General features: G+C 37.9%; 1 protein-coding gene across 1 annotated transcript; it reads left to right on the forward strand.

Moving 5' to 3' along the window:
• The first annotated feature begins 185217 nt into the window (after positions 1-185217).
• On the forward strand, positions 185218-186444 carry LOC128870415 (uncharacterized). The gene has a single exon (XM_054113031.1). It carries the CDS (start codon positions 185218-185220, stop codon positions 186442-186444), a length of 1227 nt encoding a protein of 408 aa, XP_053969006.1.
• The last annotated feature ends 101914 nt before the right edge of the window (positions 186445-288358 follow it).

Below are 288358 nucleotides of genomic sequence, written 5' to 3' on the forward strand. Positions count from 1 at the left end.
ATGCGGAAAATCCATGAAGCTGTTAAGGTGGCTTTAGGAGAAGCGGTAGAAGTCGGGGCTCTAACGGTCGATATCTTGATGAAATCACCACAATAGAGGAAGTACATGAGGTGATAACAAAACAGTTCAAGGAATTTGATCCGAATAGGTCATGTAATTTGTCGCATACGAGAGAAAATAGAACCAAAAAGATGCTTCAAATGTATGGAATATGGGCATGTGGCAGGAAGTTGCAAAAGCCCAGCTGATTACACTAGCGTCTGCTTGAAATGCTGCAAGAAAGAACATCCGGCCAAAAACTGCACACAAGCAGCAAGTTGCATAATATGCAGGAAAAAAAATGTAAGCGACACAGGATATGAGATGACCAGCAGCAAGTGCCCAGAATACCAGAGAGCTCTGAAAGAAATACGACAGAAATGAAGATCTTGCAACTAAACCTTAACCATTGCGAAAGCGCTCAAGACCTACTCATGCAGTCTATACGGGAACACAAAATATATATTGCTACACTTAGTGAACCCTACAAACACCAAGCCTCTGCTATAACTGGCAAGTCGTCAAACTGAAACTGTGGGACAAATAGCTCCCGATTTGTACGAGCGCGTATTGGGGATACATACGTCTATAGCTGCAACCTACCAGCCAGCTTAACTCTGTCTGAAGCTACCAGCATCCTAGAGAATCTCGCCCAAGATAGTAAAGACCATAGACCTGTGGTCGTAGCTGGTGATTTTAACGCTTGGGCGGTGAACTGGGGATGCCCACGAACAAGTTCAAGAGGTCAAGCCCTTTTGGAAACTTTCGCCATGTTAGACATAGTCCTTATGAACACAGGGAACAGGCAGACACTCAAAAAGGCGGGAACGGGATCGATAATAGACCTTACCTTCGTGAGTCCAAACCTTGTTCGCTCGACGAAATGGTTCGTTAGCCAGCATTATACCCGGAGTGACCATCTCCCGATAATTTGCGAAATAAAGAAAAATGGCGAACCAAAGCTGCCAAATACATACGACGCGAGATACAGGGTCAACTCAATAGAGGCTGAGGTTATCGAAATCATGCTGGCAGATGTAACACTCACTGGTGATGCAACTGAGAAGGCTACGCAAGCTATGAAGCACCTAACAAAATCATGCGATGCAGCCATGCCTAAAACAAAGCCTAACAGGCATAACAGTGAACCCGTTTGCTGGTGGACAGCGGACATTGCGGAATTGCGTAGCGAGTGCAACAGAGGAAGGCGAGTTTATCAACGTTCTAGGGGCACGCATAGTTTCCAAGAAAACCAGCTTCAGTATAAGCAAAAAAGGAAGACCCGAACACCTTTGGAAAGGTGTTGCGAGGGAGACCAGAATATGCAGTTGACAGACAAAGACGAGCTCTTGATGATCACTAAACGGATCAAAAACAATAAAGTTTATGGCCCAGACGGAGCTCCCAACGAGGCACTAAAAGTGGCAATTCCAAGTCATTCCGACATTTTTGTAGATCTCTACAATACATGCCTAAAATAAGGCACATTTCCAACTCAGTGGAAGTTACAGAAACTGGTGGTCATTCCAAAAGGATCTAAGCCTGCGGAAAATCCTACAGGCTACCGCGCCCTTTGCATGCTCGACACCGCAGGCAAAATTCCAGAATGGTTAATCGTTAATCGTCATAAGGCTGCCATTGATGACGCAGGCGGTCTATTATCCTCGTAATTCGGACTCCGCAAGGCTTGCTCAACCACAGATGCTGTAGCTGAGATTAAAACCATTGCGTAGAAGGCAATCGAAGGAACTCGGTGGTTATATGGTAGCAAGGAGTACTGCCTAATGGCAACGCTAGATGTAAAGAATGCCTTCAATACCGCGAACTGGAACCAGATTCTGATGGCGCTTGATTGCTTCCAGGTTCTAACGTATATACGCAAGATTATCGTCAATTATTTCACTGACAGAACCCTTCGCTATAATACCGATGCGGGTGTTAGGGAATATAAAATAACTGGCGGAGTTCCACAAGGCTCAGTCCTAGGCCCTTACTGTGGAATATTATGTATGACGGAGTCTTACGCCTCAGTTTACCCCCAGGCTCAAAAATTCTAGGATTTGCTGACGATATCGCTGTTATGGTCGTAGCTAAAATACTCCATCAAGCTGAAGCAACCTGCATCAGGCTGTCGGCTGAACGGTCTAACTCTTGTGGATCATAAGAAGGGAGCAGTGCTCATTAGTAGCAGAAAGAAGGTGGAGTCAGCAAATATAATGGTGGGCGAAAATAACATAGGATCGAAGCCGTTTCATAAATATTATATATGGGCGTAATAATCGACCATAGGCTGAACTTCAGAGATCACCTATCATACGCGAGCTGCAAAGCAGCAGAGCCAGGCAATAACAGCACTGACGCGCATAATGATGAGCACTAGAGGCCCTAGGCAAAACCGCAGGAGACTACTTAATACCGTGGTCTCATCGATTTTGCTGTATGCAGCTCCAGCAAGGGGGAAACGAAGCTGTGGTGGGTTTTTAGTGGTTGAGTCGAAAGGCAAGTCTCACCTTTCGGCTTTCAATGCTTTGTGCCATCTCCACAAAACAAAAAAAAAAAAACACATTAACGATCGCGTCAAAATATTAATATTAGAAAAACGCAAGCTTCGACCTATGTGGCAAAGCACCAGAAACAAGAATGACAAAAAAAGCTAAATAAGATCAGAAAACAATTAAGAAACACTATAAAAGACGCAAAAACACAGAACTGCATGAATACTTATCTAACTTGTCACCTACCTAAATAAATCAACTGACTAGTAAAAAAAATTATTAAAAATCATAATTTTTTCGGGCCTCTGACTATCTCTAACCCCTTAAATTTCATTAAGTAGATAACAATATTTTAAATAGCTTATACCTTTATTAATGTTGCCTGTAGGGTCATTTAAAAGTTGATCTGTAAGTTTTAGTTGTTCAGTGATTTTCTGTAATTCATAAAATGTGTAAAGTCTTCTAGGACGTTTTTGATGAGCTGAGGTATTGCAGAATTTGTAGATATTCACGTATTTTTTTATTCGATATTCGTGTATTAGTCTTGTGTGTCCGAGCTGTAGTCTAATTATTTTTGTAATACTTCTAGTTATGTCAGTGTTATGGTTAAATGTGTGTTAATTGATTGCTTGCTTCATTGGGTTAACAAATTTATACCATGTTGTTGTTTGTTCGAATGTGGAGTGTTGTTCATTTTTGAATATTTTTGTTATGCGCATTTTATATCTGTGGGTGGGATTAGGAGGCGGCTTTGTGCTTTTTTTGTTGCTAAATCTGCTAGTTCGTCGCCCTTATATAATATATAAGTAGATGATCTACTTTTTCGTTGTCAACTCTCAATCCGTAATTGAAACGCGAGATTTCCCATACAAAATTTCTCTCCCAAAATCAGAGATTATAAAATAATCCTACTTTTTGACCTGTTTTTGACATGTTTGCTGTGTAATAGATCATTATTTTTACGCGTGTAAAGAAAAATGTCGAAGTAAAAACTAAATAAAATGAATACCGGCTAAGAAAACAGGTTTGTATTCTAATAGAATGTTTGCTAGGTATTATTAACTATGCATTCATCTAAAAGAAAAAAGCGTGTGTCAGTAAAAGTCGTTTACGGAGTTCCTCCAACTGTTTATTATTAGCAGCCAATTGCGCAATTAAATTAGCTAATCCTTTTCCTTGTATTTTCTTCATATCGTTAGTAATAATTAAGGAAACCAAAAACACCAGGTAATCTGCCATATGTGAACGGGTTATTTAATTTGGTGGATTTATTGGTAATTAATGCATATGTGAACTTACTTTAACAAAGCCCAAGATCGAATATAATTTTGAGATAATATAATTGATTTGACTTGAGCCAAAAATTACTCCAAGTTCTTTAATCTCATCCACAGATTGAAGGACATTATTATGGATAGAATACGACGATTTTAGAATGTCATAAGATTTAGTATAAGTGACTTGAAAACATTTTTTTTTTAATTTTAAGAGAAATGTGAAGAAACGAGTTCATTAAGGTCAACCTGGAGCTTAAGCAGGTTGGAAACAGTGAACCTATTTATATGTTATAAAACCATGCTGGTTGGAAGAAATTAGACATTTTGTAGCAAAGTATAATTTTGCTTTAATAACAGTTCCGAATAATTTTGACAGCTTTGAAATTGGTCTACAGTTACGCATATCATTTTTGTTGCGACTTTTAAAGAATGAAGTTACTTTCCAATCAGCAATTCCGGCTGCTAGTGATTTATTAAAAATAGTTTTTAGTGGAGTTGCTATGATGTGACCCGTCTTAAAGAGAAGTACGAAAGAACGCCCACTTCACAAATAAATTGGCCATCTCAAGAGGGAAGTTCGCTACTTTATCATCCATACGACCAGCAGTTGGTACTATAGCGCAGGTCTTATTGGACTTTATGAAGTGCCAACACGCTTTCGGATATAACTTAATTGAAATTACAATAATTAAATTCAATTTGACATTCATTTGATTTCTCTGATATTTAATAGATAAATTATAGTTATTGGTTTTATGAACTTTTTATAAAATTTATTACTTAGATTCTTAATGTTTTTTAAGCCAGATGTATGTCACGGAAACTTATAGCGCCGTTTTTTAACTTGGGGAATATTTGATAAGCATATTTCCAAAAGCGTTAATTTAGGTGAATTAAAGCAATCAGTGACACTTCAGCCCGAAAGCATATTCTCCCAATCAATATCACATAAAATGTCATTAACCAAAGGAAAATTGCATGAAGAATATTAATAAGCAATCACTTTTTGAGGTTTGCTGATGGAAAAATCATGAAATTCAACCCTAAGTAGCATTGAAACGTGGTTCTTATCGGCGGGGAAAAAGGAATCTAACATTGAAAGATAGAAGAGTTAAAATTACTTTTAATGAAAATAAGATCCAGAGTTCGACTGAGTTTGTTTTCGAAATCTAAACTCAAGAGGTTATCGATGAATTATGACTCAAGCGATGCTGTAACATTGGTTGGCATCAAACCAAAGTTAGAGAAATTTTTAGATTATGAAATATTCGGGAGATTGAAATCACCAAAAATACATAAATGATTATCATCAACTTTATTACGAGAAAGAGAGACAATATTACCAGTATAAAGCAGATTTCAAAATTACTACTTGGCGGAATGTATGAGCCTAATAAAAAAACTAACTGGAAGAACTTTTGACGCAAATAATTTAAATAAATAAATACACAATTGTTCCAGAATAGGGTCTTCATTGGTTAGTTCCATTTGGAACGCATGGAGCTTACCCTGGACGGCGATAAGAACACCTCTACCTATTGAGTACCCCGTTCTACCCACATCGCGATCTTTATGAGAGACCTTGGATTGATTTACGTCGTAGAATTCCGTAGAAACACCAAAATTAAGAAAAACATTTTTCTAATAGCGGTCGCCCCTCGGTAGGCAATGGCAAACCTCCGAGTGTATTTCTGCCATAAAAAAGCTCCTCATAAAAATATCTGCCGTTCGGAGTCGGCTTAAAACTGTAGGTCCCTCCATTTGTGGAACAACATCAAGACGCACACCACAAATAGGAGGAGGAGCTCGGCCAAACACCTAAAAAGGGTGTACGCGCCAATTATATATATATAATATATATATACCACATTCGATGACTTGTTTTGCTTTTTAGCCCTTTAGCCGCAGGAGGCTGCGAGGCAGTGTTTGCACCAATGACTTTTTTACAGCAGCAACGAATGATCGAGAGTTAACATCGGTAAAAATATGAGAAGAGTTAGCGTTAACTCCCACAGCAGAGGGCGTTAACTGCAGCAGCATAGTCAGCAGAAGCTTCATCAGTTACAGAAGTAACAGCGGCAGCGGCGAAAGAAAGAGAGGTATCATAAGATAATCGATGAGAGGGATTGGCATTGACTCCTACAGTAGAAGAATTGACTCCTACAGGATAATCAGCAATAACATGAGGCGATGATTTTCGGATATCAGCAGAGAGCAAAGTTTTTGGCTTTTCATTTCATTTCTTTTTTGTTATGATTGTATTATGCACACAGGTGCAAGCATTTTCGCGTAGTGCCTTAATTGCAACAGTGAGCGCACATAAGGCTGAAACCATTTCGTCACAGCGAAAGTTAGACTGCACCAATTGAATCTCAGCTTGCATTGCCTTCATATTGGTTAAGAGTTGGATATTATCATCTCGCAACTCATTGACAATAGCAATGCGGCTATTCTTAGCTCTGAGTGCAGCAATTTCAGCTAATGCAGACCGCAATGTTAATTGGTCGCGCATGTTAACATTTTTCATATGTCCGTTTTCAATTAATAATTCCTGAGATGGAGAAGCATAATTTGAGACAGAGACGAATTGCTCAAACTTCTACTTAGAACGTGCACCTGGCTATTCGAAGTAGTCAAGCTATTGGCCAGACGGTAGTAATATTGTTCTCTAAAATATTCAGTACAACAGATATCGGTGGCGTAAATGGCAAAATGTTTACACAACTTAGGTGATAGAGTTCATTGCACTTTGCACATTGAACCTTAGGCGATGATCGTACTACTATATGGCCCCACAGGCCCGGCATTTCGAGAATTTATAATATTGAATTGAACTAATTTTATCTCATTAGTTTTATTCAGAACAGTAATTGCAAATCAGCACTGCACAAAATATTTACGAGACTGCGTCTCAATTATGCATTAAATGTATTAATTGGAGCGGAAAACTAGGAAATCCAGGCACAAATCTAAGCATAACCGCACTCATCAAAAGGTAAAAATCTTAGTTTAGTAATGACTTGAGTTTGTTAATATTTCATTTACGTGAGTAGCCAAAAAGGTATAATCCGTAATAAATTTTTGATACGATTAAAGATTTGGTAGCGGCAATGATTGAACTAGTGTTAGCGTCGAGTTTTGGGTTTTAAATGCATTTTATTATGTTCAAACGTTTGCTTAATGAGTTGAGAAGTTTTGAAATGTAGGCTTTCCATCAATATCTCTTACCAAATTCGATTCCTAATATTTTTAAGTTTTCGGTGTTGCTTATTGTAAAATTGTTGCATGTGATATTTGACTGGCTGTGTTTTATTCTGCACATGTGTATGTGCTTACATTTTTCTGTTAAGAGGCTTGCACCGTAGTAATTGCACCAGTTCAAAATATCATTGTGGATGGCGTTGAGATTTATGTTTGTATTTTCATGTTTATTCATTTTTTGATGAGAGTGAAATCGTATGTGTAGGGGAGAAAGTCTACTTCTTTGTATAATGACATAATGTTGCTGAGGTTGTGACATGCATTAAGAAATGGTATGACTGAAATTGGAGATCCTTGAAGTATCCCATTTTGGAGTGGATATGTTTCGGAGAAGTGAGAATTTATTCTTATTTTAATTTTTCTGTTTGCTATTTAATTTTTGATTTAGTTTCATATTTACGGACCTATTTTCCTTGCTAAAAGCTGGTGTAGAATGGTGTATACTCCGATTTTATCATACGCTTCAGAAAAGTAGAGTGAGATGATTGACAAGTGCTTTTTTTGGCACAGCGAGGACGTGATCTGATGGTCTAGATCAGTGGTCGCCAACCCGTCGATCGCGAGCTACCGGTAGCTCGCAAAGGCAATTCTGGTAGCTCGCGCTGCTCACGTTGCAAAAAATCCAAAAGTCTGAAAATCATACCAGTATTAGCAAATTTCAGAAATTTTCATAATAAATAGATAAACAGCGGCAACACTGCGGTAAGCGATTTCGCGCCGACAAACACGACGCGAAGTCGCGTCTCCGTTCTAGGATCGGCTGGAACCGATTAGCGTGTTCGAGAATTTTTTGGCTTTATATAATATATACGCAATGCACGTCGACACTGCGCTCAGTTTAATACTGAACGGCATTATCAACGTTCTGCGTGCAGCGGTTGGGTTAGAGTTCGAAACATTATGGCAAGCAGTAGTAAGAAGGCGAAGACATACCATTTCCATTCGGAATGGGAAGAACAATACTTCTTCACAGAAGTTAAAGGCAAAAGTGTTTGTTTGTTATGTAATACATCTGTGTCAGTTCCTAAAAAAGGAAATATTGAGAGGCATCATAAAACTGTACATTCCAATTTTGAGAAGGCAAGAAGGCATTCCCGTTAAATTCTGCCACCAGAAAAGAAAAACAGAAACATTTAAAAATCCAGTTAATTGGACAACAGTCAATATTTTTGAAAACAATCGACAAAAATAAGGCTGCAACTGAAGCATCTTATCGTGTTTCCCAGATAATTGCACAAAAGAAAAAACCTTATGAAGACGGGGAAATCATAAAACAAGCATTTTTGGAAGCTTCAGATTCTTTATTCGCCAACTTTAGAAATAAAGACGAAATAGTGTCTGCTATAAAATCTATGCAACTTTCTGCTAATACAGTGATGAGGCGAGTAGAAGTAATGAGCAATGATATTTTTTTACAGTTAAGAAGTGACTTAGATAACTGTATTTATTTTTCACTGCAACTGGATGAATCAACAGATGTAGTTGACACCTCACAGATGGCCATATTTGTCAGGATGGCTTTTAGTGATTTTACAATTAAAGAAGATCTTTTGAAGTTTATTCCACTCAAAGGACATACCACTGGGCTAGAGCTGTTTTCTCATTTAAAAAATCTCATCTCTTCTGAGAAAATTCCAATATCAAAAATGGTAGGCCTGACGACTGACGGTGCTCCAGCTATGGTGGGTTGTGATAAGGGGCTCGTGACGCTATGTCATAAGGATGAAAGTTTTCCACAATTTCTTAGTTACCACTGTACATCAGCAAGCATTATGTGGAAATTTTGTAAACTTGAACAACGTTATGAAACTGGTGGTGAAAATTGTGAACAAGATTAGAGCTCAAGCGTTACAAAGAAGATTATTTAAAACCTTGGCTGATGAAATTGACTGTCAATACGGAGAGCTACTTCTTCACTCTGATGTGCGATGGTTAAGCAGAGGACGAGTGCTCAAACGTTTCAATGATGTCCTGCCTGCTATACTCCAATTTTTCAAAGAACGCGATGAACCGATTTCAGCAAAATTGCTCTAGTGACGCAATTTGTTGTTTCACCCTTCATGGACATTGATATACAACAGTTTGCAACAGAAATGGAACTGATTGCTTTTCAAAGTGACTTGACTTTAAAATCTTTAGGTTCAAATACAAAATGTATATGGACTTTAGTAAGTTAAGATAAGTATTCAGTTTTATGTCGTGTTGCGTTGAAAGTGAAATCGTTATTCAGTTCAACTTATTTGTGTGAATCTTCTTTTTCCAATATGAAATTTATTAAAAATAAATACCGCAATCGGCTTACAGATATACATTTGGATAACTGTATTCGAATGGCTGTACTGCAAATATTAAAAAAATTATCGATGAGTCAGAATGTCAACCTTCTCATTAAATATGCTCTTTTTATCTGCCCATATTTTATTTATCTATATATATAAATGTGAAAATCTGTCCCTATGTTCGCTTATAACTCGAGAATGGCTGAACGGATTTATCTTATCTTGGTCTTGAATTATTCGTGGAGGTCTAGGGAAGGTTTAAAAGGTGAGAAAAATTCGAATAATTGCCGGGAAAATGGTCAAAACGTGGACCCGGGTAACCTTCGGATGTGTATATACAATATGGGTATCAAATGAAAGCTGTTGGTGAATGCTTTAGTTCAGAGTATTTTTCATGCCGCTCCGTGACTAGGGTCTCGAGATAGAGACCAAAACGTGGACCCTAGAATGTGTTTGTACAATATGAATATCAAATTGAAGCTGTTGGTGAATGCTTTAGTACAGAGTATTTTTCATGCCGCTCCGAGACTGGGGTCTCGAGATATAGGTCAAAACGTGGGCCCGGGTAACCTTCGGATGTGTATATACAATATGGGTATCAAATGGAAGCTGTTGGTGAATGCTTTAGTTCAGAGTATTTTTCATGCGGCTCCGTGACTAGGGTCCCGAGATAGAGACCAACACGTGGACCCTAGGATGTGTTTGTACAATATGGATATCAATTGGAAGCTGTTGGTGAATGCTTTAGTACAGAGTATTTCTCATGCCGCTCCGTGACTGAGGTCTCGAGATATAGGTCAAAACGTGGACCCGGGTAACCTTCGGATGTGTATATACAATATGGGTATCAAATGGAAGCTGTTGGTGAATGCTTTAGTTCAGAGTATTTTTCATGCCGCTCCGTGACTAGGGTCCCGAGATAGAGACCAACACGTGGACCCTAGAATGTGTTTGTACAATCTATATATATAAATGTGAAAATCTGTCCCTATGTTCGCTTATAACTCGAGAATGGCTGAACGGATTTATCTTATCTTGGTCTTGAATTATTCGTGGAGGTCTAGGGAAGGTTTAAAAGGTGAGAAAAATTCGAATAATTGCCGGGAAAATGGTCAAAACGTGGACCCGGGTAACCTTCGGATGTGTATATACAATATGGGTATCAAATGAAAGCTGTTGGTGAATGCTTTAGTTCAGAGTATTTTTCATGCCGCTCCGTGACTAGGGTCTCGAGATAGAGACCAAAACGTGGACCCTAGAATGTGTTTGTACAATATGAATATCAAATTGAAGCTGTTGGTGAATGCTTTAGTTCAGAGTATTTTTCATGCCGCTCCGAGACTGGGGTCTCGAGATATAGGTCAAAACGTGGGCCCGGGTAACCTTCGGATGTGTATATACAATATGGGTATCAAATGGAAGCTGTTGGTGAATGCTTTAGTTCAGAGTATTTTTCATGCGGCTCCGTGACTAGGGTCCCGAGATAGAGACCAACACGTGGACCCTAGAATGTGTTTGTACAATATGGATATCAATTGGAAGCTGTTGGTGAATGCTTTAGTACAGAGTATTTCTCATGCCGCTCCGTGACTGGGGTCTCGAGATATAGGTCAAAACGTAGACCCGGGTAACCTTCGGATGTGTATATACAATATGGGTATCAAATGGAAGCTGTTGGTGAATGCTTTAGTTCAGAGTATTTTTCATGCCGCTCCGTGACTAGGGTCCCGAGATAGAGACCAACACGTGGACCCTAGAATGTGTTTGTACAATATGGATATCAATTGAAAGCTGTTGGTGAATGCTTTAGTACAGAGTATTTCTCATGCCGCTCCGTGACTGGGGTCTCGAGATATAGGTCAAAACGTGGGCCCGGGTAACCTTTGGTTGTGGATGTGCAATATGGGCATCAAATGAAAGCTGTCGATAAGTGCTTTAATGTGGGATAATTTTCATACCTATTGATGACTAGGGTCTCGAAATATATGCCAAAACGTGGACCCGCCGTGTCTTTAAACCGAATTAAACCAAACTTACACACATTGTTAAGTAGGTATTGAAGATGGTTTCCGTATAGTTTGAATACCTATTGGTAGATAGGGTCTCGAGATATAGGTCAAAACGTGGACCCGGGTAACCTTCGGACGTATATGTACAATATGGGTAGCAAATGGAAGCTGTTGATGATTTCTATAGTATAGAGTATTTTTCATACCGTTCCGTGACTAGGGCCTCGAGATAGAGACCAAAACGTGGAGCCTAGAATGTGTTTGTACAATATGGATATCAAATGGAAGCTGTTAGTGAATGTTTTAGTTCACAGTATTTTTCATGCCGCTCCGTGACTAGGGCCTCGAGATAGAGACCAAAACGTGGAGCCTAGAATGTGTTTGTACAATATGGATATCAAATGGAAGCTGTTGGTGTATGCTTTAGTTCAGAGTATTTTCCATGCCGCTCCGTGACTAGGGCCTCGAGATAGAGACCAACACGTGGACCCTAGAATGTGTTTGTACAATATGGATATCAATTGGAAGTAATGCATTGCCTTGTTTTTAGATAGTTTGAGTTCTCTCGTAAATAGAGCGTTCGTTCTTTTGTAGCTTATTAAGCTTTCAGTTGTTATGTGTTTCTATACTTTATTCCAAAAATGACTTTTATCTTTTCTCAATCTTTCGAGTTCCATGTTCCACCAAGGAGTACATTTTTTCGTGTCGTAGTTCGTTTGAGGGATAGCTTTATTTGCGCTTTGGAGTATGATTTTGTTTCGCGTGGCCGCTTCTTTATTTATATTGTTGCTGTGTGGTTAGATTGTTTCAATCAGTTTTATTAAGGATAAGCCGGGGTCTGAAATTTATTGTGGTGTTTGATTGGTATTAAACATGGTTGTGGTTATTGGTAAGTGATCGCTGCCGAAAAGGAAGGATTCTACTTGTCAATTACTTTGTAGGGCTGTGGCAGGTGAAGCTATGGTTAAATCAATATGAGTTTGTGTGGTTGCGAGCTGTCAAATATATTTTGATGGTGTTTGGTATTGAAGTTTTTGTTTGGTAAAAGATAGATGGAACTAATTGTAAATTTGAGTACGGACTGTATTTGTGTACTAACTATATCAAAAGTATTAGTGGTGGTTAATTATTTTATGAAGTATGGATTTATGTATAAGAACAGCAGAGCCTCCAAATGAGTTGCAGGGGTATGTGGATGTGTATGTATTATAATTAATAGGCGTTGGCATTGGTATCGAGTTTTAGATGTGTCTCTTCCAGGGTAATTAGGTGTGGTTTGATTTGTGTAAGTAATATTTGTAGTTCATTGTAGTTGTTTTCGTGGTATATTCCATTGCACGATTTTTAGAGGGGGTGTCAAATATCAGGAGAATTAATAAGTGTTCGTGTTTTTGAATTAACTAAATATAGATTTAATACGTCTTTGTTTAAGGTGTAAGTTAATTAGAAATAAGTATCAACAAGTATTTCCAGTTTTAAGAATATTAGAGTAATTCGACGTTTTGATTAGCTGTAGTATTAGTTGGGTTACCTTTGAATTAACTTATTGTTTTGAATTAATTAGCTTAGATTTAATACTTCTTTATTTAATGTGTAAGTAAATTAGAAATAAGTATATAGAAGCAGTTTCGGTTTTAGAAATATTAGAGTAATTAGATGTTTTGATTAGCTGTAGTATTACTTTTTTGTTAAGTTTTCTTATCTGTGATTGTAATCGTTTTGACGTGTTTTTTGGTAGGATTTTTTTCTTCTGTTTAGATGTAGATGTGGTTTATAATAATACGTTCACATATGCATTAATCATAATCCATAAATCCACCAAATTAATCTACCCGTTCACATATGGCAGATTACCTGCAAAATTGACAATCAGCTGTCAATACTGCTTTGAGAGGTTTTTCTTCATAGAAATTATTTTGGTGGAATATTTCGGTGTTTTTTTGGTTTTTTTAATTATTATTAATGATATGAAGAAAATACAAGGAGAAGGAATAGCTAATTTAATTTCGCAATTGGCTGCTTATAATAAACAGTTGGAGGAAATCCGTATGCGAAGTTTTCTGGGGTTGCAAAAATGTATGGCAATAATACGCATTCCAAATTCGATATTACATTTTATAGTAAGTAATAAGAGGACAAAACGTTTATGGGCAAACGTTTTTTCCTATAAAGTGAATTCCTAATTAAAAATATTTAACAAAAATTGTATTAGAATTATGTTTACAGACCTGTTTGCTTTGCCGGCATCCATTTTATTTAGTTTTTATTTTGATGTTTCTCCTTACATTCGTAATAGTAATTAACTATAACACAGAAAACACAGGGTTGTGCAAATAAGTATCGTTACTATCTGGGACTATTTTATAATTTCAGATTTTGGATTAATTACGGATTTTGAGTTAAGCGCAAAAAAGTAGATCAGCTACTTATATGTGAAGGTATTATAAGCTGTCATCTCTCTCGGATTCACTCATTACGTCGGACTATCCCATGATTTTCTTTCCGTGCTATTTTGAGTACGAGGAGTGCTAGTTCGTGTGGTTGGCTTTGTTGGTGGTTTTGTTGACTGCACTGCGAGTGGGTGATTCAAGTGTGGCGTGTTTTCTTGTTCCGATTGTGAGTGTTTGTTTAGACGTATGTTGACGGGTGACATCTGCAAATGTATAGTTGCTGTGTGGATATCGTTCTTTGTATATAGCTCGTGCAGTTCGACTTGTGAGATGATCTTAATTGTTTGGGTTTTTTCTCGCGTATAAAAATGGGACATTTTTTGTCGAGAATGGTGTGATTAGTACATGTCAGCCCGTTTGCATCACATTTGCCGCATTTAGCAGAACTGTTACATGTCTCATTGTTTGCGTCGTTAATATAGTAATTTCCTACGCAGGTATTTGGACTTTTACAGAATTTAGCGACGTGATTGAATTTAAAACCATTTTTTTATTTTATTGGTGGGGGATATATGGGTGCACTGTTGTTTTTATTTAGCTGATATGTACCTGTATTTTGTTATAGTTGTGGTGGTGGTAGCTGTATAGTGTAGATGTAGCAAGTGTTAAGCTAATTAAGCCTGTTTCAATAAGATCATTATTAACTTTTTGAAGAACTTTACGAAGTACAAGCATACATTTTGTGATTACAGTTCTTCACAAGTTTCAATGTCGGATATTGATCGTTGCAGTATATCACATCTTTTGAATAGTTAAGTGTCTTGTGTGGCGTAATTTCGATGGTAATTGTATTGGAATGCGCTGTAGAGTCATGAGCTTGTTAACTTGTGAGCCGCTATTTGTTTTTATTAAAATTTGGCGGCTTCTGTTTTTGCCGCAAGTTAAGTTGATTGCTTCCTATATTAGGAATGGTGATGTAGTGTTTAAGTTGTCTATGTTATTAAACCTAGACATGAGTAGGTATACTAGATCGTTTGATGTAATTTTTGATAGTTGTCTTTTCTTCCATTTGAGTGAGAGTAAATTAGGAAGCAAATTTACTTTATTGCCAGATGCCTTATTCATTTTAAGTGAGGAATTAGTATGTATTTCTTATTTAACAAACTGTAAATTCACCTGTGCAATGTTGTTAATACAATTCAAGTTTTTTATTCACTATTCGTTGATTTAATTCTCACTAGGTGTTGCTTATACACCTTACACGTTTTGTTTTAATACCGATTTTCGCGAAAATACGTTCGTATCCCCTTAGAAGTAGTTTGCGACTGTGCCAACAAAAACTTATATCTAGGTTACGTATGGTATAACAATTCATCGCCCGAATCCAACAAAAAAAAGTTGTTTAATATAGCGAGCCGAGTGCTCTTTTCTCAGTACAAGACTTTTTCGCAATACGCGTTGTGCAATTTGTTAGTTCCGTGAGAAATTTAGAAATCTTACGTTTTTTTTACAGAATTAGCCATAAATAAATGGGTGCAATGGTATACTGAAGTTAAAAACGTAGACGATTTCCCCGAACGAGGTCCAAAAAAATTTCTCTGATTGTTTGTGATAAAGCCCAACTTATTGTTGCGTGGAACTGAAGCAGTTTAAAGGGAAAGTGATGTTAATGTATCCAAATACACGATTCGCAGACGTTTATGTGCAGAAGATTTCAAATTCTGGAACACATTAAAAAAACCGCCGCTTTCATCCACTCATTCAAAAAAAGAAAATTGAAAATTGAGAAAAATTTGTGGTTACCGCCAATTTGAATGCAGTTTTGATGAATAAAATTTACCAAAAAGCATTATTACCGTCACCTGCGAAGATATTAGGAATAACTAGCAAACCTTGGATTTTACAAGAAGACAACTATCCCAAGTATTGAAGCCGAAGGTGTGTAGATTAGAAACAGCAAAAAGGGCTTGAAACGTTGTATTGGCCTTCACAGTCGCCTGATGCTAACCCTATTGAAAATGTTTATATATGCATTGTACATATGTAATTGACGCTTACCCTTTATTGGGTATTTGGCCGGGCTCCGATTTGTGGTGTGTTGTTCCATGGAAGGGCCTGCAGTTGTATACCGACTCCGAACAGCCAATGCTTTTTATGAGGAGCTATTTCATTACAAAACACACTCGAAAGTTTGCCATTGTCTGCCGGGTTTGATGGTTAAAGATTCAAAACCCGTACACTATCATGCACCAATCGATTCGGCCACGGCGACCGCCGTATAGCTAAGCAAGAACTCAAAGGAAAACAAGGTAAATTCACCTGGTTTGAAGCCGATTACCTCTACAAATTGCACAGAAATTAACATAAATTATGACTCGAAGATGTGAAGCCATTATAAGTAGCCAATGGCGATGTCTATATTTAATTGAATGTATTGCATACAAAGCAGTTTCTTAGAATCGAATTGGTCAAATATTTTCTAAGTTATGACAGCCACGCATCTATTACACAGACTGTATGTATGTGTTAACGCTTACCTTGATAATATCTTAGATACACAGCCATGACTTACACGCAATTGACGTGAAATGTCGCACGGACGGACCCCATTGTGAGCCAACTCCACAATACGTTGTCGCACCACGTCGGGAAGTGGTCGACCATTGACAAAAACGCCACCCAGTTGGTTAACGCCACCATGACCTGTGAAAATATATCCATATAAAAATATATATGTAATATATGTAGTAAGTAATAACGATATACCTAGGATGAAGTACATAATACTATAACTTTTAAAGTAACTCACAACTATGTATGTATTATATATCAAAAATGATAGATTACAATCTACATCTACCATATGTCATAATATCAATGCTACACAAACATACGACCTGTCATAGGTACATACCATGTCGTCCTATTCCCACACTTATCATATCGCCTAAAAAAAAATGCATTTTCGAATATTTTGAATGATTTAGAGATCATTAGTTTACAGCCAAAAAAACTAATAAAAATAAATAAATAATTGGCGCGTACACTTCTGTTAGGTGTTTGGCCGAGATCCTCCTCCTATTTGTGGTGTGCGTTTTGATGTTGTTCCCCAAATGGAGGGACCTATAGTTTCAAGCCGACTCCGAACGGCAAATATTTTTATGAGGAGCTTTTTCATGGCATGAATACACTCGGAGGTTTGCCATTGCCTTCCGAGGGGCGACCGCTATTAGAAAAATGTTTTTATAAATTTTGCTTTAACCGAGATTCGAACCAACGACCTCTCTGTGGTGTGATATTCTGTGATGAGACTAAAATCATGCTTTATGTATTTCAACGTTGGACCCAATAGAGTGGAGGTAGCCATTATAAACACTGTGGGCATATTTAATGAAAAAATTGCTAATAAACACTCAAAAGGCGTGGCAGAGCTCAAAAACACTATTTTCGAGAAATACCACGTCATATCCCAGGACTATAATGCTCAAAAATTGTTCAATGTTATGAGAAGCGCATTACAAGGTGTTGATTAGGTGCTCGGGGTAGTCATACAAAGTACTGATTCATATTAAATTTTTTAAAACATATAACTTACAACTATTAACTGCAAATGTAAAAAGACTTTCTTGACAGCTTTGCAAAGTGTGCATATAATGTTATTTTAAAAAAGGAATACATTTATTTATTTATGTATTTATTTATTTAAAAGAAAAACAATTATAAATAATTGTTCCCCTTAAATACTAAAGCACTGGCTGCCAGGACCTTCGGCTTAAGTAAAAATTAATTTATATTTATTATAACTATATAGAGATCGTTTAATATGAGTTAAGAGAATTTATAACTAAAGAAGAAAATATTAACATTTCTGGCAAATAAAAATATTTAGAAACGGGCATTATAACTGCTGGGCATATTAAGTCCAGGCTCTTAAATCTAATTAAGTTTCGTTAAGTATATATTTGTTTTTTATTGTTAGAAAAAATTATGGAGTTATACCATATTAAGTTTACAAAGTGTAACAAATTTTGCAATCAGCTCTATATGACAGTCTACTGTTTGTGCAAGATAATCCGATGGTTTGTTGTTATCAAATATCGATGATCTGATTGGTTGTAAATTTGGGCAGTAATCGAGGAGGTGAGTCACGTTGAAATCAGGAGATCCACAGTGTACGAAGTTTGGTCGGGAGATGCCATTCAAGAGATGAACGTGAGTTGCGAGTGTATCACCAATCCTGAGACGCGCGAATACGGTTATCTTCCTACACGCTGAGTTTGTGGGGTAAGTAGGTTTTCCGCCAGTGGGATTATGGCCTTTGTAGTAATGGCTAATACTGCGCCATTCACTTGAAAACGTTTCTCTTAGATGCTTATTTACAAGTGTGCGTATATCTTTTTCGGTAAGGTAGTCAGCCATATGCAGAGGTTCTCTATTGGCTTCTTTTGCTCTTTTATCCGCCATTTCGTTACCATGTATACCTACGTGGGCGGGCACCCACATTATCTTAATTTGATTTCTGTACTGAAATAGAAGGTTGCGAATTTTCATGATCATTGGCGTATCGTTTAATTGGTTGAAAACAGCTTCGATGGCGGATTCACTATCGGTAGAAATTACAGTTTTCCTTCCATAGCGAGAGGCAAAAAGTACTGCTTCAAGTAAAGCAGCGGCTTCGGCTGTAAATACCGAGCAGTACGAGGGCAAGGAGTATACAGCAATGGTGGCATCAAACTTATTTGTCACGGCAAACGTAGTACTGGTGCCGGATTTTGATCCGTAAGTATATATTATGTCCCAATCACGTTTGAAAGGCTCAAGGGCTGCATTGTGTAACTGTTGGTATACACTATAGCTGGTAGAGTCTTTGGTTTGTTTTTGTGATACATTAATAAGTGATGGTATAAGCGAGGAGCAAGTCGGAAATATTGCTGTTTCAACCAATGACGGAGTTGATATGATATGGAGCCGTTTCGATAGGGTTAAGCAACGCATTATGGTGGAAGGTTTGTTCGTTGTGATTGGTTTTTCAATGACGGTCTTAACTAGTGTAAGCAATAAGTCGTTTCGGGCGTGAAACAACTTAGGAATTAACATCATAGTATTACGTGCAATTCTGGAGGAAATATCAGGCAATCCGGCCTCTGCAAGTACTACTTTTGTTGGCGAGGTTGGGAAAGCTCGAATACTTCTTTTAGCTGCGATGTGGTACGGAGCATGGAGTAGTTTGATGTGGGTCTTGGCGCAGTGTCCATATATCGGCAGTCCATAATCGATTTTTGATAACAAAAGGGCTTTTGCAATATTTACAAGAAGATAAAAATTGTATAATGTTTAATCTAGAGAATAAGCTTAATCTAACCGATTTACAGTGTTCTTTGTATGTTAGATGTTTACGACATACATATATGGAATGTGGAGCATTTATTTGCTGAAATATTGGCACCAGAACTTTCAGACCATACGTTGATATCACTTAAAATTTTTACGAATACATTTTTGACTTTATTCAGGTCTTTTATTTTAGTGAAAACTAAAACATCATCTGCGTATATGAAGTGGTCAACAAGTGGATTAGAAGAGATTATGGAGCTCACTTTGTTGAAGGCTATTGTGAAGAGAGTTACAGAAAGTGGTGAGCCTTGGGGTATACCATTATGGAGGTTGTATATTTGAGATTTGTGCTTATTTGTGTAAACAGCAAACTTCCGATTTGATAAAAAAGATTTAACAATGTTGTATATTTTGGTACCAATCTTCCAACATTTTAGCTCATCAAGAACTATATGTACTCCTATTCTATCAAATGCTTTTTCGAAGTCCAAGCCCAATACGGATGTGTGGTTTCCAGCAGCCATGGCTGAAGAGGCGAAATGTTCGAAGTAGAGTAGGGGGTCCATAACTCCCAACCCTTTCTGAAAGCCGAATTGGCGGGGGTTTTTTAAGTCCCTTTTCTTTGGCGTACCACATAATTCGGGTAGAAAGTATTTTCTCTAAAGTTTTGGACATACAGGGTAGGAGGGATATTGGTCTATAATTCTCTACATATGAGGTGGATTTATTGGGTTTTGGGATGGGTAAAATTGTGGAAACTTTCCATTGTTGAGGGTAAGTTCCGCAGGTTAAAATTTGGTTGAACAGGTTTACAAGTCTACTTTTAAGGGGATAAGGGATATTTTTGAGGATAGGATAGGATATTTTGTCGGCACCAGGAGTTTTGCCCGTAAGTGTCGAAATGATTGAGTCGAATTCATTAACTGTAATACAAGATTCAATGATTTGGGCTTTTGGGCAGGGGAATGGGTTACCGTAGTTTTCCGTCAGGTCTCGATTTTTCAGGGAGTTGAACTTGGAAGGGAAGTTAGTGCTATGGGAATAAGATGACCATGTCTGCGCAAACTTTTCAGCGATGTCCTGTGGTGAGTAAATAGATCCCTGGTCTGTGTGAATGTGAGAGATATCGGAGCGTCGAGTACAACCCGTTAGGATTTTAATCTCCAACCATATTTTTTTGGGATTCGAGGATGGATTAATACTCTCCGTTATCTTTTCCAATGAGTGCCTTTTGGCAGACTTCAATTCCTTTCTAAATGCGGCGTTGGCTTTTTTATAGTCTACTAGATTAGTGTTGGACCTGTTGTGTTTAAATTTTGTACATAAGCGCTTTTTGTTATTTCTAAGGATGCTCAGTAGGTTCGACCAATAAGGCAGTTTGGCTGAGAATACTTTTGGGTTAGTTTGAGGGATAGAGAGGTGTGCAGCAGAACGGATAATTGTTTTTATTTCATTTTATTTTATTTTAACTAATTACTTTGTAATTTGGTGTCCTGATTACGAAAAAAATTATTAAAAAGTTATATAATATCACTCATCAAATTTTCACATTTTACAATTAAGTAAAAATAAAGTTTATGTACCAAAATGTATCGGATATATTTCACACTCCTGCGAGGTACAGTTTCTAAAACGGCTATGGGTATTTCTTGAAGGTTTTTTTTATGCTGAAAACGAATATGACCTTGAAAATGGTCCAGCACGTCAGGATTTTTGGCAATTTGAGGTTAAATAGTCAAAAAATGCAGATTTTGGCCATTTTTTAATTTTTTTTTGAGCAAGGTAAAGTTTTTTTTTAATTTTCCACAACGGCATCGCAAAGTACTAGTCTTCAGCTTTAAAATCCATTTTTAAAAATATTTTTGCGATTAATATAATAAAAAAAGTTATACTATTTTCAATTCGCCCTTTACAGGGTCGTTAGAGAGTTAGAAAGGTTGAATTTGCATATCTAAAAGTCTCCAATTCAAAATAGAATAACTTTTTTTATGTTAATCGTAAAAATATTTTTCAAAAAGGACATTAAATCTAAAGAGTAGTACTTTGCGATGCCGTTGTGGAAAATTAAAAAAAAACTTTACTTTGCTCAAAAAAAAATTAAAAAAATGGCCAAAATCTGCATTTTTTGACTATTTAACCTCAAATTGCCAAAAATCCTGACGTGCTGGAGAATTTTCAAGGTCATATTCGTTTTCAGTATAAAAAACCTTCAAGAAACACCCATAGCGGTTGTAGAAACTGTATAAAAGCGAGATTTCGCAGGCCTGTGTAATTTGGGTAGTAAAGCAGCTAATTATCTTTGAAAGATCACTAACGCTAAAGGCTAGGTGAGGTGGAATATAAAAGTTAATTATAGTGATTTTGTATCCAACATCCATTTCGATTGCTATTGCAGATAATTGGGAACTAATCGGAACTTGCTTGTGATTACGTGACTGTTTTAAGAAAACAGAAATTTCTTGTTTACAATATGTGGAAGTAACTATCATATTTGTTGGGTGCATGGAGCTTTTTATTGTGTGGAAGATGTGTTTCCTGTATGCAAATAATTTCGGGAGAATATTCATTAATTAATATATTTAAGTCTGGGTAATTGTTGAGGAGACCGTTCATATTCCATTGCAAAATCTGCATCACTTATTCTATCATTTGAGAAGGATCAATTATGGGAGCGGATGGGAAGAGGGAAGAGGTTAATGCTGGAGATGTAAGGTAGGAGAGAAGAGAAGAAATCATATTGTGAGTTGTTGATTCATCGACTGATGTATTTGTTGTAATGTTTACTTCATTTAGTGTGGTTTTATTTTCTTTTGTTTTGTCGTTTGTGCTATTGACATTGTTGTTGCTTCTGGAGCTTGTTTGTTCAGGTAGAGTGTTTTGAATACGGCTATTGTTTGTTTGTATAGTGTTGTTATTATTTTTTTGCTACATTAGCAAAGGGAGTGGAGGTCTCATTGAGAATGGGGGTACTCGCATTTTCTGTTTTTTTATTGCTTCACGCATGGAGCATTTGTTGTCTGTTTTAATTGTTATTATTTCTTTCATTTGTATGAACTTAGGACACGATTTGCTAGAGGCAGAGTGACCACCTGAGCAGTTTATGCAAAAAGAACGTGAACATGGTTGTGTGGAGTGAGGGGAGAGGGCACATGCATCACATACAGGGGCCTTAGTACATCGCTTTGTCGAATGACCGAGAAGTTCACAACTTCGGTCGCATGATCGGATTTGGGTAATATGGTCTTACCTTGGTGGTGTACCACGAAACATCGATTTTTTCACGCAAATGATAATAATCGAACGTAAGAAGCACAACTCCGCTTGGGACTGCTTGGTTGTTTATATATTTAGGGAATTTGAAAATTGACACAACACCCTGCTCACTTAAATTTTCAACAATTTCGTTGTCTGGGATATCATTGAGACACGGTGCGAAAATTGTACCTTTTGTGTAGTTCAGGTTGTTATGAAGCCAAAAAACCAAACTTAACGGCAAATTTCGTAAAGATTTTAATCAGTCGAGAAAGACAAAAATTAATAATTCATTTTGTTAAAAAAATGTTATGAAAAATAGAATTCGCACAGTACTTTTGTAACAAACATAACAAAGGCCAATCTTACCAAACTTTGCGGCAAATTTCGTGAAGGTAGAAATAAACGAACGAATAGCTGCTTGACGTCACAAAATTCTTACAATAAATTTTGGCTTCTGTTTGTGTTTTGTTGCAGGTTAAAAATAAATTGGGAAAAATAGTCAATTAAGGGCTTTTAAAAGTGCTTTTAATTATTAAATATTGTTCTACTTGTATATATGCACATTCATTGCAAATTAACAAATCATTTAAAATATGATTCATAAATCGATTGAATCAGCAAAGCTTGTTAAGCATTCGATTATGTACATATTTCAACGTTTTTCATTTAAATTAAAATTAATTAATTCGCGTTATTTGCAGTTGCAGTTGTCTGATGCTGGTAATCTGGCATGGTTGCCATTTTGATAATTAGTTACCAAAACTGGTAACTCTTTTCTCTTTGCTAAATTGGCAACTTTAAAATCCATTTACTTACTTCTTACATAAAAAATTTAATTTAGTTTTGTTGTGCAAGTAATTCCACTGTCCAAAAGCGGTTACTTAACACGAGCAAGCGTTAATAATTATGACAGATTATTATTTTTTTACGGCGTATTGGTTTTTAAATACTTTGGCCGAAAGTGCAATTAATTTTTCGAAAATATCATGTATAAAACGACCTCAAATAAAGTTTTTGGCCTCAGGCTTATTCAGTATAATTTAACGAGAACTTAATTCTTTGGCAAGAGATTGTAACCCTCCAACTCCTATTAAATGGTGGTTTTTGACCCATTCCCAAAGTAATATAGCTATAATGAAAAGTTGTTAAAAAAGACAATTAGAGAAGTATGGCATGAAGTTTTAAGCAGACGAAGTTAAGAAACTCGTAGGCGTTAAGACGTAAGGGAAGAATTCTTTTGTATGGAACCCAATTTTAAGACCATCTGAATTGTATAGGGTTAATTTTATATCTTATGTATCGAAATTCTCCCAAACTCCTACCCCACTTCCAGGTATTTCTTTTGCTAAATTTTTAACTAAATTCCATTTCAGTAATAAATACCTAAAACGATGGCAGTGTTGAGGTGCTTATAAAGTGTGGCTTTTTGTTCGTCGGGAAGACTCTACAGCTCAAGACAAAATAACGCTGGATAGAGAGATTCACCATTAGATTTCAATACTGGCTTTATTATACCATATGTTACTGTTGATTGTCTAATAAATTAAGTACACTACAGTGGCATGAGTTCCGAGAGTGGAGTGCGCAGACTCCTTGTGTGCTTGCAAAAAATACATAAACAGGCCTATTACCATAGCTTCTTTAGACAGTTTAGAAAAGATAGAATATCATCCGTATACAGAATCATAATCGATAAACATTGTCTTATAAAGGATGGTGTTCGAGTTATTAGATCTGCAGCTCGAGAAACCAACAATTGTACGTTGTTTGCAATGCAAATAAAAATACGGAGATGAGACAATTAAACAGAAAAGACAAGTCACAAGACAGGATAATTGAACAAAAAGTAAAAGTGGCACATTGGATATGCGAATGGGGAGCCACAAGAGTGTGAGCGATACACCGTCGTCGAAACGATCCGAAGCAACTGAACAAGTTGTGGAGGATGTGAAAATGGCGGACAATCTGTCAGTAGACTCAGATTGACCTCTGGTACCGAGTAAGTCTTTGACAACGGTCAAACCTGGTGCGAATCAGGTAAGTACCGGTAAAAAGACTGAAGTTTTTGAAAATTCGAACGCAGATGCTGATCTATCCGCAAGGCAGATCAAACGAAGAAGACAGAAGGCGAAGAAAGCCGAAGCACTAGCTAAGGTAAGTACTCAAGCTCCGTCAACTTCGACAAACGGCAAAACGTGGCAGAACAGAGGATTCCTCTGTAACGTTGCACTCTTCCGGAATCGACACGGGGTCCGTGCCAACGACCGGTAAGAGGAGAAAGGCAAAAAAAAAGGAAAGTCGGGAGACCGAAGTCGGAAATGCCTTCATCCTCGACCCAATCCAAGGCAGACAAACCTTTATCTGACAAGGAAAAGGCTAAGGGACCTCAAATGTCGATTGACACTCTTCCGTCCGTCGCAAGAATGGCAGCAAAGGCAATGACGGTAGAGATACATACCGACAAACAAGACGGTCTTCTTCCGAAGGGCAACAAGACTATCTTGACAGCTATCTTTGGAAAGCTATCGGTGAGTCGAAAGACGCGCCGACTTTCGAGGGTAAAAGCGTGGTGGATGGCATCGTAAAGGTGCACTGTTCCTATGCTTTTTCCCGCGAATGGCTAGAAAAAGAGATAGCAAAAATTCTAGCCCGCGAAAACAGCAAGTTCATTCTTGTTGAGAGTAGCAAAGAAAGGCTGGTACGAGCGAGTGTCTGAATCCCGGGTCCTTCCTGTAGTTCAGCAAAACTCCTCACACCTATCCCTGTCTGTCTGGAGAATATACTCGTGCACCAGGCAGAAATTCGCTACCACTTCGGAGGCGGGGTCCCACCTGGTACTGGGTATCGATCTTGGGCCCTCCAAGGTGCTGAAGTCGAAGTACGGGTGCCGTGATCACCTACATATGGGGCGAATCCATTTCCGTGTCCAGGATAAGGTGGAGGACAAAGCGTAAATATACTCAGTCTGATGATTGAAGTAATATTTCTACAGATAAATCTGCAGCATAGCAAAGCGTTTACGGCTCTCCTGTGCCGTAGGCATACAAAACTACAAACAATACACACATAATACTAATACAAGAACCATGGGAATGTCACAACCGTATCTGTGGTCTAGGTGCTATGTCGTGGGGATAAATACTTCATTGTGAAGGGAATGTGAGACCGCGAGCATGTATTATCATGCCGAGGTTGATCGAACACACGATGTTAAAGGAGCTCCGGAGATATCGTTGTTGCAAAAATAAAGTACTGGAAGAGTGGGAACAGTGTCAAAACTATCATAGTTTCGGCCTACATACCCTACGACTCTTTACAGCCACCTTCTTCGAGAGAGCTAAGAGAAGTAGTCAAGTATGCAGAGTCCAATAATCTGAGGCTAATAGTGGGCTGTGATGCAAGTTCACAGAACATTGTATGGGGAAGCAGCAAATGCAACCCCAGAGGTCTCAGGTTAATGTATTTTATCCTGTCATCTGATTTGGTCATTCAAAACACTGGTAACAAACCAACTTTTGTTACCAAAAGAAGACTGATGATTGATTTAACACTTACTAATAGGTCAGTTGGAAATCTAATCAACCAATGGAGAGTTTTGGAAGAGGACTCTCTTTCTGATCATCGTCTTAACGAATTCCGACTGGGAATTGATACAATAGCAATACCTTCCGGTAGGAATCCCCGAAATGTGGACTGGAACAGGTATAGTGAGCTTGTAACAGAGCGATTACCAAACCTGAAAAAAAAACTCAAATCAATAGAAATGATTGAAGATGCTACTGAGAAATTCGAAGGTACTTTAACCAATTGATTTAAGGAACTGTGCCCACTCAGGCAAAGTAGACAGGGGAAAGCAGTTTCTTGGTGGAACCCTGAACTGTCGAAGCTTCGTGGACGGTCCAGAAAACTTCTTAGTAAGGCCTTTAAGACCCAAACAGAAGAGGACTGGGCTAATCATCGACTTACACAGAGAGAATATAAGAAAAAAGTACGGAAAGCCAAACTTGAATCCTATAGAAGTTTCTGCAGTAACGTCGAAGAAATGAGGGAAACAGCGAGACTCCATTAATATGGTTTTTGGCACGAAGACGTAACTTCATCTTTAAGATGCTATCTGAGCAGTATCCACTGTTTTTGGCACCTAAAGATGACCTGATACCCACCGTTTCATTTGGAAGGAAATTCGATGTCAGATTTCCATTGCGTGAGCAATGGAGCAATCCATAATGCATGCAGGGAGGTTTGACGGATATTTTCTTTACCGATGTGTCCAAAAATGAAATTGGGTCTGGAGCCGGATGGTATGTACTTAAACGATAGTAATTAGTATGACTATGCTATGGGAGAAATGGCAACTGTTTTCCAAACGAAAATTTTTGCCATCCTGAAAGTAGCCGAATGGATAATCGATAGGAGATAGAGCGGGAAACAGATTGGAGTTTTCAGTGACAGCTGGCTCCACTGAAGGCCCTGGAGAACGCGAAGCAAACCTCAAAGATTGTTCAAGAGTGTAAGAAGAAGCTTAATTCTGTCGCAAGACAAAAAAGGCTTGTACTTATATGGGTTCCAGGACTCTGCGGTGTTCAAGGAAACGAAATTGCCAATGAATTGGCCAACCGTGGATTAGCGGTTCCCCCACAAGGGTCTGAGCCAATAATCGGAATCAGTTCCGCAGGAATCATGAATTGGATCAGTGATTATGCAGGCAATCTACATAAAGAGCGATGGTCCGGTCTAGAACGCTGCCGAACTACAAAGTGTTTTGTGACAAGTCCGAACAGAAAACTGTCAAACTTTCTACAAAAACTTGGAAGGAAAGACGTTCGGTTGATGGTCGGTAACTGGACACAACCCGTGGGATCAGCATATAACCACCATTGGAATCATTGAGGACCCAACGGTCCTGTCTTGCTTGGAGGAGGCGGATAGCACTGAGCACTTTCTCTGTGAGTGTCCTGCCTTTGCGAGAGCACGGCTACGAGTTTTGGCTTCCGATGCCGTGAGACTGAGTAATATTCGCTTTCTAAAACTGGAGAATATTTCAGATTTGCCAAAGAATCTGGAAAACTCTCACAGGACTAACTATCTCTATCTTTGTCTCTATTCTTTCCTATCTTTTTGTCTGATACTTTTCTCCTTCCCTCCTTGGCTATCTACCCTCTTTCCAGAGCTTTAAATACAATGAGCCTTGTAGCCTGAGTGTTTTAGGAGCCACCAAATCTCCTGGTGCTCCCTGGCTTGACCTTTTCAAATTTTCATTTTATATATTCTGTGCCAAATTTCTTGCGGCTGCTCTAGTTTTTCATCCTAATTAAGGGTGCTTCTTCTTCGCACTTCGCCAGTGGAGAACACATTTCGAGCTGTTTTATCACAAACCACTTTACTGAGACTCAGATTAAGGTAACTTTATATTTTACACTCAAAGTGATAAGGGTTTTTCTGCTTTGTCCCACCAGTTTAGAGGTTGTTGTAACTGAATCCACTGCCTGTATTGCAGCTTGGCTATCCAAAGGAATAGCGATAAGCACCTAAAATAGAAGTCTGCAATTTTTAACCTACAAGCTTCTCCTATTGCAAGTATTAAGAAGGTGAATAGATTTTTCAATTCTAAGTCTATGAGAATATATGTACACCAGCTCCAACACCACAATCCATTTTTGAACCATCTGTGTAGACTGTAGTGTAGAAGTTGTTTAGTAAAAGTTCCTTACTCCATTCCTCCCGAAATAGGAAGAGTGATGTAAAACTCCTCTTAAATGTTACCGTTGGAATGATGTAGTCAGTCCTCTTCGAGGTGAACTGAGTTTGTCGCAATAATAGACTGGCATGACCATTCGTTTTTTCTCTCCATCGCTCCGCTCCATTTAACCTAAATGCATTCATGGTAACCATCTTCTATATAAAGATCTACCGGAGTACCATGTGCCAGTGCACTAAGAGCCTTCCTAGGAAATGAGTCGGTGCATCCAACACTGTAATTGCACCGGCTGATCTCAGAATTCTGCTAAGTAGTTTGATATTATAATCTCTTCCAAGAGCTTTCCATCAAACTACCGATCTAGCACCGAAATTGCACAGGCTGATCTCTGAGTTCTGCTAAGTAGCTTGATATTATAATCTCTTCCAAGAGCTTTCCATCAAACTACCGATCCGTATGATAAAATTGGTCGTATAACCGCCTTATACAGCTATAAAGTATACTTAGGTTAAAGACCCCATCTTCCCTCGAGCATACGTTGGCAGGCATGCGAAGCTATTTCTGCTTTCCTTACCCGCGGTTGATGCAACTTTAACTTAGTTTACTCGTTCTTCGCGATTATTAAGTTTCTCCCCTTGGACTAGGCGGCTTTAATTTACAATCGATGAGTCACTTTTGTAGCTTCTAATTATGCATTGCCGATTTTTCTAAAAGTTTTCCCCTCTTCATGCAATTTGAAAATTCAGGTTCCCCACATAAGTTAGGTGTGAGTTTTCCTGACGGAGCCATTGTGTAAGAACTATATATCATTTCAAAACTTGTAGTAAGCTAAAAACTGTAGGCTTTGTATGAAATTGAATGTTTATATTCTCCGTGAGTTACATATACACATAGACAGTTAGAAGAAAATGAGAAGTTTGCAGAATGCATCAGTCAAATACAAGTCAGACAACAGGAAATCAATAGAAATTAATATGACACCATTTTCGTTGATTTCCCAATATTTCACCGAATCCGATTATTACTGAGCAATAGTTAACATAAGTAAGCATTTTATCATGGAGTTATATGTTAATTAAACATGCAAAAGTATAATTGTAAAATATAACGACTAAGCAAATATTTACATGCTTGCAAGCCTTGATTGAACCAGATTGTGTACGATTATTGCTTTTGACATGAATTCTCCAAATTATTTATTTTATTTTATTTCTCAGTTTTCATACAATTTTATGTATGTGTATGTATTTAAATTGAGTACAGTATAAATAAATAAAAAACATGCTTTTTTCCAAACAAAATTAATATCTCGTTTCGAAAATCTGTTTTAAAGTTGAACACTAAGTATGTAGGATTAACATTTGAGTCACTGTACATTCTACTTTATACAAACATATTTCTTCATGTACGCATGAGTATCATTCAGATTCTCTTCTTATGTTTTAAAGTAAAGCATTTCAAGTGCTAAAAAGTGCAGCAGCAAACATTTTAATTGTAAAAATGTGCGGAGTAACACATCATTACCAATTCTTCACATTTGTGCTCTGTTTATGAATGTGAATGCCAAATTTACTTATGTACATATGTATGTTTTTAACGCGCCGTCACAAGCGGGGGTGTTTTTACATCTCACAGCGGTTATATATTGCTGTGGATCCCATTTAAATTTTTTCTTTAATATGTAAAAAGTAATTCTAAAAAGATGACAAAGACAATACTTTTAAAATATAGAGGAGTGTTTGAAACACCCTGTTAAATATCCGAAATTTATGAATGGCTATATTTGTGATTGAAGCCGTGATAAAATTTAAAAAACAAAACGATCTTCATACCGTGTTCAACCATTTGTATCTCTTTGGTCGTGACAACTTAGCTGAAACTCACTGAGATTTAAGTATTAAGTAAGTGATTAAGTAGCTGACCGGTTTTTTTTTTTCAAATTTTGACATTTAAACGACCAAATTTCCAAAAAATACACAGAAATATGCTCTAGCGAACTCATATTCTATGTTATGTATGAATTCGTCATGGCGCATTATATTTTTTTATTTTAAACAAAATTCATTATTTATTTTTGTCCTTCATGCGTTAAAAGAATTGGAATCTTGACTCTACTTCAGATAAGAGTGAAGAAAGGTCTTAGATAGCAGACTACGTAATTGCAATTCATAGTAGCGTTGCCTCGCAGAACAAATCAGTTCTAGGTTTTCACACTACTCCCTCTAAATGAAGGCTTTAAGAAAAGCATTAAAAAGTCGGAATCGGGTATGCTTAAAGGACAGCCTTGGCGAGTTGTTCTTTGGCTGTTTCAAAAGCTTGGAGGACCGCGGCTTTGTTATTGTAGTGCCTGTAAAAGTTAGCTGCATCTGTGAACCTCCTCGGGTCTAAAATAGTTATTGACTTGGGAATGTCACGTAAGGTTTGTACTCGACCCAGGCGTGGTACAAAGACAAGTTAGACGATAGGATAGTCAATGCTTGTTGCCCACAAAACGCATTTGTCGGCATTGATACAGAGGCCATATTTGGAACACCAGAGATTCTTCTCGTAGTACTGAACGGTCGTTGATACAATGCGTAGGTTATCTATGTATACGTATACGACTTCCACTTCCGATGCTTTTAGGACTTCCAATGCTTCGTTGGATACTTATGCCGCTACCGTAGTTAATGGTATAAATGATGCTTCGCAAAAAACCTCTTAAGCCAATGGTCGCGCTGTTAGCAACATCAACAACTCTTCGTAATTTGCCTCTCAGTACAAGCTTTAATAAAAATGAAAAATAGTTTAAAAAAACTTAAAAACACGCTTTTATTGCTAATCGAACTAAAAAGTAGAAAATAAATTTTAATGACAAAGAGACCTATAATGAAGTAATAGCAAATCGAACGATCAGTCATAGTCAACTACCTCAGAACAGAACTATAACAAAAATTAAGATACAAATAGAATAATTCAAATTAGTGTTAAAAGCGTGGGATGCATTTTGCTTCACTTTCATAACCTTCTGTACATAGGTAGTTGCCAATAGAATGATTGTAATATTTACTATATCAAGCATCCCACGCTTTTAACTCTAATTTGAATTATTCTATTTGGATCTTAATTTTTGTTGTAGTTCTGTTCTGACTATGACTGATCGTTCGATTTGCTATTACTTTATTATAGGTCCCTTTGTCATTAAAATTTATTTTCTACTTTTTAGTTCGATTAGCAATAAAAGCGTGTTTTTTTAGTTTTTTTAAACTATTTTTTATTTTCTACTTTTTAGTTCGTTTAGAAAAAAAGCGTGTGTTTTAGTTTTCTTTTTAAACTATCTTTTATTATGAATGAAAATTATTGTTATCATTGCAGTCAGTGAATTAATGATTCGATACATTCGTGCTATATATTGCTTTATATATATATATATTTAATTGCTTTCTTATCGACTGTGAGTCTAAAGCTATGCAGTTATCGGCCGTGATAAAGAAGTAATCGGAATGAAGAACTTGTTTCGTGGAGGGAGCCTGAGAAACGGCTATCCCACTCCTGAAACGGAGAGATAACAACAAAATATACTGACATAATCAATATGTTACATACTTTTTCCCATATAGATCATTGATTGAAGGTCGAGCCTTGTTTTTCTGAATGAAAATTATTGTTTTCATTTAGTCAGTGATTTATAGTCCGATTTAATTGTGTTATATTTAATTTCTTCTTTACCGACTATATGTCCAAAGAAACGCCAGCATTGGCCTTGACACAGAATAGATACTCTCAGCACAGAAAAAGGAGACCGTGGATTATATTGACACAATCAAAACGAGATGTAAAGTTCCAGTTTGGTTTTTTTTAGTTCATTTTTGTTGTGAATTGTACTTTAATCGATAAAATTTTATAAATGAAATTATGGTAATGATAAATTCCTTCTTTATTTGTCAAAATTTTGTTCCGTAAAATAATTTCAAAATTTATGTTTTGATTATTTTATTGTACAATAATTAACAAAATTACATCTTATATGAAAATTATTTCATCTTATATGAACATTGAATAGAGTAAATTTGTGTGTATGAGACTTGTAGTATCTACGCATGTGTAAAGACTATACAAAGTGAGAATGCAAGTACCCTGAAAAGGTTTAGCCCTCTATTCGTACTGCAGTGCCGTGTGCCCGAGCAAGTTCGAATTCGAAAGAGTAAGTCGTAGACTCCCGAAATCAGTAAGAGTAACTCGGAGAGTGCAGGCATGCGCAGACCGCGCGTTAGCTCTGTTTTTCTTACTCTTCTACAGAAGATCTAGTAAAAAAAGAAAATGTTAATCCTGGCAATCCTAATAAGGATAATGGAAAACTTTTATCAAATTATTGCATTGTCATCGGTCCTTGATAGGTGTGCAAAATTCCAAGTGGATCAGATTTTTAGAAGCCAGTGAAAATTAAGCTCAAAGATTCCGTTACATACATACATATACATACATACAACCCGAGCTAATAAAAGTGTGTTAAAAAAGGCAGTACAAGCTTCCTTGGTTCATACGCGAGCTTAAAAGACTTAACAATAAGCGTAACAAATTCTTTAAAAAGTTTAAAACAGACAAATAACAGGAAGTGTGTGTAATGTATTAACCTAACTTAAAAAAAATTATTTGTTTAAATAAATTTCTATATAATAATTAGATCCTAAGTGTAGAAAACAATATTAAATTCAGTCCGAATTTGTTTGGCAATACATGATAAATAAGCTACTACACCTTCTGCAGTGGTAAACCTGTTTGCTGATTTTTTTTTAAGCAAAGTTTGTAAATGATAAACCTTGTTCACACTGTGTGTGTGCTTTATGGGAGATGCTACCTCGTCTCTTAACTTTGGCTGTTGAAATCTGTCATTGGTAGATGTTGAGAAGAGTATTTTAGCCCTAAAACCCTCCACAAAAAAGGATGACTATGGTCTTTCAGTTGCTCCTTTCAAACATTTTTCAGCTCTTGCTTTACCCCTCAAGGTAATTTTCAATAAATCGTTAGCCTCTCGTGTCCTTATCGAAGATTGGAAAATGATAGTTGTGATTCCAATTTATAAAAGTCAGTATCCTAATTATTTGAAAATATTGTCAAAGAAAAGATGTATTTTTCAACTAAAAGTATCATATCATCATACCAGCATGGTTTTGTTGCAAGTAGGTCTACAGTTTCCAATTTAGCCGTTTTCACTGAATACTGTATTGCAGCTTTCTCACCAGGGCATCAAGTCGACTGTATCCATACACACTTTTCAAAAGCGTTCGATCAAGTATCACAATGTATTTTTTTCTTGATATTGCAATTTAGTTTACATTACCAGTAAACTTTTACTGATTACTGAAAAAAATTGCAGTAAAAAGATTTTTTACTGATTACTGGAAAAAAGTGCAGTAAAAATATTCTTTACTGATTACTGAAAGAAATTGCCGTAAAAGGATTGATGATTTGCATTATCAGTAAAATATTTACTGTTTTACGCTTTCGTTGGTAACAGTATTTGCAGTAGCAGTGAATATGACTTTTTACTGATATTGTAATTTAGTTAGCATTACCAGTATACTTTTACTGATTACTGGATATAAATTTCAGTGAAATATTTGTTTACTGATTACTAGTAGTACTAGCAGTAAAAATATTCTTTTACTTATTACTGGAAAAAAATGCAGTAAAAAACCTGATAATGTAATTTCAGTAAAATACTTACTCTTTATTGAAAATAGTTACTGCCAGTTACAAATCAATACCACGATTACATTCAATGAACTATTTAAAAAATGCGAATATTTTTTTCTTTTAAACAATTATTTCGCTATATTCGCTATTAGCTTTTCTTAAAGCTAGCACAAAAGCAAACACAAACAAAACTTGCATAGCTGAGTTTGTGCATTTTAATGGTCTGAAAATATCTGGTAGTTAGCGGTAGTTAGGCTAATTCTCCTTTGTTGTATTGTAAAACGGTGAAAAGCCCTTGCGAAGGACTTGAACATTAAAAAGTTTAACATGGTTCAAAGACTCGTAGCTGTTCTCATAGCCGATATAATGTCAACCACACCATCGAAAGCATTATATGCAAGATTAAACCTTCTTCCGGTGCGGCAATAAGGTTGAACATTTTAAGGATTTGATCAAACTGAGCTATGGTCAAGGTGAAATCTTACCTGGCATTTCGAGGCTTCTAAGACTGGTGGACTATGCACTCCCGCCTACACTTACCACTACAACGTGTACGACCCTGCTATTTTCAAGGGAAGAGTGGGAGCGGGGCGATGTAAGGGTGAGTCCATCCATGTATAAGTTAACAAGAGTAACCAGCTAAGCAAAATAAACCAAGCCGATCATCCAGTGACCGCAGGATAAGATGCAAAACCAATAGTTCCCATAGAAATCGCGTAACGTCAGCAGAAACGTAAAATAACAGTTCCCACAGAAACCACATAGCGGCAGCGGAAACGTCGATGCACAACAATGTTGCGAGCTATGCCTCGCGACGAAATATGATTCCTTGCAGTAAAGTGCAAGACCAGCGTCTTTAGAGCTTAGGGTTAGCTTACGTATAAGAATTAATGTCATTTAGAAATTAGTTGAACTTTGGAAATAAACACCTCGCGAATTACAAAGTCTTCTCATTACGCGCAACACCGCATGTCCCAATACTAATAACACAGTTTATCTAGGAACCTGTCCTGTGAAAAATACTTATAATTAATTTATACACAGATGACTCAAAGCTCGAAGGCAGGGTTCGGCTTTTCCACTACTGTAGTGTCTTTCAGGCTGAACTGTTGCCAATAATAAAATCAGTGACACTGGTACAGTGAGATGCGATACCTGGAAATTGTATATATTGTACATTTTCACTGATAGCTAGGCGGCGATATCCCTCACAAAATGCTAACAACCTCCGAGGTAGCCATGAAATACCGCGCATCTCTTAACAAGATGACTGAGTCATTTCACATAGGTCACATGGGTACCTGGCCATTGCGTCATTGGGGGCACCATTGTGGGGCACCAAATTGACTGATTTGTACACAGACAATTATATAGGCATACCTTACAGACATGTAATCACTTATCTTTGAGAAAATTGTAAGAGCAGCGAATGAAAAATGGCGTAATGAAACCACATCCAGAATCGCCCGATAATTGTCCGCAACTCTCAATGCTAAACGCACGGAATTTTTGCTAAGCCAAAATAAGCATAGTCTGGCACACTGATATCAGTTATAACGGGACACTGCCTAATAGGTAGGCACGCCCAGAGGACAGGCGTGCAAACACATCTTCTGCACAAGCCGTTTAAATAAGGAACAGACGATTTTAAACCTCCTGTGTTATTGTTCCGCTCAATCCACACGTAAATTTACCATTTTAGGTAGACAATTATTTAATGAATTGAAATATCTCAATACTGTAGAAATCAGAAATCTGCAGAAAGCCTACCGTCGACTATTTCAAAGAGTCCATATTGACGCAGATGAATGTAATACCTCAGCACCAGCCTAGATTAAGAAGCCATTCCACTCGGACCACGAGAAACAGCATGATGGAAATCAGAGCTAAACAATTGACTTAACTGAATTAAAAAGTGTTTTAAGTTATTTATAACAGTGTTATAAGTGTTAAGTTATTTATAACAATACAACATTTTTTAACACTCATCTTAGAATATGTAATAGGTATACATATACGTTCATATAGATGCTAAGGCCAAATATCTAGGAATCACTATCGACGCAAATCTAAATTTGGGATTTCCAATTAAAAAGTATTAAAAACTGAAATGAGATTAAAAATCACTTCAGACAACTTTACTGGATCCTCGGAAGACAATCAAAATTATCACGAAATAATAAACTCTTAATATAAAAGACTATAAGAATACCAATACATATATAATAAAAGTTTATAATAGAAGTTTGAGGAACTGCGTCCAAATCAAATATGCTGATATTTAAAGTTTAAAATCCTTCGGGAAATTTCTAATGCTCCATGGTACATGATAAACGTCGATATACTTTTTCTTGCCATAAATTCTGTGACAAAGTTTACAATGCAAACGGCGAGAACGAATTCGCAGAAAAAACGTCTAAAGTGACAGATAGAAAAATAGGTGATCGTCCCCACGTGGCTCGAATCAGTGCAGCCATAAAAACCCTTCGAGAAAGAATTCGCAGAAATCCCCTTAGAAAGCACAAAATCATGTCCAGGGAGATGAATATATCAAGAGTAATTAGAGATGTTCTTCACATGAAAGTCTTCCGTCGCTCAACTACTCATCTTTCAAAAACGCGCTTGAAGAAAATTAGACTTGATATATGCAAGCAACTTCTTCGGTGGCACGCGGCCAACGACTATGAAAATATTCTTTTCAAAGATGAGAAAATTTTCACTCTTCAAGAAGTTTTTAATAAGCAAAACTACAAAATGTATGCTAAAACTTCTAAAGACGCAAAAAATGTTGTTCCACGTTTTCAACATGACCATCATCCAGCCTTCGTAATGATTTTGTGGGGAGTGTGTTTTAAAGCTGTTACTTCTCTTCATTTCTACGAGAAAGGAGTTAAGACCATGGCAAAAGCGTACCAGGAGGATGTCTTAGAAGGCGGTGTGAAGCAATTGAGCAGTACTCTTTTCAATGGAGAGCGTTGGACCTTTCGGACCACTCTAGCCCATAAGGCAAAAACCACCCAGCAGTGCCTAAAAAAAGTATTCCTGGGTTCATAGCAGCAGAAAATTCAAATGAAAATTAAAATTTTTTTTAATATTTACATGATTGTATAAAACTACCTTTATTGAAAGTATTATACCACAATTTCATATCTATAACGGCCTTAACTTGTAACAGAACTTATGGCAGGACTAAATACTTATGTATACATTGTGTAAAATAAGTACCCGGAATTTATAATTTAAACTCTCCCGGGAATACCTGACACTTCAAATTTGGTTTTTTCATGTTGGTACACATGTCCTTGAATGCACAAGCCTTATTAGAACGGGATCTATTACTTAGTGTGTTTTATTCTGCAGTCAAAGTGAGTTGATCTTTTGTTTACTTGGCGAATTTTACTATGGATTTTTGCAAAAAGAGCATCGGAAGGAGGTCTCTGAAGACATGGTTTCCCGAGCTAATACGGACCCTACGTTCATGAAACGCATAATAACTGGTGATGAGACATGGGTCTACGAGTACGATATGCAAACCAGTCAGCAATCGTCTGAATGGCGCTTCGAGAACGAGCCGTATCCAAAAAAACCACGCCAAAGCCGGTCAAAAGTGAAGGTTATGCTCACGGTTTTCTTTGATTACCAAGGCGTGGTGCACTCTGAGTTCCTTCCAGAAGGCCAAACGGTTAATAAGGAATATTATTTATCCGTTTTAAGGCGTTTACGTGAAGCCATTCGCCGTAAACGGCCCGAATTGTGGAAGGACAATTCGTGGATTCTGCACGACGACAACGCGCCATCGCACCGAGCCTTGATTGTACGCGAATACAAGACCAAAAACTTAATAAATACTATCGAACAGCCACCGTATTCGCCAGATCTCGCACCCTGTGACTTTTTTCTCTTCCCAAAACTAAAATTGCCACTTCGGGGAAGGCGTTTTGAGTCGATTGAAGACATTAAAAAAAATTCGCTAAAGGAGCTGAAGGCCATCCCGGCGCCGGCCTACCAGCGGGCCATGGAAGACTGGGTTGTTCGTTGGAATATTTGTATCGGCTCAAAAGGAGCCTATTTTGAAGGCGATCCAACAAATAATTTATTTATTTTATTTATTTATTTATTTATTTATTGTCTTTGAATGGATACATTCTTACAGACTATATTAAGCTAATGTACAATAGTTTATTAGTTACTAAGAAAAGAACGATTTAAGATGATTGACTAAGATGCCATACGGCCATGTAAAATCAGCACCAGAAGAATTGAAAAACATATTTAAATCTGAACATGCCCTAGGAATCGGAGCATTCATCCCATAGTTGGTTCTCGAGAAGCCAATTTTAAAGGTTTCGTACTGTCGGAGCCTCATATTGGGTATATTAAATTGAATTTTACTTAAGAGGGAAGGACAATCAATAGATCCAGAAATAATACGAATAATAAATGAGCACGATAGAATAGACCGTCTGCTATCAAGTGGTTTTAAGTCAATTAGTAAACATCGAGAGCGGTACGATGGTACAGGTTCAGAAAAGTTTAAAGATCGGAGCGCAAAACGAAGAAAGACTTTCTGCACTCTCTCAATCCGATTAGACAGACCTATTTGGTACGGTCTCCAAATAATAGCGGCATACTCTAATCTTGATCTAACAAAAGCACAATACAATGTTTTGAGAGTGTGTGGGTTGGTAAATGCAGAACAATTTCGGCGAACGAATGCTAGCATCGCATATGATCGTCTTATGACGTGGTTAACATGGCTGGTGAAATTCAGCTTAGAGTCGAAAATAACGCCTAAGTCTTTAATTTCCTCAACGGATTGCAAAGGTAAGCCAGCAATATTATACGAAGTATGCAAAGTGTTGTTTGATTTAGCATATTTTACGTGAAAGCATTTGCTAATATTTAGTGACAGATGGTTTAAATAGCACCAGTTCCGGACATTGTGCAAGTCGGTTTGCAACGTTTCAGAGTCCCTAACACTGTTAATCACCGCAAATATTTTAAGATCATCAGCATACAACAAGTGTTCTGCAAATGAAAAGCAAGCATCGTTTTTATTTCCACTCTTAAATATAGGCGTAATGGAAGTAAATTTCCAGTCGTCAACAAAAATACCAGAGGACAACGATTTATTGAATATAATTGTAAGAGGCTCAGCGAGACACAAGCAATTCTTCAGCAAAATGCCCGAAAGGCCATCCGAGTCAGTTTTCGTTGTAGACTTAAGCTTCGTAATACCCTTGACGACATCAGTAACAGATAGGTACAAAGTCCCAAAATTTAGAGGTGAAAAACTATTAGAGGGCAAACTAGAATCGGAGTCTAGGTCGGGTTCAAAATTAGAGCAAAAAAAGTCAGCAAATAAATTGGCAGATTCTATGGCAGAATTTGCATATTTACCATTATAAAAAACATTGTTTGGCACCATTGAGCAAGACTTTTTTGATTTGATGAATTGCCAAAAGGCCTTCGAATCCGAAATAATATTGTTTTCGAAATTCAAGATGTAATTTCTATATAAGAACTTGTTCAAACAGTTAAACTCTTTTAAATGGCATTGAAATTTTGAGAAGTGCATTGGGTCTCCAGACCTTTTATACAGTTTAGAGAATTTGTTTTTAGATTCTTTAGGTGCCTAAGCCGTTTGGTATGCCAAGGTGACTTATATACTTTCTTATGATAAATAGGAATGTGCTTCAAACAGAGCTCAGAAACCTTAGTCTTAAAAAAATGAAAACAAGAGGTAACATCATTGTCGTGGAAGGCATTACCCCAGTCAATACTTAATAAAATTTCGTTAAAAATTGAGAAGTCGCATAAGTTGTAGTTAAATTTGATGTTAGGCTCATCGGATACCTCAGAAAACTCATAAAATTCCAACTCAAGAGAAAGAGGAACATGATGTTTATCAGTTAAAGATATGGGAGCAATGCCTTCAGACAATGTGTAGTTGATGTTATTTGAAATGAACACTAGATCTAGGATTCTATTAAGGCTATTATAAAAACCATTGATTTGTGATAAATCAATGCTTAAAAAGCTATCAATGACATGAATTTCGGCTGAAGAATTTACATTAGAAGCCATAAAAGCAGCCGAGTTTCTAAGTGGGGACCAATTCAGGCGACATAAATTAAAATCACCGAGGACACAAAGATGACTGTCACCAGCTATGCTTGATGCTAATGACACAACATTGTCAGAATGTGCAAAGTATAAATGATCCGGACTATTCGGCGGAATGTAGGATGCACACACATAAACTGTTCCAGATGAGCCATAAACACGTACACAAAGCTGATCGATGAGTGTGTCAGAATTGGTAAGTGTAACCAATGATGCCCGAAATTTTCTCCGAACAGCAATGAGAACACCACCTCCTCTGGAACATCCAGATTTGACAGGGTCACGGTCTTTACGGAAAACATCGTACAAATTGAGGTCAAAAATTTCACAGTCGAAGAAATTTTCATTCAGCCAAGATTCAACGAATACAAAAATATCAAAATCTAAGAAAGAACTTTTCATATATACCGTGGAGCATTTAGTCCGAAGTCCAGATATATTTTGAAAATACAATTTTAATAACTTATTACTAGCGATGGAGTTAGCTGCAGAAGTTACGGAATTAGAGGTGGAGTGACGTCTTTTTGAAAAAAAGTGAATGGCCGAATTTTTACGTTCGTAGGCCATATATCCGCATTTAAAAGCTTATCATAGGAAAATTCAGATACGCCTAGCTTAAAGTTGATTTTCTTGAAATCCTTTACGAGGGTATCCTTTTTGATAAGCATATAGCAGGAAAGAAATTTGCGGTCAATTTCTGCATGTTTCGCAACATAATCAACAATATCGGCAGCTGTCACAGTGTTTGAGAAGGACGATATGTGCAGCCACTTCATGTTAGGAACTACACTTAATTCACTATTTTGGTTTGAACCAATAACTAAAGGTTGCTTAAGCTTATTCCTATTAGCTCTAGTTACGGTTTTCCATTCACGTGTACGATTTGATGTAGGTGCAAGAGAAGTCGGCAATGCCGACGCTTTTCTGCAAGTTGATGTTGATGGGAGAACGGACGTAATAGCAGCAGCAGCAGCAATTGGCGTCAGCTTCACTTTAGCTGTATTAGTAACAGCAGCGCTATAAGAGAGCGGCGCATCACCAGCAGCAGCATGAGAGTGCGAAGCAGAGGAAAACGAATTAGTCTCACCATGCGGAGCAGCAACAATAGGCACGTTTACAGGCGACGTAGCAGCAGTCACTGATAGTGATTCCTGTCTCTTCGATTTGCTTTTCGCATTTTTTGTGTTCCTTGCATGACACTCACATGCAAGAACACAAGCATTAAGGTCTTTCACCTCAGCGGTTAGCTGTACCAGAGCAGAGGAGACATCAACCGTTTGATGTTTTCGTAACTCCTTCACTTCTGCACACAAATCACTTATTTGCGAAATCAGCAACTGCTTATCCACTTTGAGAGAGCTAATTGCAGCCATCGCACGAGCATTTTCCGATCTCAGTGCAGCAATTTCTCTGATAATTGTATTCAGACTGATATCTAAATTGTTTACGTCATCAGCTGATGTTGATTTCGGCAGTTGTTGATGTGGTGCTAATTGTGTACTTAGATTAGCTGGATTCACAGGTACATTATCAGCAGTGGCAATTTCGTCATCCAGGTTAATGGGAGTTGATGGTGCTCGAAGGGATTGTCGTCGAGCAGCGGCACACTTATCACATATGAATTGCTTACCCGATTTAAGCAAGAATTCAAGGTCAACAGGTTGTAGGTTGACACAATTTAAATGAAACAGGTCATTGCACTTGTCGCACTGCAAATAATGATGAATAATATGAAAAAATGTGTTTTTTTTTTTAAATTCCGGGTACTTATTTTACACAATGTATAGCGTGAGTTAAATATGGACACTGGTGAAGAATGCGATAAACGCATTAATCGACTACTGTCACACACAAACTCCTTGATGAGGTTGCTGCCTTACATGAGAACGAAAATCAACGAACGCTGAAACGCAGAGTTCCATCGCAATTAATAAGTATTTATGTAGATACTGCTTTTTTATAGGGAACTATTCAATATACTTAATTTATATATTATAATTCAAATAAAATATTGCACCTGTCGTAGATATTTACTGTCAATAATATTTACATTTACTTGGTCCTAAATTTGTAGCGATCTTTCATATCCATAATCATATTTACTTAATATCAAAGAAAGGAATAAAATAAAAAAAAAATAAAAGTTTCCGAATTATAACGTAAATATAGGGATACATCTTTTCCAGCGTAAACATGAGCAGTTTCCAAAGCGTAATTTGAAATTCAGTAGAGTGAATTTTTTTTATTTATTTATTTATTAAAAGAGTAACAATTATAAATAACTATTCCACTCAAAGAGCTAAAGCACTGGCTACTATGGCCTTCGGCTATTAGTATAAAAAAAAAATAGTTTTAAAAAACTAAAAAACACGCTTTTATTGCTAATCGAACTAAAAAGTAGAGAATAAATTTTAATGACAAAGGGACCTATAATGAAGTAATAGCAAATCGAACGATCAGTCATAGTCAACTACCTCAGAACAGAATTATAACAAAAATTAAGATACAAATAGAATAATTCAAATTAGAGTTAAAAGCGTGTGATGCTTGATATAGTAAATATTACAATCATTCTATTGGCAACTACCTATGTACAGAGGGTTATGAAAGTGAAGCAAAATGCATCCCACGCTTTTAACTCTAATTTGAATTACTCTATTTGTATCTTAATTTTTCTTATAATTCTGTTCTGAGGTAGTTGACTATGACTGATCGTTCGATTTGCTATTACTTCATTATAGGTCCCTTTGTCATTAAAATTTATTTTCTACTTTTTAGTTCGATTAGCAATAAAAGCGTGTTTTTTAGTTTTTTTAAACTATTTTTTATTTTACACTATTATGTATTTAGTTTGATTTATCAATCCGTCTTATGGTGGACATGTGGTTTGAAATGTCTTACGAATCATTTCGTAATCTAATCATTTCATTTAAAACCTCACTGTTGCATGGAGTTTTTCCAGTTAGCTTAGAGCAATCAAGTTCTTCGATCCGCATACCGTCTAAAGATCTTACACAACCAAGTGCTACATAGGCCTGTCCAGCAGCAAACAGTCGCGAGCCTAGATAAATGACTGCTGTACAACCTTGCATCTTGTGAACGGTCGAAGCCCAACTCAGGATTAAGGGCAACATCCGTCTCTCAGCAGCTCCATAGCTATATTTTGCTGGGAACTGTATCGATATCGGTTTAATCATGTGCACACCATCAGAACCGAAGTCGATACGGACTGACAGGATGTCTTCCGCGTATAGTTGGTCTCTGCGAAAATTTGGCCAGATAATTTCAATGATAAAACCCATATTGCCATTCACTAAACCCTTTGACACGTCAATGTTCGACCTCAACATCACTTTAGCCCCTACGAATATTTTCAGTACTTTCGGAAGACCTCCTGTTTTATTAATATCATTAGGTATCACAGAATTTAAGTCCTTGTTACCTAAATTACGAGTGGAATCAATAAGTTGGTCTTGTGCTTTTATTGTATAAATAACTGCCCCTTTATTCTCAAAACCCTGCAGAACTTTTCCATTGTGTCTAGCAACTTGATCATTCGTTGGGTAAACTCTTAATGCTTTCTCAATCGAAAATTCATTAGTCGCATCCGTTGAAACTTTTTCAAGAAGGATTTCAAGTTGTCTAGACGTCATTTCTCCAACTCGTAGGGCATTAAGTACATCTATAAATGTTGTGTCTCCTTGTTGACGCATGTTTTGTGTAAGTTCAACCAGACCGAACTGTCGCCACAAATGTGTAGCTGGCTTCATATGATCTGGTTGTTGAAAAACTTGATGTCCTCTAACAGGTGGTAACTGCATTAGATCACCAAAGAGTATCACGTTTGTGCCACCAAAACAAGCGTCTGGGATTTTCAGTTGTCGCAAACGAGAGTCGATCATACAAAGCATCTCATAGGGTATCATAGAAATTTCATCTATGAACAGAAACTCAATATTTTGCCATAATTGACGCATTCCTCTCAAATAATTACCGGTAAGAAGTGGCATGCCTACAATTACTCCATCTTTTTGTACTGATAGTTTTAACAGCCGGTGTAGCGTTGTACCACCGATTAACCGTGCTGCAACTCCAGTGAGAGCACCGACTTTTACCACCGGTTTTCCATAACATCGTTAGACATTGTTTTTCAGTAGATTAAAGAGGAATGTTTTCCCGGTGCCTGCTCCACCAGTTACGAAAATTTTCTCCCGTTTCATATCACCATTGAGTTGCTTCTTAATACTCTCTGTGACAAGAACAACTAATTGTCTTTGATCAACATTCATCGCATTTTGCGCTCTTTGGAATTGATCATTGCTTATTTCTTTCTCTGTTAACTCTTCCTCTTCACCCTTGGGGGAACCTGTTATCCCTATAGGGCGCGTCCCCAGGTGGTGGATAGGGGAACGCCTCCCATATATGGAAGGTAGGAGAGTAGGTCTCCCGCGAACCACACAGGTCGAAGACGTAAACTTCGTTAAAAAAACTCCCTCAACGCAAGGTGTAACGCGACCCGTGCCTATTGGGTGGGTTTGGCAGCCGGATGATAAAACTAGGCTGTCTTTTAACGGAGCCCTCCTGACACCAGGCCGCCTCAGGTTGTAACGGTGGCCTTACCATGGTATGGGGCGCTGCCATGGCGGACCGTTTATTTCCCCTAAATCCTCATTGGTCACCGCACATGGCGACATGTGCAGCCTTCTGGAAGGGCAGGTGACCCTACGAAACAGTATGAACAAAGAACAAAAACAAACAAAAACTTCGGATAACGCTACAAAGAAGACGGACAAACTTACGGACACAAACCCAAAACGAACGGATATACGGACGCAGCCATTGACACAACAGATGCACAAATGGACAACTCGGACCGACACTAGCGGACTGAGGAAGTTGGGAACTTCCTCAGAGGACGAACTCTTGGCCACCAGCCAAGAGACGGTTGATGGCAAAGCTGTGGGCCACAGCACGCCATCAACCTTAAATCAACCATCCACATCCGCTGATGCCAAGGGGTAAAAGCGCCAAAACTCTAAAAAAGGCCCGTCCAGGTATAAGCTTCACCAGAGGTCTCTGACTATTCTCGGAAGAATAAAAAAAAATGAGGCTGAAGGGAAAACTCATCCAAAGGACGCGGCCGATAAGGCAAGGTGCCAAAAGGTGGTCGCAATCGTTCGCAGGACGAAAGCGACAAACCAACGAAGAAGCACAAAGTGTCGGTTCACACAGCTTCAATTCCAAAACCAACCAAACGCTCGTTTAATGAGGTGGCACGGGATCACCTGCAAATAGCGTTGGTTGACAAAATAACTAACCGCGGTAAACCTGCATCGGATAAGTGGTCCGAAATCGAGGCACGGCTGTCCCGCATTGTCGTCGATCACGTCATGGCAAACCCGGAGGGTCATGTGCCAGGATTTGATTCAATGGAGGTGGTCCGCGGATACAGGGTGATCAAGTGCGATGATCAACTCTCCTTTAACTTCCTGCAAACAGTTGTGGGCAAAATCCAGAGCGACTGGGAATGTTTGAGGCTCAAACTAATCCCGGCCAGCGAAATCCCTCGACGGCCGAGGGCTCGCATCTGGATTCCGAACATGGAATTCGAAGCTAAGCAACTTATTCCATACCTGCAGGCACACAACCGCACTGTTCCGATGGATGACTGGAGCATCATCAAAGCGGAGGCTCCGCAAAAGAACAGTGTGTCCTTCCTTCTCCAAATATCGGAGGAGAGCATCGAGCCACTGGGAAAAGTGGACAATAAACTTCGGTTCGGCGTCAGGAAAACGCAACTGAAGATATTCCGATCTGCAAATCCGGAGGATAAACAGGACGAGGTTGACGGCGCCAACGAGTTGCTCACAGGCATGCAACTTGACGACGCCGCATCCACCAGAAACGATGGCGCTAATGAGCAGCACCCGGGAGTGCAGCTTGGCGACGCCGTCAAATTGTAAAGCGACCAGCAGCATAGGTCTCAAGGTTGTCCAAATAAACCTGCAGCACTCGCGGACTGCAACGGACAACCTAACCGTTCTCCTGGTGGAGGAGGACGTCGACATCGCTTTAATCCAGGAGCCCTAGATGCGGAGCACCGAGGTTAAGGGGTTTACTGGGAACAACCACAACCTTTTCTACAAACGGACTGAAGGTAACCCCAGATCTTGTATTGTAGCTAAGAAACATTTGAACATATTTTTAATCCCATCATATTGTTCACAGGATGTGACGGCTGTGGAGATAGAAGCCGCTGACGGTGTCGGCATCATATTGGCTTCCATCTACATGGCACATGATCGGCCAGCACCACCCGAGGAGGCTCGTCGGCTTGTGCGTGAAGCCAGAAACAAGAACCTGCTGCTCGGATGCGATGCCAACGCGAGGCATGCGTTGTGGGGAAGCTCCGAGACAAACGACCGAGGTGAGTCTTTATATAATTTTATTATTAATACTAACTTATCGGTATGTAACAGGGGTAACACTCCCACTTTCACCTTTCCTAGTACGGAGTACTTCAGAGGATGGGAGGAAGTGATTGATGTTACTCTACTGTCTGAAAATAGCTCAGTAAGGGTAGATAATTGGAGGGTATCCAACAAAAGGTCCTTTTCTGATCATAGTTGGATCCTGTATGACTTGGATCTTAAGGTAGATCCACCCCTACCGTATCGAAATCCTTTAAGAACCAACTGGAAGAGGTTCAAAAATATAGTAAACAAGAGGATAGAAGAGACTCCTATCCCTCAAATCACTCTCACGGAAAACCTTGAGAGTAGGGTCATAACACTGGAAAAGGCATTTAGTAGGGCCTACAAAACGTCCTGCCCCATAAAATTTAGCGAAAAAACTCACCCTCCTTGGTGGAGCAGTGAGCTCTTAAAACTAAGGGAAAAATCTAGATCAACGTTTAACCTCAGCTACTCGACGGGAAATTGGGAATTGTACAGAGAAAGTCGGAGACAGTACAAGTAGGCAATTAGGGCCGCCAAAAAAGAGAGCTGGAGGGAATTTTGTTCGTCAATCAAATCCACCAGGGATTCTGCTAGGCTCAGCCGTGTTCTTTCCAAAGACCACTCAATGGCTTCTTGGGTCAAGAAACCTGATGGAACTTGGACTGCTACAGCAGAAGAATCGCTAGAGCTTCTGCTAAACACGCATTTTCCGGGATGCAGCGCTTACGAAAGTGAGAGGGGAAACATTAGGCGGAGCCAATATAATCCACAGCATCTTGCAAATGAAATTATTACCAACGAAAAAGTTGCATGGGAAATCAAATCTTTCTCACCCTTTAAATCTCCGGGGCCAGATGGGATCACTCCAAAGATGTTACAGGAAACCTTGGACTGTATCCTACCATGGCTAGAGGAAATTTTTAAAGCGTGTTTAAACTTAAGCCATATTCCAGATAGCTGGAAACTAGTCAAGGTCGTCTTCATACCAAAAGTAGGCAGGAGGGGAGATGAATCAGCGAAGGACTATAGGCCAATCAGTCTTTCGTCTTTCCTGTTAAAAACCTTTGAAAGACTTTTGGATATATATCTTAGAAGCTCTTTGGAGAGCTCTGGTATATCAACTGCACAACACGCATACCTTAAAGGCAAATCTACGGAGACAGCGCTTCACGAGGTAATCGGAACAATAGAGGGCTCTCTAGAGAGCAAACATTATACCATGGCGGCATTCTTGGATATCGAAGGAGCCTTTAACAATGTTAGCACAGATGCCATCCAACGGGCGTTGATAGACCTGGAGGTGGACAGTTGCATCATTAACTGGGTCATCTCCATGCTAGAAACCAGGATCATCAATGTTAATATGGGTAATATCAACATAACCAAGAAGGTCCACGGGGGCACTCCACAAGGGCGAGTATTATCTCCACTTCTTTGGCTATGTGTGATTAGCAAAATCTTAATAAAACTTGACGGAGGTGGGGTAAAAGTGGTGACGTACGCTGATGATGTGGTGTTAATGGTGTCAGGACTGTGTCCAAATACGATCAGTGGGATCATCCAAAGGGCGTTAGGCGAGCTTATCTCTTGTTCCACAGGATGTGGGCTAAGTATAATCCCGCGTAAAACAGAACTTATGCTTTTTACCACCAGATACAAGGTACCAACTTTTACCCTACCAAATATCAACGGACAAACTCTGTCTTTATCAACCAGTGCAAAGCACTTAGGGGTAATTTTGGACTCCAAACTTAGCTGGAAGTTAAACTTCGAAGAACGGGTAAGGAAAGCAGAAATTGCTTTATATGCCTGCAAGCGTATGCTTGGAAGAAGATGGGGTCTAACCTAAACATACATTATGGCTGTATAAGGCGGTTATACGACCCATTTTATCGTATGGTTCGGTAGTTTGGTGGAAAGCTCTAGGGACAGAGTACAATACCAAATTACTCGGCAGAATACAAAGATCAGCCTATGGAATAACGGTCGGTGCAATCAGATCATGTCCTAGAGAGGCGCTCAATGCACTGACACACGTTATTCCAATAGACCTACATATAAAGAAGACGGCAACCATGAGTGCATTTAGGTTAAATGAAGCGGGTCGCTGGAAAGGAAAAACTTATGGTCACGCTAGTCTATTATCGCGACAAACTCAGTTAACCTCGGTGAGAACTGACTACATCGTCCCGATGGTAACTTTCAATAGGAATTTTGCCACACTCTTTCCATCTAAAAAAGAATGGAATAAGGGATTTTCTCTAAACAACTTCGATACCACAGTCTATACAGATGGCAGTTAAATGGATTGTGGTGTTGGAGCTGGTATATATTCTCATAGACTTGGAATTGAAAAATCTGTGCGTCTCCCTAATACCAGCAGCGTCTTCCAAGCGGAAGTACTAGCAATTGGGGAAGCCTGTAGGTTACTAATCGCAGATTTCTCTTTTAAGGGCAATATCGCTATTCTTTCGGATAGCCAAGCCGCAATCCAGGCGCTGGACGCGACTATAACAACCTCTAAAGTGGTGGAGCAAAGTAGGAATAGCTTCACCAACTTGAGTGAAAACCATAGAGTAACCTTAATTTGGGTCCCGGGACACCGGAACATAGAAGGTAACAAAAAAGCTGATGAACTGGCAAGAGGGGGATCTCCCATGAATAGCGCTCTTGCAATACCCGTATTCACTCCACTAGGTGCGGTCAAGAACGCAATTTCCCTAAATACCTTCGAATTGCAGATTGTAGATGGAGAGACCAGACGAAATGCAAAATCAGCAGAACGTTATGGCCCACCTACAAACTCAAGCAATCGTCGACATTAATAAATATGAAACGACGGGACATTTGTAGACTTACGGCAGTCATAACTGGCTTCTGGTCTGTCGGAGAACAAGCCGCCAAAATGGGTATCCCTCACAACACATACTGTCATAGTTGTAAACAACCGGAGAAAAAAGAAACAATCTTCCATTTCCTCTGTAAATGCCCTGCCCTATGGAAGGACAGAATGTTAACCCTGGGCAAACCGTTGTTCGAGAGTCTCGAACAACTGTCTGGCTTAGACGTCAACAACCTAATAAGGTTCCTAAACCGCACGGACTGGATATAGTCCTGCTGCAAATAACTGTTAAACAATTTGGTAACGAGGATGAGGCAACAAAATGGTGCGGAAGTGCTAGTTGGACTCTGGCTGAATCACCACTCTAACCAACCCAACCAACCTTCCTCTTCAAGTTCAGGATTTATAATCTCTGGCTGCTCCAAAATTTCGAAAGCATGTATCTGATTGAATGCATTTTCAAGCTGTTGGTCCCGCTCTCGATGTTGGCTATAAAATATGGCACTCTGACAACTGCAGGAACATTTTTCACAACCATTTTGCTTTTATCCAACAGAGTAATGAGTGGGCGACGCATGTTTGTTTGTTCCTCATAGGCATCATGGTCTACGCTTTCCTCGGTATCGCTTAACTTTTTCGGAAAGTGCGGTTCAAACAACATAGCAAACTCCATAAGGCTCATGTTCGCAAAATCGTAGTCAGGATGTTGTAATGGACGTTTTTCATATCTTTCAAAGATATTGCTGTAGTGACCAATTGCGTGTCCACTTCTATCGAATTGCAATACTCTGTAACGCTGTTCTGGCTTTCTTGTATTTAGGAAGACACAATGTCGCGAACTGTTTCGTAATGGGATATGACAAAGCCGATATGCACATTCGGCAGCTGATACTTGTCGCTCACGAAGAATCTTCATACATATCTTGAAGAGTTTGCGTGAAAGGTCAGTCTCTTCGCGTTGGATTTGTTGTATTGCCTGTGCAATTCCAGCATCGACACCCTCTGGTTCTGCTTTCGACAGATACTTTGCAATATAGTATGTTACCGCTTCGTTCGATCCGCACGGTTGAATATCCATATTACCTGTCCACAGTCTCAATAACTCTGGGTGGTAATTATTTACCCAAGCATCTTCTTTACGATATATAAGTAAGGAAATTCTGCCCCCATTGCGGAGAAAATCGTCTGAAGAATGTGATATTATTCGTGTCTCCTGACATTCTTGACGTGGAAAATTGAATCGACATCTAACAGAGGTAATATTCTTTGTATAAGTTTGTGTATGTCGATGATTTTGACATTTTTTCACAAGCACGAAGAGCTCTGGGTCTTCTTTTTCTGTTGGAATTTTACACCAGCAGTTAAGATCAAGTAGAAGTATTCCTTCTTCTGTATCAAATGCTGGATGATTCTCAATCCAAACTACCATATGAAGGTGAGGACTACCACGATTCTGAAACTCAATACGCCATCAGAAGTCTTTTACTTTTCCTCCAAATACTTCGTCATTATTTTGAATGAATTTCATTAGAGCATTGACTCTGATCATAAAATGTCGACTCAAAATCACTGGGTACTTTTTGATAAGACGTAGGGTCTCATAAATGTCAATTGTACTTGGATCAACATTAAGTCTACCGTCGGCTATTGATAAAGCCTTTCGTTGGTCTCACCAGTGGAGATCATTTGAGCTAAATGTCACAAAATAGGTTGGGGCTCCTATACATCTAATTTGGGCCAATAGTTCATTTAAAGCTGATCTCCAATAAGCTGCAGAACCTCTCAAATTTTTGAGATAAAGGTGGACATCTTCAACAGCACCTTCTTGATTTACAATTTTCGTGCCACATGCTGATATCGTGCTTTTGATTCGATAGTATTCAAAGAACGATAAAGCGTAAAAAAGATAATCGTTACGTTGGAATCTTGTGTCACTTCCCAAAATTCTAGACTGATAGTAGTCTAGTGCTGTAATTTTAACAGGCCTCTGTTCTGCGAAACCATTCTTCCCATAGGGAAATAAAAAGTATCAGGTAAATTCTTCTACTTTAAGTTCATGGCCCACATTGACGATGTTATCTTTCGTTTTGCGGGTAATTTCATTAAGGTTTCGTGAGACCTGTATCTCATCTTCGACATTAGGAGGCATTACATCAATCGGTGCCATCATTGATGTTTGCAGTGAAATAGTTTGATCAGTTAAATTCTGTTGAAAAGTGATTATTTGGGATACTGCTGCTACCATCTCACTACTCTCACGAGTTTCTACCTCTTTAGAATCATCATGTATATCCAAGACTTCAACATTGATGTAATCAAGAGTAAACTGTACATTTTTGCTACCTGTTGTGCGTTTACATATCCTCACGAACTCGTACAAATTATCACATTCAATAACTCAAGCTCTTCCATTATTGCCCTTTGCTTTAGCTCCCTATTGGGCACCAGAATGTGAGTTGCTGAAGTAATATTTGTTATTATAATGCATTACTCCAAATGAATAACCCTCTGTTATTAGTATGCCTGCGTTATATACCATGAACATATCCTCCAAACCTTGGCGAAGAGTACTCCCAAGATTTCTTTCATTTAATTTGTCATTCAAGCTTCCAAATATACCTGGTTCTTCGTCAAAAGTGATCTGAAATCTTTTGCCGAATGCGACCAAGTCATCTTGGATGATTGTGAAGTTTCTTACTAATAGGTAGCCATCATTTTCTATAGGATGCGCCGTTTGAAATCTTATATTACTATAGATTTGGTCACCTGTTATCATATTTAAATTAAGATTTGTAAATTAATGTTTGTAGACCAATGTTGTGGTGAAAGAATGCCAGCCCGGAGAATGTTCGCTAATGCCATCGCACAACATTGAACTCCTGCGAATCCTGATGTGAATATGAGATCGTTGCTTTGATGACATGATGCACGTACAATTCTCGAAGAGTCACTAATTTCCATGTAAGCACTAGTATCCTCAGTAGGTTCATCATTGGTCTCTACAGCAATCTCGGCAGGTGCTTCTTCTACTCTTATAATATCATTTTCTTCAATTACGACGTTCTGATCGACTGTAACATCTTTGTAAAGTGGATTGTTCAAAATTAGCCAATTGAGTGCATCGTATACTTTTTGTTTAGATATCGAAAACTGTCGTGTTATGTTAATATTCTCTAAACGCTCAGTAATGACGACTATTACAGCATTATTTGCGGCGCTGGGTAACATGTTTGCAAGGTTTTCGGTAACCTCAAAAACATCTTGTGCGAACAATACCGCTGGCCACGAAAACTATATTGCCCGAATACGCCACTTAGCTTGATAATTTTGACAAATAGAATAATGCGTGAAATCAGCCGTTGTTCAGCGTGTGATAATTCCGCTCTGTCCTCTTCAGACTGTGAGGCTCGTAATTCAGCGCTATGTTGCCGCATGTGCTGTAGTCGAGCCGCTCTGTCCTCTTCAGACTGTGAGGCTCGTAATTCAGCGCTATGTTGCCGCATGTACTGTAGTCGAGCCGCTCTGTCCTCTTCAGACTGTGAAGCTCGATATTCAGCGCTATGTTGCCTCATTTGCTGTAATCGGGCAACTTTATCCTCTTCTGACTGTGAGGCTCTATATTGTCTCATATATAGTCGCCTTTTGGTTTTCCTCTCGACGATTTCGTCATTCGTCCATCCTGAACATTTTTCTTTAAATTTTTGTCTCTTTTTCACTAATCCCCTCTTTCTTTGTGTTGCAGTTTCAAGTGTTCTTTTTTCCGCCAATCTCCTCTTATTTCGTGTTGTAGTTTCAAGCGTCATTTTTATTCCCACGAATAGTTGTTGAGTCGTTAAGCGCAAAAGCTCGAAGATCACATGAAATCTGTATTGCATAGATAATAAGATGTGAAACTCTTTCATTTTGAGAGAGAGAGCGCCCATGAGGACGTTTCAAAACTTGGCAGCACTCACACATTATGGGATTTTGAACAGCTGATAGGCGAAATGGCAGGCCGCCAGAAGAAACTCGCCAAAAATAACTGACGAAAATAGTTCGTTTTTGCTTAATGGAGAAATAACGTGTTGAAATGTTTATAATTATTTGTCTTAAAATTAATTCAATTGAAATGTAATAATTTGAATTGAAGTGAGTTTGTAGAATCCAAAACTCGTTATATCCTTTTCGACTTCTACTTTTAATTAGTCTTCTGTACATAATGTAATTTTATTGAAAACTGTGTGTTGGTTTATGTAAATTTGTATATACGTAAATATTTTATGGTTGAAAAGCGTAGGTAAGGGAACTGAATTTGTGTTTGAGATATTTTACAAAAATTAAAGGTAATCTGCTTTAACTTATTCTGTTGGTTGTTTGAGAATTTTTTCTTTTTGTTACCCACTTTCTGTGTTACATTAAAAAATCGCATTAAGTCATGTTTTTAATTATAACTTATGTTTTTGGGGTTCATAACTTTATTATTATTAAATTACTTATGTATATCAGTTTTAAATAATTTCATTTACATATAATGGTGTGGAACCTAAAAATTCCAGACCTTTGTTTAAAAAATACCCAATTCATGTTTCTACCGGTGTGGCAATATTGGCGAATGTTATAAAAAATGCACATTTTTCAGCGCTCTCACGAGAAAAAGAGTTTCACATCTAGCAAGAATGATAGAAAGAAGATTGCGCCCATCAGAGAGTACGTGACGTCACGTTTGCTGAGTTGTGCAGTATTGCCAACCATTTGCTCTTCGCAATAAATTTAGTGTTTTTTTATAACCAAATTGCAAAAATTTTTAAGTTTCGTGTTTGTTTCTTTTTTTTAATTTAAAGCTACCGAAACTTTAAGTTAAAAAACAAACTATATTATTAAACAAAAAAAGGTTAAGAGAGACCTTTCTCTGAGAAGATTTTAGTGCTAATGAACATTCTTTTACTCTTAGAAAATTTTGATAATTTGAAAGTGCAAATTTAATTTTTGGCTCCATTTAAGGTTATGCAAAAATATTAAATGCCCCTCTCTCAACTCTTCTTAAGATCGAAAACCTTTTTACACATTCTAAAAAGCCTTTGAATTTATTGAATGCGAATTAAAACCATATCGTTTCTTCCGGTCATCAATCCTTAGTGAGACTTAGGACATTAAGAGTTATATTCATTGTAAAAATAAACAAGAAAATACCAGAAAATACTAAAGAAACCATACTGACATTTTTACAAAAAGAGTACCTTATCTAGTAACATAACTTCAAATATAGCAAAAAAGTCGTTCCCTTAACAAAAGAGTCTCGCTTAACAAAAAAACCGCATAAATTAAATTGTACAATAGCATAACACATTTATTTAAAAAAACGCACATTTTAAAGACAATTTGTCACGCATACAAAGTTCTTTAAGTGATTCAATAAAAATTTGTTGGGTTATTTTCTTTGAATGGGCATTTTAGTGCGTTTTTATATTCAAAGCTAGGCAACACTGCAGTAGCGAGAGAGAGATTTGACTGCCGAAAGCAGAAGAACACCAACAACACCTGCAATCGCGGGCAATGCCACCAGATGTTAAAAAAAAGTAAAGCTAAATAAAACTGAGTGAATTATTTAAATAATTATTAAGAAATGTATATTTTACAAAATTCTAAACATGACATTTTAATTAGAACAGCTAGAAAAATGTCATGAAGAAAGAACTAAAACTCCGAGACTAAATAACAAAAAAAAATGCTAAATCAAGTTACGAAAATGGTAATCTGGCCATATTGGAGCTAAAATCACGTAACTAGTTGTCAAATTCGCTGAGCGCAAAGTAACGGGACCACGACAGGCGCCATCTCATTATTCTTTCCATCATGCACATCTAGTCATCTATGCTGTATTGTGTGTCATAGATAATAAAATGTGAAACTCTTTCATTTTGAGAGAGAGAGCGCCCATGAGGACGTTTCAAAACTTGGCAGCACTCACACATTATTGGATTTTGAACAGCTGATGGGCGAAATGGCAGGCTGCCAGAAGAAACGCCCCAAAAATAACTGACGAAAACAGTTCCTTTTTGCTTAATGGAGAAATGACGTGTTGAAATGTTTATAATTATTTGTCTGAAAATTAATTCAATTGAAATGTAATAATTAGAATTGAAGTGAGTTTGTAGAATCCAAAGCTCGTTATATCCTTTTCGACTTCCACTTTTAATTAGTCTCATGTACATAATGTAATTGTATTGAAAACTGTGTGTTGGTTTATGTAAAATTGTATAAGTTAAGGCATGATACCGAAACCTAATATAGCAACAGCATTTCGTTGCACATACCTCACATACCCTACCGCTTTTTCTGTCAGCCCAGTGCTGACATCTAAGCTCAGTCGATGCAGCCTGACAACAGACTAGTATGATGTGATCACTTGATTTACAAGAATAAATAAATATTTTTAATTTAACAACCAACAGGTGCCCACAGGTAAAAAAAAGAAAATATTAATCCTGGCAATCCTAATAAGGATAATGGAAAACTTTTATCAAATTATTGCATTGTCATCAGTCCTTGATAGGTGTGCAAAATTCCAAGTCGATCAGATTTTTAGAAGCCAGTGAAAATTAAGCTCAAAGAATCCGTTACATACATACATACATACATACATAAATACAACCCGAGCTAATAAAAGTGTGTTAATAAAAATGACAGCGTGTCTTATAGCCTTAACTTACATCTAAAGCGTTTTTCAGTAAGAGCGCTTCAACTTGTTTTTTGGATAAAACACAAACGGTTTGATTTTTTTAACTATTTTTTTTTTTATTATAGAGTTTGAACATATACATTTAAGTATGAAATTCGATTTCTTTTGCATGACCACCGCGTGCACGTTTTACTAAGTCCAATCGTTGAACCCAATTTTCGACCACTCTTTTGCATAAATCGGCCGAAATTCCAGCAATTTCGCGTTCAATATTGGCTCTGAGCTCACAAATCGTCGCCGGCTTGTTACTGTAGACCAATGACTTCACATAACTCCAAAGAAAATAGTCTAGAGGCGTCAAATCACACGAGCACGGCGGCCATTCGACTGGTCCATTTCTGGAAATAATGCGCTCATCGAACTTACTCTTCAACAAATCAATTGTAGTGTGTGCTGTGTGGCTGGTGGCCCCGTCCTGTTGAAACCACATGTCGTCTAAGTCCATACCATTCAATTGCGGCCAAAAATAATAGTTTATCATGTCGCGGTATCGATTTCCATTCACAGTAACGTGGCGATCGTTCTCGTCAACGAAAAAATATGGGCCAATTACGCCGCCGGCATGTAAACCGCACCAAACAGTGATTTTTTCGGGATGCAACGGTGCCTCATGAATCACGTGTGGATTGCTTTCTGCCCAGTAACGCATATTTTGCTTGTTGACAAAGCCATTGAGCCAAAAGTGAGCTTCATCACTGAAGATGATTTTTTGGAAAAAATCTGGATCAAGTAGCAGAAACAGAACGATTATTTTCATAAAAAATTTACACGATTTGCAATCGTTGCTCAAGTGTGTAGCGTTCCATGATGAAATGTATACTAATGAAGTTTACAAATGACAAGCGAAAAATAAAAAATATTGCGTCGTTCGCCCTCCCTATCGGAAAAAAGTTGAAGCTCACCTATTGAAAAACGCCTTTGATACATAATCACAAATCTTATTTAAATTTCATATGAGGAGTTCCGATGGTTTGATGCTTGAGAAAAAGGATGTTCTGATATTTTGTAGGGGAGGACAAGTATCTATCAGATGAAGTGTAGTAAATTCGTTGGAGCCACAAAAAGTGCATGTAGACTTCGGTGAACCACTGAGCAGGTGGACATGTGTCATGAATGTGTGACCGATTCTCAGTCGAGTAAAGATTTTTGCTTGGTGACTTAATGCAGATGGAGGGTAGATATTTTTCCCCCAAAGGGGTTAAAGTTTTTATAAGGATGCTGATAAATGTTCCATTTAGTTGCTGCGTTATCTGCGGCAAGTTCTTTCGCTAGTATCTTTATGTCATTGCAAGTGATATAGTCAAATGTGTGTAGAGGTTCCTTATTCGCCTCTTTCGCTCTCTTGTCAGCTTTTTCGTTACTATTTATGCCAGAGTGCCCAGGAATCCACATAATTTTAATTGCACCTATATGTATTGAAATTATATTGCGGATTTTTGTTATCATCGGGGTGTCATTTGTGGGGTTTAAGCTAGCTTCGATTGTGGATTTGCTATCGGTGCAAATTAAGTGCTTGCTACATTTCTGGGAGGCAAGTAACGCAGCTGCTTCAGCTGTAAATATTGAAGTGAATCTTGACAAAATTCCGGCATAGATGGTAACACCTTCTGCGTTTGTCACTGCAAACGATGTGCAGGTGTCGGTTTTTGATCCGTCGGTAAAAATGATCTCCCAATCTTTCTTTAATGGGGAAATGGTTTCGAGAAAAATCTGGTTGTATTCGTGTGTATTAGTGGAATCTTTTAAATGTTTGGATAGATTGTTCAATATCATCGAGTTGGGAACGACCCACGGTGGATGTATTGCAGGTTCTACAAGTACCGGCTGAGCAATGATATCCAGTTTTACGGCTTTTTTTAGAATGATGGAGATTATTGATTCCCGGCTCTTTCTGTATAATTTTTGAGTTGATGTGTTTAAACAAAAGTCTGTTTCTACATTGAATTATCTTCAAAATACTTGTCCTTGTATTGTTGGTCACCCTTTCCGAGATGGTGGGAAGTCCAGCTTCCGCTAAGGTAACGTTTATGGGGGAAGTGGGGAAGGCTCTGATGCTACTCCTGACTGCAGCGTGGTAAGGTGCTTCTAGGCGCTTTAGATGAGTTTTAGCGCAGTGTCCGTATATAACCAGTCCGAAGTCAATTTTAGATAAGATTAGAGATCTAGTGATACTTAATAATGTACTTGTATGTATCAAACAGTGCTTTGAGGATAAGTACTTAACAATGTTTAGTCTAGATAATAGGCTTAACCTAACGTATTCACAATGTTGCTTATAAGTTAGTCGCTTATCAAAGATAATGCCTAATATTTTAAGTGTGTTGGTGTGGGGGATTGTGATATTGGAGAAGGATATAGATGGGAATATACATTTATGCTTCCGACATATATGGCATGTAGAACTTTTATTCATAGAAATACTGACTCCCGAAGCTTGTGACTAAACTTCGAGGTCCGCAAGGATACCGCTAAATGTACTTTAAATTTTTGGTATTTGAAAAAATTACTACATCATCTGCGTAAATGAAGTGTTCGACATACAGATGTTTGGATATTACAGAGTTAACTTCATTAAAAGCTATGATGAACAAAATGACAGATAGAGGTGATCCTTGAGGAATACCATTAAAGAGGGGAAGGATTTGGGATTCATGGTTGTTAGCACGAACTTAAAATTTGCGATTGCATAAGTACGATTTGATAGTATTATACATTTTTTCCCCAATCTTCCAGCGATTTAGCTCTTCCAATACATTGTGAGAGCCTATTCGATCGTATGCCTTTTCAAAATCTAAGCTAAGCACAGATACATGGTTTCTATCGGCAAGTGCTGAGTTAGCGAAATGTTCAAATATTAGAAGTAGATCTATTACACTAAGTCCTTTTCGAAACGCAAGCAGGTGTGGGCTAAGTAGGTTATTTTTTTGGGCAAACCAGATGATTCGCCGGGAAATCATTTTCTCTAGAACTTTTGACATGCAAGGGAGAAGGGATATAGGTCTATAACTAGATTTGAGGGAGTTGGGTTTATTGGGTTTGGGGATGGGGATAATTGCGGCAGTTATCCACGCTTGAGGGAATAATCCTTGACTAAATATTGAGTTGTATAGGTTAACGAGTCAGGATTTTAAGAAGGAAGGAATATTTTTTAGTATCGCGTAGTTAATTCTATCTCTTACCCTTCAGAGAAGAAAGCGTTAAATCGAATTCTTCTATTGTGAATGGTGAATCTATTGCTACACTATCGGAGGAAGGGGAAGGGTTATGGTATTTAAAAGCGCTTATATTGTCTTTTCTTCTCTTGAAGTCGGGGTGGAAGTTAGAGCTGTGGGAGTAGTTTGACCAGGCGCCTGCGAATTTTTCAACTATTGTGAGGAATAAACTGGCACTACTGGGAAATGAATAAATGGGATATGGTTAGGTTGGGAAGAGGCAGCGAGAGTTCTTATGTCAACCCAAATTTTTTTTGGGTTGGACTGTGGTGTAATTTTAGCTGTGAGAGTTTCTATTGCTTGTCTTTTGCAAGACTTCAACTCACGCCGGAATAGGGCATTGTGTCTCTTGTACGCAATGAAGTTCTCGTCCGTCCTGTTTCTTTTAAATTGAGTCCATGAGGACTGCTTGTTTTTCCTTAGGATGGAGAGCAAGTTAGACCAGTACGGAAGTCTGGCTGTATATTTGGTACTGGTCTGTGGAATTGAAACATTGGCAGCTGACCGAATGAGAGATTTGATTGCCGCAGCTTCTTTATTTACGTTGGCAGAGTCTGGTATGTTGTGTGCTAGGGATACCAACGTAACACTGAAAGCTTCCCACCCAGTTGGCCTTTTCCGTATTGAATTTCGGCTTAGGCTTAACTTGATAACTTTGAGGTAAAGAAACGGAAGTTATTATGGGGAAATGATCACTATTGTGTAAGTCATCTAATGTTTTAGTTGTTAATCTTGGTGCTATGGATGCGGAGGCGAGGGAAATGTCAGGGTGGGAGAAAGTCTTGTGGGTGGAAAAGTGGGTCGGGGAACAATCGTTAAGGATGATGAGGTTTTTTGCGAGAACACGTCTTCAATACTTTTTCCTCTGTTGTTGGTGGAGGATGATCCCCAAAGGGGACTCCATCCATTAAAATCACCCAATAAGATCAAAGGCGTGGAGAAAGAGTTTAGAATGTGGATTAGGTCTTTACTGCTAAAAACTTGGTGAGGTGGGATATAACATGAAATCACAGTAATTTTGAAGCCTACATCTGCTTCAATTGCTAGAAATTGAGTATCGGATACTATAGGGATGAATTTGTGAAAGAGGGATTTTTTTACCAATAGGGCAACACCTTGTTTGCAAGTGTTGTTGTTTGGACTATTGTAATAGTACCTAACATATTTTAGTGGTGAGTAAGCAGATTTATTATGTGGAATATGCGTTTCTTGTAGGCACATAATTTCAGGAGAAAACTCGTTTATTAGTATGCTAAGATCAGGAAAATTCTTAATGATACCGTTGATATTCCATTGTAATATCTTCATGTTTTACTGTGTATCGGAAGAGTTAGTTGTTGGGAGAGAGGGTGTAGCAGTAAAAGAGAAAAGGTTGGGTTGGGAAGAGTTTGAAGTGGGAGAGAATTGAGAGGAGTTGGTATGAATATTGGGCTGAGAAGGGTTTGAAGAAAGAGAAGATTGGGAAAAGTTGGTGGGGGGTTGGAGTGGGAACGGTTTGTAGGAAGAGTAGGGAGTGAAAATATGTTATGAGAAGGGGCATTTATTTGGGAGATGAGGTCTTCAACTAACATTCTGGTTGCCGTTTGACTACAGGTTGAGCTCGGTGCTGCTATGTTGGTGGCGTTTGATTCAGGCGTGCTGTTAGTGATTGCATTGTTGTTTGTTATTGAATTATCGGTTTTTTTTATTGTATTGTTTGTGGATAAATTTGAAGTGGGGTTGTTATTGTTGCTATATGCATTTGAATTTGGGTTAACTGTGGTGTTATTAATAGGGCTATTGACTTTTTTCATATTTTGTGGTTGTTGTACCATTTCAGAGAAAGAGGTAGAAATTTCGTTTCTTTTTTGAGGTATTTGCTGTTTATGTATGTTTATTGCTTCACGAATAGTGCACTTTCTGTCTGTTTTTGTTGTTATGATTTCTTTCATTTGAATAAATTTCGGGCATGTTTTGCTTGAGGAGGGGTGGGCACCTGAACAGTTTGCACATAGGGTGCGGGCACAAGGGGTTTCGACATGAGGTGGGTATGCGCAGGTGACACATACTGATGTTTTATCACATCTTTTGAGCGTGTGACCGAGTTTTTGACAACTCTTACACCGCATTGGGTTGGGGTAATATTGTTTCACCTTTGCTGTATACCACGATACTTCGATTTCCTCAGGTAAGTGATAGCGATCGAAAGTGCGTAAGACTACCCCTGAAGGAGTTGGCTTACCTTCAACATATTTAGGGAACTTGTATGCTGATGTAACACCCTGTTCTTTCAAGTTCTCCACAATTTCGTCTTCTTTAACATAATTTAAACAGGGAGCATAAATTGTGCCTTTGGATGAGTTAAGGTTCTTGTGTAACTCGAATTTTACGGGGCAGATACCGGCAAGGTTTTTTGTTTGAATAAATTTGTTAGCGATGTTCGAATTTTTTACAAATAATAATAAATTTCCGTCTCTTAATTCAGAGATATTGAGAATATCAGCGCTGATATGCTTCAGCACTTTGTGAACCAAACAACAAGAAAAGGTATTAAGTGGCTTGGAAGAGTCCATTGTACTTGCAATTAAATATTTCGGATTTTCTTTTTTTATACGAGGTAGTGTTGGAAACAAGTCCTTTGTAATTGTTTGTGCTTTTTTTCGTTTACGGTGGGGGCTTGCTACTAGAGCAGCAAACCTGTTGTCCCCGAGTGCGGGAAACATAATTATTGTTTTTCTCACCACAGCAGTTAACTATTATTTTTTTTTTTCACACGCGAAAAAACAAAAACAAAACAAAAAAGAGAATAAGGTGGGATGCAAAAACACAACGAACTCGTACTGCAGTTAAACTGAAAGCGATAGACACAACCAAATGCGACGAATGACAGTCGATGACTGGTAGAGTGAATTAACTTTTGGACATGATTTGCGAGTATTTTAATCCCTATTTTATCTGTGTGCCTCTCATCGTATTATCGGTAGCTTGCAAGTCTAAATTCAAACTATTGCAAATTCTATGTATATGGCGAAGCTGTTACACAATTTTTGGGTGTTTGGCCGAGTTCCTCCTCCTATTTGTGGCTTGCGTCTTGATGTTGTTCCAGCAAAATAGTAAAGGGACTGAAAAATACATACTATATGTAATGTCATTTTTGCGCATATTAATGCATCCTTACCGTTTATGAGCAAAACGTGCCAGAGACATTTCAAAGTTAAAGTGACTTATCAATTGCAAAAACTTAAAAACATTTGTGATATTCACCCAAGTGCCTTAGATGTTCGTAAATGCGAAAGGTGGTTTTCTAAGCTCAGATCTGGTAACTTCGATCTTTGCAATTCACATCGATCAGAAAGACCGACAACTTTAGACAATGAAATATTATATAAAGGGCGGAAGTGGAGGCAAATTTCTTTCAGACAATCGAGGAACTGTCAAATACTCTTAATCAACATTGGTCGACCATCCAAGAACATTTGCAACAAATTGGTAGAACAAACAGAGCAGGTATTTGGATTTCGTATAATCTTTCTTAAGTAAACAGAGATAAACGAAAAAAGAAATGGAAAATGTTTTAATGCCGACCTTTATTTTGAACAATTACTCGAATAAAGCAATAATTCATTGAAATGTATGCAGCGATTATCAATCAGGATTTCCTTTTATTCCGTTCACTACACCACTTCTTAAAAATTGCAAAAATAGGGTGACATGAAAACTGTCATCTCCAGATATTTTACTGAAAAGCTCATTCATTTTTATAGATCCGGCATTGAAAATGTCCACACTAGATGGCAAACGGTTGTCGCCAATGAGGGTGATTACATCATTGACTAAAAAGAAAAACTTTTAAAAACTTTAAGATATTTATTTGTTCGAATTTACTGTAGAAAATGGCATGATTTTCCGGTGTCCCAAAATACCAATACAGTACTTGGTATTTTTAACATAAATATACATACATTTTTAACATTACATATTGTATATCGTTTTCACCTACGAGAGTGGGTTGACAAATTTATCTCGCGCAAAAGATGGAATTAACTCGTGAGAAATTCAGAAGCAGTGGTTCACAGCATGTCTATGACATCGTATCAGTTTGCGAATATTGGATTTATTCATATGAGCCGGAAACAAAACAGCAGTCGACAGTATGGTGTTCCAAGGCAAGCTTAATCCAAAATTAGTTGTTCGCAAGAAGCACTTTAAAGCAAACTTAAAACAGTAAACTCTTATTAAGAGACTTGACACAAAAATAAATCCGCCTTTTGAAAATAAATTTTTTATGTTCCATAAATTTATATGGAGCATATGATGCTGTGGCTAACGTGCTCTGAGAGGCTCTGGTATACTTTTACCAGCACATCACAAATTTCGATGGAAACACATCGGACTATCACACGAGTATAGTATGTAGTATATATGTAATTCATTGTATTAACATACGTCGAAAATGTTACCCTTTGGTAATTTCGTCAGGCAGCACTTTAAAAATTAACTATTTAGCATTAATGGAATATTTATTATGGCACTTGATGTGGAATATATTGAACATCTAATGCAATCGTTAACTTGCAAAAAATATTAAAAAAGGTTTTTTAAATTCTTCTCATTACAAAATATTGTCTTAAATACTTTTATGGTAGAGAAATTCCTGGAAAACTTAATTCAGAAATAAAAAGGACTGAACATAAACGCGCCACTCGTATATTTAAAAATATTCTTATTCAAAAAACAAATATTCTTATTTCCTTTTATTAGTTTTTCAGTATTAATTTCTCTAGAACTTGTATATGAGTATATGTTTGATTTTTAGTATATTGTCTTAATCGCTGTGCAATAAAAAGTAGGTACATTTTTTTCAAAGAGGCTGTGCTTGATTTGGTCGTAGCCAACGAGGGAAGAACAACCACCTTCCGTAGGGATAATAACGAGTCCATCATTGACATCACTCTAACGAATAGATCCTTGGCAAGATGCGATCATCAAGCGCTAGTTATAGATATGCCATCAGAAAAACGAGTCAAGAATTACATTTCGTCTAGTAAATCGCTGCACCAAGCAAGGAGACTGACAACCCTTGACAAACCTCTATTCAAATTTGTTTTCAATTGAGTCATAGAACGCGAGACAGGAGAGGGAATCAGCAACAAGGGCAGCAAACAGGCTTGTGCAAAACATGGTAATAGCCTGTGAAGCGTCGATGGCTGTCATCGGAAGAAAGTATTATATACTGGTGAAATGATACCATCAAAGAACTAACAGCGAAATGCTTCAGAGAGAGATTTGTCAATGACTTAGGAATACTGTAGAGCACGAAATAAGGCTGGCAAATTTTAAGAATCTTAGAAAGTAGATAAAAAAGGAGATCTGGCGAAGTAAAACAGCCTATTTAATCAGCTCTGCGAAGAGGCAAACAAAAATATATGGGGTAACGCATATAGAGTAGTAATGTCAAAAATTGCTAAGGCAGCGCAAGTAAAATACCCAAACTTTATAAATAAAATATATTAGTTCATACCCTGTTTCCTCGCCACAAAACAGCGAGCATCTAGAAATGATATAGAAGATGTTGTGCAAGCAGCTAAAATAATTGGAGATCGCAAAGCTTCCGGCCCGGATGGTACTCCGAACATAGGCCACAAACGGCTCCACTTTGGTTAGGCGCAACAAATGTCATCGTAAGACACATAAGAATTGGTCCACACGGTATGTGGTCACGTGTTGTTCCCGCCAAAAGGCGGTCCCTGCCTCATCGGCTACATCCTCCAATGTGCCCCCCGCGTTACGACGGCTCTCCCGAGGAGCTTCAAGCTTCTCCAATTTAACTGCAATGGACTCATGATCAAGATAGATACGATAATCGACAACATGAGCCGACACGGAATCAAAATAGCTGAGCAGATAGGCGACTCAACATTCAGCACAGTGAACGACGACGCGGAACCACCTAAGCCAGGCCGATCCCGAGGATCCCCGCATTAAGGATCTCAATTTGTAGATTCTACAACTGGTCACTCAACATAAGCTGACTAAATGGGAAGAGCACTTGAAGACCTGCAACTTCACCACCGGAGTGAGTACGGTCTGGTCCACCGTAAGGTCCCTGTCGAACCCGACGAAGCTCAACGATAAGGTGGCTATCAACGGTGATGGGGTTCACGGGGCCATCAACAAATTAAATAATAAAAAGCCATTGGCCCTGACGGGCTTAGCATGCTCATGCTGAAAAACCTGCGTCCAATGGGATTAGAAGGGACGATGACAACATCCGATGAAGCGACGCTTGGAGTGTTTGAAGGAAAGATGCTGCGCAAGATTTTTGGACCTTTGCACATTGGCAACGGCGAATATCGCAGGCGATGGAACGATGAGCTGTATGAGCTTTACGACGACATAGACATAGCTCAGCGAATAACCAACCAAGGGGAATGTTATCGGCCAATAACTCTCCTTTCCCTAGTAGTGAAGACTCTTAAAGCCCTCCTACTCCCACTCTACACGAAACATCTGAACCCCACCACACATCAGCATGGCTTTCAAAGAGTGCTCAGCACTAACCGCACTAACCCCCATAAACACCCAGAAAAGCCGCGGGCTTAACCAAAGCGCCCCTGCAAAAGGATTGTCCTAGTAGCGCTGGTCCTGAAGAACGCTTTCGATACAGTCCGCCACTCCGCGCTACTAGATGACATTATACAGTCGTCACTCTAGGGCTAAAGAGGTAGTCCGCGAACAATCTGAGTGGTGGACACTAGTTAATAATCTTTCGAGACCAAATCTTTAAACAGAGGAAGATAAACCAAGGTGTTCCGCAGGGTGGTGTCCTTTCACCCTTGCTTCTCAACTTCTACATATCACCAGCCACCAGAGGTAGTTTCCCTGGCCTCCTATGCTGACATTGATGTCCTGTACATCAAAGTAAACGACTTGCTTACCTGCCTTTCTCGCTTCTTCACAGCGAGGAATCTACAACGTTCCCGCACCAAGTCCACAACAACCCTCCACCTGGACAAAGGAAGTCAAACTGCAGCTCAAGGTCAAAGTCGACGACATACCAATACCAACTGGTAACAATCCCAAAATCTTGGGAGTAACTTTTTGACAGTTTGCTCTCCTTCTTTGCGCACACAACCGCAATTGTCACTATAGTCTTAAATAGCAACAATGTCCTCAAACCGCTTGCCGGCAGCACTTGGGGCAAAGGCAAAAGGTGACTTTTAAAGCAATTGGCCGTCTGGTTCTACAGTACACTGCCTCTGTCTGGTCGTCTGGAAATAGTGGTACGTAGTGGACAAAGTCCTAGATAGTCCAAAACTCTTTCAATCGGACAGCAGCGAGATGCATTCTGATGTCCCCACTTCAACACCTATATACATAACGAGGCACAGATGCTCCCTGTGAAAGAGCACAACAAACTGCTCAACAAACAGTTTCTGCTAGGGTGCCACCGCAGGTCTGACGCATGTAGATACCTGCTTGAACAAGAGCCACCTCCCAGGCACGTCAAGAGGCACCTCTTCAACTACTCCGACGAGACCCAGGACAAAACAAATCGACAACTACTGGCCCGGACAGTGTTTAGACAGACAATTAACGACATTTATGAAGGAAAACTATCTGAGCAATCGAGTTTTGAAACATGACACAGTATCTGACACGTCTGCACGGTATCAAGGATTTTAATGATATATACATCACTTATCATCACTTTCTAATTTAATATTTAAGGACATAGATTCGCATGTACAATACTTATATTGCGCACAATAACCAAAAGTTTTTTGGAGTGTTTGAACTTATAAATATTAATAATAACGTAGAGTAAGTATAAAGCTAATGTGTAAATATACGGAGTTAGCAAAAGGACTCAGTAGGATATAAAATATGAAGTATGCTGAAAATGTAAAGGTATAAAAAGAGCAGAGAAAAGAAAAGAAAGAGATACGTACATATTCGCAACTATTGGCAAAGTAATATAGCTGTTCACTTTTAAAGCGCAGTGTCTGACTGTTTCCTCTTCTTCTGTATTAAGACAGCTTCTACAGAAATCGATGCACGGGAGTCCTAACCTTCTAGCGTGGCTGCCTATTAAACAATGACCAGTTAATACACCTATAATTTTTCTTATAGCTTCTCTGTTAAATCTTAGCAAGGTCTTCGATCGACCGCTGTCCCAGTTCGGCCATGCCTGTCTGCTTAGTTCGCATGTTGTGAGGTTTTTCCAGCTTGTATTTACCTTTTTGATGGTTTCCCTGTCTTCAAGTAATTTACAAGTGGCTATAGGTATGGGTATCAGCGCCTTATCCGGTTTGAGATCGACCGTTGTACCGGTTCGTGCAAGTTCATCCGCCTTGCAGTTTCCTGCTACATTCCTGTGGCCTGGCACCCAGATAAGGTACACTTTGTAGCACTTAGATACGTCATTTAGTAGTTTAAAACATTCTAGAACTGTTTTTGACGAGGGCGTTTTTGATTCAGGCGCTTTTATTGCCGCTTGACTGTCCGAGTAAATGAAGACTTCATTTGTGGATAATACTCTCGTTTTTATTTCTGTAAGTCCCTCTTTTACGGCAGTGACTTCCGCCTGAAATACACTGCACTGATCAGGTAGGCGAAATGATTGGCATACTCCGAGTTTATCGGAGTAAAGCCCTCCACCTACTTTGTTGTCCAGTTTTGAGCCATCTGTGTAGATGTTTAAATCATTTTTCTTAACAATAAGCCCGTTATCCCATTCATCTTTGGAAGGAAATACTGTGACAAAGGATTTATCTAAATTGATGCCCTTGGTCTTGCAGAAATCCGTTGTGCCAGGAATGCAGGGGAATTTTTCTAAAATTGAAGAGTGCCCTCTTTGGTTCGTTCTGAGTAGGCCGATTTCTCTTAGTCTGAAAGCTGCGTTGGCAGCTGTTTGCTTACCAAATTGCTCTACTGGTAAAAGGTTAAGCATAATATTGTATTGATGTTATCAATATATTTATTGACGGCCACAAAAAAATGACTAACATCAACATCAACATCAACATCAACAACAACTGAACATCATCGGCATAAACAAAAATATAACAATATTTTAGGACGTTTTGAAAATCATTGACATACTACAAATAAAAGTGAGATAAGAATCGAAACATGGGGAGCACCCTTAGTTATAGACAAATATTTCATACGCTGTGATTAGCACATATACCATAGCTTGCGTACGATCACTAAGGTATGATTTTATTAAACTCAACGCTGGCGCTAAAGAGTTAAATAATTTTTTAGTTTCAAGCCAAGTAGTCGGTAATCAACAGTGTCGAAAGCTTTCGGACTCACCAAAGTGAGAATGCATTGCCCGCTCGAGCACTTAAATTTTACTGCAACCTTCGGCCGACACAGGTTGCAGAGTGATTGGATTCTTTCTATACTATTACAGTTTTCTCACAAGCAGGTTTTCAAATTTATTTACGACACATTGTCAAATTTGTTTATACGCACTTATAGTCCTGCCAGAAGGATTTTTCGAAAAAGTCGCCAATCCAGAAAAAATATCCATTTTCATGAGCATAACAATTCATGTATATTTTAAAAGATAAAGAAAAAATCGGTCAGCCGTTTAACAACTTTTCAAAAGTAATTCACATATAATTTTTTATAACCTTATTTTTTTATTGTGCATAACTTAAAGTAACTCAATCTTATTACATCGATTTTTATGTTTTTTTCGATAGTGATTACACATGCTTGTAAAATAAATGGTATAAATACATTACGTATGTACATATGTACATTTGTGTAAGCAATAAAAATTTATTATGTCGGAAGAAAATTGCCCATTCAAAAAATTATGACCAATTAACAAAAAATGTGAATAGAAGATAGATCTAGTTGATATGCTTGCGTTTAATCTAATTGACGGTAAAATACACAGGCCGACAAAATTTAACCAACATTCAGACCCAGAAACCTGACTATATATTTCCGAAGGTTTATGATGCGCTGAATCCAAATCTGGCCTCAGAATTGCTCTATTAGTTTGAGTTTTCGAGATATCCTAACCTAAAAGTGCAAAAAACCCCATTTTTGCCCATATTTGAGGTTATGTAGCCTTGCAGATGTTTTCTTTCACCAAAATTAAAGGATGGCATCTTTAAATACAATCCTTCTTTTTTAAAATGGCGTTTTGTTTGCTCAAATATCATTTTTTTTCGCAGAGATATCGCATTTTGAAATTTTCATGTTTCGAAATTTTCCTACACCTGAAAATCGATTAAGATAACATAGACATGATATATTCGATTACTAATTTTCTTGAATTGAGTCTTATTTTTCTTAAAATTTTGTCTCACACCATAAGTGTGCTGACTCACCACATCCCTACACTATCTAACCTTTGGGTACCGAGTCACACACAGCCCTAACCCCTAGAAACCACCCCTATCATACCGCGAGCAGGCTAACCCACATAACCGCAAGCAGGCTTTCCCACAAACTCCAAATTTACATACTATTAATCCATATATTTCAGGCCCTCAAACCCAAGAAAATTAGTAAGCGACTATATCATGTCTATGTTATCTTAATCGATTTTCAGGTGTAGGAAAATTTCGAAACATGAAAATTTCAAAATGCGATATCTCTGCGAAAAAAAATGATATTTGAGCAAACAAAACGCCATTTGAAAAAAGAAGGATTGTATTTAAAGATGCCATCCTTTAATTTTGGTGAAAGAAAACATCTGCAAGGCTACATAACCTCAAATATGGGCAAAAATGGGGTTTTTTGCACTTTTAGGTTAGGACATCTCGAAAACTCAAACTAATAAATTAATTTTAGTTATCAATCCGAATTTTGCATGGACAGAGAAGCAGATATTAGTTTAAATTATTTCGGATACTTTTCCTTGTAGACTAGTGATATTATCAATATGTGTTTCATAAACTTTGAAAAAGAAAATCGATGACATAAAAGACGATAAAATACATATTTAAATTTTATACTCGTACTTATTATACATAGGGGAAATTGCGGAATTTAGGGTCGCACTTTAATTTTGACCCCAAGCTTTTACGAAACTAAATATTTTCATAAATTCTAAAAGTGGATATGATAATGTTGGCATCCCACAAACAAGTAGGAAAAAGAGCATGAAGTATGTAACCTTGCAATCGGGCGACAACCGGGTGTGAGTTACCCCTGACACTCAAAATGAAAACGCTATACTTACATTTGCGACAGCTTAGCACATGGTCATTTTTTTCTAATTGTAATTTATGAGTTGTAACAATTAAAGATATTACATAAACAATTAAAAATATTATGTATAAGTTAACCCGACACCCTAGCACACAGCCAGCATTGTCGGCTTAACGTCCGTGCGCGGGTACTCAACGGCTACAAACAGACAACAAATTACCTTAGCCGTGTGATCCGCTGACTCAGCATACTCACAAGCAAGCAAGTGCAGAAAATAAGCAAGCTAATAACGACGGCCACAAACAAACATCATATTACCTTAGCCGTGTGATCCGCTCACTCAGCATACTCACAAGCAAGCAAGTGCAGAAAATAAGCAATCCAATAACGACGGCTACAAACAAACATCATATTACCTTAGCCGTGTGATTCGCTCAACACACTCACAACACCTAAGCAAAAGAGTGCAGAAAAGATGCAATAACAAGACACGGCGTCAATGGTGAGGACAGTTAGGGTAATATAAGGCGTAACTCACTTTGTAAGAGTAGTTTGGAATTAGACTCAATAAAGTTAACATGCAACTTAAAATAAGTGGCGCCCAACTGAGGCCCGTACATCGTACCGTAATTTAAAAAAAAGAAATTTAAAAAGAGATAATAAAAATAAAAGCGATTGTGCGTGGCCGCGAAACCTGCAAACTTATCCCGAGAGAAGATATCGTTAATTGGTGGTACGTGCTGTTGGTGATCCTGATACTATTTGGTGGAGTGTGCTGTTGAGGAGAATGATATTATACTGCTGACACGATTGACACGAGCAGGGCAACCCGAGTTCAATATACAAGGATAACACAAGCAGGATAAATGGAATTATTTTGGAAATTAATAAAGAGTCTAAATCTGTAAGTAGAGTGTTCATTGTGAAACTATAATGGAAAAGTGTAAAACGAGTGACAGTGCTGTAGTTTTTGCACAACTTTAGCTTGTTTCTGTCTCTTCTTTTCCTTTTTGCAACGATTTAATGAGCAGTAACGACAGCAAACTAGACGAATTATTAGATAAAATAAACAGACTAAAAATTTCAAAAAGAAATACAATGGATGCTGACCAATTAACAGCTTTAGTGCAGGCTGCCGTAACTGGAGCACTGTAACAACAAAAAGAAACTTTCGAAGTTCAACTTCATAGAATAACAGAACAATTAACTACTTTAAGGACAACGGAAAAAAAACCAAAAACCTATGAACCAGTTAAAATCGTAGGAAATGTCAGGTGCGAGGAACCTCTTGACTTAGCCAGAATTCGATGGGCAAATGAGTACTTACGCCTCATGGCGCCAAGCCGCCCGTACGGCATGTTTTGGCATCTTTTAATACGGTACTTAATTTCGATGCAATAATTGCTCGGCTAGACTTCACATACGTGGACAAATCCAATATAATAGGACTATGAATAAGTTCGTGCGGTTTTACAACAGATGGCGTAACTTGATTATTATTCCATCGATCCACATTTCCAAACATTCATTGGAGAGCTACTGTCGTAAGGCACAAACGTCAGTATAAGTTTTTTATTTGAAGCGTAAACAACAATATTTTTACCACACTTGAAAATGTCGAATTTCGTGCCAAATAATGTGTTTTTGCGGGGAATTCTTCTTCATTATTTTAATATGAAGAAAAAAGCAGCCGAAAGTCATCGTATCTTGGTGGAAGTTTATGGTGAGCATGCTCTATCTGAGCGAACGTGCCAGAAGTGGTTTGCACGCTTTAAAAGTGGTGATTTTGGCTTGGAAGACGAAGAACGCGAGGGTGCGCCGCCAAAGTTCATGGATACCGAATTGGAGGAATTGCTCGATCAAGATCCGGCTCAAACGCAAGAAGAGGTTGCAAAAACTTTGGGAGTTGATCAATCAACCATTTCCAAACGTTTAAAAGCCATGGGAATGATCCGAAAGGTAGGCCATTGGGTGCCGTATGAATTGAAGCCAAGAGACGTTGAACGCCGTTTTATGGCATGCGAACAACTGCTTCAACGGCACAAAAGAAAGGGTTTTTTGCATCGAATTGTGACTGGCGATGAAAAGTGGGTCCATTACGACAATCCAAAACGTCGGGCAACGTATGGATACCCTGGCCATGCTTCAACATCGACGTCGGCGCAGAATATTCATGGCCTGAAGGTTATGCTGTGTATCTGGTGGGACCAGCTGGGTGTTGTGTATTATGAGCTACTGAAACCGAATGAAACGATTACGGGGGATGTCTACCGACGACAATTGATGCGTTTGAGCCGAGCACTGCGAGAAAAACGGCCGCAATACGCCGATAGACACGACAAAGTTATTTTGCAACATGACAATGCTCGGCCACATGTTGCACAAGTGGTCAAAACATACTTAGAAACGCTCAAATGGGATGTCCTACCCCACCCGCCGTATAGTCCAGACCTTGCGCCATCCGATTACTATCTCTTCCGATCGATGCAACATGGCCTGGCTGACCAGCACTTCCGTAATTACGATGAAGTCAAAAAATGGATCGATTCGTGGATTGCGGCAAAACCGACCGAATTTTTCACAAAGGGAATCCGTGAATTGCCAGAAAGATGGGAAAAAGTAGTAGTAAGCGATGGACAATATTTTGAATATTAAATTTGTAACCATTTTACGTCAATAAAGTTTCAAATTTCGAAAAAAAAACCGCACGAACTTATTCATAGTCCTATTATCTTATTGAACAAGAACTTTCCACACTAAGACAGGGAAACCTGTCAGTTTTACAATATTTCGATGAGGTGGAGAAAAAACTGACTCTTCTCACAAATAAAACTATAATGACACATGAAGGATCTATTACTGAGTCTATCTGCACCAAATATCGAACAGATGCATTGAGAGTATTCATTCAGGCCTTAGACGACCTCTTTGCGATATCCTTTTTGCATTCCGACCGGAAGATTTACCGGGTGCTCTGGCTTTGGCTCAGGAAGTCGAGGCAAACAGGGAACGATATGTGTTCGTCGCGAATTTCGCAGCTTCTAGTGAGGACTTTTCAAACAGATTTAAGAAAACAAGAAATATTAACTCAGACCAGAAAATACAGGCTACTCAAAAAAACAAACACTTCTCCAATAAACCTTCGAAAAAGAACGATAGTGAGCAAGACCAACCAACACCCATGGATGTTGACCCATCAGAAACGCGGATACGTCAGAATACAAACTGGCGTCGATCATAAAAGACTAACATTAACCAACAACAACAACCCTGGAAAAGACAGGCGGAGTCAGGAAGAAACACAGGACGAAAGATACAACGAGTTAATAATTTAAGCCAGGAAAATTCAAGTGAAAAAACCTATACTCAGGAAGCCGAAGCCAAGATTGAGGTCCTGGAAGACTAAGAACAATTGATTTTTTAGGGGAAAATCCCTACTCCCGTGGATCGAACGTGGAGTAGGCCTTAAGGGAAGAAAAATCCTATTGTTGGTAGATACGGGAGCTTCAAAGAATTACATAAGACCGATACCAGAGTTAAAAAATATTATCCCAGCTTCTACACCATGTATCGTAAAATCCTTGCATGGCAATAGTCCGGTAAGACAAAAGTATAGAATCAAAATTTTCGGCGTTACCGCAGATTTTTTTGTGCTACCAAATATAACAACATTTGATGGGATAATTGGGTTAGACTAACTGAACCAAGTAAACGCCCAAATAGATTTGAGCAGTGGGGTTATACAATACGATTTCGGAGACAAAAAACTGTTGTTCTACGAATGCAGAAATGTGAATTTTATCATTATAAGAAGCGAAGAAAGTCCTTCTTCTATAAGAAATCAATTTCAAAAGATGATAGAAAACAAAAAAAAAAAAAGCGTTCGCAGACCCAAACGAGTCCTTACCTTTCAATACAAACATTGTTGCTATCATTAGAACGAAATCCGATGAACCGATATATTCTAAGCTCTACCCTTATCCCATGAGTGTAGCTAACTTTGTCAATAAGGAGGTGGCAGATCTTTTAGAAAATGGAATTATTCGTGCCTCCAGATCCCCATACAACAACCCAATTTGGCTCGTAGGTAAAAAAGGGATAGACTAAGAAGGAAACAGAAAACTTAATGAAGTCACAATCGAGGACAAGTACCCAATGCCAAGTGCAATGGTTATACTGTCTAACTTAAAAGGTGCACAATACTTCACCACACTCGATTTGAAGTCCGGATTTCACCAGATCGAGTTGGCAGAAAGAGACAGAGAAAAAATTGAATTCTCCGTAAATAACGACAAATATGAGTTTGTCGTTTACCTTTTGGCCTTAGAAATGCCCCAGTATATTTCAAAAGGCAATCGATGACGTTTTGAGAGAAAAAATTGGCAAGACATGTTGCGTCGATGACATAATTATCTACTCAAAAACAGCAGACGACCATTTAAAGGACATCGAATTGGTACTAAGGAGTCTGTACGAGGCCAATATGAGGGTATCAGTAGAAAAATCAAAATTTTCAAAACAGAAGTAGAGTACCTGGGATTTGTGGTATCAAGGGGAAGTGTGAAGACAAGCCCCGAGAAAGTTAATGGCATAAAGGACTATGAACAACCTACCAATCTGAGGGGGCTCCGCTCTTTTCTGGGACTGGCAAGCTATTATAGGTGTTTCATAAAAGACTTTGCCAGTATAGCAAAACCACTTACGGACATGCTAAAAGGAGAAAATGGAAAATTAAGTGCAACTCAGTCGAAAAAAATTAAAATTCAGTTAACAACGGAAGGTATAAAAGCGTTTGAGAAACTCAAAGAAGTCCTTGCATCAGAGGACGTCATGCTAGCATATCCCGACTTTACTAAACCATTTGACTTGACAACTGACGCTTCCTCAAGGGGCTTAGGTGCGGTACTCTCACAAGACAAGAAGCCTATTACTAATATATGATTTCCAGAACTCTTAGAGGAAGAGAAGAGCATTGCGCAACAAATGAAAGGGAGCTTCTGGCAATCGTGTGGGCTCTTAACTCACTGAGGAACTACTTGTATGGGGTAAACCAATTGAACATATTCACCGACCACCAGATAAAAATCCAAACCCAAAAATCAAACGTTGGAAGTCTCTCCTCGAGAGTTTTAACGCAAAGATCCACTATAAAGCAGGGAAAGAGAACTACGTCGCGGGTGCGTTGTCAAGACAGCACATGAATATGGTAGAAGTTGAAATGGAAGCTAGCTCTGACTGTGCTACCATACACAGTGAAGAGTCACTGACATACACCATTGAAACGGTGGATAAACCTGTCAATTGCTTCCGAAATCAAATAATACTCCAAGAAGGTGAAGGCATATCAAAACAAACGTTTATTATATTTGGCGCTAAAACCAGGCACATTATTTCATTTAACAACGTTGACTCACTTAAAAAAACAATGCAAGAAGTAATTAATGATGGTGTAGTCAATGCCATACAGTGCTCCCTACCAGTTCCAGCTAAGATCCAACACCGCCTAGTAGAGCTTCACCCGAACGTAAAATTCCGACACACTGAAAAAATGGTTACACACATATTTGACGGAAACGACCAAATGAAAATTATTGTCGCTGAGCACAATAGTGCTCATAGGACGGCACAGGAAAACGTTAAACAGATGCCGATTATTTTTTTCCGAAGATGGACAAAAAAGCAAGGGAAGTAGCAACAAACTGTAGGACATGCTCAAAGGCCAAGTACGACCGACATCCAAAAAAGCATGTAATAGCACCAACTCCGATACCTTCCCAGGTGGGACAGATATTACACATCGATATTTTTTCTACCAATCAGAAGTATTTCCTAACTTGTATCGACAAATTCTCTAAGTTCGCAGTAGGGCAAAAAATTGCCTCCAGAACTATAATAGATGTGAAGCCTCCTATCTTACAATTTCTGAATATTTTCCCAAATGTTAAAACCATGTAGTGCGATAACGAAAAGTCGCTTAATTCGCACACCATAAAATCATTATTGCTAGGCTTCAATAATATAGTAATAGCAAATGCACCACCGCTTCACAGTTCCTCAAACGGGCAAGTGGAGCGCTTTCACAGCACCCTTTCAGAGATAGCTAGATGTCTTAAACTTGAAAGAGGTATAAATAATACAGACGACTTGATACTACTCGCTACTATAGAATATAATAGATCCTTTCACTCGGCAACGAACAAAAACCCAATTGAGATTCTATACGCCGGATCACTCAAAAGTGCAGAATCAATCCGAAATCGCATAGAAAAAGCACAAATTGCTGATCGCGAACACCATAATAAAGGTCGCCAGTGTAAAACATATAACGTCGGTGACAAGGTCCTTGTAAAAACTAATAAAAGACTTGGTAATAAACTGTCAGCATTATACGTAGAAGAAATAATTGAAAAGGACCTGGGCACCACCGTACTTATAAAGGGGGGAGGGTCCACAAGGACAACCTTCGACCGCCTTGATAAAACCAACCAATTAATTACCACTTTTTATCTACAGGCCAATAGCAATGACGTTTTTGTCGACGACTGCACTGACGCCAACTACATTCCAATCCTGGACGGAGACATGGTACTATGGAAACACTACGGATATCTGACTCACTTTACTAACATATCATTATACCAAACTATGAACAATGAAGCGAGGAATCTAATCGACTTATTTTCCCAGTCACACATGAGAAAGCTGCTAGACTCCGACATAACACACATCGATACATTATTACGAGCCGGCGACGTTCACCACCGACAAGCACGAAGCCTGAACTTTTTGGGTACGGCACTGAAAGTAATTGCCGGTACCCCCGACTTCGACGACCACCAAAGACCACAGATTAGACAGGATATGCTCGTTGACTCAAACAATAAACAATAAACAATTCACAATAAATACACACATCCAGCAAAAAATATTGGAAATCACAGATAACATAAATAAAATAATTGCAACTACAAGGAGAGAGGAAATAGATACAGGTCACTTATACGAAAATATATTAGCAAGAAATAGAATAATAACCTTCGAGTTGCAAGCTGTCACAATATCATTAACGCTGGCCAAACTGAATTTAGTCAGCCCTGCATTACTGGACAGTAGCGAAATAAACAAAATTATCAACGAGCACTCGACCAATATAACAACAATGGAAATATTAGGTATATCTAGAGTTAAGGTTCTACAAAATAAGGACAACTTGTATTTTATCATAAAATATCCTATTCCAGAATTAGTTTGTAAGAAAGTTAGCTTATTCGCCGTGTCGCACCAGGGACAAACACGACACTTCGAGGAAACGAATATAGTCGCTCTATGTGGAAATAAAACACACGCTGTAAGATGCGAAAAATCGACATCTGCTACTTTTTGCAAAGCGCTCGAAACCATCACTTGCGGGCAACAACTAGTCGCAGGAGAAGTAGCAAACTTCTCGACTATCGCTAACCATGATAAATGTATCAAAGAGATCGATGATGGCATTGTGGTCATTAACAATATTACAGCAAAAATAGAGGGCGAAAATGGGGTCAATAGAGCAATAAACGGCACCTTTTTGTTGACTTTTGACCAAGCAGTAAAAATAAATGGCATCGAATATCGCAATAGAAATAACGCCGCTACCCGATCACCCGGAACTCCAACAGCGCAAAGAATTAACCTTTTGGGACACATAGAAACATTAAGCCTAAACTACCTTCAAGAAATGAATGTGGACAATATCAATCACATCGGTGCTCTGCGAAGAGAGGTTGTCTCAAAGTCAATGGCTTTCGCCATAATAGTAACATCAGTCATTATCTTAACGGTCTTGTGGCTCACCTTAGGCAAATACAAAAAACACGCTGAAAAACGAGCAATGAATGTATTGGTAAGGGAGGTCACTGAGAGGATCGCGGACGATCCACACTTAGGAAGGAAGGAGTTAACCCGACACCCTAGCACGCAGCCAGCATTGTCGGCTTAACGTCCGTGCGCGGGTACTCAACGCCTACAAACAGACGACAAATTACCTTAGCCGTGTGATCCGCTCACTCAGCATACTCACAAGCAAGCAAGTGCAGAAAATAAGCAATCCAATAACGACGGCTACAAACAAACATCATATTACCTTAGCCGTGTGATTCGCTCAACACACTCACAACACCTAAGCAAGAGAGTGCAGAAAAGATGCAATAACAAGACACGGCGTCAATGGTGAGGGCAGTTAGGGTAATATAAGGCGTAACTCACTTTGTAAGAGTAGTTTGGAATTAGACTCAATAAAGTTAACATGCAACTTAAAATAAGTTATACAGTGGCGACAAGGATTAAGGAACCTTTTTTTTCTTGCGAAGTGGATGCAAACGAAGTCAGCAATTTCGTGCTTTGCTTGAAACTGGCAGGCTTTCGGTTGTTAACACACTTTTATTAGGTCGGGTTGTATGTATGTATGTAACGGAATCTTTGAGCTTCATTTTCCCTGGCTTCTAAAAATCTGATCGACTTGAAATTTTGCACACCTATCAAGGACCGATGACAATGCAATAATTTGATAAAAGTTTTCCATTATCCTTATTAGGATTGCCAGGATTAATATTTTCTTTTTTTACCTGTGGGCAAAAAGTAAGGTGAATTTGGTTGTAAAATGAAAAATCTTTATTTATTCTTGTAAATCAATTTCATCCCCTTCAAAATAATCCCCTCTCGATGAAATACACTTATGCCAACGATTTTTCCTATCCCCGAAACATGCCAAATAGTCCATTTCCGGTATAGCCATTAGAGTTAAAAGCGTGGGATGCATTTTGCTTTACTTTCATAACCTTCTGTACATAGGTAGTTGCCAATAGAATGATTGTAATATTTACTATATCAAGCATCACACGCTTTTAACTCTAATTTGAATTATTCTATTTGTATCTTAATTTTTGTTATAATTCTGTTCTGAGGTAGTTGACTATGACTGATCGTTCGATTTGCTATTACTTCATTATAGGCCTCTTTGTCATTAAAATTTATTTTATACTTTTTAGTTCGATTGGCAATAAAATCGTGTTTTTTAGTTTTTTTAAACTATTTTTATTTTTATGTTGTGCACCGCTGAGTGCTTGACATATTTGAATGCACCGTTAGGTTTGATGATGGCTGAAAATTCTTTTAGAAGGTCACTGTAGAGTGATTGATTGGGAATCTCCTTGATTGACATAATGTGGGATGCGTTTCGCACTAGCCCTTGAGATGTTGTACCTGTTTCCTCGTCGCTTATTTGTTTGTTTTTTAAGTCGACTAACAAATCAAAGTTACTTAGAAAGTCGGTTCCAATAAGCGCCAGGTGAATTCGCGTCGCAAGCCGAAATCGAGCGTAAGCATATGATGCCCATACGTTTCAATTGTTGCGTCTGTAGCTGTGTACAACTGACACCCAACAGTAGTTACGTTTATATTGATTCGCGAGCGCGGGAAAACAGATAAATCAGTGCTTGTGTCCACAATTGTATCCCAGAAGCACGATCTGTTAAAAAGAGGCGCTGCGATGTTTTAATTGAGGAGTCTTTTACCGCCTCTTTTCAAACCTGCAACGCCCAGCTGCACTGCCAAATTTTTTGTGGTAAAAACATTGGCCGTCTGTCAACAAACACACGCGACTGTGTGACGGCAAGTTTGCGGGCTTTGTTGTCTACCATTACTACGTGAGTCTCTCATACGGAGTGATTGTAATTGCTTGCGTGCTTCTGAGATTTCGGAGCGTAATGACTGCTCTTCAGAAATACATGAAATGGAGCGTGCGACTTTTGGGATTTCCTCGTGAATTTTGTCAGCTACGCGAGTGAGATCTTTTAGTGAGGCATCAGGTTGCTCTACCAAGCACGCGCGTGTTTGCGGTTAAAGTAGAGACTGCCATCGTGCTTTAATTGCGTTGTGTAAAACTCTGGACAAAGACTACGAATGTGATGGGGTGCGACCACCAATTTGTTCACCATCTAAAAGCTTTACGAGTTTGGCATCTTTTGACTTTGTAAGGCGTTCGACTAGAGTCGTTTTCAACAAAGTGTATGGCGTCGATGTAGAAGGACGAAGAATGACATCTTCCACCTCCGCTGCTGATTGCGTTTCGATTAGCAGTGGTGGAACATGTCGTCGAACCACAACGCAGAGCGCTGTACAGAGAACGGTGGCGCGGGAACAGACGTACTTGTTGCATACATTAGTGGTGGCTGTGTTGATGAGCCTGTATGAGTGTTTGTTATTGGAGTTGTTTGGTTCATAGTGACCTTTTAGGTACTTGCGTCGAGCTTAATGATCCGCAAATTTACAAAGATATAATCATTGATCGCTGCGTAATTCGCTACAACACCTCCAGTGACTCCAGTGATGACTTTATCTCATCAATAATTGCCGATGTGAGTGGATTAAAAAATAGCCCACTTTAGTTAAAGTAATACGGTAATGACAAAAAAATTTATCGGATGAGGTTAGGTTAGGTTTATATATATATTAATACCGATTACCGCGAACGCGTGTGTGCCCTTTGGTGTGTCATCGCAGAAGGATGTTTATTCCTTTTGCTATAGCATTACTTGGTCTAACAAAAGCTACAATGTCGAGACTCGAAGTTTATTGCATACAAACAAAGTATTGAGAGAGGCTTTGACTCTCCATGTACAAAAAAATTTATCGGATGAGGTTAGGTTAGGTTTTTATATATATATTAATACCGATTACCGCGAACGCGTGTGTGCCCTTTGGTGTGTCATCGCAGAAGGATGTTTATTCCTTTTGCTATAGCATTACTTGGTTTAACAAAAGCTACAATGTCGAGACTCGAAGTTTATTGCATACAAACAAAGTATTGAGAGAGGCTTTGACTCTCTATGTTAAAAGAGATATGTGTGCAGGGTTGCCACATATATATATATATATACATATATATATATATATATATATATATATATATAATTGGCGCGTACACCCTTTTTTGGGTATTTGACCGAGCTTCTCCTCCTATTTGTAGTGTGCGTCTTGATGTTGTTCCACAAATGGAGTGACCTAACTTGAATCATGCAAGTTTGCACATAAATATATTATATAATACCTAGCATACAGATAACATACAGTCAAGGCTGCGGCCCAGTATATTTGTTCGCCAGGCAGAGATATGCTCATATCAATGTAGCATATGTATATATGTATTTCTCACAACCCTATTTATATATATTAGTATGGTCAGCATACCTGTGCTGTTTTCTGTTAAGACTAAACCCCAAATTATTACCTTGTCTGTAAAGGTAAGGGAACTGGTACCTATCCACAATTTAGGGATATTATCAACATACACTACACTATTACATATACATAAGCAAGACATATGATTTTGACGCGTTTACTATATACATAGAGAGTTATGCTGAAAACAGTGAAAACCGTACGCAGTCCCTTACCGCAACCCCTAACGAGCACAAAAACTCATCCCCTGAGAACAACCGCGTTCTTTAATTACATATTTACACAATACATCGGTTTGTGTGTGTTTGTGTTTGGTTGTATCTACACAATGTTGCCACTGATATTTTTGCTTACACACTTTTCAACACATCCACGTTATCAGTCACAATTTTTTATTGTTTAATAAACCAAAGCCAAAAACCAACAAATGCAAATGTTCATTTATCTATAATCAACATTATTCTACAGTGTTTTTAAGTTATTTTAACAAAAATTATAATTTTTCTAAGTTTATTTTGTAAATGATTTCGAAATGTACTGCTTGGCAACACTGTGTGGTTAGAGAGCAATCAGCTGACAGGGTATTGTGGGAATTTTTAAATATCGTGAAATAAAATCTACGATACTACGATACGGAGGGAAGGAATTTTTCATTTACATGGGGTTCTCATTAGTTTGATCGTAACAGCTGACAGGGGATCGCGTTTACGTCGTTCACTGTTTTCAGCATTATCATTAGCTCAAACAGAAATATCAAACAAATCTCTGTTTATTTTGAAACATAAATTTTCAACGAGACCAACACGACTGTGCAAGACCAATTGGATATTATCAGCATACGCATGGGCATTCACATACTTACAAACGCCAGAAACATCATTCACAAAAATACTGAATAGAAATGGACCACGGATAGACCCTTGCAGATCTCCAGTGCGCAAATATCTGGACTGAGATGTTAATTTTCTGATCTTAACCTTCTGAAACTCGGGTCAGGATATTGACCTAAGGGTCGGGTCAACGTTGAAGAGTGCAAGAGTGCGTTACTGTAAGGCAAAACGTAAAGTACAACATAAACAGCAACGACGAAAAGCCGACAACATCTAAAGCAGCAGCGGCGGCCAATGAGATAACCAAAAGTATTATACTGTGGCGCTCACTGACCGTAGTAACCCGCTGGGACAGATGTCCCAAGAGAGATGCAACTGCTTGAACTTTTGATGCAGCTGGGTTATTCAGCGACGTCAAAATCACCAAATGTAAGGACTATCATATGGATCAAGGAAGTGGTGAAGAAGCGTCAAGGCCTATGGGAGGGTGCCGATCTGGTTATACCAAAGCCGAAAGTTTTGACACCTCACACGGTAAATCCAGAACATGCACTGCGACTTCTTCAGCTTCAAAATAAGGATGTACACACCGATGACTGGATGGTGATAAAAGTGAGAAAATCTGCTATCAAAATTAGATGATACAGATTAATAAAGCTTCGGAGGACATTCTGTACGCTCTGTTCAGAAAAACGGCATGGGGCATTGGAAGCGTGTACCTTCGCCTTAAGAAACGTAATTCAGCCTATGGAAACAAAAACTCTCTCGAAACTGGGGAGGTGGAGAAGGAGATCCTGGAAACCGCGATTAACATTCAAGACACGAAGGAGGTTAAGTTGAAGCAGGTATCCAACCCCGAGAAGGAACCAAAGTTAGATGCTGAAAGTCCTTCAGATCTACTTTCATGGGAGGGAAGCACCATCAGAAGAACTTCAAAGGCTGGTTAAAGAAGCTGATCGTAGTAAGCAAGTTCCGGAGATAGGCGCAGACGCGAACATGCATCATACTCTCTTTGGGAGTTCCGACATAAACTACAGAGGTGTGTCTCTACTTAACTTTATTCTACAAAGTAGGATGGAAGTAGCTAATCGGGGTGAGGAACCAACATTTATTGGACCCACCTCGAAAAATGTTCTAGATGTTACCCTCTTTACAAGTAGTCTTACTAGGGTAGACGATTGGAAAGTATTACAAACGCTATCCGACCATAAATACATAAAATTTGAAATAACATTCTCCCCCAAGACTAAACGCACTATCCTAGGGAATTCTAGAAACACGAACTGCGAAACGTTCAGGAAAGTGCTTTTACAAAAACAATTCAGACCTGTTAAATACAGCTCATATGTTGAATGGCGGCCGAAGTAGCCGAATGGGTTGGTGTGTGACTACCATTCGGAGTTCCGAGAGAACGTAGGTTCGAATCGCGGTGAAACACCAAAATCTACAAAAAGTTTTTTCTAATAGCGGTCGCCCCTCGGCAGGCAATGGCAAACCTCCGAGTGTATTTCTGCCATGAAAAAGCTCCCCATAAAAAATATCTGCCGCTCAGAGTCGGCTTAAAAACTGTAGATCCCTCCATTTGTGGAACATAATCAAGACCAACACCACAAATAGGAGGCGGAGCTCGGCCAAACACCCAAAACGGGTGTACGCGCCAATTATATATATATATATTATATATATATTGTTATCAAAAACCGACCACGCCTAACTTAATGCGCAAACTAAACGGAGACTGGACTAACAAATGTGAAGAATCACTGCAGGATATTGTCAATACACATTTTCCAGGATGTAGGGACTATTTTGGTCATAAAGTTGTAAACGACAACGTAGTAAACATCCCGGAAGGCATTGTTACGTAAGAAAAACAGAATGCGCAATTAACACATTTCACCCATTCAAATCACCAGGTATAGATGGAATTTTTCCAGCCGTGCTCCAGAAAATGAGCAACCTCTTGGTACCATGGCTAAAAACGATATATACAGAGTTTTGATTATGTACCTGAACTTTGAAGACCGGCAAGAGTTGTGTTTATACCGAAAGCAGGTAAAAACAACCCTTCACTCTCAAAGAATATATGCCCATAAACTTGGCCTCATTCCCCCTCAAAACGCATGAGAACATCGTAGGCGCCTAATTATAGAAAATCGGGTGCCAGATCTTATGCCCAGGACACAACACGCATAAATGCAGATCCACAGAGACTGCGTTACACTCACAAGTGTTAAGTATAGAGAAATTTCAAGAACTGAAAGACTATGCTTTAGGAGTGTTTTTAGACATTAGTGGAGCATTCAACAATGTATCGAGAGAATCTATTTTAAGAGGTTTAGATACAACAAATACAGAACCCCCTGTCTATTCATGGATGACGAACCTCTTAGGTTGTAGAATAATAAGCTGAAAGGCGTAGAACTGACACTCAAAGATAACGCAAAGTACCTTGGAGTAATATTGGATAGCAAACTATAATGGAAGTACAATATACTAGATAGGAAGAAAAATACCAGTAACGCACTATACGCATGTAAAAGGATGCAGGGGGCTACATGGGGTATATTTCCTTCTATAATGCACTGGTGCCATTCAGCTCTAGTAAAGCCAATATTACTGTACGGTGCTTTAGTTCGGTTGACCGTGTTAAGGAAAACAACATACACAATACCTATGGAAAGTATTCAACTCCTTGGTGCACTTTGCACAGGGGCGATGAGAACTACTCCAATGGCAGCGCTTTAAAGAATACTCAACCTGTCACCAATTGGCATTGCGGCATAATATCTAGCAGCTAAATCTGCCGTAAAACTTAGCGCAGCAGGTGAATTTACATGTAAAATATTCGGGCACAGCTCAATAGGCATGAATTATAGGGTCAATACAGACTATATGACTCCGAAATGCAAGTGGGTGATGAAATCCGAACAATAATAGAAGAAGGGTGGAAAAGAGGAATGAAACCTAACACCAATATGTTTAATATACATACAATATTTACTGACAGCTCGAAAAAGAGCTAGGCGTTAGGCAGCCGGTTAAGCCGCTGATCTCTGCAGTATCTTTCAAGCAGAAGTCTTTGGTGTAGGAAAGGCTGCAAAATTAGCAATCGCAAGGACATCGAGCAACTCCAAAATAAATACAGGGTGGCTGATGAATTTTGCTACATTAAGAAACTCAAATAACTTTTTTTTTAGTGTATGGAATTCATTTATTTTTTTTTCAAGTTGAAGGTCATTAAATTTTATTAAATGTAACTTAGTTTTAAAAATAATTGAATTTAAATGCCCCCCATGCTCGTTGACACAAGTGCGGCATCTTAGTAAAAAGTTGTTCATTGCTGCTTTGAGAGTTGCGACAGGAATAGCCGCAATTGTTGCCCGAATGGATTGTTTTAGTTCATCCAAATTTGTTGGCTTTGTTTTATAAACTTCTTGTTTACATAAACCCCACAAGAAAAAGTCAGGCGCAGCAAGGTCAGGCGACCTGGGGGGCCAACGAAATTCGGAGTTTCTTGAAATCAGTTTAATGGGAAATTTTCATCGCAACTCTGTCATAACAGTCTGGGCTATGTGAGACGTTGCCCCATCTTGTTGAAACCACACAGAGTTGAAAGGAATTCTCTTTCGGCGTAGTTCTGGATAGAAAAATTCTTTCAGCATTTTCAAATAACGGTCTCCAGTAACCGTAACGGTGTGACCATTTTCTTCAAACAAATAAGGCCCGACAATACAGCGTGAAGAAACCGCACACCACACTGTCACGCGAAGAGGATGCAATTCCGTCTCGTGGAGTATCTGTGGGTTAGAAGTACTCCATATTCGACAATTTTGTTTGTTCACATTGCCGTTTAAATCGAAATGGGCCTCATCAGACATGAAAAGACAGTTTAACATGTTTTGGTCTTCTTCCACCATTTGCAGGATCTTCTGGCAAAATTCCAAGCGAATCGGCAAGTCTGCTGCATTCAGTTTGTTAACCATGAGATGAGATTGCCAAGAGCGCAGTTTGCATGTCATTTGAACAAGAAAACGGCATATTAAAACCCTTGAAGACGATCTACAATGACATCGTTGCGGACATCAAAAGACTGATAGACAGGAGGTGGAACAACCTAGCCTTTTGCAAAACCGTGAAAGTCATGTGTAAACAGAAAGCAGAACTATTTTAGTTATACTAATAGATCACAATTTGCTAGCGGCACATGCATACAAGACAGGAATTACAAACACTGATAACTGTAGATTTTGCAATGAACTGGAAGAGAGCGAAATTTTAGAACACCTTCTGTGTTCGAGCCTGCATTAGCTAGAACACGAATGAAATGCTTGAGAACGGGGTTAGAACTTCAGAGTTTACTTAGATTCGCAAAAGACGCAGACTTCTTACATTATTATCTACTACTATATAGAAACGTAAAGGTCTAGTTGCATCTGGTACCACTAAAGACCAACAGGTCTATGTAATGGCTTTCAGCCAACCACGTCAGCCTAACCTTCAGCGTTCTGCCCCTACGTTAGCTGACCATGAGCTTCACCGCACTGTTTTTGAAGCCGAAATAATGTTTAAGCTTCAAACATACCAATTTGTAATCCACTGAGTCAAATGCTTTTGTAACATCAAGAAAACAAAGTAGTGTCAAGTCTCCAATGGCAAAGCTAATTCTAAAATCGTCCAGTATTTTAACCATTGCTGACGCACAACCATGACTTTGTTTGGGGCCAGATTGCAATGAAGAGATTTGATTTTACTGCACTTTTTTAATTTTAAATATCATATTCTAAAATATTTGTATTGGAATTATGAATTAGTCTCTTAAAAGCCTGTTCTGAATTTCTGTTAGACATCACTGACTAAATAAATATTGCAAATAAAAAATTTAGCAAATAGGCAAGAATATTCGAATTTCGACTTTTTGTGGCGATATGTACTCATGTCTCTCATTCATTTTGAATATTCTGTTAATTGATTAATCGATCATATCGGAGGAAAACAGACGTGTTTTGATTTCGCTTCGCAGTTTTTAAGTGTATTAATATCGTTAGTGACTTCTAACCATTTTAATGGTGACGTGGTGACACCATAGTGAGCCTGTGATTATTGATACTAAGGGTGATTTTTTAGCTATTATCTTTTTAAACAGTTGGTTTAAACAGTTGACGCACGTTTCGTGTTTTGTTTCACTGTCAAACATCTTCAGTTTGGTCTATAATTTAACCATGAATCGTGTTACAAACGAACAAAGCTTGCAAATCATTGAATTTTATTATAAAAATGCGTATTCTGTTAAGAAAGTGTATCGCTTCTTCCCTTTTATGGTCAGTTTAATCGACTCACTGAAGCGGCTATTCGAGCTATTGTGACAAAATTTAGAAACAAATTTACATTATTGGACATCAAACCACCAACACGCTTACGTAGAGTGCGAACTGAAGAAAATATCGCAGCTGTATCGGTCAGTGTTAATGATGACCATCAATTATCGATTCGTCGCCGTTCGCAACAACTGGGCCTCTGTTACTCAACAACGTGGAAAATTTTGCGAAAGGATTTAGGTGTGAAGCCTTTCAAAATACAGCTTGTGCAAGAATTGAAGCCGAACGACCTACCGCAACGCAGAATTTTTGGTGAATGGGCTCTTGGAAAGTTGGCCGAAGATCCACTTTTTTATCGAAAAATTGTGTTCAGCGACGAAGCTCATTTTTGGATCAATGGGTACGTAAATAAGCAGAATTGTCGATTTTTGTGTGAAGATCAGCGAGACAAATTGCAAGAGCTACCAATGTATCCAGAAAAGGTCACAGTTTGGTGCGGTTTATGGGCTGGAGGTATCATTGGACCGTACTTCTTCAAAGATGCTGCGAATCGTAACGTAACTGTGAATGGTGAGCGCTACCGTGAAATGATATCCAACTTTTTTTTGCCCAAAATGCAAGAGCTTCACTTGCATGTCATGTGGTTTCAGCAAGACGGTGCCACATGCCACACAGCACGCGTAACAATGGACTTGTTGGCGTCCAAACTCATGTCATGTCTATTCAGACAAGCCTGCTTCAATTAACGCATTGTAAGACAACATTAAAACATTTATATGTGAGATACCGGCCAAAACATTGAAAATACCAAAATTGGACTAAGCGGATGGACCATTTGAAGCACAGTCGCGGTCAACATTTGCATAAAATAATCTTCAAACATTAAATTATTGTATATGGACTGTACTATCGATTTAAATAAAAATGTCATGAATTTTTCCGAATTTTACCTGTTTTTTTTTTTAAACTTTCCTATCGCTCTTAAAAGCGATACATACATACATTACATACATATGTACATATGAGCAAGACTTGCGATTAGTAAAATATTTATTTTTGCGTTACTAGTTGCGCTGTGCAAATATACTATATGTACATATTATTGTACGGTAGACTAAACGCGAAAACAAAGAACCATTAGAAGAGAGAATAAAAAAAAAGAAAACATTACAATAAATAAACCCCCGCTATCGAGAGTGTAAACAATTTCGTAAGCAAAAAATCTCGTGGGTCGGAAGAACAGCTGTCATTGTGTACTGCATTACCGATTCAACGAAAAGTCGTCTACTATACCGACTATATCTCGAACCCAAATTGCTGTGCTAGATAAGTATTTAAACATACATACATATATCCCAGCGCATACCAGCAATTACATAAATTATGCAACGAAGACCAACTAGCGAAAAATCATGAAATTATCGCAAATAACATAGTCTACTACCAAAATATAATAAGTCAACAAGCTAATCAGTCGAAAAAATACGGAAAAAATATGCATGGAATTAAAGAATGAACTAGATTTACTCAAAATAGAAAATAAAAACCTTAACCCTTTCGCTACTGCTGGGACACTGATATCCCACAGCATGTTCACTTCACCCTGAAACTTGCAATTTTCATAGGAAACTCAACAAAAATGTTCCAATCTGTAGCTGCGAACAATACTTACAATTTACCGTTATCCGCATTCCACACTGTTTCAATCGTGTTTAGTTTTGATCAGTTGTTTGTGAGCAGTCGCTAATATTGCATAAAATTTACGCGTAATTTTGGTGAAATAATACGTATTTTTATAAGAAGTGTTGATTTTTCTAAAGAAAAATATTGCCCTTTTACTGGTAAGTACAAATATATATTTTAACTAGCAAACCCGGCCCGCTTCGCTGGGCACACTAAAATAGAATAGACATGGTTTAGAACAGAAAAGATATGGTTTTCATATTATTTATTTCTTTATTCTCATACTATTTATTTATTTATTCAATACCACGTTTTGGTCTCTATCTCGAGACCCTAGTCACGGAGCGGCATGAAAAATACTCTGAACTAAAGCATTCACCAACAGCTTCCATTTGATACCCATATTGAACATACACATCCGAAGGTTACCTGAGTCCACGTTTTGACCTATATCTCGAGACCCCTGTCACGGAGCGGCATGAAAAATACTCTGAACTAAAGCATTCACCAACAGCTTCAATTTGATATCCATATTGTACAAACACATTCTAAGGTCCACGTGTTGGTCTCTATCTCGAGGCCCTAGTCACGGAGCGGCAGGAAAACTACTCTGTACTAAAGCTTTCACCAACAGCTTCCATTTGATACCCATATTGTACATACACATCCGAAGGTTACCCGGGTCCACGTGTTGGTCTCTATCTCGAGGCCCTAGACACGGAGCGGCATGAAAACTACTCTGTACTTAAGCTTTCACCAACAGCTTCCATTTGATACCCATATTGTACATACACATCCGAAGGTTACCCGGGTCCACGTTTTGACCTATCTCTCGAGACCCTAGTCACGGAGCGGCACGAAAACTACTCTGTACTAAAGCATTCACCAGCAGCTTCGAATTGATATCCATATTGTACAAACACATTCTAGGGTCCACGTGTTGGTCTCTATCTCGAGGCCCTAGTCACGCAGCGGCATGAAAAATACTCTGAACTAAAGCATTCACCAACAGCTTCCAATTGATATCCATATTGTACAAACACATTCTAGGGTCCAAGTGTTGGTCTCTATCTCGAGGCCCTAGTCATGGAGCGGCATGAAAAATACTCTGAACTAAAGCATTCACCAACAGCTTCCAATTGATATCCATATTGTACAAACACATTCTAGGGTCCACGTGTTGGTCTCTATCTCGAGGCCCTAGTCACGGAGCGGCATGGAAAATACTCTGAACTAAAGCATTCACCAACAGCTTCAATTTGATATCCATATTGTACAAACACATTCTAGGCTCCACGTTTTGGTCTCTATCTCGAGGCCCTAGTCACGGAGCGGCATGAAAAATACTGTGAACTAAAGCATTCACTAACAGCTTCCATTTGATATCCATATTGTACAAACACATTCTAGGCTCCACGTTTTGGTCTCTATCTCGAGGCCCTAGTCACGGAACGGTATGAAAAATACTCTATACTATAGAAATCATCAACAGCTTCCATTTGCTACCCATATTGTACATATACGTCCGAAGGTTACCCGGGGCCACGTTTTGACCTATATCTCGAGACCCTATCTACCAATAGGTATTCAAACTATACGGAAACCATCTTCAATACCTACTTAACAATGTGTGTAAGTTTGGTTTAATTCGGTTTAAAGACACGGCGGGTCCACGTTTTGGCATATATTTCGAGACCCTAGTCATCAATAGGTATGAAAATTACCCCACATTAAAGCACTTATCGACAGCTTTCATTTGATGCCCATATTGCACATCCACAACCAAAGGTTACCCGGGCCCACGTTTTGACCTATATCTCGAGACCCCAGTCACGGAGCGGCATGAGAAATACTCTGTACTAAAGCATTCACCAACAGCTTTCAATTGATATCCATATTGTACAAACACATTCTAGGGTCCACGTGTTGGTCTCTATCTCGGGACCCTAGTCACGGAGCGGCATGAGAAATAGTCTGAACTAAAGCATTCACCAACAGCTTCCATTTGATACCCATATTGTATATACACATCCGAAGGTTACCCGGGTCCACGTTTTGACCTATATCTCGAGACCCCAGTCACGGAGCGGCATGAGAAATACTCTGTACCAAAGCATTCACCAACAGCTTCGAATTAATATCCATATTGTACAAACACATTCTAGGGTCCACGTGTTGGTCTCTATCTCGGGACCCTAGTCACGGAGCCGCATGAAAAATACTCTGAACTAAAGCATTCACCAACAGCTTCCATTTGATACCCATATTGTATATACACATCCGAAGGTTACCCGGGCCCACGTTTTGACCTATATCTCGAGACCCCAGTCTCGGAGCGGCATGAAAAATACTCTGTACTAAAGCATTCACCAACAGCTTCAATTTGATATTCATATTGTACAAACACATTCTAGGGTCCACGTTTTGGTCTCTATCTCGAGACCCTAGTCACGGAGCGGCATGAAAAATACTCTGAACTAAAGCATTCACCAACAGCTTTCATTTGATACCCATATTGTATATACACATCCGAAGGTTACCCGGGTCCACGTTTTGACCATTTTCCCGGCAATTATTCGAATTTTTCTCACCTTTTAAACCTTCCCTAGACCTCCACGAATAATTCAAGACCAAGATAAGATAAATCCGTTCAGCCATTCTCGAGTTATAAGCGAACATAGGGACAGATTTTCACATTTATATATATAGATAAGAATTTTGTGAAAAATATTCAGCGAAAATTAATTTTGGGATGCATGTGTCCTAGCAGGGCTTTATATAGGGACATATTTGTCCCAGCAGTACATTGTACATAACACAGCTAATTTTTTTATTTTTGCAACCTCGTAGACAGCAAAAATGTCGAAATTAAATCGCGATCAAATTAGTGCATACTTCAAGAAGATGATGATGAATCCATGGAATCAGGAACTGATTTTTGGTACGAAAGTGATGATATTTATAGTCCTGAGTTAGATAAAACCACTGGCAATGACGATTCTTCCAGCGATTCAGAGGAGACCGGATTGAGTGACGAGAATGGTGGCATAGACGATCAACCTGCACGAGGTGAGGAAGACTCAGGCAAGGTTATTCGGAGCACACCGAATGAGTCATTTGTTTCAAGAAAATCGGTTAGTAACCACCGCGAATGCAAAATTGCAGTAAATACAGAGAACATAAATTGAATATGAATTTACGTTCTCTGGTAAATATTGGGCGCCACTCAACCCCCTACGAAATTTTTCGCAAATTGTTTCCAAGAAGCATGTATTTGTACATTGCCCAATGTACTAATGAGAGGTTCAGGAAAATACCCATAACGGAGCGAAACAAAAAAACTTCTTCAGACGGACTCCGGTGAAATTGATATATAATATTACGAGTAGAGTAGAATGGGGTAAGATAGGTATGGGGGCACAATAGGTAGGTGGGGTTTTCGTCGCACTGTTTTTGCAGAGGTCACTCGTCTTATGTGAATTGAATACGTGGTGGGGAACAACGTTCGCGACTGTCATTTCGGCCGTCACCATTGATTAGTTATCCTAGTTCTGGCGTCGTTTAGTTTTTTGTGAGCTTTTCTCCGACAAAGCATTTTTTTTATTCTACGGAGCAGTGCATTTAATGTATGTAAATATTTGTCAGGTGAGTTTTATTTTACGTAGAAAATAATGCTGAACACGAATAATGTGTTAGTTTTTTGATATTTTTGTTTTTTAAAAAAATATCGACACTAACATAAAACATGTGCTTGGGGGCACTATAGGTCAGCCGTCTGGGGGCATTGTAGGTCACTACTTTTAATTGAATAAAATAAATTTTAAATGTTTTTGCAGCAAAATGGTGCGTAATTATGTGCGGAAAACGCCGAAACGAAGTGAAGAGGACGTAAAAAACGCAATCGCGGAAGTCCGAGATGGCGCTAGTGTTCGATCAGCCTCTAAACAATTTAAAATTCCGTTCGAAACATTACGTGCTCGCGTGATGAATTAAAGAAAAATTCCTAACTTTTATAACATGTGCAGTGTTCATACTCTATAAATAAAAGTTAAAACGATACTTTCCAAGCCATGTACATTGTTATTTTCCCCTCACATATAGTGACCTATCGTGCCCCCCGATCTTAAAAATATCGAAAAAAAAGTACCTTTGTCTTATTGAATGCAGCTTCCAAAATATTTAGCCAAACATAGGTCAGTATAACCAAAATGTTAGCAGATAAATAACCTTTCAAAATCTTGCTTATTTTTCAAAATCAATGCAAAAACACCGTAGCAAGAGCTCTCCAAAAAAAAATGACCTATCTTATCCCATTCTACTCTACTTGGATGCATGTTTGTCATGTCATATAACCATGAGGCAGAGTTTCCATGCCCTGACATCGTAAAGACGTACCGCGCAATAATGGGCGGTGTGGACTTGGCAGATCAAATGTCGGGATTGCATGATATAAACAGAAAATCAAATAAATGGTAGAAAAAAGTATTTTATCGTGGCATGATGATGGCTGCTGTAAACACTTGGGTTATATATTCGGAACTGAATAGGAGAAACCTACCTTCTTACCAGTGCTGGTCGAGATTGCTGAGTCGCTAATTGAAAAAGGAAAGGAATCTACCGCATATAAACGATCCCGCCGGTCTGGAAGATCATCGAATAGGTACAAATCAATGACAAATGTGGGGGATCATTTATCCATAGAGCAGTCTAAAAGACGTCGGTGCGTAGCATGCGCCAATCGAAAAGTCGCGAAAAAATACTTTTTTCCACCATTTATTTGATTTTCTGTTTATATCATGCAATCCTGACATTTGATCTGCCAAGTCCACACCGCCCATTATTGCGCGGTACGTCTTTACGATGTCAGGGCATGGAAACTCTGCCTCATGGTTATATGACATGACAAACATGCATCCAAGTACTCGTAATATTATATATTATATCAATTTCACCGGAGTCCGTCTGAAGAAGTTTTTTTGTTTCACTCCGTTATGGGTATTTTCCTGAACCTCTCATTAGTACATTGGGCAATGTACAAATACATGCTTCTTGGAAACAATTTGCGAAAAATTTCGTAGGGGGTTGAGTGGCGCCCAATATTTACCAGAGAACGTAAATTCATATTCAATTTATGTTCTCTGTATTTACTGCAATTTTGCATTCGCGGTGGTTACTAACCGATTTTCTTGAAACAAATGACTCATTCGGTGTGCTCCAAATAACCTTGCCTGAGTCTTCCTCACCTCGTGCAGGTTGATCGTCTATGCCACCATTCTCGTCACTCAATCCGGTCTCCTCTGAATCGCTGGAAGAATCGTCATTGCCAGTGGTTTTATCTAACTCAGGACTATAAATATCATCACTTTCGTACCAAAAATCAGTTCCTGATTCCATGGATTCATCATCATCTTCTTGAAGTATGCACTAATTTGATCGCGATTTAATTTCGACATTTTTGCTGTCTACGAGGTTGCAAATATAAAAAAATTAGCTGTGTGATACATTATGTACAATGTACTGCTGGGACAAATATGTCCCTATATAAAGCCCTGCTAGCACACATGCATCCCAAAATTAATTTTCGCTGAATATTTTTCACAAAACTCTTATTAAAATATATATTTGTACTTACCAGTAAAAGGGCAATATTTTTCTTTAGAAAAATCAACACTTCTTATAAAAATACGTATTATTTCACCAAAATTCTCACAAACAACTGATCAAAACTAAACACGATTGAAACAGTGTGGAATTTGGATAACGGTAAATTGTAAGTATTGTTCGCAGCTACAGATTGGAACATTTTTGTTGAGTTTCCTATGAAAATTGCAAGTTTCAGGGTGAAGTGAACATGCTGTGGGATATCAGTGTCCCAGCAGTAGCGAAAGGGTTAAGGTTTTTATTTTCTATTTTGAGTAAATCTAGTTCATTCTTTAATTCCATGCATATTTTTTCCGTATTTTTTCGACTGATTAGCTTGTTGACTTATTATATTTTGGTAGTAGACTATGTTATTTGCGATAATTTCATGATTTTTCGCTAGTTGGTGTTCGTTGCATAATTTATGTAATTCTGGTATGCGCTGGGATGTATGTATGTATGTTTAAATACTTATCTAGCACAGCAATTTGGGTTCGAGATATAGTCGGTATAGTAGACGACTTTTCGTTGAATCGGTAATGCAGTACACAATGACAGCTGTTCTTCCGACCCACGAGATTTTTTGCTTACGAAATTGTTTACACTCTCGATAGCGGGGGTTTATTTATTGTAATGTTTTCTTTTTTTTATTCTCTCTTCTAATGGTTCTTTGTTTTCGCGTTTAGTCTACCGTACAATAATATGTACATATAGTATATTTGCACAGCGCAACTAGTAACGCAAAAATAAATATTTTACTAATCGCAAGTCTTGCTCATATGTACATATGTATGTAATGTATGTATGTATCGCTTTTAAGAGCGATAGGAAAGTTTAAAAAAAAAACAGGTAAAATTCGGAAAAATTCATGACATTTTTATTTAAATCGATAGTACAGTCCATATACAATAATTTAATGTTTGAAGATTATTTTATGCAAATGTTGACCGCGACTGTGCTTCAAATGGTCCATCCGCTTAGTCCAATTTTGGTATTTTCAATGTTTCGGCCGGTATCTCACATATAAATGTTTTAATGTTGTCTTACAATGCGTTAATTGAAGCAGGCTTGTCTGAATAGACATGACATGAGTTTGGACGCCAACAAGTCCATTGTTACGCGTGCTGTGTGGCATGTGGCACCGTCTTGCTGAAACCACATGACATGCAAGTGAAGCTCTTGCATTTTGGGCAAAAAAAAGTTGGATATCATTTCACGGTAGCACTTACCATTCACAGTTACGTTACGATTCGCAGCATCTTTGAAGAAGTACGGTCCAATGATACCTCCAGCCCATAAACCGCACCAAAATGTGACCTTTTCTGGATACATTGGTAGCTCTTGCAATTTGTCTCGCTGATCTTCACACAAAAATCGACAATTCTGCTTATTTACGTACCCATTGATCCAAAAATGAGCTTCGTCGCTGAACACAATTTTTCGATAAAAAAGTGGATCTTCGGCCAACTTTCCAAGAGCCCATTCACCAAAAATTCTGCGTTGCGGTAGGTCGTTCGGCTTCAATTCTTGCACAAGCTGTATTTTGAAAGGCTTCACACCTAAATCCTTTCGCAAAATTTTCCACGTTGTTGAGTAACAGAGGCCCAGTTGTTGCGAACGGCGACGAATCGATAATTGATGGTCATCATTAACACTGACCGATACAGCTGCGATATTTTCTTCAGTTCGCACTCTACGTAAGCGTGTTGGTGGTTTGATGTCCAATAATGTAAATTTGTTTCTAAATTTTGTCACAATAGCTCGAATAGCCGCTTCAGTGAGTCGATTAAACTGACCATAAAAGGGAAGAAGCGATACACTTTCTTAACAGAATACGCATTTTTATAATAAAATTCAATGATTTGCAAGCTTTGTTCGTTTGTAACACGATTCATGGTTAAATTATAGACCAAACTGAAGATGTTTGACAGTGAAACAAAACACGAAACGTGCGTCAACTGTTTAAACCAACTGTTTAAAAAGATAATAGCTAAAAAATCACCCTTAGTATCAATAATCACAGGCTCACTATGGTGTCACCACGTCACCATTAAAATGGTTAGAAGTCACTAACGATATTAATACACTTAAAAACTGCGAAGCGAAATCAAAACACGTCTGTTTTCCTCCGATATGATCGATTAATCAATTAACAGAATATTCAAAATGAATGAGAGACATGAGTACATATCGCCACAAAAAGTCGAAATTCGAATATTCTTGCCTATTTGCTAAATTTTTTATTTGCAATATTTATTTAGTCAGTGATGTCTAACAGAAATTCAGAACAGGCTTTTAAGAGACTAATTCATAATTCCAATACAAATATTTTAGAATATGATATTTAAAATTAAAAAAGTGCAGTAAAATCAAATCTCTTCATTGCAATCTGGCCCCAAACAAAGTCATGGTTGTGCGTCAGCAATGGTTAAAATACTGGACGATATTAGAATTAGCTTTGCCATTGGAGACTTGACACTACTTTGTTTTCTTGATGTTACAAAAGCATTTGACTCAGTGGATTACAAATTGGTATGTTTGAAGCTTAAACATTATTTCGGCTTCAAAAACAGTGCGGTGAAGCTCATGGTCAGCTAACGTAGGGGCAGAACGCTGAAGGTTAGGCTGACGTGGTTGGCTGAAAGCCATTACATAGACCTGTTGGTCTTTAGTGGTACCAGATGCAACTAGACCTTTACGTTTCTATATAGTAGTAGATAATAATGTAAGAAGTCTGCGTCTTTTGCGAATCTAAGTAAACTCTGAAGTTCTAACCCCGTTCTCAAGCATTTCATTCGTGTTCTAGCTAATGCAGGCTCGAACACAGAAGGTGTTCTAAAATTTCGCTCTCTTCCAGTTCATTGCAAAATCTACAGTTATCAGTGTTTGTAATTCCTGTCTTGTATGCATGTGCCGCTAGCAAATTGTGATCTATTAGTATAACTAAAATAGTTCTGCTTTCTGTTTACACATGACTTTCACGGTTTTGCAAAAGGCTAGGTTGTTCCACCTCCTGTCTATCAGTCTTTTGATGTCCGCAACGATGTCATTGTAGATCGTCTTCAAGGGTTTTAATATGCCGTTTTCTTGTTCAAATGACATGCAAACTGCGCTCTTGGCAATCTCATCTCATGGTTAACAAACTGAATGCAGCAGACTTGCCGATTCGCTTGGAATTTTGCCAGAAGATCCTGCAAATGGTGGAAGAAGACCAAAACATGTTAAACTGTCTTTTCATGTCTGATGAGGCCCATTTCGATTTAAACGGCAATGTGAACAAACAAAATTGTCGAATATGGAGTACTTCTAACCCACAGATACTCCACGAGACGGAATTGCTGAGCCGCTAATTGAAAAAGGAAAGGAATCTACCGCATATAAACGATCCCGCCGGTCTGGAAGATCATCGAATAGGTACAAATCAATGACAAATGTGGGGGATCATTTATCCATAGAGCAGTCTAAAAGACGTCGGTGCGTAGCATGCGCCAATCGAAAAGTCGCGAAAAAACAAAAATTAATAGGACTATGAATAAGTTCGTGCGGTTTTTTTCGAAATTTGAAACTTTATTGACGTAAAATGGTTACAAATTTAATATTCAAAATATTGTCCATCGCTTACTACTACTTTTTCCCATCTTTCTGGCAATTCACGGATTCCCTTTGTGAAAAATTCGGTCGGTTTTGCCGCAATCCACGAATCGATCCATTTTTTGACTTCATCGTAATTACGGAAGTGCTGGTCAGCCAGGCCATGTTGCATCGATCGGAAGAGATAGTAATCGGATGGCGCAAGGTCTGGACTATACGGCGGGTGGGGTAGGACATCCCATTTGAGCGTTTCTAAGTATGTTTTGACCACTTGTGCAACATGTGGCCGAGCATTGTCATGTTGCAAAATAACTTTGTCGTGTCTATCGGCGTATTGCGGCCGTTTTTCTCGCAGTGCTCGGCTCAAACGCATCAATTGTCGTCGGTAGACATCCCCCGTAATCGTTTCATTCGGTTTCAGTAGCTCATAATACACAACACCCAGCTGGTCCCACCAGATACACAGCATAACCTTCAGGCCATGAATATTCTGCGCCGACGTCGATGTTGAAGCATGGCCAGGGTATCCATACGATTGTCGTAATGGACCCACTTTTCATCGCCAGTCACAATTCGATGCAAAAAACCCTTTCTTTTGTGCCGTTGAAGCAGTTGTTCGCATGCCATAAAACGGCGTTCAACGTCTCTTGGCTTCAATTCATACGGCACCCAATGGCCTACCTTTCGGATCATTCCCATGGCTTTTAAACGTTTGGAAATGGTTGATTGATCAACTCCCAAAGTTTTTGCAACCTCTTCTTGCGTTTGAGCCGGATCTTGATCGAGCAATTCCTCCAATTCGGTATCCATGAACTTTGGCGGCGCACCCTCGCGTTCTTCGTCTTCCAAGCCAAAATCACCACTTTTAAAGCGTGCAAACCACTTCTGGCACGTTCGCTCAGATAGAGCATGCTCACCATAAACTTCCACCAAGATACGATGACTTTCGGCTGCTTTTTTCTTCATATTAAAATAATGAAGAAGAATTCCCCGCAAAAACACATTATTTGGCACGAAATTCGACATTTTCAAGTGTGGTAAAAATATTGTTGTTTACGCTTCAAATAAAAAACTTATACTGACGTTTGTGCCTTACGACAGTAGCTCTCCAATGAATGTTTGGAAATGTGGATCGATGGAATAATAATCAAGTTACGCCATCTGTTGTAAAACCGCACGAACTTATTCATAGTCCTATTATTTGCCGGGCTTGCAATTTGCCATTCTGTATACAATGTTTTGCTTCATCACATTCATAAAATAAATTAAAGTGCAAATCATATGTTATTACCAAAAAAATGTTTCTACCTTCTAGGTGTAGTTTTTACCCTGTTGGGACAAATATATCCCATTTTTAAATACTGTTGGGACATATATCTCCCACCTCAAAATACCGTTATCTACATAAGTTACAAGCTTCATCTAGTTTCTACGCACATAAAGTACCAATGGGTATCCAAAAACTCAAAAATAAAGTTTGAGCAAATCCCCTGCAAAAGTCGGAGCGAAAGGGTTAAAGAAAATAATACAACTCCTAAAAAAATTGTGCTAACGTACAATATGAAACGGATGAAGACGAACTTGCACGAGAAACTGATTGGATCCTGAAAAAAAAAACCAAGTAAGAAAAGGATGGCTGAAGTATCACCTGGAATACAGGCTTCTAACTCAAAAGTTACTGCAAAAGCATCCTTCGAGCAAAAAGAGAAGAAAATCCCGCCACCTCCACCAATAATGATATCTGGAGAATGTGAGTACCAACAAATCTTTAATATTTCGAAAAAGGAAATGAAAAAAGAGTTTCTTATTAAACTTTTAAAATCAATGCATCAGATCCTGATGACTATAGAAACCTGACAAAAATGCTAACCAGTAAAAATCTCTCTTGGTATACATATAAAAAAAAGCAATCCCGGCCGATTAAGGTTATGGTAAAGAACTTGCATCATACGAGTGATCCAGGAGAAGTAATATCTTATCTTCAAAAACAAGGACTTAAAGCTTTGAGCGCAGTTAATAAATTGAAATGGAAAACTAAAGAACCTTTAGATATGTTCCTCCTTACGTTTGATTCCAGTGAAAACATCAAGAAAATATATGAAATAAAAACAATTTTATACTCTGTTGTCACTATTGAAGCTGTGAGGTAATCAAAACTCATACCGCAATGCAAATTAAGCCAGGCGTATGGACACACGGAAAACTACTGTGGCAAACGTGAGAGATTGCAGAAACTCGAAAAAACACTATACCTAGCTGAATAAAAATTACTACATTTTTAAAAACAATGCTATGGAATGCAAACAGCTTATTTAAACATCAAAGCGAGCTGGAAATGACTTTAGAAACTGAAAAAATCGACATCTGTCTAATATCTGAGACGCACTTCACCAAGCAGTCATACATCAAATTCAAAAACTACAATAAATATAATATCATTCAATTCACCCAAACACCGCCGCACGAGGAAGCGCTGCTATTATTATAAGAAGCAATATAAAACATTACGAAGAAGGCAGCATTTCTAAACCTGAATTTCAAGCAATAACCATAACAGTGGAGGGTGATAAGAATTTGTCAGTCACTGCAGTCTATAGTCCCTCAAAACATCAGATCAAATGCGGCCAATACATAGAGCTAATTAATAGTCACGACAACCGATTCTTAATGGACGGTGACGTCAATGCGAAACACACACACTGGGGCTCGAGAGTAATCGTTACAAAGGTAGAGAATTGTGCAAAGCTTTGAAGATCTGGATGCATCACATTTTCTACGGGAACTCCAAATACTGGCTAACGGATCCACAAAAAATACCCGATCTAATAGATTTTTTCATTGCCAAAAAAATATCAGCTAACTATATCAGCATATAAAGCGGGTTGGACATGAACTCGGATCATTCTCCAATTTTATTATCATTATAAGAAAATGCGCTTATCAAGAAATTGCCATTCACGCTAACGAATAAATATACCGATTGCGAATATTTTAGGAATGTCTTAACCGCGGATAATCACAATGCAGAATTTACCAACACTTCCGATTTAGATAATGAACTATTAAAGTTATTTAAACTCATACAACAGGCAGCCTGGAGTAGCACTTCGGAAAAAAAGTTTGTTACATCAGGTCATAAATATACCAAAGATATAAGAGATGTGGTCGCAGAAAAACCCAAGGTACGTAGACGATGGCAGCAAATAAGATCCCCATCCGACAAAAAACTACTAAATAAAATTACGAAAGGAGTTTCCAAGAAGATAAAAGATTTTAAAAATAGATCTCTGAGTACTTATCTAAAGGGCTTATCAAACGAACGGAGCAATGATTACTCGCTCTGGAAATGCACAAAAAACTTTTCACAGCCAGTAACACAGTACCCACCAATTAAAAAAGAAGACAGTTCTTGGGCCAAAAGCAATAAATAAAGAGCTAATGTTTTTGCTGAGTACCTCGAAGGAATCTTTAAGCCCTATGACATATCGAGCGCAGCCGGAATGCAGCCACTTAACTATGAAACTGATGCCGAAATTCCCCTTATTACGGATTCCGAATTGCTTGGAGAAATAAATAAGCTAAAATCAAAAAAGGCGCATGGGTATGACCTTATTACTGTTGAAATTCTAAAACAACTTCCTCAATGCACAATATCCAAGATTACTGAAATAATGAACGCCACATTCAAACTGCACCACATCTCTATATGTATATTGGAAAACTGCTGAAATAATTATGTTTAATAAACCGGGGAAGCCAACGCATGATATCACATCTTATCGGCCTATCTCGCTCCTACCAATCATATCAAAACTGATGGAAAAGCTTTGAGCCAAACGTCTCAACATAATTATTAAGCAAAGAAATATAATACCAGTACATGAATTTGGATTTCGCACAATACACTCTACCATTGATCAAGTGCACAGAACAACTCGCATCATTGAAAACGCCTTTGAGGAAAAAAAGGTGTGCTCTGCTGTCTTTCTGGACGTGTCTAAGGCGTTTGACAAAGTTTGCGACGGTGGGCTCCTCAACAAAATAAATGCGCTTCTACCAACACAATATTTTAATATTCTAAAATCGTACCTATCGGATCGTTTCTTCCGAATAAAATACGAAGACACATATTCCGAACTTAAGGAAATTAAAACTGGCGTCCCACAGGGCAGCGTGCTGCCTATATATTCTTTTACATGTGATTTGCCTAATGACACAAATTGCTCCAAAGCAACTTTTGCTGACGACACAGCCATCTTGTCGGTAGAAGAAACCCATATTGACTCAATAAAAAACCTTCAAATTTATTTAAGTAAAATCATAGAGTGGACCATTGAATGCCGCATAAAACTAAATGAAACAAAATCGGTTATTTAGACTTCACACAGAAGAAAATCAAATATCTGCCACTATACATAAACGGCGTGCAAATCCCGTATCACAACAACACCAAATACTTAGGTATGACACTAGATACCAAGCTTAGATGGAATGCTTACGTTAAAAAAGAAAAAAGAACAGTTAGAAATCAGATATAGAAATATGTACTGGCTTATGGCCAACCAAACAGTCTTATCCCTATACAATAAAATTCTTTTATATAAGCAGGTGCTTAAACCAATAGGAGAAGCTACTTTGGAACAAACCAACGTTTATCGGTGGTATAAAATGTTCTCAGAAGGCCGAGAAAATGTGAACGACGAAAAGCGTGCCGGACACCCGAGCACTTCAACAACAGACGAAAAAATTGATGAAGTGAAGAAAATGGTATTGGCCAATCGTCGAATCACCGTAACAGAAGTTGCTGAGGAACTCAACTCAAACTGGAATTGAGCATTATTAGATACATTAAATGAAATCAGTTTTATACAATGCTCGAATTATCTGCCGCCTCACAATGTACTTTTTGTAAAACCGTCGATTTTTATTTTTAATTATTTTCTTGGAGATATTTGCGTTTAAAGTTACAAAATACACAATAAGAAAATATGGTGCGAATCAAGGGACATATGTTTAAAAAAATTAGCTAAAACAAGCTGGTACATACTTTTTTATGAAAGAAGTATAATGTTCGTTGATTTTTCAAATTTAGTTAAAGTTTTAATACAGTGACGTATGAATTAAGAAAACGTTTTCACTTATTTTGTGATAAAATATACCTTAAGCCATATACTTCAAATCACAAGTAATTTGTACACACCATTTCGCTTTCACGCATGACATATAAAAGTAGTTCTGGTAAAAAGTTTTTTAAAAATACATTTGTATGCTTAACAAGAAGTACAGATAATTATGATAAACCTAAAAATATATGTGTCATGAAAAAGTTCAAAACACTTTTTTTTAATGTTAAGTAATTCCGAGTTTGAAAAAACTGAGACTAAAATTTAATATTAAAATATTTTATTTTCAAAAAGTACCTACATCCCCTTTTGTCGTATTTATTTTAGCTTATCTATGTTTATACATAATACGCGAAAGCATTTTTTGTAAATGCCATCAGATCTGCACTGTTTCTTCGATTTTCAAAACTGAGATGTCGAATTAAAGAGCTTGATACAATAAACTTTTATTTTTGGAAGTTAGAAAACGATTTAGCGGTAGAGGGTGATTTGAAATTTGTTGAAATGAAGGTTTTCCTTCACTCCGTAATAGTTAGAAGGATTTTAATGAAATTAGACACATGTATCGCTTATAACTCTGACTTAGCTTAAGGCCACAGTAGCCATAGCTACAAGCTTTTTTGTATTTTATAGTTAACTATGAATACAATTGTCAATAAAAAAATAAAAAAAACTCTGACTAACAATTGAAATATTGTATATTTTAGGTTTTAAAAGAAGGTTGCGATCTGTAAGAAAAGTGAAATTTAACATAATTCATTAGTTAATTGAAATACATATACATAACAATGTGGCTGTCAAAAGGAAGAGATTTAAGAAGACTTTCGTGTATAAATTTCGTCGTTCCCAATTACCCAATTATATCCTCCTTGCATTAAGATTATATTACCAACATTCAGTGCAAACTTTGTAAAGTTTCTTGCGCTCATATACATATGCACCGAAGATACCTGTCATTAACACTTCATTCAATAATAGTTTATGGAAAAATATAATGAAATATCCTTTCTTTCCTATATGTGAGTTAGAGGTATGTGAGTTATATATGTAGTAAGTTAAATAGCCTAAAAATAAAGACTAAAAAGCACTATCGAGTAAACCACACGAGGAAATGAGCAGAAAGTGTCAAAACTTAGACTTATGTCCATGCTCATCGTTTCTTCTGACACACTGATCCAATTCACATATTATAATGGATAGGCACATAAAAGCTTGTGAAAGTAATTTATATATTATTACATATGCATCTGTTAGTTAAATAAATTATTATTTTTAAAATTCTGATATTAATTTTTTTTACATAGGAAAACATCGCAGAAAGTATGACAAGTAAAAAATCTATCAAGAGAAGTTTTAACAAAAATGCATGGATGGACACATACGGCTAGGTTAAGACATTGACATGCAAATGAACCAATACTAAAAGTCTAATACATATTGTACAATACATATTATTACAGACAAATAAAAATGGGTAAGAATAAATCTAATTTGATAGAGTCTTATAAACACGCCGAGAGAACTTAATTTTAGCAATTTTCGAATTTCATATGCAAAAAATGTAAAGGGTGATTTTTTAGCTATTATCCTTTTAAACAGTTGGTTTAAACAGTTGACGCACGTTTCGTGTTTTGTTTCACTGTCAAACATCTTCAGTTTGGTCTATAACACTGTGGAACAAATTCAGGTTAGCAAAAATTAGGTCCATTCTGAGAGTGGCGGGTGAAAATAGAGGCGAAATTAGAAGAACCGTATCGCGCCGTTTTTTTATGTTAGTTCGAATTTTTTTTTAAACGGCCTTCGAAGTTTGCAGTCAAATGCCGATTTTCAGTATATTGTTTATATGGGTTTTCGGCTATAACTCGTCGACTAATTGATAGTTTTTCAATCTGTAAAAGCCAAGTTATTGCTAGAGACCTGTGCAACAATTACAATTTTTGAAAAAATTGATTTCGAAAATTTTTGTGGTACTTATGAAGCAAAATGTTGGAAAAATTATTTTTTTTTCATGTTTTTTGAAAATATTTTCCACAAAACTAAGTGTTTTTTACTTTTTTTGTGGTCTATAATATGCTTCTCAGTTTCTTTATTGAATTTCATTTGAAAAAAAATTGTCTTAGTCGATAATTTGCGCTTTAGGCATACAGTCATAATACAAAACTTGCGTTTTTTTGAGCTTAATATTAATTTATTTCTCATTTTTTATTTACCAATTTTGTTCAGTGTTGGTTTTGAAGAAACATAGAAAAAGAAAATATAAAAATATGGAAAAAAATATAATTTTGAAATGTTAATAATGAAAAGTTTTAAGTAGAAAAATAAAATAAATTAAATTAATAATTTGGCCAGCTGCCGTTTAGCAGGCGGCCAAATTATTAAAAATATAATTTTGAAATGTTAATAATGAAAAGTTTTAAGTAGAAAAATAAAATAAATTAAATTAATAATTTGGCCAGCTGCCGTTTAGCAGGCGGCTGTGGATCAACATCACTGCTCTCTCTAATGTCTTGGTCATCGTCATCATCATCAGAGAGATCGATTATTTCGTCCAACAGATATTCTGGATTTTCATCTGTGTCTTCCCCTTCTTCCTCTGTTTCCTCGTCTTCCTCTTCTTCAAAGGTGTTTTTATACCACCAACAAATTTCAGCGAGTATCGCATCTGGAGATTTCTTTCCTCTGTACCTGAAACGAAAATAGTTTTCAATCGTTAACATGTTTAAATTGTGCACTCTGACCAAGATATTAGAAAAATCTAGGAATTCAAAACATGCACACTCTATAGTTACCTTATTTCAAATGGAAGCGCAGTTTTTTGACGACGTTCGCCTTGCTCATCAGATTCAGTTGGCAACTGTTGAGCGAGTTTTTCAAGATGCTGATGCAAGAGATGAATTTTGTATGACATATTAACCCCAATTTCAGCGAAAGCTGCCAACATGTTTGCAACAGATTGCCTGTAGTTTTCTTCGCGTTCTTTACCCAAAAGTCCTTTGATGACTGCTTTCGCTCAACAGTTGCCAACTGAATCTGATGAGCAAGGCGAACGTCATCACCAAACTGCGCTTCCATTTGAAATAAGGTAACTATAGAGTGTGCATATTTTGAATTCCTAGATTTTTCTAATATCTTGGTCAGAGTGCACAATTTAAACATGTTAACGATTGAAAACTATTTTCGTTTCAGGTACAGAGGAAAGAAATCTCCAGATGCGATACTCGCTGAAATTTGTTGGTGGTATAAAAACACCTTTGAAGAAGAGGAAGACGAAGAAACAGAGGAAGAAGGGGAAGACACAGATGAAAATCCAGAATATCTGTTGGACGAAATAATCGATCTCTCTGATGATGATGACGATGACCAAGACATTAGAGAGAGCAGTGATGTTGATCCACAGCCGCCTGCTAAACGGCAGCTGGCCAAATTATTAATTTAATTTATTTTATTTTTCTACTTAAAACGTTTCATTATTAACATTTCAAAATTATATTTTTTTCCATATTTTTATATTTTCTTTTTCTATGTTTCTTCAAAACCAACACTGAACAAAATTGGTAAATAAAAAATGAGAAATAAATTAATATTAAGCTCAAAAAACGCAAGTTTTGTATTATGACTGTATGCCTAAAGCGCAAATTATCGACTAAGACAATTTTTTTTCAAATGAAATTCAATAAAGAAACTGAGAAGCATATTATAGACCACAAAAAAAGTAAAAAACACTTAGTTTTGTGGAAAATATTTTCAAAAAACATGAAAAAAAAATAATTTTTCCAACATTTTGCTTCATAAGTACCACAAAAATTTTCGAAATCAATTTTTTCAAAAATTGTAATTGTTGCACAGGTCTCTAGCAATAACTTGGCTTTTACAGATTGAAAAAATATCAATTAGTCGACGAGTTATAGCCGAAAACCCATATAAACAATATACTGAAAATCGGCATTTGACTACAAACTTCGAAGGCCGATTAAAAAAAAATTCGAACTAACATAAAAAAACGGCGCGATATGTGTCTTCTAATTTCGCCTCTATTTTCACCAGCCACTCTCAGAATGGACCTAATTTTTGCTAACCTGAATTTGTTCCACAGTGTAATTTAACCATCAATCGTCTTACAAACGAACAAAGCTTGCAAATCATTGAATTTTATTATAAAAATGCGTGTTCTGTTAAGAAAGTATATCGCGCGCTTCTTCCATTTCATGGTCAGTTTAATCGACTCACTGAAGCGGCTATTCGAGCTATTGTGACTAAATTTAGAACCAAATTTACATTATTGGACATCAAACCACCAACACGCTAACGTAGAGGGCGAACTTAAGTAAATTTCGCAGCTGCAGGCCAGTGTTAATGATGACCATTAATTATCGATTCGTCGCCGTTCGCAACAATTGGGCCTCTGTTACTCAACAACGTGGAAAATTTTGCGAAAAGATTTAGGTGTGAAGCCTGTCAAAATACAGCTGGTGCAAGAATTGAAGCCGAACGAAATACCGCAACACAGAATTTTTGGTGAATGGGCTCTTACAAAGTTCGCCAAAGATCCAATTTTTTATCGAAAAATTGTGTTCAGCAACGAAGCTCATTTTTGGATCAATGGGTACGTAAATAAGCAGAATTTTCGGTTTTGGAGCGAAGATCAACCAGAAAAATTGCAAGAGCTACCAATGTATCCAGAAAAGTTTACAGTTTGGTGCGGTTTATGGGCTGGAGGTATAATTGGACCGTACTTCTTCAAAGATGCTGCGAATCGTAACGTAACTGTGAATGGTGAGCGCTACCGTGTGATGATATCCAACTTTTTTTCCGCAAAATGCAAGAGCTTGATTTGCATGTCATGTGGTTTCAGCAAGACGGTGCCACATGCCACACAGCACGCGTAACAATGGACTTGTTTTTGGGAGCGAGTTCGGTGAACATTTTATTTCACGTTACGGACCTGTCAATTGGCCACCCAGATCGTGCGATACAACGCCTTTAGATTATGTTTTGTCGGGCTATGTTAAAGCCCGGACAGCCGCCGTAGCCGATTGGGTTAGTGCGTGATTACCACTCAGAATTCACAGAGAGGTCGTTGGTTCGAATCTCGGTGAAAGCAAAATTAATAAAAACATTTTTCTAATAGCGGTCGCCCCTCGGCAGGCAATAGCAAACCTCCGAGTGTATTTCTGCCATGAAAAAGCTCCTCATTAAAATATCTGCCGTTCGGAGTCGGCTTGAAACTGTAGGTCCCTCCATTTGTGGAACAACATCAAGACGCACACCACAAATAGGAGGAGGAGCTCGGCCAAACATCTAACAGAAGTGTACGCGCCAATTATTTATTTTTTTTTATGTTAAAGCTCATGTCTATTCAGACAAGCCTGCTTCAATTAACGCATTGGAAGACAACATTAAAGCATTTATATGTGAGATACCGGCCGAAACATTGAAAATACCAAAATTGGACTAAGCGGATGGACCATTTGAAGCACAGTCGCGGTCAACATTTGCATAAAATAACCTTGAAATATTAAATTATTGTATATGGACTGTACTATCGATTTAAATAAAAATGTTATGCATTTTTCTGAATTTTAGGTGTGTTTTTTTGAAAAACTTTCCTATCGCTCTTAGAAAATCACCCTTTAGCTGTTGAAAAGTTGTAGATTAACGAGCACTGAGAAACCCAAAAAACTACATTGTATGCCATAGCTGTACCTTTAAGTTCATGTAACCATCTTAATTTTATTCTAACAGTTTCTATTCCTTGTGTATTCGATTACACTATTTTTAAATGTTTCATTACCAGCAACAGTAAATGATCGTGATAATAACACAGGTCAACAACGTTTTGTTCTAGGAAAGTGTAGGGTCATTTTCGAAGTAATTGTTTGCGTAGAATCCGAATCCGGGGTATAGATTGCTTATCACGACAGGATTTTGAGATATCCTAACCTAAAAGTGCAAAAACGCTGTTTTTGCTCATTTTTGAGGTTATGTAGCTACGCAGATTTTGCTCTTCATAAAAAAGTAAACATAGCATTTTAAAGTATAAGTCTTCCTCTTTTAAATGCCGTTGAGTTGCGATATCTCAGTGAAAAATTCAGATATTTGAGCAAACTCAACGGCATTTAAAAGAGGAAGACTTATAATTTAAAATACCACGTCTACTTTTTTATGAAGAGCAAAATCTTCGTAGCTACATAACCTCAAAAATGGGCAAAAACAGCGTTTTTTGCACTTTTAGGTTAGGATATCTCAAAGTCCTGACGTGATAGAGCAATTTAAGCCCCGGATTCGGATTCTTCGCAAAAAATTACTTCGGAAATGACACTACACTTTTATAGAACATTCCGAACCCAATTTTTTTGCAGACCTGTGTAATTTATGTTTGTAGGTCATTGAGTTTAGCACTTTTAAAGGAAAATTAATCGAAATATCTTGTATTTGGGGCATTTAGAAAAATTGTAAATATATAAAAATGAAAGTTTTAAAGACATTTTTAGTAATAACTCCTATATGTTTTTTGTTTTTTGGTAGTTAATGCATTTTTTAAATTAACCAAGGGAAACATATGAGGTCGATTGAAAAAGGCCAAATGAAAGAAACTTTGTTCAGTATATTCAAAATATATGAAAACCGAATTCAAAGGTTGAAGATTTCGCCTAGTTCTTGGCCAGTATTTGTTAAATTTTAAAACATATGCAATGTTTTCAATGTAAGTTTGAAAACATTTGTTTAAAATGAAATGATAATTAAGTGATAATTGAAATCGGTCGTTAGAATGGGATGTAGCCATTTGAAACATATTATTATCGAATAACGCAATATTTTTTTTGTTATATGGAGAAAGGTGTTTAAACGTGGAAATTGCCCACAATATGTATAATATTTAATGTTTAAAATTTTATTTACATGTATAATATTCCATCATGTTTTGGTTGTATCGATATGCCGTTGATAAATCCATTTTTAGCTTCGAAACTCTTTTTAATCCAAGCTGAAGCTGATAATTTTGCCCGAATTTTTTTAATTTGACTTTTTCTAAGTTCAAAAAATTTTCTGGTTCGAATCTATTTCATTTGGATTTTTTTAAGTTCGGCAAAATTTTTGATTAAATATCAAAATTTTCAAACCGAGCATAATTATTACCACATTTACATATTTTCTTGCTTTCTATGTTAAAACCAACCCGATGGGTATTTATTTTTTATTATATATGTATATTTCAAAAGGACTTTAATCACTACATTTCACAACGAATATTTTGAAAAGCGAATGCAGAGCCGCAAGCAACGGGATACTTAATAAGGAATGCTTTTTCGGATTGATATTTTAAAGGGTTTAAATCATTACATTTCACAATTAATTGTTTCTTAATTTTTCATTAAACTAGAAGTTTTTAAAAAACAATTATCACTTTTCACATATAAAAGGCTGTTTGCAAGGGAAATGCGGCCTTATCTAATATTTGCGAATTTGACGTTCCTGTACGCTAGTAAATCGGTACCGCTGCTCATTTTCAATTTTTGAAGTTTTAACCAATTGTTGCACGATGTGCGATAAAAACCATATTATTATCACGTTTGAGTACTCTCATCCACAATTACGCGGTTAAGTGTGCAACCAAATCCACCACCGAAATCACCGTTTTGGGTTGAAAACAACGCGAGAACGATACCCACTGTATTAACATTTAAAAATTTGAATAAGTTGGCATGCGCCAGGCGGGGTTCCGATGCCAATTTCCTCACCCACATTTACGCATACGTAGCACATCTTTGCACAATGTATGCGCATGCATATTGGTATATTTTTATGTACATATTTAGCACAAAACAATATTGGTCTTGTATAGTAGTTTCGCTAAATTATGCTGCTGGGGATTCCTTTTCTATTCCAATTATTTCTATTGTTTTTTAATTTTTTGTCACCACACCTTTCATCAAAATCATACGACTTATATAATACAGTGATACAATGAACCCGCGCGTTTGCCCGACGCCATCATTAAAAAAGACGTAAGTTGAAAGAACGGAGAAGTGTTTCTATCGCTTGCAAACGAGACAATAAATTAAGCGCGTACTTTTGCAACTTTCTTCGCGGTATTTGAACAACGCTGCATTACTGCGCGTTGGATTCAAACTTGCCATTACAATGGTTAATAAAAAATGGTGAACATAGAATACATAGCAAGGCTATATCTAGCAGTGGTATTATTTTATTGGAAGCTCCATTATTACTTTCCGATCTGTATTTATATTAAAAATAGTATTAACAAATTTATTTATTAATAAAATTAGTGCTTAGGAGCTAAAATTCCTTTAGATGTTTTAAATTGTGAGGATGATGTTTATTCTGTATTGTTACCATCGTTATTGATGCGAATAGTGATACTTCCGCGAACTTAGTGTGCACAAGTGATGACTACAGTCGTCAAAAACAAGGTAGTCAAAAGTCAGCTGACGACTACTGCCTTTTCGAATTTTATGTGACTATGCTGTAACCTTATGAAGACAATCTCTCTACCGAACTGAACACAACACTAAAACAACAGCCGAACTAGCAATAACTTTGAATTGTATATTTAGAAATGTTGTATATGCTTATGCATGTACTTTTCTGCAGCTATGCATAAACGCAGAAATACGACGAATATATTGCCTGTAAAGTGTTAATCAACCCCCAATTCTGTCGTGTCTGTGATATTTTCAAGTTAACGATTAATTTAATATATTTTATAAAGGTTCCCCTAGGATCCTATGAAGACTTCAACATTTAAAAAATCAAAATGAGTTAAGTTTGTTTTTAATTGAATTGTCAATCGTTTTAATTATCTTTGCCGACAATGGTTATCTGAATTTCTATATGTATTAGGTTAAAATCGGTTTGCTGTGCGCAGCTGTGTGAAGTTATTTTACTTAGAAAGCTGCTATAAAAATATATAAGTATAATATATATACATATTTTCAGCCGATGCGTACACCACGCTTGCTGTCTAATTTGCGATGTGCACATGGAATTTGCCCTCCAAGTGGCAGATAGTTTCTATGTAACGTATTTTCCATCGCTTAACGGGGGTCTACAGAACTTGTTTATATTATTTTATGTTTTGAAGCCAGGACCTACTGCTGGTATTCTACGCACATTCTAACCAGGATATAGCTGCCGAAATGCAACGTTGCCTTGAATAAAGATGGTCACTAATTGCCTCAGATATAGGATATTGTTAAACGACCACACTAACTGACAAAATTAGCGTCCAATATGTGTGAGGTGATCCTTAAATGTGCAATAAAGCCACTTTATTTGCTGTCACTAAGCAAAAATTATGTGTGAACAAACACTTCAATTTCAAAAAATGCACTCTAACACACGAAGATGGGTTAATAATTGTCCGAAAATTGCAATGAGAAACTCGCTATTCTGCAAAAACTTTCAACAGGTACACTTCATCCAATGTTTCTTGTTATATGCCCTCCAAATTGAACGATTCGTTCAGCCCTCTAAAAGAAGCGTTTATCTAGTAATTCGACGCAAATCGCTTAACTCAAGCTATTTCTTCATATTTGGAAAAAGGGAATTATCGCAGGAACTAAATCTGGAGTGTATACTGGATGAAGAAGCAATTCGTCACTTAATTTATGCAATTTTTCCATAGCAACTGCGGAGTTGGTCACCAGTTTGTTGTCCAACATTTTTCTTCGCCAATTGGAATTGTTTTGCTTCAAATCGATGGCGAATCGATTCATCAGCTTTGCATAATATGAGCCAGTAATCATTTTATCGTGTCGTTAGACCCTTCTTCTTATTCTTCTTAATTGGCGCGAACTTACGTGATTTTGGCCGAGTTTAACAAAGCACGCCAGTCGTTTCTTTTTCGTGATAACCGGCGCCAGATGAACCCACTTGATCTTTCCAATGTACAGAAGGTGTTCCTCTTCTCTTGCTACCACAAGCTGATACTGCATCGAATACTTTCAGAGACGGAACGACTTGACTCAGACAACGAAGCCGCTCGATCTTTATTCGTTGCGCTATGTCTATGTCACCGCAAAGATCAATATTCCATCGCCTACAATACTCTGTGCCACCAACGTACAAGGTCGTGAAAACTTCCGACGAATTTTTTCTCACACACTCCAAGGGACACCCCATTGGATATTGTCATCGGCCAAGCTTCTGCACCATACGTCGGAAGAGGCTTTTACTACTCAATTGCCTACTTAGTAGAAAGTAGCACTTGTTGGCAAGAGAGATTTTCCGTTTGGTTTCAAGGCTGGCATAGTTATCGGTGTTAATGCTGGTTCCATATATGTTTTAATGTTTTTTATTATATATACTAATTGGCGCTATAACCATTTCTGGGTCTCAGGCCGAACGCCTCCTCCTATTTGTGGCGTGCGTCTTGATGTTGTTCCACAAATGGAACGGCTGCCGTAGCCGAATGAGTTGGTACGTGACTACCATTCGGAAAATGTAGGTTCGAAACTCCGTGAAACACCAAAATAAAGAAACAAATTTTTCTAATAGCGGTTGCCCCTCGGGAAGCAATGGCAAACCTCCGAGTGTATTTCTGCCATGGAAAGCTCATTTTTTTATTACAAACATATAAATATACATATACACATAGGTATGCAATGTTTGCCTGTACTACAACTAGTTTAAAAGAAACTAAAGAAAATCTTATTACTTGATTTTAACAAATTTGTGGGGTTTTTACGAAGACAATTTTAAAATCTCTTTTTTTATTAACTACCAATAAGATCGTATGGCTTTTTTTGCTGAAGCCGCCGGGTTAGGACTGCGGGGTTAAGAAGTTTGCTGACTTCCACGTTAACGTGCCTCTGGAGCCTTATAGAGTGGGCTTCTGCTTGGCTTTTAATACGAGTAGAATCCTTAGGATTGTTGAATATCTGTATTGCAAACGTACCAAGACGCGTTGACACTATTTTTGAGAACTTTATTTTGGAGTCGTTAGATTATGTTAATATTATTTTGACTGGCACAGTCCCAAATTTGTGCACCGTAAGACCGCACAGGGTTGAATAATTTGATTGTATGTCATTATTTTGTTATATAAGTGTATGGACAGTTTTGAATTTCGTCCAATGAGCCGGTTTATATTTATTATATTAAAATGAAGCTCGTTTCGTTTTATTTTTATATGCTCCTTCTAACGTAGCTTAGCATCGCGGGTATTACATTGATATGGTTTACGTATGAATTGGAGCGCCTAGTAGCATTATTTGGGGATGGTTTGCTTTTTTATTGGTAAAGTTTACTTGAAATAATTTCCTAATGTTTAATTTTATTCGCCACGTTTTCGTCCAATTTTCTACTGCGTCTATAGCGGTTTGAAGTTTAGCTGCTGATTCTTCTTTTTTCTGTTGCGAGGATTGTTGTGTCGCCAGCAAAGGTAGCGATCGTAGTGGTTGGAAGCAATGGGAAAGAAGAAGTCCAAGGAGGCACTCCTGCGGTACACCAGTGTTTATTTTCTCCAATTTGCAATACTCATCGCCTTTTTTTACGCAAAAATAGCGTTCAAGTGGAAGGCATGAGTACAATTTGTTGATAAGGCCTTCATGCCAAACCTTGTCGAATGCTTGCGCGACGTCCAGGAAGACTACTGAGCATATGTTTTTGTACGGCTTTATATAGTTCCCGTATTTTTGTTATAGTTAAGCGCGACCTCCAGAGGGTATTTTTTGCGTTAAAATCTCCACCTATTATAAACTCAAATTTATGCATATTTATAAGTTCTTTATATAATATATGTATACCAGAGGTGACAGGGTCAATTTTTTTACTCTAATGTTACTTGTAGCTCATTTTGGTGTTTTTTAAACCTTTCGCGTTCCATGTGTGCATATTTAATACTGAGATTTGTTTTGCTGTTCAAGTTCTCTCAACCTTTTTTTAAAGGTTTTTATTAAATTCGTCCTGCTTATTTAATTTGCTAAGTATTTGAGCTAGAATTTCGTTATCACTTGCTCTAATATTTGATTTATTGTGAATGATAGTCTCTTTGCCTATTACTTCCATGCTTTGGGTCAGATCATATGTAGTGTCAATATTTTCAGCACGGTTATTTTGTTTATTATTGTATTATTGTTGGTTTAAAATTCTTCTTATCGCGAATTTTTTGCAGTCCTTTAACAACAACACATCCCCTATAATTTGCAGGGTGGTCTTGGCCGCAATTGCAACGTTTTGGTTTTTTTTTTTTATGATTACTGCTACACTTTACACATCTTGGCTCTTTACCTTTCGTATGGCCAAATACTTGGCAGGTTTTACACTGTGGGATTAGCTTTGAGGATTTAACGTGCTCAACCGTAACAATTGAGTGAAGAACCAAAAACATATTCAATGGCTCTTTATTTTTCCATTTAAATTTTTTAAAGGCGTTTATGGTCCTGTTTGTTTCTTTTCGTAAGAATACCAAGTTGTTTCGGATTCGATTAATATTTTTGTTATTAACCTATAGTCATCACTTTGAGTTACGTTAATTTTGTAAATGTCGTTATTTAATAATTTAATAGTAAACTGATTTTTTGCCAGCTATTTGATTGCGCCGCTTAGCTTTTGATAATTTTCAGCATTTGATGTCATAATTGGCGGAGGACGGGGCTCATGTTCTTAAGCAGATTTTCATTGAGCGATTTTTCAACGCGCACTTAAATGTTATCTCAGGTGAACCATTAGCTTTTCGTTTTTTGCTTGGGGGTTTATTTTTTTTAGAATCCAGGTGGTTTATAGCGCTAATTCTTCTTCATCCGTCTCATAGTGTATTTTTTCGGTTTTCATTCTGTTTAGAGGCTTTATAATTAGCAACACTTTGAGTTTTCAATTTTCTTCTTTGAGTTGATGGCAAACTGTTTCTAGTTCACTTAATCTTTGTGTTATTTCGGATATTTCAAAGTCCTTATTCATGATTATTATTACTATTATTATTATTTATTGTTCGACTTTTACATTTCATTACATTTCATTTTTAATCATTAACATTAGAACGTACGACAGTGACACTAGGTCGTTTGTCGGAAGAAAAAAGAAAAACAAAAAAAAAAACAAAATCGTACATTTTACATATGTTACTATGGTACTATGTATTGAATTCGCTTAAAATTAATTTTCTATATTCTATAGCACCAGTGATGAACTTAAATAAGTTATTATATCCAGAAGGGCCAACACCATTTAAAATGTCTATGATTTCATCTCGGTTTAAACTAATATATATTTTCCAAAAAATCTTTGACGAATTCTTTTAAGTATCGGGCATTTTCCTAAGAAATGTGTGATGTCTTCTAATTCGTTTAATTAATTACATAATGTGCAATTTAAACCCCTTTGGCTTCCCAAGTATATTAAATCACATCTGGATTTCATAATCCACATAATTTTATAGATTCCAGTATTATCGTTTAAATAGCTTCTGGCGTTGTTATGGTCTAATTCCTTATATAATCGGGTGCTTTGGTGTGCCCTTTCCCATAAAGTTCGAATATTCGAATAATGAAGATTTTCTATTATTGAAATTATATTTCTATTCCACTCTCTTTTATTTAAAGTGCCCCAGTTACATGTTATATTTAACTTTTGTGCTAGATTACTAATTTCTTCAACCCAAAATATCTGTTTTTCTAAAATCTTTTTTGATAGTATATGAGGCAATCTATTATCATCATATTCAAATAACGTTTTGAAAATATATTTTAAGTGAAGCTGCAGTGTATACAAATGAAAACTTGGAACATTTGTCTCTAAGAGAATGCAATAAGATGGCGTATTACTGGGGAGATGAAGTACCCTTTTTAAAAAATAAAGTTGAATTTTGTCTACTTCTTCAAACAACGAGTTTCCCCATACCTGAGCAGCATAACTCTGGATTGCTCTAGTCACCGCTAAAAACAGTTTCCATTTTGCCGACAACTTAATTTTATTTTTACTAAGAAATGTGCACCAAGTTGCATTTATGTTGTTTTTCGCTAGAACATTTCTATTTTCTATATGTTGCTTGAAACTGAGTTTTGATGTTAGCTTTACACCCAAGTAATTATATTCTTTCGTTATTGGTATAACTTCGCCGTGAAAAAACCACTTTTCTTTTTCTGCTATTCTACCGCCCCTCCGAAAAATCATTATAGCTGACTTAGATAAATTCACTTGCATATTCCACTTATCGCAGTATTTTTCTAAGTTGCTTATCATTTTTTGAAGAGCACTAACCTCATCTGCCAATATGATGATATCGTCAGCATATAATAGCAAACGGATATTTAACTCATCTATAAAGAGTCCACCCTCCAAGCTGTCGTGCAGGTCATTCAAGTAAAGAGCAAAGAGCAAAGGTGAAAGCAGGCACCCTTGCTTTACTCCTGACGATATTTTGAATTTTTCACTCATTTCATCTCCTACTTTTACTATCGAACATGTATTTCTGTAATAACTTTCAATAAAGTTTGCCATTTTGGTGGAGATTCCTATTTCATGAAGCTTGTATAGCAATAGTTGTCTAGGGACAGTATCAAAAGCGGCTTTAAAGTCCACAAAAAACGCGTACACTTTTTTCTTCTCCCTGAACTTAATATGGACTATTGCTGCTAGGTTATATATGTTATCTACAGTTGAATGTCGCTTTCTGAAACCTGCTTGAAATTCTGTTATAATATTTTTATTTTCTACCCAGCTTGTGAGTCGCTCATTTAAAATGCCCATCATTATCTTTGCAACGCAATTCATGAATGAGATACCTCTATAATTGGAGGGAGATTTCCTATCGCCTTTTTTAAAGAGCGGATATATCAGACTTGTTTCGAAACATTCAGATACTTGGCCCATATTATATAGCCTATTAAAAACGTTTGCCAACTCAACAAGAAACCGGTCATCGGCATTTTTAAAAAACTCATATGGAACCTTGTCTGAGCCTGGAGCTTTTCCACATTTCGTTTTATGTAACATCAATCTGATTTCATCTATTGAAATTGGTCTGTCTAGACAATCATCCCTTACTAAATTTGCCACATATTTTATACATGGTGCACAGCGAGTTGGATTTAATAATGTTTGAAAATAGTGCATGAATATTGCTGGCGATACCTCTAGACAAGATTCTGTAACTGAACACCGAAGGACGTTGACCATCTTCCACCAATCCTTACTGTTATTAACCTGATTTATTCTGAGTTCAAGATTGTCATAGTAATTCTTCTTGCTCTCTTCACACAGTTTCTTGTATATTCTATTTGCCTGAATATATTTCTTTTTATCACTTCCACTTAAAGTTTTATTATAAATTCTCAGTTTTTTCAATGTCCTTATTCATTATAAAATTAAGAGTCGTTCCACTTCCCGGATGAGGAAGGCGACTATAATCCATTTATTTGTAAATAATTCACGCGATGGCAATTCTATTACGATGAACTGCTAGAGCTGTGAAGGAGTTGATACACCCCCCAGCAATGCAGTGGATATCAGACTGTTAGTTCATCTATCAAATGATATTTTGACAGTCCTTTGTTTATCTTTTATAGGGGGCTATTAATTTCTCTAAAATGTTTTACAGAATACTAACATCACTCGGGTGATTTGCGGCGAATTTAGTAAAATTAAAGAATATAAAATATCTTTTGTTTTTAATCAATTGTGACCCAGAGAAATAATCTAAAAACACTACGAATTATCTCAGTATTGCACTGTAACTGGAGGTTATTTTCCCAATTGAAGGGCCACCGGAACACCGACTTTAGGCAAGTAATCGCGGAGTTGATTTATAGACTTCTTCGTTCTGGTTCTTAGATAAACGAGATGTCTTACAACCTGGAAATCATAGCTGTCAACGGTGACGTGGGTGCCGATACGCGAGCGCGCCGAATGTTTACTTGATGACAGGAGCTACTCCGTTTTGTCCTCGTTCACCACTATTTACTTTGCTCTTTATCCAGTTTGGAAAAGGCAGAACTAAGAGCGCGGTTATTAATTTCGATTGATACATGATCGGTATATGCCGATGTCATGACAGACCCACCTTGATCTTATTTGGAATCCATTCACTACGGGTAGTTGACAGCTTCGACTGCTTTTGGTCTCTGGTATGATTAACCCATGTTTCGCGCACAGTTAGGAAACTGCGAAAAAACTAAATTGTTGTCAAAAGATTGCATTTCTTATTAATTACAGGCAAACGCGGCACCCATCTTAAAGTATCATAGTTTTTTATATCCAAATATTTATGCAAAAGTAAAATGGGACCGGAATGTTTCACGGCACTTATTCCAGTATGATTGTATCAAAATTGAGCGAAAACTTCGTGGATGTTTTCAATCTATAGTGAAGGATCCCATACAACTTTTGAAGTTTTTGTTTAGTTTGTGTGATGGTTTTGAGTGCTTAATGCCTACGCGAAACTTACATTTTACCATTTACCATTACGAAAATGATCGTAGACGTTCCAATGAGTTGGCAAGCAAAAAATTGAGTTTGAGCTGGTGCATCTTCGTACAATCCGTTTAGTGTCATATTATTTCACTGAAATGAAAATTCCTATGACCGAATTAAAGTTTTACAGTAGCTAATAGCCAAAATAATGAACATACACCCGACTGTCGTTAGAACTTTTTGGACTTTTGTAACAACATCAAACATTAATAATATACCGTAGTAGAATCCCTTATTATATACGTATTTATGTGATATATAACTTACTATTTAATTCATCCATCCATATTCTTCAGCCTAAATTTGATAAATTCCATTTTTGTATGTGTATAGAAATATGTACACATACGTGGTATTATCCCATAAATGCAACGACGTATTTTCGAGCTCTAAATAAATTTGTGCAACGATATAGAAACACCTCAAGAAGTGAAGTCTGAATCGCCCAGACCGCCTGAAAGTAGCCAATTCTCTATTTCGCTGGTGACAAACATATTGGTGAAGTTTCGAGAACCGACTGGCAACAATGGCGAACGAGATGCCAAAAGAAAAACTTGAATCAGCCTTGATGTCGACAGCAGAAAGCGAGATTGAACACGCTTTCTGGGTCTACCGCTAGATGAGTTAGACGAAGACGACAGATCTATATCGCCAAACGAGGTTTAGTAAGCTTCTACGACAGCACGACTCGCCAGAAGATACGAGCTGACAGATCAAGAAATTAGGATAGTCATTAAGAACTCCTTGCAAAAGAAAAGTTCAAAACTTTGTATCAGCACAAGCGGTTTACGGGAAGAATATTTGGCATATTAAAAAGATCTATAGAGTGCGCCAATCGACTAACGTGGAATATGCTTTCTACACTTATACTTGAAATTAGAAACTACTTCGTACTTGAAACATATAGTATGCTGCCAATAAAGTTTCTGCAAAACTGACGCGAGATTCTTGTTGAATACATGATACAAAGACTAAAATGCATTACTTTCATTTCATTGCTTATAATTTACGAACCACTCCCTTAGCAGGTGCCTATCGTGACTAATATCAGAAAAAAGTTAGAAAGCATTGACTGAACCATATGCAACCACCAAGTCGTCAGCAAATGCTGTAACTTCTCACATGAGATGCACTGAAAATTGCGAATTTATATAAACCAAAAACAAAATTGTTCGAAGAACTGAACTTTGAAAGACACCCAAGGTTATAAGTCTGGTTGCGCTTAGATTATTGCCAATTTTTACTCTTTGACTTCTATTCGTTAAATATGATTTAAGCCAATCTGGAACGTTTCCGCGAAAATCTACAGAGTTATGTTTGCTTAAGGGGTTATACGCAGTTATGACTTTCAAAAAAATCGATTTTTTTTATTGCATTTTTGTAATGTACATATATTCAAAAGTATACGCACGAAATTTGAAGTAGATCTAAGCAATACTTTCGGAGTTATACCTAAATATGTAGAGATGCCTCGGCACGTTTTAAGGTAGGTATTTAAACTTTAAACGTGTTTTTTTCAAAACGGCATTTTTCAAGTCGGTGTACACGATATCTCGAAAACGGCTTGTTTGATCGGTCAACCGTTTTAACTCAATCTTTAAAGATACATTTTCTAGTAATTAATCGTTCCTTTTGTAAATGTGATACTTATTTTCCATTTTATAATCAATTTACGGCCAAATTTTAACGTAAAAATCGAAATCATTTCTTTTAAAAGCTGCCATTTTGTAAAAATTCACTATTTTGATTAGCCGAACGATTAATTACTAGATAATCTAATATATTAATAAAATTTGTTTGGTTTTTTGATTTCAGATAATCCAATCCTGAGTTACGATGTACACCGTAAATCGTCTTTTTTTAAAGGAGGTTCCAGAAATCGCCTGCAGCGCGCTCTATAATCAACATTTTCATAAATAAAAAATTTTGTTACGTTCTTGAAGGATGCTTTTATAACCGCCAAAAATTTTCAAATTAAAATATTCTGAAGTTTCTCCAGGATAAATCCTTGACAACCCGTCTTTTATTTGCTTCATAACTGCGTATAACCCCTCAAAAGAATGGAATAATCACCCATATCGAATGCTTTTGTTATATCAACAAGCAAAGCTAGCGCAATTTTTTTTATCATCCATTTGTTTATACATATATAACTGAACATAATTCATTTTTTTCTTAACAAGCTAAAATAATACACTTAATAGCTTTATCAAAAACTTTAGAGATTGATGACAAGAGGGAAATCGGTTTGTAGTTGTTTTTATCTTTTCTATTGCCTTATAAGAAAGAACATGTGGTATCACAATAGCACATTTTACAATCTCTGAGAAAACTCCTGCAATTATAATTACTACAATTTAATAAATGTTTTAAAATTATTATTCTTAAATATAATATAACTAAAATGTGCCTAGATAATAATAAAATATAAATTGGTGCAATGCCTGTAAAATCTGAACAACTTGGAAAGCCTCAGCGCTTGAAAGGGCTGCTAGGAGTTTTTGCTTTATACGCTCTGGACAGACTTTAAAGCAATATCAATAATGAAATATCTACAACTCAATTTAACTTTAGGGTTTTTGAAAATAAAAAACCTTTGAAGATATTTCTTATATCAAAGTATATTTATATAAGATGCTTTGTCTTGACATGACAAAGTTTATGCTTTTTAGTCGAAAACACGAAGATTTGCAAAACCAGTCAAAAATAAAAAAAAATTCTCTATCATGAATCCATCTCCCATATGTGCAAGAGCACTTTCAAAAAATACTTGAAGACCTTATAACATAAAATCCCAACAATGGTCAAAAATAATTTAAACACAGCACCAAACAGAAAACAGAAAGCATATTCAAACAGCTCTAAGTGCGAACGGTATAAAAATATTGAAGGAGCAAGCGAAAACGAATGCTAGTTGAAGTTTGCATTCGTTTGATTGGTGCGCTACAATTTTTGGTGCAGCCCCTATGGCAATTCTGATTGGTTGGTGAACTCGGATTGTACAATATTATTATGTATGCCGCTGCTGTGATACTGTAATGGTTTTCACTTTTGCCTTATTCGCTAACCCAAGTCTTCTATTTCCAAAAGAGCTTAAGAGATGCTGATATTGCTGAGAAACGCACCTGTCACAATTTTCATAGAGAAATTTCGTGTTTATTTCTATAAATATATGCAAGATTTCGTACACGTGAATTGTTTTACATAATTTACCCGACACATGTGCATAACTATTTTTTACACGGTATGTTAGGCCTAACATAGACAAATAAAAATATAGCAACAATATGAAATTATTTTACCTACACCAGCAGGCATTTGTAGTCCGAGACATAACCAGTAATAAAATTAATAAATATTTGTTGTAGGTATCTTTCTTTTATTACTATGCGTGAACAAAAAATAAGTATTTTTGACTACCAAAACATCAATCGAGAGTATATATCAATTAAAAGCAGAACTTCTCCAAAAAGGTTTTCAAGTTCCTCGTTGGTTAGGGTTCCTGACAAGATTTTCCATGGAAATACAGTTGACAATATTTTATTTAATAATTTAATATAAGTGAAACCTCGATATAACAAAGCTCAATATTCTTGAAAAATTCTAACTAAAACGAAAAGGCGCCTGTTAAATTGTGAAAGCACTGAATTCGGAAGGCGCAATCTCTTATTCTTGAAGGAGTCCAGATTACCAGGTTTGGCCCTCAGCTATGGTGGAAAACAAAATCGAGCGAGTAACTTCGGCTGCCACGTCATCGGAGAATCGGCAGCAGAATTCTGCAAAAATATTCCTATAAACCCATTGCAGAAGAAAACAGAAATGTAATTAGCAGTTAAAAACATATAAATTACAAAACAAAAGAAAACAGGTAAAACTATTAAAAATAAGGGAGGACAAAAAAATCAATGAGGACCCTTGCGAAGGAGCTTAATGTTTCTGAGGGTCTAATCCGTCGAAGTTTACAACCACTGTTATGGTTTTAGGTGTCGTGAGTAATAAAGAACAAGTCATATCACCACACTTCTTTACTCCAGAATTTCGTGTGAATTCTGCGGCCTATATCGAGATTTCTCTAAACATCCTTCAGCAAGACTCTGCCCCTTCGCACAAAGCGATGGTGACAGAAGATTGAATAGCTGAAAACTTCCATGACTATGTAAAACCGCTTAACTTTCTAGACCTTAATCGCCTGCATTACTACGTATGGGGCGTAGTTGAGCGTGAAACCAATAAGCGTCTTCATAACATCATTTCTTCTCTGAACGGTGCAATTGATACCGTTATGGTCAATATGAATAAATAGCATTTGAACGGACATGCATTCGTTCCGGACCCGGATCGAGGATGTTATTGCAGCTAATAGACATTTTATTGAATGATTTTATAAATATATAATATGTCAATGTTGTAGAAAAAATTCATGAAGTTTCATTAAATTTTGAATAATAAATTAAAAAAATGAACTAGTTTCTCTCTCAAGTTGTCCTCAAATATTAGTATATATGAGTAGGTGCATAATGATTTCATTCAAAATTTTGTCGAAACTCAATATCGCATGAGTACTCAAATTTAAAAAGATATACATATATATCATTTGAACTAACTAATGTTTTGTTGATATAGAAAGCAAATTTAAAGGCTACTTCTATATATATATAAATGAAACCCGTTTTCTTTGGTCACGGCATCACGCGTGAATGGCTGGACCGATTTCACTAATTCTTTTTTTGTTGTATTTGTTATTACTAGTAGAAGGTTCTTACGGAAAAAAATATTAAGAAAATCTCTCAGAAATATTGAAAACTATACATTTAATTTTGCATATTTTAAAAAACGTGCGTAGCGAATGTCAATGTCATTCACTGCCATAGAATATATTAAAAGAGCATCGTTTGTTCGGAAACGTGATTACTTAATTAAATTCGAGCATCATTTGTTCGGAAACGTGGTTACTTAATTAAATTCTAATTAAAAAAAAATCTGTGGTAATCTGTGATAGTGACGTGCCAACTCGGAAAAAATATTACTCGATTTAACTCGATTGAAATCCAATCATTTATTTAAGTATATAAAATAATATTTACTATCAATTAAACTATTTTTATAATCAGTAATCACAATATTTTCAAGGAAATAAGATAATTAGTATCACAAAGAATATTTTTTCCTTAGTTAAATTACATGCTTGATTTTTTTTCGAACTCGAGTTAGAGAAAATTTAAATCGAGTAGATTCGAGTTACGTCCAACTCGAGTACACTCGGGTTAGGCACTCGAGTTAATCATCACTAATCTGTGACATCACACCCATAACCGCGCCAACAATAAGTTTAAAAAGTTTTTGATAAAGTTTGTTTTGTTTTAAAGACCAAAAAGATTTTTGTTTGCTAATAAGTGTTTGTTAATCAAGGTAAGTTCACAGCTTCATATTGATTTTTAGTAACTTTTGGTGACTACACAATACTCCAATTTTGTATACATGGTTATACAGAAAATGTATGAGAGCTTTTTATTTTCAGTTGGATTTTCGTTTTTAACAATGTCAGCAACCAGACGTACAAGCTTAGGCCGCAGAACTCGAAATACGGAAAGTCAAAGAAATATAAGAACAAATCAAACTGATGAGCAACGCGAAGCGCGAAATGAACTTGAACGGAATCGATATCAAGATAGAAATGTTGTGTTTAATCCCCACAGAGCTGCATATATAATGTGGTAATTGATTACAGTTCAGAGCAAATTGTTGCTATTGGACTAATGAATATTGCACATTGCAAGGCATTGAAATTCAAAAATGAATGTTGCGCCAGCGGCCAAGTCAAATTGACGCCATTGGTACCGCCACCAGAGCCACTACATTCATTGGTTTCTGGAATTGGCCCAGAATCTTATTATTTTTTTACTCATATCTAGCAGTACAATAATTGCTTTTAAATGAAATCATTTGGGGCAACAAAAGTTATTCGAGACAATTTTATGCCTACTTTCAAAGTAAGTAAGTATAATGGCAAACATTTTTTTTAGTTTTACAACCATGTTGCTGGTGCAAAATATGTTGAGTCAGTGATGTGTTTATTTTGTAAACAATAAGTCAAATACAAGTCAACATCACAGTTAACTCGCTCATCTGCGGCAGAAGCACACATGTCTATTGAAATATGCTGACAGTGCGGATGCGCGTGTGGATCACGTTGCATTAGGCAGACAGTAACTTCACCTGGAATACACAACATCGTGGGAACCGCTATGTCAGCAGAGTTAGGGTAGGAATAAGGCTAGCTTGAGTATAAAAGGTTCTGAGTGTGGCGCTGCGCGAGTAGTCTTCAACCAGTTAAGTGGCTTGTTATACAAAATATAATAAAGTATACTGTTCAAACATATTTAAGGGAGAATTAATTCCAGGATCCAGAAAGTGAGTATAACCTAACGGGCCAAGTGGTTGGCCCGCAACTTTAATTTTTTAAACGATGTCTCGTTAACTGGCGCCCGAGCAAGGACCTGCCTTAAAGGAGACAGGCCATAAAAGAATCTCAAAATGCGAAAAAAAAGGAAAAAGAGCCTGAAAGGCATTGAAGTGAAAAATTAAATGCCTTGTTTTATAAAAAGGCTGCAATAATAAACAAATTTAAAATAATTCTCTATTCCGCAGAGAATCGTACTAAAATCCCTGACAAATTGGTGGTCACCGTGAAGCATTCATAGTGCAAGGTTCGACTCCTCGTCAGAAGGAAATAACATATATTTGTCAAAAAACAAAAAAGAATGCAAAAAGATGTTTGAGAAAAATTACGTATTTTAAATATGTGGCGAATTGGTGGGTACCATTTGCACAAGGTTCGACTCCTTGCCCGGATTCGTAAATATCAAGAAAAAAGGAAAAATGTTAATTTGCTAGTGTAATTACCGCCATGTTCATAAGTAAATTGGTTAACGTCAACGATCTCGGCATGATAAAGCAGTTGCAGCCAAGTGACTGGATACGCCCTATCTGGGTGCACGTTGTCGTTCACATGGGAACACGCCAACTATTTCTGGCCTCTGGCATCTAAATTAGAAGTTGTTTAGGCTTCCGAGAATAGTGTGAAGGAAGCGTCCTAAGTAGGTTGCCTGCAATCTGATTGTAGGACGACTAAAAAGGGTTCCCGCGTCCCTTCCGTGACCTTAACTAATAAAATAAAGAAAAATTTAAGAAAAATAATTGACAAAATACTAAAACTTTCCGCAAATCAGCTCGTGATAAGAGAGGGACGGGAACTCTTTAGTGTTGAGAACCCACACTCGCCATTATGTGACTCTAGCCGATATTAACCGGGAAACTCTAGTAAGGATATTGAAAGAAAGGCTACGTCCAAATATAATCAACGTTGTCGAAATTCCCGAGCACAGGCTACAGCTTCTCCAAGATGTGTACCTCGAACACTTCCTTCATTACAAAATTTGGGTAACGCAAAGATTGGTAGAAGATGTGGCGAATGAAGAAAGAATTTGTAGAATAATAGAGGAAGAGCACAGGCGGGCTCATAGAATAAAGGACAAATTCTGGAAAGGTACTACTTCCCCAAAATGGCGAGCCTGATAAGAAGCTTGCGAAATATGCCGGGTAAATAAATATGACAGACATCCTTTCGTCCCAAAATTAAAAGATACTCCGATACCCAAACATCCGTGCGATATAGTGCACATTGATATTTTCGAAGTTAGCGGGGAGAAATTTTTAAGTTGTCTAGATAAATTCTCCAAATTTGCGAAGTTTTTCCACATTAAGGACAGGTCGGCCGTACTTCTGGGCAGATCGAGAGGCTTCATTCCACTATTATTGAAATATACCGCTGTCTGCAAAGGGAATTACCCAACACCAGCCCCAAGGAGTTACTATACATAGCCGCTGATCGATACAACAATTCAATTCATTCCATTACGAAGCATAAACCGAGCGACATATTTATTAACAGGGTGCAAAGAATAAACTACCAGGGGTTAAGAAATTTTCAGGAAAAGGTTTTCAATGAGGTAAGGGGTCAAATAAGAAAAAATCAGGAATCAAGAAATTCTCGAATAAATAGAAAACGGGACTACCCTAAGGAATATTCGCAGGGCGATGTGGAGTACGTAAGGAATAGACAAATAAAAGCAAAACAACGGCCACTGTACAAAAAGGAAGTCGTAGGAAAAGATAATAGGGTCAAGGTGACAACAAACAATGGGAAAAGGATCCATAAGACTCAGGTAAAAAATATATGAAACCGATCTTTCCTTTCTTTTTTTGGCGGATTTTGTCCTTCGCTGGCTCGTACAAAAAAAATGAGTGATAATTAAAACCCTTTAGAAATAAAAAAAAGAAAAACAATTTTTTTTATATGAAACAATGTTTTATATTTAAGAAAAAAAACTGTTAAGGAAAAAAGACAAGAAAAAGAAAAAAAAAATACGCCAAATATATTCAAATAATGTAAGGCGTTGTAAATTATAAAAAAAATTCTTTTGCCATATTTGCAACGCTCCTCTTTTCCTAAAGCCACTTGTTTTAATATAAACAAAGTTATCAAAAATGAAATAAACGTTGAAATGCTTTTCCTCCCTTTTCCTTTCAAAGGATATTCTGATTAGGAACAAGCTGCTTTCAAGAAAAGAACACGCGCAACTGACAATATTAACTTAAGGCTGAAACAAGAAGTTACCGATTTTTGTTATGTTATTTTGTTGCCACACTAAGAAAATTTGTAAATTTTTATCGAATATTTTATCAAGCTAGATTACTCATAATCCCCTGCGTTTGCGGATTCAACATCTTCGGCTACGATGCCCCATTGGTAGCGATAAATCAAGGACAAGGCTGGATAGTAAATGGCCACTTTAAATAAGATCGATTTGAATCTCTTCAGTGAAGCATTGGGGAAATTCGAAACGGCTGCAGAAGGCATGAAGAATGACGTCCCAAATCCTTTGCGGCATACAACTTGAACCACATTAGGCAACGCCTCGCCGAACTTCGGGTCACTAAACTCCGTAAAATCCGGTCAATCAATTGGCTTGGATCGGCTTGGAAATGGGTTGCCGGCTCGCCTGACGCAACAGACTGGGACACAATCCTTAGAAGTCAGGATGATGTAATCGCAAACAACAACCACCAATTTAAAATAAATGAGGAACTCTTCAATGCCACTCGGGAATCTATGAACCAGATCAATCAGATGACACGTTACTTTAACACCATTGGGAAAGAGGTTGGCACTACGGCTGCTGAAACCGTACTGCTTAACCGTACACAGATCCTCAAGGAAGAGATAAGTACGCGCGTGTCAAATGGCAAAGACGGGCATAGTCAACACCAACCTCTTAAACCCGGTTGAGTTACATCAGTTAATTTCTGAAGAAGAGGCTTTACCCTCAAAATTCCATTGAGGCAGTAGAATATGCGAAGCCCTTCTTATTTTCAAACGGCTCTCTGCTGCTTTATGTACTCGCAATCCCTAAGGTCAGAACTGATGAATTCCGCTTTCTAGTGACGAGAGCTGCGGTTCATGCAGGTATGAGGGTAGTTGCAAACTACACGAAAATGTTAGTCAGCCAGGAAGAAACGTACGGCATAATAAGTGAATGTCCTTCGATCAAAAATTCTACGATCTGCGAGATGAGCCATTTGCAAAGATTACCCGAGGAAGGATGCCTGGCACGTCTAATTAAAGGGGGTGATGCTGAATGCCACTTTGAACCTGAAAATGGAGAAACTATCGAATTAATTAGTGAAGGTACATTATTTCTAACCAACTTTCAGGCCTGGTGAAGACTATAAATTTTTGCAAATATATTTTATGGGCAATTCAGCAAGAGAAGTCGATCAGCGTTGCGCACACAACAACTCAGTGAAAAGATCCATTGTGGAACAACTTCAAACATTTTTCCATCAACACAATGAATTAGTTGCATTATTCACAACTGCATTAGACCGCATGCCATCAGATAATCACAAAATGGTCATCAGAGCCGATAAGGCGCCTGCAGGACAACATGCTAAACGTTTTAATGCGCCAACAATTGATGAAGTGGCTATTGTCGTCGTGAAAATTTAGAAAACCGAGACATTGTTTTACATCGGTGGAACGATCAGCTTCAGCGTGTGTCTGAAACACATCGATCATATGATGCCTTACAATATCCTATTTTATTTTGGCAAGGTGAAGACGGCTATCATTTTTCAATGAAGATGATAAATCCAGTTACAGGTAAATTATTAACAATATGTTTACAACATTAAAATATATGTTTACTAACCTAAAATTTATATAATTAACACAAAAAATTGTTTACAGGTGCTGGCATGAACAAAAAAGTTAGTTCAATGAATTATTATTCACACAGACTGAAGTTGTGAAAGTTGAAACTGAACGATTGACATTTATCAGGTTGAACCAGGCAAAATTCCGTTCCGAGGAATACATTCATCTTCGGGATGCCATTAATGCTGATGGAAATGCACAGAATGTTGGCAGAACAACTATTCTCCCAGCAACATACGTCGGAAGTCCGCGTCATATGCATGAATATGCTCAAGAAGCTATGTGCTATGTACGACATTATGGCACACCAGATTTGTTTATCACATTCACATGCAATACAAAGTGAACAGAAATTCAACAAGATTTACTAGCCAATCACCCATTGATCGCCACGATATCACTGCTAGGGTGTTCAAAATGAAATTAAAATCACTCATGGATTTTATTGTTAAGCATCGCGTGTTCGGCGAGACGCGCTGTTGGATGTACTCAGTTGAGTGGCAAAAACGCGGATTACCACATGCACATATCCTCATTTGGTTGGTTGAGAGGATAAGACCGAATGAAATTGATCATGTGATATCAGCAGAAATTCCCGATTATAATGAAGACCCACTGTTACATGAGGTTATTACAAAAAATATGATATATGGTCCATGTGGAATATTAAATCCCATTTCTCCGTGTATGGTTGAAAGAAAATGTTCAAAACGCTACCCAAGACAATTAGTAGCAGAAACTATTACAGGAAATGATGGATATCCACTTTATCGCCGACGATCCATTGATGACAATGGAAAGTCAACAATAGTCAAAGTAAATCGACAGGACATTGAAGTTGATTATCGTTGGGTTGTTCCGTTTTCGCCATTACTCTGCAAGGCATATAAAGCACACATAAACGTCGAATTTTGCCATTCCGTAAAATCTATCAAATACATTTGCAAGTATGTGAACAAAGGTATGATATGGCTGTCTTCGGAGTTGCTGTCGAAAATTCAAATGATGAAGTCACTCAATATCAAATGGGCCGCTATGTTAGTAGTAACGAAGGCATGTGGCGTATATTTTCGTTTCCTATACATGAACGACACTCTACTGTTGTTCACTTGGCCGTACATTTGGAAAATGGTCAACGGGTATATTTCACAGATGCAAACGTATTACAACGAATTAACAGTCCATCCCAATCAAGACGAGTGTTTTTATTTGCGTTTACTGTTAGTCAATATTCGTGGTCCAACATCATTCCAACATCTGCGAACAGTTAATGGTGTATTGTGTGGCACATACAGAGAAGCCTGTCAACATTTGGGATTTTTAGAGAATGACACTCATTGGGACTACACTCTCGAAGATGCTGTAATCTCGTCAAATGCTAAACAAATACGAACATTATTTTCGATAGTTTTGTCTACATGCTTACCATCAACACCGACTGATTTATGGCATAAATACAAAGATCATATGGCGGAAGATATATTGCATCAGATGCGTCTTAGAACATCGAATGCAGATTTACAAATGATCGAAGAAATTCACAATGAAGCAGTAATTTTAATTGAGGACATGCGCTTGATGCTTACCAACAAAGTATTAACACAAATAGGAATGATAGCACCCAATCGCCCAATGCACAACTCATTCGATCAAGAATTGAGACGCGAAGCCCAATACGATTCCGAAACATTACGAGAAATGGTTGATAGAACAGTTCCCCTTTTAAATCAACAATAAAAATATGCCTAATATACGCTCATGAAAGTAGTGAACGATGGAACTGGCGGATTTTATTTTTTAGATGCTCCTGGTGGAACTGGGAAAACGTTTTTGTTATCATTGATTTTGGCCACGATTCGATCGCAAAATGGAATTGCACTAGCCCTAGCTTCATCAGGTATTGTAGCTACGTTGTTGGAAGGCGATCGAACAGCAATGATACTATTGGCAGGTGATTTTCGACAAATATTGCCAGTTGTTCCACGCTCAACGCCAGCTGACGAACTAAATGCATGTTTGAAGTCGTCCATTTTATGGAAATACATTAAAACACTTAAATTGAGTATAAACATGAGAGTCGAATTGCAGGAAGACCAGACTGGAGAAGTGTTTTCCAAACAACTGCTCGATATTTGTAATGGTAATATTGCTGTTGATATATCATCTGGATACATTACTTTCCCTACCAATTTTTGTAACTTTTGTGAATCAAAGACCGAACTCATGGAGATGGTTTTCCCAAACATTGCTCAAAATTACGTAAATTACGTTTGGTTAAGCGAACGTGTTATATTGGCCGCAAAAAATGTTCATGTGAACGAAATGAATTTTCAGATTCAAGAGAAAATAGCTGGCGAATTGAAGAATTACAAATCAGAATTTTTAAATTCGCTGGAATTACCCGGCTTACCACCTCATAATCTGCAAGTAAAAATCGGATCAGTAATTATTATGTTACGGAACATAAACCAGCCACGTCTGTGTAATGGCACCCGGCTTGCGGTGAAGAAATCATTGAACAATGTCATCGAAGCCACAATTTTAAAAGGAAAGTACAAAGGCGAAGATGTTTTAATCCCACGCATCCCTATGATACCGAACGACATGCCATTTAACCTTTAGCAGTTTCCAGTGCGGCTTGTATTTGCAATGTCAATAAATAAATCGCAAGGGCAGTCGCTAAGTGTATGTGGCATCAACCTAGAAAATCCATGTTTTTCACATGGCCAATTATATGTCGCCTGTTCCCGTGTCAGAAATCCATCAACATTATTTATTTACGCGCCAGAACATAAAACTAAAAATATAGTTTATCAAAAAACATTAGAGTATAGAGAAGCAGTGAAGGGTACAGAGACTATTCTATTGCTTTCTAGAGCGCGACTTCAATTTTCTTTTATCATTAAAAGAAATTTTTTTTTATATATTTTTTTTTGTTGTTTGTAATGACTTTATTCACTGAACTCAACTTAAAAACTAAAACTACATCATCTCATATTTAATGTCATTAACTAGCATAGTACATGAATCATAAAAGGGAAGTTGTGAAACATATAACTGCAATCGGACAGCCAACAGTGGCGTGATCTCGATGCCTTTATGTACATAGATATTGGAAGAGATGTGTACAGCTATGTTAAGCAGGTGAATAATGTAATACATACATACATTAATAAATACAGGATACATAATAACATAATAACTCATAACTCGCGCGTGGTATTGAGCTCAGTGTTTACTTAAAAATGCCAAGTTGTTCAGTAGCGATTTGTAAAAATATTAGTGAAATTATTGAAACCCGTGGAATAAACACTATTATGAAAATATATTTTGTTTTTTTATTTAATTAAATTAGTAAAGTCCTTTTCAGGTATAGCGAGACCAGGGAATTATGGATTCATTTTTATATGGAGGATATTATAGATTCCAGTTCAAATTGAATAGGTGCTCATACCTAAGATAGGTCAGCTATACAAAATAAAGTAGTGCATCATTGCTACGCTAAGGCGGAACGAAGTTCGCCGGGTCAGCTAGTCTTATATACAAACTAAAGCACCCTCCTTACAGGATTTCTAATAATGCCAAATAATTTAATAAAAACTACGTGGAATACGTGGAGTTTTCATAAATTTTCTTCATTTTCAATAGTATTTTAAATTACTATTCTGTTTACCAGTGCATATACTAGAATAATAAAATCTTGTTATATACATATATTCTGGAAAAAAAAACATGGAGAAAATATTAGAGTAATTAATTTTAATTTACTGTGGAAAAAATATTCATAATATTAATAAACCAAAGACGAAAAGGCAACTTGAACAGCAGAAATAAGTAAAAAGTTAAAAATGTGCCAAGCGCTGATATATAGGGTTTTTCAATAAGGGCGGGTAGATGTTGAAATGGAATAAAATGGCGCTTGCTGTGTGGCACGTAGCGCCGTCCTGCTGGAACCACATGTCGTCTAGGTCCATACGGTTTGCGTTAATGAACACTCATTTTGATAATAAAGTTTTATCATTTGAACGTGCTGTTCAATCGTGTAACTTGCCATGATGATTTAGCATAAACAACTGAATAATAAACAAAAGATTTGACAGATGTCACCAAAACAAAATGGCTGCCACAGGGCGCCAAAATCGACCCGCGCCAATTGAAAAACGTTTGCGTTAATGAACACTCATTTTGATAATAAAGTTTTATCATTTGAACGTGCTGCTCAATCGTGTAACTTGCCATGATGATTTGGCATAAACAACTGAATAATAAACAAAAGATTTGACAGATGTCACCAAAACAAAATGGCTGCCACAGGGCGACAATAACATATATAGAGTGTTTTTTTAGCTGCATGAGAACTATTGATATCGATAACTTTGGTGTAACGAGTAACGATCAATTTATTGCATATTCAAACAACCATTGACCCCATACGGCCAGGTTTATTGGAAAGAGTAGTCTACTGATCAAATGGACCATGTAACTCGTAGTCGCGATGGACATATGCGGGATATCATATTCAAATAATAAATGCCATGAAGTTACCTATAAGATTATAATTAAAAAATGAAATAATTATTTTTTAATTAAATATAAATGAAATTGAAACGAGTACGCAGTACGGGCGCACTCGCTCACAAAATGAAAGAGTTTCGTATCGTATTATCTATGATCCGAGCACCGATTGATTGACGAGTGTGTTAACACAAAGATGATAGATTTACCAGGTTCGACCTTTAGCTATGGTGAAAAACAAAATTATACGAGCAACTTCGGCTGCCACGTCCCAGGGTACTCGGCAGTCGATTTCTGCCCGCTTGTTTCACACGTATTCACACACTCGTCCAATTAGTCCACTGTTGTTAACTCTAGGGAAATTCCTTATCTGCATGGATTTTTGTCTAAACAGAGGTTGTGGGGAAAAAGGAACAAGTTTTTTAAAATTTACCTAATGTAGGGAATTTTTAAGAGAAACACAACATATCAAAGACTGAGCGGAAACACTTTGAAAAATTTCCTCAAACAAAAATTTGCTGCCAAATTGTCACGTCTTTTTGCTTGCAGAAATTTGTGAGTAAATTTTAAATGATTTTGCTTTTAGTTTTCGTTTTAATTTTTTTTATATACTACAGAAAAGGGTTCAAGCGAGGAAAGCCAAAGCAAGCGATTAAAAAACAGAAAGCAGAAGTTCAACAGTAAGTGGCTTCAAGACGATTACTTTAAGGGCTGGCTCGAGGCTGTAGCAGAAGATCCACATAAATGTAATAATTGCGGTGGTTTCAATAAAATTTTAATATGAGGCAAATCCGATCTTATCAAGCTGTAAAAAAAACACCGAAAACTGTAAAAAAACACCGAAGATTAACAATTTTTTTAAGAAATATCAACCACCAACCAACAGTTCCAAAAATTTGGAAAAAAGACGGTTGGTTTTTTGCGGAACACAATGTGGCGCTACATGTAGTGGACCATTTAATTCCACTTTTAAAAGAAATTGTGCCAGATCCTGAAACACTAAAGTAGTGTGAGCTCCGCAGACGATAATGCACCAACACACTATGGGGATTTTTGTAATTTTTTTGGCATAGATCACAAATTTAAAGATTATGACTTAAATTTTTGCAGGTGAATCACGTAGATTAAAGTATATTAGAATTTCGGTTTTTGTTTATTTTTTCATTCGATTACGCCTACACCTCCGCCCTGAACATGATCTCTAAAATAATTTGACAATTTATAGTAAATTTGTGTTTCCATATATTTCATTTATTTCGCGAATTTGTGCATTCTGAAACAAAAAGTATTTATTTAAAAATAATTAAATTATTTCTTTGTTTTTATATTAAATTTGTCTGGGTGGATAATTCCCTTCCAAAATAGCTCAGGTACATTTTTAAACTGCATATATGTGTTCTAAGAAGAAAGAAAAATATAACGTAACTTACAAACAGCTTATTGAGACTACTTACTACCAATATGAACTTAGTTTTCTTCTATTTCAATATATTCTTCGTCAGAAGTAATCACATCAAGTTCAACATCTTCGTCATATTCTTCATCTCCGTTCTGATCTACATGATCTTCTTCATCTTCTTCCTGATAATCTTTGTCATTATTTGTTAAAATATTTAAAGATGGCGATTGAAGCAGCGTGAAAACTTCTTTTGGTATGTCTTTCTTTTTATTTTTGTTTTGTCGTTCTTTTAAAAAGGTAGTGGACAAAAATGGGTCCGAAGTATCTAAGGCTCTGTTAAAAACATCTGTCACATTATCCAGCCGACTGCATTTTCTTGCATGCCCCCTTCTATCGCTCTTATAAAACTTATTTCGGGATTCGGATGCATGTTCCCCAAGACAGCCAACAGGAACCAAGGAGTTTTCTATTATTTGATGACCATGTACTAGTATCTTGTGAACAGTAGGAAACATAGGATACCTTTCCACAAAAGGTTTCAAACTTGCTTGAGTTAATTTCATGCTCACAGAAAATGCTCACTAAAATTATATAGAAGTTTTTCAGTAATTGTTCTTCAACATTTAAAATTGAGGCTAATAAGGCTGCGTCAGAAAATGCCCTCCTTGCTGTGTTGCCATCATTGGAGTTTCCGCTGCCGTTTGGAATAGGCTTGTCTACATTGAGGCTCATTTCCTTTAAAAGTGTCCTTTGTATTAATTGTTTTCGAGTTATTAATTGAGGTTTATCGCAATCTTTAACGTGCCACTTTTTCATCTCGACTATATATGAAAGTTTCAACACAAACTCGAAAAAGCGGATCCAAGCATGCAAAGGGCTGATTCCATGTTGCAACATAATAAAAAATGTGTTGGCCAAAGTGGAGAAGAACAATTTAATAAATAAAGTAAAAGTGAACATGTTTTCCGTAATGATTGATAAAAGCTCAGTCATCGGACTCAATAAGCATATGTGTCTACTAGTGAGATTTTTCGATTAAGAAAGAGAACAAATTGTTGTTAAGCTAGTGGATCTCCTTCCAATAAAGACTGATTGAACTGCAGAAGCTCTCTATAATGCTTTTAAAGAATGCAAATTTTCTCTTGAAGTCCCATTCGAAAATATAATTGATAATTAAAGAAAATTTTTTGGTTGATGTTTACTTTTCTAATTAAATACTTTATTTCTTTTAATGTACATATGTGCAGAGATGGTGCGAGTGTAATTGTTGGGCAGAATAATTCCCAAAAGCTCGTATTGTAAATTGCATGTGCCATTCGGCAGCAATTATCATATTATTGCTTAGCACTGCCCAGAGCACCTGAGGATCCTACGGCAGACCGGTTCGTATGTGTTAGGGAGTTCCTGCACAGTGCAGGAAATGTTAAACCAGAAGAAAAAGAAAATTCTTAGGACTTGTGCAACGAGTACAATAAGAATTATTTACTTTGTCTTAAGTATATTCTCAATTATTTCAATACGCTAAACGCATTAGCGTTATTATGTAATACAAGTGCCTCAACGAGAGTTGATAAAAATATTTTGAAGCTTCGGCCCAAATTTTATAAAAAAAATCAGAACTTAACATTGCTCGTACTGTAAAATCTCCACATATTTCTTCATCGCTTGAAGAAGTATTTCTTGGGTGTGAATGTGGCGAACTGCTTAACACTGTTCCAAAAATTTTTGCAAACAAAACTAGAAACGACTGTATGCAGTTTTATATTACTGCTTTGGAAGAGGTTCAGCGTATATTACCTATAACAAATGAGATTTTTAAGGATATGGAGTTTTTAAATCCCGAAGATTAGTAAAAGGAAAAACGTCAATGACAATTTTTTATTTCCTATTTTGGCAAATTTAGCCAGTTTTAGCTTTACCACATAGTAAAGCAGACTTGGAGATAATTTATTCTATCGTAACAAATGTTCGTACAAAAGGAATAAACTTATAATGTTTTAACTTCTATCTGCATTATCCACTCTTTTTTGCAAGATGCTGGAGCTTTCAATGCACGAAATAAGTGAGTACAAAGTATTCTCTTTAATATTGTACTTTAGACTAAAAAACGAACTCACTGTAATTTTTATGATCTCAGCAACATTTTTTTTTTTTGAAACAAGGTGAAATTCATCGTTTTTGTATTTCTATTGAAAAACAAATGTATAAATACTTTATGAAAAAAGTTAATAAATGAATATATATTCTGTCAAAAAATATCGGGAATTGTTCATTTAAAAAGCGCGCGTTACACATGTCTAAATTTTTCTCGCTGGAATGTTGGTACAACTGTCTTCTATAGTGTCGCAGAGTTTGATCGAGATCTGTCAATTAGCATGTTTTTGGCATTTAATTATATTAGTCAACCGCAGGTGTGCTCTGCGATTTTCACTATGGATAAAAATATCGAACAAAGAATTTGTCTCAAATTTTGTGTTTTGAACGGGATTTCGTGTGCCGAAGCGTTAAAAATGTGGCAGAAAGCCTATCGCGAGTGTGCCTTATCCCTTATCAAAAACATGTATATATATATATATAAGTGGCGCGTACACTCTTTTAGGGTGTTTGGCCGAGCTCCTCCTCCTATTTGTGGTGTGCGTCTTGATGTTCCAGAAATTTTGATTTCACCGAGATTCGAACCGACGTTCTCTCTGTGAATTCCGAATGGTAGTCACGCACCAACCCATTCGGCTACGGCGGCCGCCAATCAAAAACATGTGGTATGAGGTTTTTGCAGAAGACCGAGAAATTGTGGAAGATTTGCCCCGATCTGGTCGCCCATCAACGTCTTCAACGGATGAAAACGTCGACAAAGTCAAGGAAATGGTGCTAGAAAACCATCATTTAAGTCTGAGGGAGGTAGCTCATGACTTAAGCGTGTCTCACGAATCAATTCGCAACATTTTACACTCAATTACATCAATTGGGCATGAGACGCGTGGCTGCTCGACTCGTTCCAAAAGAGTTGAATTTCTGTCGAAAAACTCATCGGAAGAACAGGGGATGAAACGTGGGTGTATGAATTTGGCATGAGCCGAAACCCAAAAAACCACGTCAAAGTCGGCCAAAAGTGAAAGTCATACTACTCGTTTTCTTTGATTATCATGGTGCCGTGCACGCGGAATTCGTTCCAATTGGTTATACGGTAAATAAAGAATATTATTTGGAAGTCGTTGTTCAGACGCCAACGAAGCAAGATGAGCGAAAATTGTGTTAATTTTTTTGTATACCACTAACACAATTTCAGTTTTTTTTTGTAATTGCATCACCTATTACGTCAGCCCATCAGCTGATTCTGTCAAATTCGCTGAGAGCCAGTTAACGGTCTGATTTTCGCCACACCTGTAAAAATATTTTCACCACGGGTCAAATCCACAGTGAAGATAATAATTAGGTGGGGTCGATCGTGGTACCGCTACTTTGCTCTCAGCAAATTTGTCAATATCAGCCGATTTTCATGACGGCACACTGGTGTAACCAGCTCTGTACCCTTAATTCGTATTTAAAATGTATAAAAACGTTTCAAATGTTTAGAAGAGTTGAGAGATGAAGATCCAATATTCTTGCATAATCTCAAAACGAACCGACTGCCAACAGTAGTGAGCGAACGACAACAGATGGCGGGTCAGAGCTCGCCGGAAGATACTACGATAGTTTTTAAACAAGCAAAATTGAGTATCTCAGGTGGTGCCATTAAAAAACAGTTACTTTATTTTTCGCGATTTTGACAAGTCTGACGTCAGTTCACTTCGCAATACAAAACAAACGAGCAAAACAAACAAACGTAGGACAAATTACATTTTTGTGAAAATTCGGTGAATGGCTTGGTAATATTGTGATATGTGAGATTAAAGCTAAACGAACTAATGCAAACAAAGTGCCGCGTGTTAAACTAACATAAAGCCTCCAAATGTAGTTTCTTTGCGTTTTTATGCGGAAGACGCTGTGTGGGCGACACGGCGAATCCGGAAGGCACTATCTGATTCTTCATTTATTTATTTTTTATTTATTTAATCAACAAACAAGAGGCTTACGGACTATTACATAGGAAGATAAAAATTAAGAACTTATGAGTCTTATAAAAAACTTCTTAACCCTCCGATGTTCGGTGCCTTATGATGCGGTAAGTGCATCATAAGGGTCTGCCCAGACCCATACAAATAATGTAAGAAATACGGTTTTAAAAATAATTTTATTTATTTATTTGAACGGATTAGTATTAATTACGAAGAGCAATTGGGTTTACAACTATATAGTTGAATGGAATGTTCATTAAGACATATGGAACGATTACATTTGCTGCAGTTATAATGAGTTTTACGTCGCTTTTTCGAAGAAGAAGCAGCACAATGGTAGCACGATGACCGTGTTGAAGCAACTTGAGCATATGATTGTTGCTGTGCTGCATCTGATGTCGGTGGACAAGATTCCGGTACCTAAAAGTAGCGAAATAATTTATTTTAAATTAGTAAATATGAATACATGCATACACATATCTTTATACGCGGAGATATATGTAGGTGTGTACATAATTCATACTCACCTTGATATTGAAAAGATTTATTGCTTGTCTTATATGAGCAAACCTCCATTCTAATGGGTTAGTCGCCCGTTTCGTCATATGTGGGATAACTAGCTGCCGTGCCAATTCAATGATAAATGAGCGCCTCTTATCACTCTGCTTTGCCGGATTCAGCTCGTCATAGATGATGAATTGGGCCAAACCGGCAATATCAAGCATATTATAAAACATTGCCAGTGACCAACGGTTTGTCGAGCGTTTGCACGAATAGCCAGTCAACATTTGATCCATTGTATCTACCCCCGCTTTAAATGTATTGTAGTCCAAAATTTGATCTGGCTTGAATCCTTTCAACGGATCGGTGCTTTGACGTTAATGAGCAGCGGATAACATAATTAATGGCTTTTTCGGCTTTGCCATATACGAGCACAGAGCGATATTATTTTTGTGATAACAAAATAAAGTGATTTTAACATCACGCTTCGGGTTAAGCAATTCATGCGGAATGAAGGTCTTATTTTTTCTTACGGTACCGACGAAAGCCACTCTACGATCCATCAACATTTCTGCCAAGTTGTATCTGGAAAAAAAATTGTCAGCATAAACAGTCCTACCGCTGTCCATATAATTTTCCATCAATTTCATGACGACCCGTTCACTTTGATTCGTTTCTCGCTGGCCACCGGTATAAATTATACCTTTCAAAGGGTAGTTTGAAACAGAGTCACAAATCCACCACACTTTCATGCCATATTTTGCCGGCTTACTCGGAATATATTGGCATGAGCTATACATCGTCCAGGGCAGTAGATTTGCTTTGCTTCAACCTCTCAGCACGAGTACCACTGTTATCGAAACGGATGAAAGTAGTTAAGCTCTTGAACCGATTCAATGACATAGTGGCCTTATAAATTGGCATATTGTAACTGGCCCACAATTCTTTCGCTGGCTGAGAATTCGAGTGGAATACACCAGCAACAAGTAGCATCCCAAAAAAAACATACATTTCGTCTTCGTTAGTCATTGCCCAAGAACGCTGTTTATTACTTGGATGCTTTTCATTCCATAGACGAAACGCTTCAACGGCTTTTCTGTTGGTTTCCCGCACAATGATACTTACGATTTCAGGAGACAGCAATAGCTTGAAAAGAGCTTTATGACTCGGTGACGCTCCTCGTAGTGGCCCTTTACAAGTAAAAGTTGTAACATTGTGACAACGAGGCCTTCCAGGTGGTGGAGGATTTGAATTCCACATCTTACCATCTTTCGACCTGTATATAAGGCCCTGGGTAATAGATGTGCTGCATGATTCCATTGTGGTTGAAACCTGAAGGGCGATAGCTTCCCTATACAAATCCTCAATATCATCATGGTTTTCATCCAGAACAGCCTCTAACTCGATTTCCTGTTCTATATCTGATGCTTCACCGAAGTCATCTTCATCTGGAAAATATTCATCATCTTCTACGTCGCCACTTGTTTCAAATGGATCGGACTCCTGTCCCATAATTTCTTCAATTTGTGCCTGAAGTCGCTGACGTTCTTCCGGACTCACATTTGCTGCACTTAGCTTACGAAGCAAACGCGTCATCACATCAACTTCATCCATACTTACTTGTTCCAATTAATTAATAAAACACTTCCCACTAATTAAAAAACACGTGTTCCCTTTAATTTTCAAATGTCAACTAAAAAATTATCTCTACCGCTGCCTCCGCTAACAGTTTAGTTGTTTACACCTAACGGTCAACCAATTTACATGCGAAGCTTATATGGGTCTGCACAGACCCATGTGAGCTTAATTAACGAAATTAGTTTAAAATTATTATTTTTACAACAAATATAGCAAACGTCTTAATTTTGCTACTTCATTGTGTTTAGCACACTACATTTTAGGAAGTCATGGACTAAGAAGCCTCAGATATTAAAAATAAAGGATCTACATACATTTAAAGATCGAATGGGTCTGGCCAGACCCATATGAACATCGGAGGGTTAAAAGAATAAGCATTAAATTTAGCTAGCGTCCTTCTAACAGTAGCATTCATTCCATAAACAGTTTTAGCAATACCCACAAAAAACAGTTCATTACAACGGAAAATATGTGAGGGGACATTCTCTATCATTCTTGGTTGTTAATCACATATACATATGTACATATATAAGCCAAGGTGCATGCGCATGAGGCATTCAATTCGAAATTTAACTTGTCAGCGAATAAACGACAAGTAATAGAGTGATTCAACCTTAAGGTGAACGTAGACATGTAAAGTAAAGTAGTTAAGTGTTGAAAATAAAGTAAAGCAAGTGGTGTTGACATTAATATGTGACTTTTTTCGACAATCCAGTAATCGAACTCAGAGGAATTATTGTGATGTTAGTTTTTGAATATTTCGCCTTTTTACGATATTATACTGATTGCGCCTATTTTATAAAGTACCCCATGACGCGGCAGTGAAAGTTATATATATACATACACATATATATACTTATATAGGTGGCGCTTACATCCTTTATTTGGTGTTTGATGTAACCCTCCACCGATTAGTGTGCATAAATCGTGGTGTTCAATATTTTTTTACTTCATAAATGTTTTGAATATCTTCATTTGGTTCAAAACCAATATAAGCATGTTTATTTTTCCACTTTAGCTTTTTATACGAGGTGTGTTCAAAAAGTATCGCGAATTTTGAATTTTCGCAAGTTACGTATATTCGAATATCGATTTTTTTATGGCGATATGTTGGTACTCATGTCTCTCACTCATGCCGACGAGTTCGGCCATTTTGAATGATCTGTTAATTGTTAACAGCTACTTTCTTACCTATTCAAAAATATGGATCAAAGAACCTGTATCAAATTTTGTGTGAAAAACGAAATTAAGTGCGCGGATGCATTCCGAATGTTGACTGTGTCATACGGAGAAGCTACTTTGAACCAAAGCAAGGTTTATCGGTTGTACAAAACGTTCTCTGAAGGCCGAGAAGATGTGAACGACGAAAAGCGTGCCAGGCACCCGAGCACTTCAACAACAGACGAAAAAATTAATGAAGTGAAGAAAATGGTATTGACCAATCGTCGAATCACCGCTAGAGAAGTTGCTGAGAACCTAGACAAATAGATTGGCTCGTGCCATTCGATTTTTTTCAATGATTTGGGCATGAGACGGGTCGCCGTAAAATTTGTACCAACACTGTTCAATTTCGACCAAAAGCAGCATCGCATAAACATTGCTAATAAGATGTTAGTATCTGAACTCTGTTCGCGACGAACCAAATTTGCTCCAGAGGGTTACAACTAGTGACGAATCGTGGGATTATGGTTATGAAGTGGAAACCAAAGCTCAATTATCTCAACGGAAGCTGCCGCACGAACCAAGATCGAAAAAAGTGCGCCAAGTTCGATCGAATGTAAAAGTTTTGCTTACCGTTTTCTTCGATTGCAGGGGCGTTGTGCATCATGAGTTCTAGCCACAGGGTAAAACGGTCAATAAGGAATATTACCTGCAAGTTATGCGTGAAGCAATCCGCCAGAAATGCCCTGATTTGTTGAACAATAAAAATTGGCTCTTGCATCACGATAACGCCCCTGCTCACACATCGTTGCTTGTGCGCGACTTTTTGTCCAAAAACAACACACTAATGATGCCACAGCCATCGTATTCCTCAGATCTGGCCCCCTGTGACTTTTTCTTTTTCCCGAAACTATAGAGGCCCATGAAAGGACAACGATACTCTACTATTGACGAGATAAAGACGGCATCGAAGGAGGAGCTGAAGAAGATAAAAAAATGAATTTTTGAAGTGCTTCGAAGATTGGAAAAAACGTTGGCACAAGTGCATAATATCTCTTGGGGATTACTTTGAAGGGGACTAAATAGATATTAATGAATAAATAAATAATTTTTGAAAAAACAAAAAATTCGCGATACTTTTTGAACACACCTCGTATGCATTTGTATCCTTTTAACTCTGACATTTCAAGTCTGCAATAATATCTTCTGGCTGACAATAGTGGTGGGGATCTTTGACCACTTCTCTTATTTGCCTTGTTTCCTTGTTTTCTAAGAATGCCATTGTAACGTTAAATCAGTAAAAAGGTTTGCAACTTTTCTATAATCGCTACTATTTTTTTAAGGTTAAGTTTATATACATATATCTTTGCCGATTAATTTAATAAAAAAATCGTTCTTGTATTATCTTTAAGTGTCTTTTGAAGCTTTGAGTGACTATTTTACCATTTGTTAATACTATTGGCAGTGGTCGAAGCTCTAGCAACTTAACTTGTTCTTTTTGTAATGGCGGGTTGGCTTCTGGCGATGATTCCAATTTCCTTTTCTTATTTGCTCTTTTAAGTAAATTGTGAATCCATCCAAATTTTTTTCAAAGACCTCTTCATCAGTGTGGTAATCAATTTCAGTTTTTTTTATATTATTTAATTCGCTCTTAAGGGCTTTATTTTTTCATGCAGAAAATAGTGTAATTTTTCCAACTCTTGAACTTTAATTTGTAATAACTGCGTCTCATTATGATTTCCACCTCTTGAAGGTAGTGTATTTTACGCCATCTGGCGGTCAGATTTTTATTCTTTTCTTGATCAATTTCAGTGGTGTTGATTTTTCATTTGATGTTTTTATATTATCATACTTAATTCGCTCTTGCACTTTAATTAGTAATGACTGGATCTCACCTACTCACTTGGAAGTTGTAAATAAGGCTACAATCTTTGTTCGCTACTTCCCAAATCCAGCTTCCTGGCCTAACGAACGAATTTTGGGACAAATAGAGTGGGCAAATTCGTAACTTTGTGTTGATCCGGAGGGTGCCAGAACAAAAACTGACAATGCGACAAAGGTACCCGATGATCAGCCATCAACTTCCACAGCGGCTCGAGCTGAGTTGAGCTTGCAAAAGGCAAAAATGGGTCCCGATTTCTCTAAGCCCAAACCAAAGGGCTAGTGCCTAAAAATCTTCCACTCTATCTGGTCAATTAAGAAAATAGGAAAATAAATACCCGAATACTGCGGAAAGAGTACGGAGCAAAAAGGGTGGTAAGGCTCGGAAGTGCCAGGCTCCACCCCAACAACCGCAAAAGTTGAGCCAGTTTCGCTGTGATCGCACGTGATCTAGTGGCAGTACAGGCAGAAGTGTAAAAGCGATTGTCCTGAAGGTATAGCGATTCTAGGTGATGCGGAGGATACTGTTTCTCGCTAATGACAGCAGCTAATAGCCCATTGTCGCAAACAGAGGCTTCAATGGGTTATATCCTGCGACGCCAAAGCGCATCACACGTTATGGAGGAATACGGATATTAACGTAAGAAGTGAGACTAATAATTGGGATTGGGCAATAAGTTCATAGCGTGTTTATATTTTCTTTTATTTTACAACGATTTGTTTACTGTTTGGCAAAGGGTAAGTATTCATTCGATAGAACTCTTTCTGCTCTACAAAACTATGTTAATTGTATTTTTGAGTTATTTAATTTTTTATTAGTTTTGAGGCTTAGAAATGGAATACTCAGGAGGCAAAAGTCAACATTTTCGACACCTACTCTTCTTTTCTTTTCATCTATGGTTTTCAAAGTTGAAACATGGCGACAAAGAAAGTCTCAAATCATTTTTAAAAGAGAACAGTTGCCAAACCAGAAAATGCACTGCGATCATTACACGATTCTCAATCACCTTCTTTCAATGGGATTTACCGAAAAATTGGAAGCCTGGGAGCCTCACGAGTTCAAGGAAAAACACAAAGAACTTCGCCTTCAAATTGGAGTACGTGGCTCTATGAGATACGCCAAAGCCGAGAAGATCATGATGTGTGTTTGGTGGGACTGGGAGGGCATGGTGCACTGGGAAATGCTCGAAAAGAATTCCACAGCCAACAGGGAGCTCTACATCGCCCAGTTACACCGCGTGAATGAGGCTATTCTACTGAAGAGACCTGATCGAAATGGTCAAACTATACTCCCTCACGACAACGCCAAGCCCCATGAAGCACAAGTCGTCAAAGGCGCGCTCCAAAAGCTGGAATCGGAGGTCCTTCAGCATGCGCCGTATTCTCCGAACCTTGCACCCACTGATTACCATATTTTCTGCTCCCTTTCAAACCATATGAATGGCGTTACTTGTGATAACAAAGAGGTCTTTAAAAACTGCCTCAATAACTTCTTTGACACCAGACCAGGCGATTTTTGGCGGAACGGCATCAACAAATTGGCCGAGAGGTAGGAAGAGGTTGTAAATATAATTATTGTTTTTTGTTTAAATAAAAGTCTTCGGCAAAAACGCTACGAACTTATTCCCCAACCCAATATAATGGTAGCCAATAGAGGCGGTGAGCTAACTTTTATAAATGTAATAAGATGGGAGGTCCTGGATCTCACTCTTACTAGCGCATTTATATCAAGAATTTCAATTGGAGGGTGATAGATGAAGTCTCCTTATGGGACCATCGATATATTCGATTCGATTTAATAGGGCAAGTTGAAGGTATCTGTCAGATTAGAAATGTTAGGAAGACTGATTGGTCTTTATATCAAATCCACTTGGAGCAAGACATCGAGATTCTAAGTGGAAGAATTATAATACTAACTCTCAAAATCTTAATCTTAAAGTTTACGAACTGGAGAACTTAATAACGAAGGCATTCGAAAATAGTTGTGAACTAGTTACGATGAAGCGTGCCAGGAAAGCTCCTTGGTGAAGAAAGGAGTTGAAAGTTCTTCAGAGGGAAGCTCTTTAATAGTTCCGAGTCAACTGGAGAGTGGGACTTTTATAGAAGTGTTGCCAGGTGTTGATAACATACAGCGGTGTCTACTTCAGCACGGTATAAATGTATTAGCACCGGTCTTAACATATATTTTCAGGATAAGCCTGGTCTTAATATATATTTTCAGGATAGGCACTGTGCCTAAAAATTTTACTAAAGCTAGGGTACCTTTCATTCCGAAAGCTGGCAAAAAGGCGGGTCATACCCTAATGCCTTTCGACCCATAAGCCATGGAAAAAATAATTGATCAATACATTAGAGATGCTTATCTTAGGGATTCGCCTCTCCATGTTGAACAATACGCTTACCAGTCAGGAAAGTCGACTGAAACTGCTATACATAGCCTTACGACTAAGATTGAAAAGGCATTAGCTGGTCAAGAAATTGTGTTCCGTACATCGGCTGACATTACGCGGGCTTTTGATAATGCTTCTTTCAGTTGTATTGAGGAAGGCATGTTTATGAAAGAAATAGATAGACTAATCATAACATCGGTTCTCAACATGCTGAAAAATAGGACAATAATCTTTGAAGCAGAGCCGAAAGGATTATATGTCAGGTCAACCAAATGATCCCCCAAAGGAGGTGATTTATCACCGCTCCATTGGCTATTGGTCATTGACAAGGTTTTACAAACTCTCGATGATCTCGAATACACGGTTCAGGACTTTGCTGACGATCTAGTTATTACAACATTGCGCAAGACTGGTGTCAAGAGAAAGGACTCCCGACAAGTCCGAACAAAACATGTGTGGTCCCCGAAGAAGGAAAATAGGTTTACGGACCCTAAAACTAGGGGACGAAAACTTGACTCAGCCCGAGGTTATGAAATATCTAGGAGTAGTCCTTGATAAAACCTTGACTTGGAGAAATCATTTATCGCTCAACACAAATAACGGTATGACAACAACACACACGTGACAAAGGCTTTACGGTAAAACATGAAGTCTGCGGCGAAATATGATGGCATGGTCTTATAAGACTGGGTGAAAGAAAAATATAAATGAAAATTTAATTCATGCTCGGCCATTATTTTGTGACTTATTCTAATAACAATGTTTTATTTATTTTAGTGACTTACTCTAATGATTATAAACTAACAACTTATTCTAAAGCCTTCTGATACACAAAATTTTTGGTTTTATTTCCATGCGGTGTATAAATATAAAGTAACGATGGTTTCCCTACTCGAGAACATCCTACATACAGTTGCCCATGTCCAAAGGATGGATAAGTTAGGTCAATTCCACATAATTGAAGTGTTTGACCTTGAGACTTATTGATTGTAATAGCAAAAGCAAGGCGAATGGGAAATTGAAGTCGCTTATAATCAAAAGGCAAATCTGTTGAAATCATGGGAATGCGCGGCATCAAAACATCTTCTCCTTTAAATTTGCCTTTCAAAATTGTTACTTCAATTACATTGTTCATTGTCCGTTTCACTGCTAATCTTGTCCCATTGCATAGTTTCGGCTGATTAATATTGCGCAACATAATGATCACTGCGCCGACTTTCAATTGCAAACGATGTGGTGGCAAGTCAGGCAAATTAAGTGAATTCAAAAATTCAATTATATAATTCACTACATCGTCGGGATTAGTGATTGAATCAATTGATTTATAGGTGACAACTTCACCTGGAATTTGAGTCAAAATACTGGCATTGATTTCATAGACATCGACATTTTTGGCAGCTAATATAGCTCTCTCGCTTAGCCAATCTTGATTTCGATAGGTTTGTGCAATATTTGGGAATACATATTGCACTAATTGTACTCTTGATTCTTTTACGGTACAAAAATTAGTTGGAAGTGTGATCATGCCTGTATTCTTATCAATTGGCTTTCGTCCATTTCCAATTTGCAACAAATGTTCGGAAAATTCAGCAGCTGTTGGATCATTCTGAAATGTTGCAAGTTGGTTCTTCATTTACCTGCATATTTAATGGTAACTTTAATGCAGAATGTGCAGTGCGACCGCCGTCCAATAAAGTTGCCGCTATTCCAGATGATCCCAAAGCCAATGCAATATTATTCTGTGATCGAATGGTGGCCAAAATTAACGACAACAAAAACGTTTTTCCAGTCCCACCTGGTGGATCTAAGAAGAATATTCCTCCTCTTTCATTTGCAACATTGTCTATAATTGTGTCATATGCCTGCCTTTGTTCTGTGTTTAATTTTGGTAGGTTTGTTGTTACAAATGTGTCCAGATCATTTCGATCATATTCTTTTTCACGTCTTAATTCTGCATTGTATGCATCATGCATCGGGCGATTTGGTACGATCATACCTAACTCACTCAGAGTTTTATTTGTAGTCATCAGGCAAAAGTCTTCGATTTTAATTAATACCTCATTATACCTATAATTCATCTGTATAATTCAAATTTGGATTTGCAGTAATGGACGTACTTGATGTAGGATATCTTCTGTCATGTATTCTTGGTAAGTACTCCACAATTCTTTTGGGTTTGCTGGGAAACATGTAGCAATAATGATGGCAAATAGTGTTCTTATTTGGTGTGGAGAACTTGTTGCATATGCAACCATAAGAGTTGCATCCCACTGATTATCATTTTCAAGAAAATTCAATTCTTTGCATGCTTGCTGATAAGTACAACAAAGATGACGATTAACTCGTTTCAAACTTTCGAATGATCTTGGGCCGGGAATATCAACTAAGAGTAAACGTAAATAAAAACATTCCACTTTACTTGGATGCACAGTGTAAAGTCGTCCGATTGCATAACCCAAATGAACACCTGGATATCCATCTACAGGTATTCCTCGTTGCCTTCGTACCCAGGACCTTGATGATGCATTCCAAGTATAATATTTAGGAACATTTGAATAAAGCAATGTTCTTGCAAATGAATCTGTTTCACATAAGTTGAAAAATGCAGTTAGTGTTGTTGCTGGTGGTCGTTCGGCCATTTGTTGAGCAGTATTTTCAGTGAAATAAACACTTTGTTCATTTTCTAAATGGACTGACAAATGAATAACAGCTGGATGGCGATCATGAATCGGAAATGATAATATTCTCCAAACTGCTTCGTTGCTACTAATGTATCTTCCCACTTGGTAGTAATTTCATCATTTCGATTTACAACTCCAAATACCAAATACACTTCCTTTATTGATATATTTGCATATGTATTTGATGGATTTTACGGAGTTACAATATTCAACATTTATATGTGCGTTAAATGTTTTCGATAATAATTTGGAATACGGAACTATCCAACGGTTATCGATCTCCACATTATTTATTTTCACAGTGACAGTTTTTCCATTATCTTCTGGTGATCTTCTACGGTACAATGGATATCCATCATTTCCAGTCATTGTTTCAGCAATTAATTGGCGTGGGTAGTTTTTTGAACATTTACAATCAACCATACATGGAGAATTTTGATTTAACCTACCATTTACATCTGGAATTTCAGCACATATAATATGATCAATTTTATCTGTGGTTAGTTTTTGTTTTAACCAAATCAAAAAATGCGCATGAGGCAAGCCTCTTTTTTGTCATTCCACAGAATACATGAAACATTGTATAGGGTTTTTCAGTAAGAGCGCTTCAACTTTTGAACTTTTTTGAATAAAACACGAAGCGAAAAATAAAAAATATTGCGTCGTTCGCCCTCCCTATCGGAAAAAAGTTGAAGCGCACCTATTGAATAACCCTATACAACACTGTATGATTCTGCTTAGTCTATTAAGTCTTTGAATTCTTTGCGTTTCAATCTTCTTCTTCTATACTTTAGTTCCATTTCTTCTTTCTTTCTTCTTATTTACATGGGCGTTCCACCTTAGTTTAGCGTCTATGGTCATCCCCAGGTATTTTGCAGTATTTGAATAGGAAACTTGTGTACCGTTTATATACTCGTATATTGGAACATATTTGATTTTGTTCTGGGTGAAGTTTATATACACATACTTGCTTTCGTTTAATTTAATATGACATTTATGGTCCAGCCGTATATTCAGTTTGTCGCATGATGATGTGCTTTCCGTGTTTTCTATCGAAAGAATAGCTGTACCGTCGGCTGTTACACAGTTTGAATTGCATGGAAAATCACATGTAAAAACTCTATTTGTGTGTCATCAAGTATTTTCAACATAGCCGTAGAATTGCTAAGGCGTAGGATAAACGAATGGTGAATGAATGAATGGTACAGTTGCGAGATGACCAGATTTTCCCAAAAAAGGTGCAGCCGTTTGCTTTGAGGTTTGTCAATTTTAAGTTTCTCTTAAACCAGGCGACCATTTGCTTTGAGGTGCTTTTTTCGCGAATATCTTTTGTTGAATTAAGTTTGTATTGGAACATCCGATTGCTGTTTTCTTTCCGCCTCATAGGTATAGATTTAATATTCGTCGCCTGTTACGATATCATAGACGTGCTTTGAACCGTTTTTGAATTGCTTCAACATTTCTTTAAACCAATCAAGTCTTTTTACGGCAATTGTCAAATTATGCGGTATCCAATGAGAACAAATCGTCTTGACGACCAAATGCTCATGAAATACTGAATGAATGAAAATATTCATCTTGCGATATGTCACATTATGATCTTGTATTATCAATTGCCGCACAGCATCACAGGGGCTAATAAGAGTGGCGTTTCAACGTCAAAAGTCGAAGTACGTTCATCAATGCACTCCTGGTCTCGATAATCAACGTCGAAAATCGTAATAAATCATCGCACGAAAATTTTCACGAGTTAATTCAATCCGCGCACTGAAAAAAGAACAAATAAAGTTCGTAAGTGAAAACGCCATATGTAAGTTTATGCTGAAAGATATCACACTTCTCGGTAAAAATATCGAATTACCGTTCATCATACTACACTACACTACGTAGGCGCGATCGGGGCTCATTATGAAGGAAATTTTTTCTTCTTTGAAATTTCTAAACATTCGAGTATTACTTTTCTTTTGATAAGTTCCCAAAAATTACCTGTCTCTTTGACAAATCAAATTTTGTGTAAATAATGGAATGAAGTGCTCAAAAACACTTGAAATGTTGACAGTGGCATGCGGTAAAAGTACTCTAAGTACAAACAATTTTTACAAGTGGTACAAGCTTTCCCAAGAAGGTCGAGAAGATGTGAATGACGACGCCCGCTCTTGACGCCCCAGCACATCAACAACCGATGTCGGTATATAGGAAATGTTGGGCATGAAGCGTGTGGAAGCGAAGTTCGTTCCAAAATTGCTGAATTTTGACTAAAAGCAACGCCGCATGAGCGTCGCTCAGGAATTGTTAACTGATGTCAACGATAATCCAGATTTGCTTAAAAGGGTCATAACTGGTGACGAATCTCGGGTATATGGTTATGATATCGAAACCAAAGCCCAAACGTCCCAGTCTTTTTATCTAAGAGAAACATACATTTCTTTACTTCATGCATAAAAGTTAATACAATTCGATAACCCTTCGAGAAAAATACTTAAGAGCGAAGAAAAATAATATATGATAATAGTTAAATCCCAAAAAACAAAAATGCAGACGGAAGGGAAAAGTATACATATAGTACATTAATATTCTGTTGAAAATCTTGTTTGCTTATTACTGATTCAAAACGTCTTTGCATTGACATTTTTGGACCCACTCTATTTATTTGCGTTTCATCGCTGAATTAAATATTACGCCACCAGTTTTGAGTCCAGGATATGTGCTTTCGAGCAAACTCAATTCAGCGTTATGTGGTGATCGACCATGAAGCCTTCGTTCTGACAATCGAAGCGTTATTGGCCTTTCCAGGTTAACAACAGCAGCACTCTTCCTGGAAGACTGTTTTGACAATCCAGCGATCATCCTATTAATCTGGCTAGTAGTCTTATTGAAATAGCACTATAGGATAATTCGGTATTTTGCAACTCTATGATTGCTTTTCGAAGAGCTAGGATGCAATTTTTCCGTTTCAACATTATTGAATGGGTGCAACTAAAGTAAAGTGATGCAGGAACATATGTATATATTTTCACGTGGTTCCTAGATGGAACATATGGCATCAAACATCAGATTATAATGTGATTTATTTGAAGCCAAACATTATATTTGTCTCCAAGAACAGCCTGCTTTTTGCCCTTCGACCCCAAGGTATTGGCTGGTCTCCCGCGTCTGCGATTTCTTTGGGGATTCCAATCCAACGCAGTTCTTATGATGGTGTCCAGGGGTTTACGCCGATCCACTTCCATTTGTGACGCCATACTTCGAAGACAATGGTAGGAATAATCCAGATAATTACTTACCTAATAGTTACAATATAAAACAGAAAAAAATTCACCAAATTTTGGGCGAATCGTTCCTAAGCATATTTCCCACAAAAATACATATAAATGGTCCTACTAAAACGCAAAAAATCCATGCGAACCCTTCAAGAGAAACAGATGTGATATATTCGCGCAAAAAGTACCTTAAGGGCACCGTACTTGTTAAAACATCCCACCAATCATGGTTGCCAATGTGTCGTTCTTAAGTATATTTCAACGGACAACATATGTCAGCGCACGCAGAATTAACTGATATTTCATTTCCTTATTTATGTATAAACGAAATTGTTCGCATTATCTGGGTATTGAAATGAAATTTCAGTTATTGATGTGTTTAATTTTTCCAAAGCTCAAATGGAGATGCAATTTGAGTGAAAAAAAAATTTACTAAAATCTTAGTAATAAATAAAATATGTTTTGTCCCGCTCCTTCTGGAGATAAGAAGTGTTACTTACGTATACCAATAAACACAATTCGACGTTATAATAATACGTAAGAAATATTCACTAATGTCATTAATATCCCTATTCATGCAGGGTCACCCCAAGCAATTTAGTTGAAAATATTGCTTCAAATATGTAAGTACTAAGAAACCTCTGTAACGACGGCTTTTCTAACAATTCTCTACGCATACTTATTATAAGTATTGCTACATAAAAGTATAAAGACAACAATATGGACAGAGAACCAAGCTTGGTAGCAGAAATGAAATCCTATTTACGCAAAATAAAGCGCAGTTACGAAAAGTAAAATTTGTGTACCCCTTGTTTTGATGCGAGTGATATCGGGTGTGAAAAAATTGATGGTGTGAGTGGTTTGCCGCATTAGTAGATATGATTCTCCAATATACTTAACATTTGCCACATTGCAGAAAGTTAAATGAAAATTGCGGGTGGTATTTGAAGCACTTTTAAGAGAGAGGCTACAGGCAGCATGTTTTCCATGAAAAGTTCTACAACCCCCTTTTACTTATAAGTGCTTTAATGGTATAAAATCGTAGAACCAGCATGGCCATAAAGCGGCAATAGAGATGGGCTAATGACATTTTTTTGCCTTCATCAATTAAATGTTGTTCATTTTTGTATTTCCTTTGTGTATATTATATGTATACAAATGCTATTTTTTGAGTGCGTGTTTGGAGAAGCAAAATAAAATATTCTATCATAACCATAATTAGGATGATTCCCAATGGATTTAATAACTAAAAGTCAAAGCATAAGTTATAAGTGATTTGTCAAGTGAATTCAAAATAGGATGTAGAATATGGTATGTTAAATTTAATTTCTTCATTCGTGAACAATACGCATACATATTTATGTGTAAGCATATCCGTGACCAGAAACCAAGCCATAAATGCGCATCTGCGATAAATTACAACTTGGTCAAAATCGGATTTCTTAAAAATCGAATTTTTTGTTTTGGATTCAAACAATAGCTTAAGGTTGAAGTGATTGTTCCGCAGAGCCTCTTTAAAGTAAAGTTTCCTTTTGTGAACAATGTGCTAATCAATTTTTTGACAAAAAAATTAAATTTGATTAAAAAAGTATACGGAACTTCATAGACAGTATTATATTTATTAAAAATCTTTTACTGTTGAGTCCAGCTGTCGCCATATTGTGTCGGATCACGGCAAGAGTGTTTGATAATTATTTTTCTTGAGAGATATTTACTACTATTATTATCGCTACATTATACGATAAATATCAGGCGTGAGGGAAAGTACAATTTTACCAGCTTTGCGAGCCAAATATTTGTCCATCACTAATTTAAAGACAAAAGTCCTGATATCACTAATAAGTATATCCCTCTGTTTCTTAAAAAGTTTACAAATTGCCCTCGTATACAAAAGGCATAAAAAAACTTAAAAATCAGCGGATAAAGTACAATAAGCTCAATAAAGAATCGAGTTCAATACATTTTTTTACACAAATTATGTGATAAGTTTTGATAATAATACCAAATCTGGCCCAAAATCGTTCTAGAATTTCATTCAGTCGAAGCGATCCTCTGCTACAATACTAAAGACAATGTCATATCGGGACAAGTGTTCACCATCGGCCAAGCAAATTTCAAATTTATTTGCTGAATTCTTCGAAGCTAATTTTGTGAATAATTTCTTTCTGTTTTTAATAACGATTCTTATTCATTTTTAGAAGCGTTATATAACGGCAACTAGTATACCTGTATAAAAGAACACTAATAAGCAATTTTCATTTGATAATTTGACTAGTTTTAAGAAAGCATTCAAAATCGCTACTTAATCTACATAAGGCCTGCTCCGGGCATGCCAAGATCACGGTAGAAATCGTTATTCTTTATAAAGCGTTTTTCAGTAAGAGCGCTTCAACTTTTGAACTTTTTTGAATAAAACACAAACGGTTTGACTTTTTTAACTAATTTTGTTTTATTATCGAGTTTGAACATATACATTTAAGTATGAAATTCGATTTCTTTTGCATAACCACCGCGTGCACGTTTTTCGAAGTCCAATCGTTGAACCCAATTTTCGACCACTCTTTTGCATAAATCGGCCGAAATTCCAGCAATTTCGCGTTCAATATTGGCTCTGAGCTCACAAATCGTCGCCGGCTTGTTACTGTAGACCAATGACTTCACATAACCCCAAAGAAAATAGTCTAGAGGCGTCAAATCACACGAGCGCGGCGGCCATTCGACTGGTCCATTTCTGGAAATAATGCGCTCATCGAACTTACTCATCAGCAAACCAATTGTAGCGTGTGCTGTGTGGCTTGTGGCCCCGTCCTGTTGAAACCACATTACGTCTAAGTCCATGCAACGAAAAAATATGGGCCAATTACGCCGCCGGCATGTAAACCGCACCAAACAGTGATTTTTTCGGGATGCAACGGTGCCTCATGAATCACGTGTGGATTGCTTTCTGCCCAGTTACGCATATTTTGCTTGTTGACAAAGCCATTGAGCCAAAAGTGAGCTTCATCACTGAAGATGATTTTTTGGAAAAAATCTGGATCATTTTCGAGTTGATCTTCAGCCCAATTTACGAATCGACGTCGCTTCAAATGGTCAAACGGCTTCAGTTCTTGTGTCAGCTTGATCTCGTACGGATGTAGGCCAAGATCTTTTCGCAAAATTCGCCACAATGACGACATAGAAAGGCCCAATTGTTGAGAACGTCGTGTGAGCGACACATTTGCGTCTTCTTGAACTGAAGCCCTGGCGGCAGCAATATTTTCAACACTTCGTGCACTTCTTGCTCTCACTGGCACCGGAACATTATGTAGCGAAAACGTAGATACAAATTTTTTCACTAGATTGTCGAACGGGATTGCTTGTTAAATGGACCGTAAAATGGCCGTAATGCTCTTAAAGTAGCAGCAACAGAACGATTATTTTCATAAAAAATTTGCACGATTTGCAATCGTTGCTCAAGTGTGTAGCGTTCCATGATGAAATGTATACTAATGAAGTTTACAAATGACAAGCGAAAAATAAAAAATACTGCGTCGTTCGCCCTCCCTATTCGAAAAAAGTTGAAGCGCACCTATTGAAAAACGCCTTATATGTATGTAGTTTTACTGTATGATAGTATCATCCGCAAATGTTACAGTTACTTGCTGATTTGTCGATGGTAGGTTGTGGGTGTATTGATTGTGGGTGTGTATTTGATTAAGCGTTGAATTATGTTTTCTGAAACCAAATTGGTGAATGGGCATTAGACGTTTATTTTGAATGACTGATTGTAACCATTTTAACAGTATGATTTCAAAACGCTTCGAAAATACTGGTAACAGAGATATTGGTCTGTAAAAGACACTTCGTTGGGTGATTTACCATGCTTATGTATCATGGTAACTTCGGCGAACTTCCAATATATACAGTAATGGATTTCAACCGTAATAGTGTTACGTTACAAGATCTAAAAGGCGCCTGATCTCACACCAAAGCAGCAACAAGTCCGACTTGAGAGAGCGAAAGAGTTGCTTCGGTTGGCCGAAAGCGGTTAACTTCCAAACAATTGTTTTCATTGAGCCTGACGTCAAGGTAATTGCAAAATATTATCGGCAAAGTATTCTGGAGGTTTTTTTGAAGTCACGGGTAGACAAACATTTCGACCGCAGACCATGGATGTTTCAACAGGACTCGGCACCGTCTCACAAAGATCGAGTGAACCAAGAATGGCTAAAAAACAACGTTGTGAACTTAATAACGTCCACACAATGGCTCTCAAATTCAGCAGACGCTGATCCGATGGATTATTCTCTTTGGGCGAGCAATATCGGAACTAAAAGATTCACCAGTCTCTAGGCGCTGAAAAAAGTCATTGTCCGCCAGTGAGCCGAAATACCTGCAAGTAGCATTCGGACACCTTGCGATTTGTTTCTGGACCGTCTGAAGGCCATAGTTAAAGAAAAAGGTGGTCACATCGAGGCAAAAGTAAATTGATTCGTAATTTTGTTTTATTTTCACACATTTCTTACTTTGAATTGAATAAAAGTAATTTTACAAACAAAATTTAAGGCCTTTTTAAATGGTTACACTTCGAGTGTCGGACCCTATATATTATATATGATGGGTTTCCCTGATTGTTCTAGTACAGCGCTTAGGGCATACCTCGATGCGTCCGTAGTGGTTGGTTGGTTAGAGTGGTGATTCATCCAGAATACAACTAGCGCCAACTTGTTACCAACTTGTTTAACAGTTATTTACAGCAAGACTATATCCAGTCTGTGCGGTTTAGGAACTTTATTAGGCTGTTGAAGTCTAAGCCAGACAATTGCTCGAGACTCTCGAACAGCGGTTTGCCCAGGTTTAACATTCTATCCTTCCATAGGGCGGGGCATTCACAGAGGAAATAAGATTGTTTCTTTTTCTCCGGTTGTTTACAATTATGACAGTAAGTGTTATGAGGGATGCCCATTTTGGCGGCTTGTTCTCCGATAGGCCAGAAGCCAGTTATAACTGCCGTTAGTCTACATGCGTCCCGTCGTTTCATGTTTATCAATGTCGATGATTGCTTGAGGTTGTAGGTGGGCCATAACGTCCTGCTAATTTTGCATTAGGTCTGCTCTCCATCTACAATCTGCGATTCGAAAGTATCATATTTTAGGGTATTCTTCAGTGCACCTAATGGTGTGAATATCGGTACTGTAAGAACACTATTCATGGCAGATCCCCCTCTTGCCCGTTTATCGGCTGTTTCCTTACCTTCAATGTTCCGGTGTCCCGAGACCCAAATTAAGATTACTTTATGGTTTTCGTTCAAGGTGGTAAGGCTATTTCCACAACTTTAGAGGTTGTTGTAGCGGTATCCAGTGCCTGGATTGCTGATTGGTTATCCGAAAGAATAGCGATATTCCATTAAAAGAGAAATCTGTAATTAGTTGCCTACAAGCTTCCCCTATTGCCAGTACCTCCGCCTGGAAGACAGTGCTGGTATAAAGGAAACGCACATATTTTTCAATTCCAAGTCTATGAGAATACATACCAGCTCCAACACCACAATCCATTTTAGAACCATCTGTATAGACTGTAGTGTCGAAATTGTTTAGAGAGAATCCTTTATTCCATTCTTCCTTAGATGGGAAGAGAGTGGCAAAATGCCTATTGAATGTTACCGTCGGGACGAGGTAGTCAGTCCTCACCGAAGTTAACTGAGTTTGTCGCAATAATAGACTGGCATGACCATACGTTTTTCCTTTCCAGCGACCCGTTTCAGTTAACCTAAATGCACTCATGGTTGCCGTCTTCTTTATATGTAGGCCTATTGGAACAACGTGTGGCAGTATATTGAGAGCCTCCGTAGGACGGCTCAAACCGCTATTGCACAGGCTGATCTTTGTATTCTTCCGAGTAATTTGGTATTGTAGTCTCTCCTTAGAGCTTTCCACCAAACTATCGAACCATACGATAAAATTGGTCGTACAATCATAATGTATACTTAGGTTGAAGATGCCATCTTCTTCCAAGCATACGTTTACAGGCATATAAAGCAATTTCTGCCTTCCTTACCCGTTCTTCAACATTTAATTTCCAGCTTAGTTTGGAGTCCAGAATTACCCCTAAGTACTTTGCGCTGGGTGATAGTGACAGAGTTTGTCCGTTAATATTTGGTAGGGTAAAAGTTGGTACCTTATATCTGGTGGTGAAAAGCATAAGCTCTGTTTTACGTGGGTTTAAACCTAGGCCACAGCCTGTGGCCCAACAGTTAAGCTTGCCTAACGCCCTTTGGATGATCCCACTGATCGTATTAGGACACAGTCCTGACACCATTAGCACCACATCATCAACGTACGCCACCACTTTTACCCCATCTCTATTAAGTTTTATTAAGATTTTGCTGATAACACATAGCCAAAGAAGTGGAATAACACTCCGCTAATAACACTGGTTTACAGCCAAAATGCACCAGAGACGCCGTTATGAAATTCCTATGTAAAATCGCCGTCTGATTCCGAAAATCAAGGTTATTTTTTATTCTATGGTAACGTTTTTGAGATATTTACGAATTACCGTTATTTAAAAAAAAAAAAAAATTCGGCCCACTTAATCATATATATCTCGAAAACGAATTGAGCGATTCCAAAAACGTTTAAAGCTTTTAAAAGATAATAAAATTTGCTATAAACTATGTGTAAAACACTTTTTGCTAGGCCCTGTAGATTCAAAGATAACGAACTATCATAACGGATTTTTTAATTTTTTTTTGTAAAAATATAAAAAAAATTGTACTTTGAGGGAAAGGATCTCGAAAAATTTTTACTTTTTCGTGTATTTTTTGTTTTTACTCTAAGCACTGTTTTATTACAAAAAAATAAACTTTGATTAAACAAAATCGATGAACTAATACAAAAGTTACAATCATTCAAGTAAATGTATCCATTCAATACTTAAGTACCCTACTGGTAAGATGTGTTAGTATTCGCATATCAGTTAGTTTCAGGTAGATTTTGGAAGGGTTTTTAGATGCAAAAAATTGTTAGTGTCGTTATCTCAAACACAGATACATGTTTTCTATGTATAACTAGGGAACCTTTTTGTATAGGTAGGCTTGCATTTTTAGTTGATCTATGTTAGTATAGCGTTTTTCAGTAAGAGCGCTTCAACTTTTGAACTTTTTTGAATAAAACACAAACGGTTGGACTTTTTTAACAAATTTTTTCTTTATTATCGAGTTTGAACATATACATTTAAGTATGAAATTCGATTTCTTTTGCATAACCACCGCGTGCACGTTTTTCGAAGTCCAATCGTTGAACCCAATTTTCGACCACTCTTTTGCATAAATCGGCCGAAATTCCAGCAATTTCGCGTTCAATATTGGCTCTGAGCTCACAAATCGTCGCCGGCTTGTTACTGTAGACCAATGACTTCACATAACCCCAAAGAAAATAGTCTAGAGGCGTCAAATCACACGAGCGCGGCGGCCATTCGACTGGTCCATTTCTGGAAATAATGCGCTCATCGAACTTACTCTTCAACAAATCAATTGTAGCGTGTGCTGTGTGGCTTGTGGCCCCGTCCTGTTGAAACCACATGTCGTCTAAGTCCATACCATTCAATTGCGGCCAAAAATAATCGTTTATCATGTCGCGGTAACGATTTCCATTCACAGTAACGTCACGATCGTCAACGAAAAAATATGGGCCAATTACGCCGCCGGCATGTAAACCGCACCAAACAGTGATTTTTTCGGGATGCAACGGTGCCTCATGAATCACGTGTGGATTGCTTTCTGCCCAGTTACGCATATTTTGCTTGTTGACAAGGCCATTGAGCCAAAAGTGAGCTTCATCACTGAAGATGATTTTTTGGAAAAAATCTGGATTAAAGTAGCAGCAACAGAACGATTATTTTCATAAAAAATTTGCACGATTTGCAATCGTTGCTCAAGTGTGTAGCGTTCCATGATGAAATGTATACTAATGAAGTTTACAAATGACAAGCGAAAAATAAAAAATATTGTGTCGTTCGCCCTCCCTATCGGGAAAAAGTTGAAAAACGCTTTATACATAATAGTACATGTGCCTCGTTCCTTCATAATTTCTGCAAGGATCGCCGGATACTGTTCACTTTATAATTGCAGTTTAGAATGCGTCATTTACTTAAAAATATAATATGAATAAAAGAGCGCGAGAGTTTGAGAGTAAAAATGATCCAGATATGTTCTGTTTCATCTGCGGGGAATTTATCGTTAAAGGGATGCGACGTGTGTTTTCAAATCCTTTGAAATTTACATATCATAAGTGTTATGGAATTGAGCCTAGAAACAATGAAAAACCATGGGCACCGAATACTGTGTGCACCCCATGTCGAGTCGAATTGATATTCGAAGGTACATTGTAAAAATTAGGAGTTTGCTCTCTTTTAGTGCATATCTGACTAATTTCTTAAACTATCTATTTAGGCGACATATGAAATTTATTACAGCAATGAAGTGGAGGGAAACAACTTGCCATTCAACGGACTGCTATATTTGTACTACAAAAGTATTTGGGGTTGGAAAGTCAAGAAAAGTAACCTATGCGAGTGTATCTACAGTGTCATTACCAGAACTAAATTCAACGGAAGCTACATTGCCAGAATCAAATTTAACTTTAGTTCCGGCTCCAGTTTCATTGTCAACAGCAGTATCTGATTACGCGGCATCATGTTGTACTGAATTGCAAACGGAAAACGAAAGAAACCCTTTGTCACAAGCACAACTCAATGATTGGATAAGGGATTTGGAATTGTCAAAAGAAAAGGCCGAACTACAATTTAAACAATTTAAATTTGTTTCATCCGATGTTAAGGTAACATATTATAGGACTCGTCACGAACAATTCTCCCAGTACTATACGAAGAAGGACAGTGTTTGTTATTGCAAAAACATTGCTAGTCTTTTTAAACAGTTTGGTGAACCATATGATTCAAAAGAGTGGCGATTGTTCATAGACGGCAATAAATTAAGTTTAAAGGCCGTATTATTGCATATTGGCAACCAAAAGCCATCTATCCCGATCGCGCATGCAGTAAATACGAAGGAAACATATGAGACAATGCAAAAATTGCTTAAATTAATTAAATACGAAGAACATGATTGGAAAATATGTGCCGATCTAAAAGTTGTTGGAATGCTATGTGGTCTACAATCTAGATACACAAAATACTGTTGCTTTTTATGCAAATGGGATAGCCGAGCACGTCAAGACCACTCCATCATAAAGGACTGGCCAGAACGAATCGAGTTTCAAGTTGGGGTGGATTACATAAAATACTCACCACTTATAAAGAAGGAAAAAATAATTTGACCTCCGCGCCACATCAAGCTCGGCCTTATCAAAAACTTTGTCAAGGCTTTGGACAAAGAAGGCGAAGCTTTTCATTATTTGAAAACAATCTTTCCACAGATTTCAGAAGCAAAAATAAAGGAAAGTATTTTTGTGGGGCCGCAAATAAGGAAAATAATGGCCAACACCCATTTCAAAGAACTATTGTCACCAGTGGAGGCAGCGGCGTGGGACTCTTTTGAAAAGGTCGTTATTTCTTATTTAGGCAAACACAAAAGTCCTAACTTCGAGCTGATAGTGAACGATTTAGTCAAAAACTATGCGGAAATGGGTAAATAAAAAACACATATATTATAAGACCGTTTTCTCAGTTAACTTTAAAACTAAACAAAAAACTTGAAAGCAAATTTTTAAATTTACATGAGAATATATAGCCCTTAATCTGAATTTATTGCCCTGCTCCGAACAAACAAGAAAGACCAAAATTTGTTCTGAATTGGAAGATTAATCTAGCCTAAGAAAATTATATGCTAATGTGTCAATTATGTATTCATCTAATTCCCTTTTTAATTTTCTTTCAGGAGTAAATATGTCTTTAAAAATTCATTTTCTGCACTCCCATTTAAATTTTTTCCCGCAAAATCTTGGCGACGAAAGTGACGAGCATGGCGAAAGGTTTCACCAGCAAATGAAAATGATTGAAAGTCGGTATCAAGGATTCTGGGATGTCGCTATGATGGGTGACTAAATAAGCGTCAAAGCAAGACACATAACTTTTTCAATTATAAAATAAGATCATAGAGTTAAGACAGAATCATATGTACATATGCTATTATTTGTAGGGTACTTAAGTTTTACTCCATGGATATATTTACTTGAATGCTTGTAACTTTTGTATTAGTTCATCGATTTTGATTAATCAAAGTTTATTTTTTTTGTAATAAAACAGAGCTTAGAGTGAAAACAAAAAATATACGAAAAAATAAAAAGTTTTAAAGATCCTTTCTCTCAAAGTACAAATTTTTTTATATTTTTGCAAAAAAAATTTAAAAAATCCGTTATAATAGTTCGTTATCTTTGAATCTGCAGGGCCTAGCAAAAAGTGTTTTCCACACAGTTTATAGCAAATTTTATTATCTTTTAAAAGCTTTAAACGGTTTTGGAATCGCTCAATTAGTTTTCGAGATATATATGATTAAGTGGGCCGAATTTTTTTTTTTTGAAATAACAGTAATTCGTAAATATCTCAAAAACGTTACCATAGAATAAAAAATAACCTTAATTTTCGGAATCAGACGGTGATTTTACATAGGAATTTCATAACGGCGTCTCTGGTGCAGAAAAAAGTTGAAATTTGTGATCCAGTGTAATAAATTCGATTTCGCGTTTGAAGGATTTATCTGTGTCGAGTTGCACTCTCTTTCAAGCGTTGCCGAGTGTTTGGAAAACGGTTTCTAAGTACTTTAGATGGCTATTCTCGTCTTTACGAATAGCAATTTTATTGCCGATATAGACATAGCAAACTTTCCCCACGTAATCTCTTGAGATGTCGTCAAGAGCTGTTTGCAAAATCGTTGGTGTATTTTTGACGCCAAATGTGAGTCTTGTAAACTTGTACTTCCCTTTATTGACGGAGAAAACGAATGAGTATCAGATTTCTTTAATGGAATCTGGTGGAAACCACTTTTCAGACCAAGAGCCCAGAGATTTTGGCAATTTCATAATTGTAGATTTTTTATAGCAACTTCAAATGTTCCACAAAATAGTATGTATACAGTATATATATATATATGTGAATAAGTGTATTAGTTTGGGCAAAACAAAAAAATTTATTATTTTTGCGTACAATTTTTCATGTTACGATTACTAACATGCTGGTCAACTTCTATTGTTTCGGTGAAGAGCAATCCACATACATAACAAAATTCTGTACACAGGCTAGTGGCGGGCCTCTGTCTTGTGTTAAGCGGCTCGCTATATTAACGTGCATGAAGCATCTCCACAGGCCAAGCGTTTAGCTATATATATGCTTTGGACTAGAAAACTTGGGCTAATCCTCCATCTTTTTGAAATAAACTGATTACCGAAGCAAAAATAGTGTACTTGGCCCAATTTTAGTTTACTAATGACCTTGGTTTCTGTTTCAAAAATTCCAAATTTCTACATTATGTAGCAGATTTTTCCTAGTAATAGTTTTTTCCTAATAATAGGACATAATAATTTTGTCGATTGGACTTGCAGGAATAATCTATCGTTGTTTATTAAGAAATGCTCCCATATGTATATTTATATATATATATATATAAATATAATTGGCGCGCACACCCTTTTTGGGGGGTTTGGCCGAGCTCCTCCTCCTATATGTGGTGTGCGTCTTGAAGTTGTTCAACCAATGGAGGGACCTACAGTTTCAAGCCGACTCCGAACGGCCGATATTTTTTATGAGGAGCTTTTTCATGGCGGAAATACATTCGGATAATTGCCATTGCCTGTCGAGGGGCGACCGCTATTAGAAAAACTTTTTCTTCATTTTAGTGTTTTACCGAGATTTGAACCTACATTCTCTCTGGCCATTCCGAATGGTAGTCACGCACCAACCTATTCGGCTACGGCGGTCACTAATCAAATTACAGCTATGTATTCCAAAACTAGACTTGAACTTTCAACTTAGACCACAAAGGCTGGCGTGCCTAATCATAATAGGGGCTATGAGAACTACCGCATCTGCTGGGATGGAAGCGCTTTTAGATCTACCACCCCTACACTTACCAATACAAGAGGAAGTTACTATGCAAGCAATCTCCTTTCATATGAAAGAGAAATTTAAACCACGAGATCTTCCTGGACGCCTCAACATCCTAAGCAGGTTATCTTCCCATCTAGGGAAGAGTGGAACACCAGCCCAATATGGCTACATGATGACTCGCAAAAGCGGTATACATATGAATCCAAAACGATCCAGAGGTTAGGAGAAGGAATAGTGATTCCTAAAGCATACAAATCTTTAATATTCAGTACAAATACTACAATTTTCCATGCGGAGTTTTTCGCTGCAATGGAAACAGGGGAAATTGTTTCCAAAAGAAGGTTCGAAAAATTTAAAATTTAAATATGTACTTATGCACAGTCAATTAGTCCTTAAGGCTTTAAATAGGTTTACGTTTAATTCAAAAATCCTTATAGAGTGTAACAATGCACTCAACACACTGGCGACTCTTAATCATGTTTCCCTGATTTTCGTACAGGGACATAAGGGACACGAAAGAAACGAGAAGGCAGACTTCCATGCCAAAAAACGGGCGGGACACCAACAAACTTGTACAGGACTATATAAAAATAAAACAGACTGGAATTATTTTCGACAAAGTGCGGAAGCACAATGGACAATAAATATTTTATTAAAAACGGAAAACAGAATTGACGCAGCAATAGTTTTTTTCAACGATTCCAACATCAAAACCCTCACCCTTCCGACACCAACTAAAAACATTCAACAAAAAATATCTATCCCAACACATATCAAGCAAAAAAGGAAACTCCGTAAAAAATTGCACACTACTAAACATCCCGAAGATAAAGCAAAACTTAACAAATCAACAACTAAATTAAAGGTGTTATTAAAAAAACACCATGATAAAAAGCTTGAGAATTACATACATAACTTTGGAGCCATGGCAGTTAACAATTATACTCTACGGAAATCAACTAAAAACTTAGTCAAAGCAGTTCTACATAAACTCCCATGAAAACGCAACACGGAACTTGGGCAAAGACCTATAAAGAGAAGGCAAACACACTAGCTGAACATTTTAAAACAATATTCTCAAACGAAAAAGACAAACAGCACATTGAACAAAATATGCGCAAACTACCACAATCGGAGAAAGTGGGAAAACGGAGATTAAAACGATTAACTTCAACAGAACTCACAATATAACGAAAAAAAGACGGTAGATAGTCCAAGAGGAGAGGGGAAAAGTATCAGAGAGAGATAGGAGAGAATAGAGACGGATCTGTAAATATCCTCCAGTTTTAGACAACGAATGTTACTCATTCTCACGTCATCGGAGCCCAAAACTCGTAACTTTGCTCAGGCAAAGGCAGGACACTCACAGAGAAAGTGCTCAGTGCTATCCGCCTCCTCCAAGCAAGACAGGCACATTGGGTCCTCAATGATTCCAATGGTGGTCATATGCTGACCCCATGGGTTGTGTCCTCTAATAATACCGACCATCAACCGAACGTCTTCTCTTTCAAGTTTTAGTAGAAATTTCGAGGGTTTTCTGTTCGGACTTGTCATAAAACACTAAATTGCATACATAATTGCTGATCCCTTTCATGATCCCTGCGGCTCTGGCCCTTATGAGGGAGCCTCTGATACACGGTTGGCCAATTCATCGGCAATTTCGTTTCCTTGAACATCGGAATGTTACATATAAGTACAAGCCTGTTCTGTCTGGCGACAGAATTTAGCTTCTTCTTATATTCTTAAATAATCTTTGAGGTTTGCCTGACTGTCTCTGAAAACTCCAATCTGCTTCCCACTCCATCTCTCTCGATTATCCATTCGACTACTTTGAGGATTGCAAAAATTTTCGTTTGGAAAACAGTTGCCATTTCTCCCATAGTATAGTGATACTTATTAGTATTGTTTAAGTACCATTCGGCTCCAAACCCTATTTCATATAAGCGACCTGATTAATAATAATAATTTTTCACCAATGATGGGGAGGGGTTTCCTAGTAACAGCCAAAGCTACCATTGACTCTGGCGTTCATCCCAATCGCAGAAAATTTGATATTCTTGCTGAACTAACCCCTGAGATATCAATGCCAAGGGACATGAGGTTACCTATGTTCAGTTTTGTCAAACGGACTGGCGAAGGTCACTTCGAGAATATTCCACCATATAGTTTGTATGGAGGATTGAGTCAAACGCTGGCATACTTGTAATGCACTACATGCGACCGCACTTGAGGGAGACGAAATACATTCTGATGAATAAATTAATCTTTTGTGTTTTATTTAATAATTCCGCGTACCTTTTACATAGAATGTACAGTTGGGCTAACAAAATAAAGCCACTTTATCTTTTTTTAATATTCGCAATGCTTTTCATGTAACATTTTTTTACCCAATACAGTTTTGTACAGTTTGTTAATTTTCTATATTACATATTAGATAGGTCTAACTATTTTCATCGTAGCAGATACAGGAGTAAGTATATATTGTATATATATGGTAGTTTTATTGAATAACCAGTTGATTTGATTTGTCGCCCGGTTTTCTTTTTTGTTTGGTCAGAGCACGCTCTACAATCATTTGTTTTTTTTTTTTTTCTCTTAGCATCACATGTAGCTTACCGCTTAATCAGATACTGTTATCGGTAATTACAGATGTAGAACTATGATCCGCTCCACGGTCTTGTCGATAATCTCCTTTTAGCTGAGCCACTAATAATTTCACATATTTTAAATGACTGATTGATCATTCGTTTCTCTGCTTTTAATTAAAAAAGTGCAATGATTCCATGACATTCGCACTAACTTGGGACCTGCAGTTTTTCATCAATTCTAAATTGTACTCTTTAAAGTATTTCTGTAGATTCCGCTTAACCGGATACTTTTATCGGTAGTTACAGATGTAGAACCACGATCCGGTCCACGGTCTTGTCGATAATCTCCTTTTAACTGAGCCACTAATAATTTCACATATTTTAAATGACTGATTGATCATTCGTTTCTCTGCTTTAAATTAAAAAAATGCAATGATTCCATGACATTCGCACTAACTTGGGATCTGCAGTTTTTCATCACTTATAAATTGTACTCTTTAAAGTATTTCTGTAGATTCCGCTTAATCGGATACTTTTATCGGTAGCTACAGATGTAGAACCACGATTCGCTCCACGGTCTTGTCGATAATCTCCTTTTAGCTGAGCCACTAAGGTAGGTAGGTAGGTAGGGTGGTTGTCGTAAGACACACTTAGACCTTCGGCAGGTCCATTGTGATACCACTGGAGCTTATCCTTACTCTACGTGTTCCCTTTCAAACCATCCGGTTGCTTTAATAAACGAGCAGAGCTTTGTTAGTTTTAGATGGGCTATATCCGCTACATCGGTTAGAAATGCTGTATCGAGGGTGCGCAGCCTTCTCCTAGCTAGGCTTTCACACTCACATAAAAGGTGTCTGACTGTTTCCTCTTCTTCTGTATTTAGACAGCTTCTACAGAAATCGAAGTAAGGTAGTCCTAACCTTCTAGCGTGGCTGCCTATTAAACAATGACCTGTTAATACACCTATCATTTTTCTTATATATTCTCTGTTGAATCTTAGCAAGATCTTCGATCGACCGCTGTTCCAGTTCGGCCATGTCTGTCTGCTTAGTTCGCATGTTGTGAGGTTTTGCCAGATTGTATTTACCTTTTTGATGGTTTCCCTGTCTATAAGAAATTTACAAGTGGCTATAGGCATGGGTATCAGCGCCTTATCCGGTTCGAGATCGAGCGTTGTACCGGTTCTTGCAAGTTCATCCGCCTTACAATTTCCTGGAATGTTCCTGTGGCCTGGAGCCACTAATAATTTCATCACTCGCTTCTCTGCTTTAAATTAAAAAAATGCAATGATTCCATGATATTCCCACTAACTTGGGACCTACAGTTTTTCATCACTTCTAAATTGTACTCTATTCACTTTCGCTTTCTATTACACTAATTTTTTCCTTGTACCAAATATCAGGTCAGTCCATAAGTGCGTACTTTACCAATAATTTCACTTTTGTAAGATTTTTGCATACAAAAAATTATTCGCGGAATATAACGGAACTATTTATATTTTCTTTGATATATTGTGCATTCAACAAGTGATTTTAATCGCGGATAGAAGCACGTCGGCCGCCGTAGCCGAATGGTTGGTCCGTGACTACCATTCGGAATTCACAGAGAGAACGTAGGTTCGAATCTCGGTGAAACACCAAAATTAAGAAAAACATTTTTCTAATAGCGGTCGCCCCTCGGAAGACAATGGCAAACCTCCGAATGTATTTCTGCCATGAAAAAGCTGCTCATACAAAATATCGGCCGTTCGGAATCGGCTTAAAAACTGTAGGTCCCTCCATTTGTGGAACAACATCAATACGCACACCACAAATAGGAGGAGGAGCTCGGCCAAACACCCAAAACGGGTGTACGCGCCAAAAATATGTATATATATGTAGAAGCACGTGTTGTTAAAAAATAAAATGGAATCTTCGAACGCGTATGAGAGGCATATTTTGTAGTCTTTTTTACAATATAAAAGTGGTAAAAATGCAAGAACTGCTGTTGCAGAAGTAAACACTGTTCACGGAGAGGATACCGTGAGTGTAAAGACTGCGCAAAAGTGGTTTTCAAAATTCCGATGTGGTAACTGCGATGTGGAGGATGCCCCACTCGCTGGTCGTCCTGAAGTCTTTAACTCCGACGCCTTGCTCGAACTCGTGGAAGCTGATCCAAATTTGACAGTCGATATGATAGCTCAGAGGTTAAATTCATCGCATGAAACAGTTCACAGGCACTTGGTTCAGTTGTGAAAGGTTTCAAAGTTGGGAAAATGGGTTCCGCATAGACTTTCCGCCGCCAACCTTCAGCAGAGAGTTCATGTGTGTTCTCAGCTGCTCCAACGGCTTGAAAATGAACCGTATCGTTATTGGGGATGAAAAATGGGTCCTTAACAATAATCTTGTTCGCAAACGCCAATGGTTAGATACAGAGGAAACACCAGAACCGACCCCTAGAGATGGCCTTCACCCCAAGAAGATTCTCCTGTCTATTTGGGGGGATATGGCGGTATTGTTTATTATGAACTTCTGGAACCTAACCAGACGACAACTGTTGATTATTATTCCCATCAGCTGTCAAACCTGAATGAGGCACTTAAAAAAAATCGACCGTCTTTAGTGAATAGTCGGAAAGTTTTTCTTACCACGACAAGATCTCATACCACAAGGCAAACATTAGGCAAGCTGAGCGAGCTCGGATGGGAGCTAATGCCGCATCCATACTCTCCGGATATTGCACCTTGTGATTATCACCTTTTCCGTGGACTTCAATCCCATATGAGTAACAAGAACTACTCCTCAAAAGAAGCTATAAAAACGGATATCGAAGCGTATTTTGGCAGGGAATTAAAAATATGGCTTAACTTTGGGAAGACATTGTAAATAATGAAGAAAAATATATTATTGATTAATAAATACTTTAAACATATATTTTATTAATTTTAAACCCACCTTTAAAAAACGCACGAACTTATGGACTGACCGGATAGATATGTAGTCACTTCTTTTATAGCTAGAACCTCTGCCTGTTGAAGAGCAGTACCTTTTCTGGCTAGCTCATCAACTTTACAATTTCCCTCAATATCTCCCCGGAACCCAAATAAGGTTGACCTTGAATACGACACTAATATCATTTAGGGCTGCCCGGCATTCCTGTGCAACCTTCGATCTTAGTATAGCCGCATTAAGTGTTTTGATGGCTGCCTGGCTATCCGAGAATATATTTATAGTCGTTTTTGATACGGCGTGCGTATTTAGATATGTATGTAACCACTCCTTTATAGATAGAACCTCTGCCTGATAGTCGCTGCAGTAGTCTGGTAGTCGAACGGATAGTTCCAGTCCTAATTTCTTCGAGAAAACTCCATAGCCAACCTTATCGTCTAGCTTGGGACCATCTGTATAAAAATTTAATTCCCCCCTTCTCCATAGCCTTGGTGTCTGCCACTCCCTTATTGACGATATCCTCGTCTTGAAGAGCCTTTCGAAGGTGAGTCTAGGAATAGGGTAGTCTATTTCTTGTTTGTGACTATTCAGAGAGTGCAAAATAGAAGCGTGGCCAAACTGCCGGTCTTTCCATAGCGCCATACTTTTGAGTCTGAGCGCCGAGGCGGCGGCCACGTGTTTCCCTACCAGATTTAGTGGAAGTAAATTGATTAGCACTTTCAGCGCTTTGTTTGGGGTAGTCCTTAAAGCACTAGAGATGCATAAAAAAGCTGTTCTTTGGACCTCACTCATGATTTTAGCGTAACTCGCCTTTTGAGCAGATGGTCACGATACAAGTATTCCATATATTAAGATTGGACTAGCTACAAAAGTATAGAGCCAATGTGTAACACGAGGTATTAATCCCCATTTACAATCAAACGCTTTTTTGCAAGTATATAATGCAACGTTTACCTTCTTTACTCTTTCCTCAATATTAGGTTTCCACGCGAGTTTCCTGTCTAATATAAGTCCTAGACATTCTCATTCGGAGGAATCTCCACACCCTTAAAAATTAGCGGGGAGATTATATGGAGCCTACGTTTCTTTGTAAAGATAATTATTTCAGTTTTTGCGGGGTTTATACCGAGTCTTCTGCTCTCAGTCCAGCTTCTAAGTGTGGCCATGTTAGAGCGCAGAATATCCATACGGGTGTTAGGATATTTGCTTTTAACGGCAATTGCTAAGTTATCTGCGTAAGCAGTGACGTGGCAACCCCCACTTTCCAGGGTCAGCAATAGGGAGTTTACTGCCAAAATGCAAAGAAGAGGGGAGGGGACTCCGCCTTGCGGATTGTCTAACCTGCTAGATTCTCAGTATCTGCTCAATAAAATCAATTTTAATGTCCCTCACGCATTTTCCGTGGTTATTAATTGTTTTTTGTGGGTATTGGAATGAATGCTCCTTTTAGAAGGGCGCTAGCTCAATTTAATGCTTATTCTTCCTTAGTCATTGGTTTCTCTTACTCTAAGTTTATTTTTAAGAAGTTACTTATGTCTGTAAGCATCTTGTTTGTTGATAAAATAAATAAATAATAAATAATATTATTTGTCTTCCTTCAAGTCGAGCACAGTGAATATTTTATTATGACCAATACGTGTGGTTCTCGGCAAAAATATCTGCATTTAAGTCTTGTGGGTCGATACATAAACGAAGTTTACCTCATTTCTTTTCCACAAATACAGACGTGCTTCTAGTTCGATAGGCCCAACCACTCGTTCAATAATTTAATTTTCTACCACATTCCGTCAATAATTTTTCATATTGCCTTACAAAGACTGCGGAATTCTTCTTGCAGATTTTACCACCGGAACGGAACTCTCCTTTACTTTAATGCCCATCCCTTCGAAAACATCACAATAATTTCGAACAAATTCATCTCTAGATGCTTCACGCATCACATGAATACACATACATATGTAGCAAGGTTCAGCTGCATATATGCATCTAGTTTTTTTCATTAATGATGGCCCTTTGCACTCCAAGTCAAATCCACTAGGACCTCACGGTGACAAATTACCTTTATCAAGGACGGTATTCTTCATGTATTGTCTCACGGGCTACGAGTAGTGTAAATTGTCAGAAATGAAGTCTAACCGCCGCCGTGGTGTGGTGAAACTTTTAACAGAGCTGATTACAGTGAACTCTCTTTTTAGTATATTGGCTTGCACAGTATTAGCAGAGAATGTTAATGCAATGAGAAGGTGCAAATGTTACTGTGAGATTTTTTTAGTACAATTGAGATTTGAAAGATTTGTAATAAGGTCATTTAGCACACCGAGTTTATAGACACCTCACTGACTTTTGCCCACACAAAAATTAGAAACACCACATATCTTTCACCTCAACACACAACACATTTCTCACCTCGACATTAAACCAATTAAATTTTTACTATTTTCGTATTTTTGAAATAATAAGCGAATACGTAAAATTTATTACATAGTTTTTTTTTTCAATTACATTAAAAAAAAACGATTTAAAAAAAAAAACTTATAAAAAAATGTTTGCGCCGGGAATTGAACTCGAGTCTAACATGTGGCGAGGAAAAATAGGCGCTGCGTTTATTTCTTCGAATGCTTATTTTTTGACCATTTTGTTACTTTTGAAATGATAAGCGGATTCATAAAATGTATTACACATTTTTTTACGATTACATTAAAAAAAAAAAAACGATTTAAAAAAAAAAAAATTTATAAAAAAAAGTTTGCGCCGGAATTGAACTCGAGTCTAACATGTGGCGAGGAAAAATAGGCGGTGCGTTTATTTCTTCGACTGCTTATTTTTTGACCATTTTGTTACTTTTGAAATGATAAGCGGATACATAAAATGTATTACAAATTTTTTTACGATTACATTAAAAAAAAAAAAAATTTAAAAACGAAAAAAAAAAATTTGTGCCGAGAATTGATGGCGAGTCACGTGGGGAGGATAAATACGCAGAGCGTTTATTTCTGCGCCTGTGAACAAAAGGTTTTGTGCATGCGCGCGACGCGAATAAATTTTAATAAAGTTCTGAAAGTAATTCATGAAGTTTTTCATTACACACATACAGTGCGCTCGGGAAAACGTCAACTAATTAAAACCACGAGTGTTGACGTTTAACAAATTGTTGACGTTTATGGATGTAGAAACTTTTAATAAAAAAACATATTGATAGTGTGCTTTAAGCGTTTTTATTGACTATAAACTTAAACTAAACATAAACAAATACAAAAAAAGAACAAAAAAGGCTTTCAGCCTAACTAAAACTAAAGGAACGCATTTCAAAAGAGATCACTTTTCACATACATACTTATGCATCTAAAAAAAATCGGTTATTTTTTTCTCTTGTTTTTTCCTTTCCAATACTTGGAGGAGAGCTTTCTCTCGTAAACGTCTTAATACATTTAGATCATTTTGCTCAATATTCTCGCATTGAGCCCAATCCAAAGCCCGGTTAAATATTTCGACAGCTTCGTTTGGTTTTATTGTCTTTTTTAAAAGAAAATCTGTTACCTAAAATTAGAAAATCTTAGCTATTAAAAGCGATATTTTTCTGTAGCAGAACAAATATTAACCTGTGGCACAAAGGATTTGTGAAACCAATCGTAGAAAATAGCTGATGTCATCCATGAGGACTTGGAACTCTTGTACTCAGTTGGGCATTTAAAATTTTTGAAAATGCGAGGATTTTTTGCCTTCCCAATCACCAACAATTTAAGCTTATGATTTTCGGAAGCATTAGCACAACATAAAAAAGTAACGCGTTGTTTTTCTGTCTTTACGCCCGGAGCAGTTTTTTCGGCACTTGATACGTAAGACTTTTCTGGCAAAATTTTCCAAAATAAGCCAGCCTCATCAGCATTGTACAATTGATCATGGCAAAGACCCATTTCTTCAATTTTTTGTTTAAGTTTGATTTTAAATGGTTCGACCAGCAAAGGCTGTGAAGATAGCTTTTCTCCAGTTATTTTAAGCAGGCGAACTCCATAACTTTTTTAAAACCTTGCAACCATCCATCACTTGCGTTAAAAGAACATTCCTTTTCTTTTATTTTTAGATGAATCCCTTTAGCCTTTTGTTTGAGCGCTAATGCATTAACCGGATAATGCTTTTCTCTCTGCTTTACAAACCATTGATACAGGCGCTTTTCCATTTTCGGCAACTCTGATGATCTTAATGTCTTTCTTTTTCCCGGGCCGGGAAGCGTATTATTGACACAGTCCAAAATTTTATTTTTTTTCATTTTTATCTTGCTAATTGTTGATTTTGAGATACCATATTGTTTTGCTAAAGCTACCGCACTTGCACCCTTTTCTAATAAATCCAAAATATTTGCCTTTTCTTGTAATTTAAGCACTTTCGGTTGTTTTGAACACATTTTAGTAATGTCGCACTTACGAGAACGAAAAATCAACTGAACATAAACAAAACACATTGAGATGGAATTTTTTTTCTATTCTACATACATAAATATGTATGTACTTAAATATAAGGGGAATACCCGAATTCTGAACTAATTTAATGAAATAAATGTGTGTGTGTGATCAAAACTGTGTATTTTAACTGTTGCTTAATTCAAAATTTTGATTTATTTAAAGTTGACGTTTTAGAGCTTTGTGGTTTGGTTGACGTTTTAGAGTAGACAATGTAAAAAATTAAGGGTTGACGTTTTGGGATGTTGACGTAAACTAGTGTTGACGTTTTCCCGAGTGCACTGTATGTATATAAATGAATGTATACTTTATATGTAAATAAATGATGGTATATGAAATATACATAAGTACATAATATGTATGTACATGTCAATAGGAGGTATTTGCATTCAGAAAAAAAGAACGGTTTAAGATAAATCAACACTTATTTTATATTGTATGTCAATTTATAGTTTATGTATTCGACAGCATTTACATACATATGTATGTATGTATATTTGTATATGAAAAACAATAATGCACAAGCGCAAGAACATCATATCACATATGCAAGTATGCCCAAATAACCTTGACTTATGTATGTACACATGTCATACCACATACATTCTTACAAGAAATCAAATACACATACGCACTAGTGAACGAGTTTCTTCCTAACAAGTGCAAAAACAATTCTGCTCTATGTATGCATATTAGGGTGGTCCAAAAATGCATGGGAAAAAATTTATATTAAAATTTTTATGCTGCCGCCCCCCATAACGGTAAAGAATGAAAAATAAAAAGACCCGTATTTTTTTTTTTTTAATCAGACCATATTTAATGGTGCCGCCGGGGCTTTGAAATATCCCATGTATTTTGCATGGGAAAAAAATACTTTTTCGTAGATTTCATGTAAAAACCTGGAAAATGAATATATTTTAACCGGATACCTCAGTTTCTCTTCATAATTGGTCAGGGAATAACAACCAATCTCACAAAAAAATATCATAAAAGTAATATAAAATATTGTTTTTCGATTTTTTCTTAGATTTTCGTTTTATGGGGGCTTTTTGGGGTTCTATAAAAAAAAGTTAATACAAAAAAAATTAATTATTTCATAATTGGTTGTTATTCCCTGACCAATTATGAAGAGAAACTGAGTTATCCGGTTAAAATATATTCATTTTCCAGGTTTTTACATGAAATCTACGAAAAAGTATTTTTTTCCCATGCAAAATACATGGGATATTTCAAAGCCCCGGCGGCACCATAAAATATGGTCTGATTAAAAAAAAAAAAAATACGGGTCTTTTTATTTTTCATTCTTTACTATTTTGGGGGGCGGCAGCATACAAATTTTTTTTTGGACCACCCTAATGCATATATACCGACTTTATGTCCTAGCATATATACATACATACATATATACCTACTTGCCTTCTAAACTTCCTACAAAATAATTGTATTCATATGTCTACATCCATGCACGTTCATACATTCAAGCATACATATACATATGCGCGAGCACAGCGCTCCCTTCTTGCTTCCGTGTACTTTTGTCTTTCACCAGTCGATATTCCTAATATTGTACTTACAAAAACACAATACTTTGATAGACGCAAAAGCAACAGCAAGCACAACGCGATGGCCGCTTTGCCACCACACATTCTAAAATGTTCTAGAACACAACAAAAACACATACTTCACATGCGCAAGTCGCCCAAAGCTAAAATCTAAGCCTAGCGACTACAAAAACAAAATACATTCGTAGACGCAGTCGCAGCGGCCATGATTCTATCAGCGACGGCGCTGAACAATTTAGAACAAAAACAAAGAGTTCACTCATAAGTTCGAGCTCATATTTCAATTTCATTCATAAAACGACCCGCCATATGCCAATTTTCGCGACCATTCGAAAATAGTCAATATTGGAATATTTCGCGTGGAATTATTTGCCAATATTTGATAAATCTTAAATTTTTGTCATGTCGAGTGGCCGCTCCTCCGTATGTATGTATGCACCCTTATATGTATGTAAATATGTCTTCTAACTGTGCGACAGTCGCGAGTTAATGCGACTTCCAGCGAATCACACATTGCTGTCCGCAAAGCCGCATATATGTACCTTATGATCAGAAAGTACCGGGAATGTTTAAATTAAACAAAACAGAGTTAAATTTCAGGCAAATTTATATTATCTCCTTCAAAATTTGACCCGTCTGAAGCAACACACATGTGCCAACGTTTAACCCAGTCCTCCAAACACCCCCGGCAGGCCGATTTGTATTCTCTATGATCAGTGCGATGGCGCGTTATCATCATGCAAAATCTGAGAATTGTTTGCTCACATTTCCGGGGGTTTCCAACACACAGCATCTCTCTAAGGTTTCAAAACGGATAAATAATATTCTCTATTGACTGTCTGGCCCGATGGAAGGTACTCATGGTGGACTATGCCTTGGCAATCGAAGGAAACAGTCAACATCACCTTCCCGGTTCTTTTTGCTCATAGGGTATACATATCCCATCTTTTCACTGACGGACAAGAAGACGGTCGCAGTTGCTGTTTTTTATATGCATACATTTTGCGTTCGTTGAAGGTTTGTATATATTTGTATACATATGCGTGTATGCGCGTTTGGCTTTCTGGATGCATCCATGGATATTAGAATATTTTCTCATCAATATGTGTATGTAAGTAGTTCAGATTTGACTGAAGAGATTAAATATAGGAATGCATATTCATATGATTGCCTTTATGGCTGTTTTACATATAAATTAATTCAAAAGAAGTATGAATAATGTTATATAGAAAATAAATTTCTAAATAACAGGTATTAGAAAAACCTGAATACACTATTTTAAATCAATTCTAATTAAACCAAATATAAAAAATGAAATAAAAATATCGAACAAAAAACTGTGTACAGGACTTGAACCTGAGTCAAATATGAGACGATTTACTGCATACACGACACGTCTTTCACGATTGCGCTAAACTACAATTATTAACCCTGGAGTACGAATGATCGACGATTCGACGAGCATCGTTTTTTTTTTTACTAAATTGCTTTTAAATGTGTGTGTCTAACACTCTCAAATTTTGCATGGTGTTACTAGGTCATTGACTCTTGTTGCAAGCAGTCGTGTTTTTTAAACCGCGTTTCTAGAACATTACTTATTTTTGTTTTGTGCTCGTCGAATCGTCGAACGTTAGTACTAGCGTGACTTTTATGTCTGGATTAATATAATTACTTATTTGTATTTTTATATTGCGGAATTATTTACTTTGTCCTTTTTTACTTTAGTTGAAAAACAAAATGGCTTATAATAAAAAAACATTAACCGATAATGAAATTGAAAAGTTTTTTGAGAATTGTGATTATTCTGATAATGAGGATGTAATTGAAAGCGATGCAGACGAAAGCGACGTGGTGTTAAGTGACGACAGCTTTTCAAAAACTTCTTCTGAATCAGAAGAGGCCAATGTTTCCCCGTTTGTTTCTAGAAACTCAGGCAGTGATATTGAAATATCATAACAAAAGGCGGAGTCGATACGTTGGACCAAATGTGCCGTGTCATGTCGTGTTCACGAAAGACAAATAGATGGCCAATGTGTATATTTTATGGTATCCTAAATATAGCATTCATTAACAGCTACGTAATTTATACACACAATATGTTTACTGCCGGAATAAAACCTCTCAACCGCAGACAATTCACAAGAGTCTTGTTGAACCATGGCAAAAAGAAAGACTGTAAATGCCAAAGTTACTTAGCAAGACAAGAGCAAATATTGAAAATATTGTTACTCCGAATTGCAGTAAAAACAACGGGGAGTTAACCAAAAAGGATAAAAAAGAAAATAAAAGAAGTATGTGCAGATCATGTCCGTACCAAAAACGACGAATGAAGTTGAACTGTGTGACTCTTGTTCAATGTGAATATTTTTGGAATTTTTCTTTAACTTTTTATCAAGCTAAGGATGTTTAATTTTTAAGTTTTTACTGCTTTTATTTTTTTATTTTTGTTTTACAATAATATTTAGTTGCTTTTTTTTATGATCTCAAAATTTTGTACAACATGAAATGAGTTAGTACAAAAATTAAATAAATCCTTTTCCTATGAATAAAAATTGAATTTGTTGTTTATATAGATTAATCGGATGTCAAAATAATTTAAATCATTTATTAACAGAGTATGTTTGGTTTTAAGCTATAGCTGTAGTCAATTAAAAAATACGTCGTCGATTCGACGATCATTCGTTACAACGTACGTAAAATATGTTTCGTACTCTAGGGTTAATGAACTTTTCTAAATCACTCATTTATTCGATTCGCACTTTTATATGCACATATTGTGCGTTAGTTGAAAGTTTGTATGCGTAATTATATGCATATGTATCTGTGTATGCGCGTTTGGCTTTCTGGACGGATATTAGAATGATATTTTCTCATCAATATAATTTGGATTTGATGAAAGAGATTAACATATGTACATACTTTCTGTTTTGATTGATTTATATAAAAATCAGATCATATCCAGTATGAACTATTTTATACCGAAAAGAAATTTTCATTTATGAAATACAAAAAAAACAGTATTTTAAAGAAATTTTAATTAAAATAAACTTGAACCTGAATTAAATACGTGCCAAAAAACAAAACGAATAATTCCGCCGACTTTAGCTTCTGCACCACAAACTAACTGCCGCACGGCGTTCTTAATCGCAAATTTATTCGCTTCGATTTCCTTAGTAGTGTGCCGAAAAATCTTATGAACTTCCTCAGTAGTTTGGTAAACGCAGAAAAAATCTGAATTGCTGTCCTAGCGTGGTAAGTAAATATAGAAACCCTCCACTCGCGTCACTCGCGTGGTAAATATCTGCAATTCCCCACTCGTGAGCAAAGTTCAATTTGAAATGACCTTATTATGAATCTACAAATTAGAACTCGAAAAAAGCTCATTTAACATTTGCTCCTTCTCATTGCATTAACATTCTCTGGTATTAGGCTTCCGCAGGAAGTCAAATCGACGTATGGTCGACGGCATTTTGCAAGGCATTTGAATGTGTTTACTTCAATCTTCCTTGACAAACGAAATTTTTTTCATTTTATATTTTCAAAAATAATTTAAATGTCCAGCACTCGAAGTGTAGCCAACTTTAGACCGCTCGCGCAGCTGTCTTTTAGTTGGCTAAATGACAGTCCAGAGTATTGTTTACAAACGCGCAGAAGCATTTTGCTGAGAGTAAGCGCGAAAAAGGAAAATCAGTAATGGATTTCAAACATAATAGTGTGATTGCATTATATTTGGCTGAAAAATCACAGCCAGCGATTGTTCGAGAGTTCGAGCACCTTAAAGTAAATCAATTTTTTGTTTATCGCACCATTACTCGTTACAATGATACCCTGGCGAAACATCAGGGAGGTGGTCATCCAAATACCGCAACGTCACGTGAAATGGTTCAAAAAACGGAGAAGCGACTTGAGCACACTTGAATGGAATTAATTACTTTTTCGTACAATTTTTGGGCCAGTCCGAATCTTCAGCTATTGGTAACAAAATCAAAAATATTTAAATTAAAATTTATTAAATCTTCGCGAAAAGTTAACTGGACAAGTGTAAAATAGCGTACTCTTTCTAAGTTAAATTTGCAAAATAAAAAATGAGCTATCCTGCTCCGCAACTCAATATCGTAAACAGTTACGACCAGCTGTTCTCATCTGAAGAATTGCCAAATGCAAAAACGACACAAAAAGCGCCATCTGCCGGTGGTTGGCAAAATCTCCAAATACAATCCTTACTAGGAAAAATACAAGAGTTAGAGAATTTTTGCGCATCTTTAAAAAAAGAAGATCTTAAAAAAGAACTCGGAGAAAACGAGCGAACCTCGAATAGAATATTTTACTGATGAAGATGAGCTTATCAAAAAGACGGAGTTCATTCTCAACAAACCGAAAAGGCAATCGAAAAAACGAAGAATTGAAGGCTCTCCTGACACGGTTTTAATAATAATAATAATAATAATGCTTTCAGGTGTCGATAAAAGCTATCAAGTAATTCACCAAGCACTGAAAAACAACACGACTTTAAATTTCTCGTTGAAACTTACAGGCAAAGATTTCTATAAAATAAATCTTTACGATAGTTCTGATTATAGAAAAATTACAAAGAATTTTAATGAGAACAAACTCTCATGGCACTCATGTCAAAATAAACAATCCAGAAAGTTGAGAGTCATTGTAAAGGACCTACACCATTCATGTGATCCAGATGAAATTGTGTCTGACTTAAAGCAACAAGGTCTAAAAGTCACAAATGCATTCCGCAAACCAAAATGGAAAACAAAAGAACCTCTAAATATGTATACAACGAACAAGTGAAGAAATTAAAAAAGTGTATGAAATTAAACACATACTGAATTCTGTCGTCAAAGTACAACCTCTGAAACCTTCAGAGCTAATTCCGCAATGTTAGTCCTGGCAAGGTTTCTTGCATACAAAAAATTACTGTTGTAAACCACCAAAATGCGTAAAATGCGCCGGAAACCATGCCACAATTGTATGTACAAAGGAGGATACTCAACCGCCTAAGTGTTGTAACTGTAGGAAGAACCATCCAGCCAGTTATCGAGGATGCGAAGTTGGAAAACATCTTCAAAAACTGCGTAATAAAAGCACCGAAAATAGACATGAACACAGCACAAGAAAAACAGTTCTTAATGTAAATGCTACTGTTGTACCAGATAGAAGCTTCGCAGAAGACGTATCTGAAAAGAAAAACAACAGCGTAGCAAGCACATCCAATGCTTTTAGGCAAATTCTGTCGAAGTTAAATGAGCAAACCGCCTTCAACCTTTTGAAAAGAATTGAAAAGCTTGAACAAAAGCAAGACACCAAAAAATCAAAAACATGAGATCGACCGTCAAAGTTATGGCCTAGAATGCAAATGGAATCATGAAGAAAAAGGAGGAACTTGAACTTATTCTTGAAAACAGAGAAATCGACATTTGTCTTATATCAGAAACTCACCTAACAAAGCAAATGTTCATCAATTTCAGAAATTATTTTATGTATTGTTCTAATCCTCTTCTAAGTAATGATAGAGGAGGCAGTGCCATTTTGGTAAAAAAAACGTTAGAACATTATGAGGAAGAAAAGATTAGTACTGCTGAATTCCAAGCAGCAACAATCAACATTAATCTAAATGATACGAGTTTGTCCATCACATCCATATATAGTCCACCAAGACATAATATTACATGTGATCAATACAAAATTTTTTTAAATAAACATAAAGGAAGATTGATGTGATTTCAACGCAAAACATGTAAACTGGGGCTCCCGTTTAACAACTAGTAAAGGCCGCGAGTTATTGAATGCCTCCCAACAACTTGGCTGTGATATTATCTCTACGGGTAATCCAACATATTGGCCAACATACCCGTCTAAAACACCCTATTTAATAGATTTCTGTGTTACAAAACATATTCCGAGAAACCTAATGTTTATTGAAGATGGAGTCGAACTAAACTCAGACCATTCACCCATTTTTCTCACCATTGGGGGGGACAAAATTACACACAATACCTCCCTTTCAACCAAACTTACTGACTGGGACTACTTCAAAAATATTATTGATGAAAAAATATACGTAAAAAGCATAATAAAGAGTTCTGAAGACATTGATAATGAACTTGAAGAATTTTCGACGCAAATTCAAAATGCTACTTGGATGAGCACACCAGTAATTCAAGAGAAATACTGCCGCCAATCGTATCCAGCTGAGATTTTAAAAATCTTACACGAGAAAAGAAAAATAAGAAAAAAGTGGCAAATATTACGGTTTCCCGAATACAAAACTAAGCTCAATTTTCTTACAAAACTTCTTACCAACAAGATTATAGAGTTCAAGAATACAAAATTACATGATAAAATTCAAAGAAAATGACAGCTCATGTGAAACGACCTATCTGCCACAATCCACCTATAAGGTTGTGTAATGGTATTTGGGCAAAAAATGATTTTGAGAAGGCAGAGGCGTTTGCCTTGCCCTTAGAAAAAATTTGTCAGCCAATTGAAGGTACTAACACTTTTAATGATCTTTCAACTGTGCAGGATTCAACGTGCATCCAGATTACAACCGGAGAATTGCTTAATGAAATAAAAAAATTAAAGGTTAAGAAATCGCCTGGCTTTGATCTTATCACATCTGAAGTAATAATGATTCATCAGATATAATAATGATTCCTAAGCCCGGAAAAGATACTAATGAATTAAGCTCGTACAGACCTATTTCATTGTTACCCATAATGGGAAAGCTTTTTGAAAAATTGTTTTTGACAAGACTAAATATATTATATAATATATATTATATTATTAAAGGAACTTATCCCCTCACATCAGTTTGGTTTTCGTGAAAAGCACTCAACCATAGATCAAGTTCATCGGATTGCATATGTTACAGAAGAAGCGTTAGAGAAGAAGAAAGTCTGCGCAGCCATATTCTTAGATGTCGCACAGGCGTTTGATAAAGTTTGGCACGAAGGATTAATTTACAAATTAAAGACCTTGCTTCCGCCACAATTTACCAAGATGATGGAGTCATATATTAATAATCGTTAAAATTGGTCAAGAATATTCTTCAATGAAAAAAATTTGTGCCGGAGTACCCCAAGGGAGTGTACTTGGTCCAATTTTGTACTTGTTGTATACAGCGAATATACCCATACCAGCAAACTGCACACTCGCTACATTTGCAGATGATGCCTGTATTTTAGCAACTGGTGAAGATGAAACAGAATCAACCGCGAAACTGCAATTGTCGGTAAATGCAATTGTTGAGTGGACCAACAAATGGAGAATTAAACTCAATGAAAGCAAATCAATACATATAAATTTTACAAATAAAAACGTTAACTATACACCTCTAGAAATTTCCGGCAAATTTGTACCATATGCAAACACTGCCAAATATTTGGGAATGACACTTGACACAAAGCTGAAATGGAAAGAACACATAAAAATAAAAGCAAAAGAGGTAACTATAAAATATTGAAAAATTAAATGGCTTATTGGAAAACATTCTAAACTTTCAACAAGCAACAAACTGCTTATTTATAACCAAATGTTAAGGCCGGTTTGGACATATGGCATCCAACTTTGTGGGTGTGCAATCAAAAATCATATCGATGTAGTTCAACTCATCGGATTGCATATGCCATGGTATGGGGCGCTGCCATGGTCGACCGGATATTTCCCCTTTATCCTCTTTGGTCACCGCGCAAGGCGACATGCGCAGCTCCCTTGGCGGGGCAGGTGACCGTACGAACCAGATGTAATGAAACCACAAAAACTTAAAAATTCGGATGACGGGAAAACAAACACGGAACAAACGGACAAAATGACGGGAAAACATACCAACGCATCGACAGCACGGACTGATAAAAAACCAAACACGCGGACAGAACTACAGGACAAGCAAACAGACAGACAGGAGGAAGCGACGGACGCACTTAAAAAACAGTCAGACAATTGGACAAGACGTACAAGCAAAGACGAACTGAGGATGACGGGGTCACCCTCAGAGGATGAGCTCTTGGCCTCCAGCCAAGAAGCAGTTGAGGGCAAAGCTGTGGGCCACAGTACGCCAACAACTATAAATCAACCAACAACATCCGCTCAAGCCATGGGGCAAAAGCGTGGTAATAAAGGTCCCTCGAGGTATAAACTTTACCAGAGGTCTCTCGCTATCCTTGGCAGGATTCGGAAAAACGAGACCGAAGGTAAAGTGCATCCCAAAGATGAGACCGACAAGGCAAGATGTCAAAAGGTGGTTGATGAATACTTGACATTCCAAGCCGCCAACAGGACAGATGCCAAAAAACGAAACCGCTCGCATGACGAAACTGGGAAGGTAACAAAGAAGCACAAGATATCGGATCAGGGTGCAGTTGCCTCCAAACCTATCAAGCGATTTAGTGAGGTGGCACGGGACCATCTCCAAATGGCATTGGTAGACGAAACCTCTAACCGCGGGAAACCAGTGCTTGACAAATGGTCAGAGATTGAGGCACGGTTGTCTCGCATAGTCGTTGACCATGTCATGGCGAATCCGGAGGGCCAAACACCAGGTTTCGACTCAGTGGAGGTAGTCCGCGGTTACCGAGTCATTAAATGCGATGACCAATTCTCATTGCATTTCTTGACTAACGTGATTGGTAAAATCCAGAACAGCTGGGAAGGCTTGAAACTCAATCTAATTCCGGGTAGCGAGATTCCACGAAGGCCGAGGGCTCGCATCTGGGTACCAAACATGAAGTTTGACGCCAATCAACTAATCCCCTACCTTCAGGCGCATAATCGCTCGGTGCCGATGACCGATTGGTCGATCATCAAAGCGGAGGCTCCGCAAAGGCACAGCAGGTCATTCCTCCTTCTAATTACAGAAGAGAGTCTGGAACCACTGGAGAAAGTGGGAAACAAACTTCAGTTTGGGATGAGGAAGACCCAGCTGAAGATATTCCGTTCTGCAAACCCGGAAGAGGAGCAGGATGAGGTCGATGGTGCCAACGAACTGCTGACTGGCATGCAGCTAGATGACTCCGAATCCGAAAAAGGAAACCAATAAACATGGGTTTAAAGGTTGTCCAAATTAATCTGCAGCATTCACAGTCTGCAACGGACAACCTAACCGTTCTCCTGGCGGAGGAGGACGTGGACATCGCACTAATTCAGGAACCCTGGGTGCGGATCACCGAGGTGAAAGGGTTCACTGGGAAAACCTACAATATCTACTATAAACGGATTGAAGGTAATCCCAGAACATGTATTGTAGCTAAAAAACATTTAAACACATTTTTAATTCCATTATATAGTTCACAGGATGTGACGGCTGTTGAGGTGGAAGCCACTGACGGAGTCAGAATAACGCTTGCCTCTATATACATGGCACACGAAAGACCAGCACCGCCTGAGGAGGCTCGTAAACTTGTGCAGGAAAACCCGAACAAAACCCTGCTTCTCGGATGCGATGCCAATGCAAGGCATGCCCTATGGGGAAGCTCCTAAACAAACGACCGAGGTGAGTCTCTTTATGATTTCATAATTAACACTAACTTGTCGGTATGTAACAGGGGTAACACTCCCACTTTCACCTTTCCAAGTACGGAGTACTTCAGGGGATGGGAGGAAGTGATCGATGGTACCCTAATGTCTGAAAGCAGCTCAGTAAAATTAGACAATTGGAGGGTCTCTGATAAAAGGTCTTTTTCGGATCACAGCTGGATCCTGTACGATCTGGATCTTAATGTTGATCCGCCCTTACCGTATAGAAATCCACTAAGAACCAACTGGAGAAGGTTCAGAAACATAGTCAATAAAAGGATAGGAGAGATTCCCATCCACAAAGTCACTCTCACCGAAAACCTTGAGAGTAGGGTCACAACACTGGAGAAGGCATTTAGTAGGGCCTACAAAACGTCCTGCCCCATAAAATTTAGCAAAAAATCCCATCCCCCTTGGTGGAGCGGTGAGCTCTCAAAACTAAGGGAAAAATCTAGATCAACGTTTAACCTCAGCTACTCGACAGGAAATTGGCAATTGTACAAAGAGAGTCGGAGACAGTACAAGAAGGCAATTAGGGCCGCCAAGAAAGAGAGCTGGAGCGAATTTTGTTCGTCAATCGAATCCACCAGGGATTCTGCCAGGCTTAGCCGTGTTCTGTCCAAAGATCATTCAATGGCTTCTTGGGTCAAGAAGCCTGATGGTACTTGGACAGCTACGACAGAGGAATCGCTAGAACTTCTGCTAAACACGCATTTCCCGGGGTGCAGCGTCCACGAAAGTGGGAGGGGAGTATCAGGCGGAGCCAATATAATCCACAGCAACTCGCAAAAGAAATAATTACAAAGGAGAAAGTTGCATGGGCAATTAAATCTTTTTCACCTTTTAAATCTCCGGGGCCAGATGGGATCATCCCAAAGATGTTACAGGAAACCTTGGACTGTATCCTACCATGGCTAGAGGAAAGTTTTAAAGCGTGTTTAAACCTAGGTCATATTCCAGATAGTTGGAAACTAGTCAAGGTCGTCTTCATTCCAAAAATAGGCAGGAGGGGACATGAATCAGCGAAGGACTATAGGCCAATCAGTCTTTCGTCTTTCCTGTTAAAAACCTTTGAAAGACTTTTGGATATATATCTTAGAAGCTCTTTGGAGAGTTCTGGTATATCTACTGCACAACATGCGTACCTTAAAGGCAAATCTACGGAGACAGCGCTTCACGAGGTAATCCGAACAATAGAGGGCTCTCTAGAGAACAAACATTATACCATGGCGGCATTCTTGGATATAGAAGGCGCCTTTAACAATGTTAGTACAGAAGCGATCCAACGGGCGTTGATAGACTTAGAGGTGGACAATTGCATCAGTAATTGGGTCATCTCTATGCTAGAAACCAGGATCATCAAAGCTAATATGGGTAATATCAGTATAACCAAGAAGGTCCACAGAGGCACCCCACAGGGGGGAGTATTGTCTCCACTTCTCTGGTTATGTGTTATTAGCAAAGTCTTAACAAAACTTAATAGAGGTGGGGTAAAAGCGGTGGCGTACGCTGATGATGTGGTGCTAATGGCGTCAGGACTGTGTCCTAATACGATCAGTGGGATCATCCAAAGGGCATTAGGCGAGCTTAACTCTTGGGCCACAGGCTGTGGCCTAGGTTTAAACCCACGTAAAACAGAGCTTATGCTTTTCACCACCAGATATAAGGTACCAACTTTTACCCTACCAAATATTAACGGACAAACTCTGTCACTATCACCCAGCGCAAAGTACTTAGGGGTAATTCTGGACTCCAAACTAAGCTGGAAATTAAATGTTGAAGAACGGGTAAGGAAGGCAGAAATTGCTTTATATGCCTGTAAACGTATGCTTGGAAGAATATGGGGTCTTCAACCTGAGCATACACTATGGCTGTATAAGACGGTTATACGACCTATTCTATCGTATGGTTCGGTAGTTTAGTGGAAGGCTCTAGGGAGAGAGTTCAATACCAAACTACTCGGCAGAATACAAAGATCATCATGTGCAATAACGGTCGGTGCAATCAGATCATGTCCTAGAGAGGCTCTCAATGCACTGACACACCTAATTCCAATAGACCTACATATTAAGAAGACGGCAACCATGAGTGCATTTAGGTTAAACGAAGCGGGCCGCTGGAGAGAAAAAACGTATGGTCATGCCAGTCTATTATTGCGACAAACTCAGTTAATCTCGGTGAGAACTGACTACATCGTCCCGACGGTAACTTTCAATAGGAATTTTGCCACTCTCGTTCCAACTAAGGAAGAATGGAATAAGGGATTCTCTCTAAACAACTTCGACACTACAGTCTATACGGATGGAAGCAAAATAGGCTGCGGTGTTGGAGCTGGAATATATTCTCACAGACTTAAAATTGAGAAATCTGTGCGTCTCCCTAATACCAGCAGTGTCTTCCAGGCGGAAGTACTGGCAATTGGGGAAGCCTGTAGGTTACTAGTCGCAGATTTCTCTTTTAAGGGTAATATCGCTATTCTCTCGGATAGCCAAGCTGCAATCCAGGCACTGGGTTCGGCCACAACAACCCCCAAAGTGGTGGAACAAAGTAGGAATAGCCTCACCATCTTGAATGAAAACCATAAAGTTACCTTAATCTGGGTCCCGGGACATCGGAACATTGAAGGCAACGAAAAAGCAGATGAACTGGCAAGAGGGGGATCTGCCATGAATAACGCTCTTGCAGAATCGGTACTCACACCATTAGGTGCAGTCAAGAGCACAATTTCCCTAAAATACCTCCGAATCGCAGACTGTAGGTGGAAAGTCCAGACGAAATGCAAAATTAGCAGAACGTTATGGCCCACCTACAATCTCAAGCAATCGGCGTCATTAATAAGAATGAAACGACGGGACGCCTGGAGACTAACGGCAGTCCTAACTGTCTTCTGGTCTATCGGAGAACAAGCAGCCAAAATGGGTATCCCTCACAATACATACTGTCACAGTTGCAAACAACCGGAGAAAAAGGAGGCAATCTTCCATTTCCTCTGTGAATGCCCTGCCCTATGGAAGGGCAGAATGTTAACCCTGGGCCAACCGCTGTTCGAGAATCTCGAACAACTATCTGGCTTAGACGTTAACAACCTAATAAGGTTCCTTAACCGCACAGACTGGATATAATTATGCTGTAAATAACCGTTAAACAAGTTGGTAACGAGGATGTGGCAACAAAGTGGTGCGAAAGCGCTAGTTGGATTCTGGAAGATTCACCACTTTAACCAACCAATCAAAGTTCAACTCATAAAAAATAAAATTTTAAGAAATATTGTTAATGCACCCTGGTATGGGAGAAATATCGACCTACACAGGGACCTTAAAATATCAACTGTGTCTGACGCAATAACCATCATGGCAGCGAAACATGCAACACGGCTGCTAAATCAACTCCGAAGCCTCTATTTTAAATTATGAACAGCTATACACAAGACGTCTAAAAAGGAAAAAGCCACAGGATTTAGTGGTTAAAAACATATAGTTTGAATTTCTAAATTTATCGCTAAAAAAATATTACTTGTTAGTTTTTAAGACTAGCTGTAATGATATCAAATGTAAATGAATAATTATTAAATACGTTTCAACAAAAAAAAAATATTTTTGGGCAAATGATTGAAAACTGTTTCATGGTCCATCTTTAGTTTACTAATGACATTGATTACTGTTTCAAAAATTCAAATTTTCTATATTATGTAGAAGATTAGAAGTTTTTTCCTAATATTACCTGCGAGACTGATATTCATTTCTTGCCACAGGACTTAAATAATTTTGTCGATTGGACTTGCAGGAATAAGCTATCGCTGTACATTAAAAAATGGCTCACGTGTATATTTATATATACAATATATAAATATAATTGGCGCGTACACCCTTTTTGGGTGTTTGGCCGAGCTCCTCCTCCTATATGTGGTGTGCGTCTTGATGTTGTTCAACTAATGGACGGACCTACAGTTTCAAGTCGACTCCGAACGGCCGATATTTTTTATGAGGAGCTTTTTCATGGCGGAAATACATTCGGATAATTGCCATTGCCTGTCGAGGGGCGACCGCTATTAGAAAAACTTTTTCTTCATTTTAGTGTTTTACCGAGATTTGAACCTACATTCTCTCTGGCCATTCCGAATAGTAGTCACGCACCAACCTATTCGGCTACGGCGGTCACTAATCAAATTACAGCTATGTATTTCAAAACTAGACTTAAACTTTCAACTTAGACTACAAAGGCTGGCGTGCCTAATCATAATAGGGGCTATGAGAACTACCGCAACTGCTGGGATGGAAGCGCTTTTAAATCTACCACCCCTACACTTACCAATACAAGAGGAAGTTACTATGCAAGCAATCTCCTTTCATATGAAAGAGAAATTTAAACCAGGAGATCTTACTGGACGCCTCAACATCCTAAGCAAGTTATCTTCCCGTTTAGGGAAGAGTGGAACACCAGCCCAATATGGCTACATGATGCCTCGCAAAAGCGGTATACATATGAATCCAAACGCTCCAGAGGTTAGGAGAAGGAAAAGTGATGCCTAAAGCATACAAATCTTTAATACTGAGTACAGATACTACATTTTTCCATGTGGACTCAACACACTGGCGACTCTTAATCATGTTTCCATGATTTGGGTACCGGGACATAAGGGACACGAAAGAAACGAGAAGGCAGACTTCCATGCCAAAAAAGGGGCGGGAGGGCCATTTATTACCAACTTAATCACCTAATGTGAAGCACTAGGACACAGGGCTCGTACCTACTACAGGATGAAGACTTACAAATGCTCCCTCCTAAAGAGCTGGTTTGATTCCTCGCAATACTAAATAATTAAACTTAAGCACTTATGCAGGCCACAAACGGAAAACAAATCCAAACAATCGGTTTAGACTCATTTTGCCACACACGTGGATTTACTGTCGATTTTTGTTTCACGCTATTCTTTGATGAGTGAACATCGAACGCGGAAAAAATGATGGCATGTATTGTGTTTCTTTGTGCTTGAAAAGAATAGGGGAGAGGAAGATTTTTTTCACACTTTCTATATTAACGTTCTTATCTACCTCATTATATTTTTCTAATAAAATTTGCCACGAATTTAATTTTATATTTCTGTCTTTATATGTAAGGTACGGTACACTAGGTAGGGCTAGTTTACTGGGACGGCAGCCCATGGTCGGGGAAAACCCGAATTATTCCGGCAACGTGGTGCCGGTCTGTCTTTACATTCATCGTTCTTATTTGTCCACAATGATGGCTGGCTTGTGACCGAATCTTTCAATACCTCAATAAATTATTTATTTATTAGAAATATAATTATGAAAAAGTATGTAATTATAAATAAGTATAAATATATCCACATAATTATAATTATATTACATTAGAAAGGCACTAGTAGATAAGACTACGGGCCTGCCTCAATAAGTGTTTTGCTTAAGTTATTTGACCGCTCATGTGCACACTTCAACATTTCAAAAGAAATAAGAAAAATCGTGAACTTCGATTGCAAAACCCGAAGGAAAATCGTCAACTGCGCCACACACACGTAACCGATTGAAAGTTGACAAAATTTTTAGTCAATTTTCGATCGGTTTGTCAACTACGCCACACACGCACCAATCTGTTGAAATCTCAACCGATTGTTTGGATTTGTTTTCCGTTTGTGGCCTGCATGAGGGGCGCACAATAGATCAATCGGATCGCAGCGCATAAGGGCCTTATCCTAACCTGTATAGCCAATACCATCTCCATCTTTTAACCAAGGTGGATTCTTCATCGGTGGCAATAATCAACTACGCAAGCGCCAAGCGTGGTGAATGACCACCGTAAAACCGAAAGCACATATAACATATGCTGCTGGTTGTGCCTAAAGGAATGCGGTGGCGCATCAAAAATTGATTTCCTGGAGTGGATGCAACAATCAAACAGGTCTTGCTACATTTTTGGTTTCCACGGATGGGGGACTACGTCGAAGGCTTCATTAGGGCTTATATACAGCTACAACAGAGAGCCAATAAAAAAGAAATGACATCTATATGGAATAGAGACTCACCCGTTTCCATTTCATATTATTTACTTGGTCTTAGTATGTTATCGTAGTGATCAGGTCAACAAAAACAATGCTTAATTCTGTTCTACTTGAAGCACTAGGTCCACGTCTAAGCAAATCCAGAAAACTTCAATACAATTGAACCTACATATCTTGTGAAAAATAGTTTAAGGTACGATAGATGCATAAGTGGTTGAGGATATTAATCGAAGGAAATGCATAAAACGACGGTATAGCACTATCCGGCAAAATGAAAGTCTGGTGTGCTTTGTTTACTGAAACGATAAGCATTGTTTACTGAGGCGAGAAAACGGTGATTCCGCGGACGATGAAGACACAAAATAAATTCAGGTTGATTTTCTGTCAGGAAAGAATATGTTTTTTATTTTGACATCTTTCTTTTGTACACATTCTTATACGAGTAGTAGGCTTATACATTTATGATATTTTAATTTCTTCGTTTATTGTCTCTTTAAGTCGACATAACATAGAAAGTTCACTTTTTAACTGAATTTTTTTAACTTTATAGAACTGGTAAATAAGTAGCGTTCATCTTGACAAAATCGGTCTATATAACTTTACAAATTAATTGAATAGTAAAATACAATCAAAGTAATATGATTCAATACTTTATTGATGTCTCTGCTATATTAAAAATTCTTTTAAATATCATATGCTTAATAATGAATATAAATGTACGTGCAATGTTCACACGTATGAATGGATACTTCATAGAATGTTAATATATACCATATATGTATGTATGTGCCTACTCAAGTTAAGGCTGATTCGCAAATCTGTGTAGGATAGTGTTTCACATAGAAGCAGGTTTATCAGTTAACACATAAAATAAGTACTCCGACCAAGGAATAGTACAATGGGAACGTAAACAGAAATTAAATATGTCTATTATAACTGAAAAATACGTTTATATGGCTTCAAATGCCAGATACATACGTACTTTCAAATACTCTTCTCTATTCGTATTAAGTATTTACATACATATGTATAATATATAATTATGAGTATGTGTACACATTAAGGTAGCTTCAAATTTTTAAACCTGGAAATTTTAGTCTCGCATCTTTTTAAATGTACAAATATACTAGATAATTGATGAAGAAAGAAACTCTGTACGAGTATTATACCAGGAAGAGGAAAGGGGAACTATTTTTGGGTATGTAGTCTACATGTTTTATTTTTTCATTTAATTAAATTAGGAAAAATTACAAAATATATGTTTGCTTTTTTCTGAGTGTGAGTGTACTGCGCTAAAGGGTAAATTCCAATAACATTATGCTAAATGAACATATCACACAATAAATAGTACTTCAATCCAATATAGAGTATTTATCTGGATCTAAAAAATCGTGAAAGAATTCAACTCTGACAAAGCTCTATTAATTATATCTATACGAAAGAAACGGCGAAGGTTTCCACGTAGCAAATTAAAATCAATTAACCCAAGAAAGGATGAGCAGTCGATTTCGAGAAGATTTGAAAAAGCCAAAAGAGATCGTCTATTATTTAATGATAATAAACCAATTAATTGGGAGCGAGAGGACGTCCTCTGCACCTCTGCATTGGCCAATATGGGGGTTCCGGTGCTTCCCCACCCTCCCTATAGCCCAAACCTTTCCCCTCCGGACTTCTTCTTGTTCCCGCGCCTGAAAAGAAAGCTGAAGGAAAGGCGTTTCGACTCCATCGAGGTGATCCAAAAAACTGTGACAGTCGAATTGAACGCGATTCCGGCGGATGAGTTTAAAAAATGTTTCCTGCAGTGGAAGGACCGCTACCAGCGGTGTATTGACGCTCAAGGGTCCTATTTTGAAGAATATTAGTTGTATAAGCCAAAAGGTTTAATAAAACTGCTTAAAAAATAAGGCTCATTACTTTTCAATCAAACCCTGTACTTAGTCTTGCCATAAATTCTATAAAACATTTTACAATCCAGTCGGTGGTAACAAATTCCCAGAAAAAAGTTCCGTTATTCTTGCTTTTGTTAGTATGCATTGTCTACTCACAAATTATACTCAGTTTCGTGGTAAATTTCGCTCGTTAAAAATAGAAAGGGGAGCGAAGGAAAATCGCATTATAGTGATTTTATTACATATGAGCGTGTGGTAAAAGTGCTAGTGAGAGTTGTGGATTGCTGAAAAAACTTAATACTACGAGAATGTTTGTTTACCGCACAATCAATCGTTTTTCCCAAACGTCTGAAGTAACAGACAGAGAAAGAAGGGGTCGTCTCGCGTGGTTCACACCAGTGCAACTATAAAATCCGTTCGAGAAAGAATTCGCAGAAATTCCCTTAGAAAGCAGAAAAACATGACCAGGGAAATTCATGCATCGCCCAGATCCGTGTTAAGACTAATTAGAGATGATCTCCCCACGAAAGCCTTACGTCGCATAAGTGTACCAGGAAGATGTCTCTCTCTCTCCAATGGAGAGCGTTGGTTCTTCAGTAAGATTCCGCTTTAGACCATGAGACAAAAACCACAAAAAAACAATACAGGAATAATAAGTTCAAAAACCAAAATTTTGCCAATTTAGCAACTAAGATTTTGTGTGAAATCGGATCAAAAGCTTTAGAGCAATCAATGTAAATTACATCCATTTGGAAGTCACGCCGAAAATACGTGAAGCAGTCTTTTCTAAAAATTTAAAGATTAGTTGATGTAGATCGAGCCGCCACAAACCCGTGGTGATTAGGACAAATCAATTGTTTTACAATAAAATAGGACTTATCCTAAATGATGCATTCAAAGAGTTTAGGACAGAGAATAGTTTCGAAATTGGTATGTAATTCGCAATGTCACTCATATTACTTTAAAATACAGGAGTGATAGAATTACATTTCCAATCTTTAATGAAAACCCCAGACGACAAAGACTTATTAAATATTAATGTAAGTGTAATCGCCAAAGACACATAATTTTTAAGCAAAATTATCGAGAGACCATCCACATCAGTCAGAGAAGAGCTTTTAATTTTTCTTAACCCCTTCATAATGTTATCGTCCGTAAGAATGAGGGACCCAAAGTCGAACACTGATAATAAATTACTTGCCTGATTTCCGCAAATCTGAATCACATCATCTACAAGTAAATCAACATCAGTCACAAAGTTATACGAAAAGAAATCCGCTAAAAGGTGGAAGCTTCACTCACAGAGGAGGCAGTAACGCCCTAATAAAGAAAAACGTATTTGGATTACTGGAGATATTTTTTACTTTTACGGAATGTAATGATGAATGTTTTTTGAGCTCTCTTTGATATTTATATTAGTTTAAAATTACGAATATATTTCTAATATATATAAATCTATACTTAGAGTGGATATCTTAATCTTATACCATATAAATAAGTTGCAAAAGTCAAGTTTATTCGATGACTTGTATTTTTCAAAGAACTTGCTCCTAAAACATTTTAGTCGCATGAGCTTATTCGAGCGCCGCGAGAGATCACATCTTATCTGCCATAAGATTGCTGCAAATTTAGAACATATAGTACATCAACTACCGAGCTTTTAAAAATTGTACAGCAACCCACAACTTCATTATCATCGAAAAAAACATTCCACCTAAAATTGCGTAAAACGTTATCTATAAAATCAAAAGCACAATGAGCGTAATTAAAATACCTATAGTAGTTGTAAGGGTAGGGTAATCAAAGAATTCATAAAATTCAACTACCAACAATACTGACGAATGCTGTAAGTATGGCGGCGAGACCAAAGAAGTAGGTTGCAATAAAAGAAAATGTAAGCTATTATTGACAAATATTAAGTCAAGAAAACGGTGCAACCAATCATGCAATTTATTGACCTAAACCATTGAGCTAAGTACGAGTAACCATTGAACCTACGTGGAGTGCTACGACTCTATATAATAAGTGGACAAAAATAGGAAAATGGATGGATTTTGACGAAAGTTTGGTCCTTAGTGGACTGTAGTATACTGGACCAGAAAACCAAATTTGTTTTTTCATAGCTCTTATATTTTCTATGAAATTATGACTAAGAAGAATGCCAACTAACTACGTCTATATTTGGGACACAAAAATTTACTAAACCCAGAAATCACTGTGTGACGCAGCGAAGCATATGCTGCAAAAATAAAACGATTCGCTAAAATTGCCCAAACTCATTGTTATACCTAAGTAAAATATAAAGTATATGCAAACATAAATACACGAAAAAAAACGGCATACTCTTGTTTCAAAGTAAATTTCCAACTTCAATAAAATTTATTTTATTTGTTTTTATTAATTGAATAATCCCATACGTGAAGATATTTATTAATTAAGCACTTAACTACTATGGATTCGCAATTTTCAATAGCACAAAATCTCGAAGACGTAACCTTGTTATACATAAGTGTATGCTTCTGCGCGCTCTTGACACACAGCAGCTGAAGCATCACCATTCGCTGAGAGAGTCGCGCACTCTGAAAACATATTTACATACATATGAGGGTGCATATATACATATGTTAACGGTCTTTTAAAAGGAGCTGTTATAAAATAAATCACGTAAAAATTTAAATTCTTTCCAGTTTCACTATTTTCACTATATGTATGTGAAAAATGGTCAAAGTAAATCCCGCCAACTAGTCGATTCATGAATATCTAATTGTTGAGAACGTCGAGATATCGATGTTGAATGTTGTTCGGCAACACTTTGCGCTACAGCAGCAGTATGCTCAACAGAGAACAGTTTATGGTCTGCCAGTCCTATTTCTATCCTCGACAGAACCAGTTTCTTGGAATTTTTTCTTTACCCTTTGCACTGTTGACTCATTCAGAAGAGTATTTCAACAAGAAAAATCCCGAATTCTCTTCCAATAATACTATACAGCGTCCGGCACTCGAAGTGTGACCAATTAAAAAGATCATAAATTTAGTTTGGAAAATTACTTTTATTCAATTCAAAGTAAAAAATGTGTGAAAATAATACAAAATTAAGAATAAATTTACTTTTGCCTCGATATGACTACCTTTTGCCTTGACTATGGCCTTGAGACAGTCCAGAAACGAATCGCAAGCTACCCGACTGTGACTTGCAGGTATTTTGGCCCACTCGCGGACAATGGCTTTTGTCAGCGCCTCGAGACAGGTGAGACTTTTAGTACAGACCTTGCTCTCCAAAATGGCCCAAAGAGAATAATCGACCGAATTAGCGTCTGGTGAATTTGAGAGCCGTTGTGTGGATGTTATGAAGTTCGAAACGTGGTTTTTTAGCTATTCTTGGTTCACTCGAGCTTTGTGGGATGGTGCCGAGTCCTGTTGAAACATCCATGGTCTGCGACCGAAATCTTTGTCTGCCCATGGCTTCAGCGCAACCTCCAGAATACTTTCTCGATAATATTTTGCATTAACCTTGCCGCCAGGCTCGATGAAAAAGTTTGGAGAGCGCCCATCGGCGGTTACAGCGGCCCAAACTATTACCTGTGGCGGTTCCTGGCTCTTGGTGGCCAATCGATGACTCAAATTCTCGTATGAACGGTCGGTCAAATAAACCCTATCGTTTTGGGAGTTTACGAATTGCTCAATTTGAAAAATTTTCTCGTCAGAAAACACAATGTTCGGAAGTTGACCGTTTTCGGCCAAGCGAACAACTCCTTCGCTCTCTCAAGTCTGACTTGTTGCTGCTGTGGTGTGAGATCATGGGCCTTTTGGCTCTTGTATGGCTTGACTTTGAGATAATTTTTAAGTATGCGGTGGATGCTACGGTAAGATACTTTCAGTTCTTTCGCCATTTGATTGACACTTCGTCAGGGATTTCGTTCAAGTCACTTCTTCATTTTTTTAACCTTTTCACGTGACGTTGCAATATTTTGATGACCACCTCCACGACGTTTCGCGAGGCTATCAGTATCATTGTAACGAATAATGGTGCGATAAACAAAAACTTGATTTACTTAAAGGTGCTCGGGTTCACAAACAATCGCTGGTTGTGATTTTCCAGCCAAATATAATGCAATCACACTATTACGTTTGAAATCCAATGATTCTCTGGTTTCGCGTTTATTCTCGGCAAAATGATTCGCGCTCTTAAACAATACTCTGGACTGTCATTTAGCCAACTAAAAGACAGCTGCGCGAGAGGTCTGAAGTTGGTTACACTTCAAGTGCGGGACCCTGTATGTAGTATCCTTACCAAGCGGGGGTATGTATGTGCCGCAGAGATAAAGGAAACTGTCTGCTGCACGGAAACGCATTTGATCGAGGAGCGCAGCATCATCCTGCGTATTTCTATATTTAAGATCAACCCTTCAGCTTGAATTGTCGTTTTTTTACGTTTTTGGAAACCACAGTTAAGCGATTTCTTCTTTCATTATTCAGTTTTTAAACCCTGCTTCGCCGACGATAATTTGTGACACAAGTGGTTTTGGAGATAAAAAATTTAGTTATTTACATATGGATTGGTTATATAAATTTATATCTCTCTAATGAAAGAAATAATTCCCCACTTAAAGAAAAATTTTTGGATCCTCATATGTATTTGTGTAATAACTTATGTTATAATAACATTGAGCATTTTAACTTACCATCACCAGATGAACATCCTTGTGAGCTATGGTTATCTTCTGAAAAAAAAAAATAAAGGAAGGCATGTACAATTTATGACCAAAACAAACTAAGAAAAGATAAATCAATATATAATATACAGGGTGGGCTAAATAAGACCTACTAATGTTGAGCACAAATAATTTTTTTATCTTTAACATATTTATTTTTCTCTTTTTGTAGGTTATTATTGAATTGCTGAAAATTTAATATGGAACCCTACCGCAAGATCACCAACAACGACTACAATACGCTATTCGTTTTACACAATTAGCCACAAAAATTGATTTTTTAAATAATGTTCTGATGTCGGATGAAGCGCATTTCCATTTAAATGGTTATTTCAACAAACAAAACTGTAGATTGTGGGGCTCTGAAAATTCAAGAGCAACACACCAACATCAGTTGCACCCATCTAAATGTGCTGTTTGGTGCGGTGTTATGGCCACTAGAGTTACCGGTCCATATTTCTTCGAAAATGAGGATGAAACGCCGGAATCGATTTCAGGAGCTTCTTACAGAACATTGATTGAAAACTTTTTGCGGCTAATGGCGGAACAGTTTCCTTATTTGTGGTTTCAACCAGATAGAGCAACTGCGCATACTGCTAGGCAAACTATGGACCTGGATCTATGGATTAGTAGGTCTTCCTTGGCCCACCCTGTATAAACAAAACGCTGCTAATACCACCAAAATACATATATAAGGTGTTAGATTGATCAAAAGAACCAATTTATTCAAAATAATATGTTATGGATTTAAAGATGTTGATAATAAGAGCTAGGAGCGATATGCTTATCTTAAATAATATCATACTAAGTTCGAAATGGGAAACAAAACTTTCTCCATTTGCAATACTGGAGAGTTTGAAAATATAGCACACTTTTTGGCGCGCTGCTCAGTACTATGAGAGAATAGAATACAATTTTGTGGAAAAACCGTATTAAAAGAATTGATTGATGTTTTGAACTGTGTCAATGAGCACAATGAGTAAATATAAAGTATTACTAATTCTAGAATTTATTTATTGAAGAATGTCTACATACATTGTACGTAATTTTATTGTGGCAGACGGCGTAAGTCAATGGTTGATAACAGAAAAATCTTTGCATCTTTATTTTGTTTTTTTGAATTGTTTAAAATGCTTTTTTTTATATCTTCTATACAACTACTACTAATACATAAACACAATTCTCAATATTAAATTTTTAGAACTCATCCTAATTATAGATTAAAATCGAAAACTTTTGTCTTCTGCTTATATATACATATATCCAAGGATTATTTGGATTTAATTAAGGATTGAAAATTTGTTTGAAATCATGGATCTCCATACATAATTTACTTTGAAACGCTCATATATTCTAAAGATAAATACATATGAGAAATGGTTATTGTATATTTTATATTAGATGAAGTAAAAAGTTTTGAACGTATCCGCTAGATCTCTTAAGTGAGCCAAATCCCTTTATTAACATTTACCATTTCAAATTTTAAGTATCGAGTGTGATAGTATACAAAATTGGGTCTTCAGAATTCGGTGCAACGTCATGCCTCAAAAATATACATTACAAACAAAGGGAAGGAAAATTACTTTTTTGTGAATAGAAAAAGTTAACGCAAGCAACAGAAGCTGTCAAACACAAGAAATTATACACACACACACACACTTACTTGTCACGGTGTCATTCACATAAAAACGCAAAAATACTGCATTTTGAGGCTTTATATTCGATTCTCCATTCACAGTTTAATACGCAGCACTGAATTTTGACTATTTAAAAGCTTTCTTTTGTGTGTTTTGTATTATTATAGCTCATTACGTCAGCTATGTCTGAAATTGGTATTCCCGCAAAACTATTATGCCTACGCAAGATGACGTTGCACAATACCAGCAGCGCCATCAGAATTGGAAGGACCTCTCCGAGCCGTTTGATATCAAACAAGGTTTCATACAGGGTGACTGGCTGTCGTGCGACTTCTTTAACCTGATGTTGGAAAAGATCATGCGATCCGAAGCATAATTTTTTATAAGAGCGTATAATTGTTGGCGTATACCGATAATGTTGATATCATTGGCCTTAACAACCTAACTGTTAGCTCTGTCTTTTGCAAACTGGTTGATTTCGAGGTTGTAAAAGACTTCGTTTATTTAGGAAGCAACATTAACACCGATAAAAATGTCAACCTTCAAATCCAACGGAGAATTTCTTTTGCCAACAAGTGCTACTTTGGACTAAGTAGGCAATTGCATAGTAAAGTCCTCTCTCGACGAACAAAACTAACATTCTACAAGGCTCTCATCATGTCCATCTTAACGTGTGGCGCAGAACCTTGAGCGATGACAATATCCGATCCGAGGCGAGAGAAAAATTCTGCGGAACAGTTTTGGACCTTTACATGTTGGTGGCGGCGAGTATCGATACGATGGAACGATAAACTGTATGAGCTTTACGACGACATAGACATAGTGCAGCGAATAAAGATCCAGCGGAAAGGTGGTTGGGTCATATCGTCCAAATGGATTCAAACGTCCCAGCTCTGAAAGTAATGGATGTGCGACCAGCTTGTGGGGAAGTATTCTGCAGGTTGCTTTGAAGCCATGGGCAGACAAACATTTCGGCCGCAGACCATGGACGTTTCAACAGGACTCGGCACCATCTCACAAAGCTCGAGTGAACCAAGAATGGCCAAAAATCAACATTCCAACCTTCATAGCATCCACACAATGGTTCTCAAATTCACCGGACGTTAATCCAATAGTAGAGTAGAATGGGGTAAGATAGGTATGGGGGCACAATAGGTAGGTGGGGTTTTCGTCGCACTGTTTTTGCAGAGGTCACTCGTCTTATGTGAATTGAATACGTGGTGGGGAACAACGTTTGCGACTGTCATTTCGGCCGTCACCATTCATTAGTTATCCTAGTTCTGGCGTCGTTTAGTTTTTTGTGAGCTTTTCTCCGACATAGCATTTTTTTTATTCTACGGTGCAGTGCATTTAATGTATGTAAATATTTGTCAGGTGAGTTTTATTTTACGTAGAAAATAATGCTGAACACGAATAATGTGTTAGTTTTTTGATATTATTGTTTTAAAAAAAAATATCGACACTAACATAAAACATGTGCTTGGGGGCACTATAGGTCAGCCGTCTGGGGGCATTATAGGTCACTACTTTTAATTGAATAAAATAAATTTTAATTGTTTTTGCAGCAAAATGGTGCGTAATTATGTGCGAAAAACGCCGAAACGAAATGAAGAGGATGTAAAAAACGCAATCCCGGAAGTCCGAGATGGCGCTAGTGTTCGATCAGCCTCTAAACAATTTAAAATTCCGTTCGAAACATTACGCGCTCGCGTGATGAATTAAAGAAAAATTCCTAACTTTTATAACATGTGCAGTGTTCATACTCTATAAATAAAAGTTAAAACGTTAATTTCCAAGCCATGTACATTGTTCTTTTCCTCTCACACATAGTGACCTATCGTGCCCCCCGATTTTGAAAATATCGAAAAAAAGTACCTTTGTCTTATTGAATGCAGCTTCCAAAAAATATTTAGCCAAACATAAGTCAGTATAATCAAAATGTTAGCAGATAAATAACCTTTCAAAATCTTGCTTATTTTTCAAAATCAATGCAAAAACACCGTAGCAAGAGCTCTCCAAAAAAAAAATGACCTATCTTACCCCATTCTACTCTATTTTTTATTTTTCGCTTGTCATTTGTAAACTTCATTAGTATACATTTCATCATGGAACGCTACACACTTGAGCAACGATTGCAAATCGTGCAAATTTTTTATGAAAATAATTGTTCTGTTGCTGCTACTTTAAGAGCATTACGGCCATTTTACGGTCCATTTAACAAGCCATCCTGTTCGACCATCGACCGTCGTCTTTAATCGTTCAAAAATAGAATTCCGATTTGTAATTCTTCTAGACTGTTAATATGGTCAGCGTTGATAAGCATGCAATTTGAGCGTATACTGTTTATAACAAATTCTTATTTTATTATATCCTCTACATTAATTTTTAATTCTGTACATTCTTGTTTTACATTTCAATAAAATTTCATAATCTATTTTTTAAATTTTAGTTTCCTTTTTTACTCCTTTGAGATTTATCTTTCCACAAGTTTCTTTATTAGGTAGGGTTAGAATATAAATTACAGACGTGCCATAAACCTATTCTAATATCGGTAAATTCTAGTTCCTCTTTAATATTAATGTAAGGTATTTCTTCTTTTCCAATCATTTTTCCAATTGCGCCTATTTCTAGGTTTGACAATACAGTAGATTCTGTTTTTATGCGGTTTTTTTTATGCGGTTTTGAAATAGGGCGGTTTTTAAAAAAATTAAAAAATGCATGTCGACCTATCGGGAATTGTACATATAAACAAGATCTAAACCAGCTAAGCAAAAACCCATTACAGATTACATCAAAAATGCTAACCCTACAAGTATGGAACCGCCTGCACTACCATCCAGATCAGACGTGTACATTTCCTCAAGTGACGGAAGTGATTTTACGCCAAATCCTAAACGAATGCGCAACATGCGGGCGTTGTCTGATTCTATTTCTGACGATGTAAATTTATTTTTCGACTCTGACGTTTCTTAAATAAAGATATAATTTTCAAAAATACAATTTTTTGTTTATGCGATTTTATTTAATTATTTCAGATTCATGCGGTCTGTGGGACGTATCTATAGTTGTAATATGGGACTAGTACCCTTTTTTATGCGATATTATTACATTATTTCAGATCTATGCGGTTCTTAGCACTTTTGAAACGTATCTATAGTTTTACTATAGAACTGGTAGCTTTTTTTATGCTGTCTTTTTTTATGCTGTTTCTTGCGGAACGTATATACCGCATAAAAACAGAATCTACTGTATACATAAATGAATTAACAGTATTTCATTTTGCCCAATGTAAGGTGTCTTCAATATTTATAAGCTCTTCTTAAATTAATTGCAATTTATATTTATTTTTAAAACCTAATTCTTATTTTACGATTTCGTTATCTTTTAAACTTTTAAGTATTCCATTTGTTTTATTACTTGCTTTATTAGTTTCATCAAACATTTTTTTTGTTTATTATTACTTGTTTATCGTTTTCTAGCAAATTTCCTATACGAGGAGTTAGTTTTGAAAGGACTGTGCGAGTTTGGATTATTTCGTGATTGAGGGGAGCATGTAGTGGATGATTGATTTGGATAATTTATGCGATTGTATTGTCAAATTCTTTCGTTACGTCGTCATACTGTTTCCTGTCTATTAGATGAATAATTTTCAATGTTCCTTCCTGTATTCTTGCTGTTCCGTCCTTCAAGGTTATAAGCTGTGTGTTGGTATAATTTAGGAGTTGGGATTCTGCGTAAGCATGTGAAAAAGTTGTACTTGTAGACCTATAGTTATTTAATTAATTTTTATATTTAATTTATTGGCCTCTGGAATATATAACGATTTTTCCTATTATCTAATGGTCGAAAGCCTATCGCATGTTTGCTTCGTTCTGTCAAATAGATTTTGAATGTGGCAGTTTATATTTCGACCTTAAGACGATTTTACTCTGCTGACCCTCACACACCACCCTATCATCATGGTGACAGTTCAGGTCAGGAGAATTAAAGAAAAGGGTCACCTCGGGTGACCTAAGTATCCTCGCTTCCACGAACTTTGGCCACCCTATTGGGATAGTTTGCTAGAGGGCTTCAAACTAAGAGGGGAACTTAAGGTTCAAACCTGATTGAAAAATAATCTAAAGGGATAGTGGGAACTTAAAGCTGGCAGATATTTATATAGTGGGTGCTTCATTGACATAACATAGAGATAATAAATTATTAATTATTATTATTATTAACATAGGGTTAATAACCGATTTAATAAAGAATAATGAGATAAAGCGTATTTAAGTATTTTCAGTAATCGCTTTATTGTAAACCAGGTGAATCATAATTATTAACAAAAATCTGTTTTGTTTTTATTGTATACAATGTTGATTACGTGGTGAATATACAAACAAATCTGATGGTTTTCCAACACGGAAACAGGCAACATACAACTGACCATGTGAGAAACATGCGTTTTCTAGATTAATTAATAATGTTTGTCTTTTGTTATTCTTAACACATGTTTATCTTCTGTTCTTCTTAAAATATGTTTGCCGTTTGTTCTTCTTAGCATATGTTTGACTTTTGTTCTTCTTAAAATACATATGTTTATCTTTTGGTATTCTTAAAATATGTTTGGATTTGTTCAGCCCTGCATGATTATTCAGGAATTTACTTAACTATTTTCATTTATTATTTGTGAATGAAATCATTCCTTAACTCGTTCGGAAACTAAACCAAAAGAAAGAATATTGCGATGTCAATCAAATCTATAGCTCTTACATTTTTTGACTTTTAAATTTGGTCGGGTTCACGATATTATCACCTTTGTGTGAAAGCATTAGATCCTCCAACGCGAACACGCACACAGACGAACGCCCAATATTTGTATCGGAGAAGGTCCACGCTCCTTAGGGATCGGACTGCCAAACTGGGCTCTAAGGTACCGTGGGGGTCGGCAGGTTGCGGATAGCCGGAAAGTCTGTAGTAGCAGGCCAGTTGCGAATTAAGTTTAACGAATAAGCAACCCTCGACAATTGAGCTATCAGGAGCGGAGGATGCGGTATAAAAGCCAGCATAAATCTGATGAAGTTCTTGTGACAGTGGCGAGAAGGCACCGCCTCTTAAATATAGATGTCCCCCTCATCATATGTAAGCATGATGAGTAATACAAAAAACCGGGCACGACGGCTCCACAATGGACGGCTTCCATGGTCAGCGTCTGTTCACCATGTTAAGTGCGGCTGTCAAACCATCAACAACAATATTAAGACTGAGCCCAGTAAGGTCTTAATTATGGCATACTGGAAAATGATTTGACATAATACCTCGAGCTGACGACTGCACTATTCTATTTTCTTAGTATGCGGAGTGGTATCCAGCAGAAACGGCATTCAGGCTAATAATCCAGTTGCCCCCGCCCCGTTAAAATGATGGCAAATCTCTAGGAACGCTCCATACTCCGTCGTTATTTAGTGTCGCCGTAGGTCTAGATGTAATATTCGTAGTTAACACTGATTCGGCTCTGAACTTAAGCTCCCATAAGGAGCCTTTGTCAACCCTAGCAGGGCCTCCCTGCATGCAAAGATTACTATGGAATCGTCAATGGTGACTACGCATCGGAATATGGATAACGACTTAGAAGTTGGGGCCCATATAACATGAATACAATAATACAAACAACACAAAACTACAATCTACAGAAGAGGCTGAAGTAACAGCAAAAATCACAACAGCTATTGCAGATGGCAATAATGGCTGCGGGAAACTCCTTAAAAACCCTTTCCAAAGGAGTTCAAGGCTGACGCACTCACCACCAGACACGGGAAGGATCAGATCGGCGTCACCGTGTATGCAGCACTTCGGTTTCGGTTTCGGTTTATATTTAATTTATTGACCTCTGGAATATATAACGATTTTTCCTATTATCTAATGGTCGAAAGCCTATCGCATGTTTGCTTCGTTCTGTCAAATAGATTTTGAATGTGGCAGTTTATATTTCGACCTTAAGACGATTTTACTCTGCTGACCCTCACACACCACCCTATCATCATGGTGACAGCTCAGTTCAGGAGAATTAAAGAAAAGAGTCACCTCGGGTGACCTAAGTATCCTCGCTTCCACGAACTTTGGCCACCCTATTGGAATAGTTTGCCAGAGGGCTTCAAACTAAGAGGGGAACTTAAGGTTCAAACCTGATTGAAAAATAATCTAAAGGGATAGTGGGAACCTAAAGCTGGCAAATATTTATATAGTGGGTGCTTCAATGACATAACAGGGAGATAATTAATTATTAATTATTATTATTATTAACATAGGGTTAATAACCGATTTAATAAAGAATAATGAGATAAAGCGTATTTAAGTATTTTCAGTAATCGCTTTATTGTAAAGCAGGTGAATCATAATTATTAACAAAAATCTGTTTTATTTTTATTGTATACTAGTGACCCGCCCCGGCTTCGCACGGGTGCACAGCCGATACTAAATATATCTCTATTAGAACTAACTAAAGGGCCGCCGGCAAAGCGCTAACTAAGTCTTGCTCCCGGCAAAAGTGTTCACTTCTGCCTGCAGTCCCGCAGTGCAACCTGTTGTTTTAGGATACATAACTAAATTATTGTAGAGCTTCTCTATAAACAACATTTGACGTTAAATTATTTTCAGCTAACAAAATATACTGATGGTCGGGAGCCCCGACCCGTGATAGTTCAACGTAAAGTTGCCCATGCGTAAAACATTCGTTTCGTAAATCAATTCCTACTAATTTGAATGTTTGGCCTTGTGATTTGTTTATCGTTAGTGCGAAAGAAATTTTTACTGGAAATTGGAGCCTCTTGAAAGGTATTGGCAAATCAGTAGGGATCATGGGTATTCTTGGTATATGAGCTAATTCAACAGCTGCAGGGCCGGTGATAATTTTCGCTACTATTAAATTATCTTTTAGCTCCTCGATAAGAAGTCTCGTACCATTGCACATGTTGGGGGGCTCAAATTTCTGAGAAGCATTGTCGGCGTGCCAACTTTTAACGATAGTTCATGAGGTGGTAGCCCAGCGGGGTTCAGGGAATTTAAAAATTCCTGGGGGTAGTGCACTGCGTCCTCGATGTTAGTGACGGTGTCTATGGATTTATAGCACTTAACTTCACCCGGTACTTTCTGCATAATTAAATTGTTTATTTCGTTGACTGTTTCATTCCTGGGAGAAACTATTGCTCTACCACACAGCCAACGAAAATCATTTTGATCTAAGTTTTCGATGTCAGGATATATAGCATCTATCAGACTATCTAAATTATGGACTATTTGGCCTAGAGACCCATCCAAAGTAACCGCATAATCGGTGCCCAAATTTAAAGATGGAAAAATTCCTTCTCCAAGTTTCAGCAGCTGTTGTGGAAAGTTGCTATGCATATTTCCATGTAGATGAGCTCTCATATTGGTGCGCAAATTCAAATGTTGTACAGATGTCCAAAGGTGAGATGATTTTAAACATGCCTTCATAATATCTGCTCGCGTACCTCTGTTGACGACTGGAAGGGTTTGTCGGAAATCTCCAGCAAATACAAAAGTGATACCACCCATGGCATCAGCAGAGCTTCGGAGGTCTCTTAAAGTACGGTCCACGGCCTCCACATGAGCTCTATGACTCATGGTGCATTCATCCCATATTACCAACCACGCATCTTGCAGCAACTTACCAAGAGGCCCATTTTTCCGAATAGAGCATGTAGACCGTTGATCTAAAGATACGGATAATGGGAGTTTAAACGTAGAGTGAGCAGTTTTTCCTTCGTTCAAGAGAGTTGCAGCAATTCCTGACGAAGCAACTGCAATCGCTATCTTCCCTGATTGCCGTATCTTAGCAAGTATCAAATTTGCGAGAAAAGTCTTTCCAGTGCCTCCTGGTGCGTCCAAGAAAAATAATCTCCCCATGTTATTGTTCACGCTGTCCACAATAGTCTCATAAGCATGTCTTTGATCCGGTACTAATTTGGGCACATTGTCATTAACAAACGCTATTAGATCATTTCTGTTGTACTGTTGTACCATTGTGTCAATAGTATTATTCTGGGTACGAACGGGAGAAGGTAATCCAAAATCACTTAAATTTTTGTCGTTTAATTCTATAAGTTTGTTTTCAATTTCAATTAATCCTTCATTATTAATGACTTCAGTGAAGGGTAAAGTGTTATCTTGATTCTGTTGTCTGATCCGATGTCTAATATCTTCCCAGAACTGATCTTTGAAAGTATCCCATAACTTCAATGGTTCCGATGGTTGACAAAATAAAAGTATGACTACAAACAACTCCCTTAGTTTTTTTGGACACTGTGATAACGAAGCTTCGCTTAAAGTGTTTCCCCAATGGTCATCGTTTTCAAGTAAACCTCGGTCACGGCATGCTGCGTGATACGTCTCTTTGACAATACCGTTTACAGTTTTAAGGTATGCAAATGAGGTCGGACCGCGTACGTGGTGCAGTAGAATCCTAAGATAAAAACACTCTGATTGGGATGGATGTATCCCGTAGACTCTACCTAAAGCGGCACCTTTGTTTATCCCCGGATGTACAACTACATCTTCACCACGCCTCCTTTTAGTGAATTTATTACTTGCCCATGTATAGTATTGCGGGACTTCATGATACAGAAGAGTTTTCGCAAATTCATCTTCATTACAGAGAGAAAAAATGCCAGTAATGTGGTATTGCGTGGGTTTTAGACAATTTGATGAGCTGTCCCTGGTGTAAAATACACCCTTTGACCGTTCTCTAGATGAACGGCCAAATGCACTACAGTAGGATGCCGCTCGTGAATAGGAAATTCAAATAAGCGCCAGACAGCTTCAGATGTGCTTATGTACCTTCCATTTAAATAGTTTTCGACCTCATCGTGTGGGTTTCTAAGGCTAAAAGTTGCCTGATCTGAACCTTTATTTATATATTTACTTATATATTTAATGGCTTGGACAGAGAGGCAATACTCCACGTTTATATGAGCATTAAAAGTCTTACATAGTAGCGGGGAGTATGGAACAATCCACCTATTATCTATCGTCACCATGTTGCCCCTGAGTTGTAACGTAGTGCTCCGACCGCCATTTTCTGTATCGCGCCTACGATAAACTGGATACCCAACCTCTCCGGTCTGGGTGTCGTTAATTAAACGGCGAGGGTATTTTTTTGTGCAGTCACCGTTCTTCATGCATGGTCCAGCTAAATTATGTTCTCCGCAGGGTCCATGTACCATATTTTTAGTTATAATGTCGTGTAGTACCGGATCAATTTGTTGATCGGGTAGCTCCGCAACTATGACACTGTCGATCTCATCTGGTTGTATTTTAGTTTCTAGCCAGAACAGCAAATGACAATGAGGTAAACCGCGCTTCTGCCACTCTACACTTGCCATATAACATTTTACTTTACCGAATATCTGTTCTTTGACAAATAATTTGATGAATTTCTTCATTTTTAAATGAAACACACGTGAAATTATGTCATGACGGTCGAAAGACCGTTGTCCTGGTAGCAGCTCTGCTTTAATTTCAGGCCATTCGGGGTTGCATGTAAAAGTGACAAATAAGTCAGATCTACCATAATTTCGGACGTACGTCATCGCGTCCTGCGTTTTCTCGTGCATGAAACGCGGAGAACCCGTAAATGATGATGGCAATATGACATGTTGACCGATATTTGATGGGTCAACATTTGCGTCATGATTTAAGGCATCTCTGAGATGGATGTAGTCATCAGCCTTCAGTCTTTGTTGATTCCGCGAAATATAATTTAATCTTTCCGATATCATTTTCGCCATCATGTCAATACAATATTGACTAAATAAGTCTCTGTAATAATGTAACGGATTAAAAGAGTTAGTTCTAAACATTAATCTAAATGCATAAAATTGCATACACGAAACATTTTTATTACGCGCAGAACCCTGCTGAGGAATAGTCAAATAATAACCGTCTTCACCTGTCACAAACATTACAGGATACTGTAGTGGATCATAGGACCGATGTAGCTCAGAAACTCTTTTGAGCTGTCCGTCTCTACCGTGTAAGACTATATCCCTGGGACCTTTGTCTTCATCAACCAAGGGAACGGCTACCTCGTTTACAGTAGGAGCATTGTATCTGCCTCTGTGTGCTGTCTGTGGAGTGCGATCAGAATGAATAGTTAGCTTTAAATTATGTGATGAGTTAAGTTCTAAGTTTTGTTTAAAACCTCGTATATACACGTTATGATTATTCAAAGTGGTCTGTAATTCGCGAATTAAATCCATTTTTAAGGTTGGTGCGATGCTTGATCGTAATGATAACTGGTCTGCATCCGAAATAAAATATATTTGCAGGAACTGTGGGTTTTGGCCTGATGATGGTAAAAGGCTACCAATGAAATGATACACCTGTCCGTCAATTTTAAAAGTGGGCATACAATTTCCTTCCCTGATTTCTTTTGCGCCAAACGAAGTCATTTGAAAAATACTATTCTATTTACGTATGTTTGTTAAAAAATGACCAGATAATGGATGGTTATTAGTTAAAAGATTTTTTATTGGTTGTGGCGGCTCCTGAAGGTTAGGAAGACACACTTTACCTGAAGCACAACACAAACCATTAGGTTCGTCCTCCCATTTCTTGGCAGAGCAGTTAGAGCAAATCTTATTCATGACTCCGATTTGGACGGACGCTTGTTGTACATAATCAAGCTGCGGATCATATCTGAAAGCCAGTCTGTTCCTGTTAGCTAAAATTCGATTGCGCACTCTATTTGTGGACAACTGCTGTCTCTCTGCTTGAGCTCTAAGTCGCTGCAAACGCTCGACACTCGACTCTCTTTCGCGCAACTGAGAGGTCCTTATATTTTGTTCATGAAGACGTTGAACACGCTCCAGCCTCGACTCTTGAGCGCGTAGCGCAGAGGTTCTCAAGCTTTGTTCGGCAAGACGTTGCGAACGCTCGACACTTGACTCTCGTGCACGTAACTCAGAGGTTCTCTGATTTTGTAGCGCAAGTCGTTGCGAACGCTCGACACTCGACTCTCGTACGCGTACCTGAGAGTTTCTCTGATTTTGTTCAGCAAGGCGTTGTGAACGTTCAGGTGAAGATTCTCCTATACGACGTATTTTTGCTGCTCGTGCTTGAGAACTATGTTTAGAAAGTTGAGACCTGACTCTCTTAGGCATTTTCAAATGTTTAAGAAACTGTTAATAGCGTGTAATATTCTAGCTCTGAAAAGAACTGTTGTTTAGAAAGTTGAGACCTGACTCTCTTAGGCATTTTCAAATGTTTAAGAAAATGTTAATAGCGTGTAATATTCTAGCTCTGAAAAGAACTGTTGTTTAGCCCTGAAAAGAACTGTTGGTTAGCCCTGAAAAGAACTGTTGTTTAGCCCTGAAAAGAACTGTTGGTTAGCCCTGAAAAGAACTATTGTTTAGCTCTGAGAAGAACTTTTGCGTAGGTGTAGTTTTAAGAACAAAATCTAAAAAAAATCTCATGAAAATTATTAGACTTCGCGCAACGGGCCGTGCAGCAGAAATCGTAATATTTTAATTTCACTACAACTTCAAAACCAAACGTCCCATTTTAATGATTCAAAGACCAAATATTATCAACATAAACTGTACTTATTGATGAAATAATTTATTTTGATAAGGATTAACAGCATGAGTAAAATAAACGCGTTTAAATGTAGTCCAAAAAAAAAATTCAAGATTTTTAAATAAAAATGTGGTTGTTGTGCCCCCTATTTTTTTCCAAAATAAAATATAGTCTATGTTACTCGTGAATAATGTGGCTTTCGAATGGTGAAAGAATTTTTAAAATCGGTCCAGTAGTTTTTGAGCCTATTCATGACAACCAAACAAACAAACAAAGTTTTCCTCTTTATAATATTAGTGTAAACATTGTTTTTTGTTTGATTACGTGATGAATGTACAAACAAATCTGATGGTTTTCCAACACGGAAACAGGCAACATACAACTGACCATGTGAGAAACATGCGTTTTCTAGATTAATTAATAATGTTTGTCTTTTGTTATTCTTAACACATGTTTATCTTCTGTTCTTCTTAAAATATGTTTGCCTTTTGTTCTTCTTAGCATATGTTTGACTTTTGTTCTTCTTAAAATACATATGTTTATCTTTTGGTATTCTTAAAATATGTTTGGATTTGTTCAGCCCTGCATGATTATTCAGGAATTTACTTAACTATTTTCATTTATTATTTGTGAATGAAATCATTCCTTAACTCGTTCTGAAACTAAACCAAAAGAAAGAATATTGCGATGTCAATCAAATCTATAGCTCTTACATTTTTTGACTTTTAAATTTGGTCGGGTTCACGATATTATCACCTTTGTGTGAAAGCATTAGATCCTCCAACGCGAACACGCACACAGACGAACGCCCAATATTTGTATCGGAGAAGGTCCACGCTCCTTAGGGATCGGACTGCCAAACTGAGCTCTAAGGTACCGTGGGGGTCGGCAGGTTGCGGATAGCCGGAAAGTCTGTAGTAGCAGGCCAGTTGCGAATTAAGTTTAACGAATAAGCAACCCTCGACAATTGAGCTATCAGGAGCGGAGGATGCGGTATAAAAGCCAGCATAAATCTGATGAAGTTCTTGTGACAGTGGCGAGAAGGCACCGCCTCTTAAATATAGATGTCCCCCTCATCATATGTAGGCATGATGAGTAATACAAAAAACCGGGCACGACGGCTCCACAATGGACGGCTTCCATGGTCAGCGTCTGTTCACCATGTTAAGTGCGGCTGTCAAACCATCAACAACAATATTAAGACTGAGCCCAGTAAGGTCTTAATTATGGCATACTGGAAAATGATTTGACATAATACCTCGAGCTGACGACTGCACTATTCTGTTTTCTTAGTATGCGGAGTGGTATCCAGCAGAAACGGCATTCAGGCTAATAATCCAGTTGCCCCCGCCCCGTTAAAATGATGGCAAATCTCTAGGAACGCTCCATATTCCGTCGTTATTTAGTGTCGCCGTAGGTCTAGATGTAATATTCGTAGTTAACACTGATTCGGCTCTGAACTTAAGCTCCCATAAGGAGCCTTTGTCAACCCTAGCAGGGCCTCCCTGCATGCAAAGATTACTATGGAATCGTCAATGGTGACTACGCATCGGAATATGGATAACGACTTAGAAGTTGGGGCCCATATAACATGAATACGAATAATACAAACAACACAAAACTACAAACTACAGAAGAGGTTGAAGTAACAGCAAAAATCACAACAGCTATTGCAGATAGCAATAATGGCTGCGGGGAACTCCTTAAAAACCCTTTCCAAAGGAGTTCAAGGCTGACGCACTCGCCACCAGACACGGGAAGGATCAGATCGGCGTCACCGTGTATGCAGCACTTCGGTTTCGTGAAGGCGATGACGGCTGAAGAAGTTTACCAAGCAATTGCCGATAAAGTTAAGGAGTTAGCGGAAATGATGGAGCTTCCGAAGCGAAACATCAATCAGCCAAAGAAGGATTTGATCGCGAATATAACGGATCTCCAAAAAAACTAGGAAGATCTGTCCTTACCCTGATGAACCAGGCACCAAGAGGGAGGAATGAAGCGAAACCTGTTATTCAAAACAAAGGCACCCAAACATCACCCCTGATCAACGCCACGGATTGCACGCAATTGTTAACGCCGATGCAAGCTCAGCCAAAAGAAGCAAAACTAATACGCCGGTTACAACGAATGAGCATACAAGCACAGAAAAATGGGAATTGGTTAAATCTAAGAAAAACCAAAAGGGGTCTACACAGAATACTCTTAAACGAGACGATAAGAAGGCGGAAAACAACGACGCCAAAAGCAATCGAAGACGGAGAAGCCCACCACGTAAGGACGCTGTCGTAGTCAAAAGCACTGGTAGCATCTCATATGCCGAAATTTTGAACCGCGTTAAGACAGAGCCAAGTCTTTAGGAGCTTAGTAATAATATATCATACAAGGAGTCCAAAAAAACTGCCAAAGGAGAGTTACTGCTGCTGGAAAAATCATCCGACCCAAATACCTCGATGGTTCATGAAGCTGTTAAGGCGGCCCTAGGAGAAACTTTCCGTCCAACCTTCAGCAGAGAGTTCATGTGTGTTCTCAACTGCTGCAACGGCTTGAAAATGAAAGTTTTCTTAACCGTATCGTTACTGGTGATGAAAAATGGGTCCCTTACAATAATTCTGTTCGCAAACGCCAATGGTTAGATACAGAGGAAACACCAGAACCGACCCCTAGAGATGGCCTTCACCCCAAGAAGATTATCCTGTCTATTTGGGGGGATATGACCGGTATTGTTTATTATGAACTTCTGGAACCAAACCAGACGATAACTGCTGATTATTATTCCCATCAGCTATAAAACCTGAATGAGGCACTTAAAAAAAATCGACCGTCTTAAGTGAATAGACGCAAAGTTTTGTTTCACCACCACAACGCAAGACCTCATATCGCAAGGCAAACATTTGGCAAGCTGAACGAGCTCGGATGGGAGCTAATGGAGCTGCATCCACCATACTCTCCGGATATTGCCCCTTGTGATTATCACCTTTCCATGGACTTCAATCCCATATGAGCAACAAGAACTACTTCTCAAAAAAAGCTATAAAAAGGGATATCGAAGCGTATTGTGGCTCCAAGAACAAAAAATTTTTTGAGCAGGGAATTAAAAATTTTCCTAAACGTCTTCCCATTGTAAATAATGAAAAAAAATATATTATTGATTAATAAATACTTTAAACATATATTTTATTAATTTTAAAACCACCTTTAAAAAACGCACGAACTTATGGACTGACCTGATTTAATCGACTTTACATTCGTGAGTTCTAGTCTTGTTGGCGATACGAAATGGTTCGTCAGCCAGCTTTACACTCGGAGCGATCACCTCGCAACAATTTGTGAAATAAGGAAGCACACGGGAAGAGAGGTTCGCAAATAACTACGACACGCGGTACAAAGTTAAATCAATGGAGGCTGAGATTATTGGAATCATGGTAGCAGATGTAACACTCGTAGGGGATGCATCTGAGAAAACTACACAAACCATGAGACACCTAACAGAAGCATGCGAGGCAGCCATGTCCAAAACGAGGCCCAATAAGCCCAACAGCGAACCAGTCTACTGGTGAACAGCAGACATTGCAGAACTATGCAGCCTATGTATAAGAGCAAGGCGACTCTATCAACGATCTAGGGGTACGGACAGTTTCCAAGAAAACCAGCTCCAATGTAAGCAAAGAAGGGGAGCCCCAAAAAAGGCAATGGAAAACAGTAAACGCCGGTGTTTCCTCCAGCTATGGGACGATGCCGATAATGATCCTTGGGGCCTCGGTTACAGGCTTGTTATGAAAAAACATAAAGTCTTTAAGCCACTCCCAACAACATGCCCAGCTACACTGCGTAATGTAGTAGAAACTCTGTTCCCGTGCAAGACACTATACGAGACCACGAATTGGGTAGATCCTGTGAAGACGACCAAAATTTGTAGGTAACAAACAAAGAGGAACTCCTGATGGTCATAAAACGGATCAAAAATAATAAAGCTCCAGGACCGGATGGAATCCCCAACGAGACCTTAAAAGTTGTTATTCAAAGTCGTGCCGACATTTTTGTAATTCTCTACAATACATGCCTAAAGGAAGGTGCATTTTGAACCCAGTGGAAGTAGCAGAAACTGGTTTTAATACCGAAAGGATCCAAGCCTGCGGAAGATCCTACGGGCTACCACCCCCCCCCCCCCCCCCCCCCTGTGCATGCTCGACACTGTAAGAAAAATCCTGGAACGACTGATTGCAGTTCGTGTGGAGGCTGCTATAGAAGATGTAGGCGGTCTGTCACGCCGACAATTTCGATTCCGGAAAGCCCATTCAACAACAGATGCTGTGTCTGCAGTCAAAACTATTGCGCAGAAGGCAATTGATGGTACTCAATGGCTATACTGTAGCAAGCAGTATTGCCTAATTGTGACATTGGACGTTAAGAACGCCTTCAATACGGCAAATTGGAGCAAAATTCTGATCGCGCTTGATCATTTCCACATTCCAAGGTACATTCGTAGGATTGTCGCCAGTTACCTTTCCGAAAGAACCCTGCGCTATAAAACCGATGCTGGTGTACAAGAGCACAAAATAACTGGCGGAGTTCCATAAGGCCCAGTCCTGGGACCCTTACTTTGGAACGTCATGTACGATGGAGTTTTGCGCCTCAATCTGCCTCTAGGGTCGCAAATCATAGGATTTTCTGACAACATAGCTGTTGTGATTGTGGCTAAAATACTCCGTCCATCCGAAGAAAGATGCAACCAAGCTGTCGGCACGGTAAAACAGAAGCAGTATTAATTAGCAGCAGAATTATTGTGGAGTCAGCCAATATAATGGTGGGCGACCATGATATAGAATCAAAGCCATTCATCAAGTACCTGGGCGTAATAATTGACCGTAGCCTTAATTTCAAAGAGCACGTAGTGTACGCAGTAACTGCGCTAACGCGACTAATGATGAATATTAGAGGCCCTAGGCAAAACAGCAGGAGACTACTTAATACTGTGATCTCATCGATTTTAGTGTACGCAGCTCCAGCATGGGCGGAAACCACAAATTACAGTTCATATGCGAAGAGTATGGAATCGGTGTACCGATTGAGTGCCCACAGAGTGTGCTGCGCGTTTCGCACGCTATCGGAAGACGCCATTATGGTTATAGCAGGACTACTCCCAATCAATCTAATGGCAACAGAGCATGCTGAAATCTACAAAAAAAAGCTACTTCAGAACGGGTGACAATACGCAAGATAGCAAGAGAGCGTAGCCTGCGTTCATGGCAGGAAAAATTGAGCTCGTTCCTCAACGGACGCTGCACGTACCGTTTCATTCCCATAATTTCCAAATGGGTTAACCGTGCACAGAACATGTTTTCTTTGTCTGTCCGCGAGTTGTGTTCGAAAGGGAGGAATTAAGCACTAGGGTGGGGAAGCCAGCTTCGGCTGATAACCTAGTGGATATTATGTTAGAGTCAGAAGAACATTGGTCCGCTGTATGTAATATGGCAAAAATAGTAATCTCCAAACTGCGTCGCGCTGAACAATAGAGCAGATCTTCATGAAGAGGCAATAGGCCGCTCCCCCTCCCGTGAAGTACTATATTACTTAACGGTTGTCCCGCGGGAGGGAAACGGAGCTGAGGTGGGTTTTTAGTGCGTGAGCCGAAAGGCAAGTCTCACACTTGTCGGCTTTCAATGTTTTGTGCCACCTCCATAAAAAAACAAAACAAATATTTGTATGGGGAAAAGAAAAGAGCTGTTTCAGGGTTTTCCCGGAAATTATTCGAATTTTTCTCGCCGTAAAAATCATCCTTGGACTTCAAGGAACATTTGAAAAAAAATAATGGTTCAGATTGGTCCATACGTTGTTGAGTTATGCGCTTACCAACACATTTTGCGATTAATTTTTATATTATAGAAGATTTGTTAATGAAATGATTTCTTAAATCGTTCTTAAACAAAACAAAGAATATTATCACTTGTTGTTGTTTTTGTAGCAGTACCTTTGCCCTGTCAGTGTAGCGTAATCACCGGTTCGCTTCATCTAGCTCATCTAACGGTAGGCCCAGAAAACTAGCTGTTTCGACGGGTTGGGTCCAGAAGGAGAGGGGTGTTAGATGAGTGGGTTTAATAGGGCATGTGAAAAGGTGGTTAGTGTCGTGCAGGGTGCCTTCACATACTGTGCATATGTTTAGTATGTCGGGGTCGATTCTGGATAAGTAGGAGTTTAACCTGCTACAATATCAAGAACGTAATTGTGCCAATGTTAGGCGGGAGCCTAATGCTCCTTAACAGACAGCATTTGGGCCTAATTATGTAGATGTTGTATCGGTGGCATCAGAAGACATCCTGTCACGGTCCTTAAAGCAGTGTTTTGGCAAGTTTGAAGCTTCGTCCACTGCGAATCACTGGTTCCAGGCGACCAGACAGGCGCAGTATTAGGTTTAGAGTCGGTTGTCCTATTGCTTTAAAAGTCGACAGCAACATTTCCTTGCCTTTGCCCCTAATTCTGCCGGCAAGCGACTTGAGAACCTTGTTGCGATTGTGTACTTTAGTTGCAATAGCGGTTGTATGCGCTGAAAAGGAGAGCAAACTGTCAAAGGTAACTCCCAATATTTTGGGGCTGTTAACCGTCGGAATTGGTGTGTCATCGACTTTCTCCTTGAGTTGCAACTTCATCTCCTATGTCCAGGTGGTGAAGGAGGTCGCCGTGCATTTAGTGGGGGAGAGTTGTAAATTCCTCGCAGTGAAGTAGCGAGAAAGGCTGGCGAGGTAGTCGTTTACCTTGGAGCATACGCCATCAATGTCATTGTCCGACGCCATTATCGTACAGTCGTCGGCGTATGAGACCAGGGAGACTCCCTCTGGTGGTTAGGGGAGTTTCGAGATATAGAAGTTGAAAAGCAAGGGTGAAAGGACACCACCCTGCTTTATTTTCCTCTGTTTAGATGTTTTGGTCTCGAAATACCACCAACCGACCACTCAGGTAGCTCGCGGTCCACATCTTCAGCCCTGGCGGGAGTGTCGCCTGTAAAATGTCATCTAGTAGCGTGGCGTGGCAGACTGTATCGAAAACTTTTTTTAGATCCTACGCTACTAGGACAGTCCTCTCGCAGGGGCGGTTTTAGTTGAGGCCGCGTCTTACCTGGGTATTAATGACGGTGAGTGCCGTCGTGGTGCTGTGCACTCTTCGAAAACAATGCTGGTGCGAGGCTGAGGTCAGGTGTTTCGTAAAGAGAGGGATTAGAAGGCCATCAAGAGTCTTCACTACTGGGGAGAGGAGAGTTATCGGGCGATAAGACTCCCCTTGGTTTCCCAGGTTTCAGTAGTGGTACCACTCTCCCTAATTTCCACTTATCAGGAATGATGAGAGTGGCCATAGACAGGTTGAAGACCTTGGTGAGATATTCTACTCCCAATAGACCCAGCTTTTTCATCATCAGCACGTTTAGTCCGTCAGGGCCAATGGCTTTGGATGGTTTCATGTATTTGATGACCCCCTGAACCTCGTCGCTTGGGAAAACAAGTGGCGGACTGTTGTATGTCAGTATTTGCAGCCGTCTGGTCGCACTACGTTTGAATCTGTCGGCCGGAGGATGCAGAATAAATTGCCGGTTAAAATAGCGCACGCATCTCTTCGGAACCGACGAAACACGACCGTTGAACAGAGACCTTACGGTGGACCAGAGCTTGCTAACGCCAGAGTTGAAGTTGCAGGACTTCAAATGCTCTTCCCATTTGTTTCGCTTGTGTAGGGTTACCGGAATTGAGATCCTTTATACGAGGATCCCCTGAATCGGCCTGGCGTATGCGATCACGCTCGTTCGCCAGAACAGCTGCTTCAGATGGGAAATCGGAACGTATGCCCCTGATCCTTCCAGCGGGTGTGAAGCGAGAAGCGGTAGCTGTGATCGCCTTGCGAAATGCGCGTTCGCCTACGCGCACATCGGTGGGAATGGGGAGAGCGGCGAAGATGTCTTCAGTAAATTTCGCGAATCTGGTCCAATCAGCTTTGTTGAAGTTGACGTATGAATCGATCGAGATAATAATGCAAGTGTTAGCAAGTGATAGCATAGGTCGCCAGGTTATGCTATTCATCAGATCTGCGCTAGCAATTGTGATATCAGGCGAGCTGCTGTAATTAAAGTCACCAATCGGTTTTCACCCCTGATGAGTACATCAATATCAGGGTGGTATCCTGCCGAGCAGCAGGTGACAGGGGGTATGTAAATATTATATATTTCGAGCTCGGCATCGCTTGAGCGGACAGCTATCCATTGACATTCTAAGGTGGTGTCCCTGCGGTCGATGCCTTCATCGATAAGACGATGCTGCACTGTATGGTGGACTATGAACGCTAAGCCTCCGCCGTAGTCTCGCTCGCGATCCTTTCTTTGCACATTGTAGCCGTCCCAGGTAATCAGGGGAGAGCTAGCGAGCAGTTTTGTCTCTTGGACCGCAGCTATCTTGATACCATGTCGGCTCATAAAGTCGACTATCTCGTCAATCTTACTCGTTGCAGTTTAGTTGTAGGAATTTAAAACTCATCGGGACTGTGATCGTAACTCGGGGGATGAGGGACGCGTGGTGTTGTCTACTTTGGTCCTGCTGTGCGTTCCGCAAGAGTTGTTGTGGCCTGACGTTGACGGACTGCCGCGCCGCAGAGGGCGGTTGCGGGTGCAGAGAGAATTGCATTGGATTGTTGTCAGGTTCCGATGGACATGGAGCAGACCGTGCTGGGGACCAAGAGCTGCTGCTTTATCCCCGCACTGGGATAGGAGCAGGAGGGATGTGGGTCGTTGGGGGAGTTGTGTTGCGCATGAGGGCTCCTTACCGTTGAGGTGTTATTAGTGGCGGCAGTTTGAAGTGCCGACACTGAGGGCGGTAGCGCCGTTGAGGCAGTGGCCGCCTGACGGCGGAAGCAACACGTGGCCACATACCTTGTGGACCACTCCCTATGAGTCTTAGGGCCTGAACAGGTCTTCAGATGGCCCCACCCGTTGCACTTGTTGCACCGAACCGAGGTGGAGTCCGGGAGGAGCCGCTTGTGGCAGATGCAGCAGTAAAATACCTCTGGGCCGGGGTTAGGTTCGACGCCAGCCCTGAAGCGAAGTATTCGGAGCAAGCGTGCTGCAAGGGATTGCTGCTGTGACGAAAGATTGGGGGTGGGATACGGTACACTAGATAGGACAAGTTTACTGAGGCGGCAGCCCTTGGTCGGGAAAAACCCGAGTCATTCCGGTAACGTAGAACCGACTGCCCATGCGTTGTTGAGTTATGCGCTTACCAACACATTTTTCGATTCATTTTTATATTATAGAAGATTTGTGAATGAAATCATTCCTTAAATCGTTCTGAAACTAAAACAAAACAAAGAATATTATCACTTTTGTGTGAACGCATTAGATGTTCCAACGCGAACACGCACACACACACGAACGCCCAATATTTGTATGGGAAAAAGAGAAGGGCTGTTTCAGGGTTTTCCGGGAAATTATTCGAATTTTTCTCGCCGTACAAACCATCCTTGGACTTCAAGGAACATTTTAAAAAAGAATTGTTAAGATTGGCCCATGCGTTGTTGAGTTATGCGCTTACCAACACATTTTGCGATTCATTTCTATATTATAGATTTTCATATTAAATTTAATCATACTAAAACTCGTTTAATTTTATTGTAATTCAAATTAATTTAATTTAATGGAATTATGTTTAGTTTAATTTCTTTAAACTAATTTAATTCTATGGATGTGAATTTAAATTAATATAAATAAATTCGGTTGAAGCTTTCATTTTTTATAATATAATTAAATATTTTTTTTCTATTTTGTTTGTGTTTCTGCTTCTTGTTATTGGTGGATGTTTTTTCTAGTTCTATTATTTATATGTGGTTTGTAAATGTTGTTGCGGGTAAGCCAGTTGCAGATATTACTATTTGTACTATATTAACATTTCGTTGCTTCCATAATTTTTTTATATCAATTGCGATTGGAGTATATTTAGAAATTTTTTGTTCTTTTTTGATTAGATTATTATCATTAGGGACTGCAACATCATTCAGATATGTTTCTTTTTGTAACTTTTAAATCCCTTACTCTGTCCCAGTAAAGCTTTACTTCCTCGTTTTCTATTACATTTTGGGGTACATAGGTATTTGTTGTAAAGTTCATTGGTGTTGTTTGTTAACTTATGTTTGATGGTCAGTTGCTGGTGGATTATTTTAGTTGCTATACTTTTTCTCTCAGTGTAATCGGTTCATACAAGTATTCAGCATCCACTTACGATATGTTCTATTGTCTCTCTTTGCTGATAGCATATTCTGCAAAGATCGGAATTTAAGTTCTCTTTGAAAATATACAATACATATTTTCTGTAGTTCTTCGTTGCAATTAGGGAGCGTCCATAAATTACGTGAGGTGTTTTTTTCAATTTTCTGACCCTCCCTCCCCCCTGGTGAGATGTCGTGAGATTTTATTCAACCCCCTCCCCCATCCCCCAATCTCACGTGAGATTTTTCAAAATGTGGGTTTCTTATGTAAACGCGTTGGATTGTTATTGCAAAAAGAAAAAAAATTTGCTTCGTGCTTTTATTTACGACTAGTTAAGACTAGTAATCATTATGGCTGAGAGTTATAAGTGTAATAAACATTTAACAATAGAAGACTTAAATCGTAACTACTGCGATTAAAAAAAAGAGGTTGTCTGTAAAGTCGGTTTACTGACGATAGTTTAACGTGACAACGTCATAAGAAAATACTGATGGAATGGCTGCATTTTTCAAAAGAAAATTTTATTTTATTTGTTTGATAGATATTTTGTATAGATATAGAGGAGGAGGTAAATGGAATTGCAATGGAATATGTCAAGTTACATTTACACATTACACAAACGTGAGAAATGACGAAACATTTATCAAATTCATGAAAGATATCTTCAATTCGATTGTGCATCAGACGTTAATAAGTCAACAACATTAAGAGGCACCATCATCGATTTGCCTTTTTCAAGACACTTTACACTCGAAACACTCCTTTCATTTCCTACTTTTTCTATCATCGTCCTATTCTCAACAGAGAAATGGTTCATTACCATGCACACAGGAAGAAGGCATATGCAAATACAAATATGTGAATTTATATACAAATGCGCATATACATACATATACATACATATATATGCTCACTCAAGTAGGACAGAGCCAGATGTCGAACGTTGCCGAACGCGAGGGCCGATTGTGTTCTTTGTCGTTCGTTCCGCGCTCTCGTTTGCAGTTCAAGCACATTAGCTTACATTTGCTTGCATACGGAATAGATTCGTATATTTGATATGCCCATATGATTTGTATGCATCTTCACATATAGATTTGTTCTTTTTGAAAATTGCGCGAAATTGTATATGTATATGCATGTTTATATACATATATTAGTATACAACATATCTTATAAGGTATGTGGTAAATATTACCATACATTTTTTCCTTCATATATAGTAAAAAAATTAATAATAATAACATTAAAACAACAGGTATTATTGACAAACTTGGTTTTATTTTAAATTCTTCAAGTAAATCAAATTAATAATAATCAAATACAAATACGTGAATTTATATATGTACATATGCGCATATACATACATATATACGCTCACTTAAGTAGGAGAGAGCAAGATGTCGAACGTTGCCGTTCGTTTGCTTTGTTCGTTCCGCGCTTTCGCTTGCAGTTCATTCAAGGTAACGGCAATGAGCAAGGTAACGACAAATGAGCAAGGTAACGACAAATGAGCAAGGTAAGACTAATGAGCAAGGTAACACTAATGAGCAAGGTAACGACACATTTTTTCGTGCGTGCAGCCGGCTTAATCGAATTACAAGACGTTATCACGCCAAAAGAATATCTACTCTAATTCAGTCCCTGGAGAATCATGCGCGGTTTCAAGAGAGACTATTGGGACCAACATGTCCATATGATTTTCAGTAAAATCATGTGCTCCTTCAACTTCGTTCTAATCTAGCCACTCTAAGCCGTTGACGCTTGCGCACAGTAACTCATTAGCTCGTCTTGTGACAATCCGTGAGGGTCGCACTTTGCGGAACATACGCGCTTGCTTAGCTGGTGCAATGTGAGCTGCTCGCCTGTGCTCTGCAGCTCTTGTGATAGATGCGAAGTAAATACCGCATGTACTGTAGCATATTTTCTCTAAATCATCACGTATACTTGGGCAATAGAGATCAATAGGCGTGCTGATGAAGGCATTCAGCGGTTCAATCGGTACGCGTATTAGAAATGGAGCAAATGATTTTCCGTCATGTTCTTTAAAGTCCGGAATTGTCAAACGTCAACCTGAGTGATAGGGCGTTCGGCTCATAGTGGCGCGAAAACAACCGACGGGCTACACTGTACCGCAAATTCAGATTAAATTGAGCTATTTGGTATAAAACAAATATGGTGGTTTGACAGTCGTAATGTATAACGTCGAAGTAGGAATGAAATTATTTTCTTTCGAACGAATTAGTGAATGATCTTAATCATACTACGATTACGCTTGAGATTAAATCTTAAGCATGTACAATTTTTTTGCTTCAATCAGAAAAAAAATTGCGTGATATTTGCCGAGACCCCCCCTCTCTCCAACGTAAGATTAGATGAGATTTGACTGGACCCCCTCCCCCCCTTAAACATCTCACGTAATTTATGGACGCCCCCTTATCCCGTCTTGAATTGCTAGCAGAAACCCTTCAGTCTTTGGAAATAGACGGCCGTATGTTAACCATTTGTAAGTTCTGTGTAGTTTTGTAGTTCTGTGTTTATTCTCTTGTTAACCATGATGTTGACATGTTTTCCATGTATTGCTTTTTGTTTCCACGTTTGTTTCTTTGACTCAATTGTTATTATTTGTGTAGTTGTGTTTGGGAAAGTATTATCTTAGATTTTTAATTGTAATTGTGTAATGCATGTACTTATATAGGGGTTTTCAGTAAGAGCGCTTCAACTTTTGAACTTTTTTGAATAAAACACAAACGGTTTGACTTTTTTAACTAATTTTTTTTTTATTATCGAGTTTGAACATATACATTTAAGTATGAAATTCGATTTCTTTTGCATGACCACCGCGTGCACGTTTTACGAAGTCCAATCGTTGAACCCAATTTTCGACCACTCTTTTGCATAAATCGGCCGAAATTCCAGCAATTTCGCGTTCAATATTGGCTCTGAGCTCACAAATCGTCGCCGGCTTGTTACTGTAGACCAATGACTTCACATAACCCCAAAACGGGACGGCTTGTTAAATGGACCGTAAAATGGCCGTAATGCTCTTAAAGTAGCAGCAACAGAACGATTATTTTCATAAAAAATTTGCACGATTTGCAATCGTTGCTCAAGTGTGTAGCGTTCCATGATGAAATGACAAGCGAAAAATAAAAAATATTGCGTCGTTCGCCCTCCCTATTGGAAAAAAGTTGAAGCGCACCTATTGAATAACCCTATATATCAATAAGTCCTCCTCCACGTTCCTTCCGTTTGATCGTGATCCGCTCTGTACACGAATTCGGGTGCAGGTAGCGATGTTTTGTTGTTGTTCTTCTAAATCTATTGAAATTTTTGAAATCCGTAGCTGTCCATTTAATTATTCCAAATGAATATGATAATATGTGTATCGCAAATGTGTTTATAGCTTCAAATGTATTAAGTGCGCTTAGTTGGGTTTTAAGCCTGTTTTTTGAGCCTGTCTGTATGCATTTTTAATCAATCCGTGGTTTATTTTCGTATTTTGTTAAAAACCAAGGTACTTCTATGTTTCGTCAGCCTGCATATTACTGAGGATTTCGCCATCCAGTGTCTCGTTCTGTAGTTGAAGTGTTAATTTTCCACGTTCCATGTGTAAAAGTTTGCATTTTACAATTCCATATTCCATACCAATGTTTGCCGCGGTTTTTTCAACGTATTCCAGAATAATTTCCATTTGTGTCAAATTAGGTGCGTAAATTTGTATGTCGTCCATGTAAAGTAAATGATTTATTTTGTGCAGTGTTTGCATACTATATTTTATTTGGAAATCATACTGTTACGTGTTATTTAATGCATTAGAGATGGGGTTTAATCCGAGACAGAACCAGAGCGCTCTAAAAGAATCGCCCTGAAAAATGCCTGTATTTATTTTTATTCCGTTTCTTTTAATTAATCTTGTTAACTTATTCGTTCTATTTTAAGAAAGTTTTGTATTTGTAAGTCAATTTTATACATTTCAAGGACTTTTTGTAACCATGAGTGGGGTATTGAGTCAAATGCTTTTTTATAATCGATATAACATGTTACAAGATTTATTTGAAACTTATCGGTTTGTTTGATTATTACACTATCAATAATAAGTTGCTCTTTACACACTTGACTATTCTTCCTGCATCCTTTTGGCTCTTATTTGTTATATTGTTTGATATTTTTTTCTATATTTGTCACTATTAGGTTAGGTTAGGTTAGCCTGGTCCCTAGCGATACCAGATGGAGACCGACCTCTATGAATACTGAAAGTAGACACCATGTAGGATGTCAGCGCTTTTGGCGAATCTAAGCAGCGCTGGGAGATCCACTTCTGAGACGTCCTCCGGACCCTCAAGCAATGGTTTTGGTATGTCGTTCTCTTGTTCAAATGGTAGTCTAACACACTTTTTGCTATCTAATCTACTATTTCGTTAACCATAATACCTTTGTGACCAGGCACCCAATAGATATACAGCCTACTGTTTGCGGCTAGCCTTTCTATGGCCTCCCTGCTCCGTCGAACGTCAACATGAGCTTACTGCTTTTACTGCTGCTTGACTGTCCACGTATATATTAATTGTAGAGTTCTTTCTTGTTCTAGTGTAGGCTAGCTCCGCGGCTTTCCCCACAGCAAAAACTTCCGCTTGGAAAATACTGCTGTGGTCTGGCAGCTAGATTGGCTGCCTTATCCCTAGTTTTGAGCAGTAAATACCCGCTCCATTCCATCTGAAGTTTTAGAGCCGTCTGTATAGATGTGAAAAATTCTATGGCCAGGTAGTAGTGCGAAACCTTCTCTCCCAACTAAAGTACGAAGTCATGTAGTCTGAGCTCCTTTTTCCTATTGAGCTGTGACCGAAGATTCTGTAGATGAATACTCCAGCAGCCACCAACCTCCTCGCGGATTTCGCTGCCAGGTTTTCCACTAAGATCAATAGGTGGCATGCTGAGTATCATTTTCAGCGCCGCCGTTGGAGTGGTTTTCATCGCTCATGTTATGCACAGAGCAGCGAGTCGTTGAATTTTGTCACTATTACTGATGTTATAATTTTATATAGTGTTGGTAAACAAGTTTTAGGTCTGTAGTTTTTTTTATTTTGGGTGTCTGAGTTTTTAGGTAATATAAATGTTTTTCCATGTGTGAGAAATTTCGGTAACTCCTCTGGTTTGTTGTTGTTGTTGAAGTGGTTGAATATTCCCACTGAAACAATCCTAATTAGTGACCAGCACCGTTTTACTACCACTGTCTCGAGTGATGATGTTTTGTTTCCAAGTTAGATCCATTTAGTGAGGTCCAAGTATAACAGCAAATACTTTATCTAGATGTCTGAGATCTCCTTAATTTGCTGTAGGAATGGCTTACCGAAAGAGCGGAGTCGTGCCCTGGACATTCACATAAATAGTGGAAGAGACTTTCCTTCGCCCCTTCCGCTGGACAGCTTCTGCCTACGGATTGAAGGGGAGGTTGAGTCTGGCTGCATGCTCCCCTACTTTCCAATGACCTGTGACGATTGCAGCGATGCGTGAGATGTTTGGCCGAGGACATCTTAACAGGTTATTCGTGCTTTGGATTTTGTATGACGGCCATGTGGTTTTTCTGGTAATACATTTAGTTATTTGCTTCCATCTTCTTTCGGCTAAAGCATGATAATGTGAAGCAATGAATGCTTTTAATGTGTTCAGTGGGGTGGAGACTGCCACCGCCTCTGCTATTTCTAGTGTCGGACCTTTTCTTGCTAGCTCATCCGCTATCTCATTACCCCGTATGTTCCCATGACCGGGAACCCATATCGAGTGAGTTCAAGCCAATGACTAAGCATTTCCAGCTCCTCTCCACACTGTTAGACTAGTTTGGATGAAATGGACTTGGAGTTTAAGGCCGCTGCTTGTCTATCTGAGAAGATAGCTACTCTTGCACCTACTTTCTTGTAGAGTTTTAGTGATTTGCATGCTTCTCTTATTGCTAAAGGTTCTACTTGGAGCACCCTTACAAATTTTAGGAAGACGAATTGACTGGAATAGGTTGGGTGGCTCCGAATGGAAGACAGCTCCCACACTACAGTTCATCTTAGAACCATTTCGATATCGTATCTTCCAATCACCTTCCCTTCGCTTCATTCGGCTCTCGGTGGAAATCGTACCGTAAAGCCTTTGTTGAAGTTAAGGTCGGGGACTGTGTAGTCTGATCAGTTTTTGAGCAGCGAGGGTCCCTGTGAGAATATCTTACTGTGACCGTACGACCTTGTTGTCCAGCTTCCTATGCCTCTGAGTCTCGCCGCGCTTCAAGTAGCGATTGTTTTAATGTGTAAATCTAATGGTAGCAGATGAGTTAATACCTTGACCGCTTCAGTAGGACTGGTGCTGAGCGCTCCTGTAGTTAAGACACACTCTGTCTTTGTATCTTCTTCAGCTTAGTTTTGTTGTATTTCTTTTCTGTTGCAGGCCACCAAACTAGTGCCGCATATGTTAGTATTGGCCTTACTGGCTGTGTAGAAGCAATTGGTTAGTTTTGGTTGGATACCCCATTATTTAGCGAACATTCTCTTACACTTGTAAAGTGCTATATTCGCTTTCTTTACCCTGTACTCTACGTTGCCTGTTGGGTTAGCGTGAGACTGACGCCGTTTAGTTTTTGGGGATTAAAGTTTTTTACCTTGGTTTTCTTGGTGAATAACATTAGTTCAGTTTTTCTCGGGTTTACACTTAAACCACGGTCCGTGGCCCAATTGCTGAGTAATACCAGAGCTCATTCCATAATCTTACTGATTATGGTTGGAAACATTCCTGAAACCATAAGTACTATGTCGTCCGCGTACGCCACAACTTTAATTCCCTTTCGGTTGAATTTGGTAAGGATATTTTTGACAACTAGTACCCACAGCAGAAGGGATAAGACTCCTCCCTGAGGGGTTCCCCTGTTGACAGAGCGTTTTACCGTGCTGTTGTCTACCTCACCGATGATTATTCTAGTGTTAAGCATGTTCTCTATCCATTAAATGAGACCTATGTCTGTGCCTAACATATTAAGAGCCTCAATTATGGATCTTGCGCTTACATTGTTGACAGCCCCCTATATGTCAAGAAAAACAACTAGTAATTATTGTGTGTATTCTATGCTCCTCTCGTTCGTACTTACAACCTCATGAAGAGCTGTCTCTGTGGATTTTCCTTTGAGGTAGGCATGTTGAGATGGTGATATCGTTGTGTCTGTAATCTTCTCCCTAAGATATACATCCAACAAGCGCTCGAGAGTTTAGAGAATAAAGGAGGATAAGCTGATGGTTCTAAAATCTTTCGCTGTATCATGGCCGCGTCTACCAGCTTTGGGATTTAAAGTCACCTTAACCCTGCTCCAGCTTTTTGGAATATGCCCTAGCATAAGGCTTTTTCTGAAAATGACCTCCAGCCAAGGAATCGTCGTTTCTCGAGGGTTCCTCAGCATGGCTGGGAATATAGGACGTTTAGTTTAGTTAGAATATTATTAATTTGTGTTGTGAATGTGCTATGAAGTGGTGTAAACTGCTTGTACCAGAAATTACCCGGGTCCGGGTGCTTTCAAGTGAGTTTTTTTGATAATATTTGTAAGGTGATTTGTGGTTATTGAGTAATTTTTTTGTTGTGGTATGTGTATATTAGTGTATGGCCGGCCACCGTAGCCGAATGGGTGCGTGACTACCATTCGGAATCGACAGAGAGAACGTAGGTTCGAATCTCCGTGAAACACCAAAATTAAGAAAAACATTTTTCTAATTTCGGCCGCCCCTCGGCAGGCAATGGCAAACTTCCGAGTGTATTTCTGCCATGAAAAAGCTCCTCATAAAAAAAAAATATCTGCCGTTCGGAGTCGGCTTGAAACTGTAGGCCCTTCCATTTGTGGAAAAACATCAAGACGCACACCACAAATAGGAGGAGGAGCTCGGCCAAACACCCAGAAAGAGTGTACGCGCCAATTATATATATAATTATTAGTGTATATGTATAGTATGTATGATTTTGCTCTTCTAATATATTTTAATCCAAAGAGCATATTCTTCTATTGTCTTTGAGTGCGGCCAGATGGATTTCCAGAAGTCTTCTACCTGGTTCTTGCAGGGAGGTATCATATTAATGCTATTGTCTTGTGTCAAATTCTTTAAAAATAGTATTTGATTATTATTGAATTGATTACTATGTGTGCGTCTATCATTTGATTATTTATATCGTTTCAGTCTTTTTGCATAAACTGAGAGTTATTGTTTCATTTTGTCCATTGCGTATACCTGTATATTTTCGTTGCGATTTGTTATAATGTGCTTAATGCGTAAGTCTACCTGTGTTTTTTCTGAACGCGTTGTTCAAGTTAACACACAATACATATTGCTTGCCGTACAATCGTACAATCACCTTTTTCCAATTAACTCACTCAGCAGTTGCGCAAACTCTCAAGCGGAAGCGTTTACTGTTTCACAATATCGTTGTCAATTCTTTTTGCAATCACCCTTAAAAGTCTTACTAATTCAAACTTGAGAAAATAAATAATGCTTACGTAGCGAACTCACTCAGCAGTTGCCCAAACCTTCAAGCGGAAGCGTTTACTGTTTTACAATATCGTTGTCAATTCTTTTTGCAATCACTTTTAAAATTCTTACTAATTCAAACTTGGGAAAATAAATAATGCTTACGTAGCGTCTGGCTTGAGCAACGCCTTCCTGTAGAATTAAGTTATTCGTAGGTGTAGAATTAAGAAATTTTTGTAAAATGTTTGAGTTTAATTCGGAATAAAAGCGGACCTTCCGCAAGCTCTACATTTGTGTCTCAAACTAGAGAATCAGAACAAACTTAAACTCAAAACGACTTACCACTAAGGAAGCAGTCTTACTATTCACCACCACCTTTGCCACAGAGAGGCCCCAATAATCAAAGACAAAGACAGACTTTTTACCCCCAATTAGCTCACGTACCTAGATTCCAAAATAACCCACGATTTTTTGATTACGAGCAAGTACCAACAAATAGCAACCAGCCAAGACAACGTTCACCTAGACCCATAGCACCCAAACCACTACCACCGCAAGAGCCGATGGATATCGACCGAAGCATCCCCTCCCAACAAATAAATTACGCGAACAGACCTCAGACAAATCAATTCCTGGGAAAAAGACCACCCCAACCATCCTCTCAAAGGAATATCCAGCCTAACAAAACCCAACGGGTATTTCACATTGACGCAGGCAGCGAAGACACTTACGAAGGAAGAGACGATTACGAGAAGGCATTGACAGAATACGTCGATTCCAGAGAATCAGAAAACAGGGACGAAGAATTGGTATTAAGCGGCGTACATTTTATAGGATAACCAGCTCTTCGCTCCCATACTTCGAATGTAGAACGAAGAGCGGAGAAGTGTTAAAATTTTTGGTGGACACAGGCTCCAATAAAAACTATGTCCAACCGAGGCTAGTAAAAAAAGAAATACCCAACGACACCCCATTCTTCGCAAAATCAGTTGCAGGAGACATAAAAATTCAATCGCATACTTATGTTAACTTATTCAATTTAGACGACAAGCTCAAATTTTACGTCATGCCTACCCTAAAATCTTTCCATGCAATACTGGGAAACGACAGCTTGAGAGACCTGAATGCAGTCATTTCTACTGACAAAAACCTCATGGTTATCCGCGACAAAATCAAAATTCAACTTAAGCAACTTAGTAGCCAAAGTATAAACTCTATCGGACTACAAAACGAGCACTTGACTTATTTCCAAATGGAAACTGTAGACACTTTAGTAAAGAAATTTCCGAATCTCTTTTCGGAACCCGACGAAAAACTAACTTACACGTCAAAAGTCACTGGAGAAATACGAACTACTACGGACACTCCTGTTTACAGTAAATTTTACCAATATCCAGCTTCGCTTAAAAGTGAGGTAGAAAAACAAATCAGTAAACTTCTAAGTGATGGAATAATACGACCATCACGATCGCCGCATAGTTCCCCAATTTGGATCGTGAATAAGAAACCAGATTCACAGGGGAATAAACAGTATAGAATGGTGATCGACTACAGGAAGTTAAATTCACTGATTCCATCAAATTCCACTTAGAGCCTCGGACGTAGAGAAAACCGCATTTTCCATTAACAATGGAAAATACGAGTTTACCAGTCTGCCATTTGGCTTGAAGAATGCACCCGCGGTATTCCAGCGTGCGTTAGACGGCATCCTTCATGATTTTATTGGAAAGATATGTTACGTCTATTTCAAATTTCTATTTTCAAGACATTGGAAAACGCCAGTAGCCAAAGGTACAACTCGACAAGTGCCATTTCTTCAAACAAGAAGTGGAATTTTTGGGGTTTGTAATATCACAAACCGGCTAAAAACTAATCCAAAGAAAGATCGTTCCTTGGCCTCTCCGGCTACTATCGTCGGTTCATAAGAGACTGCGCTAAATTGGCCAAACCTTTAACAACAATGCTAAGAGGCGAAGAAGGCCATGTGTCAAAACGTCAATCCTCTAAAATTGCGATAAACCTCGATAGCGCAGCAAACGAGGCTTTTAACAAAATAAAAAAACTCCCTAGTCTCAAAAGACATTTTACTATCCTACCCTGACTACGACAAAGAATTCGAACTCACGAAGGACGCATCGGATTTCGCGCTTGGAGCTGTCCTTTCCCAAAAGGATAAGCCCATAACTTTTATTTCTCGGACATTGAGTAAAGCGGAGAAGCATTACGCGGCAAATGAGAAGGAGATGCTCGCCATCATCTGGGCCCTAAACTCTCTTCGAACTCTTCGAACTCTCTCCGCCAAAGTAAAGATCTATACAGACAATCAACCGCTTACTTATGCGCTCAGCCATAAGAGCAATAACAGCAAAATGAAGCGCTGGAAGGCTATACTCGAAGAGTATAACTATGAGCTACATTACAAGCCAGGAAAAACTAATGTTGTGGCCGACGCCCTGTCAAGAATTCCATTAGAATCGGGAGTCCATACTATGTCAGAAATGACTAAAAGTGACAGCAGTTCAGGACAAAACCTTATCTGCAGCGTCGAAACTCCATTGAACGTCTTCAAAAACCAAATAATAATATACTAAACATAGATTCAACATCGGCACATGAATTCCAAATCGTTTTCCCTACAATTCAGGTGAACCCCTATTACAGAAAATGAGTTCACCTCCAAGAAACTCGTTTCACTTCTAAAAAACTATTTAAATCCGTCGGTGATAAACGGCATCAAAGCTCCAGAGTCCCTGATGGGAAAGATTCAGGAGATTTTCCCAGATAATTTCGCAAAGCATAAAGTTAGGTTTACACAATTATTAGTAGAAGATATTAAAAATGAAAAGCAGCAGGAGGGAATTATTATAGAAACACACACAAGAGCACATCGCAACGCTAAATAAAACAAAGTCCAAATTCTGGAAAAGTATTATTTTCCCAGCATGAATAATAAAATTAATAGAATCGTAAAACAATGCTCAATTTGCAAACTTAACTAGTACGACCGGCAACCAATAAGACCAGAACTGAGAAAAATCCCCATACCAACCTTTCCGGGTCAAATACTCTAGAGCCATAGAAGACATTAAGGAACCCCTTCGAGAAATCCTCTTCCTATTCGGAGTACCGGAAATGATAATATTCGATAACGAAAAATCCTTTAATTCCGCAGCAATTAATTTCATGCTAAAAGATCAATTAGGTATAAAAATATTCACATCGCCGCCATATACGAGCTCTGTGAATGGCCAGGTGGAACGGTTCCATTCCACTCTTACAGAGATCATGCGCTGTCTCAAAGCTGAAGGCACTTATAAAATATTTTCCGAACTCTTAGAAAGAGCGTTATATAAATACAACTTTACAATTCATAGCACAACAAGAAAGAGGCCTTTAGACTTATTTTTCGGAGGAAAAATTAATACTGATCCGAAAACACTCGAGAAAGTACGACAGACTAATGTACAGAGACTCATAGACAAACAAAATAGTGACGTAGATAACCACAATAAAAATCGCCAACCATCTCGAAAATATAACCAGGAAGATATCATATATGTTAGAATAAATAAACGTTTAGGAACGAAGCTTACCCCGAAATTTAAAAAAGAAATTGTGAAAGAGGACAAGTCAACAACTGTCCTCACAGAAACAGAAAAAATTGTTCACAAGAGCAATATCAGAAGCTAAATATCCATTAATCTTTTATAGATCACTCTTCATCACCAGCATATTGGCAAACGAACTGCAAATAACAAACTACTCTACCGCACCTGTTCACAATTAACAATGGACAAGCAAAAATACAAGACGGGACATTTAAAATAATTCATGTTACAAGACTTGACCAATACGCATCATTCCTGAACAACATACGAACTTTCATGGAGGAAAACATCCCAAAAAGCAATTCCTTTTTCCCACTATTAAACCTTGAATTATCCCAAATTACCAATATTCTCAACGCAATAGAACCAATCCATAAATTCCGGAATAAAAGATCTATTAATATGCTTAGTACGGCCTGGAAGTATATTGCTGGGACACCGGACCAAGATGATTTCGAAATGGTCAAAGACATTATAGATAAAAATAACATAAATAACAATAAGCAAGTTTTGATAAATCAAGCATTTAGCGACAGAATAAACAATTTGACAATAACGAATATGTTAAGTAACGCTATTAGAAAAGATAATAGACTTATAGATGAAATTGCATTACTTTTACAAACAAAAATTAGATTAGTTAAAGATGAACTGAAGAACGTTAAAAACGCAATACAATGGGCAAAAAACAAAGTAATAAATTCAAGCCTACTAGACAAAAAAGAAATCGATGTAACTCTTAGCAAGCTTAGAGAAGAAAGCATTTTATTTACTTCAACAGAAGAAGCCCTTAGCTTTGCTGATATTGATATTTTGTATAACGGCACTGTATGTTGTTAAAATCCCGCTCACAAGCAGGGAGAATTATGTTAATATTATTTTGAAACCCGTAAAGAAGGGAAATAAAATAATTAAATTGAAATACGATGAAATTTTAAGAAACGAGGAAAAAATATTTGGATTACTTGAGAATTGTAATCAAATTGATAGAGTTAAATTATGTAAGAAAAGTCAATTGACTGACACTTCAAATGAATTTTGCATCCCCGCGCTTCTTAATGGTCTAAGCTCATCATGTTCAATTTCTGATGGGTACCATATTTCAAAAATAGACAAGATTTCAACTGGCATAATACTTTTAAACGTCTTTAACGGCACGGTCAATAATAACACGCTTAATGGCACATTCTTACTAAAATTTTCGAATTCAACTGTAAAGATAAATAACCAATTGTATAGAAATTGGGAAGCACCTCCTATGGAGGTTGCTCCACCGATAGTGAAAATACTTTCATTGGAGATGCTAAGTCAATTACACGTTAATAACACGGAGAAAATTAAATTGCTTAAGTCGGACTCTACGTTTAATAAATACATAAATATTTCCTTATTTGCTATCATAACAATTTGCCTAATTTTTCTGAGGTTTTCCTTTAAAAAAAAGAGGGAATTATTTTTCAAACAACTAGTCCGAGTCTAGAACAACCGCGACCCCCGGTAAAGCCTCCATTAAGTCGAAACTCACAAGTCAAAATTAACGACCTTCCGTACTTTTAACGACAATCGTTTTTAAGGGGGAAGAGTTAACACACAATACATTTTGCTTACCGTACAATCGTACAATCACCTTTTTCCAATTAACTCACTCAGCAGTTGCGCAAACCCTCAAGCGGAAGCGTTTACTGTTTCACAATATCGTTGTCAATTCTTTTTGCAATCACTTTTAAAATTCTTACTAATTCAAACTTGGGAAAATAAATAATGCTTACGTAGCGTCTGGTTTGAGCAACGCCTTCCTGTAGAATTAAGTTATTCGTAGGTGTAGATTAAGTAATTTTTGTAAAGAGTTTGAGTTTAATTCGGACAGCGAATAAAAGCGGACACACCGCACTAAGTAAATTGCCGTTTTTCTATTTTCGTTGAGGTTTTCCGCGCAAGGAAACCTAACTTACATATTCATTGTTTGTTATTTAATATGTTTACTGTAGCTGCAGCATATATGGTAACTATTAGTAGATGTGTTTCTGAGATGGTTTGCAGGTTTAATGCGTGACGTTCTAGCACAGAGTTTATATTGGAAATAAGGTGCTTGGTGTTTTTATTATATATAAGTTTTGGTGGTTGGTATCTATTTTCGGGTTCGATGTGTTCTTGTAATTCTTTTTCATGTTCATTTATTGCTATATTTTCTTCATTGTTATTAATTATTATTACAATTTATGTATAAGATGTTATTTGGATTTAGGTTTGATAAAGTAGTTTGTAGAATTGGGGTATTATTATCATTTGGGTTATTGTTTTAAAGTTCTATATGGTCATTGTGTTGTGCAGTATCATTTGGGTTATTAGTTTGCAGTTGTGGTTCTATTGCTGAGTTGTTGCTGTTATCCTGGCTGCCACTTTGTAATTCTTTTGCAATTTCTTTGTTTATATTTTGCAGTTCTACAGCAGTTAGACGATTGTTTCTTACAATAGTGCGTTTCTGGTCTACTACTGCCTGTTGTGTTATGTTTGCATATTGAGGGTATATTTCATTGAACAATCTGTGCAAATCTTCACGGCATCCAGTCTTATTTGTTTCTATGTTGGTGCTTTTGTAATAATGGCTGGAATTTACAATAATGTCTATTGGGCAATTTTTGGCAAACTATAATGTCTTTATTAATGAAACTTGGTACAGATGCTAGTGAGGTGTTAAGGAACACTCTTTATAGCTCCAAATTATTCGGAAAGTAATAATTTCGTAATTATTTGCCTTAAAAATGCCCTCGGGAACTTCACTATAATTTGCCACATTACATTATATATTTTGTAACACTGCACTAAAATTCACCAAATATACACTCACACGCGTGTTTTTACTTATTTTTATCCTTATATTCGAATTATTTTTATTAAAAGTAAATGCAAATGCATTTGTCCATACAATCACTTTCCAATTTTAAACGCAAGTAAGAAGAAGATTGGAATGACAACAGCATGGTGTTGCCGGATGCCTGCAAATGAAAACAAAAATATGAACAAAAATTAAGTATTTGAGTTTAGTGTTAATGATGGGGATGGGGGTTATTGTGCCTCCTTACAACATACACGTATATGACGTTTTAATTTTGGGTTCAATGGTTTTAACACGGAAAGGAGTTCTACGCAAAAATACTGTGGATTGCGTAGCCGGAGTTGGACTAATGAGGGTTATTTTTTTGAAGCACGGCCGAAGGCCACCCACGCGAAAAGGAGTTCTACTCAAAAATACTGTGGATTGCGTAGCCGGAGTTGGACTGATAAGGGTTATTTTTTTGAAGCGCCGTTGAAGGCCGCCTATGCGAAAAATTTTCTGTGCAAAAATTCTACAAATTTACAAAAATATTTCTCACGAACTTCGTTTTTATTTCAGGTGTATGGCAACACCAACTTTTCGCTACCTTTTTTTTCAAAGCGATAGACATTATACTAAATATTTCCCGTAATAATATCGCATGACATTAATGTTCATTTCTCGTGTCCAACTGTTGCTTCAACGGTTGCTCCTTCGGAACAAAAAACATTTCCGGCTTGTTGTTGTTCGCCGTTGCCCGTGGACTTCGGGTTCTTTTCGGCATCTTGGTCGAGCAATATATTCCCGCGCCGTCATCGACCCTGGCGGCTACATTTCTATTACCAGGAACAATTTTTCCACATTCGTGGGTGGTTAGCCCATATCGATGGTCAACTGAAAAGTGCGGGATTGTTACACCCGAATCATATTGGTTTCCTCTGCACATTTTTGTTTACAGTTTTCATCTGGGTTCAAAGTTTTAGTCTTTTTCCATCAGACTCAGGTTCCGTTGGTTCGTCACATCCATAGTTTTCTTGTTAGGGACTTCCTTGCGGGTTTTGATTAAGGTCCGCGGGTTTGTCATACATGCCATCCCTCTGTGAGCGATGCCCTGCCGGCTTATTATAATTATTATTTCCTCATTTTCTAACATACTCTTGGGGATGTATTCGTAATAGGCTAAAGTATTTGTACTTAAGCGTAGATTATTCGCTATATCTTGGTGTAGTATTTTTGCCATATTGTTATGTCTTTCGGCCCACGAAAGCGTCGGGAGCACAAATGCAGCTGAGGAAGAAGCTCTTCTGCGTTCTCCGGCTGGGTCCAATGGTGCTGCTTCGGATAGCAAGAACAGGCCAAGGACCAAGCCCGATAAGGAGAATCTGAAGGCCAAAGCTCGGTATAAGGCCGCGGTCAAAGTCTCTGTCCGATTTGGCAGCAAGTCCAACCTGACGAAGCGAGAGGAGGAACGGTTGGCTTGGGCCAGGTAGGAGATAAAAAATAGTCGGGCTTTCTACGCAGCTAAACCAAAGTTCGCAGCCTCCAATTCGAAGTATGCGAACAAAATCTAAGAAGAACTAGTCATCAAGAGGCAGCGTTCTGCAGATAGCGAGGCCTCAGTGCCATCGAAAAAGCAGAAGCATAGGCACGAGATGGCTAAACCGAAAAACGGAGACGAAAGACCTACGACGTCGAAAGCAGCAGCAGCGGCCAGTGAAATCGCCAAGAAACACCTGATCGTGGCACTCACTGACCGTAGTGACAAGGGCGAATGTCGCCGGAACGGTGGAAGGTAGTGGGAATGAAGCTACAGGAAACCCTTTTTACGAAAATGGACGTAGAGCCGAACGCACCCATGCCAGCATTTGACGCAACAGGGTGGTTCCGCGGCGTCAAAATTATAAAATGCAAGGATGACCCCACGCTCACATGGCTAAAGAAAGCAGTAAAAACGCTTCAAGACCTGTGGGAGGGGCATCGCTTGAAATTGTAGATCGCAGCTGCATTCCCTCAATACCGAAGGCAAAGGTTTTTATTCCGCGAGTGGTAAAACCGGAAAATGCACTGCGGCTGCTACAAAGACAAAACACGGATGTGCCGACAGACGACTGGAAAGTGTTGAGCGTGGCAAAACCAGCAACTGCTGATGGAGGCCAAGACTTCGTTATCCAGATCAATAAGCCGGCAGAGGACCTACTTTACGCACGATTCGCGAGGATGGCTTGGGGAGTTGGTAGCGTGCACTTTCGCCTCACAAAGCGCAACCCGGCAGACGACAACCACAACACGCTCGCTGCGGGGAGGTGGAAAAGCATCTCGGTATAGAAGAGATCTTGAAAGCAAAGAATAAGGTAAGAACAGCGATGATAGTTAAAAAAAAGTAAGAAAAAACCTCGAAGAATGTACTTGATTTAACACTCTACACAAACAAGCAGGTTATGGTACAGGAATGGGAAGTGTTGAGTAGGCCTTCATTCTCTGATTACAGATACATAGGCTTTCAGGTTATATTCCGCTCAAAACACAAAAATACTCCCTTTAGAAACCCTAAGAATACGAACTGGGATTTGTATCGGGATATACTATCAAAAACACCAATGATACCCCGGAAATACAGGTCACACGTCGCACTTGAGAAAGGGGTTGAATTGTCTTCCCAGCCATGCTCCAAAAAGTAAGCCATCTTGTGGTACCATGGTTCAGAACGATATTCAGGGGATGCTTGAGGTTCAGCCACGTTCCTGTATTGTGGAGAGAAGCCAAAGTTGTGTTTATTCCGAAATAGGGAAAAAGCAACCCTCTCTACTCGAAGGAATACAGGTCCATTAGTCTGACCTCATTTCTCCTGAAAACGTTAGACAAGATTTTAGACACATACAATAGAGACACAATTGTGTCGGACGAATTATCCAAGGCGCAGCACGCCTACACCAAAGGCACATCTACTGAAACTGCACTTCACTCACTTGTACTAAACATAGAAAAGGCGTTAGAATATAAGGATTATGCTCTAGGAGTATTTCTAGATCTATCAGCCTTAAATAACGTGGCAAAAGCATAGAGTCACTTAATGTGCAACCCGCGGTTAACCTATGGATAAGGCAGCTATTAGCTAGCAGAAAGATAAGAGCGGAGTGGAACGATTCCAGCGTCACCAAATAAGCATGCAGATCTACTCCGCAAGCTGGGGTACTATCGCCGCTATTATGGTTACTTGTAGCAAATGAGCTGCTCAAGAAACTTGACGGAGGGGCACCAAAACTAGTGGCATATGCAGATGACATAGCTGTAGTAGTTACGGGAAAGTACCTGGACCCCATCAGTAATGTGATGAATAACACACTTAAAACGGTACACATCTCGATCATGCGAGGTGCCTCGGAGTAATACTAGACAGAAAATTGCTGTGGAAGCACAATGTTGAGGAAAGGATTGAAAAGGCCAGTAATGCGTTGTACGCATGTAAAAGAAAGCTGGGCGTTACTTGGGGTCTATCACCCTCTCTGATGCATTGGTGCTACACGGCAGTAGTAAGACCGATATTGCTGTATGGGGCCTTAGTATGCTGGACTGCGACAAGGAAACTGACATATGTACTTAATGCCACTGGAAAGGATTCAGCGACCGCTGTTCTGTGCGTTACAGGAGCGATGAAAACCACTCCAACGGTGGCGCTGGAAATGATACTCAGCATGCTACCTATTGATCTTATGGCGGAAAACCTGGCAGCGAAATCCGCGAGGAGATTAGTGGCTGCTGTAGAACCTTCGGACACTGCTCAATACGAAAGTGGAGTTCAGGTTGCACAGACTACATGACTCCGTACTTTAATTGGGAGAGAAGGTTTCGTACTACAATTGAAGAGGAGGGATAGCACAAAAGGCATGAAGCCTGGCCATAAAACTTTTCACATCGATACAGATGGCTCTAAAACTTTAGACGGAGTGGGAGCGGGCATTTACTGCTCAAAACTAGGGATAAGGCAGCCAATCAAGCTACGAGACCACAGCAGTATTTTCCAAGCGGAAGTTTTTGCCGCTAGTCTACACAAAAGCATGAAATAACTCAACAATTAATATATACGTGGACAATCAAGCAGCAATAAAAAAAATAAGCTCACATTGTATTAAGTCCAAAAATGTTCGACGGTTCAACGGACACCTTTTCGATCCTAGTTGTAAGGTTATGTATGGCATTTTCAGTCGATTTGCCGACTGTAAGCGTATTGTTCAACATGGAGAGGCGAATTCCTGAGATAAGTGTCTCTAAAGTATTGATCAATTATTTTTTGCATAGCTTTGAGAGGGAAAGAAGTTAAACTTATGGGTTGAAAAGCTTTTCACGTGTGTTCCGCCTTTTTGCCTGCTTTCTGAATGAAAGCTACCCTGGCTTTACTAAATTTTTTAGGTATTATGCCTAATTGCAAGCTTATATTTTATTTTAATATTTGTCAAAACCGGTGCTAATACATTCACGTCATGCTGTAGTAGACACGGCTGTATGTTATCCACACCTGGTGATTTAAATGGGCTGAAGTTGGATATCGCCCATTTAGTTTTGTTCACTGTAAAAATTTTACGGCCAAGGGAGAGTTCCCTGCGTGTAGACATTAAGAACCGGATGTCCCCAGTGTCTTCAGAGTCCTCATCCACTCTGACATATTCCGGAAATTGAGTGTCCAGCTAAAGCTGTTCCGTTAGCCTTCTGGAGGGTAGAAAGGCCATTTGAGTAATCTTTGCTGAGTGACTTTTGAAGCCTAGTAGCCGCTGGTAGGGATTCAATCTCCTCACAGTGCTTCCTCCTTGTTGTCTACGTCTTTCTAACTCTTTGATAACCATAGTACCGAAAAATGTTTCTCACGGTTTTTTCTTAGTGATTGAATAAATTATCCAGTTGTATTCTTTGACAAATTCAAAAGTAATTCTTCGAAGGTCAAACTATTGTTGTCGGATCTCATAATTTTATAAAGAGTAGAGTGAAATTTTTCCACTTATTGCCCGTTTGTCGTGTTAGCGTAAGGCGGTTTAACATATGCTTTGATATTCATTTGATCCTTCAATAACGATGAAATTGAGGCGGAGTTCAGGGATTTCTCATTGCCAATTACAACAAGTTTGGGAATTTCAATAGGTCATAACTGGTGACGACTCATGGGGATAGTATGGTTATGATATCGAAACCAAAGCCTAATCGTCTCAATGGAAGACTCCAGGAGAGCCAAGAGTCGATAGCAGAAAATCGCCGAACACGCAAAACGCTTAACTTATTTATGCATCTCATAAACAAACTAAACATGCTACATTGCTAAAACCGTAAATATATCTTCGAGACGAGTGTATCAACATAAAAAATAATAATAATCGAAAATCGAATGTCGCAGCCCGCGAAGTTTAAAAACTCGCCTTATTTTTTTAACACACCTTGAAAGAAGTATTCATCCGCATAAATCATATATTATAAATATCAATTAACAAGCCACTTCCTGATTCTTCATGCAGGTCATTGAGGTATGAGGCGAAAGGCATTGGAGAAAATAGATAACCTTGTTTAACCCCAGAAGTTGTTTCAAATTGTTCAGAAATATTATTGCCTGACCAGATGATTGAGCTAGATTTCCGATATTTACTTAGTCCTGCCATAAGTTCTGATACAAGTTTGGCCCGTTAAAAATATGAGATTATAATCCTTTTTTTTATTAAGTTAGGTTTATTTAATCATGCAAGTATTAAAAACAAAAATTTTAATTTTCATTCGAAATGGTCAACATAAAAAAAAATAATAATTGAATACACCTCGTATTTGTCGACAGAAGTGAGAGTAAACCTTTTTCTGAGGAGCAAATGTCCATATGGCGATTTCTCCTGGGTTTAATGAAATCGCGTTGGCTAGGATTTCTGGCTTTGGGGGATAACTATTGTATTTTTGCTGAAGGCAAGTTGAGCACTGTTTGACCTTTTTCTCTATTTTAGAGTATATGTTAGGGAAATAGTATTGTTGTAGAATTCGAGTTTTATTTTCACGGCTAAATATTTCTACGGGCTTGTTGATGCTCTCTTCTTGTGTAAAACGGATTTTAACGTTTCTTAAATGTAGTGGATACATTTCCATTATCGAGAGCTGGGTCTAAACGTTGTTTAAAAATGTTAATTAAGTCCTGGGTGGAGTAGTCAGTTTTGGCTACAGTATGTCTGGGATAACTGGGGAAAGGGAGTTCAGGGGAGAAAGTGTAGTTGTTTTCTTTTCCCAATAGTAGTAATAACTGATTCTTGAATGCGTTTGAACATACAGGTTTCCTGATTGTTCTAAAACAGCACCTAGAGCAGTAGTATAAAATTGTCAGATATTAATGATCTTTTGTTTTGGTGGAAGGCTTGCTTTGCATTACTATTCAGCGTGATTAACTTTTTACTGGAGCTAGTTTTTGAAGCTCGACCGTCTTCTCCTCCAAGAAGTGAAGTCAGTCGTCTTGCTAATTTAGCGTATAATGAATGCTAGACAACAAAAAAAAAAGCGAAAAGAGTTAAATTGCTGTTATATTGTTGTACAATTTTAATTATGTAAAGCGAAACTTGTATTGAGTATTATTTAATTGTATATTATTTCGTTTATTTTAACTTGTATCGCTTTGGCACTGGTCATTAAGCGATGTATGTAATTCTTGGAGAAATTGTTAAATAACGTACTTAATGTCGATGGACAGATGTATAAAATAAAGGGGGCGGGGGGAAAAATTAGCGTAGTCACGTATAAATCTTCGTTAGTAACTTGATAATCCAAGAAATGATCTCAGATCTTTCCACGTTCTTGGATAAGGAAAATCTTCGATGGCTGTTACTTTATTAGGATTTGTCTTAATGCCATTGCATGATATTACAACACCTAGGAATTCTACTTCACCCTGAAAACTTACACTTATCCAATTGTACTTTCATGCAAGCGTTTTCGCATTTTGCTTCACTTTCATAACCTTCTGTACATAGGTAGTTGCCAATAGAATGATTTTAATATTTACTATATCAAGCATCCCACGCTTTTAACTCTAATTTAAATTATTCTATTTGTATCTTAATTTTTGTTATAATTCTGTTCTGAGGTAGTTGACTATGACTGATCGTTCAAGTGCTATTACTTCATTATAGGTCTCTTTGTCATTAAAATTTATTTTATACTTTTTAGTTCGATTGGCAATAAAAGCGTGTTTTTTAGTTTTTTTAAACTATTTTTTTTTTGTCATTAGACAATACAAACATGTTTTCGCTAGAGGTTACTCTTGAAAGAGCGACATACAGTTGACCATGTGAAAAACAGTCAACGCTCAAATCTAAGCCTGCAACGTTGAAGGTTTGACCCTGAGATTTATTAATGGTCATTGCAAAAGATGCCTTTACCGGAAATTGTAAGCGTCTAAATTGGAATGGTAGATCCGATGGTATCAGAGGGATTCGGGAAATCAATACATCTTCTCCGGTACCACATTCTGTGAGTATTGTGCACTCTATTATGAAAGTTTTCAGTGATTTTACCAGCAAACGCGTGCCATTGCAAAGTTTGTGTGGATTTAGGTTTCTTAATAAAATAACAGGACAACCTATTTTCAGCTCCATTTTGTGAGCAGAGAGTCCAGACGGGTTCAAAGAATTTGGAAATTCTGTCGGAAAATGAACAGCTTCTTCCAAATCGAGAACAGTATCGACCGAGTAGTATATTTTCGTCGGCGCATCAATCTTTGAAATAATCATGTTATTTACTTTATCTACTTGTTCGTTAGTTGGTGACAGAATAGCTCTTTCTTTAAACCAAGATATTGTCTTATAACTTATGTTATCAATGTCAGGATAGACATTGTTGACTAACCCTTGGATGTTGTCTATCAAAACACAAAGGTTTTCTAGGTTAATCCTTCCCTCACTTTGTGTTAATTCTCCATTGCCAACTTTTAGCAGCATATCTGGAAATAGCCTGTTCTCACGTGAAGATGACGAAACCCTCATATTAGTTTTAAACTCTAATTTATTAACATGCGACCAAAGGTGGCATCTTTTTAGCGAAGCATTTATTTCGTCAGCACGTGTTCCTCGAGTCACAACTGGTAGGATTTGACGGAAATCTCCTGAGAACAGAATTGTACATCCACCCATAGGTGAATTTTTGTTGCGCAAATCGCGCATTGTCCTATCCAGTGCTTCCACAGACGACTTGTTTGACATGGTAGCTTCGTCCCAGACTATTAATGAGCAGTCACGCATCAATTTTCCTGTATTGCTCTGTTTAGAAACACTACAGACGCTGTTATCATCATCGGTGGCGATTTTCAGCGGGAGCTTGAATGTAGAGTGTGCGGTTCGGCCTCCTTCCAAAAGAGTAGCGGCAATGCCGGATGACGCAACAGCTAACGCAATTTTTCCGGTAGATCTCACTTTTTTTAAAAGCAGATTGATTAAAAATGTTTTTCTAGTGCCTCCTGGGGCATCAAGGAAAAACAATTTCCCTTCGTTGTTATCAATTGTTGATAGTAATGCAGTGAAAACTTTTTTCTGATCGAGGTTTAATCGTGGCTCATCTTGAGCTATATTTTGAAAAAGTCTCGTTTGATCGTAAGATGTTTCTCTTGTGTATTCGGCACTGTTAGTTAAATCAGAGTTAGTGGTATTAGCTGGCATCGGCAGCCCAAAATCCTTGATCGTTTTACCCGAAATAATTGCACTATTTTGTTTAATTCAAATAATTCTTCGTCAAATATGTTTTGGTCATATTGTACATCAACAGAGTTTAACTCTTGCCGTCGCCGAATCAGAATATCACTGGCCATATTTTCTTGAAATTTATTCCATAGACTAACAGAATAATAATAATAATAATAAATATCTTAATAATGTAGCTGAACTACAATCAGCGGCTTCTGATAATGTATTTTCCCATTTACATTTGCATATGCCATCTTCCTGTGTGCCTGGTAATGAAGCGTTTTGTATACAGAATTTTTTGATTTGATCAATTGAACGTACATATATATATAGTTAGGGCATCAAGTGTGCATATACGCACATGCACATACGTCGATGCATATGCAGAAGAAGTTGTTTTAGCATTTGCAGGAATTCGATCATTCGAATATTTACACCCTAATTATTGCATGAAATATGATAAGGCGATGCTCGTGAGGTAGGTCATGTTGCTTCAGTGCATACATACATGTGCGTGCAACACTATATTTATTAAAGATGCAATAGAACTTAGTTGTCCCATATATGTATGCAAATACGTTTCTTTGAAGTTTTCTTTTATTTATTTTAAATTTCAAAGTTTTGTACTATCTATAAAATGCATACATACATGAATTATTCCCTGTAATATACATAGGTAAATTTAAAAAACTTTCGTTTGGCACAGGACCAAAAAATGCATATTCAAATGCACATAAATATGATAAGGCAATGCGTCGTGAGGTAGGTCATTGTTGCTGCAGTGCGTGTGCACATACATACATTTCTAACACTATAAGAATTGAAGATGCAATTGAACTTTTGCACAAATATAACTAACAAAATATATGTATATATACATATATTGATATACATATACATATATTCATCAATATACCAATATGCTCCTTGAATTTTTGTCTAAAATTAATTTCGACTCGAAAAATTAGTAAAAATTTTCATCAAATTTACTAAAACGCACACAACAAAATGTGTGCATTAAAGTTACTTTGATTTTAAATCTTGGATTTTAAATCTTGGATTTTAAATCTTTATTTGGTTGTATTTGTTTGAAAATATAAATTGAATAAATTTTCGTTTATCAAGGGAACATAAAAATGCACAAGCCAAAAACTGAGCAGAGCCAATGTACTTGTACATAATTCACTGTAATCAGCTCTGTTAAGAACTTCCCCGCTTTTGAGTTGAGCGAGGTGAAATAGTGTTCGCGGTTTCACTTCATTTTTGACAATTCACACTATTCGTAGCTCGTGAGAATTCTCTATATTTAACGTTCTCTGCATTAACGTTCTCTGCTTCCCCGCTGTCGAGTTAAGCGAGGTGAAATAGTGTTCGCGGTTTCACTTAATTTTTGACAATTCACACTATTCGTTGCTCGTGAGAATTCTCTATATTTAACGTTCTCTGCTCCTTCTTAGAAGGAGGGCTTTTTTACTTTGGAGAATCCTTGGTGTTTTGAGTCGCAGAGTTAAGCTATGTTATGAATTTACAATTTAGTAAATTATTGGTTCTACAAGACGTCTTTAAACTGTTCACTTTTTTTTTAGGTTTTTTTTCACTTTTCACTTAATTACATTAAATTTCTATATATTACTATATCTATATATATAAAAACGAAACCCGTTTTCTTTGGTCACGTCATCACGCGTGAATGGCTGGACCGATTTCACTAATTCCTTTTTTGTTGTATTTGTTATTATTAGGAGAAGGTTCTTACGGAAAAAAATATTAAGAAAATCTCTCAGAAATATTGAAAAATATACATTTAATTTTGCATATTTTAAAAAACGCGCGTAAAGAATATCAATGTCATTCACTGCCACAGAATATATTAAAAGAACATCGTTTGTTCGGAAACGTGATTACTTAATTAAATTCGAGCATCATTTGTTCGGAAACGTGGTTACTTAATTAAATTCTAATTAAAAAAAAATCTGTGGTAATCTGTGATAGTGATGTGCCAACTCGGAAAAAATATTACTTTAAATTGAGTGAAAATCGAGTGAAATCCAATCATTTATTTAAGTATTTAAAATAATATTACATAGACTATATTGAAAGAGCATCGTTTGTTCGGAAACGTGTTTACTTAATTAAATTCTGTGCTTATAGAATCGAATTAAAAAAGTGGCAAATAAGGGAAGCTTCAGTTAAAAAAGCATTCCAACTTCGAAAACAAGAAGTACAAAAGAGGTTTTGGGAAGAAATGGGCCTTCATGTAGATAAGCCTAAAGCAAATGGTAGTGGAACATCAAATGACGGCAATACTGCCAGGAAACATTTAAAAATTTGGAACTCTTTTCTTTAATTACAAATATTGATATAGAAATTTTGAATAACTTTAGAATTATATTAGTTGCTATTGTATTTCCTGCGAGTATCCTATAGATACCACAAAGTTTGAAGATTTTTGCAAAAGAACTGCCTTCTTGTACAGGGAAAAATATTTTTGGTTTCCAATGTCAGCAACAGTTCATAAAATATTAGTTCACGGCTCACAGATTATAGAAAATTGCGTAATTCCTGTTGGTTGTTTTGGTGAAAATGCGTCAGAAGCTCGAAATAAATTATACAAGAGAGATTGCATCGCGCACGCAAGAAAAAATACAAGAAAAAATAATATGACTGATGTTTTCAATAGAGCAATGGATTCTTCAGACCCCCTTCTTTCCAGCTTGTCTTTATCCGCTAGAGAAAAATATCGGAAAAGAGAGAAGCTACCAGAAGAAGTAATACAATTGCTTGCACCTTCAAGTGAGCTTTAAATTTTCAACCACTTGCCAGGGGGATCTGAATACGATTCGGATAATTCTGATTCCAATATATCGGAAGCAGACGTTGTAGAGAACGCTTTAGTTTTAGATACGGAAGACTGTGATTTCGCATGATTTGTTTGGTACATATAACTTTTTATATTATATTCAAGTGAATTTAATAATTCTGTAACTTCTCTCTCATTTCAGATGTACAGTTAATGTTATTATAAAATTAATTGTTTCAGTAAAAACATATGTAGTATAAATATTTGGATAATAAAATTATTTGACCACTTTTGCCCATCATATGCAAATTTTTCATTTTATGAAACCAAATTTTTACTATAAGTCCAAGGGAGGTACTCCTAGGGACTGGCCGATTTCAACTATTTTTGGTATCGTCGATGCGTATTACGAGAATAACATATTTACCAATTTTCGTTAAGATATCGCAATTTTTGGAGCTGAAATTCAAAAATTTTTACTATAGGTCCAAGGAAGGTACCCCTGGGGATTGACCGATTTCATCCATTCTTGGAATTTTTCTTAACTAAGCATATATAACCTGTATGCGAAATTTCAATGGCCTAGTACCACTCCTTCTAATTTATGCCAAAAAATTTGAATTTCAGACCATAGTGCATTGCAAGGCATTGAAATTCAAAAATGAATGTTGCGCCAGCGGCCAAGTCAAATTGACGCCATTGGTACCGCCACCAAAGCCACTACATTCATTGGTTTCTGGCATTGGCCCAGAATCTTATCATTTTTTTCCTCATATCTAGCAGTACAATAATTGCTTTTAAATGACATCATTTGGGGCAACAAAAGTTATTCGAGACAATTATGCCTACTTTCAAAGTAAGTAAGTATAATGGCAAACATTTTTTTTAGTTTTTTAGCTGGTGCAAAATATGTTGAGTCAGTGATGTGTTTATTTTGTAAACAATAAGTCAAATACAAGTCAACATCACAGTTAACTCGCTCATCTGCGGCAGAAGCACACATGTCTATTGAAATATGCTGACAGTGCGTCTGCTTAATGCAACGTGATCCACACGACCATCCAGCAGACAGCAACTTCACCTGAAATGCACAACATCGTGGGAACCGCTATGTCAGCAGAGTTAGGGTAGGAATAAGGCTAGCTTAAGTATAAAAGGTTCTGAGTGTGGCGCTGCGCGGGCAGTCTTGAACCGGTAGTATTCAATCGGTATTCTATTCAGCAAATATAATAAAATACTATATTGTTCAATACCTAAAAAAAAGAGAATTAATTATAGGACGCAGAAAGTAAGTATAACGTAACGGGCCAAGTGGTTGGCCCGCAACTTTAATTTTTTAAACGATGTCCTGCGGGACACGTCAACTGGCGCCCGAGCAGGGACCCCTCTTTTTTTCAAAGATGGGGTACCTAACTAGGATCTCCGCAAGGGAGTCCTTATGGTGTAGTGGAAGTGGGAAAAAAGTGAAAGTGAAAAAGTGAGTGCGCCGTGTCATAAAAAAAAAAATGTTAAATAAAATTTAACCTGATAAAATAAAATAAATCAAATTGTAACTAAAATTAAATTAAAATTAGACAAGAAACCAAAATTGGGATCATAGCTAAATTTTTTAATGTAAATTAACACAAAATAAATTAAGTTCAAATGAAATTAAATTTAATAAATAAATTAAAAAACGGAGTTAACCAAATAAACTGAAATTAAAACTGAATTTGAAATAAATTCAAATTAAATCAAATTAAGTGTTTGAAAAAAATTCTCGACGATTCACGGCGCAAAACGAAAAATCACGAACACTTGAAAATGCCCTTCCGTAATGGGAAGCCGCACTTGTGCAAAATAACAGCCGCAATGCGAGCTTCACAAAGGATTCCCTTGTTTAGTAAGGGAATATCCGGCAAAATGGAGCGGAGTGCGACGATAATTTTGTGAGGTGCAGTGAAGGGTGAATGCTCAAATAAAAAAAAAAAAATTAATTATAAAATAAATATGAATCTCGAAGTAAATTGCTCAGCGATTCACCACCTACGGGGGGACCCTCCTGGCAATTTACTCACGAGGATGAAAGGAAATTTCTAAAATTTGTGAACTAAATAAAACATTACTTATAACTGCACTACTGCAATAAATAAATATAAAACTCGGAGTATATTGCTCAGCGATTCACTACCTACAAGGGGAACCCTCCTGGCAATTTACTCACGAGGATGAAAAAAAAAAATTTCTAAAATTTGTGAATTAAATAAAACATTACTTATAACTGCACTACTGCGATAAATAAATATAAAACTCGGAGTATGTTGCTCAGCGATTCACTACCTACGGGGGGACCCTCCTGGCAATTTACTTACGAGGATAAAAGAAGATGGCTAAAATCTGTCAAGGAAATAAAACAAAATGTTACTTGTTACTGCAGCACAGCAATTTTTCGTCTGCGCTCGGTGGCATTAGAATTGCCACAGGAGGCCGTATGCCTACGCCTACTAGGACGGACTCCTGCGACTATAATGTCGGTCGGTTACAGTCTTGTGTGCCCGCAATAGTAGTCATGCTACACCTTCCACATTGGAGATTGCATGGGGCCAAGTACTGGTTAACTAATTAAATGCCTTATTTTATAAAAAGGCTGCAACAATAAAGAAATTTAAAATAATTACGCAGAGAATCGTATTAAAATCCCTGGCAAATTGGTGGGCACCGTGAAACATTCATAGTGCCAGGTTCGACTCCTCGTCAGAAGGAAATAACATATATTTGTCAAAAAACCAAAAAGAATACAAAAAGATGTTTGAGAAAAATTACGTATTTTAAATCTGTGGCGAATTGGTGGGTGCCATTGGCACAAGGTTCGACTCCTTGCCCGGATTCGTAAATATCAAAAAACAAAAAAAAAAAAGAGGAAAAATTTGTTAATTGGCTAGTGTAATTACAGCCATGTTCATAAGTAAATTGGGTAACGTCAACGATCTCGGCATGATAAAGCAGCTGCAGCCAGTGGACTGGATACGCCCTATCTGGGTGCACGTTGTCGTTCACATGGGAACACGCCAACTATTTCTGGCCTCTGGCAGCTAAATTAGAAGTTGTTTAGGCTTCCGAGAATCGTGTGAAGGAAGCGTCCTAAATAGGTTGCCTACAATCTGATTGTAGGACGACTAAAAAGGGTTCCCGCGTCCCTTCCGTGACCTTAACCAATAAAAAAAAAAAAAAAAAAAAACAACAAACAAATATTTTACAAAATACTAAAACTTTCCGCATTTCTAGCTCAACATTTTGGATATCTCGATGCAATCAATCAGCCTGTGAGTTGAATTAAGCAAAGCAACAAGTGCGATAGAAATAAGCGGAAGAGAATAACAAGTGACAGAAGCAGCGAAGGAGAAGGAAAAGGTTTGAAAAGGAGTGAAAATAAAAGTCGGTGAGTCAATTTACTTAATTATGGATTCCTTAGCCCAATCGGTTACTGAGTTAAATGGCTCTGTGGGTGCGCTAATGGCTGAGCTGAAAAAAGCCGAATACCGCATTCGCCAGCTTGAGGCAGCGTCCGTGGGGGGACCCGTGACAGCACCAATTGAAATTCCTCTACAGGGGCCGGTGAATGAGGACGACTTAAGAGAGATTGGTAGATTACCCGGATTACCGGATTCAGTTAGGGATCTTCAGGTGTTCGAGGGAAACCCTTCCCAATACGTGTCCTGGGTGACATCAGTGGAGGGAATCCTTGATGATTATAAAATCATCAAGGCAAGACCCCTATATGGGGCCATCCTTAAAAGCATTAGGGGGAAAGTTAGGGGAAACGCTGACTCTGCTCTAATTTCACACAATATTTCCGAGGTCGACTGGCCAGGGATAAAAAACTGCCTGTCGCTACATTATGCAGATAAAAGGGACATACGCACCTTGGAGCACCAATTGGGCCAGTTAACGCAAGGTGGTCTCAGGTTAGACGAATTTTATGCCCGCGTAAACCATCAATTTTCTCTAATAATTAACAAATTAAAAACCGAGAATTATTCTGCGGAAACTGTGGGTGCTTTAATGGAAACGTACCGGAATCGAGCGCTGGATGTCTTCATAAGAGGGTTAAATGGCGACCTTTCTCGTATGATAATAGTTCAAAAGCCGCGATCGCTGCCTGAGGCGTACACGGCTTGTTTGGACATACAAAATTTGAATTTCAGGAATCAACCTGTGCATGGAGCGGTAAATAGAAATACGGTGACTGTTCCCATGAATACCATGAGTGGAAATTCTAAGCCTCACCCATCTGTTTCGAAGTTTAGCGGTAACTTTCGACCCATAGGAAATGATTATAAGTTCGGACTTAGGCCGCAGAGTGGTTCCTTCCAGAATCGCACATATACCCGAAAACCGGAAATATATCGACCAGTGGAAAAAATGGAAGTGGATCCTTCTGCACAAACTCGTCGGAGTTTCTCGAATAAACCTCAGCAAGGATTCTCGTTTAAAAGGAAATTCGGCTCAGATAATTACCCCCAGAAACAGCAGAGGATGTTCCATATGGAGGCAATTGATGAAGAGTATGCTCAAGTAGTAGAGGATAATGTGGAAGACCAGGTAAATTTTATGACAGGAGCCTATCCAGCTTACCTTACATAGAGTATGTTAGTAACGACGGCACTCCCTTGAAATTCCTTGTAGACACTGGCGCAAATAAAAATTTTATTAATTGAACCCTTTCCCTAAATAGTAAGACACTTAGGAAGCCTTTTTTCGTATGTTCAGCCGGAGGGCGCATAAAAATCACTGAGGAAGTTAGTGGCAGATTTTTCCAACGCGCGGGAAACGATACCTTTGTAACATTTTACGTACTGCCGGGTCTCGTTTCCTTTGATGGTATTATTGGCGATGATACCCTAAAGGAACTGGAGGCTATAATAGACCGCAAGGAAAATGTGCTAATTTTGAAACCTAATATTAGAATTCCCCTTTTAGAAAAACCTTCCGGACAAATTAACCAAATTTCCGATAACAACATTTCAACTAGGGCGCAGGAAAAACTGCAGCAAATCATTAAAAATCACGAAAAACTTTTTGATCCAATAAGTGACAGGGAAATTGTCGATACTACAGTGAGGGCGGAGATTAGAACGACAACGGCAGAGGCAATTTACACTAAGAGTTACCCATATCCTGCCTGCATGAGGGAGGAGGTTGAAAGGCAGGTCGAGGAATTGCTTGAGGAAGGCATTATTCGTCCTTCGAAAAGTCCATAAAATTCCCCAATCTGGATTGTCCCCAAAAAGCCAAAACCTTCGGGAGAAAGGCAATATAGAATGGTGGTTGACTTCAAGCGCCTAAACGCCGTAACAATTGCTGACACATACCCCATACCAGATATAAATGCAACTCTTGCCAGCTTAGGCGCTGCAAAATACTTTACAACGATTGATCTAACTTCCGGGTTCCACCAGGTTCCAATGAAAGAATGTGACGTACCAAAAACTGCGTTCTCAACGATGAATGGAAAATTCGAATTTCTTAGGCTTCCATTCGGACTAAAGAACGCCCCTGCCATTTTTCAACGCATGATAGACGATGTTCTCAAAGAATATATTGGGAAGATCTGCTACGTGTACATTGACGACATCATAGTTTTTGGCAAAAGTGAAGAAGAGCACCTAGAAAATGTTAGCACGATCTTTGCAAGGCTCCTGAATGCAAACCTAAAAGTTAATCTGGAAAAAACCCATTTCATGAAGACTAGCGTAGAATTCCTTGGTTATGTCATCACTCCTGACGGGATTAAGCCCGATGCAAAAAAAGTAAGAGCCATTCAGGAATTGGATCCTCCCGAAACGCTTAAGGATCTGAAGCGTTTTCTAGGAATGACGTCGTACTACCGAAAATTCATTCGGGACTATGCAAAGGTGGCTAAGCCATTGACAAGTCTAACCCGAGGAGAAAACGCCCAAATAAAGGCTAACCAGTCAAGAAAGGTATAAATCAAGCTCGAATCCGCTGCGTTGAAGGCGTTTGCTGATCTAAAGGAGCTACTCGTTTCGGCTGATATTTTGGTTTTCCCGGACTTTCAGAAACCCTTTAATTTGACTACGGATGCTTCCAACTTTGCAATAGGCGCTGTCTTGTCCCAAGGTGAGGTTGGAAAGGATAGGCCAATCGCGTACATCTCTCGCTCGCTAAGCAAGACAGAAGAAAACTATGCTACAAATGAGAAGGAAATGCTGGCCATTGTATGGGCATTGGATAACCTGCGTTCCTACTTATATGGCGCAAAGAACATTAAAATTTATACCGATCATCAGCCGCTGACTTTCGCTCTAGGAAACCGAAACCATAACGCGAAGTTAAAAAGATGGAAGGCCCGGATAGAGGAATACAACCACGAGTTAATTTACACACCCGGTAAATCAAACTATGTGGCAGATGCCCTATCCAGGATCAAAGGTCGAAAACAGGACACAACAGGACTTCATGTGTTGGCTAGTGGCTCCGATACAGAAACGGCTAGTGAGGGAGCAACCGATACATCCAGAACAATGACAGCCGCTAGAGGCTCTACCACCGCGACCGCAAGTGAAATGGTAACAGCGCCGAACAAGATGCCTCCGATCTAATAATTCACGTCGAGGCACCCTTGAATGTTTTTAAGAATCAGCTCGTGATAGGAGAGGGACGGGAACTCCTTAGTGTTGAGAACCCACACGAGGGTTACACTCGCCATTATGTGACTCTAGCCGATATTAATCAGCACACTCTAGTAAGGATATTGAAAGAAAGGCTACGTCCAAATATAATCAACGGTGTCAAAATTCCCGAGAACCGGCTACAGCTTCTCCAAGATGTGTACCTCGAACACTTCCTTTATTACAAAATTAGGGTAACGCAAAGATTGGTAGAAGATGTGGCGAATGAAGAAAGAATTTGTAGAATAATAGAGGAAGAGCACAGGCGGGCGCATAGAAATCCGGTGGAGAATAAAGGACAAATTCTGGAAAGGTACTACTTCCCCAAAATGGCGAGCCTGATAAGAAGCTTCACTAAAGCTTGCGAAATATGCCGGGTAAATAAATATGACAGACATCCTTTCGTCCCAAAATTAAAAGATACTCCAATACCCAAACATCCGTGCGATATCCTGCACATTGATATTTTCGAAATTAGCGGGGAGAAATTTTTAAGTTGTCTAGATAAATTCTCCAAATTTGCGAAGTTTTTCCACATTAAGGACAGGTCGGACGTACTTTTGCGAAAAAAATTTGCAAAAGTGATTCACTATTTTACGGTCCCGCGGATGATAGTTACAGACAACGAACGAGGATTCGTCACCGCTCTAGTATCCAATTATGTAAGAAGTTTGGGAATCAGGCTTTACTAAAAAATCAGGAATCAAGAAATTCTCGATTTAATAGAAAAAGGGACCACCCTAGGGAATATTCGCAGGGCGACGTGGTGTACGTAAGGAATAGACAAATAAAAGCAAAGCAACGGCCACTGTACAAAAAGGAAGTCGTAGGTAAAGATAATAGGGTCACGGTAACAACAAACAATGGGAAAAGGATCCATAAGACTCAGGTAAAAAATATATGAAACCGATCTTTCCTTTCCTTTTTTGACAGATTTTTTCCTTCGCTGGCTCGTACAAAAAATGGGGTGATAATTAAAACCCTCTAGAAAAAAAAAAGAAGAAAAACAAATATTTTTATATGAAACAATAAAAAATTTAAGAAAAAAAGAGAGAAAAAAACTGTTAAGGAAAAAAGACAGAAAAAAGAAAAAAACACGCCAAATATATTCAAATAATGTAAGGCGTTGCAAATTGTAAAAACAAAAAAAAGATATTTTTTTGCCATATATGTAACGCTCCTCTTTTCCTAAAAGCCACTTGTTTTAATATAAACGATGAAATGCCTTTTCTCCCTTTTCCTTTCAAAGGATATTCTGATTAGGAACAAGTTGCTTTCAAGAAAAGAACACGCGCAACTGGCAATATTAAGTTAAGGCTGAAACAAGAAGTTACCGATTTTTGTTATGTTATTTTGTTGCCACACTAAGAAAATTTGTAAATTTTTATTGAAAATTTTATCAAGCTAGATTACTCGTAATCCCCTGCGTTTGCGGATTCAACATCTTCGGCTACGATGCCCCATTGGTAGCGATAAATCAAGGACAAGGCTGGGTAGTAAGTGGCCATTTTAAATTGATACATAAGATTGATTTGAATCTCTTCAGTGAAGCATTGAGGAAATTCGAAACGGCTGCAGAAGGCATGAGGAATGATGCCGCAAAATCCTTTGCGGCATACAACTTGAACCACATTAGTCAACGCCTCGCCGAACTTCGGACCACTAAACTCCGTAAAATCCGGTCTATCAATTGGCTTGGATCGGCCTGGAAATGGGTTGCCGGCTCACCTGACGCAACAGACTGGGACACAATCCTCAGAAGTCAGGATGATGTAATCGCAAACAACAACCACCAATTTAAAATAAATGAGGAACTCTTCAATGCAGCTCGGGAATCTATGAACCAGATCAATCAGATGACACGTTACGTGAACACCATTGGGAAAGAAGTTGGCACTACGGCTGCTGAAACCGTACTGCTTAACCGTATACAGATCCTCAAGGAAGAAATAAGTGAGGTAGTACGTGCATGTCAAATGGCAAAGTCGGGCATAGTCAACACCAACCTCTTAAACCCGGTTGAGTTACATCAGCTAATTTCTGAAGAAGAGGCTTTACCCTATCAAAATGCCATTGAGGCAATTGAATATGCGAAGCCCTCCTTATTTTCAAACGGCTCTCTGCTGCTTTATGTACTCGCAATCCCTAAGGTCAGAACAGATGAATTCCGCTTTTTAGTGACAAGAGCTGCGGTTCATGCAGGTATGAGGGTAGTTGCAAACTACACGAAAATGTTGGTCAGCAAGGAAGAAACGTACGGCATACTAAGTGAATGTCCTTCGATCAAAAATTCAACGATCTGCGAGATGAGCCATCTGCAAAGAGTACCAGAGGATGGATGCCTGGCACGTCTAATTAAGGGGGGTGATGCTGAATGCCACTTCGAACCTGAAAATGGAGAAATCGAGTTAATTAGTGAAGGTACATTATTTCTAACCAACTTTCAGGGGACTGTTCGTAATGATAATCGCAAGAGCGTCCTTAACGGCACGTTCCTCATCCAGTTTAGCAATGAGACAATTTGGGTGAAGAACGAAACCTTTTCTAACAGAGCATCGCAGAGCTCGCAGGTATTGCCAGCAGCGGTTACCAACGTGAAAAGCCAAGGATTTAAACCAAGTCTAGAATACGTTCACGAGTTGAGCATGACGAATATCAACCATCTGGGCAAACTGGGCCAGAGATTCCATGTCTCTTTGAGGGGGCAGTTAACACCACAGTTAACTCGCTCACCTGCAGCAGAAGCACACCTGTCTATTGAAATATGCTGACAGTGCGTCTGCTTAATGCAACGTGATCCACACGACCATCCAGCAGACAGCAACTTCACTTGAAATGCACAACATCGTGGGAACCGCTATGTCAGCAGAGTTAGGGTAGGAATAAGGCTAGCTTAAGTATAAAAGGTTCTGAGTGTGGCGCTGCGCGGGCAGTCTTGAACCGGTAGTATTCAATCGGTATTCTATTCAGCAAATATAATAAAATACTATATTGTTCAATACCTAAAAAAAAGAGAATTAATTATAGGACGCAGAAAGTAAGTATAACGTAACGGGCCAAGTGGTTGGCCCGCAACTTTAATTTTTTAAACGATGTCCTGCGGGACACGTTAACTTACATAATAACAGCCTATAATCCAATGACTTAATCAGCAACATTTTATAACATGTTGTATTTCATAGTGGCATGAGCAAGGTGATCCAATACTTGGTAAAGCCTACTACCTAAAGCTGCTATGGAAGGCTGTTTAATGTCGAGGTTTAAAGTAGTTTTAATTTGAAATGATGTAAAGTATTTGCGAGCCACATGGTGGTACAATTTGCTATACAATTACCTGTATACATATTTATATTCTTGCAGATTCAGGGTCAAATATATCATCAAACAGGTTCCTTATTGCCAGTGCCTGGTGAAGACTATAAATTTTTGCAAATATATTTTATGGGCAATTCAGCAAGAGAAGTCGATCAGCGTTGCGCACACAACAACTCAGTGAAAAGATCCATTGTGGAACAACTTTAAACATTTTTCCATCAACACAATGAATTAGTTGCATTAGACCGCATGCCATCAGATAATCACAAAATTGTCATCAGAGCCGATAAGGCGCCTGCAGGACAACATGCTGGACGTTTTAATGCGCCAACAATTGATGAAGTGGCTATTGTCGTCGTGAAAATTTAGAAAACCGAGACATTGTTTTACATCGGTGGAACGATCAGCTTCAGCGTGTGTCTGAAACACATCGATCATATGATGCCTTACAATATCCTATTTTATTTTGGCAAGGTGAAGACGGCTATCATTTTCCAATGAAGATGATAAATCCAGTTACAGGTAAATTATTAACAATATGTTTACAACATTAAAATATATGTTTACTAACTTAAAATTTATATTAATATAATAACAGAAAAAATTGTTTACAGGTGCTGACATGAACAAAAAAGTTAGTTCAATGAATTATTATTCATACAGACTGATGGTTCGGGAAAATGAGGACAATCACATCTTAAAATGTCGGCGTCTATTTCATCAATATGCGGTGGATATGTATGTGAAAGTTGAAACTGAACGATTGACATTTATCAGGTTGGACCAGGCAAAACTCCGTTCCGAGGAATACATTCATCTTCGGGATGCCATTAATGCTGATGGAAATGCACAGAATGTTGTCAGAACAACTATTCTCCCAGCAACATACGTCAGAAGTCCGCGTCATATGCATGAATATGCTCAAGATGCTATGTGCTATGTACGACATTATGGCACACCAGATTTGTTTATCACATTCACATGCAATGCAAAGTGAACAGAAATTCAACAAGAATTATTTACTAGCCAATCACCCATTGATCGCCACGATATCACTGCTAGGGTGTTCAAAATGAAATTAAAATCACTCATGGATTTTATTGTTAAGCATCGCGTGTTCGGCGAGACGCGCTGTTGGATGTACTCAGTTGAGTGGCAAAAACGCGGATTACCACATGCACATATCCTCATTTGGTTGGTTGAGAGGATAAGACCGAATGAAATTGATCATGTGATATCAGCAGAAATTCCCGATTATAATGAAGACCCACTGTTACATGAGGTTATTACAAAAAATATGATATATGGTCCATGTGGAATATTAAATCCCATTTCTCCGTGTATGGTTGAAAGAAAATGTTCAAAACGCTACCCAAGACAATTAGTAGCAGAAACTATTACAGGAAATGATGGATATCCACTTTATCGCCGACGATCCATTGATGACAATGGAAAGTCAACAATAGTCAAAGTAAATCGACAGGACATTGAAGTTGATTATCGTTGGGTTGTTCCGTTTTCGCCATTACTCTGCAAGGCATATAAAGCACACATAAACGTCGAATTTTGCCATTCCGTAAAATCTATCAAATACATTTGCAAGTATGTGAACAAAGGTATGATATGGCTGTCTTCGGAGTTGCTGTCGAAAATTCAAATGATGAAGTCACTCAATATCAAATAGGCCGCTATGTTAGTAGTAACGAAGGCATGTGGCGTATATTTTCGTTTCCTATGCATGAACGACACTCTACTGTTGTTCACTTGGCCGTACATTTGGAAAATGGTCAACGGGTATATTTCACAGATGCAAACGTATTAAAACGAATTAACAGTCCATCCCAGTCAAGACGAGTGTTTTTATTTGCGTTTACTGTTAGTCAATGTTCGTGGTCCAACATCATTCCAACATCTGCGAACAGTTAATGGTGTATTGTGTGGCACATACAGAGAAGCCTGTCAACATTTGGGATTTTTAGAGAATGACACTCATTGGGACTACACTCTCGAAGATGCTGTAATCTCGTCAAATGCTAAACAAATACGAACATTATTTTCGATAGTTTTGTCTACATGCTTACCATCAACACCGACTGATTTATGGCATAAATACAAAGATCATATGGCTGAAGATATATTGCATCAGATGCGTCTTAGAACATCGAATGCAGATTTACAAATGATCGAAGAAATTCACAATGAAGCAGTAATTTTAATTGAGGACATGCGCTTGATGCTTACCAACAAAGTATTAACACAAATAGGAATGATAGCACCCAATCGCCCAATGCACAACTCATTCGATCAAGAATTGAGACGCGAAGCCCAATACGATTCCGAAACATTACGAGAAATGGTTGATAGAACAGTTCCCCTTTTAAATCAACAATAAAAATATGCCTAAGATACGCTCATGAAAGTAGTGAACGATGGAACTGGCGGATTTTATTTTTTAGATGCTCCTGGTGGAACTGGGAAAACGTTTTTGTTATCATTGATTTTGGCCACGATTCGATCGCAAAATGGAATTGCACTAGCCCTAGCTTCATCAGGTATTGCAGCTACGTTGTTGGAAGGTGGTCGAACAGCTCATTCAGCTCTCAAGTTGCCGTTGATCCTTCAAATAAATGAAACTCCAACTAGCTACCTTTCGAGGAATTCTGCCATGGCCAAAGTGCTGAAGCAAACCAGATTGATCATTTGGGATGAATGCACGATGGCACACAAATAATCTTTGGAGGCATTAGATCGCTCAATGCAAGATTTACGAAATAACAAAAACCGGTTTGGTGGTGCAATGATACTATGGGCAGGTGATTTTCGACAAATATTGCCAGTTGTTCCACACTCAACGCCAGCTGACGAACTAAATGCATGTTTGAAGTCGTCCATTTTATGGAAATACATTAAAACACTTAAATTGAGTATAAACATGAGAGTCGAATTGCAGGAAGACCAGTCTGGAGAAGTGTTTTCCAAACAACTGCTCGATATTGGTAATGGTAATATTGCTGTTGATACATTACATTCCCTACCAATTTTTGTAACTTTTGTGAATCAAAGACCGAACTCATGGAGATTATTTTCCCAAACATTGCTCAAGATTACGTAAATCACGTTTGGTTAAGCGAACGTGTTATATTGGCCGCAAAAAATGTTGATGTGAACGAAATGAATTTTCAGATTCAAGAGAAAATAGCTGCCGAATTGAAGAATTACAAATCAGTTGATTCCGTTACTAATGAAGATGAAGTTGTCAATTATCCAACAGAATTTTTAAATTCGCTGGAATTGCCCGGCATACCACCTCATAATCTGCAAGTAAAAATCGGCTCAGTAATTATTATGTTACGGAACATAAACCAGCCACGTCTGTGTAATGGCACCCGGCTTGCGGTGAAGAAATTATTGAAGAATGTCATCGAAGCCACAATTTTAAAAGGAAAGTACAAAGGCGAAGATGTTTTAATCCCACGCATCCCTATGATACCGAACGACATGCCATTCAGCTTTAAGCGTTTACAGTTTCCAGTGCGGCTTGCATTTGCAATGTCAATAAATAAATCGCAAGGGCAGTCGCTAAGTGTATGTGGCATCAACCTAGAAAATCCATGTTTTTCACATGGCCAATTATATGTCGCCTGTTCCCGTGTCGGAAAACCATCAACATTATTTATTTACGCGCCAGAACATAAAACTAAAAATATAGTTTATCAAAAAACATTAGAGTATAGAGAAGCAGTGAAGGGTACAGAGACTATTCTATTGCTTTCTAGAGCGCGACTTCAATTTTCTTTTATCATTAAAAGAAATTTTTTTTTATATATTTTTTTTTGTTGTTTGTAATGACTTTATTCACTGAACTCAACTTAAAAACTAAAACTACATCATCTCATATTTAATGTCATTAACTAGCATAGTACATGAATCATAAAAGGGAAGTTGTGAAACATATAACTGCAATCGGACAGCCAACAGTGGCGTGATCTCGATGCCTTTATGTACATAGATATTGGAAGAGATGTGTACAGCTATGTTAAGCAGGTGAATAATGTAATACATACATACATTAATAAATACAGGATACATAATAACATAATAACTCATAACTCGCGCGTGGTATTGAGCTCAGTGTTTACTTAAAAATGCCCAGTTGTTCAATAGCGATTTGTAAAAATATTAGTGAAATTATTGAATCCTATAAAATAAACACTATTATGAAAATATATTTTGTTTTTTATTTAATTAAATTAGTAAAGTCCTTTTCAGGTATAGCGAGACCAGGGAATTATGAATTCATTTTTATATGGAGGATATTATAGATTCCAGTTCATATTGAATAGGTACTAATACCTAAGATAGGTCAGCTATACAAAATAAAGTAGTGCATCATTGCTACGCTAAGGCGGTACGAAGTTCGCCGGGTCAGCTAGTTATATTAAATTTACTAGACTTTCAAAATAAAATACAGCTGCATCGTGTGAAGTAACGGGCAGGACTTATCCGTTTTTTCCAAGGGTTCTTCCCGCGATGACTGGGGATCCTTTAACCGCACACGCTTTGAGTCCACTGACGGAAGCGTTGTTCCAAAGTGTGTTTGCCCAGTCACGTACTGGTGTTTAATCGGTGCTGAAGGATGTTCTGCCGCTGCTTTTCGAAGTTTTCTTCTTTTTTGCACTCGCGACGAAGGATATTCTGTCACTCTTTGAGAAGCCTTGTGAAATTTCCTTCGTTTTTGCACTCGCAACTGGGCCCCGTGTTGGGCGCCAGTGAAACAACAGGGCTGTCGGATGAGACCGGTACTTTGCTGAGTAGGCGCTTCCCACGGGAAGGCCAATCTCTGCCCTGGTATTTGCTCAATGACTTTTTGGTTGCGCGTGTGGAGTGTTAAGTTACCATCATATTTTGGTTGGGTCGTGTGAATTATTGCGTAAGCTTATATAATATTTATAAATATATAATACACATATAAAATAAAGAAAGAATTGGCGCTTACACTCTTTTTGGTCAAGCTGCTCCTCATATTGAGGTGAGCGTCTTGATGTTTTTCCACAATATTTACAGTTCTACAGCCGACTCCGAACGGCAAATGTTTTTTATGAGGCGCCTTTTCATGGCAGAAATAGACTCGGAGATTTGCTAGTATTTGTCAAGGGGCGACCGCTATTAGAAAAAAAAACTGTTTCTATCATTTTGACATTTCATGCACGGAGATTCGAACCTGCTGAATGCTAGTCACGCACCAACCCATTCGACTACGCCGTATATATAAGTATAAACATAGGTATAATTGGTGTGTATATTCTTTTTTGGGTGTTTGGCCGAGACTCTCCTCCAATTTGTGGCGTGCGTCTTGGTGTTGTTCCACAAATGCAATGCCGTCACCTTCGAAAGGCGGATCATTTTTACGAGAAGCGTTTTCATAAAAAATCCAAATTTACACAGCCTCTGAGCGGCTTTATGAGAAGCTTTTTCACTGTAGGAATACAATAATGATAGATTACAAGATTTGGCCATCCGAAGCAACTTGTGCGAGTAACTGCGACTGCTACGTCATAAGGAACTTGCCAGCACCATTCTGCCAGCTCATTTCACACGTATTCGGACGTTATTCCTTAGGAGGGTAGGTTGCCAGGCTTGGCCATCAGCTATGGTCAAAAACAAAATTATAGGAGTAACCAAGATGAAAAGATTTTAGAATTAAATAAACCGTTTGCATTAAAATGTAAAATGCCATGATTTGGTGTTAGGCAAAATAAAATAACAGCAGAATCCTACATTTTTCTTTCATGCTTATGCAAAGTAGGAGGCCGGCTATTAAATACGATTCTCCCATTTGATGCCGCGTTCCAACTGCTCTTAAGCAAGAGCTCGCACTTCGTTACCACATACTTACGCTACCTATGTTTCCCAAATCACCAAGCTGGAGCAAAAGCATTGGTAGCGCTTCTCCAATACTACATTTGGCTGGTCAATGCTCGATAAGCCTGTAGTCGAACTGTTGAAAACTGCACACATTGCTTTCATTATAAGATGACAATTTGTTTGCTGTCTCAATCAATGGTTTTGGCGACTGTGGTCCAAGGATTACCTATTGGGACTCCAATAGAGGAACAAGTGGTTGTATGCGAAGCGCAACCTCAATCTCTACGATCTAGTCTTGGCCCAGGAGGAAAACATACCACCTCAGTCGCCGCAATCGTACCGGGCCAAGACGGCAAGGTCCGCGTAGCAACCAAAGGGGGTGTAATTAAGAGCCCCGTTCACAGGCTCACCATATTACCAACAGAACTCGAAGGATCGTGATCTTGTCAAGGTGGCTGGTGTTACGCCAAATTGCTTTTAATTTAGTTTTAATTTAAAAATTAATTATCAATTTAGTTTAATCTATCATAATAATCAAATATGAATTTTTATAACTTATTCAATTTAGCTTTAGTTTGCTGTTAGCTTTAGTTTCCTGTTTAAATTACGGTGGCCCAATATCAGACGATTAATCGGCTCTCAGTGAATTTAAAAGAATCGGCTGACGTAACCGGAGTCATGAGAGCGGTTTGTTACTGCATTTTTTTCTCGGTCTTGAAGACGACATGAATGATAGATTACCAAGTTTGGCCATTACATGTGGTGAAAAACGAATTACAGCAGAATTAGCTGATTCCTATAAATTCGATAATAGCCGATTAACGGTTTGATGATTGCGTTCTGTCCATCTTGGTAGAAATATACTAGTTTTATCAATTACTGACGAGTGGCAACTGCTAGTAGAAAACCTAATGAAAATGTTGTGTATAATTTGCATGTTCAAGAATGTTTATACATATTGGTTTATTTTAAACATACTCTGAACTTACCGATAGGTGTTTGAGCTTCAGTCATTGCTGCTAACCATTCCACAGCTGTTTGCTGCATAAAATGTGCTGTTGATGTTGTGGTCGAACCGATGGTTACTGCACTGCCTGTTGTGACAGACGTTGCTGCTAAATCACTCTCACACCCATTGTAAACATCTGTTTTGCGTATTTAAAATAAAAAAAATATGAAAGTAATATATTGTCTTAGGAAAAATGAATTAGCTAAAAACTAATTTAATCAAATTGAAATATGGCTACTATTTAAAATTCGCTAGTGTACTCGAATCGATTCGAATTTTTTTAGGTTAGCCGTATTGTCATTAGATTATCTGGGTATTATGTGCCGTCTGTTTGAAGATATTAGCAAAAAAGGATAGTTAATGACAATAAATTTGATCCATTGGCGCATAATCATAGACGCGTGTTAAGTTCAGGTTTAGTTGAACTGAGATTAAATAAATATTTAGAACTAGTACTATGACCAGAGAACGTAAATTTGTAAAAAAGGATTAGGAACGAATGGGCAGGTTAAATGTCAAATGCTAACAAAACGCGGCTAAGAAATATCTATTATTTCACCACGACTGGGAAAAAATTAACATACGGGAGTTAACATAGCGGAGCGTAGTCAACAGAATTAAATAAACCGTTTGCATTAAAATGTAAAATGAAATGATTTGGTGTTACGCAAAATAAAATAACAGCAGACTTCTACATTTTTCTTTCATGCTTATGCAAAGTAGGAGGCCGGCTATTAAATGCGCTTCTCCCATTTGATGCCGAGTTCCAGCTGTTCTTAAGCAAGAGCTCGCACTTCGTTACCACATCGTGATCTTGTCAAGGTGGCAGGTGTTACGCCAAATTGCTTTTAATTTAGTTTTAATTTAATTTAATCTATCATAAAAATCAAATATGAATTTTTATAACTTATTCAATTTAGCTTTAGTTTGCTGTTAGCTTTAGTTTCCTGTTTAAATTACGGTTGAATTAATAATAACATAATATACATATGTATAAGTACATACATATGATAACATTGCATTTTAAAATTCTCAATTACATATAGGCCGTTAGTTAAGTTTAGGCTAAGAAATACTATATAAACAGTAAGTAGAAAATAAAGAAATCACTTGTAAATTATAATTTAATATAAATTATATTAGCGAATACGTGTCCTTATTTAAACGCAAGTAGTTACAGGTAATTGTTGATTCGCGCACTCACCAAAATAAAAGTGACATATGTATGTATATAAGAATTATTAATATTCTTAAAACACACGCGCTTCTAATGTGAAAGTTGTACATACGATCCGAGGACTCGACTCGGGACATTACTTTGTTGCAACCAAACTACGCACAAGCCTCTGTGCAGCAAAAACTGCACAAACTTCAAAGAATTTTTGACATTGGAAAGGTGCAATCACAACATACAGCTAGAAGATTCGCCACTCGACTCTCACTCTTTCTCTCAGAGAGGACTGCCCAACAATCCGACATGGTGCGGTCCGGAGCAACGCGAGCCATGTGGGATAGCTACCGGAAGCTAAAAAAGGACGACAGACGTATTATCAAAAAGAAAAAATGAAATGCTGGCCAATTGGAACAACGCCCGAAAATTCTATCAGAAAATTCGACGTCCTAGAGCTTACAGAACGTTTAAAGACCGGGGCGATTTCTGAAAAATACAAAGATGGCGATCTGGCCACTGACATCCAGAGCGTACTTAAATTATGCGGAGAACACTTTCCGAACTTGCTAAAAAGTGGCAGCTGCGCCTGTCACAGAGAATGTAAAGATCCCGATACCCTAATCGTCGACGATGGAATTGTCGATCCGCCACCAGACCATGACGAGGTGAGAATAGCGATAACGCGTCTAAGGAACAACAAAGCCGTGGGAGCCGATGAACTGCCGGCTGAACTATTCAAACAATGTGGCAAGGAGCTGGAAAGGTGCATGCATCAGCTTCTATGCGAAATTTGGTCAGATGAAAGCATGCCTGCCGATTGGAATTTAAGTGTGTTCTGCCCAATCCATAAGAAAGGGATCTCATAATCTGTGCCAAATTTTTTCTAAATATCGCCTATAAGGTTCTAACGAGCGTATTGTGTGAAAGGCTGAAGCCCACCACAAACCAACTGATTATACCTTATTAGTGTGACTTTAGACCTGGAAAATCAACAATCGACCAGATATTCACAATGCGCCAACCTTGGAAAAGACCCATGAACGGGAATCAACACACATCATCTTTTCGTCGACTTCAAAGCTGCATTTGACAGTACAAAAAGGAGTTATCTATATGCCCCGATGTCTGAATTTGGTATCCCCACAAAACAAATACGGCTATGCAAGATGACGTTGCTCAACACCAGCAGCGCCATCAGAATTGGGAAGGACCTCTCCGAGCCGTTTTATTCCAAACGAGGTTTCAGACAGGGTGAATCGCTGTCGTGTGACTTCTTTAAAATGATGGTGGAAGGGATCGTGCGAGCCACAGACCTTAACCGCTTATGCACAATATTTTATAAGAGGATACTATTGTTGGCGTATGCCGACGATATTGATATCATCGGCCTTAACAACCGCGCTGTTAGTTCTGCCTTTTCCAAACGGGATAAAGAGGCAAAGCTAATGGGTCTGGTGGTGAACGAGAACAAAATGAAGTACCTCCTGTCATCAAACAAACAGTCGGCGCACTCGCATATCGGCACCCACGTCACTGTTGACAGTTATGATTTCGAGGTTGTAAAGGACTTCGTATACTTAGGAACCAGCATTAACACCGATAACAATGTCAGCTTTGAAATACAACGAATAGTCTCTCTTGCCAACAAGTGCTACTTTGGACTATGTAGGCAACTGAGTAGTAAAATCCTCTCTCGACGAACAAAATTACCACTCTGCAAGGCGTTTATCGTGGCCATCTTAACGTATGGCGCAGAAGCGTAAACGATGACAATATCCGATAAAGCGTCGCTTGGAGTGTTCGAAAGCAAGATTCTGCACTTTGATGACGGCCAATACCGCAGGCGATGGAACCATCAATATTATGAGCTTTACGAGGACATAGACATAGCACAAATATAAAATCTTTTTTCGTTTATGCTTTTAAAAAAACATCCAAAAACACCAGTTGAATGAATGTAACCTACAGCTTGTGATTTATTATTTACAGATGGAATGGGTTCTGTAGTTATTGCAGCAGCGTATTCCTTTTCAAATCTTTCAGTTAAAAGCGAGGAATATCTAATTTATTTTAAAACGCTAGGACAGTGATTTGTGGCAGGCGGCGAAAGCAAAATATGTCCAGTGGGACTTACGCCTAATAACATCATGGATTTGTGAATAAGCACAGGTGTATCTAAAAATAGAGTCGTAGGTATATGTGCTGTGAAACTACACTGTCACACAGATTGCGATCGTATTAAAACTATAATAAATGAAAAAACGCAAGCTACGGCGCTTCTGCGACCGCATTAATATGGTCTTTTGAAAATCTCTAAATGAAGATTGCTAAATAATTCGGGCATCGCATTAGGTTATGGGCCCAGATGTCCAAAATAAAGCTTATTTAGTCCTATAGTTTGTGCATGGATAATATTTTGAAGACAAAGAAAAATTTGGTAAATCAAATCGGCACATACAAATATTACGAGACATTTAGCGTGATGGCTACGAGTTCTGCATCCAGCTCATCCCGGATCGAGTTGTTGTCGAAGGAGAATTTCGATACTTGGAGCATGCAAGTAGAAGCATTGCTGGCCAAAACCGATCTTTGGGAATATGTAAATGGTAGTATTGTGATACCGCCAGAAACCGAGCCTGCTGCAAGAACACATGGTTTAAAAATGACAGTACAGCTAAAGCTTATTGGATTTTGGCTATACATCCATCTAAATTGAAGCAGGTACGTGGATGTGAAACATCACGAGAAGTGTGGGTCAAATTGGAGTCGATTTATGCGTCAAAAGGTCCGGCGCGGAAGGCAACGCTACTGAAGCGGCTAATGCTACAGAAGTTGACGGAAGGCGAAGATGTGAAAGAGCATATTGCGAAATTTTTTGATGCCGTAGATAAATTGGAGAGTATGAGGGTTCAGATAAATGGAGATCTTCTTTCAATTATGTTGCTATACAGCTTGCCGTCTAGGTAGGTAGGTAAGTATGGCAAGAGTACCCCAGGACGGACACAAACCCAAACCGAACGGACAAGCGGACGCACCCATTGACACAACAGATGGACAAATGGACAACACCGACCGACACTAACGAAATGAGGAAGTTGGGACAGGACGAACTCTTGGCCTCCAGCCAAGAGACGGTTGATGGCAAAGCTGTTTGCCACAGCACGTCATCCACCTTAAATCAACCATCCACATCCGCTGATGCCAAGGGGCAAAAGCGTCAAAACGTTAAAAAAGGCCCGGTCAGGTATAAGCTTTACCAGAGGTATCTGGCTATTCTCGGTGGAATAAGCAAAAACGAGGCTGAAGGGAAAACTCATCCGTAGTACCCGGCCGATAAGGCAAGGTGCCAAAAGGTGGTCGATGAGTACCTGGCGTTCCAGACCACCCAGAGGGCAGAAGCCGTGAAACGCAATCGTTCGCAGGACGAAAGCGACAAACCTACGAAGAAGCACAAAGTGTCGGTGCACCCCGCTTCAATACCAAAGCCAGCCAAACGCACATTTAATGAGGGGGCACGGGATCACCTGCAAATAGCGTTGGTTGATGTAATACCAATAAAACTTCGGCTCCTTCTATATAGCCTCTGAATTTGGAACATGCCCATACAATAGCGAGGGCTTCGCGCTCTGTAGTCGAGTAGTTTCTCTCTGCGGCTGTCAAAAGTCGGCTTGCGTATTCAATAAGGTGTTCGCATTCTTTAACACTGCTCCCAATGCATATGCACTTGCATCTGCTTTAATGTTGAAAGGGACATCATCTTCAGCTTGCTTCAAAACTGGAGGGCAAACGAGTGTTTGTTTAAGCTTGTTAAAAGCTTTTATTTGCGGAGTATCCCATCTCCATACAGTATTCTTTTTCATTAATTCCCCAAGCGGTTTAGCAATTTCAGCAAAACGGTCAATGAAACGTCGATAACAAGAGCAAGTTTGTATAAACGACTAGCGAAAACCTGCCCGTTCCGCTGGTCGTCTTTAAAAAATCTAGGTTAATTAATTAACGTGGTTTTCTCTGGAGAAAAAATATTCACTTGTCGTTTGCTTGAAAATCAGATCAGAAAGAAAGTTTGAGCGCGTCGTGACTTTGTTGCGTGAAGTCTGATATAAAATAAGTTCCATTTACTCTTCTTAAATTTATATAAACTTTTCCAGGCGAAATAAAAAAACTGACATATATTTGCTTCAATCGTATATTTGTGAGTACACAGGTAATACGTAAATATATGAATGATATAGGTAATATCTCCTATTAGCATCACCTATACGATCACCAATCACGCCGGCAATGATACAATGAATTTTTCACTACAACTGACTTCAGATTAACGTTTATATAATAAGCGTATATGTAACATTTTAAAATTTTTTTAGAATTTTTTTTTTAATTTTTAATAATAAGTGGTCTTCCTCTTTCTCTTCCTCCTCCTCTTCCTCTTCCTGCAGCTATTCCTTTTCCTCTTCCATCTCCAGCTCCATCTCCTTTCTTTATCCCGGAAACGGGCATTAAAAATTACTTCACTTAAAAGCTTTCATCAACAGCTTCCATCTGATACCCATATTGTACAAACACATTCAAGGGTACCTTGGTCCCCCTTTTCGACTATATCTCGAGACCCTGGTCACTCAGAGATCTAAAAAAATACTCTGTAATAAAGCACTCATCAGTAGCTTTGATTTGATACCCACAATGTAAAAACACATCCTAGGGTTACCCGGGTCCTCGTTTTGGCCTTCGGCAGCGCCACCTGGTGGCGAGTGGAATCAATAAGCATATTATACTAACCTCCTCCGTGGAAAAAAATATATATATACCAAATTTCATAATAATCGGCCCAGACACACACGACCAAAATGTATTCAATTCTAATGAAAGCTATGTGCGGTACAAAAAATACGTGCGGCAAATAGCAAAAACACACTCACTTAATCGACGTACCGCACACACACGCGTTATCGGATTTCAACCAAGCATCACAGAAACCTTTGCCAAAGCAACACCAACAATGTGTGAAACTTTCATTGTGTTCCTTATACGCGTTGCTGAGATAACTCCGGACAAACGCACACTTTTTTCGGCTTAATTTTTATATATATAGAAGAAGATATCAATTCTTTGATATCTCTAGGCTCTTTCCGATGCGTAATCGCTAGAGTCTTTCTTGGGTCAACTTGTATGCCTTCGGTTGTTAACACATGGCCAAGGTATTTAACACTGGCACAACAAAATCGACATTTGGCAGAATTAATCCGCAGCTTGAATTTCTTTAACTTCAGGAATGCATCTTTTAAATCGGCTAAGTGTTCTTTGAATGATGGTGAGCAAATTATAATATCATCAAGATATGCTAAAACATGTATGTTTGGTAACGTTGCATTGAAACGGTCAATCAATCTCTGGAATGTCGACGGTGCGTTGCGTAGACCAAATGGCATTCTCTTAAACCGGAATGTACCAAAAGGCGTAATAAGGCACGTCTTATCTCTGTCTCTTTCTGCTACCGCGATTTGAAAGTACCCACTTTGAAGGTCTAAAGTGGTCATAAATTTTGTGCTGCGTGTAAAAGGTCGTCTATTCGAGGCAATGGGTATCGGTCGGGTTTTGTTATCGCATTTAGTTTACGATAATCTACACACACACGAGTACCACCCTCTTTCTTAGGTACCATAAGGTCTAAAGTGGTCATAAATTTTGTGCTGTGTGTAAAAGGTCGTCTATTCGAGGCAATGGGTATCGGTCGGGTTTTGTTATCGCATTTAGTTTACGATAATCTACACACACACGAGTACCACCCTCTTTCTTAGGCACCATAACAACAGGTGATGACCACGCTCACATTCTTCTAACACATCGTTTTCAAGCATTTTGTGAATTTCGACTTTAAGTTCCTTTAACTTAGAAAATGATAATCTATACGCCGGTGATGCAATCGGCTCGTGTTCGCCAGTATCTATAAAATGCTGTGCATATGGCGTCGGTTCGCAGGATGTACTAAAAACGGGTAGATGTGATTGGAGTACTTTGTCGAGCTCAATCTTCTCCGACACTTCTAGTCCTAAACCATCATTTTCTTTCAAAATTTGAAAATCAATCGAAAACAAATCAACATTATCAATAGAGCTTTGATTGTAAACAACACCAGTAAACAACTTCGGTCCTTTTGATCTTTCGGGTGTAATCATGTAAGGCGGAAGTGCATCTCTAAAGATACTTTGTATAGTATGCGGTGAATAATCGTTTGGCAAATCAGGACCATAGTACTCAACCTCAGACATATATACTTTTGGATCGACAATCTCTTTGGCTGCTGCCTCCTCCGGTTTACGTTTTGTCTTAAGCGTACATACTTTTATACGTTCTATAACATTTAATTCGAGTGGCAGTGGATCAACGAAATCAAAATGTTGCGTTGGGTTATTTTCAAAGTACCAATATCTTTAACCCATATTTAATACGATTTTCGCTTGTTCTAAGAAATCTGTTCGAAGTAATGTTTGGTTTCCAATTGCATCAGGCAATACCATGAACTGAATATTAAAGTTACGCCCACCAATTACTATATCGCACTTAGTTGTAAGGCATCGTTGGAGTTTCGTACTTCCGTCGGCAAGTGTGATTTCGCATTCAACTTTGCGGTAAGTGCACCCCTTAAAATCCATTATGCGCTTCAAGTTTGCGCTAGCTACACTAGTACGGGCGCCACTATCGAAATAAATCTGTCCAGGCATACTGAACAATTGAACATTAGCAATTGGAATCGTTTTTCCAATTGGAATGGTTAACGAATTAAAACTTACCGAACCATGGCTAGTGGACGGTTTATTCAAACATTTCGGACAATTAGCGCGTGTAACACCTGGTGCATTGCATCCATAACACGAATACGACGGCTTTGTCACTAAAGCATTTGCAATCGCTTGTGTTTGCGCTGTTTTGGCCTCTTCGTTTTTCTTTTTGAAGCACACTTCTGTGTAATGCCCCTTTTGCCATGCCAGTAATAGCATCCGCGTCACTTATTTTCTCGACAGCTTTAAACGTCCCTACAGCAGCAATGAGCTCCTCAACTTTTGTGGAATCACGTTCACCTGCATACCGAGCAGTACAGTTGCTCCACGAACCACTACGTACATTGTAATGGCCGACAGCTTGCATTAGCTGCTCAAACTGTTCAGTAGTAAACTGAGCCATCTTATTTTTTTGATTCGCAATTCTTTCGCTTCGGCAATAATAATTATAACTACTCGAGAGGTTTGCCCCACGTTGGGCGCCAATTACAAATGGTACGTGGGTACCAAAAATGGTGAGTACAAAAAATGAAACCTTAAAGGTTAAAAGAAAATAGCGTGATATGTTATATATATATAAGCAGAGAATGTTAATGCAATGAGAAGAAGCAAATGTTAAATGAGCTTTTTTCGAGTACTAATTTGTAGATTCATACTAAGGTAATTTCAAATTCAACTTTGCTCACTAGTGGGGAAATGCAGATATTTACCACGCGAGTAACGCGAGTGGAGGGTTCCTATATTTACTTAGCACGCTAGGACAGGAATTCAGATTTTTTCTGCGTTTACCAAACTACTGAGGAATTTCATAAGATTTTTCGGCACACTACTAAGGAAATCGACTTATTTCATGCCCACAGCGAAGCGAATAAATTTGCGATTAAGAAGGCCGCGCGGCAATTAATTTGTGGTGCAGAAGCTAAAGTCGGCGGAATTATTCGTTTTGTTTTTTGGCACGTATTTAATTCAGGTTCTAGTCCTGAAGTCATATTTTTTTCTTGCACATTTTTTTTTTACAATTCAAAACAGGAAAGTTTAGTAAAATTTTTGAGTTTATTTTAATTAAAATTTCTTTAAAATACTGTTTTTTTTGTATTTCATAAATGGAAATTTCCTTTCGGTATAAAATAGTTCATACTGGATATGACCTGATTTTTATATAAATCAATCAAAACAGAAAATATGTACATACCTATGTCTTTCTTTCTCTTTCATCAAATCCAAATTATATTGATGAGAAAATATCATTCTAATATCCGTCCAGAAAGCCAAACGCGCATACACAACTACAATACATATGCATATAATTACGCATACAAACTTTCAACTAACGCAGAATATGTGCATATAAAACTGCGAATCGAATAAATGAGTGATTTAGAAAAGTTCATTAGTAATTATAGTTCAGCGCAGTCATGAAAAACGTGTTGTGTATGCAGTACATAGTCTCATGTTTGACTCAGGTTCAAGTCCTGTATACACTTTTCTTTGTTCGATATTTTTATTTCATTTTTTATATTTGGTTTAATTAGAATTGATTTAAAATAGTGTATTCAGCTTTTCTAATACCTGTTATTTATAAATTTATCTATATATATAAAAATGAAATGATGTTCGTTTGTACGCAATTTTTTGGGCCGAAACGAGGCCAATTTTATTCGTTCTTTTTTTCATATTATAGGGATCCACTAGGGGAAGGTTTTTAGCAAAAAAAATTTTTTTTTTTAATATTTTCTTCATATAAAAAAAGAAAAAATTAAAATATTGTACAAAACAAAACTTGCTCGATTCTTAGATTATAGTAAGTTTCGAATCGACATTCATTTTATGTGTACAACTTTTTTTGAATTTTTCGTTATTGTGAAACGATTTGTGTCGTGTTGTAATTAAAGAGTCGAATACAGAAATTTCAAATGATTCGAATGGAAATAATGTTTCAATTCAATTGAGCAATGCTTTCTTTGACCAATTCTATATGGAAATGAATGCGTTTGCAAACGATGTTTTCGGCTATGAACAAATGTTGGAATCGAATGAAAAAGGAAAGAAACGCGAAATGATAAAAAAAATTCTTGGGAAATTTAAAATGAATGGTGCTTCATTGGAAAAATTCAAAGGTAATAAGAACATACACAAGATAAAGTTAGAATTTGAATTTTTAGATTTATTTTGTTTAGTTCTCATTTTTTCAGAAGTATACCACACAACAAAAATTTAAAATGAATGGTGCTTCATTGGAAAAATTCAAAGGTAATAAGAACATACACAAGATAAAGTTAGAATTTGAATTTTTAGATTTATTTTGTTTAGTTCTCATTTTTTCAGAAGTATACCACACAACAACTCATTCCAACTCTGATTTTGAAATCCTGTTGGAATTGGTGATCGATAATTTTGTCATTATAATGGTCAATGGAAATTTGCGTGTATCAGACCCTGCATATTATTTACCATATCAACTTTTTATGGAACATATGGACCAAATGAACACAAAAAAATAATTTAGTTTTGTTTTGATTTTTTGCAACATTTTGGTTTTCAGTTAATACAATAAAAACAATACTGTTTTTTCGTGAACACAAGTGAACACAAAATTCTAAATTTATTACGTTGTTTGTTTAGTATTTTTTTAGAAAAAAAGTAAATTTTTTGGTTTTGAGGAAATTTGTTTATTGTTGCTATTTGTGAAAGCGTAGATATTTGTAAGTATTTGACTATAATCCTAAAAGTTAATGGAATACCACTATGACACATAGACAACATTTTGTCAAAGGGGTGTTTTCAGAAAGTGTTTAAAGAAATAAAGTAACATAAAAAAATTTCGAAAGCATGCAATTTTTTCAAAACCAAATTTTCCTCAAAAAGATAAAAGAAATTTCTTCGAAGAGGTGTTTTTCTAAAATTACAAAAAAAAAAAATTTCAAAAATTTTAAACAAATAAAATAAAATAAAACTTTTTCAAGGGTATGAAATTTTTTCAAAACAAAATTTTCTGAAAACCAAACAAAATTAAAAAAAAATGGTGTTTTCAAAGCATTTCATATTCCACTATTAATAGAGAATACATTTGTTCGAGGGGGTGTTTTTCAAGGCGGAAAAAAATCTTTTTTAACAAATCGATTTAAACTTTTACAAAAGTATGAAATTTTTTCAAGAACAAAATTTTCTCAAAAACGTTAAATTAAAAAAAAATTGTTTTTTCAAAATATTTAATTTTCAGCAATTAACTGAGAAGAAATTTGTTAGAGCGAAGTGTTTTTCAAAACTTCAAAAAACACTTTTTAACCAAAAAAAATAAACCTTTTTTCAAAAACAACAGGAATGATAACATTGCCTAACAATTTCTGCACTTTTGCACAGTCTAAAGAGGCATTGATACAGAGTGTATTTCCAAACATAGTTCAACATTACAAAAACCATGATTGACTCAGCGAAAGAGCAATTTTAGCTGGGAAAAATAAGGACGTCAATGATATAAATTCAGCTATTTTAGATCAAATACCTGGTGACATAGTTGCGTATAAGTCAATGGACACTATTACTGATCAAGATGACGTCGTAAATTATCCAACTGAATTCTTAAACTCACTCGATTTGCCAGGTCTACCACCTCATAATTTACGATTAAAAATTGGAGCACCGCTTATTGTGCTGCGCAACATTAATGTGCCACGACTTTGCAACGGTACCAGACTCGCTGTGAAGAAGCTAATGGGTAACATTATCGAAGCAACAATTTTGAAAGGGAAGTACAAAGGAGAAGACGTTTTGATACGCAGAATTCCACTGATTCAGACGGATTTACCATTCGATTTCAAACGTTTGCAGTTCCCTGTTCGCCTTGCCTTCGCTATGACAATTAATAAGGCGCAAGGACAGTCTACAAATGTGCGGTATTAATTTAGAATACCCAATTTTTTCTCATAGACAATTGTATGTAGCTTGCTCACGAGTAGGCAAACCATTCAAGAAAATTAGTAATCGACTATATCATGTCTATGTTATCTCAATCTATTTTCAGGTGTAGGAAAATTTAGAAACATGAAAATTTCAAAATGCGATATCTCAGCGAAAAAAAAATGATATTTGAGCAAACTCAATGCCATTTGAAAAAAGAAGGCTTGTATTTAAAGATGCCATCCTTTAATTTTAGTGAAAGAAAACATCTGCAAGGCTACATAACCTCAAATATGGGCAAAAACGGTGTCTTTTGCATTTTTAGGTTAGGATATCTCAAAAACCAGAGCTGATAGAGCAATTCTGAGGCCAGATTTGGATTCAGCGCATCATAAACCTTCGGAAATATATAGTCTGGTTTCTGGGTCTGAATGCTGGTTAAATTTTGTCGGCCTGTGTAATCATGTACGCGCCTCGCTAATGTAATGGTTGCTCCGCTTAGCAGCTCAAAATCATAAGACCAAATAAAGATAGCGAAAAAAACTTAGGGACAAAAATGTTCACAAAAGAATGCTCTATAAAAAAGCTCTGATGTATATTTTCCATAAAATCAATAAAAAAAAAGTTATTACGCTTGAAAAAAATGCATCCCTTAATTTTTCGCGTAATTTTGTTTATAACTTTTTTATGATTAATTTTAATATACAATAAAAAGTTTTGAATGAAAGTTGTAGATAATATTATTATCTACAAAAAAGTAATTAACAAAATTTTCGTAACTTTCGAAATTCACGAGATAATCGCAAAAAACCAGTTGCACCCTTATTTCCAAGATGGCGGCCGCGGGACACAACCCCCGACCCCGAAAACTCAAACTTAAGTTCACAGTGATGGGCTTTACATAATAAAACCATAAACTCGCATACTCCTAAAATTACTAAGTTAAATCTTCTTTTGACTGGACTAATAAAGTTCGAATGAAATTGTATCAAAGAATTTGCTTTGTTTCGTATTAATTTTATTCTCTTTCAGCAAATCATTGAATTTTTCGCCTAGCGAAGCGGGCGAGGGTACGCTAGTTTTCTATATAAAATTATTCATACTTCTTTTGAATAATTCGGTTGTTGTTCATTTATAAACCTTTTGACAACCTTACCCGATAACCCTTCTTATCTCGTGGATATCCCACAAACACGCCTTCAAATGACCTGGGAGCAAGTTTACTTTTTGTAGTTACTTTATCTAGTACCTTCACCTTAGATCCAAATGTCCTAAAGTACTTCACATTGGGCGTCTTCCCTTGTAAGCTTCTTGATGGACATCTATTCCTTATATTAAAAGCAGTCGCCACAGCTTCTGACCAAAAACTTTGACGCAGACCGGATTGCAACAAAAGACATCCGGTCATGTCCAGCAATGTCCTTTTCATCCTCTCTGCAATACCGTTTTGCTCAGGTGTACGAGGGATGCTCAGTCGACGTGCAATGCCCAAATCTGAAAGATACTTATCAAAATCATTATTTACATACTCACGCCCATTATCGGACTGCAAACACTTTATTTTTAACCCTGTTTGCCTTTCCATGAATTGCTGATACATCTTCAAAGCTTCAAAGACACCAGACTTCTCACGCAATAAGTAAATTTCGCACCATCTGGTGCAGTAATCTATGAAGGTAACGAAATGTCTTGCTTTAGAAAATGACTGTTCCCTAAACGGTCCGACAACGTCCGAATGCACTATGTTCAAAGGCTTTGAACAAGGGACTCTGCCCTTATTGAAAGGAAGTGCAGACATTTTACCGGCCACACATACTTCGCACTGTGACAATTGCTTAACGTCGCCAAAATCTTATAAAGGAACCACATCATCATGCATTAACCTTGATAAATCTGCTGCGTTTAGATGACCCAAACGACAGTGCCACTTTAACACTTCGTTTGAGCAGCAGCGCACTCGCTGTTTTCACGAACAAAGTATAAATCGCCCTTGCGATCTGCAATCAAAGTTGTAACGCAACTTGCAATACACACATAAGCACCTTCTTTGAATAATGTCTCTCTGTTCTTTATCGGTAATTTTTGCCACCGAAATTAAAGTCGTACGCAACTCCAGCACAAACAACGTGTTCTGAAACTCAATATGCCGCTGACCATTTTCACTTGACACTGACAACTTCACCACGCCTTTGCCTTTAACATCTGCACAAGCCTGACTTGCCAAATTGAGTTTCGCTTTTGAAGTATTTTATATCGTTTTAAAATTATATTCATTACCACCCAAGTGCTCCGTACATCCACTGTCTAACACCCATCCGCGCTTTAATCGTCTAGTACTCACACCAAATGTCCCGTCTGTTGTCCCAGAATGGAATGCAACATACGTATCTTCAACACTATATGTCAAACTTTTGGAATTTCTACCGCCTTCATTCTTTGAAGGGCATACGCTGATCTTGTGCACTAGCACACCACACTTGAAACATCTTATTTCTTTTTAACACTCTTTTATTAGGTCGGATTGTATGTATGTATGTAACGGAATCTTTGAGTTTAATTTTCACTGGCTTCTAAAAATCTGATCGACTTGAAATTTTGCACACCTATCAAGGACCGATGACAATGCAATAATTTGATAAAAGTTTTCCATTATCCTTATTAGGATTGCCAGGATTAATATTTTCTTTTTTTACAAAAAGTAAGGTGAATTCGGTTGTAAAATGAAAAATCTTTATTTATTCTTGTAAATCAATTTCATCCCCTTCAAAACAATCCCCTCTTAATGAAATACACTTACGCCAACGATTTTTCCAATCCCCGAAACATGACAAATAGTCCATTTCCGGTATAGCCATCAGCACCTTTTTCGATTCAGCTTTCATCTCCTCAATCGACTCGAAACGCGTTCCCCGGAGTGGTCTCTTGAGTTTTGGGAATAGCCAGAAGTCACACGGAGCCAAATCAGGCAAATACGGTGGTTGCGGAACTATATGCATGGAATTTTTGGCGAAATGGTCACGAAGAACGAGTGCAGTGTGAGACGGTGCATTATCGTGATGCAAAAGCCAAGAGTTGTTGGCCCATAATTCTGGTCTTTTTAGATGAATTGCTTGACGTAAACGACGTATAACGCTCAAATAATATTCCTTATTAACAGTTTGGCCAGGTGGAAGGAATTCATAGTGCACCACACCACGAAAATCGAAAAAAAAACTGGCCAATGGAGTGGGGTAGCCGTTTCTCAGGCTCCCTCCACGAAATAAGTTCTTCATCCCGATTACTTCTTTATCACGGCCGATAACTGCATAGCTTTAGACTCACAGTCGATAAGAAAGGAATTAAATATAACACGAATATATCCAATCATTAATTCACTGACTGCAATGATAACAATAATTTTCATTCATAATAAAAAATAGTTTAAAAAAAAAACTAAAAAACACGCTTTTTTGCTAATCGAACTAAAAAGTAGAAAATAAAAAATAGTTTAAAAAACTAAAAAACACGCTTTTATTGCCAATCGAACTAAAAAGTATAAAATACATTTTAATGACAAAGAGACCTATAATGAAGTAATAGCACTTGAACGATCAGTCATAGTCAACTACCTCAGAACAGAATTATAACAAAAATTAAGATACAAATAGAATAATTCAAATTCGAGTTAAAAGCGTGGGATGCATTTTGCTTCACTTTCATAACCTTCTGTACATAGGTAGTTGCCAATAGAATGATTGTAATATTTACTATATCAAGCAACCCACGCTTTTAACTCTAATTTGAATTATTCTATTTGTATCTTAATTTTTGTTATAGTTCTGTTCTGAGGTAGTTGACTATGACTGATCGTTCAAGTGCTATTACTTCATTATAGGTCTCTTTGTCATTAAAATTTATTTAATACTTTTTAGTTCGATTGGCAACAAAAGCGTGTTTTTTATTGTAGTTTTTTTAAACTATTTTTTATTTACTTTTAGGAAAATTGTTACGACCATTTTTACGTGACTTTGTGGTCATTGCTATTACTGTGCTGCTCGATGACTGCAGAAGTGCTTCGCTCTCTTCCATTATTTGTACTTTAAGCACTTCAGCGGTTGGAAGTGAATCGCGTGACTCGATTGCACAACGAAAGTTCTCATAAGTAGACGGCATGCTTTGAGGGTTGTGCTAGGACTAGCTTTCCGAGCAGGCAAGATTGGAAAGAGGGTAGAGTCGGTACGGATATAGATGTTTTCACTGACGGATCCAATATGGAGTCTGGAGTGGGAGCGGGGGTTTACTCTAAATTAGCCATCATTTCGGTCTCCTTTAAACTGCCGGAAACATGCAGCGTTTTTCAAGCAGAGGCCTTCGCGGTCCTGCAGGCATGCAAAATGTTTCGGGATCGCTGTTGGGAGGGAGACATTTATAGTTTTTCCGATAGTCAAGCTGCAATCAAGGCCCTGTCGTCGCCGTATTGCAGGTCTCCTGTATAAACTCCTGTAGGAAGGAACTCAAACGTCTCGAACGTGCAGGAAACATTTCCCTTATCTGGGTCCCTGGGCACAGGAATATAGAGGGAAATGAAATTGCCGATGAGCTTGCCAGGAAGGGGTCGGCAGAACCGGTTCCAGCTGTCCCCTTCTCAGACATCGGAATCCCTTTGGCTGTTAAAGGGAAACTGCACAATTTATTTCTAAAAAAAGCGCAAGACAGATGGAGGTCTGTCTCATCGTGTGCTATTTCAAAAACACTATGACCTCAATACGATAGAAACAGAGCGCTTAAGATGATGGGAATCCCCACCATTCAATTTCCAAACTCATTGCGGTGTTCACTGGTCACTGGGTGATCGGTACTCATGCGGAGAAGCTTGGATTTCCGCACAACCCCTATTGCAGAAGCTGTGGGGATTCTGCAGAGAAAGAGACTGTGGAACACTTTCTCTGCAAATGTCCGGCTCTGGCGGCTAGGCGCTTGAGATTCCTTAGCGTGCCCTTTGGGCCTTTGGGGATGACTTGAAGAAATTCTCCAGCCTAGACCCCTTTTCTCTCCTCCGCTACATCAACAGCACTGGATGGTTGTAGCCGGTTTTTTTTCTCTCTTCCCTAAATCCTTTCACAGGTAGTGGTCCACATTATGGTATCAAAACGGCACGTAAGTGCTACTTGTAGTGGGGGTTGGTTGTATGGTTAGTTGGTTTAAGTGGTGATTCTTCCAGAATCCAACTAGCGCTTCCGCACCTTTTTGTTGCCACATCCTCGTTACCAACTTGTTCACCAGTTATTTACAGCATGACTATATCCAGTCTGTGCGGTTCAGGAACCTTATCAGGTTGTTGACATCTAAGCCAGACAGCTTTTCCAGACTCTCTAACAGCGGTTTACCCAGGGTTAACATTCTGTCCTTCCATAGGGCAGGGCATTCGCAGAGGAAATGGAAGATTGTTTCCTTTTTCTCCGGTTGTTTACAACTGTGATAGTATGTGTTGTGAGAGATGCCCATTTTGGCTGCTTGTTCTCCCACAGACCAAAAGCCAGTTATGACTGCCGTTAGTCGCCAGGCGTCCCGTCGTTTCATGTTTATCAATGTTGATGATTGCTTAAGGTCGTAGGTGGGCCATAACGTTCTGATATTTTTGCATTTCGTCTGGTCTCTCCATCTACAATCTGCGATTCGGAGGTATTTTAGGGAAATTGCACTCTTGACTGCACCTAGTGGTGTGAATACCGATTATGCAAGAGCGATATTCATGGCAGATCACCTTCTTGCCAGTTCATCCACTTTTTCATTACCTTCGATGCTCCGATGTCCCGAAACCCAGATTGAGGTAACTTTATGGTTTTCGCTCAAGGTGGTGAGCCTATTCCTGCTTTGCTTCACTACTTTAGAGGTTGTTGTAGCTGAACCCAGTGCCTGGATTGGCGCTTGGCTATCCGGAATAATAGCGATATTGCCTTAAAAGAGGGCTCTGCGATTAGTAGCCTACAAGCTTCCCCAATTGCTAGTACTTCCGCCTGAAAGACACTGCAAGCATTAGGGAGACGCACAGATCTTTCAATCTTAAGTCTGAAAGAATATATACCAGCTCCAACACCACAATCCATTTAACTGCTATCTGTATAGACTGTAGTGTCGAAATTGTTTAGTGAGAATCTCTTTTTCCAATCTTTCCCAGATGGAAAGAGATTGACAAAATTTCGACTGAATGTCACCGTCGGGACGATGTAGTCAGTCCTCTTCGAGGTATACTGGGTTTGTCGCAGTAATAGCAGAAAATGTCAATGCAATGAGAAGGTGCAAATGTTACTGTGAGCTTTTTTTAGTACAATTGAGATTTGAAAGATTTGTAATAAGGAAATTTAGCACACCGAGTTTATAGACACCTCACTCACTTTTGCCCACACAAAAGTTAGAAACACCACACATCTTTCACCTCAACACACAACACATTTCTCACCTCGACATTAAACCAATTAAATTTTTACTATTTTCGTATTTTTGAAATAATAAGCGAATACGTAAAATTTATTACATAATTTTTTTTTTCAATTACATTATAAAAAAAAAACGAAGCTGATAACGGAAATTTTTTTACGATTACATTAAAAAAAAAAAATTTAAAAACGAAAAAAAAGAATTGGCGCCGAGAATTGATGGCGAGTCACGTGGGGAGGATAAATACGCAGAGCGTTTATTTCTGCGCCTGCGTTGTGAACAAAATGTTTGTGATGTCTACGTAGATACATATTTATGCGCGAGTTATGAGTTATGTTATTAATTATGTTATTATGTACCCTGTATTTATTAAGGTATTTACTAATGTATTGTATGTATGTATTATATTATTCACCGGCTTAACATAGCTGTACACATTCCTTCCAATATCTATGTACATAAAGGCATCGAGATCACGCCACTGTTGGCTGTCCGATTATAGTTATATGTTTCACAACTTCCCTTTTATGATTCATGTACTATGCTAGTTAATGACATTAAATATGAATCGATGTAGTTTTGTTTTTTAAGTTGAGTTGGATGAATAAAGTCATGAAAAAATAAAAAATAAAATTTTCTTTGAACAATAAAAGAAAATTTAAGTGGCGCAGTCGGTAGGATTCCTATTTTTGTTTAAAAGGAATCCAGTGAAACGAAACGAAAACTCTAAAATAATTTTATACCGAAAAAAGACACACTGCTGGTTAATAAAAACAAAAGGCGTATTTTTTTTCCAAGTGAGCAACGAAGTTAGTTAAAACAAAAATGTAGTAACTAACGCAGAAACAACACTGTGACAATATTATATGAAAAGTCAGGAGAAACGCCAACAAATTTTTGAGAAAAACCGTAAAATGATGGAGGGTAATCAAAGTACCATCGAACAGTGTCTAGCGGCTTTGACGCAGCTCGTAGTAGCGAATCATCAACCCATATCATGGAGGAGTAAAATAGAAAAGGAAATTCGGTATTTGCCGGAGTTCCGAGGAGAAGCAGGTACTCTGCCATCCTTTATAGAAGCTGTTAACAGAGCCCTTGCAGATTTATAAAATAATTTTCAACCTGAAGATTCAGGGCATGGCCAAAAATATACTATCCGTGAGCCCCCCTTCGACGTGGGATGAATGCAAGCAGCGGCTAAAGAAGCATTATCGAGCGTCCAAAAATCAAATGGAAATAACGAGTATCATCATTAACATTCAAGTAAGAAGTATAAAAGATCTAGATTATAGAATTACTCAAATATTAGAGTATATAAGCGAACTTGCACTGTTTGAAGATGATTCCGAAACTGTAACTAATATATTTAGTGGCATGCTTGTACAAAGAACAAAAGAATTAGTTTCAGGTACTCTTGCATTCGCAATTATGAAAAAACTAAAAATTCAAGAAGTTAGAGAAATTGTGGTTTCTTTTGTAAGTCAAGACGAGGGTAATTTAAAAAGTAGTCTACCTCTAAAGCATACAATAAAAAATACTGAATGTCATTCAAAATATTACCAAAATCAAAATTACTACTCAGATCGTAATAGTCGCTACGAAAATGAAAAACCAAAACAGTTACAACAAAACATAAGCAAATACGATCGAGAAACTAGACATCATACTAATAGTTCATATTCATATAATACTAGATCATACCACAATAACAATTATAACCGAAATCGTCACGATGTAACAAATAGCAGCAATGAACCATTGAGACAATACAGCGATAGTACTCGTAGGCAACAATATAGGCAAAGCGAACCGATGGAGGTAGATGTTATCAGCCAAACCCCATTTGAAACAAATACAACTGAAGACATTTTTTTTATCAACTAGCCTCGGACCGTAATAAAATATTACTTAAACTAACAATCGAAAACCAAGAATATCTTGCGTTATTAGATACAGGGTCCACTGTAAGTTTACTAAATACCAACAAAATAGGAGAAAATAAATACAAAATATTAACAGAAACCACAACACCATTAAATACGATAGAGGGTAGAGTGCGTAAATTTAACAAAACAGTGTCTACTAAATGCCCAAAAGACTTTCAATACCCCTGCAATTCTAGAATGAAATGGCTTGCGATATCAATGGATAAGCCATATGACCTTTTATTAGGTATGGATTTTGTTGTAAATAATATAGCAAAAATCGTTCTAAAAGATCAGCTAATACTCTTAACTAATGGAGCTGTTTTATATTTTATATCAAAAGAATTTGAAGTCAATGTTTTAGAAGAATGCAAAATACAAAAGGAACAATTAGATGATTTAAACAAAAAAGAGAAAGAAGTTATTGAAAGGTTATTGAAGAAATATAACAAATTACTTTACAAAGAAAATGACATACTGACGAGTACAACAACAATTACACATGAAATAAATACTACGACAGATAAGCCAATAAATTCAAAATTATATCGTTATCCACCCAAGCACGAAGCAGAAGTGAGACGTCAAATGGAAGAAATGGAAGCTCAAGGCATAATTAGAAAAAGCAAAAGTCGCTATAGCTCTCTTATAATAGTCGTCCCAAAAAAATTAGATAGCTCAGGAGTCCAAAAGTATAGAATTGTTGTTGACTATAGACGTCTCAATCAAGTTACAATCGATGATAAATACCCCTTGCCAAATATAGACAGTATTTTAGACAAGCTGGGAAAAGCGCAGTATTTCACCACCATCGATTTGGCAAAGGGATATCATCAAATTTTGTTAGCCAAAAAGGATATAGAAAAAACTGCGTTTGTCACCCCTGCAGGCCTCTATGAATACGTTCGAATGCCGTTTGGCTTAAAGAACGCGCCGGCAACTTTTCAGAGGCTTATGAACGATATTTTGAGAGAATACCATATATTAACAAGATTTGCGTCGTATATCTTGACGATATACTTATTTTTTCTACCACCTTAGAGGAACATGAAATATCGTTAAGTAAAATATTTTATAAACTGCAGCAGCACAATCTGAAAATTCAGTCCGATAAATGTAGTTTTATGAAAAAAAGTACATCATTTCTGGGGCATATTCTCACAAAAGAAGGAATGAAGCCAAATCCGGAAAAAGTAAGAACAATTCAGGAAATTCCATTACCCAAAACAGAGAAACAATTAAGGGGCTTTTTAAGAACGACTGGTTTCTATAGAAAATTTATTCGAAATTACGCTAGTGTGGCCTATCCAATGATCAAATACCTTCAGAAAAATAATAAAATTAATAGCAATGATCCTCAATATATAACGGCGTTTGAAAAGCTGAAAAATCTTATAACAACTCATCCAATATTGAAGTATCCAGAGTTTGACAAGCAGTTTGTTGTAACAACCGATGCCAGCGATTATGCTATTGGCGCAGTGTTATCGCAACAGGGTCACCCAATATGTTATGTATCGCGGACTTTAAACAAGCACGAAAAGAGTTATAGCACAACAGATAAAGAGTTTTTGGCAATTGTTTATTCAGTGAATTACTTTAGGCCTTATTTACATGGAAATAAATTTAAAATTCGGACAGATCATTTACCGATAAAATACATGAACGACAAATACAAGGGTAAGGAATTCTCCCAAAGACATCAAAGGTGGCTGTTAAAACTTCAGGAGTACAACTTCGAGATAGAATATTTAAAAGGGCATGAAAATAAGTTAGCTGATTATCTTAGCAGGTTGACTAATGCGGAAAAAATACGAAAGAATAATGAAACCGAGTCTAATATGCACATATCGAGTACTGAAGAGGAAGAATCAAGACAGTGGATACGAATAAAAGAAGAAATTGTGAACAAATATAAACTGCAGCTTATTTTGACATAC

Source organism: Anastrepha ludens, chromosome X, assembly GCF_028408465.1.
Source record: "Anastrepha ludens isolate Willacy chromosome X, idAnaLude1.1, whole genome shotgun sequence".
In the NCBI taxonomy this organism is placed as follows: domain Eukaryota; kingdom Metazoa; phylum Arthropoda; class Insecta; order Diptera; family Tephritidae; genus Anastrepha; species Anastrepha ludens.

Bases quoted from the DNA above. Each gene is read 5' to 3' on its own strand.
- LOC128870415 (XM_054113031.1), top strand. From the start codon at position 185,218: ATGACGGGAAAACATACCAACGCATCGACAGCACGGACTGATAAAAAA.